Source organism: Siniperca chuatsi, linkage group LG2, assembly GCF_020085105.1.
Source record: "Siniperca chuatsi isolate FFG_IHB_CAS linkage group LG2, ASM2008510v1, whole genome shotgun sequence".
Taxonomy (NCBI): domain Eukaryota; kingdom Metazoa; phylum Chordata; class Actinopteri; order Centrarchiformes; family Sinipercidae; genus Siniperca; species Siniperca chuatsi.
This window is the reverse complement of record NC_058043.1, coordinates 10,724,309-10,932,166: the sequence shown is the minus strand read 5'-3', so window position 1 is coordinate 10,932,166 and position 207,858 is coordinate 10,724,309. Positions and strand designations below refer to the sequence as shown.

Here is a 207,858-nt window from a genome sequence, read left to right as displayed (position 1 = left end):
TTTGTTTTGATTTTATTAGGGTAGTCAATGTTTCATGCTGTCAGCAATTTGTAATAAGATATTAAGCAGCATGTACTAAATCAGCTGAATGTAGGAATACATGATGAAGAAGCAGCAGGAGATTTCTGGTGTTGTCAGGAGGTGATCGGTACTGGATTGCTTTAAATGCCATTATTACAAGAGTGTGCTTTGCATAATTATATTTTTTTAGGAAACAGACAGTAAAAAATGTAATGAGACATTCAGCTGTGGTTACAAAGGATCAAACTTGTATGTATGCTGAGTCATGGCCAGCTCAGACTTTCCCTCTTCTTTATTTATAGATTTAGAGTTAATCAGTGTTGACAGATGGTCCCTTTACTGACCTGGTTCATGTAGCTGATATAGGCTGAGATGCAGGCAAACACAGTGATTGCAGCCACAGTACACATGTGCTTCAGGTTTCCTAGCTTCCACCAGATGGCACTGTGCCCCCATCAAATATCTTTCTGTGATCTCAACCAGTAAACCCACAGCATCAGTAGCAGCAGTAGCAGCTCAGTAGCAGTAGCAGCTCTAGATCCCTGCAGGAAAAGAACATTACGGAGCAGAAAAGAGCTTCTGATATTGACCTGACATCCAGAGTGACTGCTGCCACCTGTACAGACTGTGGTGGTCCTGACAGATCCTCCACCTTCCTCCACTGCAGCAACAGGCAGGAAGTCCTGCTTCAGCTGGGCAGACAAGATGCCACCAGCTAATAAGAATACATTGATGAAAAGTTTCTTTCAGACTTTCAGACTTCACACATTGTGTTTATTTCACATGTAATTGTTTTAGTCTGTTAGACCAATACCGCTCCTGCATGGAAAAGGCCTGTACTGAAATAGTTAAGTTGAATGTTTTAAAGGAAAAGGTCTGTGCTGCCTGAATGGGAGACACATTTTAGTTGCTTTCCACAATAATGACAGTGCTGGATCCAGTACTTTTCCTGGACAAAATATATTGGGCCTCTTTATCACCATGGCAGCCAGGTGTACGTTTGTGGATGATTTGAACTTGTTGGCATTTAGGAGGTTTAATGAAACCAGAACAATGAAAGATGACGTTAATGGACTGGAGTTGAACGCCAAAAGCTTTTTACCAAATTTTTTCAACCTCAGGAGTAAGGAAAAAGGCCAAACTCAGAGAGTAGGTATGAATTAAGTGACATTTGTTATTGTTTTAATCATGTTTTAGTATATAATCTGTACTGCCATTCAGTCATTGTTAAGCAAGTTGGTTTTTGAAGATTGGTGTTGATATTTTTAACCATGCTAGCGACAAGTATCTAGGGATGGCAATGTTGGTCTGTTGGTCGGTTGGTCCACCACTTTGGACCAGACTGAAATATTTGATGGATTGCCATTAAATGTTGTACATTCATGATCCCCAGAAGATGAATCCTAATGACTTTGGTGTTCTTCTGGCCTTTCCTCTGGCACCACCGTGAGGTTTAAATCTAGCATAGTAGTCACGCACATCAAAAGTCTGTGTAAGGCAGGTGCTGGACCAACAGAAGACTCGATAAAGCTATCTTTGATCAAGCTATGAGTTTGCACTGTCAAAAGAAGGTCGGCCAGGTCAACCAGTGTTGCTGTTGCAGCCCTCCATCATATTACCCTGCAGTCTCAGATGCTGTACTATTTCTGCACAGGTCGTGAATACAGCTTCATTCATTTCTGTGTCAGTCAGGGTCAATATCATTCCAATTCGTTAAGTGAAGCCCTCAATCTGATCTAAAAAAGCATAGGAATTGGCATTTGCCTCCATCTGTTCAGCTACAGCCAACATATCTACCATTGTAGCACGCAAGATATCATTAAGATCCGCACCGGGTGCTGACATCTTGAATTAGGCAAAAGCTGTAGTTTCAAGTTCAACCACTAATCGCAAGGCAGATCCTGCCCCCTTATTTTTGATGGATGAAGTTGACACATTTATTTATTTCGCTGCAGCACATTACATTATGGATAAATGAAAGTATATATAAATAAATAAAGAAAATTATAAATAGATAAATAAATGTGTGAATAAATGAATATACAAATGAATAAATAAATATACAAATGTGTAAATATATATATATATAGAAAGGATATGAACTATGTCTCTTTTAATTGTGATTTATTTATGGTGACAAACATTAAATTACATAATTATTAATTCATTCATTTAAGCATTTTATTATATCATATATTTATTAGGCATTAAATTATATAATTATTTACATATTCATTTATTCAAGCATTTTATTACATAATTACATACTTTATTTGAATTACATTCATTTATTTAAGCATTTAATTCTATAATTCTTTATGTATTTATATATTTAGTTTCGGCCCTTAAAACCCTCCATATAAACTAAGATGGTGAACATGACATCTCATTTCGTGCTGGTAATTAGATTTTTGACTATTTTCACATGAAGATTTTACAAAAATGCTGTGTTTTCCGACAGAATTGAAGACCTCCAACTACTTGCCAATTATCTTCCAAAGTGGCAGATAATCAACCAGCAAATTTTCCAACACACAGCCCAAATCTTATTTGTGTTTTGTCTGCTAGTTCCTACTAATTTCCCACCCTGACAGTAGTGATGATTTGTTAGTCTAACTGGAAGTGTGCTCAGTTGTTGGGGGACAAGATGTGGTCAATTAGCAGGGAGCCCAGCTGCAGTGGGAGTTAAGAGTGGCTTCACTGGACAAAGCTGTGGAGACCAATGAGCCAAACAGAAGATACCAAAACTCACTGTAACAGCATCAAGGTAATACAGTCTGTAAGATCATGTCTGAGAATATTAGGCAGAATTTGTATTCGCATCAGCTTACCCCTTAAATTGAGAGGTGAACATTTTTCATCAGAAGAATATGAATGGGTTGAAATTACTCCTACAAGTGAACTGTTTTCATTAAAGTAGAGTACATAACCTCCTCACACAGATATTACAGATACATTAACATTTTGATTTAGTTCAGTTTATCAGCTGAGAAAGTGGTAAAATGTTGTTAATTAATTAACTCGTGTGACAATCAGTAATTAGTTTCGCAAACTGGACTGGATATCTCAAAGTGATGTGCTGAGATTATTAAATATGTAACGAGCCATTGTGTTGTGTTGTTGAAAAATGTAGAACTTAGAGAACATTTGACAACAGTTAGAGCTTCCTTTAAAGTACTGTATACATTATAGCAAAAAAAAGTTAAAATTTTTCGCACATAGAATAAACATAAACAAGTTTAAACAAACATTTACCTTGAAAATGTTGTATCCAAAATATAGTGTGAGGTCAGAGCTACCACACTCTAACACTATATCCCACTTCTCTCTGTTTTCTTATTGTAGATAGTTGTGGAAAGTAAGTGAGAATATTTACTCAATTTTGAGGTCCAATACTCTTTACTTGAGTATTTCCTGCTACTTTTACTTTTACTACAGATTGAAGTACTTAACAGCATATAAAGTACTTAAAAATACATCCACCTAAACCAGTTTAATCATGAAAATGCTTCTTACATGTTAATACATCAGTAATGATAGTCCAGTAATTTTATTGAGCTTTTTCCACAATACTTGTAACACTTCAGAGGTTCACATTTCCCTCCAAGCATAAAACAAGTTTGGATGTTCCTCTCACTCGTAGATATATATATATATATATATATATATATATATATATATATATATATATATACATACATTTTATTCTGATGGAGTATATATATATATATATATATATATATATATATATATATATATATTTATTTCATAGGGTCTCTATTATTCTGTTCCTTAAGTGTATGTTTATGTATTTGTGTAAAGAAATATTGTGCTTCCTTTTGATATTTTTTGTTTGTTTTTCACCTGATATCCAGTTCATCTTTTCTGACAGCTCTTTCCTCCCTCTGTGACTGGTGCAGGTTGATATATTTTATAACTTCAGATTGATTTAAAATCATTTTTCAGGCAGCAACGAGGGATTTTCTGGGTTTTGATTTGGAGATGCTTTGACAAACTGTTTCACATATTTAAAGGGATATTTTTTGTTATGAACAAGGCATCCATCTGAGAGGTGGCATAGTATTCAGAATTTGCTCAGTTATGAGTGGCACCAGTATGTCTCTATGTTTGCATTTCTGTGAATTTCCTGCGGGGACTCTGATCTCCTCTCACAGTCCAATGATAGAGGGATGGACTCCAGTCCCCCATGACCCTTTAACAGGATCAAGCATATGAAAGAGTGCGCTCGTAAAAATAGACTGCACGAGTAAAACATGTTAATGTGAACATGACTCTCTAAGGAAATTTTATGTGTGTATATTTGCATGCAGTCTGAAATATTACCTGGAGGTGTGCGCACTGTTTCTGATTTTCAATAATTTAACTTAATTCACACTAGTATAATTGAATTAACAAAGATTATTATTGTACACCTGGGTATGCAGATACTGAAACTCATCTTATTAGTTTTTTATTGTTTATTTTGTCATATGTTCATAAGCACATTTGTGTTATTATGAATTATTTCTATGCAATTAACATTATACGTGCAAGGCATTCTAAGATTTCTTCCTAACACAGAATCATCTTAAATTTTGTCTTTGAATTGGGTTGTATTTTGACTATTAATGTTATACTCTGTTTCAAGCCTTTTCCACATTGAACAACTACTTAATTGTTAACATGGTAATGTGCTTTTCTTAACTGTTTTAGAGCCTCTTTTCATCACTTGAAGTCAGCTCATTTCGAAGTCTTGGGAACTCTAAATTTATGACAGTCTAATCACATCTTTTTGTTTACCCTTCGCATTAAAAATCAGTTTTACAGAATGTCCATCGCTTCACTGAAAGCAGTATTTGTAATTATCCCTATTTGTGACAGTATAACTGTTATATAACTAGTTTTTAAATCAATTTAGTATCTGAAGGTCATCTCACACAAATTCCCTAATATGAAAAATTACTCTTTAACACAACTGTCTGAATAGATGAACTGTACTTTATTTTAGCAGAACCACTTTTACACCTAAATTACACTTCACCTCCAGTTACTTCTGCTTTTATAAATCATGGGATGACCAATGCCTGTTGTCTCCAACACAACATACAACACAAAAAAATGAAGCAAGTCAAATGCACATTATAGGACATTTTATTCTGATGGAGTTGGGCAAAAACTGAGATGAATGAGTGTTCGCTCGTCTCCACGGAGATCGTCTTTCTCTCAACCCATGATCTGGCAAAGCAAGGACAAATGAATCATTGTGTGATTGACTATGCTCAAGAATCCCAAAAAAATGCTCCACAAATAGACATGTATTTGTAAGGATGAATGAATGTATGAAAAAGATTATAAAATCCTACAATTACTGCATGTACAGTATACTGTAAATCAAATCATGCATAACCTACATGGACTGTTTTATGTTTGAATATTTTTTAAACATTTGATACTGATTCATATGCGTTAGTGTTTAATACTGACGCTGTTCATCCAGCTGATGTAGGCAGAGACACGGGTGAAGACGGTGGGCTTCATGTAGGTGTTGCAGCCAGAAGTAGACACAAAGCTGGTCACACCATGGACCACCCACTTGCCATTAAAACTGCAGTTCAGGGGACCGCCGGAGTCACCCGGGATTCAAAGAAAAAGCATCACAGACAAACCTCAAGAGCCAAAAATCCATAACCTTTTAGCAGAGTTGGGAGTAAATACCCCATTTTCCAAGGCACTTTACTCGTTCCCACTTGCTTCTCATATCTCCTTCTAATCTAAGCCTCGAGCAAGTTTGTGCAGAACAAGTCTCAAGACTTTGACACTTTGTGCAGCTTGAGCACTAGCCTGGATCATTGTAACTGACTTATGCCCCTGCTGATGCAGCAAGTAATCCAGCATGTGTCCTCCAAAATATCTTCCTTGACAGGAAGGGGTCAGCCCTCAGCTCACGGGGAGCCGTTCAATTTCACTTTGTCATGGTGGGGTGGGACTGAATTCTGACAAGTTCTTTTCAGTGTTTCCCCCAGTCTGCTCATACCCCAACATCATTCCTGCTGTCCTAATCACAGGGTGACACTGTAGATTGGAAACAACTGGAGAAACTGGGTTCAAAATCTGAGCTGGGAAGAAACAGGCACCCTTTATAAAAGGTCATAACTAATGGCTTCATGACTGTTTCATAAATCAGTTTCCAATGCTTTATAGATCTGTTAAAAGCCATTAACAAGAACAAATTCTTGGTTGCCAGGTTGAGAAAAATCACTTAGGCCAGTATTTATCCTTCCCATTTTGTAATAATGCAGCTATAAATGTTAGTTATCCATTTAAAAATGCGTAATAAGTTGTTATTAAATGTATCTTGGTCCAGCTCCTCTGCAGCTATTTTCCACAAAGTAAGTGGTCATACAGTCCAGTCAGTCAACAGGGTTAGTCACAACATGGCAACCCAAGAGTTATTATTAATGGCTTATAACTGATTTATAAAGCTTTGGTAAATAATTGTTTAACCATTAATAACCCACAGAGGGTGGTTATTAGAAAGTGGTAAATGAAATAGTTGTCAAGCTCCAGGGAATGCCATCCCCATGTTCTGCTTTTCTGGGATCAATTAAAGGGGAACGGAACCAATTTTACATATCAAAGTCTGTTTACAGGTCTTGTAGAGTTATACTGCATATGTGAAAAAAGCTGTATAAAGCCTTTTTGGCTCCAGAGGGAACAGTGCAAAGTCTGATAAATTGTCTCAAGTGATGTCACTTGACACAGCTTCGGTTGGAGCTGAAGACGACAAGTTTCAAAAATGTTTTTAAAAATCGAGTGGTGTGGAGTTAGAAAGAAGTGAGGTTATCAGACCTCTGTAGCCCGCTCCCCATCTCTGCTTGAGGCTAGCGACTCAAGGCTACATTAGCCGCTACTAGCAATGTAGGTAATGTCTGTGCCAGGTTTTGACAAGGAAGAAGAATAAGTGGAAAGACGAAATCTTTTTTAAACTGTCCATCGTGAGTTTGACAATATTATAGGAGACCAAGAGCAACGCTAAATTGGTGGAGCACTCTTTTAACTCTACTCTTTAAGAAATACTAAATGTGAGGGCATACACAGTCCTTTCTAAGACCTCATAGGCTCACCTGGCAACCAGAGTCGTTGCCACCACCAGCACAGACCATGGAGTCCTTCACAGTGCTGCCCCACCATCCGAAGCTGGAGCAGGTCTTGTAGTCAACAACAGGCAGGTAGGCCTGCTTCAGAAAGGCAGACAACTGACCTCCAGCTGGGGACGACAGGAGAAACACATCATACAACTGTGATAAAGCCTATAATAGCCGGATCATACACTACTGTCTCTTTGAAATGTGATGTTATTTACAAATTATTTACATTATCAATTAAGTATTTGCTTGGTTAATCAAATAATTGCTTGGTTAATCAAATAATTGCTTGGTTAATCAAAGTTTCCTAAAGCCCAAGGTTGGTTTTGTCTGACCTTCTGACGGTTCAAAACCCAAATATGTTTTGTGTACAATGTTTTAAAGATAAAAACAGCAAATCTTCACCTAGGAAGCTGGGACCACAATTTTGTGTTTGTCAATTTAGCTTGAAAAATTATTTAAGCAATAAATTGATTATCAAAATAGTTGCAGATTAACTAGAATTAGAATGTATTAAATATTTATAATAAAATATATATTTTTTATCAATAAAATGTTTAAATAAACTCATATCCACATAATGTGGCTGTAATATCAAACATTAGATGCCAAAAATATGACTTTGGACATTTTTCATTACTTGCACTCTTGCACTCTGTTTTTTATAATATGTGATGTACATGTATCAGTATCTGTTATTTTTCTATGCAGAAGTGGGTCAAAACATGAGCAATAGCCACTAACCCTCCGGCAACGTTGTTGGTGTTCCAGTTGGGATGGATGTGGACGCTGCTCACGCTCATGTTCTGCTCTTTGCCCTCGTGGTAGTTGATGTTGTGATCTCCAAGAACAACACGCCAAGTCCTCGAACTGTGGACGTACAAAACCTGAAAATTTTCACTCTTCCACTCATACTTATTCCATCTGGCAGTTAGTACTCTCTAGTATCCCAAGGATATCGGTTGAAAATCAATATTTCACATGGAAACTATATTTTTGGGGGGAATTGTAGCTTTTATTTGACAGTTAAAGTTAGATTTAAACAGATGGCTGAAATACCACAGCGTTCCCAGTCAAATTACAACTGCAATGAACCATTCACATCTTTGCTTCCTGGCAGCATCCCCAACACTGAAAGATGCTTAAAAGCATTACAAGTACAGTCTTAAACACACCTGATGAACTTTGTGGATGTGTGTATGCAGAGTATATGTTGCGCTGACCTATTTAACATTTTAAAGATTTCAACAAATGTGACATACGTGGCTGTATGTGGTAGAAAGTACTGTACTTGCATATAATTTTAATTATGCTACTTTATACTTCCACTCCACTACATTTATCCAACAACTATTACAAGTTAGGCTACTTTGATTTTACATACAAAACAAATGGTCAGCTTATAAAATATGGTGCATTATTATAGATTAAAGGCCTTGCATACCCACACAGGTGTTTTCAGTTATGTGGCTGAATAGACATGTTCATGTTGGACTTGTGCAAAACTATGCTGGGATTTACATGAGGTCTCCATGTACTAATAAGCAGGGATGGAAGTAACGAATTTACTCTCCTTACTGTAACAAAGTCGTTTTTTGTGTGTGTGGGTTACTTGTACTTTTTTTAGTATTAAAACAAGTACAAATCAGCAGCTACAGCAGATTAATTAATCACTGGTTTAATGCACCACCCGGCGAGCATGATACGTGAAGCAAATCAAACACACCCACGATGTTGCGTGACCTACAGGTGCGCGCTGTGTCTGGCTAACATGCTAAATGTTAACATGCTCATGGTGGATCCTCCAGCGGTGACTTCTGCGTTCACTTAGGAACTTTTACCTTCAGTGAGATGTGCGAGGCTGGTTATATTTTGCTTTGAGAATGAACGAGCTGAGAAGTTGGACCTGAGCAGACTGTGGAGGACTTGGCTCACAGAGTGTCACTCAGACAGGTGAAGAACAAACTCATTGTGATGATTGTTACTCTCTCCAGAGGAGAGAGTTACTAGGCAACGTAGCACGGTGTGTGCGCGCGCGTGCACTACGTGTTGTGCAAAAACTGTGCAGCTCTCTTTTGGCTATAATATGTGTTTGTGGCTGTAGCCGCTGTGGAGATTTTATTTTTTATACAGCTCAGTAAGGTCTGCCTTGCTGATGTCTTCTTCTACTGTTAATTCTACAAGAAGTGGCAGGTTATTTAATTTATGGAGTCCACAGTTGTTTTTATTTATTGTCGTCCATTTTTGTTTACTTGTCTGAGTTTTGTCCTGTTTCCTGGTTAATTATAGTTAGGCTACACTGTGGAAGGTGGATGTATATTTGTTAATTAGTTGTATGCACAGACTGCAAAGTGCAGTTTTTTCTTAATCTCCCCCATTTTTTCTTTCTTGAAAATATAACGCAGTAAGTTTACTCAGTACTTTTGAACTGACCTACTTAGTAATAAGTAGATTAAGTGATTTTACATGTACTTGGGTAAAATCTATTTAAAGTAACCATACTTTTACTTGATTAAAATATTCTAATAGTCTACTCTTTCCCTCCCTGCTAATAACAATAATTATTAATAATAATGCAAATAAGTTGTAACTTGTCCTACAACAAAACTAACAGGAAACTCCCTGAAGTCCTGAAAAATCGTTTTATGTTGTTGCACAAGATGATAACTTGTGCGCATAAGATTAAAAACTATATCTTCTTTAAGGACCTGAAAGAGGCCATTCTGCATAATTTTACTTTTTGATACTTTAAAGTACATTTTGTTGGTAATACTTATTTACTTTTACCCAAGTAGAATTTTCAATGCAGGACTTTTACGAGTATTTTAACTTTTGTAGTATTGCTACTTTTACTTAAGTAAAGGATCTGAGCACTTCTTCCACCACTGTTGTAGAGTCAAGCAAAGCATACAGTACCTGCCAGGGCCAGGAGTTGGGTCTGGCCATCTCACCTCCCACAACTCTCTCCTGAGTATTGTCATCCTCCAGGTACCTGGGCTGGGGCTCCAGCTCAGCCAGCACTGAGCAAAGCAGAGACACAGGAAGCATTGCAGTCAGACATCAAGTATTCAAGTGTGTTGGGAGTCACTTGTGTGTGCAGAATCAGGTAGTTCTTACCGAGGGCTGTGAGAGAGGTCAACACAAGAAATCTGTCTACAGTATGTCTGCAGTCTCCTGAAACTTTCTGCACTGGAGACTTCTGCCCACTACTCTTTTATATCCTCAGGGCCCTTTCTACTGATAGTGTGTGTGTGTGTGTGTGTGTGTGTGTGACTTGTTTAATACCAGCACATTCATATGTGGAATAGCTGACTGAGCGACTGAATCCATTTCATCCATTTTTCACTTGTATTGGCCACTGCTGTCCAGTATGAGATTGTCCTATACTGTTGATTTCTTTCTGGTTTTCACTACTAAACCTAAACTACAGTGTGCACACACCCACACACATTCTGACATTTTCTGCGAGTGCACCCCTTGCAGTTAAAACCCATCTTCAGATGCCTTTTATCTTGCACAGTCAGTGTGTAGCCAACTGGAGGTTATCAACAACTAGGGTTGGTCAGAGAAAAAACTTTTTTTTTTAATACATAATGATGTAGTACTGCAAGGAAGATTATCCCCACAGTCTCTGAGTGTGATTAGGCATTTCAGTTGCGTAGACCACTTTAATTGCCTGAAAATGTATTTCAATATATATTCATGTTTGAGTAGACTGTGCATTTTTCACTAGCTGGAGTGGCTAGAAACATAAACCACCTCAGTAATAGTTTCAAACAGTATGACAAGTGCAAGTAGGTTAGGGTATTTAGCATCATCAATAAACATTTTTAACATGTAACCAATGCTTATATTGATCTTCTTCTGTAAGATGAATACGTGTATGGCTGCTGTCACCTTGACATGGATTTTACATATCATTTCATGAATTGATTTTGCTAAATGTTTGACTTGAATATCAGCAGGGACTAAATAATGCTGCAGATTTAAGTTTAAAAACAGCTGACTGTTCTGTGGTAGATGCTAAACATTTAAGTGTAATGTGTAGAAAATGTGCTATATGAGAGGATCAGGTTCTGAAGCACATACAGTATGTCACGTACAGATCAACATCATGCTTTGAAAGGGCCACAGATTCATCAGCCATGAAAAAAGGGTGTCTCATCAAGCACAGAAATTCACATTCTGGTCAAAGCTGCTCTAAAGTCAGCAAGAGGCTGTTTCAGTTGGTTGACAGCTGAGTTCCAGCTGTGCAGAAGGTAGAGGGGAACATGTAGAGAGGAGGCACTGTAATGAGATTATGATGTGTTACAAATTGCAAGTTGTTGATTTAATATAGATTAAGATCAGTGTTTTAAGATTATGGTAACAACTCTAAGGCTACAGAACAGTATTCCACCTTTTGTTAAGTATTCATGAGGCCCACTGGAGGTGATATTATAACTCCGTGTTCAGTGTTGGTAGTGTACCAGTCCCTGTAAACCATGACCTGTGCTGCAGCAGCACGAGACAATTGTGTTTGATGTGTAGTTGCTCAGGCATCAGTTGCTAAAATCACAATTCTCTTAATTTCAAGATATAAGGATACATGTTTTTTTTTTATTAACAAATATATATAAAACCATGATTCTGGGAACTTTTGTTTTAGGCAACAGAAGCAATATTAATACTCTATTACTAAACCTGAGAGTAATATATTTGTCCAGAGTGTCCATTTAGTATAGCACATTGTAGTGTGAGATTTCTTTATTTCAACTTTAAGGAATCTTGCTAGAAACATCCATTACAGCAATCCTATAGTAATAAACGTATAGCTGGGAGGCTGTAACTAATACATCCACATAAATCATGGCTACTATAACCTCCCCATAGCCCCTGCTTTTAACTTATTTATGGAAAATACTCCATTGTTTCATGGTCAAAATGAAACATTAAATAAAATAAGCTTGCAACGTTCACTAACATTTATCAGATTTTACATTAAAGGGTGTGGGAAGTAGAATTCTGAAGAAAAGGGGGATTGCTGGGCTCATGGCGAACCTGTCACAGGATATAAACTGTAACTGCACACATAAGCAACTGTGTGCAGTTCCCACTATAGGCAGACTTATCATGCATTAGATGCATGATAAGTCTGCCTATAGACTTATCATTAGTGCCTTAGTGCTCTCTGCAGCCATTCCCTTCTAAAATGTCACAGAACTACCAGAGAGGCAATACATAGGGTAGCACAAACCTTCTGTTTATTATCATTAACACCATTCAGACCAATTTTATCTGACCAACGTCTAATGGGAGCAAAAAGAGAACAAAAGTTTAATTTGAAAAATAACAGGAATAATACTAAAGGACAGGCCAACCAAAAGACAAAATACTGCAAAATGAATGTCAGCTTTTACTCAGGACTGCTGGCTGTCAGGACTCAGAATCAGATCACATTTGCATTATGTCAAAAAAAAGTGTATCCTCGTGTCCCTGGTTCGGCCCCTCAGTGCACAGTCTGCTCGTCTGTGTATTTGTCCCATTTCTGTCACAGAGTGCTGATAATGCTCACATGCTGCACTGAACGGGAAAATGGCGAATGTGAAGTTTTAGGAGGCCTGATAAGAAAATGGTTTGAAAGGTGTTTATCTGAATTTCTACTCATCAGTGTCATAATGTGAAATGTTGTTGCCAGAGAAATATTAAAAGGTGACTTCAAAAGCAGTCAGAACTTAGAAATGCAGGACATCAGGCAGTTAAAATTGTTCAAAAACACAAATATAGATTTTGAACAAGTTCTTTTTTATTTGTAGAATATTTGACCAGCACAATTAGTTGCAGATGAAAAACACGCTCAGTTCAGAGTAGTTTCTGTAGCAAAGAATTGATCCATTTCAAGGATTGTTCATGACCTGGAAGAAGAAAATTACATAAATTCAGTATATCATCAACTGGACATTAACTTCAAATTATTTGACTTGGCGAACTACAGTGTTTTTAAAAGAACTTGCTGTTAAAAGTAATTTAATTTATATAACGAGTGAGTCTTTATGTCCTGTATTTTTTTGTTTTCTCCTCTTGTTTTTCTGACCGAGTTCATCCATGCGATGTAGGCGGAGACGCGGGTGAAGACAGTGGGCTTCTGGGGCGCGTTGCAGCCCATACCGGACACAAAGCTGGCTATCCCATGGACATACCAACTGTTGTTAACTCTGCAGCTAAGAGGGCCACCAAAGTCACCCTAGGATGAAACAAAGAACCGCTGGTTAAATGTACACAGAAACATAGCCATAAATAGAGCATGCTTTACTTATAGCTGTTGTAACGAGCGAGGGGTGGGGTGGTGCGGGGGTGGCTCTTTTGCAGCCTCATTTTGTGACTCACACTGATAATGATGGGGATGGGTGTACTTTAACAATGGTTAAAAAAGAAACATTAAAAACACTTTACAAAAAACTATAAAATGGCTCAAAGGGCTTCTATAAATCTGTAAAGGGGTTTGTTAATAATCACTTATTCCAATTTGATCAATTCTGATGCAGTTTCTAAATTATTTTGAAATAATAATAATAAACTTCTTGTCATACTCGAATCCATAAAAAAGGGGTTAACTCACATGTCAAAAATATCAAAAATATTAAAAAAGCAATAGGGCTGAAACGATTCCTCGAGTAACTCGATTACTAAAAATCATCGATGCAAATAATTTGAATCGAAGCTTCTTTTAATCCATATAACCATATACAGCACACTGTGTTTCACATAGATGACTATAACTGTCGCACAATGCACTTGCGCTGTGTGTGTGATCAGAGACATTCAGGGCGTCTTTGGTGTGATTTGTCAGCGCAGATTACAAAAAGGAGGAAGAGTAAAAAAAAGCGAGGGGCGCGGAGAAGAGACAGGCCAGAGAAAGTGACAGAAAGTGTCCAGGAAAACTCTGTACAGTGTGTCTGTTGTAAAACTGAACTAGCCTACCACAATAGCACAACGTCTATGCTTCAGCATCTCAGCAGAAAGCATCCAGTCTACGCAAGGTATATGAAGGCGAGTAAATAATGTAGGCTACCTTAATTATGGCTATATGTAATGGCTAGTTAACAATGTAAATCATTGTGGTGGCTAGTTATGATGTCCCTAAGTTAGCTAGGAGCTAGCTAAGAAAAGCATACATACAACAGGTGACGCCAAACTTTTGAGCGATAATGTGTACCTTTTTTTTTTTTAAGCAAAAGGTGTTTGTTTTTGATTTTCAGAACATGTTTTCTTTAAAACCCAGAATGTAATATGGCATTTAAATGCACTAAATGGGTTTAGTTTTGACAGATAATATTATTGTATGCAATTTAAGCAATAAAAATGTAGATTTTTCTAAAAAGGAGAAAGAGAAAATAAGACACATCTCTTAAAATGAACATCTAATTGGTTAATGTTCATTTTAAGAGACCTGTCTTATTTTCTCTTTTGCATATTTACTATAGCTCTTAAATAAAGCGAAAGTGTTTCTTATCCGATTAATCAATGGAATAATCGGTAGAATACTCGATTACTAAAATAATCGATAGCTGCCACGCTAAAAAGCAACAATTACAACTACACCACTACACATAAAATGTTATACAATACTTGTAAAGGTAGAGCAACAAACATCTAACTGAGTATCAGTAATATCTGTTTATGTATTATCAGGTGTGCTACAGGGATAAAATGATATGCTGATGTGATGCGTTTGGATTCGCCCACAGTTGATCACGGGATTAATTTAAGGTTTGGAAAACTTTGGTCAGATTTGTTTAGCTAAACAACATAAGGGGATTGTTTCTACTATTATTCAGCAAGTGTAATCAGAAGTGTGCTTGGTTTGATTTGAGTTTTAGCAATCTATTCTTCACTCTATTTGTAGTATTTTCATATTCCTCACATCAGCAGACTCACGTTGCATCCTGACTGAGCACCTCCTCCAGCACAGATCATGGTGGTCTTGACGGTGCTGCCCCACCAGCCGGAGCTGGTGCAGGTCTCGTGGTCGACAGTAGGAAGGTAGACCTGCCTCATTCTGGTAGGCATCGCTCCACCAGCTGAAGGTAGACAAACATGTACAGTGAGACTGAGATGACTGCATGTGTAAAATACTGAGACACTGCATACTTTACAGTTAGAATTATGAGTGTGAGGAGTTGCATCTGACTGACTGGAGGTGCGTCCATATCCAGTGAGGTAGCAGGGGTAGTTATGGGGCAGGATCTCGCCAAAAGGAGGCAGCGAAGCCAGCCCCACGTAAGCGTTCAATGAGGCCTCAGAAGACAGCTGCAACAGGGCGATGTCATTACTAAAGGTCAAAGAATGGGACAGTTTGAAATTCTCCCAGTGGACGTATATCATTTAATCACAACACAAAATGGTCCTACTGAAATGAAAATATGTTAGTGACTTTTAAATAATAGCGCACATACAAGACATCATACAGTCATAATTCATTCAAAGGCAGTTAACCTTATCGTAGCCATCAATCCATTAACTCTAATGCAAACATTGTGAAAGTAAGGCTAAACTTCTGTGAAACTAAGATGTTAAAGAAAATACGAAATGTTTACCCACAATGTTTTACTGTAGTCTTTGAGAACTGGACAGATATTAGAGTGCAATAACAGATAGACCCACCCAGAGGAGATGCTGTCATTGTTCCATTCGGGATGGATATGAACATTTATGACACTCTTGAATTGCTCCGTTCCATGGCTGTGGTGCAGGATAAGATCACCAAGGACCACACGCAAAGAGCTGGAACTGTTTTAGCTTGGGTTAGTTTATTTGTTTCCACAGTTAAACATAAGAGAGGTGAAAGACAAGGAAAGGGAACGGAAAACATCTTTGTGCAAGTGGTGTGTAATAAGAAAACCAGAATCTCAAAAAATATATATATGTGTGGGAATATAACAGTTACTATGCAGTATATCAGATTAGATTAATAGAAGGTTTATAATACCAAATTGTATCTGTTACCTGTACACACAGTGAGCAGCAGTCATGACCCATCCTCTCCTGATAAGCGTTCCTCCACAGAAATGGTGATAGGAGCCGTCAGAGAAGTACTGGAGAGAGACCTGGAGCAGGATTCACAAAATATTCTTATCAAGAAAAAGTCAGATTTTCTTCCAACCTTAAAAAGAGTAAAGTATCTTTACGTTGAAGCAGTTGATAAGTATGTGTAGATTTGTTAATTTAAAACTTTTTTGTAACAGATGCATTTACAGAAGCGTAAACACTTTTTTGGTAAATAGTAGTTAAGAAATATCTTGGAAAGAGTTAAATGAGAAGATCAATACCACTCATGTGTGTATGCTGAATATGAGGCTACAGCCAGCAGCCAGTTAGCTTATCTTAGCATAAAGACTGGAAACAGCCAGTATGGTTCTATCTGATAAAAAAATTCACTTAACAGCACCTCCAAAGCTTACTAATTAACACGTTATATCTCATTATATATATCGCCTTGTTTTTTTTTATCCATTCAAAAACCCAAGTGGGACAACGATAACATAGCTTTTGTTACTTTCGGACAGCGTTAGGTGAACTGTTTACCCTGTTTTTAATCCTTGTGCTAAGCTAAGCTAACTGGCTGCTGGCTGTAACTTCATATTTAATGGACAGACTGCTCTTCTAACTCTCAGCAAGAAAGCGAATAAGTGTATTTCCCAAAATGCCAAACTATTCCTTTTTAAGAACTATTTTGTAGCATCGTTCTCCCGGAGATAACACAAGAAAGGCTGTTATCAGAAATGTAAACAGCTTTAAAAAAACATCTGTTACCGTACATGGCAGAGTTGCCCATTTTCATCCATTTTTGGTTTCATCAACAGTACTATGTACCTTATGGCAAAGACAGGAACTTGCACTTACACAAGCACTTTTAAAAAAATAATAATAATAATAATTTACATGTTCTCTCTGGCTATGTGATACTGTACCTGCCAAGGCCAGGAGGTGTGATGAGGCACCTCTTCACCTCCTACAACTCTTCCTGCAGTGCTGCTCTCTGAGTCGCTGGACTGAAGCTTCAACTCAGCCAGCACTGAGGCACAGAGGAAACTCATCAAAACACTATTTAAACATGTTTCCCCTTGTGTTAATTGTAGAAGTAGATTATTTACAGTACAGCCTTGATATTTCTTACCTGTGGCTGTGAGAGTGGTGAACAGCAGAAACACGAGCATGTCTGCAGCGTCTCGACATTTCTAAATGCACATCTCATTCTTTTATACCCTGAGCTGACCTTCATTTGATGTGGACTCTCTGCTGAGCTTGGCAGTGGTCAGAAAGGCACCTGTGGTCCGTCCCACACTTTTGTGATAGTGTGTGACAGCGTGTTGCCACATCACACTGGATTTACTGAAACAAAAAGTGTTTCTAAGAATATCCCATCTGTTTTGTAGTGCTGAATATTTATTTTCACAGCCTGTGGTCACACTTTAATTTAAATAGTTGTATGTTACATAAAATATATCCATGAAATGATCATTTTTAAGTGTTTTTTATACACGTTTTATTGCAGTGTAGGAGGATCGTTTGACGCAAAAGAAATGTAACCTTCGTAATGACATACATTACTGGTTGCATAAACTTTCTGATAAAAAAAATTTGTCATCACTCGAAGTTTAATTAGGTTTATTTTTTTGTAGAATGAGACCAGACAAGTCAGGAAGGACAGTAGACAGTCTTCTGTTTACACCATGATCTGGAAAAGACAAGAAGCAAATAATGATTACATATCATATGCAACTTGAATTCCATAAAACACATACCTAAACCAGCATTACTGATGATTTTTTTATAGCTTATTATTTTGCATTTAATAGATATACATATCCCTAATACTGACTGAGTCCATCCATTCAATGTAGGCGGAGACACGGGTGAAGACGGTGGGCTTCTTGAGAGCGTTACAACCCAGCCCAGACACAAAGCTGGCAATACCATGGACGTAGTATTTTCCATTAACAAGGCAGTTCAGAGGGCCTCCAGAGTCACCCTGAGAAGGACGAGATTCTTCAGTATTGTGGACACAATGATTCAGTGGTGGAGATAGATAGATAGATAGATAGATAGATAGATAGATAGATAGATAGATAGATAGATAGATAGATATAAATAAAAACAAACATAGTAGAGTTCTTTTATTAGATGGTTACATTTTGCAGGATTATTTTTTCTCCTTTCTGTTTTTTAATGTTCTTTCACTAATGTATCTTAATGGTAAATGGACTGTACTTGTATAGCACCTTTCTAGTCTTTCGACTACTCAACGTGCTTCACAATCATTCCACTACTTCATTGGCATACCAATAATAAAGCTTATCAAAGTCCAAGTCAAATAAGCCTTCTATAATAAGACTTTATAGTAATATAGTTTTAGTTACTGAGCGTGCAACTTTTCCTAATTTCTTTTTCATGCAGGAGGAGACTTACATTGCATCCGGCCTCAGCACCACCACCACCACACACCATGGTGGTCTTGACAGTGCTGCCCCACCAGCTGGAGCTGGAGCAGGTCTCGTAGTCGACCAGAGGAAGGTAGGCCTGCTTCAGCTGGGCGGACAGGCTGCCACCAGCTGGACAAGGTGAAATTGGCAATGTAAGATACATTGAGCTTTACAGAAAAGACCCAGCATGGCAACTGACGGGTGCCCAGAGGGATCATGCAATCAACTCACTGGAAGTGCGTCCCCATCCGGTGATGTAGCAGAGGTTGTTATGGGGCAGAATCTGGCCGGAGGGAGGCAGAGAGCCCAGCTGGACATAGGAGTTCAGGGTGGCGTCAGAGGACAAACGCAGCAGGGCAATGTCATACCTGAGGTGGAGATCCATAGATCAAACAGGAGGAACCAAAAATAACTTTGTAAGATACTACACTCCTGGGGTGGACATTTTGTTTGTGTTAGACCAGCATTTCCCTAAGGTGACATTCTTACCCCATACCAGCTTAGAACATACAGGTTTGCCCAAAGATATTTGAGAGATGAGGTAAATGGATTCCCTTCAAAACATTATAACTTACTTATATAAAGAAGTTTATCAAACATGCGTGTTGAAGATCCTTAAGAACTTATAAATGTAAGACAATGCAATCCTCACCCAGCAGACACTCTGGCAGGGTCCCATCTGGGATGGATGTAAACACGGCTGACGCTCATGATCTGCTCGCTGCCACTGGGTTTGTTGAGGTCATGTTCACCGAGAATGACACGCCACGTCCTGTTGCTGCAGTATTTCAAAAAAAGAAGCAAAGAGAAACACGATATTGCACAATCGATTAGATGTAGTTGTGACTCAAATGACTAATTTCAAGTCAGTATAGCCTTATGAGTTCTTATAGCAGTAAACAGATGTAAAAAGTAAATACCACAATACGCCATTAAATGACTCCTGGTTTTGTTTATTTTTTTATTACTTTGGAGACTAATCAAATAAATGAATTCCCTGGGTATGTGACAGTTATAAATGAGGCTGTGAAGTTTCCTCATGCTGGTGACATTTAGAAATGCTGAAATAAATCATACCTCGGTATTGTGATAAGAGTGGGCTATGGATATTCAAGACAAAATAATCAAACAATGGGCACAAATACACCTCACACTCACGCAGCCAAAGAATACTGAGTCTATACTCTAGTTAATCATTATGTTACCTGTCCACACAGTGAGCAGCTGTCATAACCCAGCCTTTTTCAATCAGGGTTCCTCCGCATGTGTGATAGTAGTTGCTGCCAGATCTGTACTGAAGAGAGATCTAAGGGGGAAGAAAACAGACCAGAGCTTTGTATGTGTAAAAACATTACTAAGTGTAATTCATTAATCTGATATGGTTGCTCTGTATTGTTAAGTTCCTAAATGTAATTTCATTTTCTGCCAAATCAGTGAATTTTGTGTATACCTGCCAGGGCCAGGAGTTGGGTCTGGCCTCCTCACCTCCCACTACCCTTTGAAAGCTGTCCTCCAGGTACCTGGGCTGGGGCTCCAGCTCAGCCAGCGCTGGTTAAAAACATAAAAACAAGGGGCACGATTTATACATGGTTTCCCAGAAGACTCATAATATTTCCTTTCCACCTACAGAAAGAGGAAACAAGAAATGAGAGCAGCGAGAGTGTACTGGTAGTGCAGATTATCTGGAGTTCCTATGTGTTGACTAAACAAAAAATTAGTGACTGACAGAAAGAGATCAATAATGAATGGTTATACAGCACAGCATGTGCTGTCATTTTCTTACCAACAGCTGCGAGACTTGTCAACACCAGAAACCTAAGCATGTCTGCAGTGTGTCAGAACAGTTTTACAAGGAATGAGTGCTTCTCCCCTTCTTTTATACTTCAATTTGACCTTTGCTGGTGTGGAAAAGTGTGGCTGTTCTTTCCCCTGTGACAAAAGCCAAGTATGCACCTGTGGTCTTTCTCACACAGTGTTGTCACAGCCGGTTACCACACACCTCCCTCTTTGACCAGTTGAAAACGGTCCACAATGAAGAATGACACGTAGACTGACAAGTATATCACTGGATGACATGGGTCACAGTGATTCAAAGGACTTAGAAGGGTATTTATGTATTTGTCGTGTTTGATAAAGTCCACCACATCTATTTTGGGCAAGTATTTATGGGGGAGAAAAAATCATTTTTGTCAGAAATTTGGCCTGAAGGAGAGAAGTGTAATGACCGACTGACCTTATGACTGCGTAAACCATCTGATATGAAGACAAACATCACAATTTTGTTGTTGAACATATGAATTGTAACCTTTATTCTCACCCAAAGTTTCTTTCAGTCTGTCTTTCAGTGTACTTTATGCATATACAGAAAGATCATTTTCTCTCCTATATGAAACCTCAAAAATGAATTGTCTGATGTAACAGAGAGCAAGTTTTAAAAACATATTTCTGTGTCATCTCTTGACCTAAGTGGTTCTCTGAGAGGAAGTAAAGAAAAAGAAAATGGTACATGATAATTTACAAGCATAATTTCTTGCATCATTCAGTGACTTCAGCTGAACTGTACAGTAGATGTTTTTGTCTGTTACTAAAGCAAAGCAAGCACCCAAGCAACATTAGAGATGTTGATATTCTACTCTAAATACATTATTTTTTTTAAATGTAACCATGATGTTTGACCAAATTATGGAAACTAAAATATGAATATATTCTGCAATATTCCAATAATTCCAAAACCGAATATTCTGTATGTTTGTCACAAATATAAAGAAAATGTTAAATTCAAGCACTGAGTAAATAAAGAAGGTAGCTGTGGAATTAAGTTTCAGTCTAGAAGAAATTTGCTTGGTTATATTCAGTTCCTGCATATTCACCGAATAACCTTTACTTGCATTTTCTTCAAATGATATAAATGATACTTATTTCTAAATGTAAAATTATAAAAGGTAGAAAATCAGTGCAACTGTTTATGCAACTGATTATAATTTCTTCTTAAAGTTATATAATTGACTAAAAACATCTTAAAGTTTGTTAATTGTATTTATAAAATACAGAGTTATGATTGGGACAGAAGTCAAATTATAAATCATTTTGACTGAACATACCGTAGGATTACAGCCCAACACAAGATGGGGCTAAAGACTAACCAACACTTTACAGGAGACAGACAGCTGACATGTAGTCCTGGGATTTCCGTTTCAACACCCAAATCTTCATAGAAGTGAATTTTATATACAGATTTTGGTGTAATACTAAACTGAGATTTAAAAAAACAAACATTTGAAGACAAAGTCAAAATCTACATTACCATCTAGAAAGATTTAAATCCAGTGTGAGAACTGAGTCAAAGAAGATTTCTCTCCTCTACTTCCTTCTGACCTCTTTGACATTGAAACGTTTTATCGTAGATGGATTACTTGATGATTTATGCGCAGTAAGTCTATATATATATATATATATATATATATAAAAAATACTTTTTAATAGCCATTTACTAGTTCTTAACTGGTCACGCTGATATTTCCAACAATAGGATTCTGGACAATGGGAAGGCCTCTGATGGGTCTGTCTTTTATAAAACAGTCCTTAATTAGACAGAAAGTCATTAAAACTGTGTGCATTTTGGATTATTGCCTTATCAGGCTATTAAAGAGATAGCCACGCTGACTGGTAATTGAGCTGGTCCCATGACACACAGGGAAAAGGTCTTAATGCTGCAAGACTTCCTGATCAACAGGAGCTCCACAATTTAGCTATTTTCTCATAGAGCGTCTTCGTCCCCTTCGAACTCCTTATGTACCCCTCCACCACCCCAACCTTTTCTTGCAGAGGCATAAATCAAATGGGGAGATCAAAGACAGGAAGTGCTGGGGATGTGTTAATTAAAGATGTTTGCTCTTGATACAGCTTCCCCTCGTTAATGAATAGTCGATTTGGTTCCCATAAAGATGTCTCACCCACACGGGCAGGAAATTGAGGCCTCCAAAAAAATTAATGGGATGCACTGATTTAGTCTGTGATAGAAAGTTGGGGAGGGTTATCACAGACTAACTGTTGATTATGCCGATGTGACACTATTTGAAAAGCTGAAACTGTTGCCAAATTGGAGCTGAAAGATTTAAACCCCATTAAAATTAGGAACTACCATTACTGTTAGTTTACAGTCTTTTCTTTCCAGCATATTGTGTTATTAGTGCTGCCATGTGATGCTGTCACCATCAGGAATCCTCAACTTGCTGTGAGGCATGTTAAAGCAGTATTAATTGATTTAGATTTTTTTGGCCACTTGGGGGCAGCGGAACAAGCTGTTCACAACACTCACATATATAAAGTTAAAATGGCGAACTTGTTAGCAAATTGTTGCCTATTTATACATCCACCAGTGACAGAGAAACATTAGCATTCATTTCTGGCCACCTGATGAATGTATGTCCAATACTCACACCTTTTAGCTTTGTTTTTCTCTCCACCAATTCTTGAGGGGAATATCTGGCTCTTTGGCTGTTAAATGCTCCACTGTGTTCACCAGCTAGTTGCTAACTTTGTCTGCCGTTTGGCGCTCGGCAGGTAGCATACAGTGGCTTTATCAGAGCTTTTTCTCTGAAAACAGCTGGAGAGACTGATCCAAAACAGTGAAGCTGTAGGCTGTAAAACCAAAACAATGACCTGAAAGACACTAAAATAATCCGTAGAGCTGAGGGAACTGCAGAGTCGGGTGATCAGTATCTATGGGTTCATCACTACGAACAATCCCATTCACATTGCACAAATATATCCTTAAAGGGACAGTTCACCCCAAAATCAAAAATACATATTTTTCCTCTTACCTGTAGTGCTATTTATGCAGTCGAGTTTTTTTCAAGCCAAGTTTTCAACAGATTTGTGATTTCATGTAGGAACTATCGGTAGTTCCTACATGAAACCACTCACAACAAATCTGTGGATTATCTTGCGTAACCGGGTCATGATTTGACGTTGCTGTTGAGTTTTTCAAATATATATTTTTTTGCTGCTTTGAGCACCACAAGCCAAGTGCCATATAGTCCAATTATATTCCAAAAATACAGACATCTCTATGGCCGATATCTCCAAAACTCAGCAACTCTCACCAAAACAATCTAGATGGATAAATAGCACTACAGGTAAGAGGAAAAATATGTATTTTTGATTTGGGGGTGAACTCTCCCTTTTAAGCTACAACATTTTCGATTTGCAAAATAACCTTTTTTTCTAAATGTATAATTTTCTACAGGCTTTTCAAAAGTGTCCGAAGTTCAACAAAATGGAGACTTTCATGGAGCCAGCAGTTTCTCATATGGCCTCTACATTGTTATTTTGGTCACTTACAAAGTGTGCTGTTCTTTAGCTTTTTTTTCACAATTGCACAAGAGTCCTAGATTGTCTAAGAAAACTTATATCCTTAAAGCTCTAACAAAAGGACCTTTGTTCACATTTCCTTGCCCTTGATGAGCATTTGTACTGTTTACCAAACAAAACCACACAGACAAAATGTCAACAGACAATAAATATGACAAGGACAATGGAGTAATAAGGACATTTGGATGTTAACATGAGGGCAAGATTCTCATTGAAATGCACTTTTCTTGATCTGCATCTGAACTCAAATCCATAAATTAGTCTCCAAGAGTAGGCTATAACAACTAGTTATTTCTGTGGTGTTGTTTTTCATTAAAATATTGTTTATATATAATGTAAGATGATATTGTGTAAGAAGTTGCAGCGCTAAATTACTGCACATCTTGGCACTAATCTACACACAGTCTACAGGACCAACAGTGTATTATTAGCACTTTTCCCTGATGGCTGAGGAAATGTGTAGGGATGCATCAATGCTGCCATGCGTCCTGCTGGATGACAGCAGTGAAACTGATCCACTGGGCTGTTTGCAACCTTTAATTGCAATTATACCACAGTGAAAACAATCAATACATCCTCCCTCTACCCCCAGCTTCCTCACCAGCTTACTTTCCCTCTCATGTTTCCTTCCTCGCTCTTCTTTCAGTCTGCCTCTCTCTATATATGCGGCAAAAAGGTACCATATAGGCTGTGGGGTGATGTGGTTCATGGGGGGCAGGGACGAGGTGGTGCGCGCTGCTGGAGAAAGTTGATCTGCTGTGGCTATGAGTGCCTGATTGATCCTGTGGAGTACTGTTCATCCATCTCTGTCCTCCTGCGGCTGCTGCTGCTTTCACCTCTAGCTGGTTGCCTGTTCCCTCTCCCCTGTTCCCCCTCTGCCCTGGTCTCAGCTGCTGCCGTGCTGCCGGGTCCTGGCCCTTGGTTGCAGCAGTGAAGGGGTCTACTGGAGTGGAAAAGGAGGCTGCTGCTCCAAGCTTCCCTCACTGACTGATAGAGGGAAGAGGAAGGTGATTAAAAACTGACACACCATGTTGCTTCACTCTTGTCACACTGTGTGACAGTGGTTTGGCCATTAGAGGGACCTTCAGGATCTCAAACTCACACTTAAAATGGAAATGCTCATTCAAATTCCCAGTTGAAAAAACAGGAATAAATCACCCAACCCAACAAAAAAATAAACAGATGAAATTAGATTTAGTATGAACTGTTTTTAAAATATTTAGAAAGTGATACTGCAGCTGTTTTGTAAAGCATGTTTTTATCACCCTGAACATTTATACCTGTCACTGCCTGTCAACATAATTATTCCCAGAGGGAAAGGGGAGAAAATAACTACAGTATATGTCAATTAGCACAGTTTAACAGAGAGAGCGTCAGTCAGTTTGAATAAGTGTGCTGTGATAACAGTAACTTGTTAATTTTAAGCCTAATGTGTCACTGCATGAATTGTTAATTTCTTTCATACTATGAACACATTTTTTTCACAATATAATAAACCATCAAAGGTAACATATGAGTCAGATTTGTTACAGTGAGGAATTAATGTGGTGGGCTACTTGATGTCTGAAGATGATTTGAGTTTAACAACACTGTTCTAACATTAAGCAAACTTCTGATTTCCAAATCTATTGTGTATTCTGTCAATCACTTTTTACCACTGAAAATTGCAAGTATAGAGAGAGCAATCTCAGAGCTTCAATGACCTGTGCAATATTACTTTCATGCATGACTACTGTCTACACTATGAGCAGAAGTTAGAGAGGAGAAAATTAACTTGGACCTCAATCATTTTGAATAGTCAAAGGAAATGAAGTTAGAATGGTGAGTGCATGGATGGCCACAATGTTGTTCTTGCTACTGTATATAATGCACATGCTCAAAAGACATGATTACCCGCTTCATGATTAAAAAAGGTTTTATTATCAGACCTTTGTATTTTAAAAAAAAGTATTTATATTATGATGTAAAGCTAGCTGCTGCCATTAGGAGAACCTTAAGGTGTGAAGAGACAGTCTGTTTAACTTGTTAACAGTAAGTGAATGCTGCAAACCTACACCCTAGCCTATGGTAAACTGCATAACCATGTTGGGGCAGGACGCAAAAGGTTTTCCTCTCCTGCTCTCCTTGACTGGTACACTCAGATATTTCATCTGGTTTCACTGAAAATAGATGCTGATCCATTCTTAAGAGTAGTGGAGGGCTTTACTCAGCTCTTGCCTCTGTATTTCATTCTGTCCTATAGAGCTAACAATATAAGTAAAAGCTATTGATTGGGGCCCATGTGGCCAGCTGCTTGGTAAATCATAAGGGAATCTCAAAATGTCTATATCAAGAACATTCCCTATGTTATCTCAGAATTGCATTTGAGCAAAAAACAAGCAGGTCCTTTATTAATTTTCATATCACATGTGAAATTTTAATGCCAGACATGAAAATCCTGTATTTATTTTATTTTAACTAAAATCAATGCAAACTCATTCACAATAACTGTCCCCATAAGCACTTTGTGGTCAGCTATAAAAAGTAATTGCTGGCGATTTAATTTTCAATTATCTCTTCAATGAAAACTAATTCCTTTCATGTCATATTATAGACTAGGTGCCGAATTTGCTAAGCCCATATCTCATACATGCAGTGGCACAATACAATTTACTTTTGCCTTCCTCTCAAGTACAGCAGAATACTGTGCAGCAGACCACCAATTAAATAAGACACCGAAACAATGAGGGGGTGTGGGGGGTTGGAGTGGGGCCTGCATGTGAATATTTAATTAGTTGTTAATGAAAAGAAGTCATTAGGATTAATTCCTGCTTAAGGCTAATTTAAATGTTCTTCTTCAGTCCTCATAAGAGTAGTTGATGTGTGCGAGGGACTGAGGTGGAGTTCCCATGCTGTGGACAATAGCCAATCACTCAAAACTGTGTAGCTCACAAGTCATCACCAAATACGCAATTAGCAGTGATTCTGAACAGCTTGTTTTTCTCATGAAAAATATAAAGAAGTAGTGCAATCATTAGCTTACCTTCTAAAATATAAAATGTAAATGTATCTGTGTTGTTCTAGATGTCAGTGGTGAAAGAGGATCTGCCTGCAAGCCAAAATACTTGCAATAGCACATTAACTGAAACATTTCACTGGTTTTGCCTGGCGCCTCAATTTGTTAAAATGTCAGTAACTGTAAAATAAGTGTAAAGGTCTTGCATTACTAGCTCTCCAAATATCTCATGACACTCATCTTGGATCGAGCCCGAGGCTGTAAGCGCACAAAGTTTGTGGATCATGATTCTAAAACTTTCTTCTAGGGGCAGAGAATCAGTCTTGCAGCGGACAGACCTGATGCTTGAAATGGAGACACAGATGAATAACCCATGTTTAGACACAATCAACCACTCTAAGAGGGGTAGAAATAGCAGTGGTGAGATGTCTACCTCCTTAACCGCAAATTGCATTCCACCACTTCCTTCGTCTGCGCTAACTATGCACCAATATCAAAGTGACCTGAGATATAATGACTAGGCCTTTCAGAAATAGCTCCACTTACTTATATATAGAGTATAGACTTAGTCACTGAACAGGCGCATCAAAGTAAGAAGGTTATTTTCTAGCTAAGTAACTATTGCTCTATGATTTGATGTGCAAAGGAACTTTGCAGGCAATTCCTTCAAGAGCCTGACCTGGTAATTGCCTACATGAAAAATAGATGCATGGAGGGTTGTAAAGCATTAGCCTGGCATGATTTGCTCTTCAACATAATAACAGCTTACAGGGCCAGGGAAGTAGAGAAGCATCATCAAAGCTGCACATGGCAAGTATAACAAGTATCACTTGAAGGAGAAGCCATCTTGGTGAACAGCGTCACAAAGAGCTGTGGCACTATTGGGGGTATCGAGGCTCTCTGTTGATGGATTCCCCTGGAGTCGATAAAGGCGTCCTTGACTGATAATGATCATTGCCAACTAGGGTATGCATTGGTCTGGGCTGGAACCTGCAGATACTCATTATTAGATCTAATGACCATCTGTCTATGAAGACCTTGTCTGTCACCATCTTATGATGTCATCCTCTGGACCAGCACCAAGACAGCAGTTGGTGGGAAGCAGGTTCTAGGTGTGGGCTGAAAACAGACTCAAATCATCAGGGTCAAGAGCCTCTTGCTCCCTCTGAGTCCTGCTTGCCCAATGATAACTAAAGAGACTTGTCAATGGGACCCCAGAGTGTATTCATATTCCCTGCCAGCTCCCACTGAGTTGGTTGGCACACCGCATAGCCTTGGCCAAAGTAAAAGCCAATCTGCATGGAGTGAGCTGAAAGGAAAGGAGGACACAAGAGAGAGGAGAGGAGAGATTGGATAATCTTCCCATGTGTGTAAACCTACTCTCACCACTAGTGTAAGCCAAATGAAATATTAAAGGAGACTTGACCTCACAAAGTGTTATGGAGACAATGTTCTTGTTTCCCATGTGCTAACATAAACCAGTTTTCCATAGAAGTGCTCTACCATACTCCTGTATACAGTAATAGTCCTAACAAATTATATGCTGATCGCTATTCAAACAGTTTGCATTAATTACAATGTATTGTCATTATTGTTTTTGACACATGCACATGCATGACACATTCATATTAGTAATTAACTCGTTGCTTAGCCCCCATCCCCCTAAGTTAATGTTGCTATACCTATCAGTCTTTTCACTGCACATATGTTTACAGCAGCCCGTCCTCACCAGAAAAACGGCCATATAGGTCAATTGTGAAAGCAGCTTATTATGACCCATTTTTACGTTTATTGTTAGGCTGTGACCCCTAGTGGATGTAGTAATTATGATGGGAGCAAAGAAAGAAGTCAGGTGACGTAGTATAAAGTGCGACAAATTCCACATCAGGAGGTAGGGGTGGTGAATGGGCCATCTAAACACAGAGCTTTCATCCAGGAGACCAGGGTTTGTGTCCCATGTGAAACTATCAAAGGCCATTTGCGCAAGTAACGTCTTAGATATTTCTTGTTTAGACTATATTAAAATGCATGTTAACACGTAGAGCAAAGCAACAGGCTAAGTAAAGAACAAAAAACAAACAGGCTAATGTTATAAGATTCAGACCAGCCACTTTATCATGTCCCAGTTACCCACGAAGTTCAAAAATATGTTTTCCAAACTTCAGCTAACTTTTGCACTCCCTAAATGTATGGTTGCAATTGCACAAAAAATTCCACAGCGGCATCACCAAACTAGCTTTCGATCTCTACTTCAATCTGAATCTTTGCCGTCCCCCCGCTGAAAGTTTAGATTGGCTTCTTTTAAACGTCAACTCTGGCTCACGATTCATACATGCAATTTCCTTTGCAGTATACATAGGTTCCTGGATCATCCAGGATCCCTCATTGGCCACTATCAGAAAAGCCACATTAAGATGTCAATTTTTGTTGTGTTAACATTACCAAATTCTATGTGTTAACATGCATTTTAATATAGTCTAAACAAGAAATATCGAAGATGTTGCTTGCACAAATGGCCTTCCATATAAAACCAAGTCAGCGTTGACTTATTTAAAGTTTTAAGTTAAATAACATTACATAGTTGACTTATGTTACTTACGTCACATGGCTTACCGTTTCACAACCTTAATCACGTATTTAACATCATTTGACTTATGTCACGTGACTTACGTAAGCGGTACGTCTGTCGCTGGTACCAGACCAACGGTCATTTATGTCATTTTGGGAGTCATTGACAATCTACCTATTCTGTCGTTTAGGTTGGTTTACAGGAATGACAGTGAACAGTATAAAAAAAGAGACTGTTTTATGGGAGCACAGAGACTGGGAACTTCTAAAGTAGGCTATTTATATTTATATGTCCGTGTGGTAGCGTACACAAAGGGCTAGCTGTCATTAATGCATTTTGTTCCCTCTTCTTCCCAGTTCCTCTCAGTGCTTTCCTGCTTAGTGAAAACCCCCCTCTTCCCTCACCCATCTCTTGCATATAATCAGTATTTTAAAATGTATTTGCAAGTGCATTCGCATATATTTGAAGAGTTTGACTTTCAGAGGGAAAATCACCATTTTGTGTCTTTTTCAGCTAACAATAATTTATGTTTTGTTTTTTTTTTACAAAAACTACTGATTTGAACCACAGTTTTATAGCATAATTGCAACACTAATAATCAAATAATATGACTTAGTTGAAGTCTTGAATTGTTTGTAAAGAACATATAATCTGCATTTTTATACTACCTTTTCCTTGATAGTCTGTTAATATAATTATTTAATTCTAAATTCATGGAAGACCAGAAGGGCTGCCAATAGAGCTGACTTTTCTTTTAATTTTCTGAGCTTTCAAAATGTCCTTTGTAAAATAAAGACCCACTTTCATGGTGTCAATGGAAATATATTTATAAGCAGGCCTGGACAGCAGGAAAGTCTAGGTAGAGCAGCCTGCAAAGAAAGCTGCACTGAAAAACAACTTTGTCAGAGAGGCCTATTCATCCACGTACCTCTGAGGAGCATTACGCTATCATATTCTTCAGAATAATGTAAATGGATAGAAGTATCCTCTCAGTAAGTTACTCTAGCATCTTTTGTAGCACTAACAGACAACCATGATAAAAGCTAAATTTGGGAAAGCGTACATCCCAGCATCTGCTTTCAAAATGTACCTCAGTAATTTAATATCTACTGTAATATCAAACCCACATGTGTCACTGTCGCACAATGGCTACCCAGAATTCACATCACCTAACTGGAACAGAGCATGGCTCATCTTCCCAGCACTGCTGATCAATGGCAATTATGGACGAATTATGAACAATTTCATGGGTGAGCTCCCCTCGCCTCTTGGCAATATGGTTTCTATGACAGATTTGGCACTGGCAGTCTTGCGACACATCTGCCTTATTGCCTGTGTTTGGCTCACTCACTCACTCTGACATATTTGGATGTTCCATTCAGTCAACTACAGAGAATTGGTCAGGGGAGAAAATAGATTTGGTCTGGGATTTGTGTGAACCTGTGTACAACTGTTTGTATGCATAGATGCATGTATAAATATGTTTGAATGCATATGTGTGTTATGTGCATATGTGTATTCTGTATGTGTGCAAATGTGTGTGTATACACAAGTATGCATACAGTACGTGTATGAGAGTTTGAGTATTTGTTTACAAATTACTGTTTTACAAAGGAAATGTACACCTGGACCTACAAACATAATATGTGTATATAATAAGTTTCTGCATAGAGTATATGTGCATTTGTGTACAAATATGTGTGTAGATGTGTGTGTGTGAACAGGTGTGTGTCAGTACCCTTGAATGGCTGTAAGATGGGTAATGAACCTGAAGCAGTAACATTATTTTTTGCGAACTTTCAAGAGTGTCTTTTCTATTACATAAAATAATTTTTAAAACATTAATAACAGATATCAACTGTTTCCGATACTTATCTAATTCAAAAGTAATAATAATTATTATTATTATAATAACTTTATTTATATAACACTTTTTTAAAACAATGTTTACAAAGTGCTTTACATACAGTAAACCCAAAAGCAGCAATACAGAATAAAAATAAAGGTAATATATATGAGATAAACAGATACAGCTAAAAACACACCAACAAACAGAGATACCATTAAGAACAGATCAAAACTTTACATACAATTGTGTGCCGAAAAATTATGAAAGATAGGAGTAAAGGGAAATGCAAAAGAAATGCAGGAACCCCTCAGCGATTCCAAACTCCAGACGACAGTGCATAGGGAGTGAAGTCACATAAAAGCTTGTTTATAAAAATGTGTTTTTAGAAGGGATTTAAAAGATGAAACAGATTTTGCTAGCCTAATTTCCTCAGGCAGGCCGTTCCAAAGTACTTATCTTTTTCTTCTGGGTAATTTTTGTCTTTTAGTTACACTTCCTGTGAGGAGTAAGTTCTTCATGTGGACCTCTGCCCTTTTTTGTTCTGAGTGCTAAAGTGACCTTTTTGGAAACTAGAATGTGTCTGTGCCCTAATAGCCAGCCCGCCTAATGGGAGGCTTCCACTTCAAGCTGGCCAAGTGCCTCCTATGCACCGGTATAATGTTAGGGCAAAAATAGACTATAACTCTTTAACTTTTCACTGCACTGACTTAATGTTTATTGTTTTTAATTAACACCGAGACAGGGCAGGATGTTGATGAGCAACTAGATGAATGTTTTCCAAGCTTTTCCACTTGAAAATTACAGATGAACATACTCAAAAGCCGTGTTTCAGACCTCTTCACCACCAGCACTGAATACAAATGAATCCCAGTGTGTTAAGTCATGTGTAAATGCAGAAACATCTTTGTAAATCTACTTTTAACCCTGGTCCTCACCATTAGCACGGAACACCACACACATTGGTGGGTTTTGCATCTAAGGGCCAGCAAAGGCTACTTTAGCTAATCCACCATAGTCACATGGCGGCTATTTTCCTCTGACGTCCCACTCAGGGTGGGAAGCTATACATATGTTGTTTTACCTTGAAATATGGCCCAATGTCCCTCTGGATTTTCACTATCCATTGTCTATTCAGTTGCTGATCAATCGGGAAGCGGTGATATGATAACAATTTGTCAGATTCCCTATGTTTATAGGACTTGCAACCTGGAACACAGCAGTACAACATTATCCTTTAGATAACAGCATTTGAGCTTCCCACCCTGGGCATGACGTCAGAGGAAAATGGCCGCCATATGACGCATTACCCTTGTAATGTTACTTTTCTGTTACAATTTCTTAACGATCAGCATTTTTCTCTTAATAGCTGAGTTGGCTTACCCTTAGAAATAAAAACTAACTCACTTTACGTCTCCTGTAAGTGATAAGATAATGTCTTGTCACCATTTTGATTTATAAAATACAAATAGTAGTAAACCTTGACTTAGCCTACAACTAGCTTGGATGATGTTTTTTTTTATCATGTTTTAATATTTTATCAGATGATGTTTTAGCTGAAAGGACCACAAGAGGTGTAACAGGTGGCGGTGATAACGGAAGTAAAATTCATTTTTGAAGTAGCTTGCTTCTGGGTAAAGACAAAACACAAAACTAACTCCATATTTTTATTTAGCTAAATCCTGTTTTGTGCAACGTTGTTGTGTTTTCTGTGTTGTTCATTTGTCTTTTGAAATGTTTTGTTTTACCACCATACGTAGCTACAACATTACTTTGCCGTTAAGGTTGTAAGCTTAGCTAGTAGCCGAGCTAATTTAGTGTTGCTTTTTAAAACCTAGGGGAAATAACTCACTTTATATCTCCTGCAAATGATAACGTAATGTTTTGTCACAATTTTGCTTTATCACCTGAAGAAAGTAAAACTTCATGCTAGCTAGTTTTTAATCATGTAAGCTAGCTCAGAGAAACACAGGTAAACACAGTAAAGGGACAGCGGTTTAGTAATGACTTTTCGAGTCATACTGTATCGTCATCGCTGAAATTGTAATCTCAGTACACTGACGGTAGCTCGCTTCTGGGCAAAACACAGGCATTGCAGAAGTGACACCGATGTTGGACTTCGTCATGTGTAAAACACATGCCGTCCTAGCCTTACTCTCATTTGGAGGGAATTTAATTGATCCTGGCAAACCGCTACCGCAGCTGAGGTGGTTTCCCCTTTCCGCTGAGCTTTTCGGGCGGTAATTGCCTTTTGCCAGGTACACATTTTTCCCCCAGAGCACTCTTATTCAAGGATAAACCAGCGGGAATCCAAATATACCATAGTAATTATCCCTGCATTGTTGTGGAGGCAGCTCGGAGGAGGGGATGGATGCAAGCGAGCGAGCAGAGGCGCACCGAGGCAGCTACCTGACAGACCCAGTTCCTCTGTGATGCAGCTGTTTATGCCGGCTGTGAAAAACCCAGGACACCCCGACGACTGCTTTTAAAACGCTAACGAGCGAGAAATCAGTGGCTATTTGTTATTCTGCACATGTTTGGATTGCATATGAAGAGCAAGGAAAGCCATGTCTACTCTCTGCCTTACACTGAGAGAGAATATACCGCCGCTTTGATTTTCTAATTCACATTTCCCTGTTTTCCTCGCCGATGTGATTTGTCCTTTTTTCCCCCCTCCCTTCTCAACCGTGATCTGTTTTGTTTTTTTTTTGTTTTGTTTTTTGCAGACCTGCCCAGCGCTTTTGCTTTTTTGTTTTCAAAATATCAACTCGGTAATAATACAGAAGTGTGCGCGGAGAGGACAGCGTTGGCATCTATCCATGCGCGCTCCACACCGGGCTATTTATTATGGAACTGTGACCCCATCCGAGGTAGCCTACAACACATGCTTTCCCCATCTACACTTTCCCCAAGTGTTTTCATGCAAGGACGGGGTGTTTCGAGGATATATTAGCTAAAATGCTCTGAATGTCGGGGTATTTTGCCCGCTGTCAGTGACGCAACATCTCACACAGACTGCTTGAGAAATACATGCGTAGAAGGGCGTGAACTTGCAGACACTAACCTCCTTCCCAATAATAAAGCATCTACTTATCTATAAAGCCAGTTCCTCCGTTTGCAACCCCCTACCCTTCATTCATCTAAACTCATTCCGGGGACATAATGGATCTCAAAGCGGACTCGGAGGACATGGACTACAAGCGGCCGGCTCCCATTGAAGTTTTCGCCAGCAGATCCACGCTGCATGGCATCTCGCACATGTTCACTTATGAGCGGATGTGTATCAAGCGCAGCCTGTGGATTTTGTTCTTCCTGGGCTCCGTGGGTGTGCTGGTGATGGTGTGTGTGGACCGGGTGCAGTTCTACTTCCAGTACCCCCATGTCACCAAGCTGGACGAGGTGGCGGCTCCGATGATGGTGTTCCCCTCAGTCACCTTCTGCAACCTCAACTCCTTCCGCTTCAGCCGGGTGACGCGCAACGACCTGTACCATGCTGGGGAGCTCCTTGCCTTGCTCAACGGCAGGTGTGTGTGTGTGTCTGGGTCCCATGTACTTTACCTGTGTGTTAAGGGCTGCCTGTAGCCTACAGTAGGTCTACCTGTTGGTGTGCATGAAGTCAGAGGCAAGCCTGTCGATGATTAAGTGCTTTTATAGCAGATATCTCATGATCTTTGATTTCCTATACCTATAGCTGTAAGTTTCATGTAGGTTAAAAGAAACTACTATTCAGTACACAGACTCCCAAACAGACACACTGGCTGCTTGGATGATAAGGTTTTGCCTTAGGGATACCCATCTGTGAGGATTTAGTAGTTGTTGATTCAGGATTTGATTGTGTCCACTGCACACAATGAGAAAACGGTCACAAGATTGAAACATTTAATTGAAACAGTGCATTTTTAATTTGGGTATATTCTACTGCAGTTATCATGAAACCAAACTATTCTTTATGCCAATACAATTCACTGAAAACCATTAAATCACTAAATCCCTGAACCCACTGACTACATTCTGAAACTCCCTCTTTAGATATTCTGTAAAGGTAAATAGTGCTGAAGCGTTACTTATTAGGCCTTTAAATCTACAAGCTACTAGTGATTTTTGAACTTATATGAAATTTGATGTTGTCAGTATCCTCTTGGAAATGTAACCTTAGTTTTGCTTTGATGTCTAAATTGTCTCAGGTGAAATCTTATATGTCACATGGAAGTGCAAAGCAGTGTTTTAACACCTGTCTCACTGGCTGTCGCTGTTAGGCCATGGGAGAGGTGCAAACAACATGGACAAAGCATGCAAAACCTTTTAAGGCTCTCAGTGAAAATGAACTTGGACTGACCTTAGCCTGAGGTAATTGATACAAAAAGCTACAGATGAAAGGTGTTTTTTAAAAAGTGAGGAAAAGGCTCAGAATTGCAGTTGGTTATTTAATAATGTAGTGGCATTACAGATCATGTCAGCTGAAAGCCACACTGAACATAAGCTGCTGTATTAATGCAACCATATGCAACAACATGAAATATAATCCTAACATCTATCTGTTGAAATATGTTGATACGGTATCTAATTTTAAAAAAAAAAAAAAAGGAGAAAGGAACACATTTCATCACAGATCATGTGAATCCCCCAGGTAACAGATAATGGATGAGCCGTTTCTAAGTGGTTAATATAAAATGATGGAGAAAATGCCGCTGGTGTAATTCCTTGCCTCATCATTTTACATTTCATGTGATGCGAATATCTCAACACTGGATAAGTAACCGAGTAGACTTTTAAATCCCCTGCTGACAAAGTGTGGAGAGATGTGTGTGTGATTCACAACTGCCGTGCCCTCCCTTTACACTTGTTGCTTTCTGCTGTGCTTTGATCATTTAGTCTTTCGGCAGCAATGACAAGCTCACCGTTGACTGTTGACTGCTGACTGTTGACAGTTTCCTTTTCTGTGCCACCCAACTTATTTTGATCACGGTAACCAAACACACAACACGGGTTACTGCAAAATAAAAGATCTACTACATGCAAACTCATCTTAATACCATCTTGAACCCATTAGTCAGTGTATTTTTAGCGTATTGATCCACACAGCTCTGCAGCCCAAGGCACAGTTGCAGAGTGCCTCAGTGGTACATGCTAGAATGACATAAATCCATCTCCCCGTTTTCATACCGAATATCGTTGCTCTGTGACCTCTATATATGCATCCATATTACAGGTGATAACCTTACAGGAAGGCAATAGATTCCATTGCTTGGGGCTGCAGTTCTAGTGTTTTGTATGGTACAGATTTCAACCAGTGTGTCTACATCCTACGTGGATTTGTTTCTCTGTGTTTGTACTGTCAGCTGTAATGGCAGACCATTAAAATATCAACATAGGCTTCTACCTCTTTTATTTATTAGTGCAGGTTCAGACAGATTTCCTGTAAGAAGTGAGATGCACCTGAAAAAAATAAGGGCACTGTCTGAACAAGAGAGAGGAAAACAAAAATGAAAGCAGTGGCACTTGCCTCCAAGTGACTTTGGAATGAGCTGACTTCAGATGGAGGGACAGAACTGCAAGCAGAGGCAATTAACTTGTGTCTCGTAAGCTGTGTGATGAACAAGTCCTTATCCTTGTGTAATTAGGGCTGTTTGTTAAGCTACAGAGTTGTCCTGCTGATTAACACTGTCATCTCTCTCACTGTTTCTTGCCCCCTCTGTTCCATTTGGCCTTGGGGGAGACTCGCCCATACTTTTTACCCACTTAGAGATCAGAGACAGTATGTGACGTTTTCTTAAAAGATGACAAGGCAAGGTCTTGGACTTACTCTTTGACAGTCTCTCAGAAGTAGAAAAAGTACTGTGTGGTAAGGACTTTGGAGGAAAAACAAAGGAACTGGAAACAGCTTGAATCTAACTTGTAGATAATAAAAGTTCTTAGGGTTTCCTATAGACACTGCTTTTAAATTAAACATTGATTGGGTAGAAAACATTTCAGTGGGAAGGTTCTAGATATCAGCCAACATGCTGTGGGTTTTGTTAGAAAATGGCAGAAGAAAAACAAAGTGTCATGTGGCTGTGAGTCTGTGTCCATCACTGTCTCCGTAGGAAGCAGCAGGCAGTCTCCACCCTTGCAGGGATGCCACACTGTCTTACACGCTATTATAGCTGAGCTACTAACTTCACCTTAACTTTCTCCACTCCAGCAATTTATGTACCAAAAAATCAATCACTTTCTCATTGTGTTTTTGCAGGTTGAAATCACACTTGGCAGTGCAGAACATCACGAGTAAATTGCTCAATTTTATTTTTATTATGTCGCAAAGGCAATTATATGGTAATTAACGAAAGAAAGGTCATTATGGAATAGGTGTTGGTTACGTGGTGTATACTGCCGAAAAGTGTTGGATCAGCTCATGAAAGTCAGAGAAGCGAGTATTCGGCTTACACAGTTCTCGAGCTTTAACGTGTTTCCTGAGCTTGCAAACATGCTCTAAAGTCACATAAGCGGTGTGTAAAGTGGCACGAAATGTAACGCTCGATAACTTTGGCTGCATTATCTGTCTCAGCAAGATCACAGGTCCTAATTGGGATTTGACTGGTGCAAAAAGTGCTTGGGAAATGACATGGGGAGGCCACATCATCATACAGAAAATGCAAACTCAAAGAGTTGGTTCTAAAGCGGATTTTTTTTCAAATGTGGGTTCATTTACATTTATATTATGATTGTTCACCAGAGAGAAGATTATCATTGGGGAGGCATAAGTAGGCAATTTAGTCTAGGTCAAGGTTTTTAAAAGATCAAATGTGATCAAGGTGATGCATGTTATTGCTGTATTTTGCTTCTTTGATTTGTTGGGTGTGATTGTTTTTCAGTGAAACAGAGATTTGTTTGGGTTCGCTTCACCTCTCAGTGACATTTGTTTGCATTTCTGTGATCTTGTTGCATAATAACTGTGTCACAGGTGCACCATCATTAAGATGTGATTATCAAAACTCTGCAACCAGGAATCATTGCAGTTATTCATTTTCAAGGACACTGCACAAACAATCTGATCCTCGTTAGTATATGAGTTCAATTAGTGCTAATAGGATAATTACCTGAGATTATATTAAGATGTGTTCATTGTTGTGTCACACAGCCTGTGGTATTAACACCAACTTAATACAATGGGAGTATGAACTGCTATGGAGGAAGATTTTTTGTTAGGGTTTTTTCTGACTGAGGGTGTACACTTTGGTGACCACAGTCTCACTGTCAAAGTTCACCCAGTCAGTGGTTGCTAGTATTTACTCACTCTCATGAGGTGGCAAAGTGATGCAGATGCTCCTTCATTCGTTTTAGTCCCCGCAAGAAAATTAAAGTGCTTGTGGCCCATAATCCAATTTAGTCTCCCCCCGCCCCTATGTAGTGAGTTTGCCGTGATTGCTTTAGGGAGCAGTGGCAGGGCAATATTAAAAATCTACCCATATTATTGTGATTGTATGCGCTTCAGCTAAAGCCTCCTGACTTGGGGATCTGAGCACGATGTCTTAAGTGCTCTCCTGGCAGCTTTGTGTTGCTTATAAGACAGAGGCTCAGGATACAATTCAATTAAGTTCGGAATATACCACAACAGGCTGTATCTTCTTATTACAATAAAGCATGACAATGAGTGATGTAGTCCCAGTGTGGGCCAGAGTACTGAACTAGTTTTGAGCTGTGCTTTTTTATCAAAGATACAACCTATTTCACCTGCCATTTCCAGGGCCCCATGAACTTTTCCAAACGTTACCATTCCTGCACTGATATTATCAAGTAAATCAGTTATAGTATCTTAATTTATCAAGCTGATTTAAATTACACAACATTGCGGGAACTGGGAAACATAATACATCATAATCTGTAAAGTAACAAACTGTAAATGATAACAAAGTTGTGATTCTCATTATAACTTTGTTTGTTGACATTTTTATTAGACAGTGACTTGTTGTTTCTCTCTAACACATAGGATGGTTTATTTATTTATTTATTTATGGAATGCATCGCACTTGGTAATGACTGTCTTTAAAAACAATGACATTAATACACTAAAGACAGCCAGATCACACATTTACAGTGCATAATCTGCTCACACATTCACACACAACTGCTGTTACGAATTAACCCTACATATCCTTAATTTACCTTGATATAGTTTCAACAACAGCCAGATGTATTAAGGACAAAGGAGCGGCTAATGAATAACCTTTCTTGGGTTTATCATCTATTTAATCTATAAGCAAAGCGGCCACCTGCACTGTCTTGTCTTTAGTCTGTTACTGCTGCTTATGCAAATTCTTCTTACATTCTTACATTCTTTTTATTAAACAGATAAATAAAAAGAAGAAATCTCTTAATGAAAGTGTAAAATACAAACATCATAATCAGCTTTCATAATCAGAGTTGATTTGAAGAGTTTGCTTTGAATTGTGAAGAAAGAAAAAAGAAAACACTGATGGCAATACTGATTTTACTCACTGATTGTGATGTGATGTTTATTACATGTAGGTGTGATAGTGACTGTTGAATCTTTGTATTGGAGGAGTTATTACATAAATTGTCAACTGTATTTAACTTGTGAAATATCTGTCATATTCTGCAAGCATTTAATTGCTCTTAGGTGCCATGTTGCACCTGATGTTGATGTTGCAGTGTTGAATTTTACGACAATATTGTGTGGCACTCAGTTCAACTTTTGGTCAGAATAAAAGTATCAATCTTCTCTGTCACAGCACTGTTAACGCCATATTTAACTTCACTTCCACCATGAAGCATGACGGATTCCCATCTTTCTTCAGTGTCATGAGCACCGTAGAGAGAAACAGTCCTCATTTCAAATTACAGCACATACTGTCTCACATGGTGAATATTTTATTTCATTCTGTTTGTAGCATGTAAACAGCGCTGTAGCTGCCCTGGAACATATTACATTTTCTTGTAATTCGGTTGGGATACGAGTTGAAAATACATCAGCAGTTGAATATTAAGACAGTGCTCACAAAAGAAATTATATAATATTTCATTTTTTATTCATGGATCATCTTACATTATTCCCATCATCAAGGGACATAATCTTGTTCATGAGCACCGACAAAGCTTGACCTTGTGGAATTAAAAAAAAATCCATTAAGATTTACCACCAATTATGGTTTGAAATAGTGCCCATATCCATGAGAAATAACTCCGCTGTCAGCGTCCACAAAGTCATTCACAGATTTATTGTCAGAGGATAAGGGTATGCCTTTGTCTCTCTCTGTCTCTCATGGTTTTCAATTCTAATTCTGGTTTCTCCAGCTTTGAGACACACTTATTTATGTTTGCAAATGTAAATTGAGCTGTCCAAAAGTATTACAATAACACAATACATGAACCCTATTATAAGATGGCTGCTGCTCTCTCACATTACACACAAATTCAAGACTTCGTATCAAAACCCCTTACCTTACTACTTTGCGGTAGTCTAATGTGGAAGAAATAGAAGGAATAACTACCTTGTTGCTCAGTTAATTCAGTGCTATTCACTCTGATAGACTCTGTGTCTAAACAAATTACTCTCATAAGTGTCTGTCAGTAGTGATTAGTCTTAGCACTCCATAATTTGAATGCTTGTACCACTGATGGCCCCATCGCTCAGCAGGGGTCATCAATGGGCTGTCTTTTCTCCGAGCAGGGCCACACTAGTTAATTGAGGTTAATTTGTATCTGTGAATGGCTGTGAGCAGGTGCTGGAGGTTGATGGTGGTTGTCAAGCAGAGGCATGTCATGAATGACTTCCCCAGTGTTTTCTTTCTATGAGTATGGCTATTGTAGTTGAGCTTCTTCTGGTGTGTGTTGATACATGCAAATTAATCGTACTTTGTCATGTGTTTGTGTGGAGTAAAGAGAGACAGAACGTGCTTCCTATACCTACATGATACACCTGATTATGCTTTGCACTTGCAGCAGATGGTCTGTGAGGTGTTTTGCTTTCATTTAAATGCTAAATAATCCAAATACTCTTTTCCAGAGTGCGCAGGATCTTCAGCCTGAATTACAGCATTATGAACATTGTTATGCTTACTATGTGAAAACGCACTGCCACCACAGTTAATCCTAATTTTTTGGCAGAATAATTAACATGCTTGTGTGAAAAGAAATATCCCCAATAATGAGCCATTTTCACCCATGCAGCGCCACCCATGCCACAGCTAGGCTGCCAGTTTTAGACAACATGTGGATGATATTGTGAGATCTTGTTTACTGCAGGTCTGGGAGAGCTGGTACGCGCATACTGTGTGCACCTTTCATTCAGTAAGAGGGTGACTAGGCTCTTTTTGCTGCTTCACGATTACTTTTTACATGTTAATCCTTATTGTCCTGCCAAAAATGCTTGTCTGCCAGCCAAAAAATTGCACATTTTAAAATGGAATTGAGGTACAGCTAAAGTTGTGTCTTGCTCTACTGTGTAAGGGAATTCATTGAAGTCATGTATATTTTTTTACTCTTTCATGGGTAGGTTAAGGTTTTGTGTTTGAAGATGATTATGTTTAGACTCTTAAGATATAAAGTCCGTGAAAATTCATTTTACTATTTTGATGTCTACTCTGTTGTTTACTATTCATATCTGAGTTTTCATTTTGAAGTAAGCCATTTCAAAAATACCTTTTCTCATGATTCATACAGCAAGAGGAGTTATAAAAAACGTTTGCATGTGATTTTGAGATTACATTTGTTTCTTTGAGAAAAAAAAAAACAACTAAACATGGTCATGTAATCACAAAATTACAGTGGTCTTATGTTGGTTTTATACCAAAATTCAGTAAATTAAGCGATCAGACAAGGGTGTATTTATGAATGTGCTTCCTCAGACCCACATTAACTAAGTCCAGAACCTTCTCATCCAGGTATGAGATCCGGGACCCACACATGGTGGAGGAAAATGTCCTGCAGATCCTGAAGGAGAGGGCCGACTTTGACAACTATAAACCTCGCCCCTTCAACATGCGTGAATTCTACGACCGAACGGGCCACGACATCAAGGACATGCTTCTCTCCTGCTACTACCGAGGCATGGAGTGCAGTGCTGAAGACTTCAAAGTGGTGAGTCAGGCGTGTCAATAGTTAAATGTCCTCTGCAGGGCCAGCTGAGGCCTGCCAAGACGAGGGTCAGCTGAGTATGTTTGCATTACAAGGTCAGCGCTGATATAGTTTATTATAACATCTATATAATATGACCTCTGTTGAGCAATTATCACTGAAGTTTGGTTTTGGGAAATGACATGGCGGGATATATAAGGTAGTGAATTGTATAGACTGATTTTTATCCTCAGTTCAATCTGTGATGCTCCATCAGTCCAGATCCCTTTGTTCCCCCTCAGAATGGGACCATTATGTACACTGTGACTGACTCACAGGCCAAGGGCTACTGAGTGTACATCTTAGTATGGTGATACACACCATGTACAAGGCTGCTACAAGGCCCTGCACTCTGGCCTTAGTGAGATAGTTTACAGTCTCTGAAAGGTTGAGAAATGCTGTCATAAAAGGCTGAAACTTGGTCTTGAACCCTGGGTCAGTGCCATAACACTTGCTTTATGAGTAAGAAGTTAAAAAATCTGTTGCTTTGTGAGATTTTCTGGGAGTGTTTGTTTTTCTCATCTATCCAATGGTTACAGACATCCAGTAATTACCTGCTACCTGTGTGACCTTTATAGCTGCTGTACAGTGTATGGATTCATCAGATACAGCAGCAGTAAAAACACTAAGCTGTCTGAAGCACATAGGGTGTTGTCCTGATAGTGTAGCTATGGTTGTCATCAGTTACTGAACATTTTTTGTCATGACTGTCTAATTACAGCCACGGCATCTGTTTATATTTATAGAGACACTAACTGCATTATTGACCTTCTTCTGTAGGTAACACACTCAGACAAGAACAATTGGTTGGTAATTTAATGTGTATTTTGCTGACACCAGGAAATTTACAAACATAGCAATTACTTTTGACTCGTTGCAGAAAAAACCCCCATAGAAAATGAGCAATTCTTTTTCTTTAATTTGCTGGATGTTTGCTGTTTGGTGCTGGGCAGGTAGTATACAGTGTGTTTATCAGAGCTTGTTTGCTGCTTACTGCTGATGGAAATAGGGTTGATAAGAGCGGTGACTCTCAACAATACAGTAAATGTTTTAGCTGTAATACAATACAATGAAACAGAGCTGCAGAGTTGGCTGATATTTCTTTGTGTTTGTCACCATGAATGATCCTTTCAAATTACACGTACCTTTTGATTCAGATGAAAACATTTTTTGGTTATCATTTTAATTTTCCTAATGGTTCTTGCTATTTTATTGTGTGAGTAAGTAAGGCATCAGTTACTGTAATTACGACATTAGTGAGGTGGGCCACCTTGTTTTTGCATTTTTGTGTGTGAGGCATATCTTTAATGATGCTGTGAAATTTCTGCAATGTAAAGCCCTAACCAGTTTAAGAATTTAAATACTAAATTCATTGATGCTGAAATGGAATTATTAATAAATACAGAAAAAGAGTACCAAAACATTTAGATGGACACAAGGCAACTCCAACTCAGAAAAATAAGTTTGAGGGGACAAAATTAATTAATTAAATAAAATTGAAAAAAATCTTTAAAAAAAGAGATAGCCCCTTTTTCCTTTTGAAGACAAGATAAGATAGGCTCAAAAGAAATAGGGGGCTCACATTAAAATGTTACACATTGCAACCTGTGGCAGCCTGCTGTGGGAGAGTGAGCTAATCCAGTCAGAGCAACTATCCAGCAGATGCTCATGCCAGAGCAGGTGGCCAGTGACAATGGCACTGTATTGATAAGGTTGATGTCTCTTGAGAATCCCGTGATAATTGCGACCTAATACACATTTGTGAATGTCTCATAAAGAGACCAGTCGCCATAGATCACTGAATTTCTCCTCTTTGGTGCATTTATTAGTAGATAATGAATGCTTATTTCTGAGAAAATGGTACTTTTTGTTTCAGTGCAGCTCCTCTGCACACCATTTAGTGATGTGCTGACCCTGTATTTCCTGTCACTTTTAAAAGAAGTTATCCCCGCCACAGCCTTCTATAACTGGAACAGCTCTTTAGAGGCTGAGACCTTTCCACACAAAACTGACCCTCACAAATTGCATGAACCTTTCAAAGTCCAGTGAAGTGCGTAGTTAACTACAAAAATCTCCCCCCTATATTTGCCCAATCCTCCAATAAATGCACATGCATGAAGAAAGAGGGTCACGTTCAGATGACAAGAACCAGTTTGATAAATAAGATGCATGTCTGTCGGCAGAGAATGTGCCGACAGACATGCATTATTGACTTAATGACTGTCCTTCAGTGATCCCAGCCCCCCCCCCATATCCTGTAAAACCATGTAATACAGCAGTGGCTGCAACACAGCCCACATGGTGCAGCTCCTCTAATTTGCTGATGTGTCCACATTTACTGTAGTTAGTTGTGCTTATGGCAGATGGTGCTTCGCAGGGCTCTACTGTGTTAGTACAGTAGTGGACCTGGATGGAACAGCTCAGCAGAGAGCACTAATGGTGTGGAAAGAATCTTCAGTGCGATAGAAAAATAAAAAAAAAGTATGATGAACACTCCCACCAGCCTCGGCCTCCAAACCCCAGAGCATGGAAGCAGTACAAGTGTGATTAACACTGTCGGCAGCTTCTGCTTTTTTCCCCCCAGCATCGGCATCGTGCCTCGCTAGCTGCTCCCTGGCTGTGGAAGATAGCCAGAAACAAATGGTCTCCGCTACATATGGCATCAGGGAGTCCAGTTGCATCGCATCATTTTATCAGTACTCTGATAAAGATGGAAAATTAAACAGTCAAACTGCAGCAAGGGTAACACTTAATGCTGGTGGTCTGAAATGGGATGGTGAGAATCCACAATATAATACTATCTAATGTACTGATGGATGAATAGACTTGGATGTTTCACAGCTTCTACTACGTCACACTTGATTTCACATTGTTACGTTCACGTTCAGGTGTTGAGTCCACCGTTATCCAATCAGAAGTACAGTATGTCCTTGTGTGAGGCCAATGTTGTCATCAATTAATTGTCACTGGTCCCAATACCCAGTGGGATATATAACAAATTTTCAGTCATTACTGCTGAAAGTATTACAGATTGGTAACGTTCTCTATCTATGGCCCCCTCAATTCCACTCCCTCTTTCTCCTTGGAAAGACTTTTTCCTAATTAGGAATGCAGAAAGTTGGGCTTATGTCTTTTAGCTCAGCTGATATTAAAGAACAGCAGGATAGAAAAATTACCCTCAATTAATATTAATAGGTGGCCTACAGCTTCTGAACCATAGCTGCAGGAGATAATAAGAAAACACCAAAAAGTGAGTGAAATACAAAGACCATATTTTTATTTTTTATGACCTTGTGTTTAATTAAAGAGACACACACGTCGACACATGGAGAAATCATAAATGTACAGAATCAGTTTAAGAAGAAAATGATTGTGTACACAATCTATCTTAGTGCATCCCTAAGGAACCTTCTGCAGATAATAATGTTGATAGGTGAATTGATGTCACAACCTCTAAGTTATTCCATTTTGAACACTTCAAGACACCCACGTCTGACTTCAATCACCGGGGAAAACTCTGACAGACTTTGCAAGACTAAAAACTGAAGCAAAGGAGGTTGGCAGAGCGCATGAGAGAGCATGAGAGAGAGAGAGTGAGAGAGAGAGAGAGAGAGAGAGAGAGACGGCACATGAGAGAGAAAATAAGAACAAGAGAGAAAGAAAGAGGGACAGATAGACTCAGAGACTGAGGCCCAAGTAACAACAAAGTCCTTGGGATGAAACTGAACATAATGGTCAAGTGCTGCAGAGAGGCACAAAGACACAAAACAGCAGCTGCCACCGCTGTAGCAGCAATGGAAGTACTATCAGCAGACGCACAGGTTTGTGCACATTTAACCTCTCAGAGACTGCAGAGCTGCGCTGTATCTCCCTTTTCCAGCTGCCCAGTTGTTTCCCCGAACACAATGAAATATGGCAGCTCAACAGGTCTCTCTTTTCCGCTCCTATATTTTTGTTAAAAACAAAATGTCAGCTTCTATCCACATGCATAGAAGGAAATTGAAAATGTTATAGGTCAAAGTGGTATTTAGACAAGATCTCAGTCTGTCTTGACAAATTTGAAGAATCATCACGATTCCACTAGTTTTCTCCATGTCCCTGTCAATGGCAAGTTCACTTGTTGTCTGTGCAGTCTCCCTATGATTTGTCCTGCTATATACACAAGGATGTAGAGTTGCCAGCCAAGTGAGAAAGTAGCAACCTTGGGTGAATTGAGGACCTCCTCTGATTATAAATGAAATGATTAAATAAAATAATTACATTGAGAAAACATTAATTGATACAACTGTCTTTAAACACATATTGAAATTATTTCAAGATTTCAAAAGTGTCATGCACTGATCTCTTTACAGCAAATCTATAGCTATAATAGCTATAAACAACATAAAAGCATCAAATTGTCGGTTGACATTTCTTAACGTTAGCTGGTTTTGCAGATAAGTTAAGCAGACAGCTTTGTGGATTTCTTTAAATTTTAATTATTGCTATATTAGACAATTAGACATATCAGCCCATTTAGTCCCCCCCCCCCCATCTTTGTGTATCCCAGACTCTTAAGTAATTACCATGATCAGTCTATTGAGCGATTGGCTTCATTTCAGTTGTCCATTGACCCTCAGAGTTGGTGGTACAGAGAAGTGTCGCTAATGAGATGTGATCAATAGAGAAAGCCTTTCAGAGACAATTGCCCATGGATCACATTTCACAAACACCCTTTGAATCAATCTAAAGAATGGGTCTGGATTGTTTGAAGGCTGTCTTAAATATGATTCACTCTTCACAAGTTAATATAATTATTGGTTGCTGTAAAGATTCCTCCTCCCAACCATACTTGTTACCTCAGACAAGTATGGAGGGTGTTTTCTTTCTTTTTAATCTGAAATTCCCTCTTTTATATTTACAGGAACTGTATTTCATTGCTGAGCTATGGTGGACGGATGCTGGTAGTCCCGTGTAGGCTTTGAACTGGGGCCAGCTTGAGGCTGATTTCTTAGCTCAATTGCTGATTTAATCTAATTTAATTATATTAGCTATTAAATGTTATGACTGTTGAGGCTGGGAGTCTTTTGAGATACCCACCATTTGTAATATCAGCAATTTAAACATGCTTTAATCTCCCATTCCTCATCAACTGTTTTTGACACAGCTCACCTTTGTTCCACCCTTTTTTACTCATTGCCATTCCAGGCTCATCCATCAGCTCAAAGCCGATGATTCTGCCAGTCTTTTTGGCTGGACAATTCCCACCACTTTCCCTCTTGAGGATAAATCAATCAATTTGCTATTACTGTAGAACTCAAAGACATGGATCAATTAAGTTGTTACTGAGTAATGGATGCATCCCTAATATATAAAAAAAGCTGTCTCTTTGAGTGTAATGTGGTCAGTTGTTCTCACCGACACAGTCTTGTCTTTTACTCTCATCATATAGCAAGTCAAACTGCCATAACTGTGAGTTAATAAGGATTTTGTAATATGTTTATTCAAAATATTTTTTCAACAAACCAAGATGCAGAATCAAATGTTTGACATTGAACACACCAATTGGGCGGCACAATAATATATACTTTCTAATGCTCTGGTTCCCAACCTTTTTTGTCTGACATGCCATCAGATGTGCTCAAGAACCCCTTCGTTGCCACCACGTTCTTCATGTGTTCTTTTGAATGGTTTTCAAACTGGAACACTATTACACATAAGTATTGTTAACAATATTTTTTTTCTGCCAAGATATAGTGTTACCAGAATTATCTATGTTAAGGCTTGGTCTCTCTCTTCTTTTTCAGTAGATTTGGTCAAGCTTGCATTCATACTCCAACAACATCAACTTGGAGTTGCAGAAGCTGAAGTTTATTCAGTACTTTTAGCTTTAACTTCTTTGCTCACTTGCTAACTAGTTAACTGTTGTGACAGATACACTAAAGATCAGCCTCACACCAATTTGTACTTGTGATTGTCACACGTGTTTGTGTGTGTAAATAGCTATAAAATAGGCCAAATTTTATTGGAAATATGTTAAAGCATTTTTTTTAATGATTAAAACATACAAAAACATATGTAAAAAGCATATCTGGTTTAAATAAAATGGAAAGATGTTTGTGACATACATTGATTTTTACATAATTTATAAGTGTTTAATGCAATTTTAGGATAGAATAATTTGAGATGTTGCATACTGTGATAATTCTGGCAAAGATAAATGTTTTATATTGGTGTGTGTGGTCACTGTGAAGTGGCAAACTGCTTTTGCTCTCAGCAATTACTGTCTGCTTTTTAAAAATAAGAGGTGACGGGGCAAAGATACACAAGAGCAAACACCACCTAGGGCGATTTGACAGCAACCTGCCTCATAGTCTTAGTTTACGTTGGCTTTTTCAGCAGGGATAAGAGGAATGATACTATAGGCCTAGATTTCCTGTCACAGGGCTTTTGAAAAACCCGAGCATGTCCTTTGCCCTCCTACACACATTCACAAAAAAAGCACCTGACCTCTTAGTTGTGTTTTTAATTGCAGAATGAAAGAAAGACGTTTTTGACAAGATAGTTTCCTGATGTGTGAGGTGCAGGGTGGACAAAAGGTAGAAAGAGGGGAGAAACACAGAGCAAAGCAAATTCAGGAAAGGTCTGACAATCCATTTATTCCATGTGACCCTGTCGCTGCTCCTACCCTCACAAAAATGATTTTTAATAATGCATTGGGTGAGGAGATACGCAATGGGGGTGAGAGTCTGCGAAAGAAAGAGAGGGAGAGAACATATCCCTTAAAGAATCAATTATAAACACTTTGGTTGAGATCAGAGGCAACGGATGGCTGTGCAGGGCTTTGGAGTGAAAGAGAGGAAGAGAAAGTGGAGGGGGCAGGAAACTGTCCTGAAATAAGAACGTTGGTGTGTGCCAGCGGGGGAGTCTCTGTTTGGCTCTGGGTTAGTGGTGCCAGGCAGCCAGTGGGAACAGAAGGAAGGAGGAAAGAGGTGGGGATTGATAGACACTGAGGGAGACCAGCAGCGCACTATCTGAATGAAAAGCAGGGTATTCTGAGCTCTCTGTGCTAAGGTCTTCCCTGCATGCACAAAGTGTGTAAAGCTCTCACTGTGCTCCACACCACTGCATAAACAATGGATGTATGGTTTAGATTCTGCAGACAGTCTTAGTGATTATTCACATGGCACTGGCAGGTGGTACACTGCTGCATTAGTCAGTTAATTACCATCCAGAGTCATATTAGCAGGGCTGACTTTTTCCCCCTTCTTTTCTCCCTTTCCATCATTTTTGTAATTTAGAAATGTTTATAAGAAACCTGTTACATTTGCCTTGATACATTACATTTTGCACATTTTAATCTTCACACTAGTTCATTAACACCTTTGAATTCATTAAAGATAAAGTACTGGAAAATGTGATTAATGGTTTTGACATTTAAAGTTGATTCTGATAATTACAGCAGCTGATTGATGACTGTGAGTAAGAATGTGTGCTGTTTCCTGTCATTGCATGATGTAGCTTTTGTCTTAACTCGATTATCAAATATGACACTTGGTAAGGTGAGCGACAGACAGGTCAAAAAGATGTTGCTTTATTTTACAGATGACAGAGTACAGATGCTGTCATCTTGTGCTTCAGCATCTGGGGATAGATAGAGCAAAAAAAGCCATTGGAACACCACTAGGCCCCTGTGGGATGCTGTGTTTTCATCTTATCAGCCATTGTCTTGATTATTTTTTTCTTTTCCTTGTCTCTTGGGTACATCCACTACCTTAAAAATACCCTGTGAACTTCCTTTTGACGTCAGTCTTTTTTTATTCAATGGGGGTTCAAAGTAAGGAACACTAATGAGTAGTTGGTTGTGTTCTTGTTACAGATTAGAAAAACAAATAATTTACTTCACGATAAATATTTTCAAAGTCTGATTTTTATTCCTAAAACATTGATGTGATTAAGCATGTAAGCTTAAAGTAGCTTGTAATTAGACCTAAAAGTGGTTGCCACAGCACACGTGTTCCTATAGAGTTGTGGGTTTAGATACTTAAAATGAATAACCTGTAATAAGTGGGTTGGAGGACTACTTAAATTAAGAGACACAATATAGGAATATAATTACAGAGAAAAGCTGAATTCTTACAGTGTAATGTTCATTTCACTCAAAACAAGAAGTTGGAGCCATATGCAGGAGACAAAAGACGGCAGTTAAAATCACAAGGTCTTTACTTGAGAAGGTTGGAGGCAGACTTCTCGGGAGCAAAATAGACAGAGGCAAGGCTCTAAAAACTAAAAAGGCTAGAGAGTACTTGAGAAACAAAGTGACGCAGTGTCACCAAGCAGAATCAAAAACAAGCACTGAGCAACAAAAACTAGGGTTTAAAATAAAAGGCTAAACAAGAATGGATTCAGGTGTTGTGGGGACTTCTTCGCCGTCCTCTGTGCTGTTGATTAGCTCCACTCCCTGCTGCCACCCTCTGTTCTGGCTGATCCTGGCTGAACAGGACAGGTAATCAACTGATTGTTTCGTTAACTTCGTTAAGGTAGAAGAGCCTTGGCTCAAGATGTCTTAAGATGGCATATTTCAGAGTACAACAAAGAATTAATTTACAGGAAACTGTCTGCATTGAAAGAGGAAATGTGAGAGGGAAGGCGATGAAGCAGCCATGCATAAGACTCAGAGCAAAGCGTTCCTGTGCTGAGAGGTCCTTATCTCCCATTGTTTTGATACTCTTTGTTGAATACATGCGTGATTTCCTTGCTCTGATGTAATATGATGATCTGGTTTTGATGTGTTCGCAAACACCTGCACTCACTTGTCTTAGCTGCCACAGTTAGTCATTCAGTCAGTCAACAGTTGTTGACTGATTTAATATAATGTGCTTTGGATTTGTTCCTGATGAAAATAGAGACTTGTCACTCACGGCTCAAACAACCTCCGTGTGTCCTTGTTATTGTCTGTTCGCCCACCAAGGCCTGAAGGCAACAGCTCATCCATTGTTTATTGCATTTGTTTTCATTATTTTGATTTTGAAGTTTTGGAGTTGCAACTTTGTGAAAATGGGGCATTGGGAATATTGGCGTCTCAATTTGCCTCTGACTAAGGGCAGACACATTTCAAGTTTCAGCTTATAGACCACCACTGGTTTAGGTTTTTACCTCAATGGTGTTGTTTTACTACAATGGCATTGTGCTTGGGCTGAGCCTTCTTTATCATTATCGGTAAGAAAAATGGTAATAAAACAAGAACATAAAAGGATATAATTTACCAGTTAATTTACCAAGAACTACCAGTTTTCCTACATGTTTTTTACTTGAACCTGCTGGTATAATTTAAGGGTGGCTGAATTCCCATGGCCAAAATGTAGATTAATATAACACACTACATTAATCAATATTCTTCCAATTCCAAAAAATGACATTTAAGCGATGATCTGTATCAGCCCTAAAAAAACAGATCAGACTGTTCCTAATGTCAGAGTTCTGCATGCAGCACTAAACAATCCGAAAAACCCTTAAAAAGGTTAGCATTTACAAAGTACATACTTGTATACTACCTGTAAGTATTTACCTATACTGAAATTAAAGATCATGTGTTAAAGGTCCAGTGTGTAGGATTTAGTGGCGTTTAGTGGTGAAATTGCACTTTGCAACCATTTGAATACCGCTCACCTCGCCCTCCCCTTCCAAGTGTGTAGGAGAAACTACGGTGGCTGCAAAACTGTTGGTGTTGGACTTAGACCCCCTAGACTAGAGTAACAGTGTGTTTTGGACGAGAGGGTGGCTGCAGGGCCTAGTGATCACAATAAAAAAAAAGACTTCCATAATTGGAACATTTTTTAAGTCCTGAGTAAAGACACTGGCTCAGTGTTTCAGTGAGCAATTGCTGGACAGAGGTGTGTAGCTGCCAGATCAGAGCTTCACCAGTTTAAACCTACTTGCGTTCAAGCAGTGTTTCAATATTCAGCCTCTGCCTGCAGGATCCCAAGCAGTGCTCTTTTTCTCATCCTCATCTGTTTGCTGTCTGAATGTCACTTTTTAATGTTTAATTAACAATACTGTGTAATTGATGAAATATGTATATATTCTAACCTCTGTAACCCTAGTGATGCATCCTACATTTTTCTTTCCTAACCTTTTTCCTCTTTGCTGAAGACAACTGTCACTCATTATCTTTTAATGTTTCCTCAGCTCACAGTCTCTTTATCTCACTATTCCCTTGTGATGGATTTTCTTTTTCTCCCAGCAGTGGGGGTTGGTGAGAGAATTTAAAAGCATCTGAAATCACTTACAGATTGCTGAGTGTACTGTTCACCAGCCCAGTTCACTGTGTGCAGACCTCAGAAAGGTGCAGGCAGCATATTCATGCAGTCCATCTAATTTATGGTTCTATTCAGTATTAAATATGTGTGTATGTGGGTATGTGTGTGTGCATGTGTGCATGCGAACAGGTCACACTCAGTAAAAGCTCCAAATTAAATATCCAGATTCAAGAGCCTCTGCTATACAGTAAGATGCTGACCTGCAACTTTGTTGGTTAAACCTCCGAAAAGGAAAGTTCATAGTCTTTTAATCTCTTTAGGCTGTACAGTTATCACTAAACTTGCCTGTTCCTTAGGCTGTAATTTACTAAACTGGAGCAGGTCTGCATCTCCTGCTGTTTCCCTAGTGATTGTGTGTGCGTAAGGGTGTATGCATCTGTGTTTTTGAATTTGTGTTTGATGTCTAACATTATATATTTGTACACACATTGTCCTTAACTCTAGGCACTAATGTTTTCGAGGTTGTATTTGCCATATAGGCAAAGAAAAGGTGTTTATGTAATACTGTAACTGTGGCCACTGCAGCATTTCTCTTTTAATATGGGAAAGTAATTTTGTTCGAATGCCAGACTGTCAGTTACAATGGATGTGCCAGGCCGAGGTTACAAATCAGTAGATGGGAGGTGGCAGCAGAGTGGACACAGCTAAAATACTGCCACTGCACCCTTATTCTGTCACTGAGTTTATGCTCCTGCTTACCCGTGGAGCAAACAGCTGGGCAGATAAGTACTGAGATCATTATTTATGAAGGAGGAAGGAACGTTGTAGTGGAGTTACGATAACCTGATACATTTTGTAAACAACAGAGACGGGATCCGACAAGTGGCTCACTCCTCTCATGCAACCTTGGGGTCTGTTTCTCTTGGCTTAGTCATAGATGCTGTTGCCACTTTGTCTGAGTAAACATAAAAAGTCAAATATCCAACTGTAATGGCCTAATTTTCTAGTTCCCTCTTCTTTGTCTTCTTACCCTCATAGATATTTGTTTGATTGCCAAAGGCCTTGTGCCTCATTTTGGTCAGCTGGATCACATCAACTAGCCATTCCCTGACTTTTTAGCATTTCCAGCATTTTCAGAGGAACATCTCATTTCACCTCTGTGACTGTCTGAAAGAATAGGAAGAGACTTGTTTGTTGCCTTGACAAAAAAAGTCCAACAAGTACTTTTTTCTGGTGTTGATTATTTTAGTTGAAATGTAAGTAATTTATGGGATTGGTCAGATAATGTCACCATAATGAAAGGTCAAAACTTCCAATTTGGAAAAGCCACATTACTTCTCTGCCATTTGATGTTGATCAAAGTAAAAGACAAATGATGGTCATTTAGATGGTTTATTGCTGAGTGCTAAAGCAGCAGCAACAACTCAAATGTTTGCTCTCATAAAATAGAATAGATACAATAATTATAGATTATCATTCAGTAGACATACTTGCATTTTTGTCGACATTTTAAAATCATCAGTTTGAAAATAGATATCATGGAGTGCTGCTTAGATAACCCAAATAATATTTTAAATTGCATGATTATGAATTATAGTGAGTCTACTTATTCACCCTGAGCTCAGTTTGATTTCAGCAACACTGCAAACATGGGATATTGGCTCAATTACTCCACTTGTAAGTTTCACAATGCAGTAATTGTGTCTTAATGTAAAAGACCATTCCTTTCAATAGTGATAGAATGAAGTTTGATTGTATATAAAAATCTTCAGTATGCATACAGTATAATATTAGTAATCATGCTTCCAAGTAGATTCACAAAGATCATAGTTTGGCAGTATGTGTCATGGCTTATCAGTGCATTTTTTTACTTGATGGGTACTGGCTTCATAAAGCCTGATTCATGGTTGATCCTCTGTTTATTGGAACCATTGCGCTCTGGGTGCACTCTAACCCCTGGACAGGCACAAACAAATAAATAGCAGCTAGTTGTTTATGATTATGATTCAAACTGTCAGTGTGTGTCAGAGAGAAAAGAGAGTAAAACTCCTTTGGGGAAAAAATGCTTGTTTTAAAAGTATAAGCTTTTTGGATTCAGTTATAGGTTAAATCACTTGAAAGACAGATTTTTGTCAGGTAAGTGGGGTAAAACAATTTTAAGTTACGGGTCCTTTTGTTTATGCAACATTTCCTAGACAGTTATCGGCCTGAGGTTCTCCAAACCAGCCTGTCCACTGACGTTAGCTTCAACACTTAGTGCCTTTACTATACTGACACAAAAGCCTCAGTTTTCTATTTCAAGGCACTGCAAGGAGTCACAGCTGGAGTAATCACTTTGTCCAGCAGGCTATAAGAAGTGGATGGTTGGTACTAAGAGAGGGAGGACCCACTTTTTTATTTATTTTTTGATAGTCCTTTTCTTGACATGTCTGGCTCTCAGAGTATCTTTTTCTTGAGACACAAAATATAGACAGTCTTAGTTTTCTGGTTCAAAGCCCAGTTTAATCGGGGAGCAAAGCTTAACTTCATGCGTCAAAGAAATAAAAAGCTTCCACTTAACACTGTTGTGCATGACTTCATCCCGCAGATTATGCTCAACCGACTGGAGGCCGAAAGCAAGGGTCGGTGTGCGAAGAGAAGTGTGTGTGTTTGTCTTCTGGTGCACACAGGATGCATGTGTGTGCATTAAAGGTGTGTGATGGGATGGTTTTAAATCAAGAACACGTTAAACCTTCCTTCAGTTTACGATTACTCTGACAATGCAAACCATGCTTACTGTTGCTTTCTCTTTGTATGCCGATATGCTGATGGTATCATACAGTATGTAGTACCTAAAGGTGGGGGTATATATAAAATGAACTAGTTTATACAATGTATATCACCTCCACACACCTGGCCTATCGCTGCTTCAAGTGGGTATGAATGTCAAATTGTCAGTTTAGGAAAGTTACAGAAATTGTGAGACACAGTTCAGACATGAGTTGGTCCCTAAAATGAATTAAATGCAAGTAATACAGTATGGAGGTGGTTTGGATTTTCCAAGTCTGACACAGCAGTAAAAGAACAGCTCTTCTGCATCTGCGAAGTTCACATTGATAGTTGTGGTTGCTACTGTCACTACCCCTGTGGTCTGACGTGACATACTAAGGGATGTGCATGTGAGAGAGGGCATTGATAATGTCACAGGTCCAGAAATGTGTTATATTCGGCAAATTAATGTATCAACAAATGTATATCGGTACTGAAACTCCAATATCAAAATGGCACTGGCATCAAAAAGTATTCAAGCATTACCCAGCCCAATTTGTAACTAATAGATTATAATCTGTGCTGAGAAGTTGCATTCAGGTCGTAACCATGTGAAACTGCTGTTTGTAATATTACATTCTATTTTACAAAGTAGTTCGGCCTTTTTGGTTTCTGTTATTTTTTCAACTTGTATTATGTTTATTTATCTTGAACTGTAGGGCTAGATTGGTTTTAAATAGTGCAAACTGAGTGCCATTGAAATACCACTTTGGTTGTTCTGTTTAATGGCATGCTAATAAGTCTTAAAAAAGTTGTGGTCCTTATTAATAATTGTCTTTCTGTCTAAAAACATTGATGTGATATTTGTGCCATATTCCCCACATTGAGTGTGCATGCTTGGGTAGATCTTAGTGTGAGCATGTGAATGTACAATATGTGTGCACTCATATGCATGCTTACATTTATGAATATCACAAAAGCTTTCAGTAGTAGTGCCACAGGTCAGTGCACTCTAACCTGAAGTGCGCCTCAGATTTTCTGAAAGAGACAAGACCTCACGCAGTTAGCAGGAGTGAAGAGAGCAGCAGTAAACAGCTATTACTATGCACCGTCACAGCCTGGACCCGCATTACAATTACTGCCTGTCTTTTGGTCCAAGTGGATCTGCTTGCCCATTAGTGTCATATATTAAAATGTGGGATACCAAAAAGGCATAATTTTTTTGCAGTTAAACAGGTCTTAATGAACCGTTTGGGTAATGAGGCAGCCAGCAATGAGGCAGAGAGGAACAATGGCAAACATGGCAACTGGCAGCGCCTGGTGAGTTCGCTTTGTCATCAACCTGCCCTTGCCTGTCACTAGGAATAGGCTGCATTTCCTGGTAATATTCCTGATATTCCCTCCCTCTGTTCACTCACATCAATAATGCATAGGGTGACCATGAGAATGATACGTGTATATTATGTTTCTCTTGCTAAAAGTAAAGAACAACATAATCCAGTACGAAGGAGCCCTCAATACATTATTCACTATTCTCAATGTGCATCTGAGTGTTCAAATAAATTAATGTAAAAACCTACATAGGCGCTCTTTGCGTGCTTTTGGCTGTATTGGTTTAAGCCATTAGGAAACACTAGGGGAACTTAATGAATGAATCATCAATACATGGTGACATCTGTTAGATACATGTATCATTCATGGGCGCCCATTGATTTACCAGGCTGTACTGTCTCTCCAGCCATCATTAGCTGAAGCTTTGTTATTTCATTAACACTGCTGTGGAATATATAACGCCGCTTGCTTCCTGTTGGATGTTGTGTATTTGCGAGGCATTAATCAGAAGGCGTTACATTAAAGGTTAGAGAAGTTAGCAAGTAAGCGGAAGACTGGTTTACCAACCGGCTAGGAAAATGTGGGTACGCGAAATAAATGCCCTGCTTCCTTAACATCTACCGTTAGAGTGTCCCTGAGCAACACAGTGAATCCAAAACCTGCTCAGTGGCCAACAGTAAATACTGGGAAGCCTGTAAGTACAGAGGAAGATGGGAAATAAGAGGAAGAGACGAGTTGATGGGTAGAAGATGATGAAAAGGTTTTATCATTTGTATTAAAAATGTCATCAGTGATGACAGGATGTCATCACCCTCAGACCATTTTAAAGCACATATTTTTGCCTCAAGTTAGGGTTCAAATGGAAATGTAATTTTCTATATTTCTGTTATACCTGTCATACTTTTTTGACATGGTGCAGTCGCAAAAAATAATTAATCCAATTGTTAAAGTGGATATTTGAATATGTATATATGAAATGTGGAAAACACACTGGTTCTGTTCCCTGCTCACTGCTGAAATAATTTGTTGTTTAGGAGAACTACACTTAGGAAACTGTTACGTTCAGGGTAGGAATGTTTTCTGGTACACATGACACAGTTACAAAGACTCTACAGTCCCGAGAACTTGATTTCTTTGAGTATTTACTCAGTTGGTATAGCAGAGGTTCAACACACCACAGACTCTGGGTTCTAATCCCAAGTGAGCCAATTTAACGCCAACCAGCTTGCAGTTTTTCTCAAATTATGTGCTTGTTCTTCCTCGAATTATCAAACCCATTTTACTATGCTACCAGACAAACACATTTTCAGGATACTATTCAGCCTGATAAATGTTGTGTAAGAATAGACACATTTTCAAAGCAAAAATATTATCAATATTTGGGTAGAGGCTTGTGGTAATGCATTTCATAAGTTAATACACTGGTGGCACATTTCACCAGGATGATTTTGTCAGTATATAATCACCTCTGTGGCTCTGAGCAGTGTAGTGAAGAAAATTAAAGTTACCTAAATCAATGTCTTCTCCTAGGTGTTGAGTATTTCCAAAAGCTCAAGGGCATCTTATTCAACATTTAGTATACTAGACATTTCCAGATTCAATCTGTCTGTTATCTTGCACAGCATTAGCAATAAAATGTGAATTGTGAATTTATAATACCTGACAAGTGTTAGCAATGAGACAGCAATTCAAACACAATCCTCTGTGGAATAGTTAAGCATAAGACATGCATGGGAGTCAAGTCTTGATATGCCTCCCTTGAGCTTCTGTGTTCATGAACAATTTTTTCCCTTTACAACAACACAAGTTTATTTGTATAGCACTTTTCAACAGCAAGGCAATTCAAAGTCCTTTACATGAGACAGAAATGCATTAAGAAAAGGTATAAAAGAAACACATGGCAACACAGTATAGTTACTCTGCCCTGTGGTCACATATATTGTGTGATGGATGATTTTACAAGTTGGCTACTGCTAGAACCTCAGTTGTCTTACACCCATAAATAAATACAGGCATTCTCACTTTATTTGATAAATAACATCTGTGTACTTCGGATCATCTTTGATCTGACTTTGAAGAGAGTGTATAATGAAACAAGATAAACAATGGCAGAGAGGCACGATACTTCTCTTCAGAAGAGATGACACATATCTGACAGGGCACAGGGGAGGAAAACAAAGAATAAGCAGGAATTCAGTTTCGAGCAGCTGAGAAGCTCTGGTGAAATGAAAGAGGCTGAGAAGAGAGGATTGGAGAGGATGATTGAAAAGAGATGTAGTTATGCAGCGAGGGCAGAGGTCCAGAGCCAGCTGCATATAACAATTGTTGTTCTCCATTCACTATACCAAGTAAAATTGTGAGTAATCATCCGTCATACGAGTTTGCACTGGCAATATATGTTTTGGAGAAGCCATTCACTGACAAAGTTTTGTTTCACTGCAGGAAGTGTGACGTTCTCACCCAGTGAAATCAACCTTCGGAGTTGATGGTTGGGCAAAAGAGCAACCCATGTCCCAGATATGGTTCAGGTTACATGATAAGGGAAATATGGTGACAAAATCAATAAGCCAGGATCAGACTATACAATATTTTTGTCTTTTGAGGTGTGCGTCAGATTAGTCCAGAGGTGTTCAAACTGGGAGGTGTGCCTACCCAGGGGGTGCGGCGGAAGGCAAAGATACTGTGTAAAGCGAAAGGGTCATGCCTGTGTTCTGAAACCAGCGAGAAGTTAGTTATGGTAGTTTGGCCATTGATTTAGCCCACTTATCAACATGGTCAGCAGCTGGAGCTGCAGTGGTGGATGTGACACACAGCTCATGGAGGCAATTAAGGTACTTGAAAACACTCTGTGCTCCTTTGGGTCAGTGTCTCAAAATATGGTGTAGAAGTTTTCAAACGGCAAGAAAAGGAAAAATAATTCTAACATGCTAGTCTTTTTGTTGGGCCATTCTGAGGTGTCCCAGATGCTGCATTGATTGTCTTCTAATGTGACAAACTGCACAGGATAAAATGAGAAATTGTCGCCCCAGACACTCATTTTCGTCCCCGTAGCCCACTGGTCTGATCTTGGCATAAAAGGGTGAGATGCGACACGTTGGCTGTTTCAGTAGTTAACCAAGTGCTTTGAGTTGCCATAAACCATAAAAACATTAAACATACCTTAGTTTTTAGACGCAGATATTGTAGGGAAAACAAATGAAAAATGTTTTGCAGGTAAACATATATACATATACATAAAAATATTCCATAATTGTTGATATATAAACATAATGCAGTCAACATTACCTTTACTATTGCTAATGCAAATAGTTTTATATTGTTTTTCTGAGGCACAGAGCATTTTTGGCATATTGCTCTTGTCATTGTTTGTGCTTTTCAGAAAGAGATACTGGGTATGACAATCTTTCCTGAGTGCACAATTTTAGAAAATGGAGTAATGCTTTCCGAGCAATAGGCAGTGTTGGTGGGAGACTGAAAACTAAGTGTGCAAAATGAATGGATCTGTCAGACAGCGGAGGGAAATGTAACTGAATTTCCCTCTTCAGCTTCAGATGATATGCACACTTTATTGAATTGTGTTCCCTCATTTGTGCTCCAACGCTTAATTACTAAAAGCAGATGGTTTTCCACCTTAATATTTTGGCTGTCCACCAGATGAGCCTTTAAAAGACTGGCCCTGAGAAGTGGAATTGTCTCACAAACTGCTTGGTTTAATTTAAACCTTCTTCCAACACTTGCTCTCATTGCTCTTGAAGTGATAAACAAGAAAAAATAATTAAGATTTTTTTTTAGCTGCAATCATATACTAAGACAGACAGTGAAAGAGACTGTAGAAGTCCTCTGTATTTCTGCTGCACTGGGCCAGCAGAAACCACAGGCCCTTTTTTGTGTCCTGACTGAGGAAGGTATGTGTTAGACAGCATGGTACAGAAGGGTGTCATTAATATCGCAATGTCTTCTGGAACTATTGAGCATCAGGTAGTGAAAATGTGATCCAGCACTCTCACACCCAACGCCCACATCAATAGCACTTCACCTAATACACTTGGGGGAAATATGAGTCCTCTTTTCTCTGCAAAGACACCATAATAGACAATTTAACAGCTCATCCTGTAGAAGCAAAACAAGGTTGACGAAAAGAAATGGAGCATTTGGAGGTTGGCTAATTAACAAAAGATCTGGACTGGAGCCAATGTCATGTTTCTCTTTCCTGTGTATTGAACTCTGGCAGCTGATGAGTGGGTATTTGGATGGCCAATTGTAGCTTTGAAGAGGTGATTTTGTTACATTTCATTGAACCCCTTTCCGCTATTGTTGTTAATCATGTTGTGTTTGAGCAGGTAATGAAGTTTCTGGGGCTGAAGAGTGCAGTCATCCATCCTAATAATGGTGTTCTTGGTTTGCTTTACATGTTATTGTCTCTCACTTAGCTGAGGGAAACAGGCTTCCCAATAGGTCAGTGCAAACGAGCTGACGGACAAACAGATTAGAGTATTTGTGTGTGTCTATATCCCTGTATTTAGAAACCATGTGGGGATATGACAGCATGATCAATGTGATCTATTTAATAATAATAATCATCATCATCATCATCATAATAACACTTGCAATAATAAGGCCTAACCTATGTGTGTTTACAGAACAAATACATGATTTGAAGTTGTGTTATGGATTTATCATATAACCAGCCTTTATTTCCCAGATGATGGGGACAAAGAACAGGGGAGGGTTTGTCATCTACTGTAGCCACACATAGTTTCAGAAACCCATATAGAAGCAACACCCTTTCTTTATGGCTGTATGTAACCCCCAGACCATTCCAGGGTCAGTTGACAGTTATATAGCAAGATATAGGCTAGCAAAAAGCAAATGTTTTGCAGGTTGTCTTCTGGGTCGAGGGGCTCCTAATGTTTTACAGCGTAATGAAAATGTTCAGTCATACTTAACGGAAAATTAAGACCTCACTCTCTCAAAGCCAGTGTATTTTGGCCCTCAGGACACCTGATATGCTGCACAGTCCCCAGTGTTAAAGGTGATGTGGCAAGTGGTGATGCAGGTTGAGCTGTACGTGTCTGCTGAACTGCAGTTCCTAAACCAGGTATTAAATAAAGGAATTTAAGCTGCTGCTTCTCTTTTATTTTGGGGGATTTTGTGATTACTAAGAGAAATCGAATTTAACTATTTGACTTATTTAACTCCCCCTTTTATTTTAATTATGGAAGAAAGGAATGTTCAAACCCACTAGGTGTTAAACTCTTCCTGCTTTCTCATATATTGTACTACAATTTCTAACTTTAAACATGCCTCCATTCTTTATTTTAGCTTTTTGAAAACTTATATTATTTAAGAGTAAATATCAATTTAAGTTTTTTCAAGACTTGCAACATCTAAAACTCAACGTAACATTACATTTTAGCTTGAAAACTCCCCTTCACATGTTAAAAATGCATTCAAACACAGAGCCCACCAGAACCCCACAGATTTGTCTCTGTATTTTCTATAATAAAGCGGAGTCTGCTTGGGATAAGCACGCTTTTTTCGTTCAAGTTAAAATATTATATTATATATAATTTTCAAATTAGGCCTAAATTGACACTGTCTAAGTCAAATCTACGACCACTTGTGAATTTCATTCAATCTGAACACACCTTAAACCTACTGCATACTACACTCTTATTACTACATGTGTAACTACACATAGTAAGGCTCCTGTTACTATTGCTTTTGTGAATGCTGCAATGCATGCTACTATTAGTACTACTAAATCAGCAACAACCCATACTTCAAATGCCACCATGAAAATGTCCTTAACTGCTAACAACATGTAGCTACAACACAGCTCTTTTTTAAAATCTTATATGCCTTATACTGTTAATTAACTATTAGTAGTACCTGTATAACTTATCTATATCTCTTTCCTGCTTTCATTCATTCCTTTCTTTTATACCTTCTTTCTTTCCCCGCTGCCCTTCTTTCTAATGCTTTCATTCTTTTTTATCCTTCGTCCCTGCATTACCAGGGATGAAGCATCACTTCTTTCACTATTTCCCACTATTCTTCCCCCTTTTCGTCCCCATTTCATTCCTTATCTGTTATTTTCTGTCTTTATCCCTTCCCTTTCCCCTCCCTTCTTCAATTCTTTCATTGTTCCTTCTTTTTCTTTCTTACAACATACTTGTAACACTCCTACTCCGTATAGTCCATACTCCTTCAGTCGCTCCTTCTTTTACAGCTTCTCAAGCAGTAACTCTCTCAGTAGCTCTCAGCAATCATGCTGCATTTCTCAAGAAAGTGCACTTTCTACATGTAGTTTATTGTCACATCCTTTTTCATATTTTTCCAATCACTTTCGCTGTCTCTTTCTTCTCTTTATTCTTTGCACTTACTGCAGACTTACAGTGGCTAACTCACAGTAGATCATTATTGTAAATTCTGTTGTGTTGGTGTAACATTTACAGTGTTTTTCATGGCTATCCCACCAAGTTTAGCACTATTAGTATACCAACATCAAGTTTAGCACTATTAGTGTACCAAAACAAAAAGAGAGGAAATATTGAATGATCACTAAATTACATTGATATTACCTTGTGTTCTTCTAAACTTTTCAGTTGTTCAAATGCATTATGTAGTGCTTTGTCAGTAATGTAAAGTCACCATCCAAACATGTTTTCTTGGATTTTTTTTATGACGGACTTGTGTGACACATCATTTTTGAACAGATTATGAATGAGTATGAAAGGTTGGTTGTGGTATACATGCAATTTGTTTGCATAATTTCCATCACATGGTGAAACTGAAAGGAAAAACAGGACACACATAAATCATAATAATCCCTCGAAAGAAAGAAGGGATTATGATTTTCACTTGGACAAATAGCTTTTCTTCTGTTTTCCACATTACAGTTAATACACTATGTTGCAAATGAACAAATAATGAACACAGGCCAAACAATACGCCCATTGTTAGAATGTGTTAATTCTGTACTCTGCTCCAAGGTCAGATTTGTGTGCCAAAGCATCTCGCGTACAGTACAATTTATTTTCCATGTTTTCAGCATTTATCAACCATCCACACTGAAGCATATGCATTCAAACTGGATGATTATATCACTATGCTCATTGTGTATGGATTAGAGAGAGGGAGGCAGATAATTTGCTTGTGTGTGTGTGTTTGTGCAACACCGTGAGCTGCAACTATTCTATATGTTTGGCAATGCAACTCTGTGTCAGAAAAGCAATCTAAGATTAGATCGAAAAAGCCAAAGAAAAGAAAAAAAACAATATTCTCACAGTAGGATGTACATATACTGTATATACATACGGTGGTTTTATGGTAATGCAGTTGGCTTGCCTGTTGCCCTGGCTGGGATGATGATGATGAGGTGCAAATCTAAAAGCCATTACACCTCCCTATGAGTTCTATTATCACCACTGACTGATAATTGCGTTGGGCTGTGGTGCTACGAGAGCGACAGCCTGGTGCTGGTGCCTTTCTTTATGGCGCAGCCCGATATGATCTTCGGGCGCACTGGTGCGAACACTCTGGACTTTTTATGGTGTCCTTTTGTGTCACACGGGCCAGACAGAGCTGAGACTGAGATAGGAATAGGGAGAAAATGGAGAAGAAGTTAATGTTAATTAACAGAGAAGAATGAAGGGGGGAGCAAAATCAAATCTCATTTATGAGAATATTTACTGGTCCTCTGCTCTCGTTTTTATTCATCCTTTTCTTTCAAAAAAGAGAATGATGAGGCTGGTTTTACTAATAAAGGGATGATGGGTCATGCAAGGACAGCTGAGTGGAGAAAGGTGAACTGAAATGACATCTTTCTCATACCATCACTACTTCAATGCTGTTATTACTGGTGTAAGTGGATTTTCATCTTCCTTTATGCATTCCAACATTCAGTCATTGATATTTAACTTAGATGAGCTTGCCTAAAAAGGCTCCCCAAGGAGAAGTCTGTTGGTTTCAATGGGGATTTTCATTCGCTAACAAAAATAATGAGACAGCGGTAGCCACGAGGTGAGGATAATAAGCTTATGGTCACTGGTGAGATCCTTAGTCTGGCTAAGAAATTCCTGGCTGGAGAGGCAAGAGACTACACTCCATTAACTGATAAACTACCACAGAGATGCCTTAGAGCAAGGCACTAAACTTAATTAATCCAGCAGAGCTCCCCACCAGCATAAGGCTGTTGTTGCATTAGGAAGCTCCTGCGTGTGTGTTATTGCATAAAATGAAGGGTTTTGCTACAAAACACAGAAGCTTTCCATGTTAATCAGTGCAAGATGCATCCCATTTAACCATTTACTGCTAAAGAGACATCATAATCTAATACAAAGATCATCATTCACATTTACATGGACCTGGTGAAGCATTCAGGAGGTTGCTCATCTCCCTCTCACTTGAGCTTTAAAAAAAAGATGCATCTGCAATTATTTTCCTTCTATCCTGCCTCATCATTACCTCAGAGACCTCCCTCTATCTCTCTAGTTTCATCTTGGTTGTCCATCAAGAGCTCTGCTTTGATATTCATGTAACTGCATGATTGAGATGCAAAAGAGATAGTTGCAAGGTCCTAGGTCTTCATCTCCTTCTCTGTTTCCTTTTCACCTCTTGCACCTTTCCATCCTCCTCTCCTCTCCTCTCCTCTCCTGCCCTGGTTCATCCTCTCTGCTACTTTTTTGAGGTTGTATTACTGAGTTTGTGCCTGCATCGCAACATCTTTTTTATGTGATTCACATAATAATCATCCATTTTAACCCCAGAACAAATCATAGCATGCTCTCAGGTCAGCATGAACTTGGTGATGGAAGGAAGGAAGGAAGGAAGGAAGGAAGGAAGGAAGGAAGGAAGGATGTTAAGACTCATCTCTTTCTTTTGCTCTATTTGCATTCTGAAGTGTTACATTCTACTGCATATAACATCCCATCCAGACACGTCCTTGCTCTCTGGTCATTTTCTGTTGAGGTAATTCAAAGCCCCACCTCTTTACGAAAAAGTTCTGCCTGTTAGCCTGCAGCCACTACTGGTCTGGTGTAAAGAGTTGATAATTTGGCCTTGAGGATGAGTTAAACCTACTTCTAATTCTTGAACTTGTGAGGTTGGATGAAAGTTTTGACTCTCTGAGAAAAGAACACATTTGAGAAAGAATTCAGGCGAAGCCACTTGATCCGGCTTTACTGTGGATTTGTGATTTCTTCCTGCAGACGGAACTAAACTGAACCTTTACCCTTTTTTGTCTCATAGTGTCTTGGGGGGGGATAATACAGCTTTTGTTCAGTTTGTCACATATTTTTCTGTACCTTTTCATTATAATGACAACAAGAAGATGGTGATATATCTTGGCTCATGTTTCTGAAAAATATGCTGTAATTGCTGTCTAAAACTGTTAGTTTACACCCACGCTGTTGGTATTACATCTCAGACACACACATGCCTGTTCATCTATTCATAAACACACTCAAACGGATCCTCACATCACGCAGTGCTAGTAAACTGTGATGCAACTATGGCCTTTTGATCCCTAGGTCTTCAGAGTTGTAGGAGGACAAGTTGTGCAGACCTCTGAAACGTGTTAGCCCCCCCAGCCACAGCATTTGTACCACTGACCTTTTCAGACAGGCACGCTTGTGCTCAGCCCCGGCCATGTCTGTAAAGCCAAAGCCAATATCCAGTGATTTATTTCATTTGGCTGCTCGAGTATATCCTCTCAGCTGAACTGCTCTGCCTTAGGCAAAGATAAAGCTGCAGCCTGAGCCCTGGATGATGTGGATGTCCCTCCTCATCAGCTCTAAGCCACTGTCACATCCCCACCCTGCACAGAGAAACACCACAGACACAGGCAGACACAGCACAGGACAGGGATCAGTATTAAGAGGTTACTTGTGGCTTGTGCCATGCCTACGCTTCACGTTAGGGTTCTGGAGTATGGCCAGACACATTGACTGAGCCACTTAAAGCAGGCAATAAGAAAAGCAGCATAGTGGTCAGTAGGCTGCTGTTTGACAACCAGGCCATATCTTCGGGGCTAAAACCCTGCTGTCTTTGTGTTACAGTGAACAGGAGTGGCAGGGGAAGAAAGCAAGGGGTAGAGGAGGTTGGAAATGGGCTTTGGAGGACATGGACCTATAGAGCCTTGCCTGCAGCAAGAGCATTTGGTATTCACCCTCTGAGGGTTGTGTCAGCAAACTCTCAGAGGTCAACATGAGAAAAATGCATCCCTCCCACACACTCCCACTCTCTGAGATTAGATAAATATCACAAAGTTTTTCAAAGAGAGGACTTTGGAGTATCATCTCATATAAGCATGTTAAATGTCATCTGCTGTTCTCGGATTTTTCGAGGCTTCATGCTCTACATGTTTGTATCAGCACAAATGTGATGGTTGTTTAGAACTGAAAATAACACAAAGTGCTTGCGTGATCATTTTGGATATTTTTTTCCCTCTTTTGTATTCTCTTATGTATGTAAATAAAAAAGTTGTAGCCCTATACAATTAGATGGTAAGGTGATTACTGTTTCTATGCTGTGTTAATGTATTGCATGGTGAGCAAACATTTGTGTATAGAGATAAGAAACAAAACAGAACATGAGTTAGATTAGAGTTTATCTTTATACATAAATATTTATGGCTATACGTAAACAATGCTGAGTGATTATATTTCTATATATAAAAATACAGTGTATTTAAGAGCAATAATTTGTTTCATCATTTGAAATGTCACAAGGCAGATATGTTTGATATGAATCTACTTTGAATCTACTCTGTTTTGCCTCTCAAATCATAATAAAAAGAAGATCTTGTCATTGATTAGTGTCCATTCACATAAATAAAAAATGGGGAAAAAAGACTCATCTCATCGCTCGTCTTCCATCAGGGAAGGTGTGATGAGAGGCCATGTTTCCTTGAATGAATGTGTCACACAGACAACATGTATCAGTCCGTCTTGTGCAGCTTATTTTGAGTGGTGTGCGAATCCTCTCAAACCTTAAATAAGCTGATTGGTGGCCAGAGGCTTTATGTTTTCAGGTTGTCCGTACGTGCATATGTCCATCTGTCCCATTCTCAGGAACACCTTCAGGGAATTTTTTCAAATTTGGCACAAACATCCACTTGGACACAAGTATGAGCTGATCTGAATTTGGTGGTCAAAGGTCAAGATCACTTTGACCTCACAAAACACATGTATACACTAATTGTGACAAAATTTCTCACAAATGTCTAATAGGATAAAATGGTGAAGTGATGACATTTTATGTCCAAAAGGTCAAAGGTCAACTTCACTGTGACATCATAATGTTCTGCAAAAACACTTGAAGTTCTCTATCAGTCCTCTGTACTCCTCTGTAAAAATAGTCTCTAAGTGAAGACAGCATGCTTCTCGCTGGAAACTATTCACTGGAATCATAAATGTCAATATAGTGATAACTTCCATTTCGCCAAAAAATACACATAATACACCTAAGAGACAGACATGGATGTAAACTGCAACTTGACTGGTTGGCGGAGGCATACAACCACTGATGCCTGATGAATGGAAAGGCTAGTGTAATAATAGATGTCTCTGATTGGATGGGCAGATGGCTCAACATCTGTAGGTGTAACTAGGCATGGGCACTGTTTTTGTCTCCAAAGCATGGTTCTATGATATTGCCATGAATTTATGTGGTTTTGGCAAACTTGTCATTTCAGTATGAATTTTAATGCAACTCATCACCAAAGCTTTTTTCCCCCGTTATTTTCTTTAACCAATAATCTTAGAAATGTCTTCCTACAATGTAATCTGGAACACATTTCTATGCATTATACACAGGTGAACTCTGGGCCCCACAGCTGTTTGAAATTTTCACTAGTCTGAATTGCAATTTCAATAACTTTTCAGTTAATTATGGCACACAGTTTTGATAGATGGCTTTTTGCGAAGGTAATTGAACTGACCTATTATTGGAGAGAAAGTGACAAACTGCTTCCTCAAATTGAGTGCAAGAGGCATATCCCTTCTTGCTTTTAAGGCCCCAAGGCAGCAGAGAGGACACTAGAGAAATGCCAGGGAGCTGCTGCCACCACTGCTGCTGTGATTAGCCCTGTCTCTCAACTCTTCTGTTCTCCACTCTGCTGCTCTCCCACTGTTGTCATCATTCCCCTTTTTTCTTCAGCCTGACATTACATCTTGCCTTTTTTTCTCTTTTTATTCTCTTTATCTTTCACTGCACCTTTTGTTTTACTCTGCAATGATAAAGGCAGAAGGGCATTACGTCAAATCTCACATGCCTTCACATCTTTTTTTCATGCATTGCTGGTGCAAAGAGAGTTGGGCGAAGCAAAAGAGGGTAGTGGGTAGAAGTGGCTAGGGGGAAGGTATCACACAAGTGAATGTGGAGAAGTGCCAAAGACAAGACACAATGAAAGCAAGATTTGTCCATCTTTCCAAGTACTAACATTTCTGTGAAAGCTGAGTGAGGAGAGTGATATTCTGTTGAACAAAAGAGACACTTCAAGGGAGCTTTTCACTGTAACAAATGGTTATAGATGTGAAGATTTCAGTCCATCTTCACCGTAAATATTCAAAAGATTCATATAGAAAGAAAACACGATTACATCTAACTATATTTTAGTAGCTCAAAATAACATTTTGGATCGATGCTTGTAGGCATTTCTCCAGATGGTGTGTGTGTGTGTGTGTGTGTGTGTGTGTGTGTGTGTGTGTGTGTGTGTGTGTGTGTGTGTGACTGTCTTTCTCTGTCTTTGTACTTTGCCAAATATACCCCAGATGACTATAGTGAGATCACACAGTTGATAGGCTACCTACTGTACTAACTCTGAAGATGCTTTTTTGCATTCATTCACACACAAACACAGCCCATGTACACCCACCCACCCACACACACACACACACACACACACACAGAAATTCTTACCTGTACACATTCCTCCAATTGTATTGGTGAAGGCTTTTCAACCTGACAACTACTGATAATTTAGTGTATACATAGACATTGCTGCTTTAGTGCAAACATAACTGTGTGTACACTCATGCTAATTTATTCTTAATTTAAAACATATCAATGCACAGCAAATATTGACCATTCTCCTTCAACAGATGTCAAATATTTACAGTGGCTATTCTAGTGGCTTTGTGTATTGTGTTTTTAATGGGGGGACAGACATAATTTTATTTGGCTGGAGAAATCTGTGTAAGCTGTCAGCTGTTTTTGGGGATCACCAAAGTTATTGGGATTCATCCTCTAAGAACCATGAATGTCCATACAAAATTTATAGAAATTCATCCAATAGTTGTTGAGCTAGTTCAGTCTGGACCATAGTGGTTCGTCGACCAACCAACATTGCCTTTCATAGAGCCAAACTCATCTAAATGAGTTTAAAATGTAACTGTAAAAAAACACATCTAATTGTGATTACAGTAACAGGTAACAGGTTTTACTGTGAAATCACACTCAAGTACTGTAGCCACACTGTAATTAAAGTTTGGGAGAAGACAGTCCCAAATTCTGCTTGATCTCCTTTCCCTAGAGCCATTATATCAGTAATACTTCTGCTGGCAGAAGTCTCAGTAGTTCATAATGCATTCATAATGCATGATATGTTGTGATCTGAGCACACTGTAAAAACGCCAACTTATATTTTTTGGTATAAAAAAGTAGTCAAGTTGTTAAGATTTTAATGTATAAATTATTAACATTAGTGTGAGTAACTTAAGTCAGTCCAGCAAACTAAACTATTTGCTTGTTTCAAAACCATTGAGTGAGCTCTTAATACTTATATCTCTCAGTTGCGATTCAATACAATGGGCAAAAGTTCTGATAACTCTTTCAACTTTCCGAGTTGATGTTTGTCACTTGAAATCCTCCGACCCCTAGTCTTGCTGTCTCGTATCGGAGCTGGAGTAAGGTGACACACAGGTAAGTTTTAATCTACTTTTCATTTAATTAATTTAAAGTAGTGTCAGACTTAGTTATATAGTTATATTATAGAGTTATATGGTGTGGTAAATGAATAGGTAAGGTTAGCATTATCATCGACAACAGTTAAAACAAATAGGTTGCCTACAAGGGATCCAGTCCTCATCAACATCCATCACACAGCCTACATAGCTAACATAGTGCCATAGTGCTAACAGTAAATAATATAGTTAAGTGGGAATAGCCCTATACCTTAAAACAGAAGCGACCAACAAGGCCTGGGATCAGCTGCCTTTGCTGTTCGCCCAGAAGCCTATGATGTTGACTGACCTGATTTAATCCAAGATGTGATAAAGGGCGTTGGGTCGGATCTCTCCAAAGAGGGTCCATTAAGATCCACAAAAAGGAGCGATGAGAGGCTGTTTTCACGCAACCTAGTGCGAGCCTTGCTTTTCCAGCATTTTGCCTGGTGCTTTATCATAAATGAATAATTGCAATTCGGCAGGCAGACTGAGTGGGACTAAGAAAGTCTGTTTTTTTCTGATCATTGAAGTTAAAGTGAGTGAAGTATATGATATTGCGCTGCCACACTTCGATGGTGATGGCAAGACCAGCATGCATGCCGGTATTTTTATTAAAATGAATTACTGATGAATCACTCTCATGTATGAATCATAAATCAATAATAGCCTAATTTTATGCATGATCCATGATGATGAAGATACAGAAAAATAGAAATGCGTGGCAAAAATAGCCAATTGTCAATATTTTAGAGACCCCCCAAAATTTCACAAATCATGTTTTCAGGGAAGCTCATGTCTTATTAAGAGGAGCCAAGCTCCCCCTGGCTCCCCTGTAGTTCACACCCTGAAAGAGTGTTGTTGGGTTTTTACACTGACACATTACTTTTACTCTTCCTCCAATCCTAATATTGAAAATCTGAAACAAGTTCACCATTCATGTTGGACTAAGTAACGATCACAAGGTCATAATAGTCGAGGCCTTCAGGTGCCTTCACAGATTGATGCTACACGTGTGAGCAATATGGAAAGAATTCAAAAGAAATGTCAACTGAAGGGCCTTTACACTGAGTGTGTATTTTGATTGAAGTACTGAAGGATCTGACGAGAGCTGAGCCACAATTAGTCTGTCAAGATTTAAAGAATCAAGGTAATTATCCTATGTAATCTTTTTCTGAGCACATTTATCTTGAAAATGTCCAATTCAACAAATCTTTTACAACGTCAGGTCATTCATGGCTCCATGGATTTACAGCCATAGGTCATCAGTTGAATTTTAGTAACTGCAAAGACTACTCTCTCTCAAATGCTATCAGTATTTATGAACATTTTACACATATGATATATTAATCAGTGTAGTATTTAAAGACAGACATTTGAATAAGTGTTTACAATATTTTGCAAAGCATGGAGGAGTCCCACTTTTTGTATATCAGTCCTTATGGTGAGAAGTTCAATCAGATATCAATAGGAAGTAGTACATTAAATCGATTGATTAGCCTAACTTAATATTATTATATAAGGTGATATGGAGATACTTAGGAAACTTTTTAAGCTCCAGTCTATGATCAGTGTTGTCTTTGAGGGGGATATTTTTTCAAAACAGATTTAATAAGCTACTATATTGAAGTGATAAGAATTTGAAATTGTAAAAAAAAAAAAAAAAAAAAGGATTTTGGCTTCAGTATTTTGATGAGTGATAATGAGGTATTTTAAATCTTGGCTTTTCAAATGCACTCTGAGTGATGAAATTCATTTTTTTTCAGGAGATCAGTGCAATCAAATCAGCATAATTTATAATCAATGTATAAAGGCTACAAATTCATCATTACACCCTTACTTCAAAGATGCAGTAGCCTGAGGTGAACTTGTTTTGTGTGTCAGGCTCCAGCAGTAACTATTGGAGTGATGGGGACACTGCATCGCGATGCAGCGGGCCTTTAGTGTGGTAGACATGCAATAATTCAACTAAAGCAGATTAACTTTGAGTTTGTGATTAACTACCTGTTTTTGTTTGACTCAGAGTAAGTTCTCACCTTTAAATACGCACCGTGTTTGATCACACAAAAGAATATGAATCAAGTCGACTCTCTTTCATGTCTGTACAGCTGGAATGTTTCAAAGGCATCAGGCTTTCTCAGTCCATCCACCAGTAGAGCTATTCGCTTATTATGTGTTCCTCTGTGTCGCAGACAGGCGATGATCGCCTTAGGGTATGCGACCACAGTGTGTTCACAGATTGGACTTCATTAAAGCGCAGAAGATTGCACCGGACAGGGATCACTGAGCCCCTCTCTCTGTCTTCCTCTCTCTTTTTCTCCTTCACTCTGTCTCACTTGACAGACTGAACTAGTGTCCCGACGGCGGAGATTAAATATAAAAGAAAAAAATAAATAAATAATGCGAGCTGGGAAAATGGTGAAAGTTATCTTATTAAAACTTGAAAGAGTGATGCAAAAGAGGAGGCGGTGCTGAACACTGGAGCTGGGGAATATATCCAACTGAACTACCAGTTGGCCAGATGGCCACTGAGTCTGTGTGTGTGTGTGTGTGTGTGTGTGTATACATACAGGTATGTGGTGCTGGTCATCATAAGCCTGGGGCTATGTGTACTTGGTTGAAAATCTTCCTGCAAGCACACTTATGAAACTACTTTTACCCCCACCCCAACTTCCCCACAACTCCTTCACCATTACTGCTTGCTTATAACCAAATCAAGACATTTTACACCTTCTATTCAAGTACAAGTGGATCAGTGGATTTTTTACATACAACTTACAAAAAACAATTGAAAAAATGCCATTAATTGTTAAATACCCCATCAGTATTTTTTATTTAAAATTAGAATAGAATAAAAATAAAAACAACATATACAGTTACTTATATTATACAAGGTAGTGGTATGGTACTGTGTAAAACCAGCGTAACAGAAAGTTCCATGTCATGTATTTATGGTGGAGTGCAGAGGATGAGGTGGAGTTGAAGAGTCTCACAGCCTGAGGAAAGAAGCTGCTCCTTAGTCTGGTGGTACGACAGTGGGTACTTCTGTATCTCTTCCCAGACGGCAGCAGGGTGAACAGGCTGTGGCTGGGTACTGTCCTTTAATATCCTTTGGGTTCTGCGCAGGCACCTCACCTCACCGATATCACTGATGCTCGGTAGATGGGTACCAATGATGTTCTGGATGGTTTTAATCACCCACTGCAGAGCCCTTCTGTCCTTGGCCATGCACATCCCATGTCAGTTTGTAATATTTCCTGTCAGTATGCTAGGGCTGCCACTAACAACTGTTTTTCTATCGATTAATCTATCGACTATTTTACAGATTAATCGATTAATCTAAATGATTAATTTTTCTCCAAAAAATCTAATTGACATGCAGACGACTTTATAACTGCATATTAAACAGCTACAAGGGCAAAAGATATTAAAAAGCTCCCTTACTAATGAATAGACAACACTATGGTTTCAAATGCAACTCAACATCATACTGTGGTGGCCAATCCGGCAATGAGACCGGTCAAACGGCTCCACAGTCTTTTCACAGTCAGTACACCGGCTTACGGACCAAACTATGATACGCTCCCAGTTGTGTCCTAGTGGAAGAGGTGGGAGTGGTGGCCTAAAGATTAGATAAGTGAAATTGTGACCGGAAGGCTCTCAGTTCAATCCCCCAGACCTGGGTGGTGAAAGTGAAAAGCAGCGCTACTCCTCCCTCATTACACCACTGAGGTGCCCTTGAGCAAGGCCCTTAACCCCAACTGCTTCAGTGGAGGCGCTCAGTGGCCAGCAGATCAGACTGTGCTGGACAGCTTCCAGGTGTGAATGTGATCAGGGTGTTCCTGAAAAAGAGAGCATTGCTCTCAATGAAACTCCCCCTGAATAAAACCCGCAAACTGAACTGTCTGGGGTCTGTTTGTGAGGTAGTCCAGTATGCAGAGTGTAGTACTCAAGCCAATCAGTTTCATGGGGGAGATTGTGTTGAATGCTGAGCTGAAATCAACAAACAGCACTCTGATGTAGGTGTTGCTATTTTCAAGACGTGAAGACTGAGTGGAGGGAAGTGAAGAGGGCATCCTCTGTGGATCTGTTGGTTCTGTATGCAAACTGGTGAGGGTCCAGGCTATCTGGGATGTTGTTTTTAACCACCTAATTGCTCTAATTTGAAGTTCCCATTTTAGAATAATTCTTGTTTTGAGAAAGAATTGAATGAATTCCCACCAATATTTTCACAATAGGTAGTTTTTTATGTGTTTCACTGTTATTGCAACCCAAAATAAAGATGTGATGATCTTCTCAATTCATTAATTTACGCTTGATAACCCAGGAGATTGTTTCTCACTTTCTGGAATTGCAGACTGAGGGTTTGTGGCTCTCGCTGATTTCGCGCGTGCACACGTGTATGTGTATGTGTATGTGTATGTGCGTGTATATGTGTGTGTGTGTGCGTGTGTGTGTGTGTGTGTGTGTGTGTGTGTGTGTGTGTGTGTGTGTGTGTGTGTAATGCATGTCAGCACTCCAGCATGCTGGATTTTGATATTTCCATGTAAATGAGTGCTTGCCTTTCTATCCCAGACTCAAAAGGGCATGAATAAACAACAACTGGACAGAGGAAAGAGGATCACAAGATAAAATATGCAAGAGCTGGGTGGTTTCCAACAAGTTCCCCTTCATTTCTGTAACTTAGATGTGGAAAGAGTGAAGGATTAGAATAAATTACAATATCTGTTTTGTTTTCCGCCTCTGCTTTATCTTGTGTGTCTATCAGTCAAGGTGAGCAGTGGATGAGACAGAGGAAACAGAAGAGTGCATGTGTGTGTGTGTGTGTGTGTGGGCGAATAGAACACCTAAACTGGAGAGAAAAAGGCTGAAAAAGGAATGAATATATTTTTCCATTTTGCCAAGGTATCTGTCCATCAACAAACTCTGGTCTCAACAGAGGCTCGATCCCCCGAAGAGCTATCTGGAGAATTATTACAAGCCAAATAAAGGGTCACCCATTTCTCATCTTCTTCACAGAATTGTCCCTAGCACCTCTAATATTTATATTTCTATATTGACATCTAAAAAAGACTGATTGACAACAGGGAATGAAACAGAAATTCTCCACACCTATAGACATTAGTCTGATTGTACAAAACATCTGACTGCCAGACGGCTGTTCAGATCCTTGTCTCCTGCCAACAGTAAGTGTTGGTTGCTTTTAACCGTGACCACAATCTTTCCCTAACCTTAAACAAGTGTTGTTTGTTGCCTAAACCTAACCAAATCTTAACCATATAGGTGGCAGATCAGAATATTTAAAGGCCATTTATAACAGTTCTGAAAGGCAATGAAAAACAATGTTGTCCTCCCAATAGGGGCATCAGATCATAAAACGCTCATATGGGCTTGTTTTGGAAGGCAACAACAAACAACGTATTTTGCAATTTAGGTCAAAGCACTTGTAGGTATCCCTAGACATGAGATACAGATATTGTCATTGTTCTCAATCTTCCAAGACCATCCAGACACAGAGAGAAATAAAGGCACTTTTGACAGTGATACACTCCTTTTATAATCCTTTCCCCAGCTCTTGTTAGCATGCATAAGACATGCAAAGTGTTCTCTGGCCTGGAGAGAAATGTTAACCAGGACCAGAGACATCAGAGGAGAGTGAAAGAAAAGAAAAACCTAATATATTTGAAGAAATGGTTTTAGAGGAAGCTCTGCCTGCTTTATTTTTTTGGCGGACGACCCAACTACTCAGACAAAGTTATCAGTATAACCGTTTCCCCTTGAATGTCTGGCAATAGGCAGAGAAGACTACCTCGCTTAACCTAGAGTATAATAAATTTATGTTTGGAAGATGAAGAACCAAATGTAATTGTAGACTCTTTCCACAGAGAACAGAGGGTGTTGTTTTTTTCTTTGATAGATGCATCAGAGTGAGGAAACAATGGTCCACTATGTTTTACTGTAGGGAGTTTAATTTCAATTTGTGCTTTGTCTGTAGAGCTGCCTTCACCATCCTGGGAGGTGTCTTTCCAACAACCCTATACATAATAGATTGGTTATTTGAAATCCTGAATGTCCCAGTTAAGTTTGTGTCAGTTTAATTCATGAATAATTTCCACCTTGTTTTCCTTGGGCTTGTTACCCCGACTTTCCTTACAGATTCTCTCTCTTTCCTTCCCTCTGTGTGTGTCTCTCCTCCTCAGGCACTTTCTGTTCATGAAAAAACTACACCTTCTCTATCTCTCTTCAACCCCACTGCAAACAAAATCTTCCTGTTTAGCTTTCTTCTGAACCTCAATCCTTCTTTGTGTCATCAATAGCCTCCGGATGTTGCCTTGCACCGGTTGTTTTTCTCTGTGAAGGACTTGCTCTTTTGAAGCCTGTCACGGTGACCGAACGGTCAAACCCAGATGTTGAAACAAACTTCACCAAAGGAGAGGGGAAGAGAAAAAATGATAAAGAGATAAACAATCTGGAGACATTGCCTCTGTCACAGTGTGCCCTTCAGAAGTGACTGCCGTGTTTATGACCATTTCTGGTGATCACTACCTCGACTTTTCAGCACTCGATGCAGTGTTAACTGTTGTACTCAGTACAGAGGGGTATGAGCTCCTCAGCAGGGTTGGTCAATCAGTCACACTGACAGGCTAATAAATGGTCTCTCTGTTAGTAAAGAGGGAATAGTAACCCACAGGTGGCCGATCTTTCATTTACTTCACCTTCTCGAAACTCACTCGCTCTCTTACTCCCTCGCTCTTTAAACAGTTGTTATGTTATTATTGGGTTCTGTGTCCAATTTAGCATTAATCTTAGCTCACCTGCCACTGGTCCATTAAATTTGGGCCTTTTTCACACCTTGTGGAGAGAACACCGCGTTTCCGGGGGAGAGAGAGGTGATTGTGAAGCCGGAGGAAAACAAAGTGTGAGGAACAGTGAGCGCTATAAACTCAATGTGCCATTGGCTCAGCAGGGCCGGTAATAGACAACTTATCTCAGTTACACTTTGATGAGAAAAAATTGTCTCTACATGCTCCTGTGTGTGTCTGCCTTTATGAGCTAGTGAGTGTGTGGGGGGCTGAGTGGGTGCACACCTGTCTTTCTCTTTCTGTCACACTTGTCCCTTCTTCTCTTTCCATTTCTCTCTTCCTTAAATGTTCTTCCTTTCCTTTTTACCTCTTCTTCCTCATTGTCTTGCTCTCTCTCTCTCTCTCTCTCTCTCTCTCTCTCTCTCTCTCTCTCTCTCTTTTGGTCTCAAGCCCATCCTGCACCATTGCCGGACCCAACAGTGATTCAGCCGCTCAGGTGGCTCCAGCTGGGGAAATTAGAGCCATGCATCACCCCTCTGTAGATTGACGATAGAAAAATTCCATTACAGTCTGTCGCATGTCTCTGGAGAGATGTCCAAAAGAGAGGAGAGGGGGAAGCAAAAGAGAGACAGTGGGAATGTTTAAAGAGAGATAGAGGACAAGGGAGTATTTTGATAAAGAATGTCCGGCTAGGGGACAGACAGGATAAAAAGGTAATGGCTAGAAAATATCACCATTACAATGTATCACTGTCATAACAGCGGGAACAGTGCAGCAGCGGGACCATTTGAACCTGTTCAGCTCTGCTCTTCAAGGAGCTGTGATGCCGGGACTGTCAGCCACATCTAGAGATAGAGTTTATCCATTTTAATAGAAATCTTTACAGTAAACAGTGTTCTGTATCTGTGAGTTCAAACTCCTTTGATGATAAGCATTTGTCCTGATGTGTGCTTTGCAAGATGCATAGTTTAAGCTCTAGGGATGTTTTCATGACCCCTGACCTCCCTGAACGGGTGGACAAGACTTTTGAAAATCAATTATGTACACTCAGTGGTCATATTGGTAATCAGCCAATCATGTGGCAGCAACTCAATGCAAAGAAGCATGTATACACTGTCAAGAAGTTCATTTGTTGTTCAGACCAAACATCAGAATGGCGAAGAAATGTGATCTAAGTGGTTCTGAAGGTTCTTGCCAGACCAGGTGGTGTGAGTATTTGCTTTCACACCTGACTTGTTTGGTACAGTTTGCCCATTTGGTTTGGTAGGTTTAGCCTGGTGTGAAAACTGTCAACTGAACTCACCTGCAAACTAAACAACTCTGGTATGGTTTGATTGTGCTGTAAAAGCAACCACAGGATTTTGTGATGGCAGATATGGGACTTTAATATGAATTCAAATGCTATTCAATGCATCTGCTGATCATCAATTGAAAAGAAAGCTGTCTGTATATTTTTCTGTAATACCATCTGGTAACCATGGTAACACATATACACATCAGCATAGGGATGCGGGCTTTGATCCCTCAGAGAAGAAAAGCATTTGAAAACAGGTGTATGTTGTGCTTGTGTCCTACTGTGTAGTTTAGCAGTGCCTCATTACAAACTGAGTGAAACATAGCAGTCACACGCAAAATATACTCCCATAATATTATGGTACAGGACGGTACACTCCTGGTATGGTGCACTTAATATTTCTTTCAAAGTTGTTAATTTAAGCCTGAAATTGATATGGGTTGATCAGAAGTTGCTATATTTATTAGAAAACTATTTACAGAACAGCCTTCTAAATTGAGCTTCAGAGCAATGTTTTTGATCACAAGAGTAAGAGAACTATTTACAGAACAAATTTTGTTTTATAAAAGTTACTATATTTACGAGTACAAATATTGATACATTTTACTCTGATGATACTCATACTCGTAAAAAGTACATTATCTGTACCGGATACTCGTTTCAGCCGAGTACTCGCTCAACCCTAGTAATAAGCCAATGTGAACACCCAACGGACCAAAACTGAAAGGCAACATTGTAACATTTTTGTCCTTGTTTAACTTTTTGTCCAAACTACAGGTGTAAAGGCACCGTCAGAAACTGCTGAGAGAGCAAACAAACAAACAAACAAAATCCTGTGAGCAGCAGTTCCATTGTTAAAGTATCTTGTTAATTAGAAACTGATTCAGCAGGCGGCAGTATCTCAAAAAAAGCATTCATTACAACTGTAGTATGCAGAAGAGCATCTCTGGAGGCACAAAATGTTGAACCTTATAGTGGAAGGGCTACAGCCGCAGAAGACCACACCGGGTTCAGGCTGCTGGTGGTGGTGTAATGGTGTGGGGAATATTTTCTTGGCACACATTAGGCCATCATGTTGAATCCATGCCACAAATAATTCAGGCTTTTCTGGGGGCATAATGGGGTCCTGCCTCATACTAGAAAGGTGTAGTAAAAAGTAATTTTAAAAGTATAGTGGAGGATAAATTGCATGGTGGAACACTTCCTACACAACATGTAGTAACTGTAGTCTTCAAATGTCTCTTGTTGGAGTCATTGCAATACTAGAGATAGTCCTCTGCTTGTCAGAAGATGAACACTCATACACACAGCAGGGGCATACAGTTTGTGAGTGCCCTTTAGTCATTATAGGTAATCATCAGTTGTAACAGTGTTTCTGAAAGTAGGAGCACTGTTGTTTCTTGCTGCAAAGAGAATCTTTGGTTCTTGAGTCGCAGCTTTTGAGTGAGTTCCCATAAGGCCTTTACTTTGATCCACTGCTGCAAGAAACTCTGAAAGCTTCATTTCCATATACACAGGAAGAGCTGAAGCCTCCTCTTTGTGCCATTTAGCAACATCTGCAATGTTGCTAAATGGCAAACAATCTGTGCCGTATTAAATCATATTTCAACATTATCATTGTCATGGTATTTAAATATTTAAATTTTTAATTTTTTAAAACTCTTTTGGAAGTGCTCCTGAACTGTTGCAGATGTTGAATATGTAGGTCTGAACACAATACCTGTACATACATCAGAATTATTATCCATGAAAAATCATAGACAGAAAGATGAACAGGGGAAAACAGAAACATCCAGGAAGGGGTGATTTTAAGAAATAGATAGACTCGGAGCTGATCTTTCATATTCTCATATGTGTGGTTGCCAAATGTAGTCTTGAGAGGGGTGGAGAGGGAATAATACAGGTGTTCAGCTGCGACTTCTGTTTCCAAAGCTGCGGTGAGCCGATAAGATTTTACTGACACCAGCATCAACAAGCTGACCCCCATCTCTCATTCACTGTGACAGAAAGACTGAGGTAAAGAACAGCAGACAGAGAGAGAGAGATGGAAGGAAAGGAGGAGAAAGTAGATTAGATTAGGTGGACAGGGAAGGAGGCGGTGATGAAATGACAAGGGAAGGATGGATGAAAAGAGAAGACAGCGAGGAAAGGGGAACTTGACAAACAACGGAAAGACAACATCAAGGTGAAGAAGAGAGGCCCGGAGGTTCGATGGAAGGTTAACTTTCCACAATTCTTTGTTGCTTGTCATTGCAGGCTGAAAACCTAACCTGCATATCTAATGTTGGGCAATATGGCCTAAAATTGTTGTAAATATCAACGTTCAATATAACCCAATATGTCGTGTATTAAAAATGAGCACTTAAATACAGTGTTCAACAGATTCAGACCAACATGAATTATATTGTAAACTGAAAGATTAAAATAATTCTCATCTTGAATTCTAATCTTAGTCCTACACTTTAGTATTAATCAATGCATGAATAAATAAATATATTAATATATAGATTTTTATTTTTTATTTTATTTTGAACCTTTAGAACAAGTATAGACAAAAACACAAACAAGAGACAACTACACATAGGCCCCCACCCTGGTATACCCACCCACATACAATCAAAACAACAACAACAACAACAAAAAAATTTAATCAGGTGTAAAAAAATGGCATCACTGTCATGTGACTTTTAGTCTGATTTTGTCAACTTCGTCATTATTATTAGTCAATTTCTAACCCATAAAAATGCAAAAATGCTTTCATCTTATTCTCATTTTAGTCTACCAGGACTGTGGACATTCAGCTTATTTGGCTGTACACTGTCGGAGCTCGGCTGTTTGAAAGGAGATATTATGAGCAATACGTACATAATGTAAAGTGTCACATCATCTCTCCTTTCTGTTGTACTTGCAGAGCGTTTCCCTAAACCGGCAGTGTATTATACCTGGACTGGACCAACACACTAACTGTTCCTATGGATCAAGGGGAATACAAAAATATTGCGAGGGAGCGCAAAAGTAGTTCAGAAAAAAAATTCCCACTGTGAGTCTTAGACAAGACTAAGTGTGACGATTTTATTGTAGTCTAACTTCAGCAAACATCTTCCAGGTTTGAATCCACCCAAGATAAATTACAAAAACTAGTACTAAAATTGGCCACAAAATATATTATTGGGAATGCTGCTTTCTCAAAGTGATTTGCGGGTGTCTTGTCTTCTGTGAAAGAATACATAGAGAAACCTTCTCTGATTAGCTGTTTTTCAGATGAAACATTGATGAGCGCATCAGGCCCACTGAGCTGATCTCTTAAACAACAGTCCATGTTGTGTGCTGTGCATATTTATTAATAATATTGATCACTGGATGATTTTGCAAGCAGTCATAAGCATTTCTCATTTTCGATCAGTGGATAATCTCCCCCAAAACTATAACCAGCGTTATCATTTTCAAAATGCTTTTGGCTCCTCTCTGGCATCTACTACGACTCTGTCTTTGTTATCAGTTTGTGTCTCTGAGGCAGGGAACACTTCCTTGCTCTGTTGTTTCAAAATAAAGTATCGCTGGCCGTTTATCAGCCAGCCAACAGCCAGACAGGAACAATCTGAGTTTGTAGCATTGATAAAAATAGCAACCGAATATGACTTCGGAACTATATAAGTTTATGGGCACCAATCAAGCCAGCAAGCTTGTTTGACAGTAGTTTCAGTGCCTTTGATGTGACTGTGTGTGTCTGTGTGTGTGTGTGTGTGTGTGTGTGTGTGTGTGTGTGTGTGTGTGTGTGTGTGTGTAAGAGAGACAAATATATCACCTCTTTCCCAGACTGTTTGTGTGTGTGTCTCTCTGTCTCTCTCTGTACTACAGGAGCTTTTTAGTCTGATGATGAGGCAGATGACTTTTGAACAAGAAAACATGTTGGAGGACTAATGGCCTTATGAGCAGCTGGGGCCAGCGTGTGAGCAAAACTGACAGACAGACAGGCAGGCAGGCAGACAGACAGAAATGACTGTTAGCTAGGGAGGCAGGAGGATAGACAGACACAGAAATAGGAAAGTAAGGTAGGTGGGCTGGGAAAGAAACAACTAATGACTGCAGAGTGAAATGATGGGAGGCAGACATAAAGGGAAGGGAGGGACTAAGTAAACTGACAGATGGAGAGCAAGGATGACACAGTCAGTCTGTTGTCCTATGGAATCTTTTGTCATGCATCTTAATTAGGGTCACCTTTTATAACAATTGGTTAATCTTTCCAGTTATATCTATTTATACTTAACCATATAGGTAAAATATATCAGCTTGGTCCCAGAAGGGATGGGATCATGTCAGCTGTCAAATACAGTAAAACACTGGGACCATTTTTCCAAACATTGACTGTGTGCAGAGGGCTTGGAGGAAAGCAAGCAGACAGGCGCGAAGACAGATTGAGACATAGACAGTGAAGGGGAAGAGGGACAAGGGAGATGAGGAGAAGGAAAGATACAGAGGGGTTGAAAGAAATCAGACAAGAAAGTAGGAAGACAGACACGGGGACAGATAGAGGAAATCAGATGGGCTGGGACCAGACAGGATACTGCAGAGGGACTGGCTGGCAGACATGGGGGGGTGTTCCACCTGCTGAGGTCCTATGTGAAGGACATCTGTGTGTGTGTGTGTGTGTGTGTGTGTGTGTGTGTGTGTGTGTGTGTGTGTGTTAGTATCGATGTACTGTATCTTGTTTGGATGTGTCCCCTGTTGTGTTTGTGTTCTGATGTTTGTTTATCTGTGCTTCTGAGTAGAGTGTGTATGTACACCTGCTTATCTGTGCAGCGTGAAGAGAATATGTGTATACCAGATGCCGAACATACTATGTGTTTAAAAAAAAAACAGCTACACTAAGAGAATAAACAATGAAAGGTGCTTATAGTTACATCTGTTACAATCATCCACTGTAATAAGCTTTCTCAGAGCAATGCAAATGTTGTTTTACTTTCATTTTTGTAATTCGACATTTGCATCCTTTTTCTTTTTCTACCCAAAATCTCACACAGGTATTCTTGTGTAAGTTTGATCCTTTAACTAAAAAATAAGCAGTGAAACTGTCGTGATGACATGCAAACATATTATGCCATAATGAGACAATGGAAAGCAGTGATAAAGGCACTAGGCCTAGCAGCAAGCATGACCATTTACTTTGGTGAATTAAGCAAAGTTCTATATTTATATCCATTTTGCTCCATTCGCCCTCTTACACTGATTTGCATTTAGGATGCACCAATCCTTGATCTGATTTGAGTCATTCTTCTATTTGTAAAGTATGAGGTATGGGGTAATAACTACACAATGCTAAGTACTACAAGTAGATGTATAATATAAGTGGTACAGTAAGTGGAGATATTCATACACCATATACAAATGTAAATTTGATTGATTTACAGGGTTTGTAAAAGTGTGTTGTTACAATTTTATAACAACTTTAAGACAAAGAAAATGTATTCATTGTAAATTGGTCACAACTGGCCCAATCTGCTTTGTAAGGTCAATATTGATACAGATAACGATCTAGCTTTTCGATCAATGCATCATTTGCATGTATTTGCATTGTGGCAGTGTGTAAACAGTATCCAGAAGCTACCACTTTTTTTATACCACTGGTTAACCACTGTATAATCACAAAGCCATTCTTGGAGAGAGTTGGAAAAGGAAAACACCTGACAAGACATTGCACTTCTGGAATATAAAGTCAGTTCCCTGTCGACAATCCACTACTGGGTTATTGTGAAACACCAATCTTGTCCCGAGACTCTGTTAGCTGTGGTGTAATATGTCAGGATGCCAGTGGCTCTGCTTAAGCAAACCTCCAGCGAGGGTCTTTATTGACTCACTAGGAAGACCAGCAAATTTGGACTTGAAAGGCCCTGCACGCCCACATGTGTTTTGAGTTATTCTGGCTGATTGGACCTCAGGTTTGAAGTTGGATGGATTTATACTGGGAATTACTTGAGGCCACCATCCAACCACCAATCCATGTAATAAAAAGAATGGTAAAGGTATTAGATGTCTTGCCATGACAGGTGCAGAGAGTCAGTCAGTGAGTCAGTCAGTCAAGTCAAGAATGTTTTTACTGAATTTGTCAGCCAATAAGTGAAAACACACATGGGAGTGACCGCAGCAGGAGAATTTATTTATTACCTACTTTTCACAGTTGTTTTTCCTGGTGACTTGACCTGGAAAAACCTGGACCTCCATTGTTGTCCAAAAAGTATGAAAAATATTAATAAGCCACACCCTTGCACTGGGTGACAAGTTTTGCCATTACAATGAACATGGACACCATGGTTTATTTCCCACATACACTTTCCTGGTGCTGTAAACAATCCCCAGCAGCACACTAAATGTGTATTAATGTACAGCTGAAAATAGTCCCCAACAAATGCACCACTAACTCCTGTTTGAGTCATGAAATTACTGTGTTTAAAGGTTCTGTTGTAACGAATGGGCTTGAGTGCCACAGACAGGCTAGCGAAGTCGGAAAGTATTGAGAGACGTTTTTCGGTCCTTTAATGGGAATTGTTGACAGTAAGAAAAACATAGAAAAACATCAGACTTATCCTTTAATTTTTTCTGGTGAGTTTTATTAATTAAATTAAGCAAGTTTTTTAAATTTTACATACCAGTATGGGAAAGATATGTATCAATTATGCCTTCAACAAGTATAACAAGTATGTGCAGTGTCGACACAACAATATGAAGCTAGTAGCCTTTCTATGATTCTTCACTGGAAAGTTGAAAAATTATTTCCTCAAAATTTCAAATGTATCCACAAGGAGCAGGACAGAGTTTGAATCTTCTGATGTACGTGGTAAGTCCTGCATTACCCATGTGTAATACAGATGGCTGTTGGACTGGCAGTCACTCACTACCTCGGCTGGTTGGCCATGAGGCTGTCTCTGCTGTTTTGTTCTGTTCTGTTCTGAGAAACCTAATGGGAGGTGTTGGCGAATATGCCTGAGATATAGTGCTTCAGTCCTCTCTGTGTGTCTGTTAGTGTGTGTGTGTGTGTGTTTCTCTGTATGACCATGTCACAGACAGGGGTGATTGATGTGCTACCTGGTTAGCCTGATTAATTACACTCCAGGTCGATGTCATGAGGCATACTCCTGCAGAATACATATATGCACACATATGGCACACATGGCAACTCACTCGCAGGCTCATACACATATGATGTAGACGTACAACATCTTTCATCTGCAACTGTAAACACACGCAGTACAAACAAACATTAACATACCATGTTCCCTCATGCATGTTGCCAACCATGTACAGAATGATTCAGTCCTCCTCTGGGCCAATAAAAAACAATGATTCATGTTTCAGTGTTTGACCTCAGATATCTTTATCTATAGTGCCTTTTAGTGCTGAAAAAATGTAATCAGTAACATCTGAGATATTGACATTGAAAGGGAAAAAATAGGAGTCCAGTCTGTCCACCTCCTCCCAGTTTTATTTTTAGTGCATTATCACAGACTAATCACATAGTAAACAAATATGCAAATAGAACAATTTATCCTCATTAATGAATTATCATTAATAAACATGTTTGTAATTACAGCAGTAAAAATTATTATTTCATCCAACCGTTTTATTTGGTGTCGCTTTTGCCTCAGTTTGGTGGTTTGCTTCCCTCCAGCTCTCTTTCTCATCCCCCACATTGGCAACACAGCTACCCTAAGTGATAAATAGGCTTCAATTAAGGCCCTGCTTTGTAGACTGCAATGTGTCATCTGTGCCTAGGTCGCCTTAACATTTATTCAATAAGGATTCAGCAGTGAGCAAGAAAGAAGGAGGAAAGACAAATGGATCCCAAAGATTCCAGGTCATGTTCGTCTGCTATCTGGGAAAGAGCTCCCCGATGATTATTGCATTGGCGTCGCCACGGCAGTTAGCATCGGTGTTGTATTCATCAAAACAGGCTTGAAGGCAGCTCAATATGATTAGGTTATTTCTTGGCTAACTAATGGCTATTATTCTTTATGACAGGAGATTCACTGTGTATCTGCGTTTACTCAGTAAACAACCTCAGGCTCGTTCCAATATGAGAGTTTTGGTGCTTTTCCTGTCAAGCGCTTATGAACAGGAAAAAGATAATTGCAATATGTGACTTGAGATTAGATGCTTGTGTCATTTCATACAGATACATCTCAGAGTGTATACTAATTATTTACAAAGATTGGTTTCTTTCTTTCGAGACTGATGAATGTTGTGTTTGTGATGGATACCGAGCTAAGGAGAAGAACGAGGGTTACCTGTCTCTGCTTTGGCTTTAAAATGCTCATAATTGCGACTTGGTGCAAAGCAACGCAGGTCACCTTGGAGAGAATTGCTTTTCTGTAACATTTGATTAAGGATCCACTATGTCTTGTCCCATTTTGAATACCATGAAAGTCTGTATCAACCAAGCCCAAACTGGCATTTCAAGAGAAAAAGTGCTGTCATACATTGATGGTGTTGTAAATCTTGAGGGGGAGGGGAATTACTTTTTCGCAAGTTTTATGAGAGACTTCATGAGGCCCATATCAGCTATGTTCACAATCTGCCTTCGTAACAGTGAAATGTTCTCATGTTTTAATTGGAAGAGGCATGGTGTACAAACTGATCTGGGGACCATTGTTTTAATCAAGAGAAATTTGATGTTGATGAGCTAATTCCAGCTGATTTTCTGGCATCCATGTGCATGTGAATATGTGTGTGTGTGCGTGTGTGTGTGTGTGTGTGTGTGTGTGTGAGTGTGTGAGTGTGTGTGGGAGTGAGTGAGTGAGTATCCCTCTGGTAGATTCATTAGATGATGCCCTTGGTAGATTGTTTCGTGCCAAAGTAATGAATGATCTGTTCTCTGTGGAGAACTTAAGAGACGGTGAGGGAGAGGAGGTAGAAAAGGATCGGGTAGTAGAAAGGAAAGTTGAGGAAGAGAATTAAAAAGAAGAGGGGTGGGGGTGGGGGGATTAAATGAAGATCCTGGCCAGAGAAAGCCTTGATTGGCTCATTTTGCAGGATCCCTCGCTTGTTTTAGTCAGTACCCCGTGTTCCCAGAAGTTGGGAGAGATGAGCTTTGAGGTCTGCAACATTCATATGGATGGATAGGAGTGGCAATGAAGGCTTTGTGGCGGTGTATGTATTTGTGTGTGTGTGTGTGTGTATAGACGCACACTTGAAATATTATGCAGTTATCCCCAGCCCATCTGTTCTCCACATGTTCCACTTGCATCTTAGTTCGGCTTGTTTTTGGTTTCATGTCTCCCTGCAGGCAGTCATTTAAAGACATGCATCCATGTGTCTCTGGCTCACCTCTGTTGGATCCGCTCAGGGTGGTTCAGCGCTGTAAGTGAATTGACCTATGAGCTCCCTCTGCGTGGGCGTATTTCCCAGAATGCTAGGTTTGGAGGCAGTGTTCACTGGGCACCTCATTATGTTGGAAGAGGGGACTCAAGGGAGGAAGACCAGTTTTTGGGAGCAACATCCCCTCTGGCAGTGCTTCATAGAATTTTCTTGGCAGATAAATTTGTGTTTTTCTTAGTGTTTGTTTTTCTCTCCTCTCACTCTCGATTGCATTGTTTCATTACAATGAATGAAACCATTGTACTGAATACAAATGTAGCGTTCTAATCGAGGCTTGTACCTCAAAGGTACGATTCACCCAATTTTAACTGGTTTGTAAGGCAACCCTGAGGTCTGTCCGCAGTGTTAATTATCTGAAGTTCAACAAACAATTAAATACATGCACATCTGGTGTTGCATGTGTAGAAGAGGGCACTATGAGGACAGGGCTTGAAAAAGGTGCACCTTCTTGGGGAGCCTTTGTATCCAAAGCACTTAGTACTATAGTAGTATGAGTATGACAAATTTTATTAGAAGTTGCTTAAGTGGTAATCAGTACGGGTCACTGGCAACAGGATACCTCAAGAATGATCCCGCTCCTGATAACGAGAACATGTGGGTGATGTTTCAGTATGTGCAGTAGCTAGTAGCTGTCAAATTTAGGTGAATTTTTGACATTTAGCTCAATATATGCTCAAGCTCATAGGGCTAAGGTGTCTTGCTTAAGGGTACTTTAGATTTTTACTGGATTCACAGATTGTTTATGTGTTTATCTTACTTGTGACAATGCTATGTAGTTACAGGACATCTTCTATAAACACAAGACCAACCTGTCTTTAGATAAGTTTGAAATTTAAATGTGATAAAAACTTGTTGAATAGCGCAGAGGACACATAAGAAGCTGTTGACAATACACATACATAGAAGGATTTTGACTGCAAAAGAAATTCCATTTCACAGACACTGCAGTTTGCTGTTTAATTAAGTAAACCATTTCAATCTGTTCAGCTCCTCTCCCAGTGATGCAGGCCCTCCAGATTGACACTGTTTATGAGTTCTACAGAGCCTCTGAGTTGGCCGACTTTTCAGTTCCGATTCGTCATACATCTAGTCCTGCTCCAAGAATTTTAAAATTCACAGACATCACTACAAGGCACTGTGAGGTACTGTGAATGAAGGTTACCTGTTGCCAGTCTTTAATGCCTTTCTATTTGCCATCTGTTTTCACTGTGGTTCCTCTTTTGCTACAAATTACTGGCGAAAAAGAATCAATCTGTTTTCATAGCACATTTTTTTCAAGCTCTTGGGATGTTATCTCAGATGCAGGCATAACAATCTTTTTTTGTGCTAGAGATAAGGTTACGTCTAAATAATCTGAAGAAGAGACATAGTATCAAATGCAGTGTGCCTTGAAGATACACAAACATTAGCTGGTTAGATGCTGTAGGACTAACCAAGGAAAAGATAGAGTAGTCTGCCCATAGTGATGTATGGTTCCTTGTTTCTTCATACAATCACTGCTGTTGGCCAGTGTGATGAACAGTGACAGGGGCCAGGGAGATCCATCCTGCTGAGATTATGATTCATCACAACCTTTACAGACACTCCCCTGTCTGGTATTGAGCAGGTGGCAGCCCACTTATTTGGCCCTTAGTAAGTGTCTGACCATGGTCTGCACATGTGTCACTGAGAGGAAAACCAAAGATAAACAACGTCATGATAACAAAATTAAAAAACTGACAGCAGGCGATATGCAATACATCCAAGCACCCATTTCTTCTTCCCACACATTTTTTGACCCAGTCTGGAAAATGTGGTTATGTGTAAAACATCTATTTTCCCGAGAGAGACAGAGATAATCATTTTTAATCATCAGCACAACCTTTAGTTTTGGCTTCTTTGCAGTATAACTTGAGTTTCAAGTTTCCCAAACAGAAGCAAGCCTGCAATTACTGGCAAATTCTAACTTGAATTACAGATATGTGTGATATAAATTGTATGTGTGTGTGTGTTTGTACATTCTGTTGAGTGTGGCAGTGTGCTGCTCTAACAGGCATACTGCTCTTATTCTTCCCATCTGCGTGTGTGACCTTTTTAAACTCACAAACATCCCTCCAGCAGTCTGTCATGACCTCTGGAACATGATAGACCTATCAGCACACCTACTGAGCTGTTGGTGGCTTTTGGGTAAACAAGACCTGATACTGCTTGTGCAAATGTCTACAACAACATCAGCGATTACTCATGTGCTTGTACATAAAGGTTGTTTCAGGCCACTGACTGCATATGTTTTTTGAAGTAGAGAAGCTGGTAACAAAGGTTTCTTTGTATTTCCTAAACTTTGACTCAGACCAGAAAACTGACAGTGACTGGGATTCGACTGATAATTATTCTAGGCACTTGTCATTATTCCATCTGACGTCATGTTCATGTTAGACATTTAGGTTGGCTGAAAAAAATGGCATTCTGTTGACAACATTTTAAGTCGACACACAGCACTTAGCAATAGCAGTTGCTACGCTCATTGAACGTTTGTCACATCAGTCAAAGAAATATATTGATTTAAAAGTTATTTAAGTGAGGAGAGGGGTAATCTGTTTGAATCACTGAAAAATTGGTCTGAAACAAGACTAGACTGGAATGGCACCCTACCTGGAAAAAAACATGATCACTTTAAGTGTAGAATGTGGTTGTCACTCTGACCTGTGAGTGAAAGTAACAGGTTTCAGCACCCCCACCATAAGAAAACAACAATATTTAGCACCAGAGTGACTATAACCACTGTCTCATAAGCTTTTAACAGCTTGTAGCATTGGTGCTATGGCAACAGTGCAACAGAGATCAGGAGGCTGACATGCCGAATTAACAGAATGTAGAGAAATGAGTAAGACTGACATCATCGATATTCTTACAAAATATTGGTGCCGATTGATGCCTAGGACTGAGATTCTGGGGTTCAACCTCACTTGCTAACTAGGCTAGTGACCCTGTGTTTGAACTTGTGTGTTCAAACAGCCATTTGCCAAGGCCAATAAGGACGGCCTTAAGATATTTAAAGTATGAATGAATAATATGAATAACGTGTATGTAATACTATATTTGCTGATTTTGAATTTTTAGTCACACTAGCGGCATGGCTTTCCATTTTGGTCCAGACTGACATATCTCAACAGCTATTGGATGGATTGTGTGCATTTAAATTTTGTGCAGACATTCATGGTACCAGAGGATAAATCCTACCAGAATCAGAATCAGAAATACCGTATTGATCCCCGAGGGGAAACTCTTTCGTTACAGCTCCTCACCATTACGTCAATGCACACAGGAATAGAAGTACTAAGCAAATCAAAATATAATACACTATAATACAGCTAGGATAAATTAAGTATAAAGTGGATATAAGTATAAAAGCTAAAATAAGTGTAAGTACAAAAGAGGATTTACAGGTAGTAATAGTGCAATAATGAGTACTGTCAAGTTAAGTATAGCATATTAACCAGATTATTAGACGGTGGATATTGCACTGCAGTAATATAAGTATGAATAAATATCAATAAATAGGGAATATTAAACTGAAAACAGAGCATATTGCACAGGAGTATTAAACAGAGAATATTGCACAATATTTTAAGTATTGCCATGTTAGAGGGAGGAGTTAAAGAGTTTGATGGCCACAGGCAGGCGCTCTGTGGTGCTTTTGGGGTGATGAGTCTTTCGCTGAAAGTACTTTGTTTGACCAGCACGTCATGGAGTGAGTGGGAGACACTGTCCAAGATGACATGTAGTTTGGCCAGCATCCTCCTCTCTGACACCACCCACAGAGAGTCCAGCTCCACCCCCACAATGTCACGGGCCTTACGGATCAGTTTGTTGAGCCTTTTAGCGTCCGCTACCCTCAACCTGCTGCCCCAGGATGCAACAGCATACAGGATAGCACTGGCCACCACAGACTCATAAAACATCCTCAGCATTGTCTGGCAGATGTTGAAGGACCTCAACCTCCTCAGAAAATAGAGGCGGCCCTGTAAAGAGCTTGAGTGTTCTTAGCCCAGTCCAGTTTATTGTCCATGTGTACTCCCAGGTATTTGAAATCAATGCAATGTCCACACTGACCTCCTTGATGGAAACCGGGGTAACTGGTGCCTTGGCCCTTCGTAGATCTACAACCAGCTCCTTAGACTTTGTCGCATTAAGCTGCAGATGGTTCTGCTCACACCATGAGACAAAGTTACCCACTACAGCCCTGTACTCAATCTCATCACCACCGCTGATACATCCCACCACAGCAGAGTCATCAGAAAACGTCTGAAGGTGGCAGGACTCTGTGTGGTAGCTGAAGTCAGTGGTGTAGATGGAGGAAGGGAGAGAGGACAGTCCCCTGAGGGGCCCCAGTGTTGCTGACCACGCTGTCCGACACACAGTGCTGCAGACGCACATGCTGTGGTCTGCCAGTCAGGCAGTCAACAATCCAGGACACGAGGAGGGCATCCACCTGTATCGCTGCCAGCTTCTTCCCCAGCAGTGCTAGCCGGATGATGATGAAAGCACTGGAGAAGTCAAAAAAGAAAGTTGGTGTCCTCAACTCCCAGCCGGGGCTGGTAGGTGTACTGAAGGGGGTCCAGGAGGGGCCTGACCATGGGATGGCCAGCTTTGGTGATCTCCTGTTTTTTTTTTTAGCGCCACCAAGATGTTGACATTTTTGGTTTGTAGTGAAATAACTCAACAACTATAGGATAGATTGCTGTGAAATTTCATACACACATTCATGGTCCCCCGAGAATAAACTGTAATAACTTTTATCCCCTAACTGTTCATCTAGGGCTATCATTAGGTCAAAATAAAAAAATTTGACCAAATATTTCTTCCTCGCCTTGATGAGTCTGTTACCGAACACTAAATGTGCCAGGGAAGTGTAGATTCAGTCCAGCATGGCTGGAAATTGATCTTTATAGTGATTGGCTTTTGACTTATCTGTTTTATACCAACTGCTGACAAGGCTTACCTAGTCAGGTGCTGGCCTTTGTCTTGGCTCAAAAACTGACATCCCTAGAAACGTTTGGTCTCAACTTGAACCGGTTAGTTTTACAGCTTTGGCGACACAATATGCAGCAAACGGCAATGAATAATCGTGCTCCATGACAAGTGAGCAATCCAAACAGTAGCTAGCTGACTTCCTTCCTCACATTTTAACATAACATCTGGTATGTGTTTCCCCGGACATTGTTGGAAATATTTGGTATAATGTAAGTACACAACTCAATAAAATATATAACATCGGTCTAGTCGTTTTTAGACATTTTAATGCAGAAATGTTACATATTATACCTTTAAAGCAAACAAACTGTTTCACAAAGCAAAGTCTTTTCATCAAAGAGAAGAAACACTCTTTACTGTAGGAAGTGCTTTGAAAGCTCATGTTGGCAAAAGTCTGGACTCAGCAAAGCTGTCTAGTGCTTTCACATGGGCTGATTGCCCTACTTGTTTCTGAAGTTTCTGTAGAATGAAAACAGCCTTAGAAAAGAAGGTATCATATCTTAAGGCACATGGTGGTATGTTTGTGCAAGTATGTACATAAATACATTACAGAAGTGGTGCTCCATTTTATTTTGTGTTTCACCTGAAAACATTCTGACTCTCACTCTCTGTAAAGCTGAACATCACTTAAAGCTAACGAGCTGTATTTATGACTATATTTATTAGTCTCTCCATTCATGTTATACCACTCTTTCCCTCATCCACCTTCACTCATAGCACTTATTTTAATTGAAATGCCACCATGAATAATGCCAAATGGCTGTGGTGCAGGGACATTTGGCTCACCTCACATATGAATGTCCTGAAATGAATGAGTGGCAGCTGTGTGGATCAGGTGGTTATTTATAGAGGACGTTGGCAACTGTCTTCAAAATGGTTTTTGCCATGGAAAAAGTCAGTGCTGGCAACAGCTTTGGAAGAAGGGGCTGAGACATGTTTGGAGTAGCAATGACTATCTGAGTGATACAGGAGGAGAGGATAGTGCTGCTGGATAGCTCCCACTTCAGACTGCCTCCTTAACGCAATTTATTTCTGAGTTTGATTCAGTCTAGCGAGATCCAGGCAGGCCATTTAGCTGGAGCCCGATACACATTGCCTTACCCTTCAGTCTGCCCATTAATCTAGATTTCTCTTGAATTTATTTGTTGGTTTCCCAATTTTCAGAGACCACTTGTTAACAAGACGTTTCCTCCTTCTTTCTTTGGTGGAAAATAGCATTACTGGGAAGCAAGTTCATCTCATGTATGGAAATGAGGAAAAAACATTCACAGTTTTATCTTACAAACACAGACACATGCAGACTCTTATCACAGAGAATCACACTTTGGCACTTGGTCACAGATCAGCTCAGCTTAGCTGGCTTTTTTTTCTTACTCTGATTTCATCTGTAAAGCAATGCAGCCAGGCACTACGGCCAGCCACCAGAGAGGGCCAGTTAGGAAAGCCAGTTACTATAAGGCCATACAGCCATCAAGTAAATCAGGTTACTCACACAGACATTAAACCAATCATGCCTCTTGTCAGCCAGGCAGTCAGCCAATCAGTGAGCCTACTGAGAATGCATTGGTTGCCTAATTTTGCTTTCTGATTTACTGAGGTGAGAAGTTGTCACTTTTTCAAAGATTCAAGTTCAATGAATGAGAACTAACATGTAATTTGTTCAGTTTAATTCCAACGCAACTCAGATAGGCTAATGCCAAAATAAATTGTGGAACTGAGGATGTTCCATTCATTCACGTTGCCTCTGCTGTCTGACTGAGTGACAAGCTAACGTGTGACTTCATATTTGTTGTCATGGTAATGTTACTGCAGGCAGTGTCCGAAATTAACTTTTTGACTCACCGGCCAAGGGGACTGCTAGATGAATAAATCCACCGGCCAAGCAACATTCGAAGTTAATCAGTTCAAGACTGACATTTAATAGCAAATACTGAAGTTTTTGCTATTAAACATAAAAGTAATGGGTCAAACACATTACTTTCACACAGGAGACCAGGTTCTTTTTCGTGTGGAACCAATAGTCAGCGTTGATTGTTTTAAGGAAGTAGTTCTTTTAACCCAACCAAATCCTTTCCTAAACCTAACCGAGTAGTTTTAGTGCCTAAACCTAACCAAACTGCTACCGTCCCCTGAAATGCTTATCAGCAAGCTTTATTTTGAAAGTCTAAGGTAGCTATCCTCTGAATAGTTGAATCAGACCATGCTGGACAATGTTGAAAATCAATGAGCAGGACTGTTTTATGCCAATATTGGATTTTTACATGATTTTTGCATCAAACAATTGAAACATACAGTATATGTCCCTTAATGTGTCATTAGCTGGATTATCCAAAAACAGGCATTCCTAACAGGCTAGTTAGTTTCTCAATTGATTTTCCAGAAAATATGTATCAATATTGTAATATAAAATGACATACAGTAATAGGGATATATTTTTTTTTTTACATTGCCCACTCTTAGTGTGAATGAAAGCGGGTGAATGGGTGAAGGGAGGGATGAAATGTTGGCAGTGGAGAATGAAAGATCATGTTACTGATGGATAAATGCAAGGAAATAAATACGGAGGTTCAGATGGTGTGGGAGAAAAACTTGGGGTGACATAAAGGTTATGGGTGTAATAGAATTTATAAGGGGTGCAATAGAATTCATGGTAAATTGATCTAATAATGGTTTGTTGGAGGGCCTCAGTCCACAGTCTCTTTCTGTGTCTCATCTTTAGATGATGTAACCTGAGAACCACCACCCACTGTTCTGGTATAAGAAGTGCACCTTTTAAATGCAAAGTTAAGTTCTGTGTTGGCTGTGCCCAGTGTACATGCTGCCACATTGCTTCTCTGTTGACAGATTTGTTTGTAATAAACATATATTCATGTAACAACAACTGGGGCCCATCGAGTTATTCCTTTATTCAATCTCTTCAGTTCAGTTTTTCTTCAACAGATTGTGAAGAAAGATGATTTCAGTGCTTCCTCTGGATCTACCATCCCCCCTGATTCTGATACACTCACACATGTTGTCATGCATGGACATACATGTATGTGATACATTAAACATCACCATTACACACACACACATGCACGCACACATCCTCACGCAAGCCTTCATTAGCTGTCCTCTCATCATTGTTTACCCTGTGCAGAGGCAGTGATGCTCCGCTGCTTTTCACATCAATCTGCCACAGCAGTAGCATCACACTTCCTGCCTCTTCTCCTACTCCCTTCCCCCTCTCACTTTCATACATACGCACACACAGCAATGCACACTTTATACACTGTCTCTTTGTATTGCATCATCCCAAGTTCCCTCTCTAATACCAGCTGGAAAGCACATGCAGTACATAAATACAAACACGTTACTGAAGCAACACTTTGCATCCATTTCATTACTCACAGCAGAGGTGGCCTTACACACCAACACATTGACACACACATACACTGAAGCAAAATGCCCTTAGTCCTGCCAGCCTGTTTGTGGCAGATGGTGGTGGACACACAGCTTCTGGCATCGCTCTGATCTTGCTGGGAGGAAAGAACCAGATAAATGAACAGGTGAACCTGTATGGAGAAAGAACCGGTTTATACGAAATGTAATTTAAATGGATGCCCACACAACAGAGGCCTAAAATGTATGAAAATCCCCTAATTAAGAAAACTAGTAAACAGCATGTTAATAGAGCACAGTAGGTATAAATAAAACTTCCCTCTTGTATGCCTTATAGATTTTTTTTTGTCCTCTGTACTCAATATCCTGTTCTATGCCCACCCACACTCCAACAGCCCTTCTGTCACATACAGTAGCACACTCAACATTACAAATTACAAAGTGCTGGCAACATAATACGTTGTCTGTGTTGTAACTTGTCCAACTTTTTGGAGTATATAGTGGAATGTGACAGTTAATGTGTCAAGCATTTTCTAAACTTCTCAACTCTTAAAGAGGAACTCCACACTAAATTATTATTTTTTACGCTGTACATGTAATCAGATAGATTCTTGTTGGCATATGATGTTAATACAGATGATTTTTCTAACAATACACAGATTATATGTAAAAACTGCTTTTTCTGTTAAAAATGTGCTTGTATGTGTGTGTTTGGATTTGATAGTTTGGTTCAGATGACTTCTCTCCGCCCTCCCTTCCCGTGACGAAACAGGCAATACTCCGAGGTCTGTGTGACTGTGGTAGCAGCGTGGCACGTATAAAAAGCAGAACACTAGCTGGCCATAGCCATAGTTTGTGCCTCTCACACATACAGTAGCTGCTGCGAGCATTCACAAGCGGCGGTGGAAAAACAACGTTGCACATGAACGAGATTTATTTCTCTGCAGTGTCAGTAAACCCAACCCAACACATGGGCCCACCGGTAACTATATTCAGAGCTTAACAAGATATTTAGGGCTGACAAACAGTAACGTTAACCGTGATAAAGAGCATGGCTATGGCTATGTACTGACACTCTCACCGGAGAGCCTCTTGTAGTTGACCTGCTAGCAGAGCTACAACACAGGTAACCACACAGTGACTCTCTAAAATAGCCATAAATGTGCTTGTGGTGACTGTCATAGCTCCACCAGACTCCCCGTCTTTTGTAGAAGAGAAACAAAGTCTGACAGTAGCAAGTTCTTTCTGTTAATTCTCTCCAGTCTCTCTCTTTTTTCCTTTTATCTCCGTACATTTATGAAGTAGATTTCTAAAGCCCCGGGATACATGTAAATATTGCACTATAGTTGAAACATTTTCAACTTTTTGTTAATGTTTGTGATTTTTCTAATAGATAGTTAGATTAGCAAAAACACTGGTATGGTCCTTTAAAGGAAAATTACTACCCCCACAAAGCCTTTCATAAAGATTTTAGTAATATCTCTTTAACTCTGTTGAAATATAATCATGTTATATACGAAATACAATAAGTAAAGATAAACAGGCTGCTAGTTTTAGCCATGAAGTTGCCCCAGAAGTAGATCTCAAGCTACAATAGTTAATCCAGAGGGAGTATGTTCCTTTCGGTTGGACTCCGAAAGGTTGTGTGTTTCAAACTATGTTTATGTTGAAAAATACTAGAACTTTCCTATAGAGGTCCAGTGTATAGCATTTAGGAGGATCTATTGGCAGAAATGGACTAATATTTATAAGTATGTTTTCATTAGTGTATAATCACCCGAAAATAAGAATCGTTGTGTTTTCTTTACCCTTCCATGGAGGTCACCACATTGCACCGCCATGTTTCTACAGTAGCCCAGAATGGACAAACCAAACACTGGCTCTAGATAGGGCCGTTCGCATTTTTTGTGAGTTTCGCAGCCACCATAGTTTCTCCTACACGCTTGGAAGGGGAGGATGAGGCGAGCGTTATTCAAATAGTTGCAAACTGCAATTTCACCGCTTGATGCCACTAAATCCTACACACTGCTCACCACTTGCTAATTAAGTCTGCACCAGTAAATATGAAATCTGTGTCACATACAGATGAGGGGAGAAACTCAGAGGGTGACACCTAAGAAATTAAGACAAAGTTGCGCAAGGCAGTAGTGTAAGTAATGACTACACTGTAGACTCTGTTTTTGTTTATATATTGAAACATGTCCTTGCTTTGTTCATTTAGAGGCCTGTCCATTGGCATGCAGACCTCTTGAGCATATTGATGACATTTGTCTCCATGTAGGAAAATTCCCAGCAGGGTGGCACTAGTGGCTGTATGAAGTTTGTGTGACTTTTGAGCCAATTTGTCCCTTGAGCAGGTGTACGAGTAAAAAGAAAATTTGGTGATTTGATTAACCTTTGGTCCTCAGTTTTAATATATTTCAAAACATTATACACTCAAAAACAGCCCTAATCCCTGTGATGTTCAGATATAGTAAATGATATTGTGTATACTGTTGAGGGGAACCACTCACATTTGAATTTAGAGTGTATTAATGTAAAGTGGCACACATTTCAAAGGCAAGCCAAGGTTGACCTTATGAAATGGAGTTGTCGATGGGGACCAATGATCTTTATTTGTTTGTGAAAAGGCCAGCTAGAGAGCAAAAATAATAGCACTTCTGTTTTTTCAATAATGATATAACAACACATCTGTAAAAGTCAGGCTACTGTGTTCTTCCAGGTGCTTCTTTCCCGCTTCTCCCAGGTGAAGAGTTACCAAGCTCCTGAACCATGACCAACATGCTGTTTTCATATGATCACATACAGGGTACGTGTACTTACATTTTAATTTAATAGTAATAAACCACCATGACATTCAGTCAGTTTAAAATATAGAAGGATAAAAAAAGCATAGGTGCTTGTACAGTACAAGTTATCTAAAGGTTAGAGTATCTGGTTTGAATGCCTGGACTGCAAGAAAATCTAGTCAGGTAAAGTGAATGAGTAATGCTCTTTCCTCCCCAACCAATTAGTGCATAGTTGCCCTTGAGCAAGGCAATTAACTCTAAATTTTCTCAGTTGAGATATTTACTGCCAACAACAAAAGATTGCAGTTCATAGCCTACAGTAGACTGTGAAGAATGTGTGAACTTGTGGTGAATGTGCTGAAAAGTAAGTAAGCAGGTAAACAAACTGTATTTGTATAGTAAAACAGTAGTTGTAAATTGCTCTATAGAAGGGTGAAAATAGAGAAAATAGAAGAGAGTAATCATAATTAAGGCATAAATATACCGTATATCCAGAGTTACTGTCCGTAGCTGCTGTACTCATTATACTAACAAGTTCTGTGCATTCACCTATTTAAGACATTGAAAAGATTCAGAAAGAAGATGCAGAGCTAGTGCTGAACTAAGCTATTCACTGTGTGGATTTGGGCATTTTGCCATAAAGTAATTAGTAGAAGACGCAATAGTGTTTCTTTTCCCTTTTTTGAATCAACAATATGCAACCTACATCTGAGAAATAACACCATTAACTATGCTGTTAGAGGCCGAATGAGGCACCTCTCTGCGATGGTGCATTCATGCTCTAGCATTCTGTCCTCCTGCCAGGCCTGATGATATTTTGCATCAAAGAACAAATGACACTTTGAAGCAGTGGAGGTGGGTAAATTGGCTGCAAATACTAAAACCGAAGAATATTATGAATGCATTGTAATGAATAGGAATACAAATTCACTGTAAAAAAATACAATAAAAAAAGGTCTGTCATTAAATGATTTGTCCATTTACCATTGTGATTTACGAAGCAGATTTATATTGCAACCAGGAAGTCCCATTGTCAGTGTCACTCCCTGTCACTCCACACTGCCATTGGTAGGATTTTTATATCAGTACTTAGTGCAGTAGGTGCTGTCAGCCAGCCAATCAGTCAGAGAGCCCTGATGTTATGGTCATGTTCTGACGTGTTGTTCTCTGACCCCTCCACTCTAGCTGCCCCTGCTTAGCCCTCATTTATCACTGATACTGCACTATTACTGCTGGACATGGGGACTCGGCAGTAGATCACACTGGGTTCAGACTCTGCACTGACGGGCTGAGTGGATGGCTTAAAGGAATGACCTGACTCCATCTTTACATGCTGCACCGTAGCTAAAAGTTGCTGGTAGGTGATCCACCAGGCTGTTGGACCAGTTTTTTGTTGGTATTGTGTGACTTTATGCTGCATTCACTTGAGATGGGAATTGCTTCTGGTGCCGCTGTTGAGTTGTTTACTTCATTAGAATCTTTTTGCCAAGATGGAATTTTTTTGTTGAGGTTTTTATTATTCACTACCATATTTATGTGTGATTTGGGATGGGTACTGAGGACTGGTCTTAACTTGTTACCGGTTCCTGATTGGTCAGAACCGTAACACTGATTAGGTCCAATGGCATTTGGTACTGCTACCGGTATTTTAATGTCATTTATTATTTATTTGTTACGGCATTTACAGTTTGTTACATAACATTTTTTCTCGTATGTAGTCACCTACCGATGACACTGATGTCGGTGTGTTCCTTAGTGTCTTGGAATGCTTTTAAGAACGGGCTAACCTTGATTGAAAACATAGCAAAGCCATGTGAATATGTGAATAAATTAAGGGCACATTGAGCATTGTTGTGCCTAGCTATACATTTTAATGACATTAAAATTAAGGTGGAGTACCAATAACAGAACGATAAATAGCGATACCAGTGAGCATTACCAGTATCGATTAAATATTAACAATACCCCACCCTATGTGTGATATAGCCATTCTCATAAAAACATCAAAGTACAACAGAATGGTCTATAATTGACCATTGAATTATTAATGAGGTAATGGACAAGCCAGTTCACATGTAATCGCATACATTACTTTCTCTGTTTTAATTACATAAACAGTCTGTTGTAGGTCTCTTGATTTCAGTCCATAGTTAATAGTGGCTTTCTCTCCCATTTTATCTAAATGATGCACTGGGTGAAACAGCAGGCTCTGAGACAATGTTTTGATTTTGTTCGACTTAGTTAAGTTATAGCGTCACTATAGATGATGCAGCTGACAAAGAGTTTAGTGTGAAATAAATTAGGTGCAAGGAAACAGTTAGTGTTGACTTTACACTTGAACTTAGGATAAAACTTACATTCAAGTGGTGCAACATGCTGCACGACTTTGACAATCTGGTTCTATTCTTCAAGGCAGTCTTGACCTTTGTGCAATGATATGAGCATATTAGAACTATACTCTAAGCTGTAAATATGACTATTGGAATATGCTCTGTATAGCCTCAAAGCAATGATCAGGCTCTTTGTTCAATGGCTTTCACGGTATATAAACTTTAAGAGTATTCTATAGTGGTAAAACTGCTGCCTGCTATGATAGTTGCCCTCCCATAACAGGAGTCTGAATCCCCTCTGGAAGATGCCTGGAACTCCCACTCTCAAATGGTAGGATGCTGCGCGTTTCATTATACAGTTCCTTATAAAATCTTTTTGATACTTTGAGCTGTGTAATCCCTCTTTCTGTATCTCGCTTCCTCTCTTATTCATGTACTGTAGATACAGACAGCGGCTGGCTGTCCCTTAAGAAATTGTCCTCAACAATTACTGACTTTTGTGAGAGTGTACTTCAGGAACCAGTGTTATAGGTATGATTGACAATGTAGCACATTGCAGCCTTGAACTAAAACAATATCTGTCACACACCTTGGAGTTGCAGCAGTGAGACAGCCACCTGATGACTTACCACACTCACAGTCCCAGTCTGTCAGCTCAGCTTAAAGTAAGAAAAAAAATCTCAACAGGACGTATTTTCCCTACTGGCTGTGCTTTTGATGATGGGAGACAAGAGCCTTTGTTCTAGTGCTTTGTCTTATTCAGCATTATTGAAGTTTCTTGATATTTTATACAGGAAAGGGGGCAGTAACTATGGAGTGTTATTAAGTTTTATACAGACATTCATGGTCCCTAATGGATGAACCCTGATGAGTTTGGCGATCCCCTTATCCAGTGAAATATCTCTACATATACTGGATGGATTATCACAAATGATTATTTATTCATGGTTTCTGGAGGATGAATACTAATGACTTTGGTTATCTCAAGACTCTTGTTCTCATATAAAAATCGCTCGTTGTCTTGGCATAGGTTTGCATTATAGGTAATCCATACTGACACATGCAAGTGTAATTTGTCTTTCCACTGGAAAGGTCACTCTTGGATCAGTACAATGATTTAGAGTTCAAGAAATTAACTAAACTGATTAGATGCATCTTAATTTGTCAAATAAAACCTCCCAACTGCTCGATGAAAAACAGGTTTGTCATTCCTCACAGAGCTGGGATATGATTAATAGTGTCGCCTCCGCTGATGAATGAGACATTCTGTTTTTTAAGATAATTGAAAATTGAAGATACCAGGTATGTTGATACCATGCATGAATAAGGTTAGGTGCAAAACTTAATTTTAATTTAATAGCCAGTGAGTAATACTGTTTGATTTGTTGCACCAGCTTACCTTAAGACAAATTTAATTACTTGAGAAAATCATTTCATTGCAAGGGTTCTTGGTTTGCCTCCATTTGCAAGGTATTTCTTCACTATTATGAAAATGTATAGTGCTGTTGGCTCACAGTGACAGCATTAATTTTGCTTAATGGTTTGGAGATTTATTGAAAAGCAAGTACTTTGTATAAATTGAAGTTTGCTGTAAAGATTAACATCATAAAACTAATGATAATACTCAAGGTGAAAAGGGAGAAAGGAATGAAATTGTATGCTGAAATGTCCCCTGTTTTAGAAGAAGAGTACACTTTAAAACAAAAAAGTTTTATATTTATTTTTTTTAGAGTGACTTAACAGCAAGCTGAAAAGCACTGTTTAACTGTCCTTTTCACACCCAACAAATGTGCTCTGTTGCACCTGCTAACAGCTGAGTTGTACTGTACACTTACACAACACTATACACTTTTATGTCACTGCAGCAAGTTGGCAACTTGGACAACCAGAGGCCAGCAGGATTTTTGCTGTTTTTAAGTTACTTTAAAGTCATAACATTGCTTTATCACCTCCAGCACTCCATAAATAGTAAATGCCCACTTATCTTGCCTTTGTTTTAGGCAGCTTCACTCTCGGTTGTGCCAGTTTACTGTATGTGTCTGACCAAATGAACAGTGGTTACACCCCCTGACCTCTTCCTGCCACCCATCAGCTTATTTGCTGGCTCCATGCTTAGTGTAGGAAGCAGATAAGACACATACATTACTGTATGTTGTAATTACTGAGAATTTTACCCTGATGGGCCGTATAGACTGTGTGGATGTATGCCTACTGGCAATACTTTTTCTTCTGCTGTTAATAACTCTAAGTGCTACGTGCTAAGCCTTAATATCAGCTGAACAGTGGGGTAATGTTACTGGAATTTCACATGTCTACACATTGCTTAGCGTCTAATGTCAAAATTTGAGAGTTAGGTGGCTTGTGTGGTTGTGCTGTACATGTACTGCTCTGCTTGGTGACAGTACAGGGTGAAAAAATTACACATTTGTATGGTTGTCGAATTGGCTACCAAAATAAGAGCCTGGCAGCTAAAACCAGTGTAATGCTTAAAAACATTTGTGACTGATGTCTATCAGTATCTCTCCATCTTGTAACTATTACATTACTCCTGTTCTTAAATCTTTACACTGGCTTCTAGTTACTTGTAGAATTGATTTTAAAGTGCTGCTGCTAGTTTGTAACTCACTCCGGCCAAAATATATCTCTGAGCTCCTTGAAGAATATAAACCGAGTAGGGCCCATAGATCTTTAGGAAGCAGTCAACTGGCTGTATCTCAAGTCAGACTCAAACAGGGTGAAGCTGCTTTTAGCTACTGTGCTGCACACAGATGGAACCAACTTCCTGATGATCTCCTGATTTCCTTCAAATCTAAATTAAAAACTCTGCTGTTCTCCTGTGCCTTTGCTTGATTGGTTTCTCTACTGCACTTTTCTTTCATTTGATGTATTGTATTTAATTTTATTAAAAAATTATTAAAATTAAATTTTATTCTATCTTAATTTTTTTATTCTGGTCATTCTAATGCTTTTCTTTGCCTATGTACAGCACTTTGAATCGCCTCTGTGTTTGAAATGTGCTATATAAATAAAGCTGCCTTGCCTTGCCTTTATTTGGTTAATATCATTAATAGCTCATATTAACAATTGGTATCGATAACACTGTCACTGACAAATTTCAGGTGTCTTAGCAGTCATGTTATCAGTTAACTGTTACACAGCAGCTACTGTTCACAAACTGAAAGCAGTTGCCAGCTAGCTGATTTCTTGACTAATGACTGAAGATATGTTGAAGATATGACACATAACTGAACATACCAACCTGTGTTATGTTTGCATTCTGGCCATCGTGAGCACCGGGAGAATTCCAGCCTAGCAAGCTGAATGGCCTGGAGTGTCAGGCCAGTGTTAAAAATGCTAAATGAAATGGGTAAATCAAAGAGAAAACAACATGGGGCAGCTACAGTCCCTCAGAATTGTAGATTGTCGACCCCCCCTTCTGCTTTTAATATGATGGTATGATCTCTGTCTGTCATCACACACGATTGGTCGCATGCACATGCACATGCACATGCACATACACATACACATCAACACAACATTCAGTCGGACAATGGAGTGCGCGTGGCTGAGCAGTGTGGATAAAAAATGGACAGCACAGGAGAAAGAGAGAATGAGAAAAAGAGAAAAGGTAGAGCTGAGAGGGAGCGCATTAAAAGGAGAAAAGCTCAAGAGGAAAGTGTTGCTAAATGCTGTAAAATTACCAATATCTTCACGTGCAAGGGATGTGGTTAGTGTTTAAAAAAGACATACTAGCAGGGCTGCACTTCAGCAGGTCATATCACAACTAACTTTCCCAAGTTGATTCTATGTTTTAAAAAACTTAATCATGCTATGTAGAAAAGCAGGAGATGTGTACGTATGGAATTAATCTGGAAAATAAAGACCTGTATACTCTTTTCTGTCAGGTGGAAATATCTCCAGTTACTCAGAGCTACCAGAGCTTCATGATGATGAGCTCTGAGGAACTGCCAGGTGCAAAACAAACACACAAAAATTATACATATGAAAATGTATTCCTTTTGCCTTTATTATGGAAGTGTAATTGACTAACTCTTGAAACTGAACTGACACTTGGCTGTTTTTAACTATTTTGGATGTTTGTTTGTTTTAAAAAAAAATTAAAAGTAAAAGATATGTTACTGGCATAAACATTAAACAGAAAAAAATATTTCAACAAAATGCTTAAAGTAAACGTGGTCTGTTGTGAATGGAGCAAATGTGGAGATTGGCCTGGACTGGCGCTAGATTCCCGGCCTGAATTATTATCCCAGTCCAGTCCTGGCTGCAACTAATGGTTATTTTCATTATTTACTAATCTGCTGATTATCTATTAATCATTTGGTCTGTAAAATGTCTGAAATCAGTGAAAAATACCCAGCACCCAGAGAGCAAGGTGACGTCTTCAAATAGAGTTCGTACAACCGACACCACATATGCTCAGTTTACAGTGATATTATATGGAGAAAAGCAGTAAATCCTCACATTTGAGAAGCTGGAACCACAATATGTTTGGTATTTTTGCTTGAAAAATGACAAAGATTATCAGATTATCAACAAATTTGCTTGTTAATTATCCATCAATAATGATGACTCTACAAATTCTTTCAGCTCTATTTGCCATTCTCCTCATGTAAGCAGTGCAAATTTAAGTACCTTAAATAGCTCATACTGGAATGCAAGGCCCATAGATGGGCATGATAATATAAGCCTCCATTCTGTCACAGCCAATCAGTTGGTGTCATTGATAAATTAACAAATGACATTCAGGAAACAAAGAAATATATTTCAGTTGGTTGACCAATTAAACCAATCAAATGCTCAGGACTTTTATTAAATAAAATCTAGGGACAAAATTGTCATACTCAGACAGCTGGTGTCACACTGACCCGCGGCGATGAAGCAACTAAGGATGAAGATGTATGTTCATCCAAATTTCAGATGATGATGATATAGCTAATGTGGATAATGTACAGCTGATAGATGCATTTCCCAAGCTGAAATGTATTCAACAGTTTAATTTGGGGATTGTATTTCTACACTATACTGAGCTCATCATTAGTCATTAGTTGGCACCACTACACCATAAAATCCCTTTCATATGAGATGAAATGAACTAATATTATCCTGAATTGGATGATGTATCAGCTCAGTTAATGCACTGAATTACAGTTACCCTCAATGATGTACTCACATTGCATTATTACTGTATATTACTGAGCAACGTGCTTGGCAGTTGCATGGATATTTGAAGGACTTGTATGATGTTATGAGATTACATGGACATGTCATCTCAGTGATGGTCTGTGGAAATATTCCAATTAGTATCATCTTTCAGCCTGACACAACCTCTCAAGTGCATTTCATTTCACATCTCTTTTCCCTCTAAAACCATGTCTTCAGTGTTTGTGTTGTGATAAAGTACATGTTCCATACTATAAACTAAAACCATGAAGAACACTATGTTCACTGCACTAGTGCTGCTAACACTGCTGCAGCACATTTCTTGTTGAATATCTTATACATTTCAAAATAAGAGGTTTTAGGTACAGTGGTGTGAAAAAGTGTTTGCCCCCTTCCTGATTTCTTATTTTTTTGCATGTTTGTCACACTTAAATGTTTCAGATCATCAAACAAATTTAAATATGAGTCAAAGATAACACAAGTAAACACAAAATGCAGTTTTTAAATGAAGGTTGTTATTATTAAGGGAAACAAAATCCAAACCTAACTGGCCCTGTGTGAAATAGGGATTGCCCCTAAACCTAATAACTGGTTGAGCCACCCTTAGCAGCAACAATTGCAATAAAGCATTTGCGCTAACTTGCAGTGAGGGTTTTACAGCGTTGTGGAGGAATTTTGGCCCTCTCATCTTTGCAGAATTGTTGTAATTCAGCCACATTGGAGGGTTTTTGAGCATGAACTGTATTTTTAAGGTCATGCCACAGCATTTCAATAGGATTCAGGTCAGGACTTTGACTAGGCCACTCCAAAGTCTTCATTTTGTTCCTCTTCAGCCTTTCAAAGGTGGACTTGCTGGTGTGTTTAGGATCATTGTCCTGCTGCAGTCCACAGAGTATTTTCCCAAAAGTCTTGGGGATCATCAAGACGTTTTCTGGCAAAAATGAGATGAGCCTTAATGTTCCTTTTGCTCCGCAGTGGTTTTCGTCTCATTTTTGCCCAGTCTCTTTCTAATGGTGGAGTCATGAATATTGACCTTAAATGAGGCAAGTGAGGCCTGCAGTTCTTTGGATGTTGTTGTGGGGTCTTTTGTGACCTCTTGGATGAGTCGGCGCTGTGCTCTTGGGGTAATTTTGGTCGGCCAGCCACTCCTGGGAAGGTTCACCACTGTTCCATGTTTTCGCCATTTGTGGATAATGGCTGTGGTTCGCTGGAGTCCCAAAGCTTTAGAAATGGCTTTATAACCTTTTCTAGACTGATAGATCTCAATTACTTTCTTTCTCATTTGTTCCTGAATTTCTTTGTATCTCGGTATGTTGTCTAGCTTTTGAAGATTTGGTTTACTTCACTTTGTCAGGCAGGTCCTATTTAAGTGATTTCTTGATTGAGAACAGATGTGGCAGTAATCAGGCCTAGGTGTGGCTAGAGAAATTGAACTCAGGTGTGTTAAACCACAGTTAAGTTATGTTTTAACAGGTGGGGCAATCACTTTTTCACACAGGGCCATGTAGGTTTGGATTTTGTTTTGCCTTAATAATAACAACCTTCATTTAAAAACTGCATTTTGTGGTTACTTATGTTATCTTTAACTCATATTTAAATTTGTTTGATGATCTGAAACATTTAAGTGTGACAAACATGCAAAAAATTAAGAAATCAGGAAGGGGGCAAACACTTTTTCACACCACTGTATATGTGATATTTGTACTATTATTCCGTGTAGCATTCAGGGGGATTAGTTTGATGTTCACGACGGTGTGTGTATGAAGTGTTGTTCAAGCAAACATAATGCTACAACGTAATTGACCACTTAACCTCCATTTAGTCACCTTCTGGTAGATTTCAGATTTCCCAATAAATATGTGAATGTTATGTACTGTATGTTTATGCGACTGAGTGTGTGAAAACAAATCCTGTTGACCTGGTCTATTAAGTGTTTGTGCTCATATGAAATTTATACAAATAAATAGCCATGCTTTGTCTCTAATACATTTCACTGGTTGTGATTTTTTTGTAGTCTAGAGAGAGTACTCTGTAAAATCCCAAAGCTGCATTTATAAACAAAACTTTGAATGAATAATTACTTTACTTTTGTGTGATGAATTTTATCTTTCTTTAAATTTACATTGGAGGCTTCATTTTATTTCCCTATGTTTATGAGTTATTCATTTTATCCTTTATTGTGAAGAACTTTGTAAAGTCTCTTTTGTTATGTAGTATATTGATAAATAGAGCGCTGTAAACTAAATCGTGATGATTGATCTATCACTGCTGATGATGGCTAACAGGTACATGTAATGAATTAATAATAATACTGGAGCTATAAATAGCCACAAGTTGTGCTCGATGATCGCATGTAATGACACCTTCTCTGGCGTTGTTTGGGAAGCACTCCGATGCAGCACAATCTGTTAAATTACACTTCCTTTTTTCATTTTTTTTTAATTGACAGGTCTAATGTCTTGTGAAGCAGACAGAGGTATTCAATGCAAACAGCACGGTTTCTGCATGTGCACCCAGTTTCACAATTATTGAGAGTTGTGAAACAATACCATGTTTACGAACGCCTTTATAAATTTGACTTCAATACACAATGTATGTGCATATTTCTGTCTTTATGCGCACACAGAGCTTTAGTTGTGAACCTACACAGAGTTTTAGGCATCGGACCCCTGATGTTTTTATTATTCAGCAATATATATCCTTAAGGCCTTTAACTCCAGTCACATTTCCAACAAAACCCACAAATTTACATATCAAAGCCAACACAGAGTGATGGCCCTACTCTTCATAATAATACATTCATCTTCTATTTGTGTGAAATAATGTTAGTTAGATTTGCCTCTGTTTTTGTTTATTTTGGTCAATGTTAAGGTTTTTGGTCGGGTTAAACTCACAAATGCAAAAATGACGTGGTTGATTCCACAAGGTCCAGGTTACTTCAGCGGATAGTCCTTACAGAAGTAAGTGTTGGGATCAGGCTCCACTAAAGAGGAATCCACACAACAACATTTTAGGAAGCACTAGTCATCTATTACTTTTCTGTCTCTCAGAAGAGATACACTTTCATTTTTAAAAAATATTTTAATGCATTAATGTAACAACCCCTGTTTAACTTCTGTATAGTTCTCCTCAGGTCTTATCTTTTTGAATCACCAGCCAATAATGCTCCTAGGTTTTAAAGTTACTCCACTCCAAAACAATTATGAGTCACTGAATTAAAACCCATATTTATTAGTAAAAATAAAAAATGAGACAATATTGTAAATCTAGAACGTATCATTTCACTTGTATACATAGACTGCTGTGCAACCTGCGCTGGTATCAGTATATCTGTATGTATAGAATGAACTTATAAGTGAAGAAGAGAATGGTGGAAAGGTAAAAACCACAGAATGACTTACTTTACAATATTATGATATGGGATGAGGGCAGTTTGGCCAGCTGAATCTCATGAGCTGTGCTGCAGACAGGACAGCTGGTTCTGACAGCTGTAACGGAGTCCAGAGTCGGTGTGGATTGGACGGATGGATGCTTCCATAGCACTTACGCACCACTGACGTGTCACTTCTTGAGTGAACATCATGTGAAACTTTCATCAGACATTATTTTTCAAACTCACAAGCAACATTAACACTGTTGTTATTCTAGAAAACTACATAAAACCTGAAAGATGAAGAAAAGAGAATTGCCCCGTCTCTTTTCTTTATCTCACATTTTCACTCTCCTCTTGTCAGTTTTACCTTTTTCTGGTTAAATTTTTTCAGTATATTTCATTACAGTAAATAGTGAATATCAGAGGGCTCGGACTCTGTCCCATATTCTGTAATTATGTCTGTCATGCTCATCTCATTTCTAAGGAGTTGTCATTATTGAGAAATTTCACCACAGCGCCTGCTGTGAGATAAAAGCAATATTTGTCCCGATTCTCATTAGGAGCAGTTGAGCTCCACCACACAATAATAAATGACAGAAGAGAAAATGCACAATTAGAGTGATGGTCTGCCGGGAAAGCGATGGCATTCAGTTATTTCATCTTCTATATTTAGGCACTGTGCTCCAATGCACAAACGTCACGAAAAAACTAAGGAGACCCCTGGGATGTGCATGTGCACATTGTGTGTGTTGTCTTCAGATACCCTCCGCCCCTGTGTAACTGAGCAAAGAAGGCTCATTTAAACAATTGTGACTCAAAGGGTGTTGTAATCAATAGAGAGGCAGAGGACCAAAGGGCAAGGAGGTATCTTCCCACTCTAATCACCGTCTTAACCTTCACCATATCTGCAGGCCTGACAGGCTCACCTAGATGCCTGACAGGCTGCTAACTCCATCTTGTATGCTCATCTTGGTGTCCACACAGACACCTTCAGATGTGTTAAAAAACGATACAAGAGACTGTAGATTGCACAGAGGAAAACTCTGAAAATGGGCAAATACTGTATCTGTGTGCTGGAGAGAGTGTTTCCACGTAGATTTTTACTTTATTTCTACTGACTCACGACTGTTATTTTTGTTTCGTTTTTATGTCATGTAGAAAACCTTTCACATTATTCATATTTTTGGTACAGATTGTAAAAATCCTTTTTCATTCAGCCAATAAAAAAAAGACCAGGAGAGAAAGGAGCAGCTGCAGATTTTGCTGCCCCTTGTACAGGTGGTAGAATCTATCAGCACATGTCCCCATAGTTTTCTGGTGTAGTTGACTACTGAGACTGAATCTAGACAGAGAAACACTATCACCCACTCTTGTGGTCACACTGATTCATATCTTCGAGGGACATATAATAACAAAGTTTCTCCTAATGATTTTCCTTCCTTCCTCTTTTCCATCCTCTGTTCTCCTCTCTCAAGACGAGTGGAAGGAAAGTGTATTTACCCGACTTGCCTTTGTGTCTCTGCTCTACATTCTCCATTTGTCTTCTTTTCTCTGTTGTTGTTTTGTCTGTTTCCCTTACTGTCCTTCTTCCTCACAGAAAAGACCAGTGCCATTGGGTTTCTCTCACTCCATATTGCCCTCCTGCTCAGAAAAGTCAGTCTGTTTTTAATGAGCTCTGCGTCTGTGGCTCTCAGCCTGAGGCTGTCCACTACTGACCTGTTGGCATTTGCTTCTCTCTGCCTTCTCCTGTCTCTCTCCTCCTCCTCTGCACTCCTTTTTTTATCTCTCCCTTTAAAGCTCTTTTGTCTCTTTGCCGTTCAGTCCACCAAAGCATCTCATATTGGACACTTTAACTGGAAGCTATTACTTACCAATCATCCTTGGTAGCAGCACAGTAGCTACCGGGAGTATAGCCTTACAAATGGCACCTTTGTACCCACAAACAAACCTTTTACCTCAGACACACCAACAGCTGAACTGATTGTTTTTAGAAACAACTTCAATCTTTCATATGATACGTCAATACTTTTATTGCCTCACTGAATAACAGCAAATAACGCAAACTAATCTTAGCACCTTTCATGTAGCATTTCCAGCACAATGAGAAGTGCAAGGCTGTGGAGGTTGGAACAGCTGGCCTAACAGCCAGACATTTGATCTTTAGACTGCACTCCATCAAACTGGGAGGCAGTGGGCAGTTGATGAGTACAATGACCTTTAGCAGCATATCTGCCACAGCGGCCTTCAATCACGGCTGACTGGGAGACAGTGCCCAGTCACCGGCCAGACTGGAGGAGGTGTACTGCTGCATGACTGGATGCTACAACTGCTCATTTCATTGATCTCCTCTGCAGCGCTCTGCAAATTACAGAGACACGCTGTATTTGTAATCCAGATAGACATCACACACACACACCTTTGCAGGCCACATAGTAACATGTGCAACCCAAACCATCAACCTCCAACCATCTTCCATCTTCTCTTTTTTTTGATTTCTTTCTCCCTCTCTCTGTTTCTTTGTCTGGTTTGCTTTTTCTTCCTTTCACACACAAACAAACACGCGTAGCTACCCTTTACATTTTGACCTTTCCTTTCGGCTTAGCCCCTTTTTAGCTTCAAACTATTGTCTCTGCCAGGCACTAAAGAGAAGAAGTTTCTTGTTTTTGCTCATTATTGTGCCAACCTAGAACTGTGAAGTCTGACAAATGCAAAAGCTTCTCATCTTATGCTTTACATAAGCTACACAACAGGTGTGTATTGCAGTAACTGAAACGAATAATATGAATATACAGGTTATGCACCGATGGTACCATGGCACTGCAGATGTCATTCATTTACAATAACCCAACCTTTTGTTTCCTTGTATAAGTTGATTTGTGTGACAGCTCTTTGATCAGGTACAGAGAGGAAAATTCACAGCAGCGTGTTGTGGTAAACCTATGTATTTTTATCAGCGTCACATTCTGACAGAGTGATAGAGCACCGTATGCTGGAGCTGGTGTCAGCCTCCGTCTAAGTCTGTTTGTCGCTCCGTCTGTATCTCTATGCAACACAAGCCACCCACCGAATCAACCACCATCTCTGCTCCTCCTCCTTTCATATGCCGGCTCGCTTTTATCCCATGTCACACCAGCTCCCACTCCCTGGCTGCTTCACATGCTTTGAAAGGAGCAACACATAGTTACACACACACAAACAAAAATACTAATGCACACATGCACAAACTGATTTATGCACAAATACACACAGACATGCTATGGACAGGCTAACATTGTGTATGAAGCTAACAGGAGTTATTCTGGTACCTCTGAGTGTCACAACCACTGAATTTAGGCCACATTATGGTGATTTATCAAATATAGAATTACATACATTTATTGGGGTATCCAGAATCAGCTGCTATCATGATTGATTTTGATATTTTTCATATGCATGCATGCAAAACCCAACTAGTCAAAAATACATTGTTTGTCCATGTCCTCTAGAACGACACATATTGTTTTCTGATCTGACGCTCCTATCTGCAGGACGGCATCATTTGTCTGTACCTTCCAGAACTTTTACAAATCACTGTTGAAAAATATATCAGTTTTATAATGTGACAACGCTATGGTTAACATTTGCTTAGGTGTAGGCAAAACTTTGTTAAGGTTACAAAAACATTGTGGTTTGGCTAAGGTTAGGGGACCTTCATAGTCATGGTGACAATAATAAACACGTGGTTATGGTTATGGAACGATCGTCGTCATGCTTTTTGAAAAAAAAACAATGTTGACTGTTGATTTGAAACAGGAAACGAACAGCAGTCTCCCGTATTAAAGTCCAGTTTTTTGTTGTTCCATCCATCCACCTGAACATTTCTCTATATGGACTTTGTTGCTCTATAATAATGTCACCTGACACCTCTTCTTTGCTCCCGTCAGAGTTACTAAGGTAAGGGCATTGTCACTTCAACGTAAACATATGTCACTGCCTGAAACGTCTGATGCTGTTGTTCTTCTTGGGAGGACAGTCTCGCAAGATCATATTTATTTGGTTAATGATAATCACTTTATGTACTTTACCACGTGTACAGTAATGGCCAGTATTACACTGAATTGTTACACTGGAGGTTGCTACAGTATTCCTTTTTTCCCTATTTGCTTAGTCTTCACAACTGGATAGTGCACTACATTGTTGTTGTTGTTGTTGTTGTTGTTGTTGTTGTTAGCACCAGGCAAGTGCAGTTTCTAATGTATTGTAATTTACGTCTAATTTTTAAAAACAATTTTAATTTGTTGCCTTTGCAGAACACAGACCAGATTTTATGACTATTGGCATTTGACTTTTTTCTATATTTTTATTTATTACTATTTGAGTTCTTATTTTTAGCCACACGCCTGGAGTCTGAGCTGTGTGCTCAGTTAACTTAACAGTTTTAAAAAAAAATCATTTTAACTCTACATTCACATCGTAATTGGATCTTGTCTAAACATTTGTTTAAAATAATCAATCGTCACTTTATTTAACAGCCAAAAATGTGCTCTGTGCAATTCTAATGACTTTTAATAAAGGCTGGATTGTGTCAATTATTTTTCTAGTTATTGTTTTCTAAAGCCATTTTAGACAAAATACATAAATAGTGAAATATACTGTATATATCCTCAAGAGTTATGAAGATATTGAGATATTATTTTTAACTATATTACCCAGTCGCAATCAGCATCAGTTAGGATAAACCTGAAAATTGCTTGATTGTGTCCATGTTTCCGTATAGCCAAGCACACAATATGGTTGCTGTCTCTGACAATCGTTTCTGTTGTTAGACGAGTGCATGTGTAAAAAAGTTATCGAACTGGCAATAATAAACACTACCATCAGGGCTAAATAAAAAGGCTAGAGTACAGTACGGTATGTCACTGAGTGAGTCAGAGGTGACAGAAAGTTGGGCCCTGTAACATTTCTGCAATATGGAGATAATTCACCATGTCTGTTTGTGTAAATAGAAAGCCATAACTGCTAGAAAGTGATGTTTTCACATTTATTAATATTGCATTAGTGTGAACATGGTCTTCAGAGATAATACTCAATGGGCCTCTGCTTTTCTTTCTTTTCTGTAATGTCATATAACATTAAGGGTTTCCAGAGAATTTTCTATATGAAGTCAGTAAACAAGATGTTTCCTCATGTCCACACCTGCTCCCATGTGAGGTTTCTTATTTTAATCGCAACATTTCCTCACCATTGTATTCTTAAACTGAGTTTTTAAGTTGCTGTTAAGAGACACGATGGTCAAGGTAATGAATTTCCACTCACTGTGTTTAGAGAGATAAGTCTGTGCTGTGGTTTGCATAACCTACAAGCCTGACAGGACTCTAAGCGATTTTCACACATAGAATGCAGCAGCCCAAATAGGAGGTTTGGGGCTTTAGAGAAGCTTATACAAGCAAAAGGGATTGAGCCTTCCTCCTGATCACAGGAATACTCCTGAGGTTGTACATTTGTCTACACATACACAACAAATTACTTCTGTTTTCCCCAGTTGTAAGTGACTGTTTATCACAATTAAAATGAACAAAAAAAGAATACAAATTATAAGCAACATAATAATATACATACATACATTTTCAGTTCATGTTAGTATTAGCAAAGCTGTTGATAAACTTAACATACATTTATGGATACATTTATTTAGATATTTATGTGTATTTCTCTCTGACCTCCTTCCTCTTCCAGTGACTCTTTCCCAATTTCTTTCCCTCCCTCTTCTTCCTTCTTTCAAGCTGATGCTATCTCCCCAGGAGGTTTTGTTACCAAGGGCATATGCTGAATCATCATTTTTTTTTGTCTTCTTTTTTTTTTCAAAAAAATATGAAATACTCCGGCATGCCGAGTCAGTCAGTGGTGGCTCTGAGCATTTATTCGATAAGGACATGCAACGTGAAGCACTTCAGGACAAGTGGTGTAGTACACCAGCCAGGCAGGGGGGCATCACTCTTTGCTGTTTAATTGGCCTTCACTGAACAGTAAATCTGACTTTTCAAAATCACACAGCGTTTCTACAGACACCTGTCACTGATGCAGTGGGTGGGCTTGAAAAGCTGGTATCCAACAGAAAACATTTGTTCATGAGAATTAGAGATGGAGCTATTAATCAAGTTCACCATTTCCAGTAAAAAGGTGGATTTTTGCACCCACAGGCCGCTCCTGCCGTAATACACGCATGATGAATTCTGTTACGAGTATTCCTCCTGAGAAGGCATGAAAGAAGGCATAAATGCATAATGCTCATCAGATAGGTTACACTGTGCTCAGCACCCAAGAAAGACTTTATCTGAGATATTCGTTCAATCCCCCCCCCCCTTTTTCTTTGTGCCAGCTGTAATAAAACAGGAGCAGAGCTGTTTGTGATACCACACATCAAAGACTGAGCAAAGTAAAGTAGCACAGAGGCTCATTTCCATACCCTTCTAAAACAATCTGGAGAATCTGTCTGCATCAAATGTAACAGCCATCATTACAGCAATGCAAAGGTGTGAATGAGCCAGTGTTTTATTCCATCGTGGTGCTCAGGAGGTTCATTTACAAGGCGATTTTTAGTTTGTTAGCTGCATAACAAGGTTAATGCACGAAAGAGTAGAAACTCAACTGGGAAATCCCAGAAATTAATAAAACATTATTTGTAACTCTGAAATGTATTACAGTTTGCTCATTGTTGAACCAGCAAACTAAATGAGTCACAATCAAGCATGACTCAAAGTAACACATCAAATGTTGTGTTACAAAATAATGTCAAGATGAATCACACCCCTGTGTCATGTATTTCAGTATTAAGTTATGACCACAGCGTCCTGGAGGTAGGTAACTGTGTGTGTTGAGGGGGAGGCAATAATAGTAAATGAAAAAACTTGTAACTTCATTAAATCATAATGTGTAATGGAGGTGTGATGTTCATTCAAAGAGCACAAAGTCCATGCAGCTTGTTACCTAACAGTTTACTGTGTAAAACGAAGAGATTTTCTCCAGGAGAATTTCTTCAAAAGATGTCCTCAAGGAAGGAGCTGGCTTGGTGGGAAAATATGCTTACATCTGTCAGGTCAATTATATCATGTCCAAATGTAGACAATTAATTTCCCTACACACCTGTGTTACAGGTGTTTATGAGTTTATTTATCATTTTTCAAAAAAGAAAAGAAAATCAAGGAATGTATCCTTTCATTTAATATAAATCAATAGATATACATAGAGTCCATAGAAACATTTGGACAAAAATCAGTTAACAGAATACAGAATTATTTTCATTATGAATTAATCTGCCAGTTATTTTATCATTTAATCGAATAATTGTTTGTTCTATAACATGTCAGAAAATAGTGAAAAAATGTTCATCACAAGTCCAAGGTGGAAGGTCTTTGTGGAAGAATTACGTATATAATCATGTTTTCATCATCATATCATAATCATACCTTTATATCACATTCATATTCTCCAATATCTTTGTATTAAATGATATGCTTTACACCTTGTCCCTTATGAACTGTGCTCCATTTATGAAAAACAAGTTATGCAAGCTAATGATGACCCAGGAACATTGACTCCAGTTTCAGCCTAAAGATAAGATAGATTGATGATGTTTGGTGTTATTCGTTTCTGTTCGACTCTGTGCTGATGAGAACAGGGTACACTCATGTATAAAACTTATGGGAAACTGCTGACATTTGAGTTCATGTACTTTCTGCTGAAGTACGGCCTTAATGGTCAGGGTGACCGTGGATACATTTCGGGAAAACATTGTTTGGTTGATAGTTTCCAGAGGGATCAGTTTCGGGAATTACACACAAACAATCTTTGGGAATGTCATTCATGTGTATGTGTAAAAAAGAAAGCTTTTGCCATGCATAGAAGGAGGGGTTTCTTCATATAAAAATGCTGTATGTCTGCTGTATGATTTTTCAGTGACTCTGCAGACCACTCTGCTTTTGTTATTAGGAATCCTTAATAAAATGAAGGATTCCTGTCTCATCATTGATTTCTTTTCCACCACATCTTCAAATTGGACAGTCAAACCAAATGTATTCAATTTGCAATGATATAAAGAGAGAAAAGCAGCAAATCCACATCTTCACATTGGAGAAGCTGGAGCCGTAGAATGTTTGATGTTTCTGCACAAAAAAGTTAAAGGATTAATTAATTAATGAAGATTCATTTTCTACCAGTCAATTAAATTGTTTCAGTTGTAGAAAAACTAAATTGTATATGTTGATGGAAATCAGCATTAATGTATGGTTTGTCAAGACGGTTTGTGTTCCCAGCTTAATTTAATGAATTATGTTTGTGTTATCTGGTTAGATCATCAGATTTTCACAGCATACCAATGAAAATGAGGTGAAGCGACTCCATAAATATCTCTAGATGCTTCATCATCTTTGCTCTACTCTTACTTTACTTCGATAAATCAAATGAACAAAGAGCTTCCATAAAAACCTTTTGTTCTCTGTCAAATAAAGGTTGTAGAGAATTGAGAAACTTCTATTGCCTCAAATCAACTTCATCTCCATTTTGTACTTTCCACTATTCTTAAATTTTAATTGCAAATGTTAGAAAACAATGAAGCATATTACTGTGAATAGTTCACCCATGTTAGACGTGTCTCAGCTAACAAGCTTGTCAACCACTCGCTCAGTTCGGATGAGTTTCTCTGGTTACACAGGATACAAGGACTTTTTTTGGCTTGTTGACGATCACGTTGCTCACAGTGTGAATGTGGATTAAGTTTGTCTTGTTCTGAGGTGAACCATAAGGTAGTCTGTTAAAAGTACATCTACACAGTCTGATTATTATCCTGCTCATGTCAGTACCTAGGAGCGATGCTGTACAGATGTATGGATTTGTTGGCTTGTGCTCACTGGTTGCTGTTCAATCATGCTGAGAATGTCACGTTCATAAGTTAAGGTTTGGAGGTTGATGAAAGCATCAGCTATTTATCACGTACTGTATACATTTAGGCATCTGTGTGCATGCATATATAAATTTGCAAGCTAGCACAAGTGCACAAAATATAGATGTGTATCAATACCTGTGGTTAGCGAGGTGAGACAGAGCAATGGGTTAGCTGTAAGGCTTGCAGCCAGTGAGAGGGCTAAATGGAGACATATTGGTGCAGGTATAGTTCTGCTGCGCTACTCCACAGGACGGCTAATGAGGAAGTTTAGCCACAGGGGTCTTTCTATTAAAAACAACAACAGAAATAAGAGAAAAACGGATCTAATCAAATCTCTGCAAGAAAAAACAGCCGTGAATGGCCAGTTCTCAATCAGATTGGACAGCCATGTCCCTTGGGGTGTGGTTCAAAATAGAGGTAGGAGTGAGGAAGACGAAGGAAAGGGTAGGTGGAGGGAAAAGGAAATGAAAGAGAAAAAACGGCTGTGAAGGTTGATGGTATAGGTGTGGTAGGACTGAGATAGAGGAGGTGGAGGAAATAGAAAAAAAAACAAATGATTAAATGAGAGAATGAGAGAAAAATATGGAGCAAAATGGATAAGTCGACGAGAGCCAAAATAAAAGAATAAGAGATTTCCTCCAGGAGAATTTCTTCAAAAGGTTTCCTCAAGGAAGAGCTGCACTCTGGCTGAAATTGTTGAAGGCTTGGTGGAAAAAATATACTTAAAGCTCAATCCTGATTTGCTGTCAAGTCCAATATATCAAGGCCACATAAAATTATGGTGTCACTGTTGTGAAAAACAGTCATATTTTTTTACTATCGTGTCTAGAATGCTTTACTTCAGCTTGCCCTCTACCCAGCGGCAAGGAAATGAGTTTTGTTTATAAAAGCAGAATTGGTCGACTCAACTCCTTTGAGACCAAAACCAAAGCAGCGGGCTAATTTTTAGAAAATGTTACAGTGATGCTTAGCAGAATCTGGCACACGCACAAGTGAAAACAAAAAACAAATGGAGATGGTCTATCTAATATTTGTGCCTGATATTTTTTTTTGGTGCATTAGTAATAGTGGCCTCTGGCAGAGGTATGAGACTTAACAGGAAAAATGTGATAAAAGTTGAAACCACGGCAAAATCCGATTAGGTTTCTGAGACAAAAACAAGTCTTAAAGGTTGCCTCAAGATTAAAATCAAGGTCAAGAATGTACACAGTCACTCTAAAATTGTTTCTGTGTATTTGTTAACATTAAGACTTTACAGATTAGATTAGATTAGATTCAACTTTATTGTCATTACACATGTACAAGTACAAGGCAATGAAATGCAGTTTAGGTCTAACCAGAAGTGCAATGAGCAAGTGCAGGATATAAAGTATGTGCTGGAGTGCAAATGATGCAATATATGTATAAATAAATAGTCCGGTAGTGCAAATGAGCATGTGGTACATGTAACAAAAACAATATAGCAGCATTTAAGGTTAAGGTATATGAGGGGACAGTGGAATCAACAGGGGGCAGAGTTCACTAGGAAGACAGCTCTGGGAAAAAAGCTGTTTCTCAGTCTACTGGTCCTCGTCTGGAGGCATCTGAGGCGCCTGCCGGAAGGCAGGGGAGAAAACAGTCTCTGGGCGGGGTGAGAGGTGTCCTTAAGAATACTGCGGGCTTGACGCAGACAGCATTTCCTCTGGATGTCTTCAATGGCTGGAAGTGGAGTCCCTGTGATGCGCTGGGCAGTTTTCACCACCCGCTCCAGTGCCTTGCGCTCTGCAGCAGAGCAGTTCCCATACCAGACCGTGACACAGTTGGTTAGGATGCATTCTACTGTGCAGCGATAGAAGTTCACCAGGATAGCTGAGGACAGTTGGTTCTTCTTCAGTGTCCTCAGGAAGAAGAGGCACTGGTGAGCCTTCTTGACCAGGCAGGAGGTGTTGGTGGTCCAGGACAGGTTCTCCGAAATATGGGTCCCCTGGAACTTGAAGCTGGAGACACGCTCAACAGCCATCCCGTTAATGTGTATGGGGCCATGTGTGCCTTCTCTCTCCTTCCTGAAGTCCCCAATGAGCTCCTTTGTCTTGGAGGTGTTTAGGAGCAAGTTATTGCCTGAGCACCATGTGGCCAGCTGCTGGACCTCCTCCCTGTAGGCAGTCTCATCGTTGTTGCTGATGAGACCAATCACCGTAGTATCATCTGCAAACTTAATGATGGTGTTAGATCCATGCGCAGGCCTGCAGTCAAGTGTGAAGAGGGACTAGAGGAATGGGCTCAGCACACAGCCCTGTGGTACGCCAGTGTTGAGTGTGATGGTGGTGGAGCAGTTGTGGCCTAACCTAACAAGCTGAGGTCTGTTTGTCAGGAAGTCCATAGTCCAATTGCAAATGGAGGTGTTAATGCCCAGGTTTCCAAGTTTGGTGATTAACTTAGAAGGGATGACAGTGTTGAATGCAGAGCTGAAGTCAACAAACAACATTCGTGCATAAATGTTCTTATTGTCCAAGTGTGTGAGTACAGAGTGCAGTGCCATGGAGACTGCTTAACATAGTTCTCAATGTTAAGTAAAAAACTTGAATATATACAGTATATTTTCTCTGCACCATGCCACTATTCTCTCTTGGCCTCTCCCTCGAGTGCTCTCACTTATTGATTTGATTGTAGGTGCTTAATCCAAAGATGGAAGTAAGAAGTACTATTAACATTTTGAACCGAGTTACTGTGGTTTCTCAGTCTGTCTGATGTGTCAGCTTGCATTTGTGGGTTGTTGTTTAGCTTAAAACATGATCCAGATTATCAAACTTTAGCTCTGTTAAATACAAAAACATCCTACAAACAGTGCTGGGGAAGCTACTTTGAAACTATACTAAGTGAAGCTACAAGCTGCTCTTCATTGGAAGTAGTTTAGCTAAAGCAGCACTACACTGCAAGCCTATCAGAAGATGTAGCTTAATGCACTGAAGCTATTTTACATCAAAGAAATTGTTGTTTAACTGTTAAAAAGGTTTCAACTTCTAATAGCAAGGGCTGTAGTGGTTGCCAGTATGTTGTAGAATACGGACAGTAAACCCCAGGAAGACGCTTCATTTCTTCAGAAAGACGGATGAAAGAAATACTGAATGAGAGAATTCACTGAGTTACAGAAGCTAGTGGAACAGAGGCTAGTTCTCTACTGGAAACAGTACATGATTTTGAAAAAAGTTACGTTACCTGACTGCTACTGTTAAATGTAGTTAAACTAGTGGCCTCTTCTGCAAAAACTCGCTGCCTCCACAAATGTGTTTGTTGGTCACGTCTCACATCAGCTCCCAAATGAGTCCTTCAGCCCGGAAGCAGACTTTTTCTGTCTTGCTGTAGGCAGTTTTGGACCATGGCAGCTCTTCCCTGAGGGTTTACTCTCCACTGAGATGCCAGCGATGTCACTGTGTCACTTCACTAAGCTACATATTTGCTGCTTGTAATAACATATATATCATGAGTTGGTGTCTCAGTTCAGTTGTTGTTGGGTACCTTGCAGTGTCAGTAAGCTATGAGGCTGCCAGCAGTGTCTCATTGATCTCCCACAGATCTGCTTGTGGTTAATGTCTTGGTGTCTGCGGCTTTCTAATTTCTCTTGTACTGCTGCCATTTTTTGCACCTATGCATGGTATTTGCAGATCATTTCAGCAGATGGTCCTACCCTCCTGAGAACCTAAAATTGAATAGACGCATGTCAAATCTAAAACAAAACATAGCCTACCTTGTCACCAGTTACCTACAATTTGTGGAAATCCGAGTAGTTAGTAAAATCTACAACACACATTGAAGATGGCCGACTAAACCAACCAAATTGTTCTTCAAAAAGCTAAAATCTTCTTCAGTTATGATGTTGCCTGCATGACTTTTAATGTCACCATCAAATGAAAGGCACAGCCACATACTGATAAACCCAACAACTATTGATAATCGATTAATCCTTTAAATCATCAATTTCTCTGGTAGTCACTTTTCAGCATTTTCTGATATTTTAAAGACAGAACACATAATTAACTAATCAAGAAAAAATCTTAGGCAGATTAATTGATAATTAAAATAATCTTTAATTGTTGCATTTCTATATTCAACCAATTGTTTGATCAGAATCTTTGCCTATCAACTACATTGTAGACATGAACACTGACAGAACAGTAGAGGTGCTTTGTAAGAGTGGTGCCCCGCATGTATACATGTCCTTGTTTTCTCACGTGGATCGAGACAAAGTCACACTGGTCATTAACTCCATTGATCTTTTTTTTTAAGCTAGGTAATCATGATTGATTTGCTGCTGGTCAGCTGATTGGCATCATCTGTGGGGGTGAACTGTCCAGTTGCTTATTTCTCTTTGATAATGACATCCAAGGTTAGTCACAGGACCCTTAAACAGTTTGACTACTATTGAATCATTATGTGACCTGCAGTGGCACTATTATAAGGCATTGTAGCATATCTAAGGAAAAATTATGTAAGGGTTTAATATATCATGCATCAAGCATTGGTTATCAAAAGAAATCCTCTGCTGAGACGTGTCAGTAATTCTAAGTGAGTGGTGATATAACACCAGTAGACACCCTGCAGTGCAGTGTTGTTTGAGCCTGCGAGTTTCCCCTCATTTCCTCACCTCTTCCACTCCTCCATTCCTGCCTTCATCCCTCATGCGCTCCCTTCAACCTCCCCCCTCATAGCGGTGCCTGATTCATTTTCCCAGTAACAGCCTCAGTGCCCTGTGATTTATATGTTTATGGTCATTACTGACGTTGAGTAATACATTTCCGTTTTTCCCCTCTTCTCTGTCTTCCCCCATCTCTCTTTTGGCAGAGCCCTGGGGTTCTGCAAGGAATATCAATTACTCTGTCCCTGTTTAATCACAGTCCTTCACTTCCTCTCACGGCACCACTTTTAAGCAGGCAGAAAGAAGTTTTGCTTTTCAGGTGTCTGTTTTTATTTTATCTCTGTCAAAACCACTGATACATACCCCTTTTCATCTAAGAATAGTGGTGCAATTTGCTCTCATTAGCGATAAATTGTCTTTTTCAGCTGGTAAGCATTTCTAACTGGATGTTGTTAAACTTTGCTTACTATATTTACTGACACGATTGCAATGCAAGCTAACAGCATGATGGTATCTTTATTACTATGGCTGTAATCACACTGTAGTCTTTCATGCTCAATTCTGAATTGCTGCTCATGTTTTCTTTTCTTTTTTTGCATGACTGATTGTATCTATTCCAGGATGTGACCCATATCTGATACCATCTAAACTGACAGCGAAGTCAAAAAAATAAGCAGAGAGCAGCTGTAACAAAAAACATCTGTTTTCTTACACTTTGTGTTTCTCCCACTTGTTATGAACACATTTCAGTTACAGTGCATGTTCTTTCTAGTTTGGATTTGAGGCGGCTCAACTAAAATCAAGTGTGCCGTTTTTTCACATTGCTGTGTCTCATTGTTTTCACTGCTGAAGCTGACTCAGTCAAGCTGTCATGGGTGCCAAAATGGTGAAAGATGCAAGAGTTACATACTGTCATGGCAACGCTGATAAAGAAAGGCAGGAATGCAGTCTGACAGTCAACAGCTCAACTGGAGCCGCTCAGGGTTAAGTGCCTGGCTCAAGAGCTGGGTCAAGTACAGTACTTTTATGGATTTTATGTGTTTGCTTAGATAATGTCTTATTTACTTTCACTGCACAGATTCTCCCAGCTGGTGAAGGGATTCAGTCATGAGCAGGAGGCTGACCCCCCAGTTCAAACAGTGGCAGTTGGTGTTCGGCAGGGGAGACGAGCAGACGAGCAGTATCAACAAATGAACAGACGTGCAGTATCAGCATACTGACTTGCAATCATTTGATTGAAAGAGAAGAGGTTTAGGAAGGGGGGCTCCAGTGAGAGCAAAGTCAACCTCCTCATTACTGGCTCGTTGTCAACTACATCAAAGTAGCTTCCCAGAGTCATTCACTTGAAAGTTCCTGGTTAGCACCAGCTTTATGCCTGATGGAAAACATGCTTGGGTTTTCATTCGGGTGACTTTATATTTCAGCCAGCTGCAGTTAGCTTCTCTCTATAATATCCAGCTTTCTCAGCACAGAGCCCTAATGAACCGAGACTTCCTGTACATTACGGCCTTTTTTCTCTTTGAATTTAAATCATCGAGCCAGGTAGCCGCCTGCAGCATTTATCAAAGAGGACTGAGGCACCTTGTCCCTTATAGGATTTCACTCCCTTAAGTGAAGTGTCTTCAAGTTACTTGAAAAGAGCAGTCAGTTCATTTCCTTACATAAGTAACATACCGTTTGTAAATACTAAAGAATAGTTTTATTAATGCAGCCTTTGGTAGGGTAAATGCAAAGCTACGTAAGCCCTGAATCAGTGAAATAAAGTGTAGGCATATGGCCAATTTTAGGCTCTCATATCCATTATTCAGTGGAAAAAAACATACTGTATAAGGAGCTTACTCTAGAGGCGGAAGAAAAACTAGCAAAAAAAATAACTAAGATGCAAGTAGCACTGTCCTTATCAGTCAGATAACAGAAGATGCTTTTCTTCCCTAAGCTGTGTTTTCACCAAGGAATTTCTCTGCCTCTGATGCACATATCATCTGGCTTGTAAATTGGGCATGGTGGTATAATACCAAACTACTTGAAGCTGTCACTGCACCTCCTCAGGACATAGTTTAATGACTGCCTCTTGTTGAAGTAGACGCTGTGTGGGTTTACTCTGCAAGTACTGTTATTTCTAATACACAGATTTGATTATATTCCCTCCCTCCCATGTAAATCCCAACATTTTTTTTTTTTTTCATCTGTGTATGTGCCTCAAGAGGCTGCAAGTTAGTGAATCTCCAAATGTGAAACGGAAAGTTGAATCTTTGGATATATTTGAATTAAAGCCACATACTTGATGAGAAAATGTAGCAAAAAAGAAATGTTTTCAGCCAAATTAATAATGATATTTACAATTTCCCCCGCAGGAAAGGCACAGAGTGATTATGGTAAGAGAACAAAACTAAAAGAGAAGAGAGGCAGAACTGTGTACTCTGCCATAATGAAATAGAAGTGACCTTTCATATCTCGGTGCTAGCTATCTTAGCCGGCTGAATTAACTTTCCCCATCATTCTCACCTCTCTGATGTGAACGGCATACATGCCACAGCACAGCCCGGCACTCTCATGTTTATTAATTTCCTTCAGCAAGAGATGCGCTAAATCACTGACCCTCTTTTAGTGCCTCGTGCTCCAACTGAGCATGGGAACGAGGAGGGTGTATTGATTTTGCCCCCTTCTCATCAGCAGCCAGGCCCTTATTTGGGATGAGGAAATGGTAAATCTCAAATAGTGAGCCCCTGTCAAGGCCTTTCCAGATCCTAATCTTCAGTAGTTGATGACTCTCTAATCTTTTTACCATCTACAACTCATTAGAGGCAGAGGAAGTAAATGTAAAGCACTAAACATCACATTAATTCTCTGGACATTCTCTGGAACTTCATAAAAGAAAAGTTTTTTATCACAGTTTGGATATGACACAGTAGCAAAAACAAGCTTTGAATGTGGCTTCAGTTTCATTTTGTGTGATGGCTAGATGTACACAATGACAACATGGCTCACTGTTCTGTTGATAACAGACCATTGCTTTTCATAATGATCAATTCAAAGTACAACTCTTTTTCCTAATTTCTTTTTTTTTTGTTTTCTTGACCTCATCTTGGATTGCTCGTCATTTCTGTTTCAAGTCCACACTAGTGAAATGTGAATGTAGAAAAGAAGAAAAATCACTCCCTTGTGATTTAGCAAGAGTTATTTTTTACGATGTTGATTTGTGTCTGAGTTGTTACATTAAAATGAACAAACCATCACTAGGGGACAGACTAATTATGAACTTATTGGACACAGAGGTTTTGCTGACTGAAGTGTGATTTGATTTTGCCTTTGATTTGCCTTGGGTGGGAATTTTAGACTTAGCAGCATGTATTAACCATAGTAAATGCTGTAATGCAAGTGTGTAAAATGTAGCAAGCTGATCAGGCCAATCGATGGATGGATAAATAGCTAGAGGATTGAAAGCATGCAGTACTCAAGCCTCGAGGACTAAGGCTGCCCTCTCAGTGAAATTGAAGAGATCAATAACCATGGCTGATGCTTCCCCAATTAGTCAAACTATCCACGTCTCTGACAATTTTTTTGTTTTATTCAAAGATACAATATAATCCAGTTAGCAAATGAACAAAATCTAATCTTGTTTTAAAAAGTGATGAGAGCGTCAGGCTCCCGTGAGTGTTGGCTCGGTTAGTCCTGCAAATAAATCGAGGTACTCTCTATAATCTAGTTATAAACTCCCCCTTGGAGCGCTTGTCATATTATCTGACATGACAAATAGATCCGAGCCTAGGCATCTGGCTCCCACCCTCCCTCTCTCCCACCCTTTTTGCTCCCTACCGCCCCTTCTTCACTCCCTCCTTCCACCTTCTCTTTTTCTTTACAGCTTTCCCTTCCCCCTGCTCTCCTGAGGGTTCCTTGGAGGTAGCACTGCTGAATACTGAAGCAGGAGCAGAGATGCACCATGTGCTTTGCTCAGACATTCATGTGTGATTGGCTGTGATGAGACTGGTGAATCTGGCCTTGGTTGACCATCCATCATCTGTAGAGGAATGGCGGTGGGACAAGAGAAAATGTTTGTTTTCCACCTGAAAGGGTCCCATACATTTTGTGGCAGTGATGGAGTAGTTGTCAACTTCACAGTATGTGTGAGCGGCACATGTGAGCGTGTGTCTGTATGAGTGAGGGGGGAAAAACCTAGATTAGAACTGACTGTGCTTTTACAAAAAGCACATACTCCCTTCCAACAGTGCCTTGACGTGTGTGTGTATACAACTCTGCGCTGATGTGTCCCGCAGCCACAGTGTCCTGCCTAGTTAGCCCTTTGGCCTCAGGTGCAGAAGTAATGTGTGTTCCAGCTCATAACTGATTAGACTGAGTGCCGGTGTGAGTTGGTAACTGCCAAGCTCTGACTCACCATGACATGATCATTTTAAAAGCTGAAATTATAGTGTTGCCAAAAAATAAAATCGCGATTTTTTTTTTCAAGCTTGGGAAAGATGCAGGAAGACTAAAACATGATTATTGAAACAGATTTTTTAGGACTTAATGTGCAAGACATTTGCGTGAGAATAATAAAAGACCTGCGCCAAGGCTGTCATCATTATGCATATTCAAAATATACAGGAGATCTTACTCAGCTATGGACTGTCACCACTAGATGCTTCAACTAAATAGAGTGCAGACATTCAGTTTAACAATCAGATTCAGCACAGAAAAGAAAAGTCTGCACACCAGTTCATCTGCTACTGCCATTTGTGGTTCTTGACATTAGCCTGACATCTGCAGATAGCTGCTAGCGTTATCTACCCAGCAGGTAGTGGCAGACTGAACAAAGTAGAATTTGCACATTGCACAGTTGACTCCCCGTGGCTACACCTCTTGTTACCAGAGATGATACCTCGTCGTCAATTTTTTCAGTCTCTCCCTCTCACGGGTGGCAACTGGCAACTGGACTGTATTTATATGTGTTTTCTACCTCAACAGACACACACACACACCGATGGCGGCAGCCAACCCTGCGGTTAATGGACAACCTGAGCCACAGCAACTGTTATATTCACTACGAGTTAGCCAGAGCAAGCTAGCCACCGGGAGTCAGGAAACACCTGGAGTCATGACAGTCAAGTAAACTGCGGCCAGTTATCATCTATGTCACTTTTTGACTCAAAGTAACCTTTTTGTGCATGTTGTAAAAACATGAAAATCATGCAAAAAACAAAATTGAAATTAATATGATTAATTTGATGTATCGCCAAGCCCTTGTCAGCAGGGTAATTTTGTGTTATTTCACAACTGTGATTAATCACATGCATATTCCATGATGTGCCATTTGTCGTGGATTTTGCTCAGATGTAGACAGACACTATGTATTAAAACAGTAAATCTGCATGTAACAAAGTTGGGCCTGTAGTTTTCCTAATTTATTAGCAAGGAAGGATAGCAGGATTTAAATTTTGAAGAAAAAACATGCCAAGCCTGCTAACTCCTTGTTATTTTTTGAGTGATTTAATCAGTACCACCTCCTTTAAATCTGAGGGAAACCAGAGTGCTCATGCTGTGTGACTGGAAGGAAAGTTCAGTCACAATCCACGCTGAGCAACTCGAGTCTTATTTTAGAGCAGTGCTAAATTAATGACATTTGTTCAGCAACCTTAATGAAAATGATACACTGAGACCAGCATATCTGGCAAAAGGAGCAATACATGGTTGTCATGTAATTCCAGTGCATTATTTGCATTGGTGTCAGACAGAAATAATGACAAGACACAACAAAAACACACTATATATATATTTATATATATATATATATATATATGTATATGTATATTGAGGGAGTTTGCTTAGCATTTATTGGTATGTATGAAATGATGCAGATGGAGGTCCTGAAAGCAGACTCAGTAATCACTGATATTAGTGTCGAGAACCCCCAGCTGTGTGACTCCGGGCCTGGCCTTATGAATTGGCTTTAAGAAAATGCCACAGAGTGACATATTTAAACCATTCAGCTTGATAACTGCGTCCCTCCTGGCTCTTGTGTTAAAAGGCAGCCTGTTGCCCCACTGGTCTTAGTAATAGAGATAAAGAGAGAGGGACAGGTAGAGTGCGGAGAGAAATTGTAAGAGATAAAGTCAGAGTGAATCAAACAGAGATAGAACGAGTAAAGGCTGATTTGAAATAGGTGAAAAGGAAGACAAGACACAGAGAAGACCTCACTGTGGAGGTAATGGGTTCGACTGAGTGATAATCACAGTCAGAGGGGAGCCGGTGCCGCTGTGTAATGCAGCAGGACAGAGAACCAATCAAAGAGCGACTATCGTTGCCCTCTGACCCAGCTCTGTTCACATTTGACATGTCAGTCAGAGCCAGAGAGATGAAGAGGTTCTGATGTTCCTGACTCTGAGCCGAACAGGCTGGTGTTTCCATGGATTACATTGATTTCAAAAGCAGACAAATGATATCTCCATTGATTTAAACTGTCTTCTGCTATAAATCCCATCTGGCGTCCATCTCCAGCTTCAATGCAGTGCTAATTGCACTGACCTTAACAGGATCACTCTGTCTCTATCTCTGTTTCAATCTAGTCTTGTTTTGTTTTTTTTTACACTAAAAGCACTTGGCAGCCTGACTGCCGCCAGCTGCATATCATCATTAGATAACCATCACAACAAAGACGTATCTCACCACTTGATATGCAGCATACTCACATGCCTCCTTTAGCTTGCATTTGTATGAACAATTATTTGTCAGTGTCTTTGACATCAAATGCATCACAATGAGATCCCTCAAACGACCTGTCCTACAGGCCACTGAGCAGCATCCTCTGTTTTCCCGTGTCGTCTGCAGTTGGCCTCATTGCCCAGGCCAAGGCACTGCAGTGGGTGAAGGTGGGCAGCAACCTGGAGAAGAAAGTAGGACTCCGCTGTGTTTCTTTGAAGGCTTTAGTTGGCAGTGTCAGTGTGTCGAAAGTGAGATCTGCTCTGCGGTGTTAAACAGGCAGTGACACGACCCAGCTGCTTCAGGGAGTAGTTTCTACCCCACGGCTGTTGGCTTTTATAAATGAACCAGCCACATTCTGTTCTGTCCATTCTGGACATTATGTTTGCTACTGACCATGGTCAGGCAACGAGTAATTCTTAGCATTAATGAGGCATTCTTGTTTTGTTCTCAAGATTGTTTTCTGGCATTTTAGCCTCTTTTTTTTAGATAATATTGGAAAAGTGGATAGAAACTGAACAAACTGGTAGAGAGTGGGAATAAAATAGGCAGTTCTGGGCCGGATCTAAACTTTGGACACATTTTTGATGTACAACTTAGTCAGCTGAGCCACCAGAATGCTACAAATACTGGGTGAATCTTTGTTGTTTTAGCCAAGTGACAACAACCATGGTTGAAGTGTCTTAAGCTGCAGTTTCTCTGTGTTTTAAAAAATACTGTTTCTTGACAAAAGAGAGAGTAGAGCTGAAAAAAGTGGTCGACTGAAAAAGAATCAGAAACAATATTGATAATCAATTAATCCTTTAAATAATTTCTTTAAGCAAAAATGCCAAAAATTCACTGGTTCCACCCTCTCAAATGTGATGATTTTTTTTCACTTTTCTTTGTCTTACATGATATTGTTTGGACAAAACAAGCAATCTTTATTCTGAATGCGCAACAAAATCACACAGCAGACAGAAAAGCAGCACTTGCCCATTATGCCTCTGATGAAAAATACTAGCCAACAGACACGACTGTGAATCTACCGCAGTGAGTCATTTTCCCATTGTCCCTGAATCTGCTATTAGACAAGGTCAGTTAAAGGAGGTGGTCTGGTGCCACTGCGTTTTCCTCATATATCTTTTGAGCGCATGGGGAGCTTTACTTTAAACAACTCAGTTAGTGCTTTTAATGTGTTTATTTTGACTTTTATTTTACCTGTGATGCCTGTATCACACCAGTGTTTCTTCCATTTTTTTATTTTTTCATTCACAGTGTGAAATAAGATGAAGCTTGAAACGACTGCATGACACTAAGCATGTACTGGATGTACGACATGTGTAGCAGAGCCAACACAAACACACCTGAGATATTTGTATTTTAGTGTTACAGTAAACCCTGGATTCATGATTAATTTGGAAAAAGTAGAATCGAAAAAGGTGTAGAAACTGGCACGATTTACCGAATAAAAGGGTTTGATGTTGACTCACTTTTTATTCACTCATTTCAAAATGTCATTTGACACCAGTCTCTCTTGAACTTGTCGCTCTCCCTACTATCTCCCTACTATCTCCCTAAGCAAGAGATTGAATTCATTTAAGTGATGAAGCTTTTCCTGCAGGCAGGCTGGAGCTTTTTAGTTGACGGGAGACAGCAAAACATGATACAAGGCTCAAATGTCTCTTTTGACTTCTTTTTTCTTTGTTCAACCTAAGGATTTGTCCATTATAGCGGTGTTGTAGCCAGATGTTTGTCTTCCAACATAAAGAGCTGGCCTCCTGAGGCTAGTGTGTCAAAACCTTTTTTCTTTAAAAAAAAACAAAACAACTCAACTATATTGTCATCTATTACCAGGCAAACCCGTCTAGCCCTGCGTAGTATCCCATAACTGTTTGTTTTAATTATCAACCATATCGTAGGACAGGTCATGAAGTTCAGTATCAGCTCTTCACTGCTTTAAATGAGAAATATGTTGTTTGGCCACAACAACTCACTTAAAAAAATAGGTCATTGGTCTCTCCATATTATTTCCTCCCAGCAGGGGAGCTTCTGGGTATAACACTCTGTGTTTCAGATAGCAATGGCCCCTGTTGAAAGGTGAGGACAGAATATTGTGTTTTGGAGAGCAGCATCATTGCCTTTGGCCTCTGCCTCATTCTACCACAGCATCTTCTGGGAATGGGCCGAACTTGGCGCTTGTTTACTTGCTCTTTGTTTTTCTTGTGCTGGCCGAATCCATTGAATCCCACAATAAGTTAAGAATATGAATGCTAGACTATTGATTGAACACTGCCTCTGAGCTAGTAATATCATTGTGTGTCTGCTCTTATTTGTGATATCTTTTTTTTGTCATCTTAACTCTCCTCTCCTCACTTCAAATCCTGACTCAAATCAGATTTATGAGATATGCATAAATTATGTGAAAGTATCAAGTCTCCATTCAGTCTGTGTGTGTGTGTGTGTGTGTGTGTGTGTGTGTGTGTGTGTGTGTGTGTGTGTGTGTGTGTGCATGCGTGGCTATATGCATGTTCTGAGTAATGGGCTTTGTGCATCCTCTCTTGCTGATGGCCAGGATGTATCCATGGCAACGCCAGGTCGATCCTAGCTGTGAGCTGGTGAGAGGGACTTGAAAGGGAGCGTTAAACCTCTCCTCTCATCTGCCCTGCGCTCTTCTCTTTCTGACCATGGCGAAATGCGTGGCCTTGTTGAAATCCCAGACCTAGGGCTATGTACTGTAGCTGTGACCGTGGACACTCACATCACAACATTGCCACCTTTTGACCTGATGCGGAAATGTACCCTCAAAACATTGTCATGTTGTTTTGTTATTTGCTGTTTTCTCTGTGAGTTCATCTTTGGAGAGAAACAAATTATTTTTCCTGAGAGCTAAAAGCACCAGTACAAAGTCTTCAAAGTCTTTTCAGGATGAATATTTGTCTTTTGGCCTTTTTTAGAGAGTTGACAGTAGCAAGATGTTGGGAAATGAGGGGAGAATGAGATGGGGTGCAACATGCAACAAAGGTCCCCAGCCAGATTTGAATCAGAGACCGGTTAATGGTCAGCGCCTTAAGCCCCTTGGCCACCAGGGCACCCCTTTTTTAAGATTTTACAGAGAATTAAGTGCTGTTGCTTTTTATTTTATTTTATGGGAATTAAGTAACATTTCTGGTTCAAAATGCATTATGGTGAAATGTGTTTTTTTAGGACAGTTTGCTATTGAGTTAATCTTTTTTTTATCTTCTTTTGTGAGTCACCAAAATCAATAGCTGTTTCATTGTCTGTAATATATGTTTCTTGTTTTGTTTTTTTGTTGAAAAGCTGCTTTAGCAAGTTTAATTTTGTTGCTTACCAGTGGCAACTCCTTTGTTAAAGTCAAAACATCATGTTAAGAAAGAAACAGTATGGTTCAGTTTGACACATGGAACAATATTAATATAACAATAGCTAGTGTAACATACAAAAGACAGATAGAAAGTACTTTTGTCATCGCAGTTGGCGTCTTCACTGTTTTGAAATGCTGCCTTTCAAATCCTTTGATACTTTTGTCAGAGCAGGTTCAGCACTACAGCATTAGATGTGCTGCTGCTGCCCCCTAGTGGAGTAGAGTGAACATGATTTGAAAGCAATGAGTAATGACAGGGAAGGGATAAAAGGAGAGAGCAAAACAATCAAGTTTGGTTTTGGATTTATCTCTTTTGAGAAGAACATAGATGCCAAAACAAATGCTGATTTATTGCAACCCTGTGTGTTTCACTACATCTGCACTGACATTGTAATTAAGATATTTTGGCACAAAGTACATGAACCTAATCATTTGATTTTATGCAGAGGGTCACTGCACTGCTTTGCACAATTTAATTTCCTCCACAGCAGTTTCACAACTTGCCATCTTGAGCCAAATCCAAGATGTTGGCGTATGTGAATATTCATGCAGTAGTACCTCTCAGAAGGCCTGGGACTGCAGCTGAGGGAGCTCTGTGACCTTCTTGTTAGGTTAGGCTGGATGCCGGAGGCTATCTAGTGATCACTAATACATATTCAAGAACCAGAGGCTATCAGGCGCTGCTGGTAAGCAGGCTCCAAGATAGAGCCGGATCAAGGCCGAGCCACAACTCTTTTGTTTGCTCTTTCACATCAGCAGTTTTTTTCTGTGATGGATAATCTTCACAGCTGCAGCTAAACACATATTGACCAAGTCTGCTGCCTTTCTCACCCCCTCACATGATATTAAAGTTTAAAAGCTCAACACAGTGGATCGGTATGGGTAATGTGTTTTCCATTGGTTTTACAGGTTTAATGTTGCTGTTCCTTAGTGGTATCCTGTGTTATCATTAGCTGTAGGTTTTTTATTGTAAAGAGCGCTGTCATCCCCCTAAATGCATCTAACGTTTCATTTTCTGGCACCATCATGTTTCTGAAAATAATCTCAGCAGTCTAATGGAGGTGGATCGACATTTCCTTTTCATATCACAACCAACACCACCTCTGGGAATCTGCATTTAGCTCCATATTCAATAAAGAGAGGATCCATTAAAGATGTTTGTTTTTTTCTCTCCACTACTTGTACATATTTGGTTTCAGTTAATCTGCTTTCCACAGGACTGCTCGCGGCTATGTGGAGGGTTTGTAATTTGAATGAGATTTGTTGGTAAAATGAGCCATTAGATCGAAATAACAATGAGCAAATGGAAGTCTTGATTAAATTTCTTGACTTTCCTCCTTGGTGGTTGCTCTGTTATAGCTTATTTCTTGATTAGGCATCACACATGAACACTTCCTCTGAATCTTCTAAAAGGACACATCTTATTTGGTGTTGTTCCCTGTACTTTAAAACTCATCGTAAGAGCAGAAGTAAGGTTGTATTGCATATTCCAGTGTGTGTTTTTTGTTCCAATTGCTCATCTGTAGTCATTTCAGTAACACCTAAGCATTATTTGCATTTGATTACACAACTGTGCTGAGATCATTGTCTTTTCGGGGGAGGAGTGAGGTCATGCCGAACAGTAAAATCAGCAGAAATAAACAGCCTATTTAGTGCTTTTGCTGCTGAACATTGGCTGCCGTTCTGTTACTTTTTCTCTCTCCTACTGCGTCAAGCTTCGGGTTTTTTTTCTGTAAATGGTGAAACTCTGCCCCGGCACGGTGACCTGTAGCTCGGCCCTGTGGGAGTATTCTGTGTCCTATACTCCTCATGGCCTCACCTTCTTTCCCCTCCTCCTCCTCCTACTCCCTTTCTTCTTCTTCTTCTTCTTCTACTTCTTCTTCTTCTTCTTCTTCTTCTTCTCTCTTTCGAAATTGCTCTAAGGGATGGATCTGCCCCTGAGACACAAGGACAAACCCAGGCAAGGCATCTCAGTTCAACTCAGAGTAGATGTGAATGGCAGGGAGCGGAGTGTGTGATTTCCTTTTCAGCTTTTTGCTTCAGAAGATGTTTTGACTTTGGACAGTATGTGTTTAATTGGGTCAGTATTTTGATACTGTGACACCTCACTTTAAGGGCCAGCCTACTTTGTCGCAGAATTAATACTCTCTAGATGTTTCTTATTGTCTCATTGCTGAATTCCAGGATTATTTTGACTGATGGTTTTGCGTCAGTAGCCAGATTTGAACAAGTTTACCACCACTTCTTCTCTTCTTCTCTTCTTCCTATTGAATGATTTCATTGCTCCAGGATTTTTAGACTGTTTCAGGACTGGATTTCTAGCTTCAGGTGACTATTTATAAGCATTATTAACTTATCCATCTTGCCACCATGCCAGTCCGGATTGTGTGCACCATCTCCTTTTCTCCTGACGATGAGCCCGGGAGAGGATATGGTAAAGATGATTTTGACGACCACTACAAGCGGGTGAAGAAGAGTTATGGTGACGGGGACTCACAGAACTACCTGGATGGGTGTAGTCAAGTGGATGATTACAATGATGAGGAGGATAGCGTCAGCGAGGTGGACGACCTGGCCACTTTCTTCAGCGGTTGCTCGCTCCATGGCGCCAACCACGTGTTTGTGGAGAACAAGAAGTTTGGTTTGCGCCAGGGTTTGTGGGCGTTGGTCTTCACCATGGCCCTGTCCGCTTTCTTGTTCCAGGTAGCTGACAGAATCATATACTATCTCCAATATGATCGCATCACCATACTGGATGAAAAAGTGGCCAACAACATGACCTTTCCGGCTGTTACCATATGTAACTACAACTTTGTTCGGAAGTCTCAGATGAGCTACAGCGATCTGATTTTCATGGGCCCTCTGCTGGGTTTCGAAGAAGGCATGGCACCGGGGTTTCCACTCGCACCAGAGCCAGAGCGCCCGCCGGGCTCTCGCTTCAGCCTGGATGAGTTCTACAACCGCACTCGACACCGCATGGAGGAAATGCTGCTGGAGTGCAACTTCAGAAGCTTAGAGTGTGGCCCCGAGAGCTTCAGAGAGGTAAGTTACACCGAGACCCCACAGCGAGAAATATGTTTCGAAATAGCTTCAAATGTTTGATCTTTCTGGGAACCAGCAGGTTCTAAATTGGAAATCATCAGTGCAAGTTGGCACTTAATATATTCAAGAGGTATTTTATATGACTCTGGTAGACTTGATAGTTTTGATTGATTGGTAATATTGCATATGGGGATCTAAAATTGAAATTTGGCCCAAAAGAATGTAGAGAGGAGACTGTTGGATGTCATCAAGGAGTATCTTCTGTTTGGGTTCATTGTGATGAAATCAGAACATCCAATAAAACCTAATACTAAAAACTAAACTGCAATGCCAGGATTGTTGTCCTCACTGGTGAGAACTTTGTAGAAAATCACTGATACGGAAGAAAGAGTTTATTTATTGCAGTGAGGTAATGCAGTTACTTACAATCCCAAGTCAGTGCTGTAAATTAAAAAAAATGTCTAAGTCAGCGTGTCTGCTTTAATGAAACTCCATTGTAAATAAAAAAAGAGCAGACATAATAAAAGCAGGTTCCATTACTTAAAGTGGCATACTTGGCATATAGCTGTTGTTATTGAATTAAACAGGCACTAAAGGAATCTTTGTGTTTCCCAGAGGAAACTTTCCCTGAATTTTTGGTATTTTTGGTTTTGTGGCTGCTGCTTTGTGTTCCCTTGAGTGTTAGACAGCACACGAGTGGAATACTGAATTATCAAATGTTGCTGACAATATCCAGCTATTGGTCTATTGATCTGCTTGACCTTTGCACAGTTATGGATAGGTATGTATGGACTGCTAATGGATGTACTAAAGTTACATGAGCTGCAATTACATTGCATAGTGTGTAAAGGCATGTACATGACACAGTATTTCCATTTAGAATAACCAGATAACACAATGCCTTTGTTAATGTACACTTTATTCTTATCATGAGTTATTGTAGTGTTAGTAGTAGCAACATTAGAATAGCATTAGTGGAAGCTGTGATAGGCTAGTAATTTCTTATCTCATGGTTGCGGCTCCGTAAATATCATTATTTGCTGGTTTTCTTAGTCTTCTTTGATGGTAAATATAATAATATTTTGGGGTTTTGGGTTGTTGGTTGAACAAAACAAGGAATCTGAATATTTCAACTTGGGCTTTTGTGATTAGAGGTATGAATTAATAATTCAAATCAATGTCATGACTCTGTCAGAAATATAAATTTACTTATATAAAGTGTTGTCATAAACTAATTTATTTACACAGGGTAGATTAAAAGGAAGAGGGAGACAGACTGACATGACATTAAACATTAAAAGCCTGTCTTAACAGGTGATTTTTCATTAGGGGTTTCACCGCGTCAATACTGAAAGCAGCTCTGACATTGTGCGGCTGGGAGCTTCTGAAGCAGAGAGCTGCATCCTGTCAACCAAAACACAGGACTCCTGTCAACCAAAACACAGGACTCCTGTCAACCAAAACACAGGGGCAATGTTAAATGAAGGCCTTGGATGAGGAAAAAGTGGAGGTGAGAGTCGATAAATGTAAAGAAGAGTTGTGAAAATGATCGAAGCAGGGCAGATCCTCAAGTGGTAAAATCAGAGTCTGTTTATTTACTAAGTATAGTGTGTGCAAGCAGGATGACATGAATGATCCTGCAGTGAAATAGAATCATTGCCGCAGTAAGGAGTACAGAAAGGAAACAAAAAATGTCTCCATCATGGCAATACAGGGGTCTTTTTGGCTTGAAGGAATACTCATTAACACAATTTCTGTGTTCACAGCTTTACCGTCACTGTGAGGCCATACACTGTGCGTGTTGACACATGGTACAAAAAGGCAGCAGGACTTAATACTACCACAAAAAGAGAGAGCAAAATGTTGGTTTGACAGCAGACTATAGATCTTACTCTACATGTTTTTATTCTGATTTCAGTGTCTTACTCAGGCAAAAGCTGAAAAATGTCCAGGTCGGGCAATCAGTATCGCAAATGAAAAAAGTGTGGTATGTGGCCAGTGTCCTTGAGGTGAAATAGGGCCAGCTGTCATCCTCTGTTGATGTGCTTTTTAAAAGACAAAGTACTGTGACTGCAGTGCAGTCTGCCATTTTATTAGCATGAGAGCGATGCAGTGACCAGGATTTATTCAATAACAGATGTTACTGTCATGGTGCAGTTCAAAACTCATTCTCGCTTTCATAATGTCTTACTTTGAATTAGATGGGGTACTCCTTAGATCACATTTTCATCTTACACACCTTTGTGAAGCTGTGACAGATTCTTGCATTTAAATCAGTAGTAACTGTGTCCTTATAAACCCAATTATCGTCAAGTAATCCATCTTAAATAATTGCAGAATAGGTTATAGGGTTAAAATATGTTGTGAAACATTGTTTTTCCTTGCTTCTTACATATCACTCATGCCATATTGTTTCAGTTATGCTTTAGGGTACTTTTTTGGATCAGTAAGATACAAGCATGTCATTTGCTACATATGTTTAATATCTGTTAATACCTGACAGTGTCTTTGTCAAAAGATGTTGTTAAAGAAGAGCTAAACACTGTGAGGCAAATGGCGTGTGCATGCCTGCAGGTTTCAGTTGTTACTATAGTAAAGCTAAAGACCTGACTAACACAAATGACAAGTAATCATTTCTTTGTCAGTTCTAATAGAACTAATTACCCGTTGTCAATTTAATGTGAACCTTTCTGCATTACAGCCTCCCACTAATAAAAGCATTGTTCCTTCAGCTCAGGCACCTCCGTGCATCAATTATGAACCGATGCTTTCTCACTGTTTTGTTTTTCAGTTTCCGAAGCAAATATAAAATGTGTTCTGTGTTGCCTTGAACATGTTCAACAATAGGTTTGATAACCAGCTATTGAAGGAAAACATCCTCTGTAAGACAATGAACCACTGCGTAGAAACAGCTATTTGGGATGTCTTTCTGGGCTCATTGTGTTTTTTGGTGATATAAACTCTATTTTTTTATGTTTTTGTTGAGATATTATATGTTACATTTCAAAATCAGAGATGAAGGGCATCTTTGAATGCTTTGAACATCTCATGTGCAGTGTTTTTTTTCTACCTGTAGTAGGCAGATGCTATGCAGCCACAAATTTTGAGAGCAGGGCATAGCAGTGCCTGTACAGTAGATACACCTCATTGTTCAGGAGAGCATTACCTAGTTTATCATTCTTTTACCTCCAATGTGCCCATTATTGATTAAAAGCAATAAGAGCTGTCAAAGCCAGGCATTCTGGGAAATCACAAATTGAAGTAGACATAGATGAGATAAGCTGGGGAAAAAAGCAATTGACAGTAAAAGAGAAAACAAATGAGACATTGGTAATACACAGGCAAAAAGAGAGACTAGCATTATCGCTAACAGGTTAGCTGTTCCCCTGTGGCATGTAGGAAAGGCTTAGTTATATCTACAGAGCAGGCTAACTCACTTAACAGCATGCATTATGTATTTCTATTACACTTTTCTTCTGAACAGCAAATCAATATATGTATTTATTTTGCATAATGCGGTAATTGGCAGCACCATTGGTCCCAATGCGGAGAACACTGAACTCCTGCTAGTGCCTGTTTGATATATCTGCTAAGGAGCCACTCATGGTCCCACAGACTCTATTGTTGGTGTATTGAGAAGTGGTGGGAAAGGGAGGTGAGCTGATTGATTGCTTTCTGTCTTTCTCAGTCTCTGGGGCTTTCTGTCCATTCCTCCTCTGTGTGTGTGTGTGTGTGTGTGTGTGTGTCTGTCCACTATCTCTGTCTGGTGTTTGTGCATGTGAAAGTATGTTTCAGTGTGTCTGTCTGTGTATGTGTGCACACTGCGATGAGCTCTTGCTTCAGGCTGGGTCAATAGTGAAGCTTGGCTAACGCTTGCATATATATATATATATATATATATATATATATATATATATATATATATATATATATATATATATATATATATATATATATATATGGTTCAAGGTTGCAGCAATTCTGTCCCAGAGCAGAATGTGAGCCCCCCTAAGAGCAGTGATCCAAATCCCTGCTTCCTGCTCCATCCCCAGCCCATTAGCTACAGCTTGCCTTTCTCCCAAGCTCAGCATTGTCAACAGAATCAGCCAGTGGCTCTGGTTACGCCCTTCTCCTGTCTCCTCAAGAGCATCAGTCTGTATACCCCGGGCTCAGGCTCTAACAGACAGATAGGCAGACAGACTGTGAGGGAATATTTTCAGAGAAAGGAAAATTAAATGCCAGAGCTGGCCTTGCCATCTGCCTCTGAGCTGTAAATACTTGTCATGGTTCAACACTTGTTTTAGGCAGCCATTGGGAAGAGATTGTATCAGGGAAAATGTAGTGTAATTATCTTCAAGCATATGCCATGATAAATTAGATGTTAGTAAATGATCTTAAAAAAGAGCACATTAGATCATAATGTGTGTTCCACCAACACAGAACAAAGACTAACTGAAAATAGCACTGCCAACTTGACTGTGTGCTGAACTCAATTTGTTCTTGTCACTTGTTTCCCTACACCTTGTACAATTAGGCTAATTAAACTGTCACTTCTTCAAATGGAAATAGATTTTTGTGTCTCTGTTTGTAATATGTAGTCATTTTGTGATTTATTGTAGTTTCCATTGTGCAAGCCAAATGCATTCTTTGGAGTTTGATCTATGTTTGATTCTTGCTGTTTCATTAGTTGCCTTGAAGTTCAGATCCATGAGGCAATACTAGCACAACAACATAGAAGCATTGTTGAAATTAAATGCATCTGTGCTGAACAGCAAACACTGCCTATAATGTGTCAATTTAGTTGTTTCTCTACCCCTGCCACGCCTGACCCTGTGTGAGCAAATTGAACCCGAAATAATGGATTTCAGTTTTCAGGTTATGGAAATGAGTTTGATTAAGCACAAATATAGGCTTGGTCAGAAAGTGGTCATTGCTGTGTCTGAGTTTGAAAAAGCTTGCACCGCTGAAATGCCTCCTCCCCCCTGAGAGGTGACAGCACAGGCCCATTAAATATTTATGGTAACACTGAAATTCAGATAGCTGTCTGTGACTTTCTCTCATCTTCTCGGCCATTATTAGCTGTTTTCAGATCCGAAGTTCAGAGGTGCCTTCTTTAATGCATAGCTATAGCTTATCAGATTTACATTTTATCATAATTCTGAGTGCAGAGCTTAAAAAATACATTAGATTTTGTAATTCTGTATCCACTTTCATTAAATAACATTATATCTAATGCATAACAGAAAGGCTTCTCTTCTCTTAATCTCCATTTAAAACAGAGTAATGATCTAATTAGTATAACTGGTATCACTGATACTCATATACTTTGTTTTCAAGGCTTTCCAGCAAATCATTTTGCTTGCCAGCATGTCTTGCTCTAGTTTTGCTGGCATGCACAGTGATCACAAGGGGGCAGTGTTTTACAATTATTTTAGAACCTAAACTGGCTTTCATTGAGTTCTTGGCACTGAGATGCTGCATACTGTTCTTTTTTTCTTTTTGTTTACAAGAAATCAGAAATATACTTAATCCCATCTCTAAAGAACCCCTTTGATTTCCACTGCAGTACAACATCAGACCCTCTGAGCTGCAATGACCGCTATCCAGTTAAAGCTTCATGTAGAAGCAGAGCTGCTGCCAGTGGAAACACAGTGGTTGCATTTTTTGAAAGAACTGTTTTCCTGAGGGATTAAACTCTATGTGTGTGTTGTGGGGATTAAAAAATAAATATTACAAATCAAACATGAGCTGAGGCTTGTTCACGCTTGACGTCCTTGGCAGAAACTCACTCATTTTCTCTCTCTCTCTCTCTCTCTCTCTCTCTCTCTCTCTCTCTCTCTCTCTCTCTCTCTCTTCAGATCCAACACTGTTTCTGTACATGAAGGACTTCAGTCCAGTAGGAGACACATTGTGGCACTCTGACACTGTGTCCTGTCTCTCTCTCCCTCTCTCTATCCAAATGACGGATCACTGTTTTCAAATGCAGCCATTTTAATTAAATCTCTCATCAGTCTTCTTTGGAGGTTGGTGACAAGAGGTGCAGCAGCACTCACTCCCTCTTAAGATGAGTCCAATGGGATATAAAGCCTGGGTCATTTAAATTGCATAGATACATTGATACGTCTCTTCAATATCAGCCAACACTTCATAACACAAATGCTAATTAATCATTAAAGGGACATAAATGAAAGGATAGAACTTTCACTTTACTCTCCGACTAAGATAAATGACCCCTAATGATGTGAAAATGAGGGATACTGCAGTCTTGTTCAAGCAATTATATATGAATAAGACATATGACAAGTGTCCTATACAGGGCCAATAGCCACTTACTAGTAGCTAATTAGGCTAATGAGATGGCCTTAATGGCTTCCTACAGGACTGCTCCCCTGTACTTTATATCAGAGCTGAAGTAAAACGTCTGGCTCCAAATGACAGAATGGATGTCAGAGGAGCTGTAAGAGGAAAGGTGGTGTCCTTTTAAGAGCACTGGACTCTGGCGTAGTGTTCTCACTCTTTTTATGTCTCTCTTTGTGGGTCTGTGGGTCTTTCTCCCAAACTCTTTCTGTGTGTGTCTACATGACTGGATGTGTGCCCATGTGTGCATGAATGTGCAGACAGACCTTTAGAGTTGTACCAATCCCTTTATTAGTAAAGGTTTTGGTTTAATAATTCTATATTTCTGACTGTCTGTGCTGAAAAAAAAAATCAATTCTCAACCTAGTTCAAGTACATGGAATCGTAAGGAAAAGAGATATTTAATAGGTGTGTGTGTGTGTGTGTGTGTGTGTGTGTGTGTGTGTGTGTGTGTGTGGTGGGGGAGGATACCTAAAGGCTAGTATGTGTTTGTGACTGAACTGGTGTTGTTTGCTGCCTCTCCTCTCCAGAGTTTCGTATATGACTGCATCCATCGTGGTCAGCAGAACTCCATAAGAAAGTGAGTGGCTTTTTGTAGCAGAGTGTAGAATCAGGAGGACGCCTTTCCTCATATGATAGACATATGTGTTTGGGTATATGTATGTACAGTATGTATTTATGTCTGTGTGTGAGAGAAAGAGACACAAGAAGAAAGACAAGAGACAATCAGTTTTTGTCTATATACTAAGAGTGTGTGTTAATACCTTTGAATTCTAATTGAACATCAGTTCTAATACATCTTGTAGTAGTTGACTCTTGCTCTGTAACACCGCAACATCCCTTTAATGAAAATTTTGTGTTGATCAGTGATTATATGGATCGGAAGCAATGCCGAACTCGATTTTAGGCAGTGGTGGAAGAAGTACTGAGATCTAAGTATAAGTAGTAATACCACAGTGTGGAAAAGTCATGTATTCAAAATTTCACCTAAGTAAAGTAAAAATATTAGCTTCAAAATATACTTAAAATACCAAAAGTAAAAGTACTCATCATGCAGAATGGCCCATTTTAGAATAATATATATTGATTATTAATGCACTGTATAAGCATCACTTTAATGTTTAGAGCAGGTAAACTAATTTATGTACTGCTGAGTAGCTTAATTTATAATGATACATAACTACAATTACTACAATGATACATAATTTATTAGTTGATTATATTTATTATTCATAATCTGAATCTGCAAAGTAACTATTAACTAAAGCTGCCAAATTCATGTAGTAGAGTACAAAGTACAATATTTACCTCCGAAATGTAGTATAGTAGGAGTATAGAGTAGCATAAAATAGATATACTCGAGTAAAGTACTTCAAAATTGTACTTCAGTACAGTACTTGAGGAAATGTACTTAGTTACTTCCCACCTCTGATTTTAGGTCACTAGTTCTTTGGGGAAGAACTCACAGATAACAGATAACAGACAAACAACCCTGACATAGTTTCACCTTAAAATGTGTTATGGCTAGCGTGCTAGCACACAATTGCCTTCTTACGCATCCAGCAGACATGGAGCAACATTACCATCCCATAGGAGTCATGTTTCTGGCCACCTGACAAATTAAGTGCTGTTCGCTGTTGGGTAGGTACAGTGGGTTTATCAAAGGTTGTTTGCTGAAATGAGGTGATGAGAGCAGTGACTGAACCAGTCTCAGTAAACCAGAGTTGGGTGATAATTCGCTTTGGGTTCATCACTATGAGCAACATCTTTCACATTAGAGCGTGGTGATTTGAAGATAATATAAAGATATTGATTAAAAGATAGGTTCAGATTTTTTTTTGAGTCTGTCTTAATACAATACTCACATGCTCATATGTATGGTAAAGAGTTATTGGATTGCTGTAACCATTCCACCTGTCAGCAGGCCATGAAGAGATCCCCTCTGTAAGAAATAGGGGACAAAATATACTGTCCTTGTTCAGTGCAAAAATGCCTTCTGACATTCACTCGAAGCTAATCTGAGGCTTCAGCAGTCTGAGTTGGGAATGATTACAGCAACCAGTAACTCTTTCAACGTACGTTTGTCAACTTTAATGCAGTTTTAAAGTTGGGTTCAAGAGGCTGCTCTGTATCCAACACTAAAAAAATCACAGGTTTCATCCCTTTAACCACCAGTGCAAACACTGTCCTTTAAAAACATTGTTATTTGAGACTCTGAACACATATCTGCCCAGTCACTGTGAGACACTCGATAAGAGCAGTGGCAAACTGCCTTAAATGTAAATAAGCTCAAAATTGTAAACAGACCTGCACTGAGCTAATGTTAGTGGAAGGTCTATTGATTGAACGGTTGTTGTTTCATCCCAGAATCTCAGCGTCAATCTCAGGGGGTCTAGTGCTGTTGCCTTTGGGCAATAATAGAGGAGGGGCTGATTATATTATTCAGCGCCACAACCTAATAAGCACAGCTGATGCAAATCTTAACACCAGTAACATCTGCCTAAGTAGCACACGGTGAAAGAATTACAGACATCAGGGGGGAGGTGTGCCCTCTTGATTCGAACCCCCGCCTTTCTGTTCATGGGTTTATATCAGGACATCATTGTTCAGGCAGCTTCAGACCAGGAGAAAAAAGCAAATAAATCATGCCAGCAATTAGCGACTCTGTCTGCTACAGATCTTACACACCCACATGCAAGCACACACATAGACACTCATGGAAGACATCAGCCATCATATTGCTTTCAGTAAATGTATCTCCAGAGGGACCATTATACAGCAGACCAAAATGAAATCAAAATGAAAGATCCATTTAGGTGCAACCCACCATGCAGTTGGCTTTGTACTGTCTGTTTCATCCTTCCTGGCAGTCTGATCTTCTGTGTGTGTATATGGGTGATGTGTCAGTTGTCCAAGGGAGTTGTCAGCCAGTTGGACTACCGTCGACCCTCCTTCGTTAGTCCTGCTTTCACAGCATGTCTGACAGCCCCCCTGACATAAGGTGTAACACACATGCACTTGCACACACTCACCTCTTGCCAGCAGTTTAACAAGCTGCCAGTGTGTTTGGTGCAAAACAAGTTCATGGACAAGGAGAACAAACACAGAATTTGCACATATATAAACTCTAAAACTCTATAAAGTAGCTTGAATAAAAGCAATACATCTAGGCAAGAAATTGAAGAAGTGTTTGGTTTCATTGTTTTCCGTCTGTCGGAATAATCTGGTTAATAGCAGCTGAGAAACCTTGGACCTAGAGACTAAAATTAATGTGACAGGATATCTCCTGAGGATCTCACTGGTTTAGAAGTTCTTGATCGTACTTATGCTGAATAAAAAAATCAATAGCAAACAAGACTTATATAATACAACTTCTCTCTCAGGGAGAGGGGAGGTGGTGCTCGAGGCGTTGAATTCTTTTTAAACAAACAGGATTGAAAGGATATATATCTGCAGAAAGAGAGGGAAACTTTGTTCATACTATTGCCATTTGAGTTTGATGTTGGTTTGAAAGTGTGCACACTTGTTAACTGCAGTTTGTGTTTGTTTGATGTTTGTCCTCCCATATTTAAATGTGTGCACGGCTTATGGGAGGGCATACATGTGCGACATTACCCCTGATATCTTAAAGACTACCACATAATTCTTAATTTGAGGTGTCTGTTCAACTTTCAATATGGATTTTCTCTCCTTTTCCTTTTCCCTTTTCCCTGTCCTTGATTTATAGTTTAACATCTTAGGAACTATACCAATTTTCTTTTCAAGAGTGAGATGAGAAGATAGTTATCAGTCAGACCTAGAGCCAAGGTGTGTTTAGCTTAGCTTAGCATAAAAACTGGCAGCAGGAGGAAACGGCTAGTCAGGCTTTTTCCCAAGGTTCAAAGATGCACCTACAAGCACATCAATTAACACGTTGTATTTCATTAGTTTAATCCATAGGCTACACAAACAGAAAATTTAAAACAGTAATTTGTGATTTTAGGGAAATTCACTTGGAGCTATTTCTTGACAAACTGTTTGTCTCTCTGCCCAGGTTTTGGTATAGGTTTCAAACCTGGCAAAATCACTGTGACAACAAGACTTCAGGAAGCTGCACACACACTGCACCTGGCTGTTCAGCAAGAAATAGTTCCAGCAACAAACTCCCCCTAAAAACATCTTGACTTCTGTTCCATATTTAATGTACAGACATGAGAATGATATCGATCTACTCATCTCACTCTTGCAAAGAAGGCAAATAAGCATATTTACAAAAACGTTGAACTATCCCTTTGATCTGTTTTTTTCTGTTTATTTGAGTGATGTATTGAATGTGTATTTGCACGCATCCCTGGACCCTTCCAAAATAGCCTTTGGCCACCACATTTATACATTTCTTAAATCACCACTGCGATGTGTGCATATATCAGCTGACAAACACAGGACACGGAGGTAAGTACAGATACGATGGAGGTTTATTGCCACAGTAGTAGTTGTACAAAGGCGAAGCAAAGTAGTAAACAACTTATGCAAGAACTAGAAATGTCTATGAGAGTCTTATCTGTCATAGAAGTCCATTCTGTTCACTGATAGTGACGGGGAGCAGGAGAACCAGGAGACAAGGACACAGACAGGTTGAGGAGAAGCCAGAATACTCGAAGATCTTCTGTAGAACAGTGAGTCAGGTAGCATCTCATGGTAGAGTTGAGATTGGTGATTGTGATCTGATGACTGTGGTGGGTGGAGCTGGTGGTGTCTGTATTGGCTCCCTGACAGCATATGACAACCACACAATTTTGAGTGCCAGCACAGGAGACTCACCTCAACTACTAATAAAACAAATGGATGGATTTAGTTTTACAAGGAGGATTCATTTGTAAATGTCAGACCGAAAGGGACCATTTATTTCACAGAGGGCCTTTCATTCATTTCTCCCTGAGCGGCAAATAGGAGGCATCAGGCCACTGGGGACTGGGAGACTGCTTGCTATAGCTAGCGGCCGTACTCTGAAAGTCATTCATCAGAACCATTTCCTCTTCCCCAAACTCTCCCCAACCCAGCTGTCATGATGCTGCCAAGATGAATTAGCTGTGTTATCCTGTGTTTCTCTGTGCAGGCAGGGATGCTCTTACTGCCCCTTGGGTTGTAAATATAAATCTGCTCCATCCAGCCATAGTACTTATACAGTAAGACTCCTGAATCAATTTTCAGATTAATGCATTGATGTGTCATACATGGTGGTGCTGCCACACTCAGTCCTTTCACAACATAAAAAAGAGGCTTTTAAGACCATCCTGTGATGTTAGGTAAACAGAGCTTGGTATCCAATGGATTGTTACCACATGCCAGCTATTCACAGTATTTAAACATCTGTTCTGAAGCTGTCTTGAGCACACTACAGTAATATTGCTGTAGTTTATTTTTTGAATAGTTTTCAACGCAGCAATATGTCTCCCTAGTTTTAACAGCTCAAAGGCTTCACACTGTGCCTAAAACCACCCTATAGCTTCTCTAATGTACAATCACTGTAAAATGGGTCAACATGAGCTTTTAAGACTCATACTAACTTTATTATTTTTGGACTGAGCACACCCATGTCCAATAAGTTTGCGCTGATATTCTGTGTTGTCAAATTGACCATTTTTTGTGCCAGAAATATCCTAGTAGTCTGTTTTTGTTTCACTCTTGTCAGGATGGAAAAGCCTCTGAAACTGCATTCATATCTTTTGGCACTAAAACCCAGGCATCAGGCCTTAAAACTAAACATTTATATTTTAAAAAACTTAATTTAACATCACGTTAAATGTCTTATAAAAGACGTGGGACTGATATTGTATATTAGGAATTTTTTTTAAGCAGCACCTTAGTGATGAAACCCCATTGGAATCAAACATACAAGTCTCATTCTAAATCAATGAAAATATAATAATACCTTAACAACAACAGTGATAATCGCAATAAACCAAACATAACCAGTTTTTGTCTTTCAAGTTTTAAAGGTTTGCGCTCTGGTTCATTGTGTAGCAATATGTTAAAGGGGTACTCCAGAAATGTTGCACTTCCATACAGTTGGGGGACCCACAAGAGACATATTACCAAAAAGAATGGTTGAGATTGAAGCAGTAAAGGCCAAGATATCCTGACTTTTAGTGCGTAGTATGGGTCAAGCTCCAAAAATGCTGGTTACTACATTCCTCATAATGCAACAAAATTGTGTCTTTAATATTTTTTTTTTTATATATATTTTTAGAATTTAAAAAGCTCCTCCAGAACCACAGAAGACATTATATTTTCACCGGCTGAGTAGTATTCCTCATGACGAGTGCCCCTTTATGTAGCAGTTTCACAGGTTTTGATGTTGAATCAGAGCCAAAAACAGAGACATCAATTTGCCAATAGACATTATCCTTTCACAACATGTGAGCTATACTGTACTGTTTAATTATTATAAGGCTGTATAATTACAGCAGTTTAGCATGTTCTACTTATTCACATACTTCAACTATACTGTGTTCAGAACAGTTAAATTATTCTAGTTTAAAAACTGAGGACATGCATTCACTGCACTTATACAACGTGGCTCTTAATACTTTATATGCTCAGAGTGCTGCTGACAGTGTCACACAATATTCAGCTTTGTTTCAATGTCACTACCTGAAGCTCTCTGTGGTCCTGAGCTACTTCCACTGAGTCTCATCACTCACATTGTTTTTACAGTAGAGCGGCACTTACCTGACCCAGTATTTAAGTCAACCTTATAACTCAGGAGATTGAGAGGCTATTGGAAAAGTGGCCTTTGTGACACTTGCCCCTTACAGCAAATCATGTACACAGTTATCCTCAAAATTGTCGCTGTAAATCACCACCTGCTCCTCTCTCAGCCCCCCGCAGCTACAGAACCCTGACTGCTGCTGCTCTCCATGCCATGCCACCCCGTTTCTCTTCCTTTGCTCTGTCCTTCGTCACCTCCCTCCCTCCCTCTCTCTTTGCCTGCTCCCTTGTGGATGCCTAGATGCCAAACATTCCCTGCGGGAGACAGAGAAGAGACAGTGGCAACCAAGAGAGGCAGAGAGAATACAGAGATCACAGAAAGAGAGGAGGAAAGAGGGAAGCAGAGTAGAGAACAAAGGTGTGTATGAGGAGGGTTGAGGAGGAGGCAGGAAGCAGGACAAGGAGAAGTGCATTGTGTTTATGCCCTAGCAAACAGACACGGGTTGTACTGCAAGTATTGAGGGTAAACAGAGAGAAGGGAGATAATGATAGTGGTAGAGTTTGTACAGCCAAGTAGATTTAAGAGATAGTGGTTGAGGAGAGAGGTTGGGAGGGGAGCTTGGCGGCGTTGCTCGCCTTGTGTCATGTAGTTTTACTCTACACATGTCAAGGTCCAGGCTGGCCAGCCCCACCCCGATCCAGACCCAGAATGACAGTTTGATTAACTGTCGAATGTCTTAACATCCCAGAGCTCTCGCAAACAAACCTCTGCCATCAGTGCATGCAGTCAGACACACAGAGCAATGTGGCCTACATTAGCGATTACATTTTCTCACTGCTGTGAGACTGCATTGGCCAGTGAGGATATTCATGTCGCTCGTGTCACTCCCTTTTCAGATACAGATTATTGCAAAATCCACATTTTCATTGATTTGTGATCTCAGCAGCTGTAAGTCCAAACCACAGACTCATCAGGCAGGTAGTGTAGTTCTTTTTATGCCATTATTTCTTTATTGAGTACCTCCACAGGTAGATGCATAACAGTGAACTTGAATTTACCACATAAGCATATTGATGGACTGTATTACATCATGCTATAACCAAATTGTTTTTCTTATCCATGTCCCAAACCGTCCCACTCCCCAACCCAGTCTCCAAAACCCTCCCACTTACCCCACCACCCACATATGTGGGTGTAAATGCACAGCAGAAAGCCCCAGTATGACCAAGTCTGTTGTGTCTGCATATACAATACACGACACATCTACTCAACTGTATGTGTATATGTACACCTGAAGACCTTGAAAAGGAAAAAAGAGGCTAGTGAAAAGAGATAGAAAATTAAATTAAGTTAATAAATATATAAAAGCAAAAAACAAACAAACAAAAAGACACTAATAAAAAAGGAGACTGAAGAGTCTTGCATATGTATGTAGCTATATATAAATACATTAAAGTTCAGAACTATCAGGCAGGTAATTCTGTGGTGTACATCAACTTCAAATTTGCAACACAAGTTTAAATACTAAAGGTGGTGGTTTAAAAAGAAAACAGCATGTAATTCTGCCCTGAGCATGGCACACACTGCATGCCAAAAGGTGTAATCCTGGCTGGCGTGCTGAACTGACTGATAAGATATGACGTCAAGTGGCAGCTATTAAATTTCTGTGCTATCTTCAGTTGGCTTCTAAGCATTTGCTGCTTCACTGATTGAAATTGAAGTCTTTTTCTCATTTAGAGGAACTGTCAAAGCAATAATCCACCCAAAAAACAGCTATCTACTGATTACTCTTATTCACATGCGTTCCCAGCGATCAAGCAACTAATACTCTGTAGTGTTTAATAGTCTGCGATGGAAATTCATGACATCAGTTTGCAATGGATACTGACATTTGTGCACTGAGAATGTTTCCGTAATTATAACCCTTTTTGTTTCATTGTAGTAGTGCTGACAGGTCTGAACTCCAGAATGTGTCCATAAATTTACCCTGCACACTGTCAGGGTGTTAATGAAAGTCCACATCATCTTTATGTTTAACAGCTCTAGGATTTGTCTCAATAACATAATTGAAATGACTTTGCAAGAGACAGATTCACACTCTAAAATGAAGAAATAAGTAAGCAGGCGTTTTATAGACTCAAAAGTTCTGCTATGGGAGTATACACAACATTGAAAAATCAATAGTCTTTTAGCCAAAGTCTGCATTTTTTGCCCAGTACTAATCAAGAAAACAGCTTTTTTTATGGGATTCCTTTTTTATTTCTCTTTATTCACTCTTGATCAAATCAGTGAAAGGTGTGTTTGAAAATGAGTCTCCCCTTTATCCATTAGTAAATTCATGGTTTATTTTGGGAACCAGTCAGTCAAACACAGTATTTATTTACGTCTCAGATGCTTAGGTATTAATAGACTTAAGATATGTGCCCCAGGTCCCCAAATGAATACCCCTGTTTGCTTTCATAATGGGTTCATTAGTGAAACTCTTTAACCGCAGTTTCAGAGCAGCGTGCATTTGTTATTCTGTTGTTGTTACACTTGCTGTGGGATTGTGTTTCTCTGTCAAGCCAGTACATCATTATCCCTTCACCCAGACGGATTAGCTTGTTGCACAGAGCCTCTCCTCCGATATGTCTCTCTCTTGATGAGCTGACTGGGGAAGCGGGGTAGAGCAAATGCTGTTAAATGCCAAAAGTGTCAGGATCCATCTCTGGTGTATTCTGATGCACCGCCCACCAAGTTTTTAAATATAAATTACAAATGATCTATACGCCCCAAATGTTTATGCTTAAACTTCAGGTAGTCTCCTGTTTGCACTGGATCAGAAAAGAAAGTATTTATTGTCTATTTCTTTGTGTGTCATGTTCTCTCCCTTTCTTACTCTCCTGTTCGCAGGTATGCACTGTTCTGTACATGACACAAAACTGCATTCAATCAAGCACATCTTGATTTCCACGGTACAACTCTTGAATATGGGAAGCAATCGTGGGCCCACAGATGAGCAACCATTACCCATGGCATCTTTATTCGTTAAAACATGAGTAATCACCCGAGTAGAAGACTTGATTGTTCTCAGGGGGGACATTATGATGTATGTTACAGTATATCGCCAGCAAGAGGCTGTATCCTGTATGATCCCAGAAACACAGAGAGCGATTAAACTGCTGGTGGTTGCCTGATCTCATCTGTTCCTCATAGAGCTTGACTTTCCTATCATTTACACTCTGTGTGTACTATCATGTAGTCTGTGAGTAGGTGAGGTATCGACTGGATGAAAAAGCAGCCCAGTATCCCTACTAATTACACCAATGTAGGAAGTGGTGTGACCTTTATACAGCAAGGCAGAAAACTAGGAGCATGGAGATCAGGGTGATGGATGGATGGAGCGTCTGACTTTGATACAGGAGACCGGAGTTATCAGAGACCGGGCACAGAAGCTAAGCAATGTACCGCTGTACTAAACTGGACATTGAGCATTACATCTCCGCCATAATTAATAATAATTGTGCAATATTCTGTGTACTACTCCCATGCAATATTAGTTTTCCCATGTTAGTTTTTCTTATTTATTGTTATTGATATTATATACCTCTATTACTCTTGACAGTACATGCACCCCCGCTTATTACTATTACTTATTACATATTTGGTGACACTGTATTTTATACTGTACTTTCATCATCAATCAGTAAACCCACTTGGTACTCGACACTTAGTTTATCTTATACTTATACCAACCTGATACTTAATTTATTTTCTGACCTGTTTTATAGTGTTTATAGTGTATCGTATCGTTTTCTAGTACTTCTCCTGTGTGCACTGACGTAAAGGCAAGCTACTGTAACAAAGACTTTCCCTACGGGGATCAATAAAGTATTTCTGATTCTGATTCTGATTCTGAACAGGGTCAGCAGCAAAACATATTATAGCCACCTAAAAGAAAGCCCACCAATTCATCAGTTTTTTCTGTTAAAGCCGGAGATCAGCTGTTTGAGTCAGACTTTCAGCGGTTTATGGAAGAGACAACGAATGAAAGAAAATTTAAATGAGTTACTATGATAGCAATGACGAAATGCTGTTCACTGTGGAGACAAGGGGATACCTTTTCGAACCAGAGTATACAGAAGAAGAACTTTTGCAGAAAGACACTGAACGTGCCGGGAAAAAAAGAGAGGGAAAAGTTCTGGGGAAACTGGAGGCCAAGTTGGAGGCCAAGAAAGAGCACAAGCTACCTGATGGTGCAGATGTATGAACTGTAAGCCCATACCCACGGACCCAGAGGGCTACTGCTGCCATGAGTGGGACTTGGTTACAACAAAACTTCAGGATCTTTCTGAATCAGAGGATGCCAGCGTCTCACAGACAGTCTGCATCCTTTACATCTTTACAAAAGTTTGATTTCAGTCACACCGGAAAGTGGTACAGCAAAATTATTATTATCTACGCAACTTTGTGAAATATTTGTTCTAGAAGCTTGGTGACATATTGACTATACTGGCATGGCTAGTTGGTGAACTGCTGTAGCTGCTGAGCTAACCGGGCTAGTACTATTCAGTCACAATAGCTCCTGGAGCTTCTCTCTACTATTCTGTTTACTCCCCTCTGGCATTTTGTTCACTACTGTACATAATTTCTTCCAATAAAAAGTTACTGAAGAGGGAAGATAACGCTCTCCTGACCATTAGTAAGCTTGTTAGCTTGGTCGCTAACAGGACAATAAGTTCACACAGTTTATTCTAAAGACCTATTTGTACCATTTACTCCTGTCTCACAACTGTCTACAAACCACTGGTCTTTTGTGGAACAGTTTTTACTCCAACAGAGGTTAAAAAAAAGGTCAGCACTGTCAAAACGGCTTGATATTGGGCACCAGCGCAAATTCTTTGGTCAAAGTTCACCAAGGTTGAAAAAGAACTGTGCAGATTTACTTCACGAGCGAATCTACTAATCGCGTTGAAAATGAATTGAAGTGAAATTTCAACATTTTAATCGCTGGTGTGACCAAGCCTTAAGTCTTGAGCAGTTGTCCTCTTTGCCTGGTTGGTTATCCAGCCTTGCCCCCACATTAGCAAAATGTATTTGAAAGAGAAGTGAAACGGCAAAAGGTAAAATTATTACCAACACTATCCATTCTAAACGTCCATCACAGTTTACCATCCAAGCACTTTACAGACTGACTTCCTTGTTCACCTTTGACCTACCATATTTGCTGTAGTTGTGCGTGCACAGTTTTGAGGTGAGCGAATATTAACAACATTTTGGATGTTTCTGTTTTACCTCCAAATAAAGTGGTTTAGATAATCTGGCTAAACATTTGTCTTTTTTACAACCTGTCTGATTGACTGACTCTTTTGTAGTGAAGTGACCGTGTACCCAGATCTCAGCGATTACCCTAATTGCAAGAAACCAGATTTATCATTTAAGAGAGAGAAAGACAAGACAAGAAAAATTGATTCACTAAATTTACCTCATTCATGCTCTCTTGCTCCTCTCATTCACACCATTTCCTTCCTTCTCACCTCTTTTACCTCAGCCACGTAATAAACCGCAGACACACTCACACATACACAATGTGCAGAGAGTGAAAATCAGGCCTGCATGGTGTCCAGCTTTTACTCTGGATTGGAACACTGTGTGATGATGACCAACCAAGCATGAACCACCACTTAACCAACACCCCCCGAGAGAGAGATGGTGTTCACAAAACACTTCGTCAATGGTGCATTTAAGCCTCTGTCGCCTGCCTGAAACAGGTTTCCCTCATCACAGCCAAACTGGGGCACCGCAGGGTCAAAAAACCCATTAAATCTAAGTAAGGCTCTTCGGGACTTCGGGAGATACTTAAAAGACGTGCAACATGATTTGCATTAATTTACCAGCAGCATATCGACCTTTTTGTTTTCCCCATAACAATTCACATCTTTCACTGAAACACATCAGAGAATTGACGGTCGGGAATGTCAACCAGTTTGTGTACACCTGAGTATCACCAAAATGTTAAGCACCCAGTGAACATTTTTCATTGGATCTGCAATATTTAAAATTCAGCTGGTAGAACAGTAATGAAAGAGACTACAGTCTCTACAGCATTACCTTCTATAATGCAATGTTCAATTTTGAGGAAGAATACACATTGTGAACCAGGAGGGATTACCGTGTGTGTGTGTGTGTGTGTGTGTGTGTGTGTGTGTGTGTGTGTGTGTGTGTGTGTGTGTGTGTGTGTGTGTGTGTGTCTGTGTCTGTGTGTGTGTGTGTGTGTGTGAGAGAGAGAGAGAGAGAGAGAGAGAGAGAGAGAGAGCAGGCTTGAAAAGGAAGACAAATGTTCTGTAGCTTCTGAGGCCAATGATTTCATTCAGCAAACAGCACTGAGGATATTCTGAAGTGTGTGTGTGTGTGTGTGTGTGTGTGTGTGTGTGTGTGTGTGTGTGTGTTAAGCACCCAGCACTGAGGATATTCTGAAGTGTGTGTGTGTGTGTGTGTGTGTGTGTGTGTGTGTGTGTGTGGAGGGAGGGTGGAGGGAGAGGCGGAGATGGAAAAGTGATAAATCAAGATAGGGTGGCAAACAGAAGGAACCTGCAATTACAATATGACTGTTGTAACGAAATCCATTGTCTCATGTAGCATTTCTTCTGATTTTCAGAGACTCACTAGGCCTATTTGTAATTTTGATGAAATAATCCCCTGCCTGGACTCCTGTTGCTGCACAGTTGCGCATTAAATCATGCTGAATAACTTCGCTGGCCCCCCGGACAAGCTCAGGGAGCGCTGTGCTACTGACAAAATACTCCCCCATCACCGCCACAAGCTGCTGCTCAGTGCCTGAGAGGACCGAGCAGAGCTGCGTGCGCTTCTCTCTCTCTCTCTCTCTCACCAAAGTCTCTGACAAACAGCAGCCATCTGAGATCGCAGAGGCAAGTTTAGGCTCATTCACTGTGACCACAGCGGGACCGATGTTCCTCCAAAATGTGCCAGTGCGACTCATCTGGATCGAGACCGAGACCGGGCTCCATCGCCGAAGCCGGGAAGCTCTTCTTGAAACACACTACCCTGCATGGATTGAGGCACATCTTCCTCAGCGGGTCCTACCCCCGGAGAGTTGCGTGGCTGCTGGCTTTCCTGGCAGCTTTGGCTCTGCTCTTCACCTGGTCCTCAAACAGAGTGCGGTACCTGCTCTCCTCGCCCGTGTACAGCAAGGCGCACATGGTGTACGCCAAGCGACTCGTTTTCCCCGCCGTCACCATCTGTAACCAGAACCTCCTGCTGCCGCGGCGCATGAAGAAGACGGACATATTCAGCGCGGGGAGGTGGCTGGGACTTTTTGGGAGGAACTGGCAGGTCTCCCCCGCTGCGAGAGAGGCGCTCACACCTCTGCGGGGCGACGGTGGAGGGAGCGCGGGGGAAGAGCCTCCCTGGTCTCCGCTGTCTCGGATTTTGGACTTCAACCACTTTCTTCCACCTCCGCGGGAGTCCCAGCCGTCCATGAGGCAGCTGCTGGACCGACTGGGACACCAGCTGGAGGAGATGCTGTTGTACTGTCGGTACCAGGGAGAGCTCTGCGGGCCGCGCAATTTCAGTACCGTGAGTGTGTCGCCAAAGTTCAAGTATTTGTTTTAACTCCCTCGCCCCCACCCAACAGGTTGATGCAGCTTTGGGAGGTGGATGGCTGCAGCTTTTCCAATTACTAGGCTGAGTCAGAAGGTGAACTATTAATAATTGCCTGTCAGTATCTTTTATGTGTTGAGTCGATAGATATCAGCTGCTATGTAGGCTAATTAATTTGCTGTACACAATGCGCATTCCTCTGCACTGTTTCTTGGTAATATGCCTGAGTAGTTCAGTTAACTCTCTCTCTCTCTCTAACTCTTAAGCTCTCTCCATGTAAATGCTGCTATAATATTTCTATGTAGACTTGTGCTTTGTTGCACTCCATAGTGAGTTTACAGGAATTTATCTTGCATAATTGGATTTCATCTCACAATATATCTCCATAATATTGCTGTATTCCTTCTATAGTTTTCCTAAATGTATTTGGCAACACTGGAAGTGTTGATGTGATATTGCATTATTATTATTATTATTATTATTATTGTTGTGCATTTTCAAATGTATTATAGATTTTAGCATTTTGTTTCATAAGCTGTTCTTTGTTCTTCACCCTCGCTCACTCATTCACATACTCATTTAGCCCCTCTCTCTTTTTGTCTCAGGATTTCACCCACAGACACAGACACTGTGGAAAATTATGATTGCTATGTCCGCACCAAACAATATCAAAAGTTGAATCATTCCATTGGAGATTATTGCAAAACCCAGCAGTCGTCTACTTTCAACATTTGGTCTGAACGGGTCTCTCCTCTATCGTCCATCACTGCTTGATCAATGTGCGTACAATCCTATGCTCACAAGAGACCAATCTGCCCCTAATGAAGACTTTTGATTCATTTAGCAATACTTTACGACACTCACCGACACTGATGGAAAACAGTTAGCGTTGGCCTCATTGGTAGTCTGCAGCCCCATTGATTACACTCCATCATCGCCTGGAGAACAATGTGAAAGCCAGCGTTCCTCTCTCTCCCACCTCATTACCCAAATATATTTTCAGTTAAGTAGATTTTCTTCTGGTGTTTGAAACACAGTTTGATGTTGAGAAATCAGTTTTTTGCCGTTTGCAGCAGGCATGACTGAGGGTTGTTTTATGTTTTGAGGGAAATTCATGATTTGAAACTGCTTGCCTCGGTGGAAGCCCTCAGTCTCTGTGTCATCAAACCATATCCCCAAGTAATGCATCAAACGTTTTTTTTTTCTTTATTTACAAATTTAAATTGCAACGCATCTGGAACCACAAAACCACTTATCACAGTTTAACACATTTCTTTCTACCAACATCTTTAGGAACGCTTCATGTTGCAGAGTGTTTCAAAGGGTGACCAAGCAACAGAAACACATTTCAGAGATAAACATAATGCAGAGGTCTCGGGGAGTTTGGGGGATATGTGCTAGAGCATAGATAATCAATGATGCCCTACCTGGCCTCAGGGCAGGCAAGACAAGCTGTCGGCATGAGTCAGACCAATAGAATCAGTCCCACTGTGAGTGAGGTGTGGAGGAGGAAGGCAAGCCTGTCTACATACAATTGGTTTCAATTGTATTGACTTTTGTGCAGGAACCCCCCATGTCGTCGGGTCTCTCTTGAAACTATAAATTTGGTCCACTGGCCTCATCAATCCATTTTTCTCTCCATGCAGCTGCTCCATCCTTCTTTATCCGTGCTTTAACAACACACATGCTTAATTCTCATCAGGCAGGCCTGTCCTCACTCACAGGTCTCAGACATTGATTCCAGTTTCGAAATCCATCCAAGAACATGCAGTCAGCCTCTGTCCCTCCTGTGCACTGTATTGATTGACAGCTTTTCACCCAGTTTTCTTCAATCTTAATGGAACGTCTAACTTAAGGTGTATTTACTCTCTATGTCCCCAGTCTGGATAATCAGTGCAATGGGTGCTTTTTTGTAGATTTGTGAATAAAATGTTAAGAGAAAACTCCACCATAAAACTCTTAAGCCCTACTAAAAAACTCCTGGCAACAACTTTGGATTTGTGGCCTTGATATGTATTTGTTTTTTGCTTTTTATCTGATATAAGTAACTGACCAGACATTCAAAGCTACATTATGTTTGATGTTTACAGAAGGGCCACAATTATGTATAATAGGATATCAAGTTTCAACCATCTAAAACAATAACAGCGAACATGAAGTGTTGGTAGCTTCCTCTAGACTTGCAGATTGCAAAGTTGCTTAAACCTGCATTAATTGATGTTTTGGCCATTTGGGGGCAGCACCACAAGCAACACAACACTGACATATTATCATCTTATAAAGTTTCCATAGTGAACTTGTTAACAGTTTTACACATCCAGCAGACACAGAGCAACATTAGCGTTCATTTGGAGTCATGTTTCTGGCCATCTGATGAATGTTAAGTCCAATATTCACTCGTCATTTAGCTTAGTTTTGCTCTCCACCAACTCCTGAGGGAAAAACCTGGCTCTTTAGCTGTTAAATGCTCCACTATGTTCACCACCTAGTCGCTAACTTTGTCAGTCTATTGTTTGGTGCTGAGCAGGTAGTGTACAGTAAGTTTATCAACGTTTTACACGGAAAACAGCTGCCTGCTCGGTCCGAAATCTATGCTGATGAGAGCGGTGAGAGTTGACTAAAACAGTAAAGGTGCAGGCCGTAACAAAAACAAAACATTGAGCTGACAGACACAAAAAACTGTGGAGCTGCGAGGAACTACAGAGTTCATCAAAGTGACCAAATTCAGATTACACGTAAAAATATTGATCAGTGCAGATTTAACAATACTATTTTATCTACCAGCAGTAGCATCATTAGTCCATAAAGCAGTGCAACCATACACATTTTTTTTAACAGGTGTGACTTCTTTGACACTCACAGTGTGCTTTCAGCTCTCTCTACCTACACATTTAACTCACACCTGCTCTTTTGAAAAGTGTAGAATAACATGTGGACAGAATAATCACCTACAATGTAATGTCCTGTGGTAGATACTACATATATAAAGGTGACAAAACAATCTCACATCAAGGTCAATTTAGTAGCTCTTTCTGGAGCTTTTGGCAATATCACACAGTTCTCATCAGTAGATTGAGTTTGTTGCCAACTTTTCTTTATTCCCTTAAAAGGTGATGTTCAAAGTTCATTCTTGACCTTTTAAACAGCTGTTGACAAAACAATCTCACCTCAAGGTCCATTTAGTAGCTTTCCTGGATTCTCATCTGCTGATGAGGACTGTGTGACATGCATGAAAGCCCCAAAAAACTTATAAATGGACTCGAGGTGAGATTGTTTATGGAGAGATTAGAGAAGCATACAGATTGTTTTATAGTGTAAGATGTTGTTTGTATTTTCAAACACTCCCTCCCCATACAGATTAAGTACAACAACAGAAAGTGGATACACCAGAAAAATCAATTGCCATTCTTCATTATCTACTCATTAATTGGTGTATTTGTTGACCATACATCAATTACATATAACACAGTCAGAATATCAGCAAATTGTATTTTTAGCTGAGTTGACTCAGTGCCAAGTAAAATCCAGATAATCATTCACAGTCTTTTTGTAACTGTCATAACACATTACACCTTTGTGCTCAGCTCTGATGGAGAGGGGGGAAAGTGGTTCCCTGGCAACTTTAGGGAACAGCTTGTGCATCCTTGTCACATTGTCATATGAATGATAGCGGAGGGCCATCTCAACAGTTTTGGGCTGTCTGTCTGTGAATTATTTATCAAAGAGGGAGAGGGTGACATTTCTACACCCTGCGGGAGAGGGTGATGTCTCTCTGTGTTTTTCCTCACAGGTGGGGTCGATTTAAATATCTAATTTCTCTGTTTACAAGTTAAGAAGATACCATGGTTCTCATTTTAAATGTATAGGGCTCAGTGCTGAGCAGTATAAGAACCAAATGCAATACCAGAGTTATCTCCTCAGAAAAGCAACTTAGGCATCACAAAAAATTGCTCACCCCTAATGCTAAATGTATTTGAGCAACAAGTTTCATATGTTTACTGTCACTGGGTTGAGGATTTTAATACTGCCTGGATTGCTCCACTTAATTTAGAATTACTAAATTTTTTAAGTAACTTCTTTAAATATTAAGGTTTTGTTTTTGCGATGATCCGGTTTCTGCCTCTGGTAAAAGGTTGTACATTTCCAAAATAACGCATAGCTCTTGCTGAATTGTTAGGATGTATTTGGGAAATTTTACGCTGAACAAACACTGTCAACAGCATTGAGTAAGGTAGACAGGCTGTTCAATAGACAGACATGAAGAAGCATGTTGAGACTGAGTGCAAACCTCAAAGCTACAGAACACAATGAAGATCCTGACTCCCCAAGGTCACCACAGGCACCCACTGCTGCTGCTCTTCACTCAATGCAGCCAGCACAATCTCCTGGTTACCACAGCAACTCTGACTACAGGCCTCCTGTAGTCAATCACCACATTATCAACACATACACACAGATGGCAAGCAGGGGTAGCTGTACACATGCACGCAAATACTGTCCACACATGCTCCCATGTAAGCATGCTCATTGTTCTCGTACAAATGTGTGTGCATGCTGAGAAACAGATGCGCACACTTTCACACAATCATGAACAATCTAATCACTGTTATCTTGATGTGTATCGGCCAAATGCTTTTCTCTTTTCAGTGTGAGCGCCATTGCTTCTTTCTCTGAATGTTCAAACTTGTCTGCTAAAAAAACAGTCTAGGTAAGCTGTAAACAGGTAAAACCTTGGAAAGAAATTGTCGTAACAAATTGGTTGGTTTTAGATTTTTAAGTAAAGTGTGGCTCGTCTGGCTCTTGCAATGTGTCATGGGGAAAATCTGTGTTTATTAAAGTCTCAGACTAAAGGCAAAGACCTTTTTTTCTGCAGGTTTTGCCCATTCTTATCGTCAGATATTTTGTGCAGCTGATGCAGGTAAGATATCGTAAGATTTCCCTGCCTTATATTCCAAAGAGTAATGACAAACAGTAATCTGATTATGGCGAGAGGCGACTCCAGGACTAAGATGGATTTCAGGGGCATTTTATTGATGTTTGTTTCCTGCTCTGGAGTCACTGCACATAAGCGGCCGTTGCAGGCACTGCTTTTGACTCAGTTTTGCCACTTATGCATTTGAAAGGTCACATCTCATATTGAGTCTGAGTATCAGAAGGCTTTTTATTACATTTCACCACTTTGTGTCTGAAAAGCTCCTGTATAACCGCACCCTGTGAGGAGGCAATCCATCGTGATCCATGTTAGCATTCTTTCCCACACGCTTCACTGAGCAGGATTCAAATTATACTAACTTTTCCTTTGTGAGACATGGCTGCAATTTTTTCTGCTCCATGCATCTAGTGTTAGTGACATTTGAGTGATTTGTCATGAAGTGCTAATGTCTGACTCATAAGTCACCCATGTAATAAACGCCTCCTTATGTGTTCCCAAGTTCTTCACAATACATTCACAAGAAATAACGCTTGTCAGCAAAAAGCAGTCTCAGCAAAAAACTATCTGTGATGTGATGTAGTTATTTGTACCGCTATCTTACAATGAACCCTTATCTCCATTGTATGTTATGAGTACAGAATTTAGTGGAGTACAAAAAGACAGATACTTATTTCAGTGATTACTTTTCTGCTCCTATTTGTCATTTCTTCTCTATGAACGCCCCCTCCACTTCCTTTTACCATTTTCTCATATGAATGTCAAAATGTTGAAGGTTAATAATAAGTTAATTGTGAGCAAGGATGCTTTGATACAGGGCTCCTAATCTTGTGGCTTGACAACAAAGAAGAGGAACATTTTATTTTGGATCCTGGCCATGGCTTTCCATTTCCTAATGTCTGTGATTTGATTACACATCCATTAGTTCACTGGCAATCATGTCTTTACCAATAGGTAAAAGTTTTCCATGCTGCACAGTATAGTAGCTTTCCAGCAGATGCTACTGTACAGTATATGCCTGATCAATAATAAGGCAGAATACACTGCAGGCATGTAATCTGAGGACAGGTATAGTTAGGATTTGACAAGACTGCACCATGTTCATTGAACTCCAAGTTGCATCTGCAGTTTGGTGTCATACTGTGGAGATAAAAGTGGAGCCGCAGCATTTCAAGCTCGCTTGATCTGGCCTCCTTTTTTCAAGAGGCTTTGAATCCAGTTGGAAGAGAAAAAGAGTAAAGAGTCATTTGATTTGAGCTGAAACAATTAGTCAATTTTAAGCAAAAATGACAAAAATTTACTGGTTCCAGCTACATAAAAGTGAATATTTACTGGTTTTGTTAGTTTTCTGTCATATTAAACTGAATATTTCTGAATTTTGTACTGTTAAGCAGATAAACAAGACATTTATATACTGTATGTCAACTTTTTTTTTACTATTTTGTGACAATTTTATGGACCAATTGATTAATCTTGATTAATCTTGAAAATAATCACTAGTTGCAGCCCGATATTTGATGATGATTAAGGCTGCAACAAAACATTATTTTCATAATCGATTGATCAATCTTTAAAATTTATTTTAATTTCCCAGAGCCCAAGGTGATGCATTCAAATTTGTTGTTTTATCTGACAAATAGTCCAAAACCCCAAAATATTCAGTTTACTGTTATATATGACGAAGAAATGCAGGAAACCTTCACATTTAAGAAGCTGGAACCAGTGAATGTTTGGTAGTTTTGCTTGAAAAATCAATCATTAATGACATCAAAATTCAAAATAGTTGCTGTTTAATTTTCTGCCAACTGACTCCTATATTATTAAACTAATTGTTATAGTTGATAATCGTTGCTTCTTATTCAAAAACAGAAATCATTACATTCTCTAAAATGTTAACGGTCTGCATCTGGAGAAAGAAAATAACTTCATTCACTTTTTGCAAGATTTACTTTGATGCCAGCAGTCTTTGTTGTTGTTTTGTGTGAGATTTCTCAGGCATAGGATATCCCACTCATATGTCAAATAAAAGTCATGTCACATTCACTCAAGCACATACTGTATCATGCAGCACTAAGAGGGGTGAGGGCTCAGAACAGCATCTCAACACAAAGACCCCTGAACTCTGCAGCTGTCTTTTGGGTCAGAACTGAGATTTAGATTTTCTTTCATGTCATCTTGTTGTGACCTCATATCACTAAACTGCTTGTATTTGTCTCTTTGTGGATTTGTATATTTCAGATATTCACACGCTATGGGAAGTGCTACACCTTTAATTCAGGCCAAGATGGAAAACCCCTCATGGTGACGATGAAGGGTGGGATGGGCAACGGCCTGGAGCTGATGTTGGATATCCAGCAGGATGAATACTTGCCTGTATGGGGAGAGACTGGTAAGCTTACCTGGAGGATACATCACATGAAACATCCCATTTCCAGTTCTGAAGACCTCAGCTACCACCACAAGATTGGTGTTTATGTTTGCCTTTAAGCGAGGACTTGAGTTAAAAAGAGACTTCTAAATCTAGTTTCTTATCAACTAAACACCATAGTAGCCAGTTATGTAGCAAATGTATGCTTGTGTTATGCACATGAAATATGAAACTGTTCTCTACACTTTCATTAATTATGAGTGATGATCCTGAAAAATGCACCCTCTGATCATTTGAAATGCACCCAATAGCTGTGTCCACTGAATATTGTCCAGCAATCTGTATAAAGACAGATAGATATTGATCAGGAAAATTGTATTTCATTGTAATATGACTGTATCACTTGTCAGTTAGGCTTCATGTCCACATGAATCAAACAAGGGCAGAACCATTTGCCACATATAAAATCAATGGAGGCTACAGGCTCTTCCATTCAGGGCCGACCCCTCACCAGGAGCCCCTGAAACTCTGATTTTAATGCAGCTGCATATGCTGTTGTGTGTTTGTATCAATATTTTATATGCACTGGGCAATTAATGTAAAGAGACAGCTCACTCTAATCACAGAAACACTGTGCATGATCATCATTAAACATTAAGCACAAAGCACAAAGCTGAATGCGACTATAATATTATATTATATAATAAATATAAAGCTGCATCTACTCCAAGCCTAAATTATTTAATAATTTTAATATATAATGCTCTTTATGTAAGATTATTTAATGATTCAAGACTTTTACAAGAGTGGGTGTGGTGGAAACCTAAGGATAATGCAGTAACTAAAATACATACTCAATCATATACATACCTTTCATTATTCAAATTATTTTAGCATTATTTCATGATCACTGAACTTTACTGACATCACACGTTTTTGTTTAGTTTTTTGTCTTTTTGAGGGGATTGGTTTGCAGTTTTCAGCATATTTTGTTGGCAACGCTCAATATTACTTGTTAAAAGCTTGACTTATAGTGAAACTACTAGAAATTGGCACTGGAAATTGGGGCGCCCCGGTAGCTCACCTTGTGGAGCACGCACCCCGTATGCAGGGCTGGGTCCTGTCCAAGTCCAACCTGCGGCCCTTTGCTGCATGTCATCCTCCCTCTCTATCTCTGTCTCTCTTCAGCTGTTCTTATCAAATAAAGACAAAAAGCCTAAAAAATAATCTTTGAGAAAAAAAAGAAAGCAGCGGAAATTAACAAAACAAGATACTATTGTCTTAAAGTCAGGAAAAATTCCAACCACCGATTCCTTGAATATCATAGTTTGATTGTTTTTCCAAAAACTTGAAGCTTTTGTCATTTATGCCAAAATGATGCAGATTGGCCATTGATTAATCCTATTATAACAGCATTTATTACCTTTTTGTTTAATCTGGCTGGATGCCCTGCAATGCATAATGTGCCAGTTCAAACACCTGGGCCTCATTTATCAGACTTATGCAAGTTCTAAATGTGTGCGTAGGAACTATAAGAACAAGAAAATTGGTATTTATCAAACATGTACATGCACAACTTCACACAATGAACAATGATGAATCTTACCTATTCATCCATACTAGATACAAGTTACAAGATACAAGATTGATCATTTTACAACACAGGGTTGTATAATAAGATTATGTTTTGTAGTTCCCTTTATGCTACTCAAAGAAATTATATACATTAGATCAGTTAATAAATAATAAGTCATAGAAATAGAAGTAGAAATAGAAATGAAAACTATTTTACATGGTGGACTGCTGAGGATGAATTTAACAGTCTCACAGCCTGAGGAAAGAATCTGCTCTCTAGTCTGGTGGTACAACAGCGGGTGCTTCTGTATCTCTTGACAGACAGCAGCAGGGTGAACAGGCTGTGGCTGTGGTGGGTACTGCAGAGCCCTCCGGTCCTGGGCCGTGCACATCCCATGCCAGTTTGTGATTTTTCTCAGGATGCTTTCTATTGCTCCTCTGTAAACGTTAACAAGAATTTGGCACAGGAATTTGCCTTCTTACGTTTCCTTAAGAAATACAGCTATTTCTAAGCTTTCTTGACCAGGGTGGAGATGAGAGGACCATGACACATTCTCTGTGATGCTGATTCCCAGGAACCAAAAACTGTTCACCTGCTCCACCTCAGCTCCACAGATGTAGACAGGAGTGTGTGTCTTTGCCTCCATTTTCCTAAAATCATTGATCAGCTCCTTGGTTTTTCTGGCATTGAGCAGTAGGTTGTTCTCTGTGCACCACAAAATGTTGATTTCCTTTCAGTATGAAGTCGAATCGTCGTTTGTAATGCGGTGATGGTGATGGTGGTGTCATCCACAAACTTCACAACAGAGTTGTCTCCATGTTGGGGGCTGCAATCACGGGTGTAAAGCGTGAATAGGAGGGGGCTCCAGTGTTCAGAGCACTAGAGTGAAGGAGGTGTGACCGCCAATCCGAACTGTCTGGGGTCTGTTTGTAAGGAAGTCCAATATCCAGTTGCAGAGTGTGGTACTCAAGCCCAGAGTGCTAAGTTTTTTTATCAGTTTAATGGGGAAGATTGTGTTTAATGCTGAGCTGAAATCAGCAAACAGCATTCTGGTGTAGGTGTTGGCTGGGATGCTCTTTATGTGCTGGAGAACCAGTTTCTAAAAGCACTTCATCAGAATGGGAATGAGAGCCATAGGGCGGTAGTCATTTAGACTAGACACTGCTGATTTTTTAGGTACATGAACGATGGTGGCTGTCTTGAAGCAGGTGGGAACAATCTGCTGCGACAGTGATATGTTAAAAATGTCAGTAATAACATCAACTAGCTGATTGGCACATGTCATTAGTACACAGCCAGGGATCTTATCAGGCCCAGCAGCTTTACTCATGTTCACTCTCAGCTGGATTCTTCTCACATCCACTGTGGATACTAAAAGTAGCCTTTCCTCCGGAGGCGGCGTAGACTTTACAGCTGACTCTTTGTTAAAACAAGCATAAAATGCATTTAGCTCATCTGGTAATGTGGCCTCACACATGATGGGGGCGCTCCTGCTTTTGTAGCCTGTGATGTTTTTGATCGCCTGCCACATATCTTGGTGTTGGTGTTGTTGGTGTTGAGGTCTCTCTCTAGTCTCTCCTGATGTCTCAGCTTTGCCTCCTTGATACCAGCTTTCACTCTCGTTCTACTCTACACAGGCTTTCTGGTTGGGGAATGCTTATATTGTCTTTGTGATCACCACATCATCAACACATTTGCTTATGTATGATGTCACTGATGATGTATATTCCTCAAGGTTGATGTGGTTCTCCTGGGTGGAGGCATCTCTGAACATAAGCCAGTCTGTGCACTCAAGACAACAAAGCTTCATCTGGTTTGACCCTTTTTATCAGCTGGGTGTAAGTAGGCAGGAGAAGCAGGGAAATATGGTCTGATTGACCAAAATGGGGACAAGATATATTATAGTCGACATCTTAACAATAAAAATTCCACATCTGGGATACAATGTCCATCCATGTCGTCGTGCACACCTCCAGAATGCCAAATATGGTCAACACTTTCCTCTGTAAGTCCTAGTAGCCTTAATGTAGAGTTACTTGTTGTGGACAAAGGAAAGAGCTGACCCTGCAAAGTATTTTGGGACAAAAGTCTTATTTTATGTGTTCCTACATTGTTACTAGTGTTGTTGTTGTTACATTGTGTTCTACAACGTTTACACTATTTACACACTTCATTGGTTGTTTTACAAGTGGTTATTATGAACGAATGCGGTGATACCGTGAGTTACGTGGTGTGCACAATTCGTCAGGGTCTCCCTACCATGCAAAATTTTGGGCAAGAAAAGATGCTGCACTTGTTTTTACCCTGTATACTGTACAATGTCGAACTTTCTCTCCATTAATGTCTCGTAGCTGCGAACCTGAGATCACCACAGTTGTAAATGAAAACTACGTTAAACCAAGCTGTTTTATTTGACACTTCCACAAGCCACTTGTCCAAAGATAAATAAATAAACATTACAACAGTATTAAGCACAAATCATCATTGGGACAGGTAATTGACAGTTGTACTGTTTCAGCATAACAGAAAATATACCTGGCTTAGTTAAAACAATTAAAATCAATGGTACCAAAACATAACTATTCATTATTATGCAGATTTATTACAACTGAATGTCATTAACAAATCCTCTAGATCTCTTATATGACGCCACAGTTGCTCTGTGATGCAGTACCAGAGAAACCAGTGGAAATAGAGGCATTATAGGCATAATTTCACTCTGAAAGAAATGATTTCCTTGTTTTCTAAATAAAAATGAAAATTTGTTTGTATGTCTGTAATTTAAGAACCTGTTTGCCCATGATTGCGCCTGTGCACCACTAAGGGTTTGTTGGTATGCCTGGTCAGGACTGTTTCTATATGTACGCACATTCTTAAGCACAAGAAGAAATTGATAAATCAGATTATATGCATAGAAAATAGTGGTGCTTATGGTTTAAGCACAAAACTGTGAGTATGTACAGTTGACACGGACAGTACACCAGTCTATGAAAGTATCAGTCTAACACATATAGACTTTTAGACTGACAGTTTCACACCTACAGGCAATTTAGAGTTTTTACTTCACCTGACCTGCATGTCTTTGGACTGTGGGAGAAAACAGCAGCAACCAGAGGAAACCCAGGCAGACACAGGGAGAATATGGAAACTCCTCACAGAAACAACACGGCTGGGAGCATCAAACCCTTCATGCTGTGAGGCAACAGTGGCAACCACGGAGCCCCCGTCCTGATCAAATAATACCAAAAGAGCTCAGCTTGATTATACATTTTTTTTAAAAATCCAAGAAAATCTGAGTGGGAGGGTGTGATGATGTAGTTTGATAAAATATAAAATTAGATTTAACAGATAAGGTTAGGATTTTCTTGTTAAAACCATAGCTATAGTATGTCTCCAGGTTACATTGACTATTTTGTTAAGAAATTTTCTTTGTAATTGTTGCATAACTGAAAGGATTTCACAACAAACCACAGCCAATGACATAATTTTAAGGCAGCTGAATATGCTTGTATAGTGTTGAGTATGATCAAGTTTCCATTTTGTTCCAAGGTTCAGTCCAAATATCATTATTCCAATTGTACAAGGATGACAGATGGCCATGACTTAAAGATGACATGCACATTTTGCGAGCAGGAGCTTGGGCACTACATATGTATATGTGCTGCTCCAAGCCTCAAGCATTTGTCTTGGCAGCAGCAGAAAATGGCTTTGTATCCAGCCTCAGAAGAGCAATGTGTAACAGTTAAAGTCTGTCGCTCTTTGTCGAAGCTTTGCTGAATTCCCGCCGCATCCCTGAGCTCTTTAATTGAAAATAGTGAGAAAGCCTGGCACTTAGAAGACGATACCGAGTGACAAGTGGGGACGAAAGGCAGCAGGAAACAGACATCCTACTTTATCCCCGAGCCAGCGCTCATAGGAACTAAATCTCTTCAATCCAGCCTGCCATCACCACAATAAGCATTTCCAGGTCTCTGCATATGTGATAGAAATATGTTTGCACAAGTATAGGTTTGAGTCACCATGTCATTGTGATGTTCCCCCAATCTCAGTATCAAAGAGGCCCATCTGCTTCATTTAAAATCTATACAGCAGAGTGCTGTAGCGAAGGAAGCTGTCAGCTGTATTGATTTTCCTTTTATCCTCATCATCCTTTATTTATTAATTTATCCATTCACTTTCATTTCCCCCTTTCCCCTGCAGTAAATAAGACTCCTGTGGGGCACGTATTGTCATCAACCACCCTACTTAGGAAGTCCATCTTCCTTATCCTTTCACTCCTCATTCCAACTATTGTTAACTCCACCACAGTGTGTTTGTCATCCCTGGAAGTCCATAGGTGTAACTAATGAATGAGCAATTACTCCCTAGGAAAAAGAAAAAGTTAATCGTATTTTATCATTTCTCATGTGTTTATTTCATTTTTTTTAGATCTTATTTCTGTCTTGTTTTTCACACACGGGTTGAAACATATTCCACCGCTACAAAGCTTTTTCTCCATTTGATTAGTAATTCAGTTTATTTATATAGTGTCAATTCATAACAGAAGTTATCTCATTGCACTTTCCCTATAGAGATAATCTAGACCATAGTCTTTATAATATTAGTAACTATTAACTAGTAACTGCTGCTGGATAGAACATGCAGGCCAATGTGTACATATAAATCATCATCCCTGTTGTAAATGTCCTAACCTCTTCTTGTCAACAGACGAAACATCGTTTGAAGCAGGGATCAAAGTTCAGATCCACACCCAGGACGAGCCGCCGTTCATAGACCAGCTGGGCTTTGGAGTGGCGCCGGGGTTTCAGACCTTTGTCTCCTGTCAGGAACAACGGGTACGTAAGATAACAAATTAAATACAGAAAATACAAAAATATATCTCAGCACATTTTGTCAGGAACAATCTGTAAGTCAATATTGGCCTTTTACTCCAATTTTGAAGATTTCAAAGAGATATTGTGTCTGTAAATGAAATAATCTTTTCCACTGTCAAAAGGAAGCAAACATAAAATGAGCCACTTCAGCAATAATTATAATAATAATCAGTAGGCGATTTGAGGGGGATGCCATCCCTCTTGTTGGCATTGGCAAAATGACCAAAATGCATCCCCCTTGTTAACCTGCCATCCCCCCTCTCCATCCCCTAGTAGCAGAGAGAGTGCAGGGGCAGAGGGGTTGTTTAGTTGAATATGTTAGTCTTAGCTGACTGAGGTTTGTGCAAGTTAGAATCTATGGCCCGACAATGGCCCTGAAATATCAGTAACCTAACTGTGCTGTATATTGATAAATCCATGGCGCTGTCCGTGGTGCTGAAGTAGCAGACGGATTTGTAATTGCGACTTTTTCTCTTGAGTCCCGCCCTTCTGTCAGTTTCGTGGGTGAACGAAACGAACCAGGAAACCCTCCGCCCCCCTGTTAAAAATTAACAAATCTTAACTGATAATAATAATAATAATAATAACCTTTATTTGTATAGCTTTTTTTAAAACAACGTTACACAGTACTTCACAAAAACAAACAAAAAACACAAATTAATATAGCAAAAATGCAATACAAAGTAAATGTTAAAAGTGACATGACACAAAAAGTCCAATTATTGATTAGTGAGTTTTTAGTAGCCTCCTTTAATTTTAAGTCTAAATCAGGGGATTGATAGCAGAGTTTTTGTTGCATGACCTGAAAATAAGTGCAGGTACATATGGTCGCATCAGACTGCTTGTGGTCCCTGTTTTTACAGACACATAAAGTTGTGTGTCATTGGCATAGCGACGAAAAACAATGACGAAATTACATATTAATCTGCCAAGCTTTCTTACAACAAACGTCAAATTCAGTTTTCAGTCTGACACTCTCACCATGTCTAGCGTGAACATACATCAACTCATACAGTGGCCTGCATGGCCCAGGTGACCCTGTAGCACTCACACTCTACTGCTCACTCCCCTTGATCCACAACCATCTGGAGGATCTTTCTGCTGCCTCTGATGCACTCCTGATGGCTCTGCCCTTGTCTGCCCCTGCCACTCCCTGCAGACTGAGAGCTTTACTGAACTTTCACAGGCTAGTCAGTATCTCAATCATTTGAAATTTAAACAGTGAGCACAAGCTGTTCAGTTAGCGAGCTCATCTGTGTGTTTAACAATCGCAAGGCAAATGGGACACATTTTGAGTGTATTTAAAGCTCCACTAAGTGATATTTTTATATGAATATAATGATAATGACCATGGACCATGTCCATTTTATCTGGAAAGGCAGCTAGTGTTGAAACCACTGAGAACTATCACCCAACTCTCTGCTCTACACAGATTAGAGACTAAGTACATTTACTCAATTACTGTACAACTTTTAGGTACCTGTATTTTACTTGAGTAGTTCCATTTTATGCTACTTTATACCTCTACTTCAGTAAATTTCAGAGGCAAATATTGTACTTTTTACTCCACTACATTTGTCTGATAGCTGTAGTTACTATACTTTTCAGACTAAGATTTTACATAAAAAAACATATGATGAATTTATAAAATACAATGCATTGTTAAAGATTAAATAATTGGTTCCCAACCTTTTTGCCTTGTGGCATCTTACAAAAAATCAGTGTTTAGTTGGAGTCCCTTGTCACATTTCAGACGTCTACGAATTGTTAGCAGTTCCACCAAAATGTTTCAGTTGGTTTCGTTTAAATAACTGTTCAAGGTCCAAAGGAATAAAATTATCTAATATTTCCAAAAAAAAGCAAAGATTACAGAAAAGTCCAATAATGAATACAAATTTGTGTAGCAGAACTTTGTTTTTTCTGATTTCCTCTCTCATTAATCATCTCACAACTCCTCGAATTTATCTTGTGAACCTTTGGAGGGGCCAAAATCCGGAGTTGGGAACCACTGGACTAAACTACCTACCGGTGTATAAAGTAGCTAACTAGCTCTACCTCGACCAGCTACAACAGTAAAATGCTACTTACACATTGTTGCATCGGTATTAACAATCTAATAATATAATAAAAAATAATGTAATATTTAATAATCACTCGGGGGCACTTTTCTGCAGAAAAACTACTTTTACTTTTGATACTTTAAGTACATTTTGTTGATAATATTTCTGAACTTTTACTTAAGAAAGATTTTGAATGCAGGACTTTTACTTGTAAGGGAGTATTTTACTATTGTTTTATTGCTATTTTTACTTGAGTACTGGATCTGAATACTTCTTCCTGCACTAAACAAAATGTTTCCTGAATCTGGGTATTCACAATCATCAGGTCACACTGTGCATGTGCCTCAATGTATAAGCCACGTAGGAGAGTAACATATTTGTCACTGGCCTTGTTCAAGGCTTTTGTTGGACCCTAGGGAGTTGAAATGAGGCGTCCCACATGGTAAGCACTGCACTATCAGCACTATACTGTGTTTTGAAGGACAACAGCTATTTTGCTTTGACACAAAGGAGGTTAAAAACATAATTTTGGCTGAAAATCAATCCTGTGTTCCACATAGAAGGCAAAAAGTCTGCCACAGACCCATCAATAATGTGACAGTTGTAAGGACAGTTGCTTTTTATTCTCCTTTAATATGATGGAGGTTGAAAAGGCTGTTTTTTTAACTATAAATTGACCGCTGAGCCTTCATTGTTAAGACATTTATCAATGTGACATTTACCAATCCCACAGTGCCATTGAAGGGACTGTTCATGACTGTGGGTCCCTTGGAGACCTTGGGCCCTTGTGCAGTTCTGATAGTTACACACTTGCGGCCTTAACATTATTATCGAAACACAACTTTCCCCAGTCAGCTTGTGGACGTCTTGCTCAGTGAAAAGAAGTGTATGTAGGTTATTCCACTGAAGTGTGAATAATTCTGCGGGTGTAATGGCAAGCATGCAGCCAGACAAATCATATACTCTGTAACCCTAATATGCTACAGAACCATGCATAATGAATGGAGGAGAGAAAGGGATGGATTTGGGAGTGATCTCAGTCCTTCCACGTCCACACTACTAGTGAGTGTGTTCCAGTGTCGGAGCGCTGCAGCAGGATTTTGCATGCTGCCAATGTCGCGTCTGCAGGAAACTGTCCCTCTTTGTTTTTCTCTTTTTCTCACTAGCTCCCTTACTTTTTTCCTCTCCAACAGTCATTACAATTCCTCTAATACAGTTCCTCTCTCTTTAATATGATTCTCCTCTCTCCCTCTCTGTTTATTTACTTATTTCACTGGCTGGCAGGCTCACTCTTCATTAAACTAATGCAGTTTGCACACATTCATTCAACTCCCTGCTTCAGCTGTCCTGTAGTGTAAAACTGTTGGGGTCTTTTAAGCCGGCCAAACTGTCACTCACCAAGATCCCACAAAAGAAAAATCTGCAATTACCCCCTACTTTACATGAAAAGCAAAAACCTCAAAATGTTTCTTCTCCCAGCTTGTCTCCATCCTCCTCATTTCCTGTCCAAGTCTGTACCCTTCGCTTGCTCTCTCTCACTCAGTTAATGAAGAGGGAATTGAGGTCACAATCTTAACATGATTTCTTTTCTTCTTCATGGTCGTTAAACAGCTAGCACACTAACATGTCCTGAAATCTCTTACGCCAGATTCACTTTTATCCACACTTGCAGAATTAAGCTTTTGCAGAAGTTTAACCAGTGGGAAGTAATGTTGCCACAAGATGGTTTAGGATGGCGGAGTAGCGCTTTTGAAAATGAAGAGAAATCGAAATAGCAGAACTGAGCATAAGAGAGCTAGGTCTATGTGATGAGGTGAATAAATAGACAAGCACCTATTATTGATTATCACAATTTACCCAGCTCTGATGGTTTTTATGTTCTGTTTGACTTTGTTAAACGTCCTTGATGTGAAAATAATCATTATGATCCCCTGACTGGATTTCAGTCAGTGCTATCTTGTTTTTTTGATCATGCTGTACTGTATGTGTGTAAATACTGTATGTGCATGTTGAACATCGCCTTGGGTTATTAGTAACCAAATCCAGTGTGCGACACACGTGGCTGCCTCTTGCACTCTGGTACAAATTGTAAAATCCAGGTCCCTAAATCATAACCTTTATGATTTAGGGACTTTAATTTATTGCTGTGTGAGCACTCAGCGATGCACTGTTTGAACTGATGAAACGGAAACACGCACAGGCTGTTTTATAGCTTCCTACTTCATTTAATACATCATATTTTTGCCCTCCTTTTTAAAGGCAGCTGAAATGTAAATTAATACTGCTAATATTTTAATATAATATGCAAATTGCAAAAATGGACTCTACTGGAGTAATTTCAGTTAACTTTTTCTACATGAACAGTATGGTGCAACATCATTGAGTATAAACAACATTCACTGGGCTTGTTTTGCAGTAGGAGGTATATACTTATTTTTACATTTGTCCTACTGCAGTCTAAATATGTCAACTTGGTCCTTAGAAAATTGTGACAGGCATTTTTCACCATTTTCAGAGGACAGAGTTAACCATCCTGATGGCCTGAGGGAAGAAGCTTTTTCTGAGTCTCTCTGTGTTGGACTTGTGGCTACGAAGATGTCTATATGTTTACATAAAGTGGATATTTTATTGCATAGGTTTAACAAGAATGATGGAAAATGTACATTTGTGGATCAAAACAGAAGGAACATGGCACCACACTTTTTCCTGCAGCAAAGATGTTTAGAGTGTAACTTACAACATCACAGCTCTACTACACAGCTGATACTATTCAGTTCCTGCATGAGGAGTGGGCAGTACAATGAAAGCACAGAGGGAGACTAGGAATAGGAGAAGCGTAGGAGAGAAGCTCCCACAATAAGCACAACTATGCACATGTATTCACCATGGAGTAAGAACGAGATTCATTGTCTGTACCAAATTCAATAAATGTGCAATGGCTTCTCATATAGACGGAGGAACACATTTATCATCATATTGACAGAAAGTACAAGGTCAAATGACTGCATTAATGGCACAGGAGAGGATGTTCAACAGATAGTGTCCTCCATAACTAAAGTGGTTCTGCACTTTTGCTTCTCTTTCTCTCAGCTGACGTACCTGCCTCCACCATGGGGGGACTGCAAGGCCACACCGATGGACTCAGACTTCTTCAGCACTTACAGCATCACGGCCTGCCGGATCGACTGTGAGACACGATACCTGGTGGAGAACTGCAACTGCAGGATGGTCCATATGCCTGGTAGGAACCAGAAGGGCCTCTCGTTGCTGGATACAAATACCTTATATCTACATATATTGATAAAGATGTAGATGTTATCATGTCTGTTGTTGTGGTTGGAAGTGCTTTCATTTGAAATTGTGGTGACAAAAACAATTCTTAAGGAACAAACAGCTTTTTGCCAGCGACTGCAGAAAATCTGATACTTTCACACTCCAGTGAATCGGAAAACTAAACTATTTTCACTTTGTGTATGTGCAGTGATTACAGCTGGCATTTGCTATCTACCTCCTACATTTAATCACTGTGCGACATCTCAGACGGCAAATTGAAAAGGAGTTTGGCACAGAGGAAACATTTGGATTTGGCCTCTGTTAACCCGCACTCACCTGTCCAATAATTGTTAATGTCTCTCTCTTCAATCAGGGTCACTTTCAGCTCTGTGATTGCATATAGGGAGCCAGACAATCTGTCTGTGTGATTAGCTGCTATCTTATAGTGATTGTGCAGTTGATTAATGTAAGTCTACTGAGAACTCCCCAGTTAAAATCCCCTACTCGGTGGATAGCGCTTTGCTGCTATTCATCCCCTCCTATCTCCCTGTCAAAGTGATTTTATTAGTATGAGTATGAACCAAAATGCAGTGAATAATTACCGCTGGGAAATCATTTTCTCTACATCTAGGACATGTCTTTTTTCCTGTGTTGTCCTGAGCGGGGGAGAGGGATGGTTCAACTGCCAGGGAGACAAAGATGGAGAGGGTGATGGAGACTGAAAGTGGTGATGACAGGCAGCAAAAGTAAAGTACGAAAGTTAATTAAATCAATTATGAGATGAGATCAAATTTGTGACAAATATCCAATCGTGATGAGGACGGTAAGGTCAGTCTAAGATCAAATTAATTATGAACCCAGATCTCATCGTCCTTGTGCTTCTTTGAAACCTTCTTCTTCCCTTGCTTCCTCTTTTTGTTCAGACTGAGAACATTGTGTTTTTTCTGCCTGTCCTTAGGAGATGCCCCATACTGCACCCCGGAGCAGTACAAGGAGTGTGCAGATCCTGCCTTGGGTAAGGAGATAACCCAGCATGCTCTGTGTGTGTGTGTGTGTGTGTGTGTGTGTGTGTGTGTGTGTGTGTGTGTGTGCGGGCATGTGTGTGTATACACTGTTCAATGTGTATGTCCCACTGTTCAGAGACCCTGATCCAAGCTGATAACAGATAATAGTCTTCCTTCAGCCTGATGGTAGCCATTCTCAAATAGCAAACCTCAGGCCTCGCACTGAGGCTCTCTTTTTTACTCTCCCCTGCCTCTCCATCAACTGATTACTTTCAGGCCTTTCATGTTGTTGCTTGTTTTCTTATTGACTTGCAATCTTACGCTCTTTCATGACACAACTCACGTGTCGGCCTCTGGCTGCTGCCGTCTCTCTGACTCTGTCGGCGTGTGTCTTATATCTTTTGTATTTCTCTCTGGGGTGTCTCCTTGCGGCATTTTGTCATCCTGATCTGTCCCCAAGTCTTCTCTCTTTCAATCTCTCTGTCTTCCTTCTCTCTCTCTCTCTCTTTCTGTTTATTTCTCAGACTTTCTTGTGGAGAGAGATAATGACTACTGTGTGTGCGAGACGCCATGCAACTTGACGCGCTACGGTAAAGAGATGTCCTTTGTCAAGATACCCAGCAAAGCATCAGCCAAGTACCTTGCCAAGAAATTCAACAAGACAGAGCAGTACATAGCGTAAGTTACATTCTTATGTCTTATTTATCCAATGATGAGCGTGGATTTTTCAGTGTCGCCAGTCTTGTACTGCTGGCTGCTAAGCTGCTACACATAAAGCTGTTGAAAAATTATACTTCGTTGATGTCATCAATCTGTCATTTAAGTGCACTTCACTAGTTGTGATTAAAGAACAGACATGTTTCACAACATATAAAATACTATACTATATAGAAATAATTAGCAAAAGCAGTTTTTTCCAGGCTTGAGAAAACAAAAGATGCACTCAAAATGTAACATGTTGTGGCTCCATCATATCATGGGTTAATGTTGACAAGTCTCAATAGTTGTTTTAAGCAGATCAATCCACTTTAGTTAATAAACCCCATTACAGCTGCACTAGAAATCTCTTGATACAAGGCTCCGTCATTTATTACAGTTACCAGTGAGAATAAGAACATATACCACCAATCAAGTTAGATTCCCTACACCTTTTCTATATAACAGAATTTAAGTGTTTTGAGGTTGATTTCCCTTAAAGCAACTTGCTTAAAGGCTGCACATTAACTGCTGTAACCAGTTCACTTTCTCAAACCTGGATTTTTTTTATTGAGGTGAGGAAATAGAATGAGGAAGGAGCTTAACTTGATGCATCTGTCAAGTTTCTTTGCCAAATCTACTGTGTTCTGGTATCTGGGCTGCACAGTGTTAAGTGGTGTGAAACTGAAGTCTGTGACAGTGGACTGTCTGTCTTTCTACTGGGAACCACAAACACAGACAGATAGAGAGACTCATACACACACTGCTTCATCAGTTGTTTGACAGCAGCTCTGATCAGATGTTTTGCAAGTTACTCACTAAGCAGTGAGAACACCTGACAGTGAGGAAGCATCATTCAAGCTGCATGCTGACACCTCACATAGGTGGGCCTACAAATCAGGAGAAAATTCCCAGAAATGTTAGTTATAACAAGAAAAAAAACACCTAGATCAGAGATTCCCAACCAGGGGCACTTGTACCCCAGGGGCTAACTACTTCTGCAGCTGCCAGGGTGTATGTGGAAAGATTATAGAGAAGCTCAGCAGATTAAAAAAAAAATAGAAACTGCAATTTGATTTTAAAAATACGGTATATCCATAGTATGTGTTGCAATTTTGTATGCATAAAAAAACTAGTTAGCAAGCAGGAGAGAAGCAGATAGCTGATAGTAATTAGTAAAAAGGTCAGATAGTAAAGAATAAACAGTAGAAATATTTAGCTAAAAGTAATAGATAAACAGTTAAAATAGTTAGCTAAGTAATGGATAAACAGTTCAGATATTTAGCTAAAAGTAATAGATAACCTAACCAGTTCAAATAGTTAGCTAAAACTAATCAAGAAACAGTTCAAATAGTTAGCCAAAACTAATGGTAAATAGCATTTATATAGTGCTTTCCTAGTCTACCGACCACTCAAAGAGCTTTACAACACATGCCAACATTCACCCATTCACACACATTCATACACTGATGGCAGAGACTGCCATGCAAGGTGCCAACCTGCTCAACAGGAGCCGTTAGGGGTTCAGTGTTTTGCTCAAGGACACTTCAACACTCTCTCTGGAGGAGCCTGGGATCAAACCAGGAACCTTCCGATTACTAGATGACCGCTCTACCTCCTGAGTCATGCCGCCCTGCTAATCAATAAATAGTTAAGATTAGCTAAAGTAATCAATAACAATAAAAGGTCTGGGGTCTTGGAAAGGCTTCCTGGGACACTTAATGGAACAGAGTCATCATTAATGTTAGTTGTTCCACCTGTGCTTTTCAATAAGTCACAATGTCTGCTGTGAAAAAGGTCTCCCAGGGCTGTGGGTGTATGTCTGACAAAAAAGGTTGGGAACCACTAATCGAGATTACTTTACCAGGCGAGGAATTGAGTGTACGATGATTGTGTTTCATGGTTTTGCTAGAGATGTTTTATGTCTTTTTATTAAAGTTAGTGCAGTCAAACTGCAGGAGCTAGAAGTATATTTCCCACACTTAGTATGAAACAAGCAGATGTTGTGTGTTCATTTTGTATTCGTACATCTCCATCTCTACATTGTCAGCTGTGATTTGCATTTAGGCTACTCGTTTCAACTCAGCCCTCAGCTTTACCAATTTATTTTATGACTGACAGATCATCACTTGTCTTGACTTAAATTTAAGTAATAAAACAGTGCGCCAAGTACAAAAAAAAAGAAACTACTAAGTCGAGTTACAGTTTTGATCTCATCTCCAGTGGGGTGTGAAGTCTGATTCGGCCCACAGAGAGGATATTAAGGAATCAAAATAATAGTCTGCCTTGCCCTGGGCCTTTAAACTAATCCCCATTCTTTTTCTTTCTGCTGAAGTCATGAGTTTTAGACATTAACACAGTATGAAATCAAACAGCTGTCATCATTTCCCTTGTTTTCCTCAATGACCAGACCCACCTATGGGAAATAGTTAGTGACGGCAGGTTATTTGCTCAACTTGACGCATCTGCTCTGTGATCTGCAGGAAGTGGCAGACTCACTAGTCATCTTCTCCGCCTGAGGACACTAATAAAAAGTGCATAAAATGTAAACTGAGACATTTTAATATGTGACTTAAGACTGCGTGCTTCTCTCTCTGTTTACAGTGATAACATTCTGGTTCTGGATATTTACTTTGAAGCGCTCAACTACGAAACCATTGAACAAAAGAAAGCCTACGAATTGGCAGGCCTTCTGGGTAAGGAAATGGCTGTCAAGTGTTTTCTTGGGAATAGATAATATGCAGTATGCAACATGACAGATGCTTTTTATCCAAAGTGACGGGAATGCAAGTGCTTGCATTTTTATAATAGGTGTTCAGATCCCAGAAGACACAAAACTGTCTCTTTAATCTATCGTGGCTTTTCAACTACATTTTTGAAAAACCTATGTTTTCTGTTACATTTCTCACCTTTGAGACCTTAATAAAGATGAAAAGTATGTTTCAAAGCTAGCCTCTGATTCATGTTAATGCACAGAGATAGCTTTCCTCTCTGTTTTGTATTAAGGTATAATTTGTGCTTTTTTTATTTGTCTTTCCAGGTGATATTGGAGGTCAGATGGGTCTCTTCATTGGAGCCAGCATCCTCACTATTCTTGAACTTTTTGACTATCTATATGAGGTAAAATGTCTCCCATCATCATCCGGAGCCTCTCACTTAGTGAAAACATCCAGTGCAATGTATTGTGTATGGAAATTTGTACTGCTCCAGTATTATGGAATTACTTGGAGGATGTGTTTTAGTGGGCATGACAAACACTCTGTCTCTCACAACCCTGTAGCCTATCTCTGTGCGACACACACACATCTCAGCTGCAGCAACGCTGAATACATTAACATTTTGGATGTATTATATTTTAGATTAGTCAGGATGTCTCTGTCCGTTCTCATTAGAGTAACTCTGTGTTGCATGCTTCCTCTATGCCTTCACTTCTACCAGCAATGCAGAGAGATTTTTTATGTGTCTTAGTCCTTGATTTTAGATGTGTGTATGTGTATGAGACACACAGAGCAAAAAGCAGTGCTGCTCATGTGCAGGATCGATGGTGAAACATATTTATAGATGCATAAAATCAATCTCATTTAAATTTTAGTTTGCCTGATCATTCAAACTCCAAAGTGTGTGGGTTTGAACTATGTAAAGACGAAAAAGTTTTTGGTTGCTCTCCAGAAACGAAAAAAATGGAATATTGTGTTTTGATTCCAAAAGGTCAGTAATTGGTGTCCTCAACTATTTTCAGGTGATCAAGTACAAGCTGTGCCGATGCGTGAAGAAGAAACACAAAGGCCGCAACAACAATGACCGGGGAGCTGTGCTGAGCCTGGATGATGTGAAACGCCATGTCAGTAGGCTGCTGCTAAGTACTTTCACTGTGTCAGACTGCATTGCTTTGACAGGGGCACACTCTCTTCTTTGTCTTCACTGGTCTCAACTGCAGCCGGAGTGAAGAAGGACGAAACGACGGTGGTGGGGAAGAGTAAACAAGAGAGTCAAGAGATAGAGATGGAGGAAGCTATGGAGGGAAGGACTTGAGAGACAGGAAAGGGAGCGAAAAATTGATTGGGATGAGAGGGAGAAAAAATTGAGAGAGAGAGAAATAGGAGAGCGGAAAGTGGCTTGAATTTAATCAAAGCTGGGGGACAGGACCAGCAGGGACAGGCCGGAATTAGAGCTTTGGAAGGTGTGACAGCCTACTTATTTCCAACTGTAAATGAAGCAAGCTCACTTTAATTGTAAGTCTGAGCCCGGGCAGAGAAAAAAGGGAAATATGTGCTACTCCTCTGATCTGTTCTCCTGACTTACTTGGTAGTCTTCTCTTTCCATCCACCTTCATTATTTTCATCATATTTTTTTTTTACTCCAGAGTATTTCTTAGGAATTTATTTCTTCTCGCCTCCTGGCCCAGCTTGTTGCTCATGTCATGTTATTCTGTGAGCATGTTTATGACTTTAAGGTTTTCTCCAATGCGTTTTATTTTCTGTTTTATTCTGGATGTGATGACTCCCTCTCTGCTCGTTTGCCTTTCCTTTATCTCAATACTTCCTCTCCTGGTGATCACTTCTCTCCTCTGTACTTTATCTTACCTGCATTTTTGCTTTCTTTCTCTCCTCATTTCTCTCTCAGGCTCCTTGCGAGAACCTGCGTACACCATCAACATATCCTGGCAACATGTTACCTCATCACCCGGGACAGGCCAACTTTGAAGACTTCACTTGCTGAGCAGACCTGGGTGAAGCATCAAAGTGCGTGTTATGCAACCAAAGCCAACCATACAACAAGAACTATCCAACACGGGGAGTGTGTGGAACTGATACGAAGTCTAACAGAGACACTTTTTACATAGAAATGGAGTAACGCAGACAAATCAAATACGACAAATGCGGTGAAAGAACTTTCACCCGAGGCCAAGTGGAGAGGATATCCCAAATATAAAAATATCTGTTCATTTTTCCGGAGAACATTTCATGCAGCACTCTGTGTTTTCCTCCGGAATACTGCCGCAAAGGATGCTCATGGAAAAACCTTGCCAACACGGACCTCTCTTTCAAAAGACAAAAAATTGTAAAAAATAAACAAGGGAAAATGTACAGTTATTTCACCATAGACAGCAGATCAGAAAAAGAGCCCCCATGCCTTTATATAACACAGCAACACACAATGGTTTCATACAACACCGGCTTGCTAGTGGGACAGATATTCATACTGCTTACGCCACTGTACATTTAGCAACATCTGTAACTGTTGCAGCGCTCCATAAAACAACAGCTGGACTCTGTGTAGTGAGAATGTTTCTATGTTCGCAATGAGTTTAGTCAGGTGTGCAGGGAAGTTTACGGGGGGTTGTGGTGGCAGTTGCAGTGGTAGAGATGCATCATCTACCATTTGAAATGTACTGGTGATGATTTCAGGTCTCATCATGTAAATGCATGCTTGTATCTGTCCAGTGCATGTTTTTCATATCACTTATAATTTGGATTTATATATATATATATATATATATATATATATATATATATATATATATATATATATATATGTGTGTGTGTGTGTGTGTGTGTGTGTGTGTAGATACATTAGAATTACCAAGTTTGCCTCAGTGATATACAGGAAAAGGAAGATGATACATCCCATATATTTCTGTTTATGTGTGTAGCTATGCAGTGTGTATGTGTGTGTGGACTCACATGTGTTCATGGGTGCCAACATCAGTACCCAAGCAGGTACAGCGTGTGTTTGTTGATTGTACAAATGGATGAGCTGCACCTAATTGAATTTCTCATCCATTCGTTTTTTTGTTTGTTTTTTTTTCACCCGTGCCCAATGACTCGAGGAGTCTTCATTCAACATTTCCTCTTATCTCAACTGCAGGAGGAGGTGAGATTTTTTTTCCCCCAGGATAGTTGATTGCTGAAATCCTTGGAGTTTTGTGGGGCTGTTAAAAAATTTTCTGTATCTGTGTTCTAGTTGCAAAAGTCTTATCAAAGCACAATACCGCCAGTATGTAGAGGTGATGTAAAAGACGACGTACTATTCTTCTTGATATATTGTCATATTGTTAATATCGTGTTGATCCAACAGTTTTTCGGTTGTTTTTTTCTTTCATATAAAACATACTCGATATTGCCTGATATCCTGTCTCCATCTTCCAGGTAATAGGCTGGTCTATTTAGTTATCAAAGCATAAATACAATGTAAATATAATTTTGGAAATTGTTATTCTTCTGAGGTTTTATTCTTATCAGTGAGTTTCCTCTCTGAAGCCTTTATTTGTTCGCTTGGTTGAAAAGGTAAACAGAAGCAAAGCAATGTATTTTTTAACTCCAGATACTGTGCAAATGTTCATTTTTAATCACAAGTAGCTCTCAGAAAATCTGATTAAGCATTCTGCGCTTCATCTAAGGCATTTTGCTATCTCTGTTTTCTCTAATCAACATGTTATCTTGTGTTTTGCTTCGTATAACATTTTCTCAGAATTAAATCGGCATTAAGCGAAGGGTTTGGGGGCAGGAGCCTGGTATTAAAATAGATATTACTTATCTACTTCTACCATTCATTTGTGTTGCAGTTTAACAGCTGCAAGCCACAACATTGGTGTTTTGGAGCGCCATACTCTTGAAATGTAATTACAGTTTCAGCTGCTGTATGACAAAAGGATGGATGAGAAATATCCTGCACAGCCAAAACAAGTTTTATCAAGATTGTCAGTCAGCCAGCAGCCGCACATTCTGGACGGCTTCTCTCATATTCTACTGTACATCTGGTGCTGCCAACTGCCACTTATATCAGAAAGGTAGCTTGGTGATGCATGACTGTGAATATTAGAGCCTAGTTATAAGCCCTTAAACATGGTCTGCCTTGAAATCATGTTTGTTGCTCGGTCAGCTGCACATCAGTCCACTGCTACGAGACATTAAGGGTTATTCTAGGACGAGAAGTTTACTTTTGCCTTATTATTTTTTCATGATTTCTTTTAGTGGGAAACCAAACATCAACATTGTTCATCAAATGTGAGCGTGCATTCATCTTTTATTATTCAGAAGAGAAACCTCAGCTGGTAACCACGCATTAATATACAAGTGTTAAAGCTCCCGGGAACCAGCTCCAACATCTGATGAAGATTTTTCCTGTTTTGAATGTCTGAAACATGATTTTGCCCCCTGATGGTTTTATTGTTTCCTGTTGTACCTGCCAAGAAGACAAATTAATCAAGAAATTAAAGACGATACTGTTCATTTCCTGCTGGCATTTGTGTCTTTGTCTGAGCAACAGTCTGCGACTCAGAAGATTGCAGGGGAGGGTCAGAATACAGGAGAGCTGCCTGCCAGTGACAGAAATCCTGCACAAGATGCTGTCTGCATCCTGATAAGGCTCCAGGGCAAAGCATGTGGGGGAGTGTGGGAGGTGGCAATACCAGCGGGAGTTCAGACAAACTGAAAATCTTTCCAAATATGATGGATTAGTAAGGATTTCCTGCAGTCTTGTGGTCTTTATGGTTCAGTTTCACATGTTGTTAGCAGATCCAGAAATCTTTCCTCTCTGAATGAGGTTAAATCATTATGTGCCCTCCCCAATAAAAAGATCAGAGATGACTGCTCCCTCCTTGCTTTGACCTTGTTGGTTGGCACAGCCAATCGGTGGACAGTATAAGAGAGAGATGCTCCTGTAAAGAAATCTATGCCAAACTGCCTGCCTTCTTAAATGGCTCCAACACCCTCAGCTAATCACCCCAGGCAGCTGGATGTGATTTAGAGGGGTCTGTTTTCACACAGGGAACTTCTAATGTCTGTTTTTATATTTTAATGAGACTTGTGTGCATGTTTTTACCCACATCTGTCAGTTTAATCATGCCTTCTGCTGTCTTTGAACATGCAGTCAACGCTCAAGGTCTTTTCATATCAGAGGTAATTTCCTCCTAATCCTGTTATCACATCTTATTATCTATACCAACAAGGAGATTACGCTCTTGTTTTACAATTCCTTAATTTGCTGAGCAGTGTTTTGTCATTTACAATAACTAGATGAACACACACAAACTAAAAATCACTGGGTCAAAATTGCATCAGTTTTGTGTCAATATACAGTAGCACCAACGCAATACTGGGTTTTATGGTTTTACCCAGTACCAAAGTGGTGTTTTAAACCCACTATTAGTGCTATTTTTATTATTGTTGGGTTATTTAGCTGTATTTTATATTTAACAAAAATATGGTTATTTGACCCAGTGTTAGACAAAGCAAGCTCAAGGTTTACCATAAAACTGTTGTTTTAAGGTAAACTGTATTGTTAGTTAGCACAAAACAATGTGCATGTGACATTCAAAACTGCAAAACACATTATTAACAATCACTGACAAATAGTGACAGAAGGAGCTCAAGTAGATTAAAACAATTCACAACCATTGGGTAAATAATTCAACAGCAGTACATTTACTCAAATACTGTTATTGAGTACAGTTTTGAGGTACTTCCATTTTATGCTGCTGCTACTTCTACTCCACTACATTAGAGAGGTAAGCATTGTAGCCTTTACTTCCCCACATTTATATTACTGCTTTAGATTACGAGTTACATTGCAGATTTAGATTAATACAAAATATGATCAACATATACATTATTATAGATTAAGCTACCCAGCAGTATAAAGTAGTTAAAATTAGCTCCACCTTTATCAATCACAACATTTAAGTAATGCTTACACATTAATGTATCAATAATTAACTTTTGTACTTTTACACAAGTAAAATTTCTGAATACCTCCCCCCACCACTTCTGAACAGGAACATAAAAAACACAACACAAACACTAAAACAACCCATTGTCTTAGGGTTCTACCTTTGGGTACTGGGTAAAGTAAACCCACATATTGACCCAAAATATGGCCAGTTTTGACCCAGTGATTTTAAGTGTCCATTACTTTATATTGTTGGATCTCTACTGTACAGAAATTAATGGTTAAAGCAGATCTAACGCTCCAGCTTGTCTCCATGCTCTCACTCCTGCCAGCATGTCAGATGAGTCACGTTTCTGGTATAAATGTATCCTGTCAGATCTCTCAGTGCAATTAGGATGCTCAGCCGTTTGTCATAGATAAGGCTGCGCCCGGCTCCTCTGGGCTCCACTTTACATTCTGTTCGGTAAGAGGATTAATAATTACAGCACAGTCAAGTTTCTCAGCACTGAAAGACGTTGTATTAGATTTCAGACTTGGGTCTGCCTGATTTGTCCTTTCATTTGTTTTAAGTATGAACTCTTACTCATTTGTTTAATATCCAGGCTGTCAGGAGGCCTCTAAAGGATAAACCTAATCAATTGACATCTTACACACTCACACACACACACACACACACACACACACAGGATGTAAAATCTTCTCTGGAAATTTGAAGCACAATGCAGCAAATCAATCTTATTGGTCCCATGAATGAGGATTTTGCTACAACTTGATAAAAAAAAAAAACATGATGTATGCCCCCTCCTCCTTCGTATGTACTCACACAAGCACACTCTGATCAAACACAAACAGACTATGCAAACAGATGGGATGCCGTGTTTTGTACTGTCGGAGCTCCATACTAATTGGGGGGAAATGTAATGACATCAAAGTTTGGAAACAAGAAAGTGTTTGATTCTGCTCTTAACTTGTTGTTTACTTGTTAATACAGAAACCACTTCAGAGGTTCAGTATCCTCTCTCCAGATGAGACATAATGAAGATGATACGCATTCAAAGAAGGTCATGTAAGACTGTTTCAGTTGAAAAACTATCCACAAGGTGCTGCAGTTGTGATTTAAATTCACCTAATAAACAAGAAGGGAGCTGATTTACTCATTTATGAACCTACTGTGATGAAAAGGTGTTTTAATTCGAATTTCCCAAATTATGTCTGTGACTTTTGTGATAACCGCCTGAGAGTTGAAATTAAGAAGGAGCACATGTGACTTGGCATTCAATTTAGCCATTATAAAGCAAAAAATAAAATAAAAGCTCCAAATGTTCTAAGACTAGTGTTTCTCCTATCAGGCGTTTTGGTTGAGTGTTTGTTTAGTACCTTTCAGCATTCAATAAAAGAGAGTAACTGTCATGTTTTTCCCATTTTTTGTTATTATGTTTTATGTCCATTAATTGTTAAGATTGCACAGGTTAAAATTAACTTAGAAAAACACGTTTTAGTTCATTAAAGCCCAGATATATCCAATATGAGGTGCACATTTCTTCTACATTTTTTTGTGAGAGCTCCAGACACTGTTTGGTTTGGTTTTAATCCAGTTTGCAGTGAAAAAGAAGTCAACCTTCTTGATACTCTGACAAACCCAGACAGGGTTGCTTGGTTTGGGTTTGCTGTACATCCAGACATGTGATTACTTATCAAATATTTATTGATGTTATTTTTGTTTTGTGTTTACATATTTAATTTTGTGACCTGTTTTATTTTGTTAAAGTGAAGACTATAGTGGAAAGTATTATGTTGTAATTACAATAATATTTTTATATCTTATATTTTGGTGGTATTGTGTTTGACCTACATTTTGTCTTTGTGTGATGTTTAAAATTGCTTGACTACAAAAACATCCACAGTGCCATTAAAGATTAAAGAGTATGTTCAAATAGAGTAAAAGGAAAATATAATCTATACATACTGTATACATATACATATTTATAAAGTAGCAATAAAAATGATGTAAGGTGACTATGTTTGAATTTGTTATTAATTTATTATCACTCATTTTTGATTATTCATTTTTAATCCAGTTGATTATGTAATTTAAATGTGCTGTGCTTTATATTCAGTAACTTGATATATTTTAGAATAATGTTACTCGGCTTTGTTTGCTTTTTATTTACACTGTTTTAACTACTTTAGTTTCTAATTTATATTATTTTTCGACATCTTTAGATATAACTTCCAATAATCCCGGGCTCATTCATCATAATCACAGTTTTACTGCAGTACCACCAACATACGGCAGGGGTCACTGGGGAGCCGTCAACACCACCCAAAACTCTGTTCTCGCTCTCGCGGTAGTTCCGTGCCTCCACCGGCGGCGACATTCAGAGAGGAGATGGCGGCTAGAGGGGGGTTTCAGACGGCACCGACTGGAGGTGGTGGTGGCGCAATGGGACCTGGACCACCGGTACCGGGCGCAGGACCAGGCATGGGCCCCGTGACTCCTTCTGGAAGGATGGTACCGTCTTCGGCCGCGCAGAACCACATGTACCGCTCCCCGATGCCCGGGCCTGGGTACCCGGTGAGCTATCACTCCATCTTTGCTGCTGACGCGTTAGCCAGTCCGCTAGAACAAAGCCTCTTACCGCTGCTTTGTCACTGGCGGCTAACGTTAACCACAGTCACCGGTGCGGGCCACAGCACAGAGTAGCTGGCAGCCCCGCCGTAAAGTGCGTCCCCGTCAGAAACGTTTTAACCGGTCACTTTGAGTGACTATCAGAGTTTGTTTGTTGTTTGAATTTGCTAACCCTCCCGCCCGCTAACATTAGAGTTAGCTAGTTAGTCACGGTAGCCAATTAGCTTAGCCTGCTAACGTCGCTAGCTGTTAACTGTGTTTCGCTCAGTTTGGTTGCTAAATTAATGTGAAGATGGCTTTGAGTAGTTTCTAAACAATGTGATGAAGGGAGCCATTAATGTTAAGCGTCGTACCGCCGTAAAGTTTAAGCTTTCGTTGCATTGAAAAGTTAGCTTAACAGGTCAAAAACTTGACCATGCCTTGTCCACTTTTGAATGAATAGGCAGCACGAAGCCGCAGTTTGTATCACTGCAAATTGTCACATGTAAAAACGGTGACTACAAGAGAGGAATAAACTAGGACCAGACTGCTCCCTGTGTGTATAGTATTTGCTGTTTGTGGCATGCCAGCTGGTGTTTTCCACTTTGCAGAGGCAACATCAGTGCCTGCACTTGGCAAACTTACTGTCACCTGGCTGTTAAAGGTATTACACAGCAAAATAAGTGGACCAAGATGGTTACTCTACAGAAATTTTGTTTTGAGCTTTTCAAGCTTTCACTGTACAAGACACGAACTGTAATTGCACATCGAAGCTGCTAGGAGCCTTAGTTGATTAAATTATCCAGAATTTATTATATACATCGAGGACTTGTCACTGTTGTCTTTTAAGTCCATGTTGTTAGTTAAAAGCTTTCTATAATAACTGATCTCTTTAAAGAGTCACTTCATCCTTAAACCTGGAGTGTTGTATTGTCCTTTACAGTAATATCGGTGTGATATATGTTTGGAGATATCAGCTAAAGCTCACGCTTGTAATCACTTTTATTTATATACCCCAAAAGTACAAATCTGCCTCAATCAGCTTTATAATCTGTGTAGCTTGTCATATACTTGATCCTCAAACCCTCGACTCAGATAAGAAAACTGTGTAGTAAGGTTGTAAGATTTTTAAACTTCAATACAATAATAGTACAAAAAATAGAAATCATTTTATTAACAACCTGCACACAGTGCTGGTACAGAAAAGGTCACTGAACACATACCGACACATTAGTAATAATGTTAATAGTTACTATTCTTGAATGTTTTCCCTACCTTGTAGGCCTACACATTCTTTATGTCGTTATTATTGCTTTTAGTATTATTTCTTTTTTCTCTAATGTTGCTTCACTTGTAAACACAGTACAGTGGTCTCTGTGAGTTTCCCCTGTATAAATACCTACTGTAGACAGCGGTTGGAGAAGCAGACAGGAGTACAACACAGAAGCTAAGCAATGTACTGCTGTGGACGAGGTAAAATTGTTGTTTTTGTCAAAGGAGTCTGGTGGTGGCTTTGGGGACAGCAATGTAAGGCACTGCCTTACCTTCCCGTCTGACAGCAAGGTAAGGCAGTGAAAATATTTTAAATATAGCGTACACTTAAACTGATACTGATTTTTTTTTTTTTTTTTTTTTTTTAGTGGCTAAAATACGTTTTGTTGCTGCCTGTCCACAGCAGTGCATTGCTTAGCTTCCGTGCTGGTACTCCTGTCTGCTTCTTCTGAAAACATGTATTCAGTGTTCATCCATTTGTATCAGAAGTGTGAGCTGTATGTTTGTTCTTGGTTTATTTTTGCACAGTGTGATAAGTTGTTGTTGACATAAGACTGAATTTCAGTTCATATAAAATGATGGCCAACAAGCACAATGTTGGTTAATTTGAAACTATTTGACACACTGAAAGATTTGCCATGTTACTGATATGTTTTAGTTACAAAAATTAGAGCTGCAACCAATAATTATTTTTATTAACGCTTAATCTGCTGATTGTTTTCTTGATTTGCGCATCATCCGAAAGCCCAAGATGACTTGTGCAGACACTAAAACACTCTCTACAAAAGTAACATCGAAGTAACAAAATACCCTTACAAGAAATAAGTATAAATTAACTAGGAAGAGTTAAAAAAAAAAAAAAAAGGAGGGGGAAAACAACAACAACACAATTGAACAGAATCAGGTTATCTTTACTTTGCTTATTAATCAAAAGGCAACCCTTGTTTATCTTGTCTCAAGATATTGTAGAAGAGGTGCCCAAGATGTTACCCATGTGGACAGACATTATTTAAGTTATTCCAAATGTATAACAGAAGTCAGTTCTAACCATCTTTGGATACAAGGTGGATTTGTTGTCTTCCGGTCTTTGAGAGTCAGTTTCCCTTCATCAAAGCTGATTGTATGTGAGAGCAAAGTTATAGGAGTGTCCTCTGAGCATCCAAAAATAACCAAGTCTCAGTGGAGAAGCATAGTTTGTATATTTTCATTGGAAAACAAGTTACAAATATTAAACCAAAATAAATCTAACATTGGACAATCCCAAAATAAATGTAACAGGTTTCCTTCTTTAGTTTTGCATCGATCAAAACACGGCACTGAGGGATATCATGAAACTTTTGAATAATGGGACATATGTATAACTTTAAACTGTATATTGTAACTGGTGTCTACATATCTTGAATTTGGGCTAATGCAGACTTTCATACCTTCAAATTGCTTGTTTTGTCCGACAAACAGTCCAAAACCTGAAAATATTCAGTTCACTATCACAAAATACAAAAATTACAGCTAATCCTTATAGTTGAAAAGATGGAATTAGGAAATGTTTCGCTTTGTTTGTTTGTTTTGTTTTGTTTTTCTTCAAAAATTTAAAATTAATTATTTTTGTCGATCAACTAAGTGCTTTAGCTCTATTTAAAACATACAGTGACTGATTTCACATGGGTACTCTTGTGACTGTAAAACCCGACTGTTTCTAAATGTGTGACGTAAAAGATGGTGTTTTTAATCTATGTGCTCCACCCATATGTGGAGTGCACCCTTAGTTGTTACTGTTGTTATCCTGTCATGCATGCTGCTACTTTTATGAAAGTAATTTTGTAGATTTGTCAATAAACACTAGCAGATTATAACTTCTTCTTTTTTTTTTCTTCTTCTTTTTTTTAATCTGTGGTTAAGTGTTTCTTTTTTTGTACTGGATCGTGTATACATCTGATTCTTAGAATTTGTATTTTAAATCTTGATAAAAATGATCACTGGTTCACAGCAGTTGTAATTTTTGCTGCTTAGCTACTGACAACGAGAAACATAGTTCACTGAAAGGATGTTACATCTTTTTTCTCCAGCGTCCTTGACTGCTTTCATTCACACAAGCAGCCTTTCACCACATAGACAGAGAGGCTTCATACTCTGAATACTGCAGAGCTCCAGTTGTTCTCAGGTAAACCAAGGTTGTAGTGATGTATAGCCTAAAGAGCACTTAATGATCAACATGCAGTCACTTACTGCCCACACTGCGTTGTGTGGAAAAGGCAGAGCGTATTCATCGTGCCTATATTGTTGACAAGTCAGTGTCCGTCACTCGTCTTCCCTTCCACCCTCCACCATAGTCCGAGGAGAGAGTGTGCTTTGCCTTCATTTGTTGGACTGACTGCTGGAAGAAAAGCTGCAATCAGTGATTTGTCATTTATTTCTTGTTACCTGCACTCATGCAGTTAGATACACGAAGTCGCCTGTTTGAGTTCTTGGCGCATGGCTTGGTGAGTTGGAAGTGGAGGTTGTTCTCTATTAACTTGTTTGAAGGAGCCGGCATGCAAATTGTTGCTACCTCCTCTTGTAGGACCTGGCAAACGCCTTAAATATCAAAGTATGTGGATTTCATGATGTAAAAGCTGGGTTTGTATTTTCAGTACAGAGCTCTTATGAGCTATGCTATTTGTTTTTCTTGCACTTTGAAAATAAGTTAATGCAGAATTTGTTTTGATTAGTTTAGAATTAATACATTTACATCAGGACATGTGCTGCTAATCTTTTGCTGCCAAATTTACGTTGAAATTTCCGCACTGATCTGTGTGGTATTTATTTAATTTTATGTCTTATAGCAAACGTAACCTTCAAATTAGACAATATCTATATAGACTAAAGTGAAAGCATGACAGTATAGTAGACTTTGATCTGCTTTTATCCTCAAGCTGTTTCAAAGCTTTGATTACATACATCCACATGACCTTGGAAATACAGTTTGCTTTACTACAATGGTGGTGCTTTGCACTTTTAGCATTTTTAGCATTTTAGATGCACAATAACTAATGGACCCACAAAGTAAATATAAAACACAGACATTATGAATTTGTTAATTTGCTGATTTGCTGCCATAATTACATTATCTGACCCCCAGTATCAGTTAGGAGGAGGTATGATGATGTCCACACGTCATTGAAGTGCTTCCTCTGAATACTTGTGTTTCAAATCTGCAACTGATGTATATCTCTATGCTGACATTTTACACATTTGAATTCCTCATTTCGAATCATGTTTTTCAAGTACTTGCAGTTTCTTTGTTGCTACAGCAGTGTTTCGATATTGAAACATTAATTAAGATGCAGTGCACTGTAGTTGCAGCCACAGCACTAGATATGCCATTGTAGCTACAAAAAAAATGCAATTTGGGTGTGCACAGGGGGTGGTGCCAGGACTAAATTCTCACCCACCATCAGAGAATCCTGGGGTTAAATTACCTCCAGCACAATTGGCCATGTTTGAGTGGGAAGCCGGTGAGGTGTCGTGTCCTTGTGACTATTTACATGTTGGTCAGGGCACCTGTACAGGGTTGGAATATGCGTTGACAAATTATATAAATTGCAAAAACAACAACAATTATTTTCATTATCAGTTAATCTGAATTTTTTTTTTGATTAATTGTTTGGACTATAAAACATCAGGAAACGGTTAAAAAAAATGCCCATTACAATTTGTAATGCCCAAGGTGAAGTCTTCAAATGTCTTGTTTTGTCAGGCCAACAGTCAAAATCCCAATTATATTCAGTTTACAGTATTGTAATGTAAGACAAGGAAATGCAGCAAATTTTGAGAAGCTGAATTCATCAAATGTTTGGCATTTTTGCTTGAAAAATAATTTCAGTTGTATCAGTACAACAACTGCTAAAACTGAACCTGGAATAGAGGCAAAAGAGGAAAACCTGAGTCTTCATTTGCCAAGCTAGCACATTTACCTAGACCACTTACAACAGTATACAGAAAACATGTAAGGCATGTCTGTACACAGACCAGATTCCTGCAGTCTGAATGAAAATGGTACTCACTACTAAATCCTGACTAAGTCCTGTCCGCAAAACCTCAGTGCAGTTGGTCAAATATTTCTATACTTAAAACCTGAGGGCTGTGAAGTTTTATTAAAAATTTTATTTTATTTTTTTCTTTGTTCTCTATGCAGAGACCGGGCATGCCTCCATCTAGCCGTATGACACCGCAGGGACCAGCCATGGGCCCCCCAGGATACGGCAACAGCCCAGTGTCTCGCCCTGTGATGCCTGGCGTGATGGACCCGTCTCGCAAGAGGCCCGCCCCCCAACAGATTCAGCAGGTGCAGCAGCAGAACCGCAACCAGCAGTAAGTTTCTCTCCCCCCAGATCAGTATTTAAACTTTATTTCTGTGCTTTGTTGAGGAATAGAGGAATTGGGATATCACCCTGTAAAGAATTTAAAATTGTGTTTTCATTGTGATCAAAGGTCGCCGTGGGTTTGCTATTTCAATCCTGCAGCCTCCCTCTCCCTCAGACATGCCATCCTGCTCCCGTCATCTCCGCCACCTAAAACAATGTTTTTGTATTGGAAATCTGTTTTTCCTATCCAAGATTGAAAAAAGGGGACATTTGTAGCCTTTCGTAATGGAATTTTTTTTTTTTTTTTTTTTACAAAGACTAATGCTATTACAGTTACTCAACTGTTACTTGATAGATGGGAACTGAAAATTTGCCTTATTAAATGTCTTTAAACTTACAAAAAAGCTTCAGCTTGATGCAGTGGGAACTTAGAGGATAAAATTCTGTTTTTCTAATGCTTGTTGAATGTTACTGAGCGGAAACAATTCATCAAAAGATGAAATACCAGAAATGTAATTGGCAACTATTTTGATAGTTTAATCGATCTTTCATTTCAATCTCTTTGAGCAAAAATGCCAAACATTCTCTCGCCTCAGGTTCTCAAATGTGACGATTTTCTGCTTTTCTCTGTTATATTTGTCTGCATTGATTATCTTTCTGTCTTGGCCCGTTGGTTTGTGTCTATTTGAATACATTATTTGAACTTAGTGTAAAATGCCGTCACAAATTTCCGACATTTTATAGATCAAACAATTAATAGATTAGCCTAATTGAGAAAATAATCGGCAGAGTAAACGACAGCCCTATTATTGACATTGACATGAAATGTATGTAACAGAATTACAAGCTAGTTTAAATAGAGGGTGAGAGAATACAAGTTGATGAGTGGGAGAAATTCAACTTGAATTGGCACTACGGTATATTTGGAGGCATATGGCAGACAATGCATTGACATGCATGCTTAAGCACAATAATGATAGTATCATCATTGCAGGATTACATTTCCTATGAAAACATGAGGCTAACTGCTCACATTACATTAAATATATCCTACTCTACAACATTTGTTTTTGGACCTGTGCGATCCTGATCCCATTAGCCCTTAGATCAGGCACTGAATAATTGTGATTATGTTAACTCAGTATTGCTCTGCTCTGACTCGCACTCAGACTTGTCTTGTGTCGAATATTTGTTTTAACAGTACAAAGAAGAAGAAGATGGCTGATAAAATTCTACCTCAGAGAGTGAGTATTAATCAAACAGCAGTCCATGGGAATCCATTAATTCTGGCCTTGATTGTGTTAAAGAGATTACATTTGCTTTTCTTTTTAGAATTTCAATTCAGTTGGCTCGAAACAAAGGAAAGTTGGTTTTTATAGGGTCCTGTTTAAAGTACTAGTATTAAGGGTGCACTGACTGCAAGCACTTGAAATAACTTGCTTGACATTTTATGCTGTCTTACTCATGCCCAGTGTGGTGGTGTCCATGGTGGATCAAATTTTGAAAATCTGACAAACTGGATAAGACGTGTATTCTGCTTGCAGTCATGCTCACTTTTGTCATACTTTTTTAATCCTATAATACCTGGTATTCAATGCAACCACTTAATTCTGAAACCTCCATATCACGGCGCTGCACAGCTACATATTTGAGTGTATTCATCTTATGTCTGCTTGTCACAGAGGAACTGTAGCTGTAGGAAATGTACAGGGTGAATGTTAAACTGCAGTTTCAGCATGTTGGAGCAGTTGCTGGAGCAGTTACACCTGCTTTACTGTCATATTCTTGTCACTACATGTACAGCACATGTTTGAGACACACTGAAGACCACTTTAGGAGATAAAATTGAAAACTGACAGTGTGTTCCTCTGAGTGTAGTCTGTTTTTATTCGTTGGATGTTGCACCAGTGGTCACCAGTGTCTTTTCTTGTGTGACAGATCAGGGAACTGGTCCCAGAGTCTCAGGCTTACATGGATCTGCTGGCTTTTGAGAGGAAGCTAGACCAGACCATCATGCGCAAGAGGCTGGACATTCAGGAGGCCCTCAAGAGGCCCATTAAGGTACGTTTCAATTAAAGTCTCCACTCACTTTCGAGCTTCGAAATCAAAAGCAGGATCTGCAATTATTTTTTGTTTCTCTCCACCCATGTCTACTTACAGTGTTGATATCAAGTCATTGTTGAGTGAATGACAGCACATTAGTTTAAAGTTTCTTTTGACTGATTGTTTCCAGCAAAAGAGAAAGCTTCGGATCTTTATATCCAACACCTTCAACCCCGCCAAGCCAGATGCTGAGGATGGAGAAGGCACAGTTGCATCATGGGAGCTACGTGTTGAGGGGCGTCTGCTGGAAGATGTAAGGTTCATGATTGAGATACATTGGTTTAATTTTCTATTTTGTGTGTACAGTATTTATTTATGGATTAACAATTTACACTGCTTTAACATTAGTCGAAAATGCACTAAACTTTGTTGGGCTACATTGTTTACGGCCTTGCTTTGCTCTGCAGACAGCCGTGTCCAAGTATGAAGCCACCAAACAGAAGCGGAAGTTTTCCTCTTTCTTCAAGTCTCTGGTGATTGAGTTGGACAAGGACCTGTATGGTCCAGATAATCACCTTGTGGAAGTAAGAATTTATTTTATGTATCTGAATATATACATCTGCAGATATTTACCCAATTTTCCCTTCTGGGATTATATATTATGCTCTCTTTTTTTGCCTCTCTATGAAAAGAGTGGTCATTGTTTATTCTGCCATTTTCTGTTTTTAAAATCTCATTTATTAAAGGGCTGCGACTAATGATTATTTTCATTGTCGATTAATCTGCAGATTATTTTCTCGATTTTAATTGTTCTGTATTTAAGATATCAGAAAATAGTATTATTTTTTTAAATTATATTTTCTTAGAGCCCTAGGTGACCTCTTCAGATTCCTTTTTTAATCCGACAGTCCAAAATCCAAAGATGTCTTATATGGCTGTAAAAAATCTTACTTTTGAGAACCTAAAACCATCAAATGTTAGGTGTTTTTGCTTGGGATATGTAGAGAGAGAGATAGATAGATAGAGAGATAGATATAGAGATATAGATAGAGAGATAATTTTTTTTGTGTGTGTGTTTTATTTTTTTAGTGGAATTTCTGTTTATTGCTTCTTTACTGTGATTAATTTATGTTTTAAGTGGGGGCACAACATCGTTATTAGGCTCTTTTAAATACGATCAGCTAATTTTACGATGAGGCAAACTGTGTTTTTATTACATTTACTTTAATGGCAATTTAATGCTAGGAATTGGGTGTTTGTTGCTGCAGTGAAAAATAGAAAATGTGTCCTCGTAAATGAAGAATATTAGTTTATCAAATTATCATTTATTATTAAATTCTTTTATTAAATACTCGTTATTAAAATGTCCTGTATGTCATTTTAGTGGCACAGGACTGCCACCACCCAGGAGACTGATGGTTTCCAGGTGAAGAGGCCTGGTGACGTGGGTGTTCGCTGCACCGTCCTGCTCATGCTTGACTACCAGGTAAATGCGCAGGGGTTTACCTGTTTACTGCCTCTCAGTAGGCCCTGTGGTATGGTAGTGTTGCCTTCAAGTGCTCTTCAAACATTTGTTAAGTTAGTGGAAAGGTTAATAAAAGGGACACCCAAATGTTATCACAGGTTCACTTTGCTTTAATCCCCTTTCCATTTTCATCATTCTTTCTTTGTACCAAACAGCCTCCTCAGTTCAAGCTGGACCCCCGGCTGGCTCGTATGCTGGGTATCCACACCCAGACCAGACCTGTCATCATTCAGGCCCTGTGGCAGTACGTCAAGACCCACAAACTCCAAGACCCTCATGAACGCGAGTTCATCAACTGTGACAAATACCTGCAGCAGGTGAGTGGAGTCCTTTTGTAACATAACACACCTTAAAATGTACTTTAAACTTTATTGATACATTTTGTTGCTTCAAAATACACCAAAACACACCTTTTTGTTCTGTAAACTTGATGAATTCAAACTGTAGCTGGTGCATGAAGCTGGAATGATCGGCAGCCACATAGTTGTCCTGGTTAATTTCTGCTCTTGATCTTGTGCAGTCTGTCTCTCTACACTTCCCTCTGTCCTTGTATAGAGACTATAGAACCCTCCAATGTGGCTGACCAGTAGATTTATTTCTACTGCAGATTGTGGAAAGTTAATGGTGAATTCCTACAAAGTTAACATATAAAATTAATTTGCTGATTAGCTTACAGTTTCTTGTAATTAATTAATTTAAAAGCGCAGTTTTGCTATATATATATAAACTTGTATCCACACAATCAGTACAAATGGTCACAACTGACCCTAGGACAAAAAAAGGAAGAGGACAGAGTGGATTATAGCAAATTACTAGTCTCTGTAAAAATAAACATTATATAAACTAAATTACTTAGACTATTACTTAGCGCACCTAAACATATTCATGATAAATAAGTAATTTATATACAATATAAAACACACACAAGCATAAATACCTGAGCCAAAAGGAAATTCAATGCACTCTTACTTGGAACATAAACCTGCCCAGGGACTGCAGATCTGACACATTTACATCATATTGATGTGTTAATTTATGTCTGTTATCCCTGATAAAATAAATGAATAAAGCAAAGTAACTCAAACAATTTCTCCAAAACTGTCTCCACAATAGGCAGGTCTACATTTGGTTGACGCTTTAGTCCAAAGAGCCTTTTAAGTTCTAAAAGTGTGCACTTTTAGCTAAATCTTTGTGACAGGCTGTGCTTTCATTTTATTCGGCCACCTGATGTTGTGTCCAAATAGTACTTGCTACATTAAATGTGTTGGTTTCATTTTGCAGATCTTTGAGACTCAGCGAATGAAGTTCTCTGAGATCCCGCAGCGCCTGCACGCACTCCTGATGCCCCCAGAGCCCATCATCATCAACCATGTGATCAGGTAACCTCATTACAATGATGTATGAGGTCCCCTCTGTCAAAATTGGATCTGCAATTAGTTTTGGAGCCATGAAAATGTTACATAACTTAACATGAGTTAGATTTCTGTTTAAATCCAGTCTTGTTGGTTAATTTCATTTCCTGCTGCTAATGCGATATATCCACATAATACTAAAACTAAATGTACTGTATTCTTTTATAGTGTGGACCCTAATGACCAAAAGAAGACAGCTTGCTATGACATTGACGTGGAGGTGGACGACACACTGAAGACCCAGATGAACTCCTTCCTGCTCTCCACAGCCAGTCAGCAGGAAATAGCAGGACTGGACAATAAGGTACAGACCCCAGGCCAACAGCCACCAGCTGTTCTTTCTTTGTCTTTTTTTGTCCCAGAGAGTTTTATACAGACATATCCCCCACCTGTGTAATAAAAGGAAGTTGTGTTTCCTGTTTCCTGCAGTATTTCTGTGCTTTTTTGTGGGGTTTTGATCTATTAAATTACTAAATTCTTCCCAACTGTAGAACCACTTGCAGTCCAACAAATGTTGTCATGAAATAGTTTGAAATAGCACTAAATTCTTTGTGACAACTCACATGTGTTGTGTAAAGGCCATTTTAACCACACTCAATTCAAATGCAATGTGAATGGGCAGTTTTTTCATTGCGCCCCTGTTCTATTGAGCCGCTGTGTAGATTGTTTTTTCCCAATTTGTGAGCCTGTTGTGGGCAATTTCACACATTTCTGCAATCCCAAATTGTTGCCTGTGAATTATTGCCTTCTTTCTAGCCCATTTTGAGGTCTGTCAGGTCTTCTTGACCTCCTGCTAGCAGCCATTATCTTGGCTGGGATAGCTGTAATCACATTGATAAGGGACGGAGCCATTCCCCTAAAATATGTCCCCCTGTGTAGTCTTTGTTCTGAGACAAGTCAACAATGTAAATAGAGAGAGCTTGTTTATAGTTTATAGGCGCCATTCATTTTGTCACTTTATTTTGGCTTTGGTGACGATTACTGATATACACCCGGTTTCGGCCTGATATCAGAAACAGTTTGTAGCAGAGCCTCTCTTACTTTGCTCTGTATATATATTGTCTTTTGACACTCCAGAGATCATCAGATTCATGTCAACCTGGGACAGACATTCCCATTATACCGAACATATACACCTGTGTTTAACCCACGTCTTCCAACTTGGAGCTGACTTTTGCCTCATCAAACACATTTATATATTAGTCAAAGATAACACAAGTAAACACAAAATGCAGTTTTTAAATGAAGGTTCTTATTAATAAGGGAAAACAAAATCCAAACCTACATGGCCCTGTGTGAAATAGTGATTGCCCCTAAACCTAGAAACTGGTTGGGCCACCCTTAGCAGCAACAACTGCAATCAAGCGTTTGCGATAACTTGCAATGAGTCTTTTACAGCGCTGTGGAGGAATTTTGGCCCACTCATCTTTGCAGAATTGTTGTAATTCAGCCACATTGGAGGGTTTTCGAGCATGAACTGCCTTTTTAAAGTCATGCCACAGCATCTCAATAGGATTCAGGTCAGGACTTGGACTAGGACACTACAAAGTCTTCATTTTGTTCTTCTTCAGCTATTCAAACATTTGCAAACATGCAAAAAAAAAAAAAAAAAGAAATCAGGAAGGGGGGCAAACACTTTTTCACATTACTGTATGTCGTTGATCTACCGTCCTTTTACCATGACGGGTCGTGAGCTTGTCGTATAACAAGTATTAGACTTAACCGCCTGAAGCAACCAGTCATTCAGCTGACCATAACATCATTCCTATTACTGCAGTGATGTTTTTTCGTATGTAAATGTTATTTTTCAGTAAAAGTTTGATTTATCACAGCTAATTTTTTTAATTGGAAAGAAACCTGTTCTTACTCAGCAGTCTTGGTTTGTCTCATCTTATTGGCTAAAGTTTCATTAAACCAGTGAAGAAGGCATAGTAATTAATTATATATCTAAGACAGCACTTTCCAAAGTGGGTGCCTCAAAGGTTCCCTGTGGAGTTTTCTTGTAAACAAACAAAAGGTAGTTTACATTCAATGTTACTCAACAAAATGCATTGTTGTATCATTGAGGTTTAACAAACATGTTTTTTTGTTTTTTTATAAACCTGCATCCATGTTTACTTGCACATTAACACCACCTGTAGATCAGTGGAATAGTGTGAAACCATTGGCAGGATTGTGTATCGCAGCACACGAGACAAACAAAATGTGGATCTACTTATTTAAAAAACTGCGCCACAGCACTGCCAGAGGTTTAAAAAAACCAACAAAAAACCTCCATAGTGTATCTTTATGGACAGGCGAAAGAAATAAGCAATTAACTAATTTTTCTGTCAATGCCATGTGATTAATCACATTTATTTAATACCATATGAATTACATTAAATTCTTCTGTTTAATTCTTCTCAGATCCATGAAACCATTGAGACCATTAACCAGCTGAAGACCCAGAGAGAGTTCATGTTGAGTTTTGCCAGAGATCCTCAGGGCTTTATCAACGACTGGCTGCAGTCCCAGTGCAGAGACCTCAAGGTGAGTCTGTCTGTCATGACTGAATCTTCTGAGAACTTAAAGCACTTTTATCTGTGGTCCATTATCACCACAGGTACTATGTTGTTTCTCCTTTAAAATGAAAAAAGATCCACCATACAGCACTTTGCAACATTTGGTGGAAAATGTTTTGTTTTGTGTGCTTTTAAATACTAGGAAACGTTTCAATCAGGTAAAGTTTTAGGGATATATATATGTAGTTGTGGTGTCAAGTCATTCAGAAGAGCAAGCGTACAGCCATTTTGTGTAAATGTTCAGCAGTTGTTCAGAGAGAAATCCATCATGGATAAGAAGCAATAACCAGTTTTCCTATATTTGATTCGAAGGTCTAAGGATAGAAGATGTCATATGCTGTTCAGATTTGTAAAACCCCTTGAGGCTTGTGATTTGAGTTATTTAAATAAAATGTACTTGAACTGACAACCTGTAAAACCCATTCAAATGCAACTATAAGCACATTCTGTAAGACATGAAGGAATGTATAAAAACAGAATAAGGTAATTTTGGGGAAGCGGTTACAAGAAAAATAAATTCCTGCACTACTAAAAAAAAAAAAAATCACACCTGGAAAACACTGATCATCACCAATAGATGATAAAGAACTAACTAACTTGACATGCAGGAACATCTCATGTCAAGAATCAGAAAAACAAAACAAACATACCCTCTGGCATTTCTACATCTGAGTAATTTTCAAGTTTAGAAAATTGCTTGAGGTCAAGTTTGAGGTTAATAATTTAGTCTTGCCGGGGTTTCTGTGACAGTGATTTGGATTTCAATTCAAGCTTCAACTGTGGAAGAGAAGACTTTATTACATAAGTGCATCATTCTCTCTCAAAACACAAAGCTCATGCTGCTCACTCAGGTGTAACACCGGAGGGCAGAGTCATAATAGAGCGTGAAATATTTAATAACATGTCTGACTGGGTGCATGCTCGCCTCCCCTCCATCCATGAGCCGATTAACTGCTGACCAGCTGTCACCCACCTGCAGTGTTTGTTCAGCCGAATCTCTGTGAAATTGAACGAATTCAGTCCAAAGCTCGCAGGCTGCTTCCACAGCAACAACCCAGTCAACCTTATCTGGAGAAAAAGTTCTCTTGTGTTCCCTTATGTTTGTCATTGCTGCGGTTTGATTCAGGCACTTTGATAGATGTTATTTATCCTTGCAGCATCCAGAGCTCTGTAATTTCTCAGCTGTCGGACCAGTCGAGTTATGCCTAATTGTGTCTTTCTGTTTACAGACCATGACAGATGTGGTAGGAAACCCAGAAGAAGAGCGAAGAGCAGAGTTTTACTACCAGCCCTGGGCTCAGGAGGCAGTCTGTCGCTACTTCTACTCCAAGGTAATCTGTTTTTCCTCCTCTTATTCTTCCTCCTATATTTTGTCTTATATGTCCATTATTTTTAGCCATGCTAATGGTGTGGTTCTACCACTTTGATCCAAACTTCATTATCTCAACAACTATTTGATGAATTGCCATGAAAATTTGTAGACATTCATGCTCCCCAGAGGATGAATCATATTGACTTTAGTGATCCGCTGACTTTTTCTCTAGCGCCACCATGAGGTTGATATTTATGGTTTTGAGTGAAATGTCTCAACAACTATTGGACAGATTTCCATGAAATTTGGTTCAGACATTCAAGGTTCCCAGAGGATGAACTGAAATGACTTTGGTGATCAGCTGTACTTTGTGTTTACTGTTAATTAGGGCTGCAACTAGCAATTATTTTCATTATTGATTAATCTGCCAATTGTTTTCTTGAGTAATTGTGTCAAATGTCAGAAAACTGCAAAAAATAAATTGAAATTTCACTTGCCTATAAGATATTATCCAAATAAAAAATGGTTGGACTGAATCAAAAAGTGTACGACATCAGTAGAGTTTTCAGATCACGGATAGGAAGATATTTTCATATCTGTCACTTCTGGGGCTGTAAAGAACAACTGCTTTTATAAGTGATTAATCTGCTGATTATCTTCATTGATCTGTTGGGTTTCTTTTTTCTTCTACAAAATGTCATAAAATAGTGATAAATGACCATTATTTCCAGAGCCTCCAGTGACATGAGTAATTGCTTATTGTTTCCGACTAACAGTCTAAAACTCAAAGATATTCAATTTACTGTCAGATACCACAAAGAATTTTTTTTCTGTTGATAGACTAATCAATTAATTGTTTCAGTTCTAGTGCTAATTACCAAATGTTAGCATGCTAACTCACTAAACTAAGATGGTGAACACATATCATCTTAACATCAGCATGCTAACATGCATGCTGACGTTAGCCCAAGTACAACCTCACAGAGCTGCTAGCGTGGCTGTAGACCCTTAGTCTTGTTGTTATCACTCCATTGTTGACCTTTTATCATAGCATTGTCTCCTGTTGATTAAGTCTCTGGTGAAAACGTCTTTCAGGTCCAGCAGAGACGGCAGGAGCTGGAGCAGGCGCTCGGCATCAGGAACACCTAAAGAAATTTGTCCACAGGTGGCAAATAAGGAGGCGTGCTGTGCTCTGGGTGACGACTAACGTGTGTGTGTGGGATGTTCAAAATGAATTCCTCCCAGAATTTTCTGACAAACTTAGAGAAACATAGATACTAGATGGCTTTACTGTTATTTAGGATGTCCTTTTTTTTTTTTCTTCACCCTGCAGCTCGACTACCATTGCAGTTTGGTTGCTACTTCAACTTTTTTGTATTCCCCCCCCCCTCACATCAGAGCTCCTTGAGCACAATGTATTTTCTCTTGCATGTCTAAGCCTTACCTGGAAGCATTCCTTTCATTTTGATACATTGTGCCCACACAAAAGTACAGATTGTACACAAATGAAAAGCAGAGGGCAGATTGTACCTAGCAACTTTTAATGTATTTTGTCCCTGAATCTAAAAATATCTTAAATCAGCTGGAATGTGTTGATTCTGCCTTGGCTCTTTGTTCCCTTTTTTTGGAAAGTAAATTTACATTTAACACTCCTAACCTGGCCCCTAGATACTTGCCCATTCAGTTAGATATTGATTGTGGTTGTCTTTTGTAATTAATCAGGCTACTTTGCTGCACATTGGCTGTTCATGTGTCTTAAATTCTCAACGGTTTGTTTTGACAGTTTGTGCCACAGTCTGTTGTACAAGAGACGTTTAAAAGCTCGATCATGGCAAACTATACATCTTTTATTAAGAGTGGCATTTAGTATGAAGTTGTTTTTTTCTTTTTTTGTTATTATCAATGATCCTTGTTTTAAAATATGTATTATATCAGTACTTGTCTTGTTAGCTAGTACAGATTATCACGGAAGTAGCTAGTATGAGTACCTCTAGTCTATATAGTTTTGTAAATACTGAGCAGAAAAAAACTGAAGATGGATGTGAAGTAAAATTGTATCTCTTATCCTGGCAGATGTTTTTCTTAACTCTTTGTCTATGCTCAGATAGTTGAACCAGTATTTATATTCGCAGAGCACAGTGATTTAGCTCTCCACAACATAAAGACGGCAGTTTGACGACCCACTGCTCTGCAGGACAAAATGTACACGGCTTTCTTAACACCTGCAGGCTGGGACAAGTTGAATCTTCTGCTATTAGTTTTGTGTATTTTAATTATGTGCAGAGAAGCCATAAACACTTGGACACGCTCTGTCGCACGTGCGGCTGAGCAGATTAAAGAGTCGTAGCTTGTTCGTACTGTGGCTGAAGACCTGACGCCTTTTTCAGTTTAATGGTTGTTCCCTTGTTGAAGGTGAAGATGAGTGTCTTTGCTGAAACTTTTGCGTGTGTGCTTTTCATTAATGAATTCCAAGAATACACTAATATGGGTTTGGGCGGGTACATGTTTTGAAACAAGCGGTGGGAATCTCTGGGGTATAAAACAACACTGGGGGGGACTGTAGTATTATTTGAATCTGCAGACTTTTTCATGGACCAAACCTATTTTTCTGTATGTTCTTATTATGTTATAATAAAGGAGATGTAAAATGTACCTGTTTGTGGGAGTTTCTGTGTCTGCCAGTGATTTTTTATTTTTTTATACCTTCTACATAATGAAAAACTGCTTTAATATTCCTGTGTGGATTACAATTAGGCTGCAACTAACAATTATTTTCATTACTGACTTATCTGGAAATTAGTTTCTAAATTAAGTGGTTGTTCTTTTTTCTCTCTTTTTTTAATTATCAGAAAACCGTTAAACGTTCCCATAAAAATGTTCTAAAAGCCCATTGTGACTTCTTCAGATGTACTGTTTGGTACTAACAGTCTAAAACCCAATTAACCCATTGAGTTTAGTATCACATAAGACAAAGAAAACTTCATCAGTGGTGGAAGAACTGTTCAGATCCTTTTGTGAGCTGATAGACGAGGTAAAAATCTGTTTTTATTCTATGGACTTATCTCTAATCTTTACTTTTTTATGAAATATTGGATAATTTTTACCTTTTGAAAACTCATTTAAATTAAACCATGTGAGAAGTTTAGAAGGGAATCTCTTTTTGGTTGAAGTGCAAACAACTCAGACTTCTAAAACATGAAGGGGCTCCAACTCGACCCAGCGTTTTTGAAAGAGGTCACAAGCCAAAAAGGTTTGGAACCACTGGTTTAATCTTTGACAATCCATTGTGTTTGGTGGGTTTTTTATGTAAAATCTTAGTCTAACTAGTAACTATAGCTGTCAGATAAATGTAGTGGAATGAAAAGTACAACATTTCCCTCTGAAATGTAGTGGAGTAGAAGTTTTAAGTAGCATAACATGGAAATAGTAAAGTACAAGTGTCTCAAAGTTGTACTTTGTACGTAGTTACTTTCCACCACTGAATTTCACACAACTGTACCTAGAAAATGTTTGACATTTGTGCTTGAAAACTGACCTAAATAATTAATTGGTTATCAACATTGCTGCAGAATAATTTTCTATCTATCGATTAATCAACTACTAATCATTTCATATCTAGTTTATAATGTATTTGAGTGACAAGTATTTCCATTTATGATCAAGACATATATGTGAACTTACTAATTACTTGGAGGCAGTAACCCAATTTATTAATATAACCAACCAAAAGAAC

The 207,858-nt window shown here is 39.3% G+C and overlaps 4 protein-coding genes, 1 long non-coding RNA gene and 1 pseudogene across 7 annotated transcripts; 3 read left to right on the top strand and 3 right to left on the bottom strand.

Annotated features, from left to right (window-relative positions):
• Window positions 1-5,154: 5,154 nt before the first annotated feature.
• LOC122887516 lies at window positions 5,155-10,214 on the bottom strand (annotated as a pseudogene).
• A 2,715-nt stretch (window positions 10,215-12,929) lies between these two features.
• On the bottom strand, window positions 12,930-17,649 carry LOC122862780 (elastase-1-like). Its single transcript, XM_044168461.1, has 8 exons — window positions 17,323-17,649; window positions 17,117-17,220; window positions 16,152-16,252; window positions 15,810-15,935; window positions 15,341-15,477; window positions 15,084-15,226; window positions 13,240-13,389; window positions 12,930-13,060 (listed from the first exon to the last, which is right to left on the bottom strand). Exons 1-8 carry the CDS (start codon window positions 17,360-17,362, stop codon window positions 13,043-13,045), a joined length of 819 nt encoding a protein of 272 aa, XP_044024396.1. The 5' UTR covers window positions 17,363-17,649; the 3' UTR covers window positions 12,930-13,042.
• A 147-nt stretch (window positions 17,650-17,796) lies between these two features.
• On the bottom strand, window positions 17,797-20,570 carry LOC122862789 (elastase-1-like). Its single transcript, XM_044168474.1, has 8 exons — window positions 20,412-20,570; window positions 20,079-20,176; window positions 19,834-19,934; window positions 19,281-19,406; window positions 18,860-18,996; window positions 18,615-18,757; window positions 18,028-18,177; window positions 17,797-17,883 (listed from the first exon to the last, which is right to left on the bottom strand). The coding sequence occupies exons 1-8, from the start codon at window positions 20,449-20,451 to the stop codon at window positions 17,872-17,874; spliced, it is 807 nt and encodes a 268-aa protein (XP_044024409.1). The 5' UTR covers window positions 20,452-20,570; the 3' UTR covers window positions 17,797-17,871.
• A 12,861-nt stretch (window positions 20,571-33,431) lies between these two features.
• asic1b (acid-sensing (proton-gated) ion channel 1b) lies at window positions 33,432-185,611 on the top strand. Of its 3 annotated transcripts, XM_044168448.1 has the most exons (11): window positions 33,432-34,935; window positions 42,292-42,487; window positions 164,767-164,917; window positions 171,180-171,307; window positions 176,497-176,647; window positions 177,638-177,694; window positions 178,208-178,361; window positions 180,984-181,075; window positions 181,420-181,499; window positions 182,119-182,220; window positions 183,003-185,611. In XM_044168448.1, the coding sequence occupies exons 1-11, from the start codon at window positions 34,574-34,576 to the stop codon at window positions 183,096-183,098; spliced, it is 1,569 nt and encodes a 522-aa protein (XP_044024383.1). In that variant the 5' UTR covers window positions 33,432-34,573; the 3' UTR covers window positions 183,099-185,611. The 3 variants fall into 3 exon arrangements, with proteins under 3 accessions (XP_044024383.1, XP_044024363.1, XP_044024374.1); XM_044168428.1 differs by lacking the exons at window positions 33,432-34,935; window positions 42,292-42,487 and adding an exon at window positions 135,569-136,951; XM_044168439.1 differs by lacking the exons at window positions 33,432-34,935; window positions 42,292-42,487 and adding an exon at window positions 156,591-157,574.
• Window positions 185,612-189,385: 3,774 nt separating this feature from the next.
• Window positions 189,386-206,777, top strand: smarcd1 (SWI/SNF related, matrix associated, actin dependent regulator of chromatin, subfamily d, member 1). The gene is made up of 13 exons (XM_044215511.1): window positions 189,386-189,624; window positions 195,104-195,279; window positions 196,474-196,516; window positions 197,211-197,333; window positions 197,506-197,628; window positions 197,783-197,899; window positions 198,700-198,801; window positions 198,996-199,157; window positions 200,122-200,219; window positions 200,421-200,556; window positions 202,659-202,781; window positions 204,043-204,144; window positions 205,221-206,777. Exons 1-13 carry the CDS (start codon window positions 189,439-189,441, stop codon window positions 205,272-205,274), a joined length of 1,545 nt encoding a protein of 514 aa, XP_044071446.1. The 5' UTR covers window positions 189,386-189,438; the 3' UTR covers window positions 205,275-206,777.
• LOC122884964 lies at window positions 189,635-192,016 on the top strand. Its single transcript, XR_006380016.1, has 2 exons — window positions 189,635-191,220; window positions 191,298-192,016. It is a non-coding gene; the product is annotated as an uncharacterized LOC122884964 (long non-coding RNA).
• Window positions 206,778-207,858: the final 1,081 nt, after the last annotated feature.

What these genes read in the sequence shown, in the direction of transcription:
- smarcd1 (XM_044215511.1), top strand. Translation starts at nt 189,439, where the DNA reads ATGGCGGCTAGAGGGGGGTTTCAGACGGCACCGACTGGAGGTGGTGGT. An exon ending in AGGGGCGTCTGCTGGAAGAT is followed by an intron (nt 197,629 to 197,782) that starts GTAAGGTTCATG and finishes TTTGCTCTGCAG; the next exon opens with ACAGCCGTGTCCAAGTATGA. An exon ending in GTCGCTACTTCTACTCCAAG is followed by an intron (nt 204,145 to 205,220) that starts GTAATCTGTTTT and finishes AACGTCTTTCAG; the next exon opens with GTCCAGCAGAGACGGCAGGA.
- asic1b (XM_044168428.1), top strand. Translation starts at nt 136,280, where the DNA reads ATGCCAGTCCGGATTGTGTGCACCATCTCCTTTTCTCCTGACGATGAG. An exon ending in CGAATTGGCAGGCCTTCTGG is followed by an intron (nt 181,076 to 181,419) that starts GTAAGGAAATGG and finishes TTGTCTTTCCAG; the next exon opens with GTGATATTGGAGGTCAGATG. An exon ending in TGGATGATGTGAAACGCCAT is followed by an intron (nt 182,221 to 183,002) that starts GTCAGTAGGCTG and finishes TTTCTCTCTCAG; the next exon opens with GCTCCTTGCGAGAACCTGCG.
- LOC122862789 (XM_044168474.1), bottom strand. Translation starts at nt 20,451, where the DNA reads ATGCTTAGGTTTCTGGTGTTGACAAGTCTCGCAGCTGTTG. An exon ending in GCTGCTCACTGTGTGGACAG is followed by an intron (nt 19,407 to 19,833) that starts GTAACATAATGA and finishes GAAATACTGCAG; the next exon opens with CAACAGGACGTGGCGTGTCA. An exon ending in GTGCTGAGGCCGGATGCAAT is followed by an intron (nt 18,178 to 18,614) that starts GTAAGTCTCCTC and finishes CGTCCTTCTCAG; the next exon opens with GGTGACTCTGGAGGCCCTCT.
- LOC122862780 (XM_044168461.1), bottom strand. Translation starts at nt 17,362, where the DNA reads ATGCTCGTGTTTCTGCTGTTCACCACTCTCACAGCCACAG. An exon ending in GCTGCTCACTGTGTGTACAG is followed by an intron (nt 15,936 to 16,151) that starts GTAACAGATACA and finishes AAGCTAAAACAG; the next exon opens with TTCCAGCTCTTTGCGTGTGG. An exon ending in AATGACAGCATCTCCTCTGG is followed by an intron (nt 15,478 to 15,809) that starts GTGGGTCTATCT and finishes TTTGACCTTTAG; the next exon opens with TAATGACATCGCCCTGTTGC.